Source organism: Cotesia glomerata, linkage group LG9 (genome assembly GCF_020080835.1).
Source record: "Cotesia glomerata isolate CgM1 linkage group LG9, MPM_Cglom_v2.3, whole genome shotgun sequence".
Lineage (NCBI taxonomy): Eukaryota > Metazoa > Arthropoda > Insecta > Hymenoptera > Braconidae > Cotesia > Cotesia glomerata.
Genome location: NC_058166.1, coordinates 18,263,781 through 18,492,970, shown reverse-complemented (window position 1 = coordinate 18,492,970; position 229,190 = coordinate 18,263,781). Strand labels below are relative to the sequence as shown.

At 28.5% G+C, this 229,190-nt stretch overlaps 30 protein-coding genes, 2 long non-coding RNA genes, 3 other non-coding genes and 1 pseudogene across 67 annotated transcripts; 22 read left to right on the top strand and 14 right to left on the bottom strand.

The window, feature by feature from the left end:
* Positions 1-3,916: 3,916 nt before the first annotated feature.
* LOC123271550 (mediator of RNA polymerase II transcription subunit 21) lies at positions 3,917-6,036 on the bottom strand. Of its 2 annotated transcripts, XM_044737908.1 has the most exons (3): positions 5,891-6,036; positions 4,021-4,557; positions 3,917-3,956 (listed from the first exon to the last, which is right to left on the bottom strand). In XM_044737908.1, exons 1-2 carry the CDS (start codon positions 5,930-5,932, stop codon positions 4,048-4,050), a joined length of 552 nt encoding a protein of 183 aa, XP_044593843.1. In that variant the 5' UTR covers positions 5,933-6,036; the 3' UTR covers positions 3,917-3,956; positions 4,021-4,047. The 2 variants fall into 2 exon arrangements, with proteins under 2 accessions (XP_044593843.1, XP_044593842.1); XM_044737907.1 differs by lacking the exon at positions 3,917-3,956 and having other exon boundaries at positions 3,981-4,557.
* Positions 6,037-6,165: 129 nt separating this feature from the next.
* On the top strand, positions 6,166-13,443 carry LOC123271547 (choline/ethanolaminephosphotransferase 1). Of its 6 annotated transcripts, XM_044737901.1 has the most exons (10): positions 6,166-6,741; positions 6,849-6,996; positions 7,754-7,876; positions 8,916-9,019; positions 9,230-9,364; positions 10,844-10,972; positions 11,258-11,389; positions 11,889-12,047; positions 12,125-12,250; positions 13,262-13,443. In XM_044737901.1, the coding sequence occupies exons 1-10, from the start codon at positions 6,499-6,501 to the stop codon at positions 13,421-13,423; spliced, it is 1,461 nt and encodes a 486-aa protein (XP_044593836.1). In that variant the 5' UTR covers positions 6,166-6,498; the 3' UTR covers positions 13,424-13,443. The 6 variants fall into 6 exon arrangements, with proteins under 6 accessions (XP_044593836.1, XP_044593837.1, XP_044593838.1 ...); XM_044737902.1 differs by lacking the exon at positions 9,230-9,364; XM_044737903.1 differs by lacking the exon at positions 11,258-11,389.
* LOC123271548 (probable protein arginine N-methyltransferase 6) lies at positions 13,433-17,255 on the bottom strand. Its single transcript, XM_044737906.1, has 5 exons — positions 17,053-17,255; positions 16,793-16,907; positions 16,347-16,713; positions 14,823-15,336; positions 13,433-13,559 (listed from the first exon to the last, which is right to left on the bottom strand). Exons 1-4 carry the CDS (start codon positions 17,095-17,097, stop codon positions 14,823-14,825), a joined length of 1,041 nt encoding a protein of 346 aa, XP_044593841.1. The 5' UTR covers positions 17,098-17,255; the 3' UTR covers positions 13,433-13,559.
* A 2,821-nt stretch (positions 17,256-20,076) lies between these two features.
* Positions 20,077-26,576, bottom strand: LOC123272284 (collagen alpha-2(IV) chain-like). Its single transcript, XM_044738982.1, has 5 exons — positions 26,178-26,576; positions 22,827-23,455; positions 21,303-21,387; positions 20,424-20,542; positions 20,077-20,273 (listed from the first exon to the last, which is right to left on the bottom strand). Exons 1-5 carry the CDS (start codon positions 26,195-26,197, stop codon positions 20,077-20,079), a joined length of 1,050 nt encoding a protein of 349 aa, XP_044594917.1. The 5' UTR covers positions 26,198-26,576.
* Positions 26,577-35,137: 8,561 nt separating this feature from the next.
* LOC123272283 lies at positions 35,138-45,903 on the top strand. Its single transcript, XM_044738981.1, has 17 exons — positions 35,138-35,479; positions 35,575-35,836; positions 36,310-36,794; positions 37,875-38,073; positions 38,461-38,575; positions 39,429-39,678; positions 39,746-39,904; positions 41,393-41,477; positions 41,562-41,704; positions 41,785-41,931; positions 42,338-42,541; positions 43,237-43,435; positions 43,520-43,634; positions 44,131-44,374; positions 44,480-44,635; positions 45,345-45,429; positions 45,492-45,903. Exons 3-17 carry the CDS (start codon positions 36,636-36,638, stop codon positions 45,782-45,784), a joined length of 2,553 nt encoding a protein of 850 aa, XP_044594916.1. The 5' UTR covers positions 35,138-35,479; positions 35,575-35,836; positions 36,310-36,635; the 3' UTR covers positions 45,785-45,903.
* LOC123271544 (NADH dehydrogenase [ubiquinone] 1 beta subcomplex subunit 9) lies at positions 45,820-48,803 on the bottom strand. Of its 2 annotated transcripts, none has more exons than XM_044737892.1 (3): positions 48,738-48,803; positions 48,127-48,310; positions 45,820-46,251 (listed from the first exon to the last, which is right to left on the bottom strand). In XM_044737892.1, the coding sequence occupies exons 2-3, from the start codon at positions 48,237-48,239 to the stop codon at positions 45,924-45,926; spliced, it is 441 nt and encodes a 146-aa protein (XP_044593827.1). In that variant the 5' UTR covers positions 48,240-48,310; positions 48,738-48,803; the 3' UTR covers positions 45,820-45,923. The 2 variants fall into 2 exon arrangements, with proteins under 2 accessions (XP_044593827.1, XP_044593826.1); XM_044737891.1 differs by having other exon boundaries at positions 48,621-48,748.
* On the top strand, positions 48,742-58,714 carry LOC123271542 (exportin-7). 4 transcript variants are annotated; one of them, XM_044737890.1, is made up of 14 exons: positions 48,742-48,831; positions 49,727-49,967; positions 50,543-50,709; positions 50,799-51,023; positions 51,881-53,043; positions 53,413-53,557; positions 54,221-54,368; positions 54,548-54,707; positions 54,786-55,188; positions 55,834-55,972; positions 56,758-56,835; positions 56,907-57,100; positions 57,184-57,311; positions 58,079-58,714. In XM_044737890.1, the coding sequence occupies exons 1-14, from the start codon at positions 48,817-48,819 to the stop codon at positions 58,176-58,178; spliced, it is 3,306 nt and encodes a 1,101-aa protein (XP_044593825.1). In that variant the 5' UTR covers positions 48,742-48,816; the 3' UTR covers positions 58,179-58,714. The 4 variants fall into 4 exon arrangements, with proteins under 4 accessions (XP_044593825.1, XP_044593823.1, XP_044593822.1 ...); XM_044737888.1 differs by having other exon boundaries at positions 56,740-56,835; XM_044737887.1 differs by having other exon boundaries at positions 55,834-55,996.
* A 406-nt stretch (positions 58,715-59,120) lies between these two features.
* On the top strand, positions 59,121-59,192 carry Trnaa-cgc. The gene has a single exon. It is a non-coding gene; the product is annotated as a tRNA-Ala (tRNA).
* A 279-nt stretch (positions 59,193-59,471) lies between these two features.
* Trnaa-cgc lies at positions 59,472-59,543 on the top strand. The gene has a single exon. It is a non-coding gene; the product is annotated as a tRNA-Ala (tRNA).
* Positions 59,544-61,119: 1,576 nt separating this feature from the next.
* LOC123271541 lies at positions 61,120-62,974 on the bottom strand. Its single transcript, XR_006510904.1, has 2 exons — positions 62,795-62,974; positions 61,120-61,689 (listed from the first exon to the last, which is right to left on the bottom strand). It is a non-coding gene; the product is annotated as an uncharacterized LOC123271541 (long non-coding RNA).
* Positions 62,975-67,096: 4,122 nt separating this feature from the next.
* Positions 67,097-82,640, bottom strand: LOC123271162 (vacuolar protein sorting-associated protein 51 homolog). The gene is made up of 9 exons (XM_044737398.1): positions 82,495-82,640; positions 80,638-80,757; positions 72,360-72,677; positions 72,170-72,304; positions 71,871-72,092; positions 69,336-70,708; positions 69,029-69,206; positions 67,662-67,774; positions 67,097-67,583 (listed from the first exon to the last, which is right to left on the bottom strand). The coding sequence occupies exons 3-9, from the start codon at positions 72,438-72,440 to the stop codon at positions 67,475-67,477; spliced, it is 2,211 nt and encodes a 736-aa protein (XP_044593333.1). The 5' UTR covers positions 72,441-72,677; positions 80,638-80,757; positions 82,495-82,640; the 3' UTR covers positions 67,097-67,474.
* Positions 72,686-76,912, top strand: LOC123271163 (nucleolar GTP-binding protein 2). Of its 2 annotated transcripts, none has more exons than XM_044737399.1 (2): positions 72,686-72,794; positions 74,663-76,912. In XM_044737399.1, the coding sequence occupies exon 2, from the start codon at positions 74,664-74,666 to the stop codon at positions 76,848-76,850; it is 2,187 nt and encodes a 728-aa protein (XP_044593334.1). In that variant the 5' UTR covers positions 72,686-72,794; position 74,663; the 3' UTR covers positions 76,851-76,912. The 2 variants fall into 2 exon arrangements, with proteins under 2 accessions (XP_044593334.1, XP_044593335.1); XM_044737400.1 differs by lacking the exon at positions 72,686-72,794 and adding an exon at positions 73,577-73,679.
* A 1,174-nt stretch (positions 82,641-83,814) lies between the features above and the next one.
* LOC123271165 lies at positions 83,815-99,343 on the bottom strand. The gene is made up of 9 exons (XR_006510794.1): positions 99,029-99,343; positions 95,847-96,398; positions 95,364-95,692; positions 87,160-87,313; positions 86,761-87,061; positions 86,438-86,627; positions 86,080-86,291; positions 84,485-84,693; positions 83,815-83,887 (listed from the first exon to the last, which is right to left on the bottom strand). It is a non-coding gene; the product is annotated as an uncharacterized LOC123271165 (long non-coding RNA).
* A 101-nt stretch (positions 99,344-99,444) lies between these two features.
* On the top strand, positions 99,445-105,953 carry LOC123271164. The gene is made up of 3 exons (XM_044737401.1): positions 99,445-99,681; positions 101,415-102,441; positions 105,129-105,953. Exons 2-3 carry the CDS (start codon positions 101,439-101,441, stop codon positions 105,710-105,712), a joined length of 1,587 nt encoding a protein of 528 aa, XP_044593336.1. The 5' UTR covers positions 99,445-99,681; positions 101,415-101,438; the 3' UTR covers positions 105,713-105,953.
* Positions 105,954-110,407: 4,454 nt separating this feature from the next.
* LOC123271616 (insulin-like growth factor-binding protein complex acid labile subunit) lies at positions 110,408-113,334 on the top strand. 2 transcript variants are annotated; one of them, XM_044738009.1, is made up of 3 exons: positions 110,411-110,995; positions 111,081-111,215; positions 112,206-113,334. In XM_044738009.1, exons 1-3 carry the CDS (start codon positions 110,978-110,980, stop codon positions 113,250-113,252), a joined length of 1,200 nt encoding a protein of 399 aa, XP_044593944.1. In that variant the 5' UTR covers positions 110,411-110,977; the 3' UTR covers positions 113,253-113,334. The 2 variants fall into 2 exon arrangements, with proteins under 2 accessions (XP_044593945.1, XP_044593944.1); XM_044738010.1 differs by lacking the exon at positions 111,081-111,215 and having other exon boundaries at positions 110,408-110,995.
* A 7,009-nt stretch (positions 113,335-120,343) lies between these two features.
* Positions 120,344-128,452, top strand: LOC123271615 (phosphoinositide 3-kinase regulatory subunit 4). 2 transcript variants are annotated; one of them, XM_044738006.1, is made up of 6 exons: positions 120,344-120,599; positions 120,674-120,854; positions 120,956-121,099; positions 121,222-121,376; positions 122,661-123,805; positions 125,695-128,451. In XM_044738006.1, exons 1-6 carry the CDS (start codon positions 120,508-120,510, stop codon positions 128,253-128,255), a joined length of 4,278 nt encoding a protein of 1,425 aa, XP_044593941.1. In that variant the 5' UTR covers positions 120,344-120,507; the 3' UTR covers positions 128,256-128,451. The 2 variants fall into 2 exon arrangements, with proteins under 2 accessions (XP_044593941.1, XP_044593942.1); XM_044738007.1 differs by lacking the exon at positions 120,344-120,599 and having other exon boundaries at positions 120,727-120,858; positions 125,695-128,452.
* A 36-nt stretch (positions 128,453-128,488) lies between these two features.
* Positions 128,489-132,404, bottom strand: LOC123271617 (vesicle transport protein SEC20). Of its 2 annotated transcripts, XM_044738011.1 has the most exons (4): positions 132,088-132,403; positions 131,431-131,845; positions 130,166-130,349; positions 128,489-129,083 (listed from the first exon to the last, which is right to left on the bottom strand). In XM_044738011.1, the coding sequence occupies exons 1-4, from the start codon at positions 132,166-132,168 to the stop codon at positions 129,080-129,082; spliced, it is 684 nt and encodes a 227-aa protein (XP_044593946.1). In that variant the 5' UTR covers positions 132,169-132,403; the 3' UTR covers positions 128,489-129,079. The 2 variants fall into 2 exon arrangements, with proteins under 2 accessions (XP_044593946.1, XP_044593947.1); XM_044738012.1 differs by lacking the exon at positions 128,489-129,083 and having other exon boundaries at positions 130,162-130,349; positions 132,088-132,404.
* Positions 132,405-133,012: 608 nt separating this feature from the next.
* On the bottom strand, positions 133,013-137,009 carry LOC123271614 (isocitrate dehydrogenase [NAD] subunit beta, mitochondrial). Its single transcript, XM_044738005.1, has 6 exons — positions 136,862-137,009; positions 136,635-136,694; positions 136,309-136,518; positions 134,349-134,740; positions 134,080-134,269; positions 133,013-133,508 (listed from the first exon to the last, which is right to left on the bottom strand). Exons 1-6 carry the CDS (start codon positions 136,901-136,903, stop codon positions 133,278-133,280), a joined length of 1,125 nt encoding a protein of 374 aa, XP_044593940.1. The 5' UTR covers positions 136,904-137,009; the 3' UTR covers positions 133,013-133,277.
* Positions 137,010-138,300: 1,291 nt separating this feature from the next.
* On the top strand, positions 138,301-142,286 carry LOC123271613 (methenyltetrahydrofolate synthase domain-containing protein). 2 transcript variants are annotated; one of them, XM_044738003.1, is made up of 5 exons: positions 138,301-138,454; positions 138,526-139,264; positions 140,464-140,734; positions 140,926-141,348; positions 142,154-142,286. In XM_044738003.1, the coding sequence occupies exons 1-4, from the start codon at positions 138,439-138,441 to the stop codon at positions 141,316-141,318; spliced, it is 1,419 nt and encodes a 472-aa protein (XP_044593938.1). In that variant the 5' UTR covers positions 138,301-138,438; the 3' UTR covers positions 141,319-141,348; positions 142,154-142,286. The 2 variants fall into 2 exon arrangements, with proteins under 2 accessions (XP_044593938.1, XP_044593939.1); XM_044738004.1 differs by having other exon boundaries at positions 138,313-138,454; positions 138,523-139,264; positions 140,464-140,731.
* Positions 142,287-142,697: 411 nt separating this feature from the next.
* On the bottom strand, positions 142,698-152,756 carry LOC123271611 (serine/threonine-protein kinase 32A-like). 7 transcript variants are annotated; one of them, XM_044737995.1, is made up of 12 exons: positions 152,670-152,756; positions 152,076-152,170; positions 150,663-151,233; positions 149,506-149,551; positions 148,872-149,433; positions 148,541-148,747; positions 146,587-146,811; positions 146,323-146,520; positions 145,168-145,257; positions 144,905-145,077; positions 144,282-144,790; positions 142,698-143,246 (listed from the first exon to the last, which is right to left on the bottom strand). In XM_044737995.1, the coding sequence occupies exons 6-12, from the start codon at positions 148,584-148,586 to the stop codon at positions 143,054-143,056; spliced, it is 1,434 nt and encodes a 477-aa protein (XP_044593930.1). In that variant the 5' UTR covers positions 148,587-148,747; positions 148,872-149,433; positions 149,506-149,551; positions 150,663-151,233; positions 152,076-152,170; positions 152,670-152,756; the 3' UTR covers positions 142,698-143,053. The 7 variants fall into 7 exon arrangements, with proteins under 7 accessions (XP_044593930.1, XP_044593936.1, XP_044593929.1 ...); XM_044738001.1 differs by lacking the exon at positions 152,670-152,756 and having other exon boundaries at positions 148,872-149,183; positions 149,263-149,433; positions 152,076-152,163; XM_044737994.1 differs by lacking the exon at positions 152,670-152,756 and having other exon boundaries at positions 148,541-148,795; positions 152,076-152,163.
* LOC123271612 (protein Star-like) lies at positions 152,107-155,326 on the top strand. The gene is made up of 5 exons (XM_044738002.1): positions 152,107-152,280; positions 152,676-152,867; positions 153,001-153,379; positions 154,116-154,307; positions 155,127-155,326. The coding sequence occupies exons 2-5, from the start codon at positions 152,677-152,679 to the stop codon at positions 155,307-155,309; spliced, it is 945 nt and encodes a 314-aa protein (XP_044593937.1). The 5' UTR covers positions 152,107-152,280; position 152,676; the 3' UTR covers positions 155,310-155,326.
* Trnav-uac lies at positions 153,986-154,058 on the top strand. The gene has a single exon. It is a non-coding gene; the product is annotated as a tRNA-Val (tRNA).
* Positions 155,327-156,034: 708 nt separating the features above from the next.
* On the top strand, positions 156,035-163,350 carry LOC123272282 (facilitated trehalose transporter Tret1-1-like). Its single transcript, XM_044738979.1, has 10 exons — positions 156,035-156,518; positions 157,359-157,888; positions 158,068-158,373; positions 158,470-158,672; positions 158,832-159,126; positions 159,929-160,253; positions 160,943-161,138; positions 161,739-162,183; positions 162,474-162,785; positions 162,852-163,350. Exons 1-10 carry the CDS (start codon positions 156,434-156,436, stop codon positions 163,242-163,244), a joined length of 3,090 nt encoding a protein of 1,029 aa, XP_044594914.1. The 5' UTR covers positions 156,035-156,433; the 3' UTR covers positions 163,245-163,350.
* A 388-nt stretch (positions 163,351-163,738) lies between these two features.
* On the top strand, positions 163,739-169,902 carry LOC123272281. The gene is made up of 10 exons (XM_044738978.1): positions 163,739-163,866; positions 164,160-164,355; positions 164,438-164,882; positions 164,947-165,258; positions 165,321-165,710; positions 166,592-166,727; positions 168,136-168,331; positions 168,401-168,845; positions 168,910-169,221; positions 169,474-169,902. The coding sequence occupies exons 1-10, from the start codon at positions 163,812-163,814 to the stop codon at positions 169,861-169,863; spliced, it is 2,877 nt and encodes a 958-aa protein (XP_044594913.1). The 5' UTR covers positions 163,739-163,811; the 3' UTR covers positions 169,864-169,902.
* Positions 169,903-171,230: 1,328 nt separating this feature from the next.
* Positions 171,231-173,391, top strand: LOC123271609 (facilitated trehalose transporter Tret1-like). Its single transcript, XM_044737992.1, has 5 exons — positions 171,231-171,713; positions 171,807-172,002; positions 172,057-172,501; positions 172,566-172,877; positions 172,942-173,391. Exons 1-5 carry the CDS (start codon positions 171,593-171,595, stop codon positions 173,329-173,331), a joined length of 1,464 nt encoding a protein of 487 aa, XP_044593927.1. The 5' UTR covers positions 171,231-171,592; the 3' UTR covers positions 173,332-173,391.
* LOC123271608 (facilitated trehalose transporter Tret1-like) lies at positions 173,251-175,857 on the top strand. Its single transcript, XM_044737991.1, has 6 exons — positions 173,251-173,333; positions 173,802-173,918; positions 174,005-174,200; positions 174,294-174,738; positions 175,004-175,315; positions 175,380-175,857. Exons 1-6 carry the CDS (start codon positions 173,315-173,317, stop codon positions 175,767-175,769), a joined length of 1,479 nt encoding a protein of 492 aa, XP_044593926.1. The 5' UTR covers positions 173,251-173,314; the 3' UTR covers positions 175,770-175,857.
* A 555-nt stretch (positions 175,858-176,412) lies between these two features.
* Positions 176,413-181,475, top strand: LOC123272280. The gene is made up of 11 exons (XM_044738977.1): positions 176,413-176,548; positions 177,115-177,310; positions 177,432-177,876; positions 178,285-178,599; positions 178,671-179,052; positions 179,316-179,549; positions 179,617-179,812; positions 179,885-180,329; positions 180,393-180,704; positions 180,767-181,142; positions 181,302-181,475. Exons 1-11 carry the CDS (start codon positions 176,428-176,430, stop codon positions 181,346-181,348), a joined length of 3,069 nt encoding a protein of 1,022 aa, XP_044594912.1. The 5' UTR covers positions 176,413-176,427; the 3' UTR covers positions 181,349-181,475.
* LOC123271610 (facilitated trehalose transporter Tret1-like) lies at positions 181,412-184,090 on the top strand. The gene is made up of 5 exons (XM_044737993.1): positions 181,412-181,674; positions 181,740-181,935; positions 182,161-182,605; positions 183,022-183,333; positions 183,628-184,090. Exons 1-5 carry the CDS (start codon positions 181,557-181,559, stop codon positions 184,015-184,017), a joined length of 1,461 nt encoding a protein of 486 aa, XP_044593928.1. The 5' UTR covers positions 181,412-181,556; the 3' UTR covers positions 184,018-184,090.
* Positions 184,091-186,374: 2,284 nt separating this feature from the next.
* Positions 186,375-199,909, bottom strand: LOC123271986 (actin-binding LIM protein 2). Of its 11 annotated transcripts, XM_044738544.1 has the most exons (16): positions 196,754-196,775; positions 195,594-195,754; positions 195,326-195,491; positions 194,978-195,230; positions 193,723-194,047; positions 193,516-193,587; positions 193,181-193,367; positions 192,749-193,014; positions 191,861-192,152; positions 191,678-191,764; positions 189,748-189,852; positions 188,506-188,603; positions 188,292-188,361; positions 188,036-188,076; positions 187,454-187,657; positions 186,375-186,566 (listed from the first exon to the last, which is right to left on the bottom strand). In XM_044738544.1, exons 1-16 carry the CDS (start codon positions 196,758-196,760, stop codon positions 186,453-186,455), a joined length of 2,448 nt encoding a protein of 815 aa, XP_044594479.1. In that variant the 5' UTR covers positions 196,761-196,775; the 3' UTR covers positions 186,375-186,452. The 11 variants fall into 11 exon arrangements, with proteins under 11 accessions (XP_044594479.1, XP_044594473.1, XP_044594471.1 ...); XM_044738538.1 differs by lacking the exons at positions 188,506-188,603; positions 196,754-196,775 and adding an exon at positions 199,544-199,909 and having other exon boundaries at positions 187,994-188,076; positions 189,752-189,852; XM_044738536.1 differs by lacking the exon at positions 188,506-188,603 and having other exon boundaries at positions 187,994-188,076; positions 189,752-189,852.
* On the top strand, positions 195,972-214,165 carry LOC123271992 (probable DNA-directed RNA polymerases I and III subunit RPAC2). The gene is made up of 4 exons (XM_044738553.1): positions 195,972-195,988; positions 213,407-213,462; positions 213,533-213,633; positions 213,888-214,165. Exons 2-4 carry the CDS (start codon positions 213,445-213,447, stop codon positions 214,078-214,080), a joined length of 312 nt encoding a protein of 103 aa, XP_044594488.1. The 5' UTR covers positions 195,972-195,988; positions 213,407-213,444; the 3' UTR covers positions 214,081-214,165.
* LOC123271991 (speckle-type POZ protein-like) lies at positions 201,217-202,131 on the top strand. The gene is made up of 3 exons (XM_044738552.1): positions 201,217-201,271; positions 201,340-201,940; positions 202,019-202,131. The coding sequence occupies exons 2-3, from the start codon at positions 201,346-201,348 to the stop codon at positions 202,027-202,029; spliced, it is 606 nt and encodes a 201-aa protein (XP_044594487.1). The 5' UTR covers positions 201,217-201,271; positions 201,340-201,345; the 3' UTR covers positions 202,030-202,131.
* On the top strand, positions 204,391-206,206 carry LOC123271990 (speckle-type POZ protein-like). The gene is made up of 2 exons (XM_044738551.1): positions 204,391-205,655; positions 205,951-206,206. The coding sequence occupies exon 1, from the start codon at positions 204,582-204,584 to the stop codon at positions 205,638-205,640; it is 1,059 nt and encodes a 352-aa protein (XP_044594486.1). The 5' UTR covers positions 204,391-204,581; the 3' UTR covers positions 205,641-205,655; positions 205,951-206,206.
* LOC123272279 lies at positions 207,384-212,223 on the bottom strand (annotated as a pseudogene).
* A 76-nt stretch (positions 214,166-214,241) lies between the features above and the next one.
* On the bottom strand, positions 214,242-218,166 carry LOC123271989 (major facilitator superfamily domain-containing protein 6). 2 transcript variants are annotated; one of them, XM_044738549.1, is made up of 7 exons: positions 218,041-218,166; positions 217,558-217,826; positions 216,188-216,847; positions 215,449-215,639; positions 214,954-215,206; positions 214,645-214,890; positions 214,242-214,511 (listed from the first exon to the last, which is right to left on the bottom strand). In XM_044738549.1, exons 2-7 carry the CDS (start codon positions 217,634-217,636, stop codon positions 214,273-214,275), a joined length of 1,668 nt encoding a protein of 555 aa, XP_044594484.1. In that variant the 5' UTR covers positions 217,637-217,826; positions 218,041-218,166; the 3' UTR covers positions 214,242-214,272. The 2 variants fall into 2 exon arrangements, with proteins under 2 accessions (XP_044594484.1, XP_044594485.1); XM_044738550.1 differs by lacking the exon at positions 218,041-218,166 and having other exon boundaries at positions 214,675-214,890; positions 217,558-217,989.
* Positions 218,167-218,278: 112 nt separating this feature from the next.
* Positions 218,279-223,589, top strand: LOC123271988 (transferrin). The gene is made up of 12 exons (XM_044738547.1): positions 218,279-218,501; positions 219,003-219,117; positions 219,229-219,365; positions 219,431-219,561; positions 219,670-219,814; positions 219,876-220,158; positions 220,768-220,919; positions 221,019-221,265; positions 221,469-221,617; positions 221,707-222,020; positions 222,101-222,256; positions 223,186-223,589. Exons 1-12 carry the CDS (start codon positions 218,429-218,431, stop codon positions 223,372-223,374), a joined length of 2,091 nt encoding a protein of 696 aa, XP_044594482.1. The 5' UTR covers positions 218,279-218,428; the 3' UTR covers positions 223,375-223,589.
* LOC123271985 (cytoplasmic dynein 2 intermediate chain 1) lies at positions 223,575-228,064 on the bottom strand. Its single transcript, XM_044738535.1, has 5 exons — positions 227,822-228,064; positions 227,238-227,769; positions 224,774-226,418; positions 224,490-224,703; positions 223,575-223,862 (listed from the first exon to the last, which is right to left on the bottom strand). Exons 1-5 carry the CDS (start codon positions 227,854-227,856, stop codon positions 223,607-223,609), a joined length of 2,682 nt encoding a protein of 893 aa, XP_044594470.1. The 5' UTR covers positions 227,857-228,064; the 3' UTR covers positions 223,575-223,606.
* Positions 228,065-229,190: the final 1,126 nt, after the last annotated feature.

Sequence of the window (229,190 nt, the reverse complement as noted above, 5' to 3'; positions counted from 1 at the left end):
GAGGAATCGGCACATGAGTACCGAAAACTTATTCCACCTCAATTTTTTTATGCGATTCTCTTCAAATTACCCTTACTGATGATATAAATGCATGTTGCCAAGGGCGGCAACCCGTGCCATATTGTTTAAATCGAAATTGTTTAAACAATTGCAAGGAATTGTTATTTTTCAACCGGACAAATTTTTTTGTGTTCTTTATTAAAATACAATTAAAAAGGTCCTATGGCTTTTCACGATAAAGTTAATATTTTTAGAGATATGAATTTTGAAAGGTTCGAAAAATCTTAAAGTTGGGTACTTTTGACCCATGAAAAATACATTAAAAAAATAAAATATAAATAATATTTTTTTTTAAATTCTTTATACAATAGTTAACAATAGCCTTAATTGCGATTTCTAAAAATTTAATTATTTATACCTGTTTTTAATTGTCAATTTCGCGCGCTCACAAGTATGCGTCACTTACCTATAAGTATCGCTGTCTCTCTCTGACTCATACGCTGCGTCGGTCTCTCGGTGTCCTGAATCATTATTTTTAATTTATCTTCTAAACAATTAACTTAATCAGAATTTTTATAGAAAGCAATGTTATCAATAATAAAATTATCTACAATTTGTTCTCAACAAATTTTTTTCTAAAATCAATTTTTCAAAAGTTATTTAAGGTTGAAGCCGAACATATAATTAAAATTACTTTTTTGTCATTATAACAGAAAGTACTTACATAAAATAACTCCTCCAAGCAAAGGTTATACATGTAGAAGTATGAAATAATGGAACAAGATTTAAAAATAAGTATTTATTTATCATCAATGTCATTTTTATATATTATATTCTTACAGTCTTCTGAATCACAACCACATAAAAGTATACAACTAACATTATTTTTTCTACAATAACATGCTTTGGTTTTACAAGCTTTCTTACAATTGCACGGATTTTTAAGATCTGTTGGAAATGACCTTTTGTTTATAAATAAAGGTAGCAAAGTATCATTTTCTTTTTTATATCCGAACTGAGTAAAATCTAATGTTTTATATTGAGGATTTAAAGCTTGTTTCCAAACGTATGTTTGAGCAGAAGCTCTAAGTGCATGCAAATGCAAGGAATCTGATGTGCATGGAATTTTGGGTAAATTAATATTACTACCAAAGCAACGAGAAAAAATTATTTGTCTGGCTTCATCCGCGGTCTTACCTTTTTTACCCAAAATATTAAGATATAAAGTTTCTAAGTCTTTCAACTCGTTCGTACTTAATTCTAAGCCATTGCCAAGAGGGACTAGAGCATCACGATTTTCTTGTATTTTTATCATTTCTAAAGCTTTATTTTTTTTGATCCCATAAAATGTTCAAATACCATTATATTTTATTTTTGTTGATAAAAATGCCTAAATTTCTATGATAATAACAAAAAAGTAATATAAACCAATAAGAAAGTAATTTTAATTATATGTTCGGCTTCAACCTTAAATAACTTTTGAAAAATTGATTTTAGAAAAAAATTTGTTGAGAACAAATTGTAGATAATTTTATTATTGATAACATTGCTTTCTATAAAAATTCTGATTAAGTTAATTGTTTAGAAGATAAATTAAAAATAATGATTCAGGACACCGAGAGACCGACGCAGCGTATGAGTCAGAGAGAGACAGCGATACTTATAGGTAAGTGACGCATACTTGTGAGCGCGCGAAATTGACAATTAAAAACAGGTATAAATAATTAAATTTTTAGAAATCGCAATTAAGGCTATTGTTAACTATTGTATAAAGAATTTAAAAAAAAATATTATTTATATTTTATTTTTTTTTTTAATATATTTTTCATGGGTCAAAAGTACCCAACTTTAAGATTTTTCGAACCTTTCAAAATTCATATCTCTAAAAATATTAACTTTATCGTGAAAAGCCATAGGACCTTTTTTAATTGTATTTTAATAAAGAACACAAAAAAAATTTGTCCGGTTGAAAAATAACAATTCCTTGCAATTGTTTAAACAATTTCGATTTAAACAATATGGCACGGGGTTGCCCCTTGGCAACATGCATTTATATCATCAGTAGGGTAATTTGAAGAGAATCGCATAAAAAAATTGAGGTGGAATAGTTTTCGGTACTCATGCGCCGATTCCTCCTGGACTATTGAGTATTTTATTCTCTTCACACCATTCCCTGTTTAAAATTTTTAATAGGATCCCATCAAAAGCGACAAAAGCCACTTAGAAACCCATAAATTTTATTGGTTTCTAAGTGGCTTTTGTCGCTTTTGATGGGATCTTATTGGAGTTTTTTAACAGGGTTTCTCTAGCCTCGTCGTAACTATGTTGGTGAGTATTTTATAACCCGCATTGAGATTACCAGCCTTTCGGTAGATTTCCTTTCCTCAAAATCTCATTTAGCGCATCCAACAGTTCCTGCTTTCCCTCCTCGGGCATCTCCTTGTAGAATTCTGCAACTAGCCCGTCTTCCCCTGATACCTTCTTATTTCTCATTCTTTTCAGGGCAGCCTTTAACTCTGCTTCCTTGTTATCTGCGTTCGTCTCATTATCCTCTCTGTCGAACAGCTCTTCTTCGAGCAGTGCTTCCTGACCCTCTTCCATCCCTTCCTAGATCTCTTCCGCGTGCTGGATTACTTCTTCACTGGGTCCAGCCCAACTAGGGATGGCGATATACATCGATGTTTTTTCCGGGAAACATCGATTTTTTTTGGAATCGAAACATCGATGATCGATGTAGAATAATGAAACATCGACATCGAAATAAATTTCTACTAAAAATTTTTTAGCGAGCGCTAAAAATTAAAAAAAAAAATCTGAAAATACCAAAAACAGATCGGAAAAATTACAGTTATAAATATGGGAAAAAAAATCTATTAAACACAATTGTTAATGACTTGCAAGTGCATTTTCATAGCTGGAATATGATCTTAGAATTGAACAATTGACAAAATTTTTAAAAAATAGCATGTAAAGAGAAGGTACGAAATAACCATATTTTCGAATTTCAGACTGTCGTTCGATTGTATCGAATTTTTTTAATCTTTAAATGACCTACGCAGTGTTGAATAGATTTTTTTCTCTGATTTATAACTTTAATTTTCCCGATTTTTTTGGTTTTTGAGATTTTTTTAAATTTTAATCATACTCAATCTGAATCCAAAAAATTTTTTTATCTCGATAATTTCGATTTTTTATGATTTATTGCCATTTTTTTTTAGTTTTTTGCTATTTTTTCAAATATTGACGGCTCAACGGGCTAATTAACGTTCAAATTCAGATTCAGTGAATTGAAATACATAAAAGTCATGCTTGATCTGGGTCCAAAAAATTTTATTCATCGCTGTGGCTGCAGTTCTTCGCAATTTTTTTGCCTTATTTAGGGTTTTTTGAATTTTAGTCAAAATTTTGAGGGTGTACGGGCAATAATAATTAAAATAATTAAAAATTATTTCTTTTTACGCCAAATTTGGTTGTAATTATAATTTTTTCGAATTTTTGCGCGCATTTTCAACATCGATGTCTACAATAGATGTTTCGATGTTTTTGTCAAAACATCGATGGTTCGATGGTTAAAAGTTTCGAAAATCGATATTCATGGTACACATGGAGTGACTTGTCCATTGATGACCTGAAATCTCTTTGCTGGCTTTCTTTCTTGGTTTCCCTCTAAACGCGTTCACTGCTTCCCACCACTGTGACATGTTATATTACGACTTTTATTGATCTTAGATCTTTTCCCCTCTAGCCATTCTTCTTTCTTTACTTTGCAGATTTCCTTGTAACTGCTTTATTAGCCTTTATAACTTAAAATTAAATTATTCACATCTGGTGAAAATAATATTTAATTACTAAATTTTATAAATAAATATTATTAATTTATTGAATAATATTAACGAGATATTTAATATTACAAAAATTAATTAAGTTGATCCTAAAAAATTATAATTACTTATTATTTATTATTTTTATTTTTTATCATTAATTATTATTAATTACTTATTTGTCAATGTTATTATTTATTATTATTATTATTTTATATTAAATTGTTTACTGACTAATTGAAGCAGCAGAAGCTTCAGGCGTGTGACTGGCATGAGAATTGGAGCCATTACCGGACACAGAGTTTGAAGTAAAAGCCTCTTGCTGAAACTGAGTAGAATTAATCCCAGAATTGAGCGACGAAGCTGTCGGCGCGATGGGATTCTGCATGTCAAGCTGGCTCTGAGCAATGTCTTGCAACGCGGCCTGGATGCGCTGCAAGAGAGCTTCGCCTTGGCGAACGACTTCTTCCAGCTGCTCGCCGGCTTCCAGGTTCTCTTGCTCGAGGCGGCTGAGACTCGCTACTTGGAGCTCTTGGGAAGACTCTTCGCTCGGCAAACTCTCGATCAGCGTGTCGATGTCCTTGGCGCACCTGATGATCAGCGTCGCGAACAAAGCCGCGTAGTCTTCTTGCGGCTGATGCGGCTGCGGAGTTCCTATTCGGTCGAAACCCGGGAACTTACTCGGGGTCGAGTATTGTTGGAGGATTCCTACGCTGTTGCAAAAGTGCTCGGCTTGCTGGATAGTAAATTTTATGAAAAATTAATTATTAAATGAATTAATAATAATTTATAAGTAATAATAAGAAGTTGAATTATTTAAAAAATAAATTTTAAATTAAAAAATATTTTTTTTATAAAAAAATAATAGTTTATTATTATTATTATTATAATTATGTATCAATTATTATTTAATTATATACTGACAACCTTGCAGTCAATATGTGACTTGTGAATTATAAAAAATTAAAATTTTGCTTTATTAAATAATGAATTTTGTTAAATTGCACTGTACTTTCTTAAATATTGACGTTTTTAAAGATATAAGCTCATCATGATGTTACACTCATCGAGACCTTTCATTTGAGTACCTACATATATTTTTGATATATGTTCCATATATACATATATATAATATATATAAATATATAAAATGTATGAAAAATTGATATGGGTACTCAAATGAAAGGTCTTGATGAGTGTAACATCATGATGAGCTTATATCTTTAAAAATGTCAATAATTAAGAAATTATATTGTATTTTGTCAACTTATGACATTTTTAAAGATATAAGCTCATTATGATGTTACACTCATCGAGACCTTTCATTTGAGTACCTACATGTATTTTTGATATATTTTTCATATATACACATATATAATGTTCATAAATATATAAAATATATGAAAAATTGATGTGGGTACTCAAATGAAAGCTCTCGATGAGTGTAACACTATGATGAGATTATATCTTTAAAAATATCAAAAGTTGACAAAATACAATATAATTTCTTAATTATTGACATTTTTAAAGATATAAGCTCATTCTGATCTTACACTCATCAAGACCTTTCATTTGAGTACCCACATCAATTTTTCATATATTTTATATATTTATGAATATTATATATATGTATATATGAAAAATATATCAAAAACACATGTAGGTACTCAAATGAAAGGTCTCGATGAGTGTAACATCATGATGAGCTTATATCTTTAAAAATGTCAATATTTCTCAAGATACTAGGTCATTTCTTAATTATGTATCCAGAAATAGAGCATTTTTGAACGCAGCTTAAATACTTATCATAATAAATTGACTTAGAAATTTTTAATTGTAATTAATATTTTATAAAAATTAAATGAATTTTCTACAACTAATTTATTTTCAAACAAATTTTTTCCAACCTTAAAACCACAATAATAATAAAAATTTATTTAATAAACAATATTATTATTAAAATTTCCAAAATTACAACAAAAAAATAAAAATTGACAATATAAACACAAAAATAATAATTTGTTTACAAAAACAAAATTACTACTGACAAGCATATATAAAAACAATACCTGATTAACTGTGTCTTGAAGTTGCGTCAAGCGGTCCGCCATTTTGAAAAAACTATTTTAAAAAAATCTCAGAATATTAATTTGTTTTTAACAATAAAAATATTTTATAAAAAATTCCTGTTTAATTGTTCACATTAAGGTTATGTCACATATCAAAACTGCATGGCAGGAAAGCAACGCTCTTTTTTCCCAGCAGTCGGTACATAAAAATAAAAAAACACTAAAACTCTCTAGAAGTAACTAAAAAATTCTAGTAATTTTAATCATGATTCATGATATTTACTGATGTGTTCCGATGTGTGTCTGATGTGGAGCACACATTTCGGTAAAAACTATCAATGTCACAGTTAATAGTTGACAGTAGTAATATTAAATCCAATAAATAATAATTGGTTAAGAATAAATGTCCGGTTGATAATCCAAATGTGAAATAAAAGTACCAAGGATAGTGAAGTTTTATAAAAAAAAAAATAATTTAAATAATTGTTATGTCTAGCTGGACTTGTGAGTTTGAATTGCTGTTAAAAACGGTTGAATAAATACTAAAAAATTATTATTTGATATTTAAACCATAAAGATACTCTAGTAATTATAAAAAAAAATCTAAGATGATGATGCAGTTTTACAAGGAAAAAATACTGTCACCTGGACAACTGAAGCGCTTGTCAGAGCATAAATACAGCTGCTCGAGTGCTAGCTTGTTGGACAGTTATCTCCAACCCTGGTGGGACTGGTTGGTTAGCAAAGTGCCCCTTTGGCTGGCTCCCAATCTTATAACAATTGTAGGACTTGTTATTAATATTGCTACGACGTTGATACTTGTTTATTATAGTCCTGACGCCAAGGCTGAGGTATGTTTATTTTTTTTTTTTTTTTTTTTTTTTTTATTTATTAATAACTTTTCAAGGCTGGTAATAATTAATTAATTAATTGATTAATTAATGCTGGTTTTTTACAGCCACCAAGATGGGCTTGCTTCTTGTGCGCTCTAGGTTTATTTATTTACCAAAGCTTGGATTCTATAGACGGAAAACAGGCCAGAAGAACTGGATCTTCTTCGCCGCTTGGAGAATTGTTTGATCATGGATGTGATTCTGTATCTACTGGTATGTATTGTCATTTTTAATTATCAAAATTAAGTTAGCTGACATCTGAAAATTTTTTTATTTAAAAAATTATTACAAAAAAAATTTTTATTTATGAAAAACTTGAAAAATTGTAAGTGCAATTTTTTTTGTTCTAATTTTATTAATGAAAAAAAAAATTAAAAACGTCGGCTAACTTTGGTATTATTTTTTAATTACACTTTGAATAATGTAAAAAAATTTTTTTGTGAAAATATTAGTTTGCTGCCTTGAAAAAAAATTTTTTTTAATTCTTCAGAAGCTCCAAAAAATTATTAAATTTTTTGTAAATAATTTTCTAGACTTAATTTATTATTTAAGAAAAATAAAAAAATTCCATTTGTAGAAATTTTTAAAAATTATCGAAGAATTTTTTTAATAAAAAATTATCTTAAAAATATTATTTTTTATCAACATTTAAAGGTCAGCGGTTAAGTATTTTATGCACAGTCATTAAATTAGATCTAATAGAATAATTATAACAGAGTATTGAAAACAAATTAGAGAGTTGATAATTAATTTTGTATTTTTATTGTGAATTATTTACACTTGCGTTTTAAATTAAATCTACTCGGCATATTAATATGATAAGAAGTAAATTGATAGTGTGTTATTAAACTGAGGTTTTTTTTTTTATTTATTCTTAAAAGACAATATAGTTATGTGATGTGTGTATTGTTATTTATTCTTGATATTATTATTATTATTATTGTTAATTGATTTTATTCTTTGTTTTTAGTTTTTGTTGCGCTATCGGCATGCATAGCAGTGCAATTAGGACATTATCCTAATTGGATGTTTTTCCAGTGCTTTTGTGCGATGACACTTTTTTACTGCGCGCACTGGCAGAGTTATGTTTCAGGTAAAGTTTATGATTAAAAAATTCTTTATAAAAAAAAATTTTTTTTTAATCGTAAGTGCGGAAAAATAATTTTTTAATTAAAAAAAGATGATAGTATTTTTATTTAGACTCTAAAATTAAATTAATAAACAACTAACAACCTTGCAGTCACTATGTGACTGCCGTGACTTGTGAACTATAAATATATAAAATTTTGCTTTATTAAATAATGACTTTTGTTAAATTGCACTGTACTTTCTTAAATATTGACATTTATAAAGATATAAGCTCATCCTGATGTTGCACTCATCAAGAGCTTTCATTTGAATACCCACATGCATTTTTATATATTTTTCATATATAAATATATATAATATATATATAAATATATAAAATATATGAAAAATTGATGTGGGTACTCAAATGAAAGGTCTCGATGAGTGTACCATCGGAGTGAGCTTATATCTTTAAAAATGTCAATAATTAAGAAATGACCTTGTATTTTATCAACTTATGATATTTTTTAAAATATAAGCTCATCCCGATGTTACACTCGTCAAGAACTTTCATTTGAGTACCCACATGAATTTTTCATATATTTTTCATACATACATATATGTAATATATATAAATATATGAAAAATATATCAAAATTGCATGTGGGTACTCAAATGAAAGGTCTCGATGAGTGCAACATCGGGATAAGCTTATATTTTAAAAAATCTCAATATTTCACAAAAATTTTATTTTTTCAATTGTAATTTTTTAAAGAAAACTTTTGAATTTTTTTAAGAAATTCAAGGACTTAGATAGAAAAAAATTTTTTTTATCTTAAGTGCATATAGATAAAATTTTAATTAAAAAAAAAATTATAGTATTTTTATTTAGACTCTAAAATTAAATTTATAAAAAATAATTATTAATATATAAAATTCAGTCAAGCATAATGATATTTTTACGCACTGATAATTTATTAAATTAATATTATCATTAGTTACTCTTTAATTTTTATGTCAATTTTATAATTTATAATTTTTTTTATAATTTATAATCAATTTAGGTTCACTGAAGTTTGGAAAAATAGATGTTACAGAAGCTCAGTTTACCATAATCTCAATTCACCTGACGTCTGCGATATTTGGCCCAGAAATTTGGATGACTGAGGTTGTATTTTTTTCAATATAATAAAATAATCCCTTATCATTATTATTATTATTATATAAGCCAAAAATTCACAGCAACTATTTGTCATAATCAAAGCACTAAAATCTAGACGAAAGAAAGGTAGAAGCGCAGAAACGTCTGACAATGAACAAAACCCTGGGAGTCGCCGTAAAATAATCAAATTTAACCGAGAAAAGTATTTGTTTACAGATTCCCTACTTAAATGGCTTGCAATTAAAGTATTTAATCGGTGGTGTAACAACCATCTGTGCGTTATCGAGTTTTAATTCGATGTTTACCGTTATTTTTACTGGTGGAGTTGGAAAAAACGGGTCGACTGTTGCTGTAAGTCCACGATGATTAAAACAAAAAAAATAATTAAATCCTGTTAAGAGAACAAATTATGACAGATTAATGAATTATTTAATCATTGTTGAAATTATTTTTATCATATGTTTGCTGCTACTAAAAATTTTATATCCTTGAGGACGGGATGTAGCATGGCATGTCAATACATAATTCCATTTCAACGCCGGCATATGTATACAAATATTATATATTTCTTCTTAGATCATTTTTTTTTATAGTTTTATCCCCAGCCATTTCAATACTTCATATTTTTTAGCCTCATACATGCATTTAGTAATTAATTATTTATTTATTTATTTATATGGGACTTGTTATTTTTAAATGATACTGTATTTATAGATATTTAACCGATAGCCAGTTTATTATGATAGGTATTTAGACTGCATTTAAAAATGTTCTATCTCTAGATACATAATTAAGAAATTACCTTTTATCTTGTGAAATATTGACATTTTTAAAGATATAAGCTCATCTTGATGTAACACTCATCGAGACCTTTCATTTGAATACCCACATCAATTTTTTATATATTTTTCATATATACATATATATAATATATATTTATATATATAAATGTATAAAATATATGAAAAATTGATGTGGGTACTCAAATGAAAGGTATTGATGAGTGTAACATTAGGATGAGCTTATATCTTTAAAAATATTCTGAGTTGACAAAATACAATATAATTTTTTAATCACTGACATTTTTAAAGATATAAGCTCATCTCGACGTTACACTCACCGAGACCTTTCATTTGAGTACCCACATCAATTTTTCATATATTTTACATATTTATATATATTATATATATGTATATATGAAAAATATATCAAAAATGCATGTGGGTACTCAAATGAAAGGTCTCGATGAGTGTAACATGAGGATGAGCTGATATCTTTAAAATCATCATAAGTTGACAAAATACAATATAATTTCTTAATTATTGATATTTTCAAAGATATAAGCTCATCCCGATGTTATACTCACCAAGACCTTTCATTTGAATACCTACATGCATTTTTGATATATTTTTCATATATACATATATATAAATATATAAAATATATAAAAAATTGATGTGGGTACTTAAATGAAAGCTCTTGATGAGTGTAACACCATGATGAGCTTATATCCTTAAAAACGTTAATATTTAAGAAAGTACAGTGCATTTTAACAAAAGTCATTATCTAATAAATCAAAATTTTAATATTTTATATTTCACAAGTCACGGCAGTTTTTAAGTATTTTTTATAAAAATTAATTTGTTACATAAAAATTTTAAAAATCTACATAATTACAGTATCATTACATTTAATTAAACCAGGAATTGTCAGAGCGTATTCACCGGGCTAATATAATCTATTTCCTTCAAAAAAATAATTTTATTATTTTTTCCAATAGAAAAATTTTCCAAAAAGAAGTTTTTTAATCGACGGAAAAAATTTGTTTAGATCCTTGGAATGACTACAATGTCTCAATTGATATCCGGAATTTTTTATTGCGGATTTTTTTTAGTCTTCATAGACTTTGTAAAATCATTTTCGTCCGGTGGGATCGGCAAAAATGGTTCGACAATAGCAGTAAGTGATAAAACTCGCTGAAAAAAAAAAAAAAAAAATAAACAATCTCTGTAGAAAAACTATTAGCAAAAAAAAAATTAACTTACTATTTAATAAAAATCATTTTATTTTATTTTATGTTTTGAGCCATCGCAATGCTTATGGGTATGCCGCTGAAGAATATAAAAAAATCGCTTCCCACCGGAATTAAAAATAATAAAAAAATTTTCAGCTTATTTTTTATAAATATAATTTATAATTATTTTTTTAGTTATTAGTTGAATAAATAATTATTTTTATGTTCAGTTGCCACTCATTGGCACAGAGCTCAAGGTAGTTTCGTTATGGTGCACTGTGGGAATAGCTATTTTACTTGCACAAAGCAGTTTATCTGTTATTCTGGGTGGTGGTGTTGGAAAAAATGGTTCAACCGTCGCCGTAAGTTAATATCACGAAAAAAAAAAAAAAGAAAATGAAAAGAGAGAGAAAGAGGAAATAATTTTTTAAGCACTCAAAAATTTTTTTTCTAATCAAAATTAATTTTTTTAATTATAATTATAATTATAAAAAATATATTACTCTATACGCTACGACATTCCACATTAACTTGATCACTTGAAAAAAATTTTTTAATCACAAAATACTGTTTTAATTTTTTTTTTTTTTTTTTTTTAATAAAAATATAAGTATTTGGCTGTGCTATTTATTTAATTTAATTTGCTTTTTTTTATCTTTTTTCATTTTAATCATTTAATATTAAATTAATTACATTTAATTCATACTTGTGATTCATAATAAATGCAATGTTACTAATTAGTTGAATGAACTGCATGAATTTTTTCTATTTCTTCTTTAATAAAAAAATTATTTTGAGTTTTTTTTTTCTTGTGAATATTTAAATTTGAATATGATTTATTAATTATTTTATTTTGTCCAGGGAACATCGGTCCTGTCGCCGATCATACCCTTCAGCCTCGTCGTCGTGCCGGCGTATATTATTTACCGGAAAAGTGCGGATCAAGTCTATCAAAATCATCCAGCGCTCTATATTTTATCCTTTGGTATGGTAGCTGCTAAAGTTACTAATCGATTGGTCGTGAGTATTTTATTTAATTAAAAAAAAAAATTTTTTTAATTATTTAAGAGTGTTAATTAATGTTATTTATTTTTTAGGTAGCGCATATGACGAAAAATGAAATGGAATATCTTGATACTGCGTTGATTGGACCGTGTATGCTGTTCCTTAATCAATATTTCAATTTCTACTTTGATGAGTACTATGTTCTTTGGTTGTGCTTTGTGAGTATTAATGATAATTAATTATTGGATTATTATGAAAAATATTTTTACAGAAATTTTATAAAAAAATTATTTTTTTTCATCTTTACTATCTTTAGATACATAATTAAGAAATGACCTTTTATCTTGTGAAATATTGATATTTTTGAAGATATAAGCTCATCCCGATGTTACACTCATCGAGACCTTTCGTTTGAGTACCCACATCAATTTTTCATATATTTTAAATATTTATATATACTATATATGTATATATGAAAAATATATAAAAAATGCATGTGGGTACTCAAATGAAAGGTCTTGATGAGTGTGACATCAGGATGAGCTTATATCTTTAAAAATGTCAATAATTAAGAAATTATATTGTATTTTGTCAACTTATTATATTTTTAAAGATATAAGCTCATCATGATGTTACACTCATCGAGACCTTTCATTTGAGTACCTACATGTATTTTTGATATATTTTTCATATATACATATATATAATATTCATAAATATATAAAATATATGAAAAATTGATGTGGGTACTCAAATGAAAGGTCTTGATGAGTGTTACATCAGGATGAGCTTATATCTTTAAAAATGTCAATAATTAAGAAATTATATTGTATTTTGTCAACTTATTATATTTTTAAAGATATAAGCTCATCCCGATGTTACACGCATCAAGACCTTTCATTTGAGTACCCACATCAATTTTTCATATATTTTATATATTTATATATACTATATATGTATATATGAAAAATATATCAAAAATGCATGTGGGTACTCAAATGAAAGCTCTTGATGAGTGTAACGTTAGGATGGGCTTATATCTTTAGAAATGTCAATAATTAAAAAAGTGCAGTGCAATTTGACAAAATTCATAATTGAATAAACCAAAATTTGATTTATTTATAGTTCACAAGTCACAGCAGTCACGTAGTGACTGCAAGATTGCTAGTTAATTATTAAATTATTATGAAAAAATTATAATTAAAAAAAATTTTTTTTTTTAATTTCAGATCTGGGTTGCATTTGATTTTTTGAAGTACAGCTCTCAAGTTTGTTTAGAAATCTGTAATCACCTGAAAATTATGCTATTCAGAATTCCATACACGAATGACTCAGATAAAAATGGTTCTAATAGGTTGCAACGGACGAAATCAACGAAAAAACATCACTGATAATTAAGAAATTAATTAAACAAAAAAAATCTAAATGAATACAATAAAAAAATTTAGCAGGGAAATAATTAAGATTAGCATAGCAATTTAATAAAACAAAAGATCTGTGATCGTACGGAAAAGTGCGTTTCGAAACCTGAAAAAAATTTAATTTTATTAATAAAAAATCAAACTATTGTAAAATTAATTATTCCGGCTTAAACAGTAATTTTATATTTGTATTTAAAAAGCGTTCGGAAAAAATTTTCGGTCTAGATATAAATCATTTATTTATTTATGTTAGAAGAATTTTTTTTTTTATTCTGTTTGGTCGTTCATTTTAATCAAAAATTAATTCAGGTCACAATTTTATTATAATTATTACTTTATTTAATTACTGTTAATTAGATTTAAAAAGTAACTTTTTTTTTTTCACCTAGTAGCACAAACTTACGAAATTATTTTTCAAAAATAATATTTGAAACTCGTTCATTATAATAATACTCTGAATAATAATTACTTATATTTCTTTTTTTCTTTGTTTATGCCAAAATCGTAATGAGATTAGTTTTTTATTAAATTTTACTGTTCGATTGAAATTAAATAAAAAAAAAATGTATTTAAATTATTAAAAACAAACATATAATATATATATATATATATATATATATATATATATATATATATATATATATATATATCTATATATTTCATATCTATTATTGTAAAAATGGATTCAATAGACCACATGTTATGTATGTACAAAATAAAGTTTTTTTTTTTTTAATAATTACAATTATTGTATCCATTATTTGTAATTCCAATTTAATAAACAAAAATTTTTACCTCAATATTAGTAATAATAATAATAATAAATGCGAAAAAAAAATTTTATTCGATGATAATAATAATAATAATACTTTAGAGTTATTATTATTAATATTATTAATTAAAAAAACTTTTTAATAATTATAGCAATAATAAATGCGAAAAAAATTTTTTATTTAATAATAATAATAATAAAAAAGAACAATAAAAAAATTTTTTTTAATAATAATAGTAACTAGCAAGTCGCCCCGGCTTCGCACGGGTATTTAACAAAAATGTTTAAATTAATTATGATGTAATAGAGCCCATGTCAGCAGGAGATAGTGTAGCCTCTGAACGGTGAAAAAATTTTTTAAATCGGTTCAGTACAAACATTGGCTGTACGGGATTCCCCAAAGGGCAGCTGAGCACAACTCAGCAAGGAAAAAAAAAATAATTCAATAAAAAAATTTCATTTAATAATAATAGTAATAATAAATACGAAAAAAAAATTTTTATTCGATAATAATAATAATAATGATATTTTGTAAATAATAAAAAATATTTATTTTATTTTTTTACCTTTTACATTTCAAACAAAAAATCCACTTACTTATTCGAACCCATTATTCGTGTCTATTTCTTGACTATGATGTTTAAGATACTCTCTTGCGACAATACACTTCGTAAAATGACAACTACACGGCAAGTCATGATCAGTTTCATCAGGGTTTAAAACCACCAACTCTAAATTATATTTGCGCCTATCATTATCACGATTTAGCGTGACACGAAACGCGATCGGCTCTCCTTGTTCGACTTGGCAATTATTTGGCAGCGTAATCAGCGTTTGCTTCCAGTGAGTAGGGGGTTCGGAAGGTGCGGTTGATAAAATCAGATCATCATGAAACTCGACGTCCCACCAAATGCAAACTCCCTCGAATTTGCCGTTTTCAGTGGTCGGAAATACTAAATCCTGGCCACCAATAGTATTCAAGTCGTCTGAAGTCGCAGTTTTCAAGTCAATCCACGCGAGGATTTTTTCTTCAGCGATTATGTCTTTTGGATCAACTAAAATTATTTCGGGTTTTGATGATTTTTGTTCTCTCAGTGCTTTACCAATGCATCTATTAAAATAAAAAAAAATAAAAAAATTAGGAAAACGGTTGACCCTAAAGGCCATCCCTGCAACTTCCCGCTAATTCCGTTAATACCTGGCCGCTTTTTTGAGCTCTTCGAGCTCAAAAGTACAATCTGTGTGTTGTTTTAAGCTCTCCGAGCTCAAAAAGATACCTTTTCTTTGCTTTTGAGCTCTTTGAGCTCAAAAGTCTGATAGAAGTTTCATAGAACACTATTTTTTGAATGTTCATACCGCAATAACTTTTGAATGAATGAACCGATTTTTACGCGGTTGGCGGCATTCTACGTAGTTTTTTAAGCCTTATAAATAATTTCTAAGTTTCAATTGGTCAAACTAGAAATTTCGGAGTAACTCTGAAAAAACACTTTTTTCGGTTTTCTTTCGTTCACGATATCTCTCGAACGAATCAACCGATTTTGACCGATCGACGTGGTTTTTCAAGGTTGAGAGCTGATTAGTTTTTGGAATCGATCGGTTGAGCCGTTTAAAAGTTATCCCAAAAAAACCACTTCAGAAAAAAATTTTTTTCCTACTTTTTTTTAGATTTCTCCAAATTTCTCAAAATCTATCGGTCCGAATCGGTTCAAACTAACAGGAAATCTAAGTTTGGCGAAGCCCTTTCGAATGGCACCAACCGCGATGAAATCGGTTCAACCGTTCAAAAGTTATAAGAGATTTACATACTTACACACACACACATACATACAGACATAGTGACACCCTCGCGGGAATAGTCAGGAAAGCTTCCTAGGACCTCAAAACGTCGAGATCTGATGAAAACTCGATTTTCGAAAAACGGGGTAAAACCAATAACTTCCCGATTTTTGAAAATTTTCAATTTTCTTAGCGGGAAGTTAAAAAAAAATAACTAAAAATTAAATCAACAATGAAAATTACAAACAAAAAATCTTTGAACTTAAAATATAAATTAAAACTAAAAATTTAAAGCTAAAATATAAATTTAAAACTAAATATAAATTTTAAAATAATACTCACGTCATTTTAACTCCATAAATATTCTCCCAAAACTCAAACAAACAAGGAACTTGACACGGTACAGCGTACAATTTAGCAATACAAGGAAAAATAAGTCCGTCTGATTTTAAAAACCGATCACGAGCTGTCAAAATAGTATCTAACATTCCTTCGTGAACTAAATAAAAGCCCATCCACTCAGAAACTATAATGTCTACTTTTTCATCTATCTCCAGTTTAATATCCTCTAGTTTACTAGGAATTATTTTAATAACTTCTTTGTAATTATTTTCATCAACTACTTGTTCAATAAGTTCTGATAATTTACTTGCTTCTACTGAGTATACTTTAGCTGCTCCAGCTTGCGCGCAAAAAATAGATAGAATTCCTTGAACAAAATAATTTTTAATAATATTTATAAGAAAAATATTTTAATGAGACTAGAATTAACTGAAAAATATATTTACCGGTACCGGCTCCAACATCCATCACAATTTTGTTATGAAATAAATCTTTTTTATCTAAAATAGCATTTTTATAAGCTGTCATACGAGGATTGTCACTCAACATCAATCCATGGACCTAAAATAATATTAATAATTAATTAATAGTCAACTAAATAATTAATAACTTAATAATTATAATTATTAAAAATGTGCTAAAAAAGTTAGGTTAGTTTTTAAATATTTTTTTAGTAAAAATTAATATATCAGATTTAATTACTTACCTCAAGGTTTTCATAACTCCTAAAATATTCATCAGGAGTCTCCATGTTTGTTATTATTTAATTTATAATATATAAGTTAATTAATTAATGACAGGTTGACGCCGGTATCAATTAATGAACTTGATGTTATGATGTGTGAATATAATATCACGTGTGTACTTATTACATATATACAGTGACGTGTGCTTTTACTAAAAAGTAAATAGTATATAGTATCTCTCTCTACCTTCCATAGTTCCATAGTTAATACCTATAGGGTAAGTGTGGGTATTACTGCGGGCGTAGGTATTACTGCGGATTTTTTTATTTCAATGATAAATAAATAGTACTTGAGCTTTTTAAATTAAAAAAAATTGTTGCTAATAATTGAAACCTTCAAGAAAATATTTGCACAGTAGTTTTACACGTAAGGTAAAAGCCCCAATTATTGACCCAGGGTACCTACCGGAAGCCATAAGGGCGTACCAAAAAATTTTTTTTCGGGAAACAACGTATTTTTACTTGAAACGCGTAGAAATGACAAAAAAAAATTTTTTTCAAATTTGAAATTTTTTTTGGTACGCCCTTATGGCCTCCAGTGGGTACCTCCGGTGCCATAAGGGCGTACCAAAAAATTTCAAATTTGAAAAAAATTTTTTTTCGTCATTTCTACGCGTTTCAAGTAAAAATACGTTGTTTCCCGAAAAAAAATTTTTTGGTACGCCCTTATGGCTTCCGGTAGGTACCCTGGGTGCCATAAGGGCGTACCAAAATTTTTTGCACGCCTCATAGCGCGAAGCGCGTGAGGTTGTGCTTTATACTCGACTCGTCAAGTTCAAGCAATTTTGTGATCTTTAAATGCCTCTATCACAAGCATACTACACTTATACAATGATATAAGTAGATGTACACCGAAAAAACACTTAAATTAAACCATCTTTTAATTTCTAAAATCATTTTAAGTTGCTATTTTGAAAAAAAAAACGTTTTGAAAAAAATTTTACGTGGACGTCCGGATGTCACCCCATTTTGGATGTACCAACGATTACTCCCGAACAAATTGATATTTCAAGACCGGACCTTTTTTATTAGTTTAAGAATTCGATGAACTGGGTCCGTATTTCATATCAGTGGCCTAGTTTACGTATTTTTTTTTTTTATTGAATTTTTATTAAAATTCACTACGATACAATCGTACAAAGCCAAACGAACTTTTCTTATTTGTCACGTGAAAACTATGGCGCCACTTGATCAAGTTAGATTTTTTTAGACTGCGTGCGCATATGACAAGAAAAAAGGGCGCCGATGTTTAAAAAAAAAATAAAAAATACTCTGTAAGAAATTACTTAATTATAATTTTTTTTTTTTTTTTTTTTTTTAATAAATTACACAATTAATTGTTTTCTTAAAAAATGAATGAGCGTTATGAGGCGTGCACTTTTGGATTTTCCAAACTTTTTTTGCATTTCTGCCCGTTTTAGGCATAACTACGTCGATTCCCGAAAAAAAATTTTTAGTACGCCCTTATGGCATTTGTAACTCGATATCTCTAATAATAGTATATTACACACCTGTGGCAAGAAAATGAGAAATGTCTCAGAACACATATATGTTGCCCGAGGCGAAGCCGAGGTCGACATATATGTGATGTGAGATATTTATTATTTTCCTGCCATAGGTTTGTATACTATTTTTCTGTCCGACAGAGGCGGAAAGCGGCAATTTCGTTTAGCGCAGCGGGCCGAAAGTTGCCACTTTCCGCCTGGAGGGCAGAAAATGATTTTTTTGCTCGACGGGCAGAAAGCGTCAACTTTCGGCCCGCTGCGCTAAACGAAGTTGCCGCTTTCTGCCTCGGTCGATCAAAAATAGTATATTACACACCTAGGGAAGTAAAGTAAGAAAGCCTCAGACCACATGTTTGTTGACCTCGGCTTCGCCTCGGCCAACAATTACATTTGATCTGAGACATTTCTTACTTTACTTCCCTAGGTGTGTAATATACTATGTTAAATATTAACAAATATTGTTAACTATAAAGAAATCCATCAGTGTGTCATGACAAAACGTTTTGTAACTCGAGAAACGTTTTTTTATCTTAAGAAACTAATGTTCATTTTGATAAATAAATGAAATTGTTATGACAAAACGCTGTAACTCGAAGAATTAAATGTTTTATTAATTTCCAATGCAAAACAGATACGTTTTTTTTTTTTTTTTTTCATTTCTTTTATACGCACATTCAATCAATATTATTGGCATAATTAATTAAATTAGTAAAATTTTGATGATATCCTATCATTAAGTGACATTAAAAAAACCTTTTTAGCTTTTTTATGACAAAACAGCGTATCTCGAAATACGTCGTTTGTCATAACAGGGCAGAATATGAACAGGCATAGTCAGGTCTGATCATTTTTTGCCGAGCCGGCTGAAAATTGCATGAAGTCTACATGCTAATATTATTAATGCTCATAATGAGAAGAAAACAATAAATAATTAATGCTGTAATCTTAGTTTTGCACGCATCATAAGCGCCGAAGCGGTTGAGGTTGTGCTCTACACTCGCCTTACAAAAATCCAGCGATTTCTTGAACTAAAATTGTCTCTATTTATTTTCTATCGCATTTTTAGAACAATATTTACACATAAATGTCATGGAAAAACACTAGTTTCAAAACTTATGATATTTTTAATTTTTAAAAGACATTTTGCTTTTTAAATAAATAAAAAAAAAATTATTCCATAGACGTCCGGGTGTCAAATGTATGTATGGAAACTGGCGTGAACACGATAACTGCCGAAACACTTAAATGATCAAGTCTATTTTTTTTTTATACGCTTCAGTATTATTTAATACTAAGTCTTTTTGAAAATCACTATCTAATTCAATGTAGTTTATTTATAATTAGCAATAAACTAAAAATCCTTTAATCGTTTGTATATCTATATCTATGTAAATAAGGTTCGTTTACAGTACATGCGCAGTACCTTTTCTTTTCTGGGTGGACAATGGCGCGAAATATTTAAAAATATTTGTATCTTACTTTAATCAATTTTATTATGGGAAATGGGAGGCGTGGCAAATGTACGAAGTTCGTCCTTTAGGGCATCACGGCAGTATGGCAGTTGTGTGCAGACTCTCCGAAATCCTTTTCCTGCTTCCGCTTCCCACGTCCACGACATTAAGCTGGTTACGTCCACATTAATATTCCTTACCCGGTTTAAGTATGCGATTTTAGCAGCTAAAAGTTAAATATAAAGTCGGTTTACGGACGATAGTTTTACGCGATAATTATTATTATTTATAATTAATATTAATTGTTTTATTAATTTATTATTTTAATTAGGGATTGAAAAGTAGAGTTTAAATTTATAATCATAAAGTAAAATACCTGAGCTGCAGGTACCGTAATGGTCCAAGGGCTCGAAAAGACTGTTGATGGACGCAATGATGAACGGGTATAGAGATCTGGCTCCATCATTTTCTAGTTGTTTCTGCATATTTAGAGTTCTAGAGAAATATTAAATTTGTTAGTCATCTCTTACAGTATCTTAAAAATCAAAATTTTTATAAATAGCAAGTTATATTTAACGCTAACAATTATTAATAATTATAATTTTTAAATGAAATTAATTAATTTTACCTGTTTTGCACGTTTTGACACTTGTTGTGTTTTATGATATGTATTTTATTTGTTTACGTTTGTTCTAGATCTTTGATTAGCCAGTGGTGCTCATATATTATTCTACAGTAAACTTTCTATAAAGTTTCTGGGGTAGGAAACTATTCAAAGTAGATCTTAAAGAAGCGTGGCTTATTTTTTATGATCCAATGAATTTAAAGAATGGTAACTCATCAGTACACTGAAATAGTGCCCAGAAAATTTAAATATTCGTTTTATGTTGATATGTAACTCTTGTCACACGAGCCTTATGTATTTAGTAAATTGCAGTTCTTGTTACTCCGTATTGCTCAGCTATGTAAGTTTTTTAGTGATTTTCATCGAGCAGCTTAATAATATCTATTTTTTTATTTCACTTCACAATTATACTTTTTCTTTTATAATGTTTTATCTTTTATAAAGTTAATTTACAGGTGGTCTATTGTAACTTATTGAAAAACTTAGTATGATGTTACCACTATAGAAAGGTCAAAACACGGAAGAGCAAACACCCAGCAGTTTTTTGGGTCCGAGATTTTGGCAGTCCCTTAGTTGTTAATTGGGAGGAGAACTCATGCCCAATTAGCACTCGAGTTTCGGGACTCTTACCCTCTCTCCGGATGTTTCGGAAAATGCTGTGGCGCGGCAATCTGCCTCGAATGCTGACTTGCAAGTATATGTCGCAGGTTACGCACTGAATAGGCATATCTCATGGAAAAACATGAAAATAAAGTTAGCCGACATCTAAAAATTTATATGATTTTTTTTATTAAAGAATTACTACAAAAAAATAAAAATAATTTTTTTTCATTTGTTAAAAACTTCAAAAACTATAAGTGCAATTTTTTAAAAATATTTTTTAGTTATAAATTAATAAATTAAGGAAAATAAAAAAATTAAAAGTGTCGACTAACTTTATTATTATCGGAAAAACACTTAAGATATTTTTAAAAGACATTTTGCTTTTTAAATAAGTAAAAAAAATTATTCCGTGGACGTCCGGGTGTCAAATGTATGTATGGAAACTGGCGTGAACACGATAACTGCCGAAAAACTTAACTGATCAAGTCCATTTTTTTTTCATACGCTTCAGTATTATTTAATACTAAGTCGTTTTGAAGATCACTGTCTGATTCGATGTAGTTTATTTATAATTAGCAATAAACTACAAATGCAATAATCGTTTCGTATATCTATATCTATTTAAATAAGGTCTATTTGCAATACATGCGCAGTACCTTTTCTTTTCTGGGTGGACAATGGCGCGAAAGGTTTAAAAATATTTTTCGTATTCTATTTTAATCAATTTTTTTATGGAAAATGAGATTATGAGGCATGTACTTTTAGGTTTTCGAAACTGGTTTATTAGTATTTTTGTTTATACAACTTATTAATATTTATTCAGGTAATTTGTTTATTACTATTTATACAGCTTTGTTGGATGAATTCGGCTTTTAGGTCAATAAATGATAACATGCTTGCACAGTTATTTATCCAAACTCTGTCCGCTTCGTCATGATCGCAGGGTGACAGTTTTATGGTGACCATCAGAAATGAGTCATTTGCTGCCTCTTCCTGCATCAACATCATTATTTTGTTGACAGTCACATTTATATTCTTCGACTTGTTTAGGTACTCGATTTTAACATTCAAAGCCCGCTCATAGATTTTTCGTATCTCTCGAATGAGTATGCAAACGGTGCACGATTGATTCGGAATTTGGTTGACATCTGTGAAAAAAAAAATTAGTTTTCTGTTATGTAAAGTCGGTTTACGGACGATAGTTTTGCGTGATAACGTCATAAATAAAAATAGATGAAAAATTGCATACTTTTATGAATTGAATTGAATTTTTATCATTTTGTATTGAAAAATTAAAAAATTTTAAATATTAAAAAATTATTCTAAAAAGTAAAAAGTACTTATTGATAAAATTTTAATTAAAAATTGATACAGTTATTTGATAATTGATATAATTATTATTATTTATAATTAATATTAATTGTTACGTCAAAAAAAAATAAAAAATATATAGAAGCTTCAAAAAGAAACTTAAATTTCATTTCTAATAATTTTGTTATTTTAATTAGAGATTAAAAAGAAGTTTCAATTTATAATCATAAAGTAAAACACCTGAGCTGCTGCTGCTAATGCGCAAGGCATCAAAAAACAACGTATTTAACTTGGCGAGGGACGGCATCTCTACAGGCCTGGGTCTATGATGTCCAAGAGGACCATGATGTCCTGTTTGTCCATCAAGATGTCCTGTTTGTCCATCAAGATGTCCTGTTTGTCCATCAAGATGTCCTGTTTGTCCAAGATTTTCTGTTTGTCCAAGATGTCCTGATTGTCCGGGATGTCGTAGTTGTCCAAGAGGTCCAAAAAGTCCTGGTTGTCGTGGTTGTCCAAGATAGCCAAGAAATCTTGGTTGTCCTGGATGTCCTGCTTGTCCAAGACGTCTTAGTGCTGGTTCAACAGGTCTAAGAAGTCCTAATTGTCGTGGTTGTCCACGATTTCCAGGAAGTCCTGGTTGTCCAAGATATTCATGATGTTCAAGATGTTCATAATATCCAAGATTTCCTGTTTGTCTAAGATGTCGTAGTGATGGTCCAACAGGTCTAAGAAGTCCTGAATGTCGTGGTTGTCCAAGATCTCCAAGAAGTCCTGGTTGTCCAAGATCTCCAAGAAATTCATATTGTCCAATATATTCAAAATTTCCTGATTGTGTTTGCATACTTGGTATATCTTGCATATTTAGCGTGCTAGAAAAAATTAAATTTGTTAGTCATCTCTTACAGTATCTTAAATAAAAAAAAGTTTGGAAAATCAAAAAGTGCACGACTCATAATGCTCATTTAATTATGAAATATAAAAAAAAAAAAAAAAAAAAAAAAAACTTAAGTCGTTCAAAATTAATTGCCGAAAAAACAGCTATAGTAGGAAGGTACTGCACAAGCGCCCCTGGTGGAATAAAATGTATATAATATCTATAGATATAGATATATCACCATCCATGTTAATTTTACATGGATATACAGTCAACGCTCTCTGTATTTGACTCGTCCTTGTCTATAAGAGCTGTGTAAAATCGTCAAATACAGAGGAAGAATGTGGCCAAATACAGAGAGCGGTCAAATACAGAGAGCGTCGACTGTATATAGATATACAGTCTTGTAGTTTTCGTTTTTTATTAATCCACAGATTCGGTAGAATCTGGCGCCAAGTTCCGTTCAAATCCGTTGTAAGCGGAGCGCCAGACTACCGACTGTGTTTACTGTAAGCAGAACGGTTTTTTGAGGTTGCGAAATTTTATTTAATTCTACGGTACTTTTTTTCCCTAATTTGTTTATTATAACAGTAATTCATAATTTATTTCACCGTATTAATTAATTTCACGTGCGTCATTGTGTATTTCAATTTTTTTAAAGTCCTAATAAATAGATTTTACGAATTTCATTAAAAGTAAAATATTTTGCAACCACGCACACTAAATACGTTCTAAAATTTTTTTTTAATTTTTACAATCATATCGGTTACTTGGATTTTTTAATTTTTAGTAGATTTTATAAAAATCTAACTATTGCAGCCGTCCTCATGGCGCAACTTTGAAAAAATTTAGGCGTTTTCTGACTCAGTTTGTCGAGCTGAGTCAGAAAATGTATATAGTTCAAAAGTTTATATATATATATATATATATTTATACGATATAACGCGGCTTGTCAGCAAGATAGCGTTTTCAATTTATAACCGATTCTTCTCAAACTCAACATGCTTTATCTATCGATCAAGACCAAGGTTAAGTTCGAAGATGAGCTTAATCGGGCGAGTAATTTGGAAATGACAGGATTTTGAAATTTTGAAAATCGTAAAAATTGATGTTTTTACTACTTCAACTTGATATAATTACTGATCGAGACAAGATATCGAAATTCGGTAAAATGCATCGTAAAGCTCTTTTAATAAGCTTCGATTTCCACTACTCAGAAGTGGTAATAGCCTCAATATTACTCCTTTTAGAATTCGTTTAATGAAACAGTTTTACTGTTGCAGCCGTTTTAGAATTATTGTCGGCATCATAGCTTAACCATGATGTAAATTCAATAATTACGATAATGATTAGTCTTTCGTGTAATGTTTTCAGGTAATTCGTCAGTAAATATGTCACAAATTAGTTCTATATATTGTTGTCTTCAATTAAAATTTTATCCGGTTTCAAACATCTGATTGATTTGCAAATTGTTGTTCCTAAGCAGTTATTTAAAATTTGGTCATTTATAATTCAAATTTTATAATCTTTGCAATTCTTTGAGAAACTTTTTCTTCAAAAGTTCATTTTTTTTCCAAAATTTGTTCTAAATAGTTTTAAATTTATTATTGAATTTTGTTTTTAATTCATAAATTAAGTTATACATTAATAGTGTTATTAGATTATTTTATTAAAAATCAATTTCCTTTATTTGAAAAATCTACTTCCATTTCGGCTGCCGAATGGCCTTTTTTTTTATTTTGTATCTTTTTGCAAAGAAAAAAAAAATTTTTTTTTTCCTAATAGTCTTATGAACGTGGACTTGGCGCGATTTTTTTACAGTGAAACTGTTTTTGTTCGGATTGTAATTAAACGACACTGAATTAATTAACCATTCGCATTCAGTGACCTACAATCGTCGATTAGAATTAAAAAAAAAAAATTTAACTCAAATAATTGATTTTTTCACAAGTTACAGTGTTTCCGGGGTTTCATCCATGACAGACAGGAAAATTTTTTGACCTATTTTGATGTTTTTTTCCGTTTCTATTGCAGTAAATCAATTTTTAGAAAGTATGGAATTAATCTCCATTAAATTATCTCGACAATAGTATGCAAAATATCTTGATTCCGTGAACTAACAAGGCTATAATACTAAAAATAGTTGCTAAAATGAGGCGAAAAAAATTTTTTGATCGTAAAGCACTCTCTGATGCTTCGCATCATGAGTCGTGCAAAATCAAAATTTTTATAAATAGGAAGTTATATTTAAGGTAGTTCTTTCCCAACCTATAGTTTATGCTACTGCTGTCTTCGTCACGCGCTAGTGTTGCCTCTTTTTCGGGCTATTGCTCACTTACTTCCACACATGACTTTATTTATGTACTTTACTAGTTTATCAATGATTTCTCAAAAACTATGTGGTAGGGAATTCCAGAATTTTGTAGGGTAATTATACATGTATTAATCTAAGTAATATTAGTTTTTCGTGAAATTCTTAAAATTTCTTCAATACAAAAATAATAAAACTCGCGGTTTTCTCTCTCTTTTCCCATACCGCCTTTGTAAAAATGTCATTTTCAATTGCAATTATCTTCGGTTAGACGTGGTAAATCGTCTCTAAATTTTAACAGCGTGTGTATTATGTATTCAACTACTTCTTGCTTTTAGGGCCTAACTACCTTAACACTAACAATTATTAATAATTATAATTTTTAAATGAAATTAATTAATTTTACCTGTCTTGCGTGTGTTCCATGTTTCGATACTTGTTGTGTTTTATGATATATATATATATTATTTATTTACGTTTGTCTTAGGTCTTTGATTAGCCAATGGTACTCTTATCTCTGTATTATTCTAGAGTAAGCTTTCTATAAAATTTCGGTCTCTGAAGTAGGAAACTATTCAAAGTGGATCCTAAAGAAGCGTGGCTTATTTTTTATTAACCAATGAATCCAAAGAATGGTAACTCGTGATTAAACTAAAATAATGCCCGGGAAATTTAAGTATTCGTTTTATATTGATATGTAACTCAATATTAATCTCAGTATTAACTCAGTATTAATCAGCTTGGTAATATCTATTTTTTATTTCACCTCACAATTATACTTTTTCTTTTATAAGGTTATAATTTACACGTGGTCTATTGTAATTTATTGGAAATCTTGGTATGATGTCACCACTAGAAAGGTCAAAAGACGAAAGACGAAAGACCAAATACTACAGAAGCCTAGTTGGCTCATCAATCCCATAATAAAATTGAAATGAAATGTATGTGAAACCAATCTATTCGTGATGTGATTGGTTGAAAATATTTATTCTCATTCTGATTGGTTGAAAGTGAATATAATATACATAAACGACACATAAATATATCATGATAATAAATATGAGGCGCGCGCTTCCGCGCGCAAATTAAATTCTAGTTCTAGTGACTTATAAGAAAGCGCTACCCTTACGGAAGCCCGGTAGTGATATGTGTGCAGCAATGGTAGTACACTCTAGGGATGAGCGATATACATCGATGTTTCGACGATCGATGTTTTTTCGGGGAAACATCAATTTTTTTTGGAATCGAAACATCGATGGTCGATGTAAAAAAATGAACCATCGACATTGAAATAAATTTCTACTAGAAATTTTTTAGCGCGCGCTAAAAATAAAAAAAAAATCTCAAAATACCAAAAAAATCGGAAAAATTACAGTTATCAATATGGGAAAAAAATCTATTAAACACGATTGTTAATGACTTGAGGGCATTTTCATAGCTGGAATATGATCTTAGAATTGAAAAATTGACAAAATTTTTAAATTTTTTAAAAATAGCATGTAAAGAATAATAAGAAGAATAAGAATAATTACATCTCTTTCGAAATGCCTAATTTCGCCACTGCTACCTTTAAGCACTCTTTTATTATATCCAGTATTCGTCTATGGCAAGAATTACCGCGTGATATTATTAACTCCCATTCCCTTGACAGTTTCAAAAATAAAGCGTTCGAATTTTTTCTTAATCTTGAAGTATCAAACAGTTTGTAATCCTATTAAATATTTTCAGTTTGGCTTATTTTAAGTTACTAATATGTCATTCATAAGTTATTGTATTACATCTTATTATACTGTTTCTGTCTTATTACTTAATTACACTTTTTGTTATAATTCATTAATTATACTAGACACTGTACAATTTTCCATCCGGCTATATAAGCCTTGGCATATAAATCTAATAAATAAATAAATAAAGAGAAGATACGAAACCATATTTTCGAATTACAGACTGTCGTTCGATTGTATCGGATTTTTTTAATCTTTAAATGACGTACGCAGTGTTTAATAGATTTTTTTCTCTTATTTATAACTTTAATTTTCCCGACTTTTTTGGTTTTTGAAATTTTTTTAACTTCCCGCTAAGAAAATCGAAGATATTGTTTTCACCCCGTTTTGCAAAAATCGAGTTTTCATCAGATCTCGACGTTTTGAGGTCATAGAAAGCTTCCCTGACTACCCCCGCGATGTTGTCACTATGTCTGTATGCATGGGTGTGTGTGTAAGTGTGTGTGTGTATGTTTGTGTGACTATGTGACTCGCTTATAACTTTTGAACGACTAAACCGATCGGAATCTACTAAACGGCATTCTAAAGAGTTCCCTCAAACTTAGATTTCCTGCGAATTTGAACCGATTCGGACCGATAGATTTTGAGAAATTTTAAAAAATCTCAAAAAAAAATGAGAAAAAATTTTTTTTTGAAAGTGGTTTTTTTGGAATAACTTTTAAACGGCTATATCGATCACTTTCAAAAACTAATCCGCCCTTAAGCTTGAAAAACCACACCGATCGTCGCTAATACGGTCAAAATCGGTTGATTCGTTTGAGAGATATCGTGAACGAAAGAAAACCGAAAAAAGTGTTTTTTTCACATAACTTTGTCATTTCTTCTCGGATCGTTTTTGATGATATGAAATTATTTTTAGAGCTTAAAAAACCGCGTCGATCGCCGCAAAGAACGTAGAAATCGGTTGATTGGTTCGAGAGATATCCTCGATAAAATATTTGGAAACAAGTGTTTTTTTAACATAACTCCGACATTTTTTGGAATAACTTTTAAACGGATGCACTGATCAATTTCAAAAACTAATCAATTAATGACAAATATCATGTCTGATTTTAATTCTCGGGTCTGCGGCGTCAGCCAGGCAACACGTCGGCTGAAGGTCACCGCCATTTCGCGTTCGGTCACAATCGCTAGTTAATAAATTAATTAATTAAATTTAATATTAATACTAGAGAAAATTATAAAACAATTAATTAATAATACCAGGACAGGTTTCGGGTTATTGATTAATTTGTTAGGGAAATAATTTGTCTTGGTCATTACTAATTTTACACGTAGGCCTGTCGGGGTTAATAATACTATAGGCATTTAGTTCGGGTTATTAATTCCAGATCTTTACGCCATGTGTAAAATTTATTAATTGAAAATCTTTGAATAATAATTTGGCTTAAGCCAATAGCAATGAAACTGAGTAAACCGCTAAATTAAAATTATTTAAGACTACAATTTATTCCGATCTAAAATTATTTGTAATAAATTATTTGGCGCATTATTTAATATTTGTCATAATGGAAATTAAAACTAGAATCAGGAATTATCATTAGAATCAATAGAACTGTCAAGTTAGAGTAGAAAATAAAAATTGTAAAAATTCGTCAGAAAAAAAAATTACACTAAAAACTTGCGACAGAGACGCAAGACCGAGCGAGAGCGTCAGCCATCTTGTCCCGCGCGAAAACGCTTAGTAGAGAACATTCAAGGTCGAAACAAAATTGTCTCCGTTCGTTTGAAATAAAATAAACTCAAGTAAAATGAAATATTAAGTTTTAAGAAACACATAATAAAATACAATAGAATAATCTTTTGTCAAATTTCACTTTTGCGTTGGAAAATAAATTTAGTAAAATTCACTGCTGATTACTGGATTAGATAAAATAGGTCGGAATAAAATAATTTGGATTAAATTAAATAATATAAAAGATTTAAGTTTACTCGATTATAGGAATTTATTTAATTTTGTTAAAATAAAGATTAAAATTTATTTAGTAATTTCTCGGACATAGTGAATGGATTTAATCCTCGATGAATTGGAATTTTAATTTGGATAATTATTGTTGTAGAAGTTGAAGATACGGCAGTAATTTAGATAATAGGAATTTGTAATTTATAATTCGGAAAATGATGAATAAGAATTTTAGAAATATTAATTAGGAAAATAATATTCTGGAAATTAGTTATAAATTGGAATTCAAGCGTTATTATTATTATTATTATTATTATTATTATTATTATTATTATTATTATTATTATTATTATTATTGGAATTGGAATAGAGTGTGTTTGTGTGTGAGTAAAGGGGCTATCCTGCTTCGGGGTAGTTCTCTTAGAGTAGCGTGAAGTTTGGGGGACAGCGTGCGCTGTGTGGACAACGTGTGCAGTCACGTCCGGGTCCAGCTCAGTGGCGTGAGAGTCCGTGAGACCGCGCGAACTAAGTTAGAGTAGCGTTAGAGGTCCAGGGGACGACGCGAAGTAGATAGAGTACCGTGAGAGTCCAGTAGGCATCGGGTACTGCAACCACGTGAGGTTCTAGCTGGACAGCGTGAAATATACTGTATGAGAGTGAGTGTGAGTGTGATTGTTATCCATGAAATTTTATATGTTGTTATCTTGGCCATTATTTCAACTGTAAAAGGGAGTGGAAAATAAAGAATTTTGTTAAACGAATTTCTGTGTCTAAATTTTAGTTTCCTTTCAGCAATCTCTCACGACCCTGACCTAATACTCCATGTTCTGGTCCAGTTTCTGGATACTGAGTCCAAAAATCCAGTGGCGCCCTTAAGAGTAAAAAAAGGCCATTCGGCAGCCGAAATGGAAGTAGATTTCATAACAATAAAAAAAACTACTAGGATATACAAAAAAAAAAAATCTGTCATTACACAGATTTTCGCATCATATTTTTAAATATGACGAAATTCCTGATTTATTAATTGAAAATTCATATATTTTTTAGTTCTTACATTAAAGGATAATCTGTAACATTCATACAACGAACGAAAAAACGAAACGATTGCAAGAGTAAAATTTCTTAAAAAAGATCCAAAGATGGATTTTTTTTTGCTTTAAAAAAAAATGTGAGCACATAAATTGAAGTTTAATTTCTCAGCTTTTAGATGCAATTTACAGGAATCGAATAACTCGACGCGTTCAAAAGTTATTTGAGGGAGAAGTAGTGAAAGTATCAAATTTTCAAAATTTTAAAATTTTTAAATGCTGTAATTTCTAAACTATCTAACCGATTAAGCTCATATTTGAACTTGACCTTCCTAATAGTCGATAGAATAAGTATGTTGAGTTTCATTGAGATCCCTTAAGAATTGTTGACGCTATCGTCGTGACAAGCAAGCATATCGTATATATATATATGTATATATATATATATATATATATATATACATACATATATAAACTTTCGAACCATATGTATTTTCTGACTCAGTTCGTCGAGTTAGGTCGAAATATAACAAAATTTATGGAAATTTACGTCATAAGGACAAATACAATAGTTAGATTTTTATGAAATCTACTAAAAAGGGGCGACCAAGGGAAACATATTATTCCGTTTCAAATTACTTCAAATTTCCTAGTTTCATCAATTCAAACTTGAACATTCTTCATGAAACTAAAAAAATTGCGTCAAATGCTGCCAACCACGTGGCAGTCGGTTGATTCATTCAAACGTTAGTGCGGTTTAAAAATTAAAAAAATATTGTCTTATGAAACGTCTATCAGACTTTTGAGCTCGAAGAGCTCAAAATCATAGAAAAGCTATCTTTTTAAACTCGAAGAGCTTAAAATAACACATAAATTGTATTTTTGAGCTAGGAGAGCTCAAAAACATCATTAGTGCAGTTTTATGAACCTAGGTATGGAATTAGCGGGAAGTTGCACGGATGGCCTTCGGGGTCTACGGTTTTTCTAATTTTTTAAGTTTTGATCATATTCAATCTAAATCCAAAAAATTTTTTTATCTCGATAATTTCGATTTTTCATGATTTATTGTCATTTTTTTGAGATTTTTGCTATTTTTTCAAATTTTGACGGCTCAACGGGCTAATTAACGTTCAGATTCAGATTCAGTGAATTGAAATACATAAAAATCATGCTTGATCTGGGTCCATAATATTTTATTCATCGCTGTGACTGCAGTTTTTTTGCAATTTTTTGCCTCATTGTGGGTTTTTTGGATTTTATTCAAAATTTTGAGGGTGTACGGGCAAAACTGACTTCAGATTCAGATTCAGCGCGTCAAAATACATAAAGGTAGGTCCGGTCAAAAGTACTCACAACTTTTTTTTTTATGTGCCGGTGTAATTATTAATGATTAGATTCTCATTCGTAATAATTTAAAGTTTTTTTCTTTTTACCCCAAATTTGGTTGCAATTATAATTTTTTTGAATTTTCGCGCGCATTTTCAACATCGATGTCTACAATCGATGTTTCGATGTTTTTGTCAAAACATCGATGGTTCAATGATGAAAAATTTCGAAAATCGATAGTCCGATGTCGATTTTTTTTGCTAACATCGCTCATCCCTAGTACACTCCCTATCATGCTGTCATACATTGATAGCCAGTACGGAAGCCTGGTTGGCTCACCGTCAACTTACGAAAAAGTGGCGCTCCTTTCGCCCACAAGTTAACTAGTGCACGAGTCCACTTGTGCACTTGTGAACTTGTGGAGGCGACGCGACAGTAATAGAAACGCGCCTTTCGAAGGTGTCGCCATTTTGGCATGCGCAAATTAAAAAATAACGTGTTATTTTGTTATTGTTTACGTTACGCTACAACAGTGTAGACATTAATATTGGAAACTTAAATTTATTTTAATTTATCAATTGCTGTTGCTGTAAAATCGCTCTTCAAATACTGTCGCATCGCCTCCACAAGTTCACAAGTGCACTAGTGGACTCGTGCACTTGTGGAGTGATTTTACAGCAATAGCAATTAATTAATCAAAATAAATTTAAATTTCCAATATTAATGTCTACATTGTTGTAGCGTAACGTAAACAATAACAAAATAAGGCGTTATTTTTTAATTTGCGCATGTCAAAATGGCGAAACCTTCGAAAAGCTCGTTTCTAATACTGTCGCGTCGCCTCCACAAGTGTACAAGTGCACTAGTGGACTCGTGCACTAGTTAACTTGTGGGCGAAAGGAGCGCCACTTTTTCGTAAGTTGACGGTGAGCCATCCAGGCTTCCGTAAGCCAGCGCTTTCTCAGTAAGTGTTGACTTGCAGCAGTTACGGTTAATTTATACATCAAGTTGGCGGTAATTCTTCACTCAACAACAGTTGCAAGCAAATTGACGGAAATCTACAGCCGCAACTTGAATACAAGTTAACAATCAAACTTGTAGTTAAATTTCCTTTCAACTTTACTACAATTTGACGGAAATACTTGTACAGTAAGTTTTGACGTCTATTTGCAGAGTAAGTTATAGGTAACTAATAGGTAATCGCTCGCTTTGCCAACTTTTTCCGTTAAGTTTGCTTCAAATTGCGGACGTAGAATGACAATAAGTTATAGGTAAGGTGGCTATCAGGGTAGTATGTAATTTTTTTAATTTTTTTCTCATGAAGGTAGCGCCACTTGCTTAATCCACATGGAACATGTATACTGTGATGTCATATCACGGTTTAGTTGAATCGCGACTGGCGCTGCCACGCGAGCACTGATGATACCCCTTTGATAGCGCGAAACTCAACATTAAATTTATTTTTACAATTATAATAAAACTTTTGGGAAAACCCCACAACCTAGGTCTAGACCTTTAGTTATTAGTAAAAAAGGTTATTGTTAAAATGTATTTTTACTCCCCGAAAATTCAGCACAATAGACTAGGAATAATAAAATAGAAAATAGGATTAAGCCATAAATATATAAATTTACTACTTAATTGCTCTCGACATAAGTAATTATAGAAATATTAGAAAATATATTTTCATCCCTTAAGGAATATAAAATATTGTATAAAAAAAATAAGAGAAGATAGTCTGACATCGCCCATCCCTAATACCCATTACCCAGCAGTTTTCCGGGTCCGAGATTTTGACAGTCCCTTAGTTATTGATTGGGGGGAGAACTCATGCCCTATTAGCGCTCGAGTTTTGGGACTCTTACCCTCTCTCCAGATGTTTCGAAAAATGCTGTGGTGGCAGTCTGCTTCAAATGCTGACTTGCAATACAGGTTATAGGTTATTCACTGTACATTTTTCCATGAATAGGCGCATCTTATACATACAGAAATGCACACAGAGACCTTGATATTAAGAGCGGTTTATAGTTGATTTTCAAACGTGTTTTTCTCATGTATGTGATAAAATTTCGAAAAAAAACGCTTCGCTCTTCGATAGATAATTAAATTATCTATCGAAGAGCGAAGCGCTTTTTTGGAAAATTTTCATTTATTTATGCATAAAATGCGTTTTAAGATTCCATTTGTTGTACAAGTATGACAGAGATACTTTCGTTTGTCCAATAGAGGGCGAGAGAGAGAAAAAATGTAAACCCTTCTTAACTAATACTAGGAATTTAAATTGCGCGCTTCACGCGCCTTAATTTTTCAACCAATAAGGAATTGGGGACCATATTTTATGAAAATTAAGTTAGCCGACATTTCAAAATTTTTATAAATTTTTTATTGAAAAAATTTCAATTAAACAAAAAAAAAATTTCACATGTAAAAAACTTCAAAAACTATAAGTGCAATTTTTTATAAATATCTTTTTAGTTGTAATTTAATTAATAAAAAAAATTAAAAAATTTTTAGACGTCTGCTAACTTTAGTGTCATCCATATTTTTGCGATAATTCAATACTTAGTTAACTTCGCACTTATTTTTATTTCATCTATTTTAATTTAGAGGATAATAAAGGATTAATATAAAGGATAGGATTCCCCGTTCTATTAAAAATGAAATATTAACTATTAACTAACAATTTAATTAATACTTATAATACTGATGAAAATTAAATTAGCCAACATCTGAAAATTTTTATTGAAAAAATTGTTACAATAAAATTTAAAGAAAATATTTCACATGTAGAAAATTTGAAAAATTATAAGTGTAATTTTTTTTAAGTATTTTTTTACTTGCAATTTAATTGTTGAAAAAAATAGAAGAATTTTTCAACGTCGGCTAACTTTAGTATCATATAATACTGAAGTTAGCCGTCAGCTGTCAATTTTAAAAATTTTTTTAACAAATCAATTCCAATTAAAAAATGCTTCTAAAAATTTTCACTTATAATTTTTATTAATTTTCACTCGTGGAATTTTTTGAATAAATTTTTTTGTATAATAATTTAATTGCTATAAAATTCTAAAAAAATAATTAGTTAATAATTGATGATTTGTTCACTTATATGAGTTAACATTTAAATGTTAAACTTATTAGTTTAATTTAAACTTAATTAAGTTCCGTTTTACACTTTATTATTATTAACTAATATCCAGCTTGAGTGATTATTTGTCTATTTTCTACTTTGAATTATTTAACATCTTCTTTTAACTTATTTTTACTTAGGTTACAGTTTAAAAGTTATTAGACAGTAGAAAAAAAAATAAATTTATTTTTTCAGATTTGTCGCTCGAGAATTTAAACTTGACTTCTCCCAAAGTTATACTAAAGCGACAATGACCTTGTGTTTATATGTTTATTGCCCATCAATGTATGCAAATAACCGAAAAAGAACCATCATAAGATTACTCAACAACTTTTGTAGCAGCAATAAATTAAAAATCCGCGAAGAGTTCCGCTGAAGAATAGAAAGATGCTATCTATTGATGACGCGCAAAATAAAAATAGACTTTTATTTTACTAAAAATTGAATAAACTCTTCTTCTGTTTTGTTATAAATCTCACGTAGAATAAAATAAAGAAAGAATTTATAAAACGCAATGAGGAATTCCGGTAAGTCAAGGTAAAAATATCTAAGTTTTAGCATGCTGCCGGCGAATTTAATCATTCAATGTACCGAGACTATATAAACAACAATTGGCTATTATTTCTTTCCAGTTGCCGTCCAATTGTCTGGGTTATCGCTAAATATTTTACATTGCTCGGGAGTTCTTGGTAGAAGCTCGAGTACGTGTTTAAATAATTATTTCTATTATTTTTTATACTTTTTTTTTAAGAAAAAAATCAACTAATGTGTGCACAAGTAATTACGACAATCATTTCAATTATTGTATTGAGTGTGAAGGTTCAAATTTATTTATTGAAAATCACTCGGCAAAATTGTGTGTAATAATTTTTTTATTTAAAGATTTGAATTTAGGTAAGTAAAATTTAGTAATTTAATTAATTTTTACAATTTTTCTAACAAATAAATTATTACAAAAAAAATTTATCCGGAGAAATTAAAAAAAATAAAAAATTGATTAAAAAAATTAAAATTTATTTAAAAAATTGAAAATTGATTAAAAAAATTAAAATTTATTTAAAAAATTAAAAATTGATTAAAAAAATTAGAAATTTATTTAAAAAATTAAAAATTTAGTTAAAAAATTAAAAATTTATTTAAAAAATTAAAAATGCAATTTTTTAAAAATAATTTTTTAAAATTTTTAATTTTAATTTAATTTATTTTAATTTTTAATTTAAATTTAATTTTTAATTTTAATTTAATTTTTTTAAATTTTTACATGTCAATTTTTTTTTCTCATAATTTATTTGTTAAAAAAATTCTAAAAATTATCAGATTTTTTCAATTTTAGTATCAAGAAAAATAAAATAATTTTCCTGAAATAGATTGAAGGATTTTACTGGAAGAAAGGTCACAAGGAGATTGAACTTGATTAAAAAAATAAGTTCTGATGAACATAAGGACCTGATCACAATCCCCAGGTGGGGAAGCGATACTAAATAAGCTTGAAGATAATAAAAAGCAAAAAAGAAGAAATACGAAAGCATGTTGTGATTTTACGTACTACAAAAAACTGGTGTATTTAAGGCTGATAAAATTCTCATTTAATAATTATCCTGTGGACTGAACAGACGTATTTGATGTCATTCGATACAAATTATTTATTCAGTGACTTTTAACTTTTAAAACTTGTTAGTCATAAATAGTTGAAATGAATTGGATTTTATTGTTTATCGCGCTTATATTACCGGCAAACGTGTTTTGTTTTTTACGAGAATTATTATTTCCACGGAAGCCGATTTTGAACCGCGTTAGGACCAGGGATTCCCTTCAAGCAAGACTTGCTGATGACACTGCTGTTTTGGACTTTGTAAGTAACTTTAATTCATCCAATTTAATTTTATTTAATATTTATCAACTATAAATTATGAATTGCAAGAAAATTTGCGGCAAAAAAATTATATTAAATATTTATCAGGTCGATTAATAGGATTGGTAATTTTTAATCAGTAAAAATTATTGTAAAAAAGATAAATTGTTTGTCTATTAATTTTTAGATTAACTTTTTTGTTGCAATCGTGTAAATTTGCTCTACTTTACTTTACTCAAGGGTATTTTTTACAAATGATATTTATTATTGATAATATTGAAATTTAAATTATGGATACTTAATTTTTATTGAGGAGATTAATTATTACAGATTTAATTTAAAAATTTTAAAAGCTAATCAGGTGTCTGCTAATTTAAATATTATAATTATTAATTAATAATTAATTAATTAATTATAAAATTTTATTTTTCAATTATCTATATTAAGACAATAAGAAAAATTTTGTGTCCAGGATAGTCATATGATAAAATCTCTAGATACATAATTAAGAAATGACCTTGTATCTTGAGAACTATTGACATTTTTAAAGATATAAGCTGACCCTGATGTTACACTCATCAAGACCTTTCATTTGAGTACCCACATCAATTTTTCATATATTTCATATATTTATATATATTATATATATGTATATATGAAAAATATATATGAAAAGGCATGTGGGTACTCAAATGAAAGCTCTTGATGAGTGTAACATCATAATGAGCTTATATCTTTAAAAATATCATAAGTTGACAAAATACAATATAATTTCTTAATTATTGACATTTTTAAAGATATAAGCTCATCTTGATGTTACACTCATCAAGACCTTTTATTTGATCACCCACATCGATTTTTCATATATTTATATATATTATATATATATATATATATATATATAAATATATGAAAAATATATCAAAAATGCGTGTGGGTACTCAAACGAAAGCTCTTGATGATTGTAACATCAGGATGAGCTTATATCTTTAAAAATGTCAATATTTAAGAAAGTACAGTGCAATTTAACAAAAGTCATTATTTACTATAAATTTTTCTAACTATTTAAAAAAATTTCAGGTCGGCTTGGTACAACAATACAACTACCCAGCAGAAGAGCACAATTTAACAACCAAAGATGGCTACAACTTGATCTTCCACAGGATTCCCGATAGCCCAAAGTCAAAGTCATTAAAAAAAAAATCAGTTGTATTTCTTCAACACGGAGTTTTTGGTTCCTCCGACTCATGGGTTCTTATAGGACCTGACAAAGACCTTGGTAAGTTTCTTTTCCCCTAATGAAAAAGAATTAAAACCAGTTTTTCATTAATTCATTATATTACATTACTTATTTATAAAATAAATAATTACTCATCTAGACATTTTGATGCAAATACTCACATGTGGTTAGCCTTATAATTGGAGATAGGAGGCATAATTTAATTATAAAAAAATTTTTTCGCAAGAAAATATGCGTCAAAATAATTTGTAGAGTATGCCTGGCGTATTTCAAGGTGGACCAGTGAAGTTACGGTAAAAAGCTACCTACATATGATCATGTATCGCGTGCATACGACAAATATATTTATATTAATAGAGGTGCAATGAGAACGCCAGAGCCTTGAACGTAATATTTTTTTTTTTAACTTTCATCTTCCATTTGCAGCTTTTATCCTAGCAGACCAAGGATACGACGTCTGGATTGGCAATGTCAGGGGTAACTCTTACTGTCGTTCACACCAAGAGCTATCAACGTCAGGCCGTGATTTCTGGAAATTCAGGTTATTTATTTATTTAAAAAATAAATTATTAGATGTAAATATTATTAATTTTATTAGATTATTTTTTTTTAACAATTAAATTTTTAAAAAAATATTTTTTGTTAACAATTAAATTTTTTAAAAAGATAATTTATTTAAAAAATAAATAATTAGATGTAAATGTAAATTATTTTGTTAGATAATTTTTTTTAACAATTAAATTTTCCAAAAAAATAATTTATTTGAAAAATAAATAATGAGATTTAAATATAAATAATTTTATTAAATAATTTTTTTTCACCAATTAAATTAAAAAAAAAATAATTTTTTAAAAAATAAATAATTAGATTTAAATATAAATAATTTTATTAGATAATTTTTTTAACAATTAAATTTTTTCAAAAAATAATTTATTTAAAAAATAAATAATTAAATGTAAAAATAAATAATTTTATTAGATAATTTTTTTTCAACAAATAAATTATTTAAAAAAATAATTTATTTTAGAAAATTATAGTTTTTTAAACTCTAAAAACTTATAAATTAAATTTTTAATAATTTTTTAGACTTAATTTATTATTTTATAAAAATTATAAAATTGTCAATTTTTATTAGTCATATTTACATATTTAAAAAAATTTATAGAAGAATAAATTAATTTTAATTACGATAATGGCAATTAAATTATACTATTCTTCTATCCGAATTAATGTATTTAAATTAGCAAACGTTATTTGTTGATAATCAAGCCAGTAAATCTGTCTTTATTGCAGTCTCAGAATTTAAATTGCTGAAATTTAAGTAGACAATAAACTTATTTGATGTACTGTTAGATAATAAAATTTTAAATTATTTATTTATTTATTTATAACAGTTATCACGAGATCGCAATATTCGACGTAGCTGAAATGATCGACTACGTTTTGAACGAGACAAACGAAAAATCGCTTACCTACATCGGTCATTCAATGGGTTCGACCGTGAGCTTTGTTCTTCTTTCGGAAAAACCGGAGTACAATGAAAAAATAAAATTACTGCTCAACCTTGCGCCAGTCGCTTATTGGAACGCTATCTCTGAAAGAGCTATTTATAGCGTTCTTGCTAAGTACAGAGATTTGTTAAAGGTAAAAAAAAAATATAAAAATTCAAATTTAATTCAGAAATTAATTTAACTTTTTTTTTTTCGTAAAGAGATTTCTTGAATCAATTGAAGTTTATGATTTGATGCCGCAAAGTTCAACGAATAAAATTCTAGCTAAAGAATTTTGCCGTGATAATCTTCCGACACAAGAAATATGTGTTGCTTTAATTTTTGCAAATGTTGGGATTAGTCCTCATCAGCTTAATAAGGTATTTATTAATTATTTTTATTATTAATAATTAATTATCTTAATTTCAGACAATTTTTAAATATTTTTAATATTATTAATCTATATTATTAAGAGAATAAGAAAAATTTTGTGTTCAGGATAGTTTAAGCTGTATTCGAAAATGTTCTATCTCTAGATACACAATTAATAAATGACTTTGTATTTTGTGAACTATTGACATTTTTAAAGATATAAGCTCACCCCGAGATTACACTCATCGAGACCTTTCATTTGAGTACCCACATCAATTTTTCATATATTTTATATATTTATATATATTATATATATGTATATATGAAAAATATATCAAAAATACATGTTGGTACTCAAATGAAAGGACTCGATGAGTGTAACATCATAATGAGCTTATATCTTTAAAAATGTCATAAGTTGACAAAATACAATATATTTCTTAATTATTGACATTTTAAAGATATAAGCTCATCATGATGTTACACTCATCAAGACCTTTCATTTAAGTACCCACATCAATTTTTCATATATTTTATATATTTATATATATTATATATATGTATATATGAAAAATATATCAAAAATACATGTTGGTACTCAAATGAAAGGACTCGATGAGTGTAACATCATAATGAGCTTATATCTTTAAAAATATAAATTGACAAAATACAATATAATTTCTTAATTATTGACATTTTTAAAGATATAAGCTCACCCCGAGATTACACTCATCGAGACCTTTCATTTGAGTACCCACATCAATTTTTCATATATTTTATATATTTATATATATTATATATATGTATATATGAAAAATATATGAAAAAATCATGTTGGTACTCAAATGAAAGGTCTTGATGAGAGTAACATCGGAATGAGCTTATATCTTTAAAAATGTCATAAGTTGAGAAAATACAATATAATTTCTTAATTATTGACATTTTTAAAGATATAAGCTCATTTTGATGTTACACTCATCGAGGACCTTTCATTTGAGTACCCACATCAATTTTTCATATATTTATATATAATATATATATATATGTATATATGAAAAATATATCAAAATTGCATGTGGATACTCAAATGAAAGCTCTTGATGAGTGTAACATCATGATGAGCTTATATCTTCAAAAATATCATAAGTTTTCAAAATTCAATATAATTTCTTAATTATTGACATTTTTAAAGATATAAGCTCATCCCGATGTTACACTTATCGAGACCTTTCATTTGAGTACCCACATCAATTTTTCATATATTTTATATATTTATATATATAAATATATCAAAAATATATGAAAAATGCATGTGGGTACTCAAATGAAAGCTCTTGACGTCTGTAACATGAGGATGAGCTTATATCTTTAAAAACTTCAATATTTAAGAAAGTACAGTGCATTTTAACCGAAGTCATTATTTAATAAAGCAAAAATCACGGCAGTCACATCGTGACTGCAAAGTCGCTAGTATTAATTAATTATATCAATTGCAGACAATGTTACCTTATCTTTTGAGTTACGTTCCTGCTGGAAGTTCAGTAATGGTACTTGATCATTATGGGCAAAATATAATACAGAGTATGAATTTTCTTTTATTAAAATTATAAATAATTAAAAAAAAATTTTTTTAATCACTTTTATAAATTTTTAAATTAATTACAGAATCATTTAGTCAATATGACTACGGTTATATCGACAACTTTAAAATATACGGGAAGAAAAGACCACCAGCTTACAATTTAAAAAAAATAACAACCAACGTTGCACTAATTTATTCTGACAATGATTACTTCACTCCAGTCGAGGTAATATAACAACAACAAAACAATATAAACAATAACAATCCGCACAAATATAACTAACAAATAATAATTACTTTCCTCAGAATGTATTAGAGCTGAAGAAAAGGTTGCCAAATATCGTGTTCTTCGGCAAAATAGACTACGATACTTTCAATCATTTAGACTACCTCTTCGCTCAGGACGCTAAGGAGCTCCTGTACAATAGAATAACAAAACTTATTTCTCAGTATTAATTACCAAGTAAAAAATAGGCTAATTATTTCATATAAATAATTAATAAGTGTGACATATAGTGATTAATTACATTTAATGATCGATGAAGCTAACATCTCGATAAAATAATAATAAAAAAAGTTATTGCCGCTACGTGCAATAATTTTTTAAAATTATAATTGTAAATAATACTGGATAAAAAGTTTATATGTCGATATCATCGATCTAGTATGATATTTTCTATAACTAGTTACTTATATCAGTGCAAAGTACGGTTTAATACTATAATTTAATGATTATAAAAACACATCATAAACGTATAGTGGTAACCCAGTCTATTGCACAACCTAAATCACACTATCCATTTCACATCTCCAACTATCTTCTTACAAGTGAAATCATTTCGTGGGTTACTTTTGAGAGGATCAATCCTCCTTATTTATTTATTGTGATATACTTGGATTAACTATGCCATATACCCGTTCTAACTGTATTATATTTATCTTATTTTTATCTTTAATATATTCAGTGAAATTGTTATGGTGTTTGAACTTGCTTCCGCAAGAAAGGATGTTGAAAGTTCGAACTCTTAAAGAAGCTAATAGTAGCAATACTGTATTAGATTTTGTAAGTTATTTTATTTATTAATTATTGTAATAATTATTTTTTTAATTTTATTTTTATCAAATTTATTCTGAAAAATTATTTTTTTAAAATAGTACTTTTTATTTTTTGATTATTGAAATATTAATTAATTATTGTAATAATAACTAAAAACATTTCATTTTAATCAAGTTTATTCTGAAAAATTATTTTTAAAAAATAGCACTTTTTATTTTTTTTTAATTTTTAAATTTCATTTTTTTTTGCCATAATTTATTTGTTAAAAAAATTTTGAAGTTATTTTATTTTTAGTTATTAATTATTGTAATAATAATTAATTAATATTAATTAATTATTTTAGTAATAATTAATATTAATTAATTATTGTATTAATAATTTAAAAAATTTTATTTTAATCAAATTTATTCCGTAAAATTATTTTTAAAAAATAACACTTAATTTTTTTTTAATTTTGAAATTTCAATTTTTTTTTATCATTTTTTTTTGCCATAATTTATTTGATAAAAAAATTTATAAGTAATTTCATTTTTATTTATTAATTATTGTAATAATAATTTAAAAAATCACACTTTTAATTTAAAAAAATTTTTAAATGTCAATCTTTTTTTGCCATAATTGATATGTTAAAAAAATTTGTAAGTTATTTTATTTTTAGTTATTAATTATTGTAATAATAATTAATTAAATTTTTATTTAAGATTGGAATAGCTAAAGAATTTGGATACAAAGCAGAACAGCACAATTTAACAACAAGCGACGGATACATACTGCAGATATTTAGAATTCCAAAGGGAAAATTTCACTACCAAGAAGAAGGAAATGGTAAACCAGTTATTTTATTAGAACACGGGCTTCTGGCTTCAGCTGACATTTGGGCAGCGCTTAGACGATCTCTTGGTGAGTTAATTTAATTTAATTTTACTTCGCAAAATTAATCATAAAATATACTAAATATTAGTAAATCTTCTACCTTTTTTTCAGTGTACGTTCTGGCTGATGCTGGGTATGACGTCTGGCTTGGAAATGTCCGGGGAAATTGTTACGGTCGTGCTCATAAAACTTTGTCACCTGAAGATCCTAAATTTTGGAATTTCACGTAACTATTTTTTTTTTTATTCATTATTTCTTCTTCAGAAAATTATTTATAATATTAATAGAATAATTAATAATTAATAATTCTCCTATTTAATAATTAGGAGAATATTTTTACACAGTAAAGTGAATCATAAATTTAGCACACTTGTAAGAAACCTCTCTCTCACCTTAGTTACTTCTGAGACTCATTACGCTGCAATAAAATTTTATGTGTTACTGCAAAAAAATATCGTTTGTAATGTAAAGAATTCAATGTAATATTTCTGATATTTATTCAAGGATATAAAAAAGTTTTTTTTTTTTAATTGAAACATCTAGCTGCTTATAAAAAAATGAATTTATAATTTTTTAAACGCATATTAATTATTCTTAAAATAATAAGAATAAATTTAAATTTAATTTTTAGACTGAAAATTTTATATTTAATTAGAAAAAATTTCTATCATTCAAATTAAGTTATTAAATAGCAATTTTAATAATACTTATTCTTATTACAGTTTTCATGAATACGGTGTAATAGATTATGCAGACACAATAGACTACGTACTTAAAACAACGAATAAAACTACTCTAACTTACATCGGTCATTCAATGGGAGGAACTTCAATTGTAATATTACTGTCTGAAAAACCAGAATTCAACGAAAAATTGGATGTTGTAATTGCTCTATCGCCTACGGTCTACTGGAAGAAGAAAGACCCTTTGAGGAATTTATTTACAAGCACATTTTATGGAATTGGAGTATCTAAAACTTTTTAATAATTAACCAATTAATTTTTATTAAATAACTGTTAATAAGTAAATTATAGAATGCAAACTAAAAAAGTTGATTTATTTTTTTTGCAGCAAATGATCGACCCCACTGGTATGTCCGAGTTCTTGCCTCAAAGCACTTTGGTCAGAAACTTACTTACAGATTATTGCGAAGCTTTAAATCTTGTAGATGCTTGTATTCTTATATTGAAATTATTTCTTGGATTTGATGATGAGCAAATGGATAATGTAATTTTTTTTTTTTTTTTTAATTAAATATTAAATATTAAATAATTTTTTATAAAATTAAATAATAATTCATTAAAAAAAAAAAAAAAAAAATATTAATTAATTTTAAAAAAATTAAATAATAATTATTTTTTTAAAATTGAATATTAAATGATTTTAAAAAAATTAAATATTTAATAAATTTTTTAAATTTTTTAAATTATTTAATATTAAATTTTAAAAATTTATTAAATATTTAATTTTTTTTTAAATCATTTAATATTCAATTTTAAAAAATTAATTATTATTTAATTTTTTTAAATTAATTATTATTAAATTTTTTCAAAAATTCAATATTAAATAATTAAATAATAATTAATTTTTAAAAATTGAATATTAAAAAATTGAAAAAAAAATTCAATATTAAATAATTTTTTAAAAAATTTAATAATTAATTTTAAAAAATTAAATAATAATTAATTTTTTAAAATTGAATATTAAATGATTTAAAAAAAAATTAAATATTTAACAAATTTTTAAAATTTAATATTAAATTGAAAAAAAAATTAAATAATTAATTTTTAAAAATTAAATATTAAATAATTGAAAAAAAAAATCAATATTAAATAATTAAAAAAAAAATTTAATAATAATTAATTTAAACAAATTAAATATTAATTAATTTTTTAACACTTGATATTTTATATTCTTAATATTAATTTTTTTTTAGAATGAAATGATATATTTATCAAATTATTATCCAGCTGGAACTTCAACAAAATCAATGTATCATTACTGTCAATGTGCAATAACTGGTAAAGATAATTATCTTATTTAATCTACTAAATAAATTAATAAAAATAAATTTTTTTTTCAGGTGAATTTAGTAAATATAATTACGATAAAAATAATATTAATTATTATAACCAAGAAGAACCTCCAGCTTACAAAGTTAAAAATATAAATGCGCCGATGGTAATTTTTTACGGTGAAAATGATCCACTGAGCACTTTGGTAGACAACAGAGAATTGATAAGACGCGTGACGAGTAATGTCACTCTAATAAAAATAGACTACAACAAATTCACTCATTTGGATTTTGTAATAGCCAAAGACGTGAAAAAATTCTTCTATGCAAAACTTATCGACGTACTATCAAAATATAATTAAGATTATTTTTTAATAACTAGATAAAATTGTAAATATAATTTTTAATGTATTTTATATTATCTGTTAAGTCGAGCTACATTAATGATAAATCTTACAGTAAAAGATAATTTAATATTCTATTGTATACAAAGAGTATGTTTTAATGAACATCTTTGAATTCCTTCGGGGCATCAGGGAATTGTTTATCGTAAAGTTTCATGTATTCAAGCTTACGTTTCTCTCTTAGAGCAAAGTATTTTGGATACATAGCTTTCTCAGTTGGATGCCAGTAATCGAGAACCCAGTCTGGAGGTAACACTTCACGTTCGTGAGCACAACCACCTGGAGATTCTGGGAAGAACAATGGTTGCGGGTGCATTATGTTTTCTAACTTTTGTTCTCCTTCTAGTAACAATTTTTTTGCTACTCGCAGATCTTTTATGTCTTTGTTTTTGTCAAAGATCTCGCGAGTGAGTACTGCTTCATACCTAAAATCATTTTTTAATCTATGCTATTAAGAGAATAGTTAGATAAGTTAGACTGCATTCGTTCTATCTCTAGATACATAATTAAGAAATGATCTTGTATCTTGAGAACTATTGACACTTTTAAAGATATAAGCTCATCATGATGTTACACTCATCAAGACCGTTCATTTGAGTACACACATCAATTTTCATATATTTCATATATTTATATATATTATATATATATATATGTATATATGAAAAATTCATGTGGGTACTCGAATGAAAAGTCTCGATGAGTGTAACGTCATGATGATCTTATATCTTTAAAAATGTCAGAAGTTGACAAAATATAATATAATTGTTTAATTACTGACATTTTTAAAGATATAAGCTCATCCCGATGTTACACTTATCGAGACCTTTCATTTGAGTACCCACATCAATTTTTCATATATTTCATATATTTATGTATATAATATATATGTATATATGAAAAATGCATGTGAGTACTCAAATGAAAGCTCTTGGTGAGTGTAACATCATGATGAGCTTATATCTTTAAAAATATCATAAATTGACAAAATACAATATAATTTCTGAATTATTGACATTTTTAAAGATATAAGCTCATCCCGATGTTACACTCATCGAGACCTTTCATTTGAGTACCCACATCAATTTTTCATATATTTATATATATTATATATATGTATATATGAAAAATTAATGTGGGTACTCAAATGAAAGCTCTTGGTCAGTGTAACATCATGATGAGCTTATATCTTTAAAAATATCATAAACTGACAAAATACAATTTAATTTCTTAATGATTGACATTTTTAAAGATATAAGCTCATCCTGACATTACACTCATCAAGACCTTTCATTTGAGTACCCACATCAATTTTTCATATATTTATATATTTATATATATTATATATATATATATGTATGTACGAAAAATATATGTAAAATTCATGTGGGTACTCAAATGAAAGCTCTTGATGAGTGTAACATCGGGATGAGCTTATATTTTTAAAAATGTCAATAATTAAGAAATTATATTGTATTTTGACAATTTATGATATTTTTAAAGATATAAGCTCATCATGGTGTTACACTCATCATGACCTTTCATTTGAGTACCCACATGCATTTTTCATATATTTTATATATATATATATATATATATATATATATATATATATATGTGCATAAGAAAAATATATGAAAAATTGATGTGGGTACTCAAATGAAAGGTCTTAATGACTGCAATATCATGATAAGTTTATATTTTAAAAAATATCATACTTTAACAAAATACAATATAATTTCTTAATTATTGACATTTTCAAAAATATAAGCTCATCCTGACATTCCACTCATCAAGACCTTTCATTTGAGTACCCACATCAATTTTTCATATATTTCATATATTTATATATATTACATATATGTATGTATGAAAAATATATCAAAAATGCATGTGGGTACTCAAATGAAAGCTCTTGATGAGTAGATCATTGAAATGAGCTTATATCTTTAAAAACGTCAGTATTTGAGAAAGTACTCTGCAATTTAATAAAATTCATTATTTAATATAGCAAAATTTTTATTATTTATATTTCACAAATCAAGGCAGTCACGTAGTGACTGCAAGGTTCTTAGTTATTATTCACTCCAAAAAAAAAATTTCAACAAACAAATTTATTTTAAATTACAGTAAAAATTCATTAAAAAAAACTGATATAAATAAATTAAAAAAAATAAAAAATGCAATTTTCTAAAAACAAAATTGTTTGTTGGAATAAATTAAAAAATAGTCAAGTGAATGCCAACTTCAGTAATAATATTATTATTAAATTGAATTAGCATAATATAAAGGCAACTTACCTAAAATCAAGAAAATCAGGAAACCAGGATTCATAATTCCGAAGAAGGCGTTTGTAAAGACTGCATACCTTCCTAGCATGAGTAACAATACCACTTGGTACAGAATGAGCCATTTTAATAATCACTTGCTCCAATCACTAAATTACCCAGGATTCAATCTCTTGTTATTACAATCAGCTGTAACCTATAACAAAATAAATTTAGCAGATATTTAATAATTTTTTAACAAATAAATTATGACAACAAAAATTGACATTTAAAAGTTTTAAAACACAATTTTTAAAAAAATAATTTTTTCAACAAAATTATTAAAAAAAATGATTAAATGTCATTAACCTAAAACATTATGTAAAAAAATTGAAACACTATATAATTAAAAATAACAATTAGGTTAATTACAACCCAAGATGTCACAATAAAAATCATCAGCTGATGTCATTAACAAAATACAAAAAAAAATATCTAAAATCCAAAAATTAATTAAAATGTCTCACCATAAATTTTTAAGATAAAAAATCTAGCTGCGTAGTGAAACAGAATATTGAGAATATGGACGTGTACGCATATATATACCAGTAAATAAATTCACAAATATATACCCACTTGTGTACTTGTGTCAGTGTAGTTGAATTGAATGTAGATATTGAAGTATGCTTTCATGCCTTCAGTACAGAATGGTAAGCTGCAAAAATGGCGGATGAGCAGGTGAGTGCAGAATAAAAATAAAATCATCATTTAAACATTATTAATAAATAAAATTAATGTTAATTATTATTAATAACTTATTAAGCAATTACTTATTTATTTATTTAATAATAAACAAATAATAAATAGTAGAGATACTATTTATATTTATTAAAAAACAAACGGCGTAACCTTTGGATTCATCTGCCGGATCCGTAATCACTATAGCTACTTAATGTTTTTATCTTTTTGACAATCAAAACACGTATTGTTTACGTTATGGTTTTTCTAAAATAATTATTGTCAATTGTAAAGTATCTTTGGTTATTAAAAATAGTTTGATCCAATAAAATTATTTTTATTTATGTAATTAAATATTATTTTTGACAGATTTGTTTTTTAATTTAATAAATTTATTTTTTTTAATTTTTAAAAATAATTAAAAAAATTTTTAATATTATTATTATTATTTAATTTTTATTTTTTAATTTATCAACACTGATAAAATAATTTTTTCTTTTTCAGTACCAAGAATAACGCGTTATACTTTGCAGTGTTGTCACAACAAATAAATCACTCTAATTTATTTTTTAGGAAGTTTATTTTATTGGATTTTTTAATAAATAAATAAATAATGGTTATTATTTAATTAATTTATTTTTATTATAATTAAATTTTTCTGGAGTACCTGTCAAAAAAAAAGTTTATTAAAAAAATTTTTTTATAACCTAACAAAAAAATGTAAACAGTTACACTATTTAAATTTCGGGGTTTTAAATTGTACTGTAGCTTTAATTGGTGTTTAATCTTTGTTTTAAATTATGAGCATGAGTATGACAGAAGTTTGTAAAATGACAATTAAATAAAAATAATTTAGATGAGTATATAATAATTTAAATTGTTATTTCTGATGCAGGAAGTACAGCAGCTAGAGTTGCTGTGCAAACAATTGTACGAGTCCCAGGATGCAGCTCACCGTGCAGAAGCTGAAAAAGCATTAGTAGGTTTTCAAAATGCACCGGATACACTCACTAAATGTCAATTATTATTGGAAAGAGGCGATTCCGCTTACGCTCAATTGCTCGCTGCTACTACGCTCACTAAATTGGTATCAAGATCTGCCCAAGGATTGAGTTTGCAGCAGAGACTTGACATCAGTAAGTATTTTTAAAAAAAATAAAATTTTTTTTTTTTTTTTTTTGACACAAGTTAAAAAAAAATGACATTAAAATTAGCAACTTGACAATTTTTTAATTTTATTTAACAAAAAATTTTCTTCCTAAAAATGATTTTTAAAAAAATACATTTTTAATTTTTTACAATTTTTTTTGCACTGATTTATTTAAAAAATTCTAAAAATTATTAAATATCTGCTACTTTAATTTTTATAAAAAAAATGACATTAAAGTTAGCAATCACTTGACAAGTTTTTAATTTTATTTAACAAAAAAATTTCCAAAAAATGATTTTTAAAAAATAGCATTTTTTATTTTTTACAATTTTGTTTTAATAATTTTTTTTTGCACTAATTAATTTCTTAAAAAAATTCTAACAGTGATTAAATATCTGCTACTTTAATTTTCATTTAAAAAATTTTTTTTTATAATTTTGTAGCAATTAAATTATTAAAAAAACATTTTTAAAATTGACAGCTATCAGCTGACTTCAGTATCATTTTTTTTTTATATATAATATGTTGGATAATAATTATAACACGTGATTTGTAATTTAGGGAATTATGTTCTGAATTACTTGGCAACCAGGCCAAAATTACCGAGTTTTGTGATACAAGCATTAGTCACGTTATTTGCAAGAATATCAAAGCTAGGATGGTTTGATTCTGATAAAGACGACTATGTCTTCAGAAATGTTGTTGGAGACATTTCAAAATTTCTTCAAGTATGTAAAAGCCAAGTTTTATTTTAAACTCTCGATATTTATCTTTAATCTATTATTCATTATATTATAAAATAATTATTTTTTACTAGGGATCTGTGGAGCATTGCATGATTGGAGTACAACTGCTCTCCCAATTGACCTGCGAAATAAATCAAATTTCAGAAGCAGACGCCAATAGGTCACTGACTAAGCACAGAAAAATAGCTAGTAGTTTTCGTGACACTCAATTATTTGAAATATTTCGATTGTCATGTTCATTATTGAGTACAGCAAGAGAAAATTGTAAAAATTTAAACTTTAATGATGAATCACAGGTAATTTTTTTTTTATTTTTCCAATAATAAATAAAAGTTATAGTCATTAACAATAAAAAATTAAAACTTTGCTTTATTAAATAATGAATTTTATTAAATTGCACTGTATTTTCTTAAATATTGACGTTTTTAACAATATAAGCTCATCCCAATGTTACATTCATCGAGAGCTTTCATTTGAGTACCCACATGCATTTTTCATATATTATATATATATATAAAATATATGAAAAATGCATGTGGGTACTCAAATGAAAGGTCATGATGAGTGTAACACCATGATGAGCTTATATCTTTAAAAATATCATAAATTGTCAAAATACAATATAATTTGTTAATTATTAACATTTTTAAAAATATAAGCTCATCCCGATGTTACACTCATCAAGAGCTTTCATTTGAGTACCCACATGAATTTTACATATATTTTTCATACATACATATATATATAATATATATAAATATATGAAATATATGAAAAATTGATGTGGGTACTCAAATGAAAGCTCTTTATGAATGTAACACCATGATGAGCTTATATCTTTAAAAATATCATAAGCTAAAAAAATACAATATAATTTCTTAATTATTGACGTTTTTAAAGATATAAGCTGATTCTGATGTTAGACTCATCAAGAGCTTTCATTTGAGAACCCACATGCATTTTTCATATATACATATATATAAATATATAAAATATATGAAAAATGCATGTGGGTACTCAAATGGAAGGTCTCAATGAATGTACCATCAGGATGAGCTTATATCTTAAAAAATGTTAATAGTTTACAAGATCCAAGGTCATACACTAAATTTCTTGTTCTCTTAATAATGTAGATAATAATAATAATTTTCAGCACGGATTAATGACTCAGTTATTACGCTTAGCTCGTAACTGTCTAACATTTGACTTTATCGGAACATCAACAGACGAAAGTTCTGACGATTTGTGTACAGTCCAAATCCCAACAAGTTGGCGACCAGCATTCCTAGATTTTACCACATTAAAACTATATTTCGACTTGTACCAAAGTCTCCCGAATACCTTGTCATCATTAGCATTATCGTGTCTAGTACAATTAGCCTCAGTCCGGCGTAGTTTATTTTCCAACACCGAGAGAGCTAAATTTTTAACCCACCTGGTAAATGGAGTGAAGTACATCCTTCAAAATCCCCAAGGATTGAGTCATCAAGACAACTACCACGAGTTTTGCCGGCTGTTGGCCCGACTAAAAAGCAATTACCAGCTCGGAGAATTAGTTATGGTAGAAAATTACCCAGAGGCGATCCAATTAATCGCAAAATTCACCGTTCAGAGTCTGCAAATGTGGCAATTTGCGCCTAACAGCGTCCACTACTTGCTGAGCTTGTGGCAACGCATGGTAGCTTCAGTGCCCTATGTAAAAGCAACAGAGCCCCATTTGCTGGAGACCTACACTCCGGAAGTATCCAACGCTTACATCACTTCTCGGCTGGAGTCCGTTGCCGTGGTGGTGCGCGACGGCTTGGAGGATCCTCTTGATGATCTGGGCATGGTCCAGCAGCAACTGGAGCAGCTGTCGGTGATTGGAAGGTGCGAGTACCAAAAAACATGCACGCTGCTGGTCCAGCTGTTCGATCAAGCTGCTAGAGCCTATCAGGAGCTTCTTGCCCAGACTGCCAATAATAATCCCACTCACCAGATCGAGATCACCATCCAGGAGGGCCAGCTGACCTGGCTGGTCTACATCATCGGCTCCGCGATCGGCGGTCGCATTTCCTTCAACAGCAACGAAGAGCAAGACGCCATGGACGGCGAGCTTGTTTGCAGGGTCCTCCAGCTGATGAATCTTACCGATTCGGGACTCTCTCAGGGTGGCTGTGAGAAATTAGAGCTCGCTATGCTCAGTTTCTTTGAACAGTTTCGCAAGATTTATGTCGGGGATCAGATTCAAAAAAATTCTAAAGTCTATCGCAGGTTGTCTGAAGTTCTGGGGCTCAGTGATGAAGCCATGGTACTCAGTGTTTTTATTCGTAAAATGTAGGTTTTTTGTTTTATTTAAAAAATTATTTAATAGTTTTATTGGATTGGTACACGGAAAGAACAAGATTACACTAAATATAATCCCAGATTATATTGAGTGAAAAAAAATTTCAGATAGTAGCTAGTATAATCCAGATAACAATGAGTATAATCCAGATTATAATTATTATAATCCAGATTATAATGAGTATAATCCAGATTACAATGAGTATAATCCAGATATCACGCAGTATTATCTGGATTTTTTAGCTACTATCTGAAATTTTTTTTCACCACAGATATCACTGAGTATAATCTGAGATGATTCTAGTGTCATCTTGTTTTTTCCGTATAGGAATTGTGATTGATTTTTTTTTTAATTTTTAGAATAACTAATTTAAAATACTGGGGAAATAGAGAGCAAATTATTTCAAGGACGCTTCAATTATTAACTGATTTATCTGTAGGATACAGTTGTGTCCGTAAGCTTGTTAAACTTGAAGAAGTACAATTCATGTTAAATAACCACACTGTAAGTTTTTTTTATTTATAAAATTTATGTATTTTTTTTTTATCAAAAAACTAATTTTAAAAAAATTTTTAAGTAATTTTTAAAAAATTAAAGAAAAATAGTTTTTTAAATTTACTTTTAAAAATAATTATTAAAGGTAATTATTTACAAGTGGGGTCAACCCTATTTTTGGCCATATCTAGGTGAAAAATTAATATTTAAAAATTTTTTTAATTCTGCTTGTTTTTTTTTACGGCGCATTTATGATAAAAAATGTCGACAAAGAAAAAAATGAAGATTTCAATAGCTTTTTAGTCTTTAAAAGTTGGAAAAAATTTTGGTTCTTATGTTTTTGGATAAAATTTTTATTTTATCTTTTTTTTTTATGTTTTGATATATATTTTTTTGAAAAGTACATAAAAAAACGAACAATTAAAAAAAAATGTATTAATTTTTTTGAAAATTTGTTAAGATTGTAATAATCAACTTTTTTTTTTTTCAATTGTTCATTTTTTTATGTATTTAAAAAAAAATATATCAATAAAATCAAATAGAAATTTCGTTAAAAAAAATGAAAATTAAAATGGTTGACCCCACTTGTAAATATTTATCAAAACTTATTTTTAAATGTAATTTAAAAAAAAAATTGTTTAAATAATTAAAAAAAAATTTTTAATATTTCAGAGTGAACATTTTCCATTCCTTGGTAACAATGTAGCAGTAACAGAAATGCGTTGCAGGTCAATGTTCTATACTTCATTGGGAAGATTATTGATGGTAGATTTGGGTGAAGATGAAGAAAGATTTCATACATTCATGTTACCCCTCACAGGTACAGTATAATATAATTTTAAATAATTGCTAACTTGTAACTTGTAACTTGTTATAGTTAAATTAAATTATTGAATCTAAGTAATAATAAAATAATTAAAAGTCATTATTAAAAAACCAATTGTAGTCAGATAATAGATCAATTTATTGATAAATATATTAATATTTTTTTTTTTTTAGCTGCTTTGGAAAGTTTAGGTCAGTTAATGGGTGCAGCAGATACTCCACTATTTGCAGCAGAGGAAGCTAAAAAAGCATTGATAGGAATAGCGCGTGACCTGCGAGGTCTGGCGTACGCTTTCAACACAAAAACTTCCTACATGATGCTCTTTGACTGGATGTATCCTTTTTTACTAAATTATTTTTTTAATTAATGATTTTATCATGATCTATGAAGTCCTTAATATTTATCAATTAGATATCCGAATTACACGCCGATCTTGCTGCACGCAATTGAGCTGTGGCACCACGAGCCCCAGGTGACGACACCAGTGCTGAAATTGTTCGCAGAGCTGGTCCAGAACCGCAGCCAGCGACTCCAGTTCGAAGTATCATCCCCCAATGGAATCCTCCTGTTCCGCGAAGCTAGCAAAGTTATCTGCAGCTACGGGAATCATATATTGAACGTCGAAGTGCCCAAGGATCAGATGTACTCGCTGAAGCTCAAGGGAATTAGCATCTGCTTCAGCATGCTGAAGGCTGCTTTGTGTGGAAGCTACGTCAATTTTGGCGTTTTTAGGCTCTATGGCGACGAAGCCTTGGATAATGCACTCAATACTTTTGTCAAGTTATTACTCAGTATACCTCAAAGTGACCTATTAGTAAGTAAAATATCTAGAGTCGGGATTTTAGCTGTAATTTCAATATTGATAATTAATAGTGTCAAATTTTTTATATAAATTGACATTTTCATAATTACCAAAAATTTGAATCATTTTTCATTTGATAATTATCAAAAATTTTTTTAAAGTAAAACTTGTTAAAAATTTAATTTTATAAAAAAAAATGTCTTATAATTTTTTTTTTAAGACCAATAATAAAGCTGTAATTTTAAAAATTGAGATTTTTATAGTTGGCAAAAATTTAAATCATTTATTATGAATCTTAGTTGAGGAATTTCCATGAAAATATTGGTCTTATAAAAAATTTTTTTAATGAAAATTGTTCGGAATTTAATTAAAAAAAAAAAAAAATTTCTTATTATTTTTTCTTAAGACCCATAAAGCCGTAATTTTAAAATAATGATTTTTATAGTTAACAAAAATCTTAATTATTTATTATCATTATGATTATTTATTTATTTATTTTATTTATAAAAAAATTATAAGAGACATTTCTTTAAAAATTAAAATTCACAACTTTTTTTTACAAGTCCAATATTTTTGGCAAAAATCTTGGACCTAATAATATTTTATAATTAATATTAAGTTAACCAAAAAATTAATAAAATAATTTAATTACTGTAGGACTATCCAAAATTATCAGCGACGTATTACGTGCTACTGGAGTGCCTGGCGCAAGACCACATGGCATTTCTATCAACCTTAGAGCCGCGGGTCTTTCTGTACATCCTATCCAGCATCAGCGAAGGCCTAACGGCACTAGGTGCGCTAAAAGACTCCTACACAGGTCTGTGCGGCTGATTCTCTCATGTATACTCTACATCCTCTTTGCCAACCACATAAATATCAATATATTTCACGTACGATGTCTAAACCCATGATTTTAGTGTAAGACATTTGTCATGGTGGTTTTATCAAACGAACATCATGGGCTTGCTGCGTTAGTGCTTGGAATGTTTATAATCGCTCTTTTATTATTGATAGCTGACAAACTCATATTTAATAATTATAGCCATAGATTATTATTATTATGCACATCATTAGAACGTAACTAGACCAAGAGGATTGGAGTGCATAAGAATTATTGCTCGCCCGTAAAATAAATAATTATTATTATTTTAGCTATTTTTTATTTTTAATTAATTAATTATACAATCCGGTTATGGTTTACAAAAGCTTGTAATTGTCATATTTTGCCCACAAGCTTCCGGATTATATTCTATAAAAATATTATCTTCAATTGTCGTAATTACGGGCCTAGCACTTGCAATCAGCCGCACAGCTGGAACATTATTTAATTATTAACATGGTTGTATTACCACATTAGCGTAAGTTGTTCATCTTCACTAATTTACTAATTAGTAGCATGAATTTTGGTATATATTTTTATTAATATAAAATAGAATTGATATTATTTTTTAGCCGTGATGAAATTTATCGTAACATTTATCATTTATCCCCATTAAACGCTACGACCTAACAGAATCATTTTTATTTATTTAATTAATTAGTTTGCATGCAAAAAACTAGCGGTTAATTTGATTTCAGACACCATGGTCTGCACGGGCTGCTGCGCGACACTTGATCATATTGTTACGTATTTATTTAAACAGCTTTCGCAGAAAGGTGAGTTGAAATATTTTTTTTAATTAATTAATTAATTAATTATTTTTTAATAAATTTTATTTTTTTTTCAGCTGGAGTTTATCCGGGGAAGAAAAATGCGGCAGTGACAGCCGGAAGTGAATTGTTCTTGCAAGTACTCAAACAACATCCGGAAATATTGCAGCAAATATTGAGCACTGTTTTGAATGTTATTATGTTTGAGGACTGCAGAAATCAATGGAGCATGTCGAGACCACTTCTGGGTCTTATTTTACTAAATGAAGAAGTATTTATTTATTTATTATTATTATTGTTTTTTTTTTTTTTTTTTTTGAAAAAATTATTTTATTATTATTTTTTTTGTTACAGTATTTTGGTCAATTGCGAGAAAATATTATTAGAAGTCAACCAGTTGATAAACAAACAGCTATGGCTCAATGGTTTGAAAATTTAATGGATGGTATTGAACCAAATTTGTTAACAAAAAATAGAGATAGGTAATTTAATTTTATTTAATTTTTTAGAGGTTAATTTTTAGATTAAAAAACTTTATCATTTTTATCATCTATTTTATTAAGAGAATAAGTAAATTTTTATTTACATAATTAAGAAATGACCTTGTATCTTGTGAAATATTAACATTTTTAAAGATATAAGCTCATCCCGATGTTACACTCACCAAGACCTTTCATTTGAGTACCCACATCAATTTTTCATATATTTTATATATTTATATATATTATATAAATGTATATATGAAAAATATATCAAAAATGCATGTGGGTACTCAAATGAAAGCTCTTGATGAGTGTAATATCATGATGAGCTTATATCTTTAAAATTATCATAAATTGACAAAATACAATATAATTTCTTAATTATTGACATTTTTAAAGTTATAAGCTCATCCCGATGTTACACTCATCAAGACCTTTCATTTGAGTACCCACATAAATTTTTCATATATTTCATATATTTATATTTATTATATATATGTATATATGAAAAATATATCAAAAATGCATGTGGGTACTCAAATGAAAGGTCTCGATGAGTGTAAAATCATGATGAGCTTATATCTTTAAAAATGTCAATAGTTAAGAAAGTACATTGCAATTTAACAAAAGTCATTATTTAATAAAGCAAAATTTTAAGTTTTTGATTTTTTATGGTAAAAAAAATGATAAAGTTTTGCATCTAAATATTATTAATTGAATCGTATTATACTAAATATAAATTAATTTATTGTTTTTTATAAAACCAGGTTTACTCAAAATTTATCAATGTTCAGGAGAGATATTAATGATTCCCTTAAAGGTCCGAATATGTCTGCCAATTCAACCAACGATATGATGACTTCGTAGTGTTATTAAACAAAAATAATAAGAAGAAAAAAAAACAAACAAACAAACAAACTATGAATTCATTGTACCTTGATTTAAATAATATGACATTGCCTGCCGATAAATGAATCAAATGCACGTATGTGTGTCTGTGAATGTAAGAGTGAATATGAAAGAGAAATGATTAAAGAAAAAAAAAAAAAAAAAAAAAAAGTTTTTGAATAAAAAAAATAAATTACGGAGTGAAATTTATTGAATAGAATTAAACAATCAATTTTTTTTTATTTAGCCACAAAGAGTGTAGCGAATGTGGACTGCGGCCTTAATGCTGTTTGTGGTATCAGTTGATGTTTTTAATAAAACATTCTGTTAATTTAATAATATACTATTAATAGAATCAATAATGATTGATAATAATAATAGAAAAATAAGGAATTAACTGAAGACAAAGCAGTCGCCATAAAAGAATCACTAAATTACTCTAATGTAAATGAAGATAGTGCTCACATCTTATCGTAATTAAAACAATAATTTAATTTAATTAATAATAAGAAGAAATAACAATTTTATAATTATATTATAAAATACAAAGCAAGTTATCGTTGTTGTCTTTCAAGAGCATTTTAAGTACGCTGTGATTAACTTGCGTCGCCATTCATCTCTTCATTTTTCAAGTCCATTTTTTTTTTAATCGTTGATATAATAGCAATGTTAATAAAATATTAATAAATCATGCTTCGTAATTATTGAGGGCTTTTTTTTATAATAATTATTTTAGCCGTAATGCATCCTTCATTTTTTTTTTTTTTTTTTTTTTTTTTTTAATTGAAAAGAAATAAGCGATATTAAAAATAAAATTTTAATTAATTAAAAATAATTAAAATAATATATATTTAAGCGCTTTTTTATATTCTTCCTGTACTTTTTAATTTTCAGATAGTTTAACGCAGACTCTTTCGTCTTGGGGGTGTAACTCAGTGGTAGAGTGCTCGCTTCGCATGCGAGAAGTCCAGGGTTCAAATCCCTGCTCCTCCAGAATAATTTTTTTTTTTTTATTAAATAAATTGTTTCTTTTATATTTGAATAATTTTTTTATTAAAATTGAAAATTTTTAATTATTAATTATAATATTTACAATATTTCAGATGAAAAATTTTAAGATTTACGCCAGCAGTGTTTGCTTTGATGAAACTTTTTTATTAATTAATTATTAAGTGATTATTTTAATGAAAATTTTGTTTTTTGTGGAATTTTTTGTTAATTTGACATCTGGAGTATTTTTCATAGGAATAGAAGTCATCATAATAATAACTTGGGGGTGTAACTCAGTGGTAGAGTGCTCGCTTCGCATGCGAGAAGTCCAGGGTTCAAATCCCTGCTCCTCCATTTCCCTTTTTATTTTTATTAATTATTAACAATAAAAACTATAAGATAAAATTAAAATTTTACGTACCTTAAATTTTGGTGTTGAAGAAAATCACATTTAATAATTGTACTTATAAATTTATTCATTGAAATTTTATTAATAATTCTTTAAAAAATTCTTAATGTGAAATTTTAAATTTCTTCTTTGTTATTAGTTAATTAATTAATTTTCTTGATAATATTTATGATTAAAAAAAAAAAGTTCAACAAAGATGATGCTACAATTAACAATTTGTTAATTATTTGAGATTTTTATAACTCATTATTTTGAAATAAAACTTTTAGATGTCAAATTTTAGTATTATTAACACAGAGAAGGTTATATTTTCATAACCATAAAACTGATCATACTGAAGTCAGCTGACAGCTGTTAAATTTTTTAATTTTTATAACAATTAAATTACACTAAAAAAATACTTTAAAAAATTTCCACTAGCTAATTTAATTTTCACACTTGTTTTTTTATTTAATTATTTTAATAATAATTAATTGTTTAAAAATTATAAAAAATTTTTTATAATTTTGTCAGTTAACTTCAGTGTCATGTTATTTATAATTTAGTTTAAATATTTTCAAAATGGCTACTGCAGTTACACCCCCTAAACTATAGTTTCAAAATAAATAAAAAAAAAAAGCAATTAGTATTGTCAAAAATGCAAAGTAAAAATAAATAAAACAAATTTTTTTTTTATGTAAGTAAATAAGTTTATTAAGATATAAAAAATTTTATTTATCAACACACACACTTTACATTTTATTAAAAAAATTATTAACAAAAAGATTTATTCCAAAAAATTACTTTTAAAAAATTGCATTTTTTATTTTTAAAAATTTTTATATGTTAATTTTTTTCCTTATTTTTTTTACCATAATTTATTTTTGTTATAAAATTTTTAAAATTATTAAATATGTACTACATTAATTTTCATAAAAATTTTCATTTGTAAATATTTGAAAAACTGTAAGTTTAATTGAAAAAAAAATATTTTTTTGTTCTAATTCAATTACCGATACTGAAGTTAGTTGACAGCTGTCAATTTTAAAAAATTTTGTAACAAATAAATTCCAATAAATAAAACGCTTCTAAAAATTTGAACTAATAATTTTTTTTTATAAAATAATTTAATTGTTATAAAATTCAAAAAATAATCTATGTCAGTCAACTTCAGTGTCATTAAAATTAACAGATAAAAATCCAGATGTTACATGAGTATTTTTCTTATTATTTATTTATTCATCACAAAGTATATATTTAGATTTTCATTTTCATATTTTCAGATCTGAGATAAAATATATAAGAGTTAAAATAAGATGTGAGTCCCGACCCATTGATAAGCACTTGAGCAGCAGGAGACACGGAAATTTCTAGCCCAGCCTAGTCACTCCTGCGGCACTAGTACTTAGGAACAGGACAGGATTATTCTTCAGGATTATTAGCTCGACAATAATATTTACATCTATAAATATTCAACCAAGCTTCTCGGTAGTGTCATTAAATCCGACGACGTGATTTAAAATGAAATAAAAAGGTACATTATATTATATTATATTATATACGAGATAAGTAATATATAATAGAAGTGTTTGAAGCCGGAAGAATAAACGAGACTTGGACAGTGGAAGCCCTCATTGAACCGACCTCGGTCAGTCATTGAAGCCGCCTACTTCTCATTCATTTCAACAAGTGCCCTCATATTCACGCATGTCTCTTTATCTGGTAGGCCAGTCTGAAAATAAAGAGCCAATTCAATATATTAATTTCAAACTTTCAAGAATATTAATCCTAATTATAATTGTAATTTTAGTTATTTATTATCTGGATTAATGATGCACGTTATTTTTTTAGATTAAACTCAAGTGCGTTAACGCACTTGCATTGCGACAATATCTCAATGTGGTTCGATGGTAAGTATATATATTAATATATATGTAAAACTGAATGAGCTCCTCTGTTTTCGCTCATATACTGTCATCGTCATCGTTGGTTACGCTTGCCCAGTCTGACCTTCTTCATCTCTTCTTACTCATCATCATCATCATCATCATCATCTTGTTCTTCTTCTTCTTCTTCTTCTTCTTCTTTGCGTTCTTCTTTGGCATTAATACTCTGAGAGGCAAAAAATAAAATTAATAAATTGTATTAATTTAAATTATACATTTTTATTTTATTATTATTATTATTAAATTTCTTAATTTTTTCCGAATAATAATAATAATAATTTTTTATAGATATTTTCTCACGTAGAAAAAATAAATATTAAAAAAAATAATAATAATAATAATAATAAAATTTATTATTACAACTTAAAATTTTATTATTATTATTATAATTATAATTATTATTATTATTAATAATTGTATTTAAAAAATAGATGTATTAATAATAATGATAACAATAATAATAGTAAAATTTATTATTGACTTAAAATTATTATTATTATTATTATTATTATTATTTAACTGCCCAATTTTAATAATAATAATAATAATAATAATAATAATAATAATAATAATAATAATAATAATAATAATAATAAAATTTGAAGCCATGATTATTGTTATTATTGTTATTATTATTATTATTATTATTTTTTTTTTGTTACTAATAATTGTTTTTTTATATTTTCAAGTAGACATTTAAAAAATTAAATAAAAAAAATAATTATTAAAAAAAAGGATTATAAAAATGAGAATTTTAATATACAAGTGTTGTCTGTGAGATACATTTATGCAGGGGGAGACTTAAAAAAAGAGAGAACTTGTATAAAAGAAGAGACAAAATATTCAATTAACACTAATTCCCACTAATACAAAGTTCCCTCCCCAGCTGCAAAGCAGACAGTAACTAAAATTCTTCAACCGCTTATATTCGTCTTAAAAATTTTCTCTAAAAAAAATAAATACCATTTGAGTTATAAAACATCCGTATCAAAGATAAATAATAAAACAATTAATCTATATATTGATATATTAAAATTTAAAAATTAAAAATGTTTCTATGACTAAGACTAACGTCTCTTACTCTCTTTGACTCCCTTTCGATGTATTGCTATCGTAAACACAAGGTCAGGAAGTCATTGAGATAACAAATCATCGGATATAGAAATACTTTTTATGTAAAAAATATATTTTTTTTTTTGAATAATTAAAAACTAGCAAACTATAAATTCAATATTTAAATATATTTTTTTAAACACCATAAATATACTCACAGTATAAAATGTATAAATATAAAATGCAGAGCTTAAAACAATCGCAGGAAATCTCATGGCCTATTGAACTGTAAACGTGTTACCTCTTCACTTGTTGACATCTGATTTTTTTCACTAGTTTTTAAAAATATCTGGCTTAGATTCAATTTTTTATTTAACTGATTTTTTATTTATTTTACTTAAAAAAAAAAAATAAAATATAAATAATTTATTTAAAAAAAAATTATATTTAAATGAATTATTGTGAAGAAATAATTATTAAAATATGACCACAATGAATCAACAGCCAGAGAGCTACTGACTTGAACTCTCGGAGCGTAGTCTTGGATGCGGGAGCAAATAAAATAAAATAAAGTTTTTAAAAAGAGGATTTACGATAGGGGAGCGAAGACAAGAGCATGCCAGTAAAAGACCAAGATGAATACAGTGTGTCACTACTGCAGTAAAACATTTTTATTATTATTCTGAATAATATTAATTAATAAAAAAAAAAAATTATTTTTTTTTTCACTCGCGGAAATTTATTTAAAAATTAATTTCTGCAAAGAAGAAATAGCCAAAAGTTAAAAATCTAAAGATGAAATTTTTTTTGAAACGTTCACGACCCGGACAGATCCTCGACTGAATGATAAACTAGTCTTGATTGGGTTAATATAGTCCGACAGTAACTCTAATTGGTCTCTCTTAGCTGCGGGGGAAATGATTGGTCAATTTAGACCTAGAACTGCGATGCATTAAGCATTCAACAGGCGTTCATTCCTATTAACCGCCAGCAGTTTTTAGCTACGACCAGCATCACCGATCGGATCCTCAAGTCTTCCGTGTCGATCGCCACCACCATCATCAAGATAATAATAATAATAATAATAATCATCATCATCATCTGAAGAAGAAGAAGAAAAAGAAAACTACAATAGCTTACTTACCCTTATCATAAAAATCTCTTTCTATTTATAAATTTTTTTTTATTTATTCACTAGAACATTTCAAATCAATTTATCAATTGAAATCAGTGTCGCTTATGACTCCCTTGAATGGCGAGCAAACGTCATCCATTTGTCAAACGGTCATTCATACTCGCTGCTACCATCACTTAAATTTACTTTTATATTCAATTAAATTCACTTATTTAATTATTCAATTACAGTTTTTTTTTTTCAGTCGTTTTATTTCTATTAGCGTACAATTTATTGCTTTACAATTTATATATAATTAATTTTGTAAATTATTTTGGTAAAGTTTGCTGGAGAACATCACCAGCGTGCCAAGTAGTCGGGCATAGGTGAGTTTTTAGTTACGAATCACCTACGGCACTACTACTTAATGCGCGGGTGTGCTTCTGGATTTTTGTAAAGAGAAAACCCAGTGTTCTTATTTGGGAAATTGTTATGAGGATGATAATTGTAAGGGGATGAGGAAAATTTATAAATAGAAGAAGATAAGTTTGATAAGATTGGTAGATTAGGGTTTTTTTTTTTTTATAAATTTTGTAATTAGTAGGAATAGTTGTATTATGAATCACTGGTAAATTTTGTTGACGAGGTGCAGGTTCAACTTGTGAACGTATCAGTGAGCGTTTACTACAATCGCCCATTGTTACGGTCACAAACTGAAACAACTCCAATTTTTATCGAATTATTTTTATTTAATTTTTTAAAATTTATTTTAATATTAAGTTTTTAAAATTAATTTTAACATTAAGTTCTTTTAAATTAATTTTAATATTAATTTTTTTGATATTAATGTTTTAAAATTAATTAAAAAATTAATTTTTTGATATTAATTTTTAAGAATTAATTTCAACATTAATTTTGTGATATGAATTTTGGAAAATTAATTTTAACATTAATTTTTTAAAATGAATTAAAAAATTAATTTTCTGATATTAATTTTTAAGAATTAATTTTAACATTAACTTTTTGGTATTAATTTTTAAAAATTAATTTTGTGATATTAATTTTTTAAAATCAACTTAAAAATTAATTTTTTGATATTAATTTTTAAGAATTAATTTTAACATTAATTTTCTGATATTAATGTTTTAAAATTAATTTAAAAATTAATTTTTTGATATTAATTTTTTGGTATTCATTTTTAAAAATTAATTTTTTGATATTAATTTTTGAAAAATAATTTTTTTAATTTTTATAATTAATTTTTAAACCTTCTAAAAATAATTTTTAATTCTTTTCAATCAATATTTTTAAACAGAAAAATTTCCTGCAAATACCACCACAAGTTTGCTTGAAAATAGGTAGAATAGTTGTTGAATTTATCCACCGCCCTTGATGCGGGTCCATTATTAATCCCTTTTACTTAATATATTTATTTATTGGATTAGTCTCACCCGGTTATCTAAAATACAATCAATAATAATTGGAGTAATAAATAATTAAAATAAAAAATTGATCACGTTTTACCTACGTCATCAATCTGAATTACAAAGAGTGAATTAGGAAATTATAATTACCAAAAGACTTACACTAAGAAAAAAAAAAAATGTTAATTAATTATAAACTTCACTCCACATTTTACAAAATTATTGTGACTTTAAATTGTAAATAACTAAGTAATAATTAGGCAAAATGAAATGTATGAGGTGTGTAAAATGCGTATGAGCATGTGGCAACTTATAAAATGAAATCTAAACGACGCGTCACAACTTGAAAAGTAAAGTTCTCTTCTTGTACAATACAAAAGTTAGTTACACATGTACAGGTGTTTTAAATGATCACGTGTGCTATCAGAGGCCTATCTAAAGACATAACACATATGTCGTATTTTAACGAGTAGTTTTAGGTCTAAGTGACATTGATATCGCTGTTTCAACATCAATTATCATTATACTTATTATAAATAGTTCTGTTTAAATATTTATAGCCAGTCATGAAGATTGTGCTAGTGATCGTGATCATGATCTCGATTATTATTATTGAGGAGTATTTAAGCGGGAATTAAAAAATCTTGGGTGCGTAAATTAAGCAGGGTCGCAGAGACCGCGAACCACGTTCTCTAATAAAACTAAGGGGACTTGTTCTAGAGAGTTTATTAAATTGGATAGAATGCGATGCGTAGGTCTATACGGCCGGATACACGGAGAATGAATCTCATCCAGTGGGAGGAAGTTTGAATTAACTTTATGCTTGTACGCTTTACTTCTCTCTCGGTGCCAAAAGACTCACCGATTATCGTTTTATTTAACAGTAATATTATTTCACTGGTCAAACCAAGGATACTTTTGTATATTTAAACTTTAAAGGGTTTTAGACAGCGCCCTCTGTTCTTTCATTAACTCACCGGTTCTCAAAAACTGGAGGTTAATTTTATTAAGTAGTTAAAAAAATAATTAAAGCTCTAAATAGAAAAAAGACTATGTTATACTCTTGCCATGTTGTAGTTTTGATAGAAAAATATTTGAAGTAATTATTGATTAAAAAATAAGTATGGTTTGAAAAATAAAACTTGAGGTGAGATTAACAACCAAAATGGCGGACTTAGAGACTAAAATTGACCAAACTGCTAATTTGTTTAGATTTAATTTTATTTAGTATTATTTTACTGGTACTTATTTTTGTATTTTAAAACTTTAAAAGGTTTTAAACAACGCCCTCTGTTGTTTCATTAACCCACCAGTTCTCAAAAACTGGAGGTTGATTTTATTAGGTAGTTAAAAAATATTTAAAGCTTTAAATAGAAAGAAGACTATATTTTTATACTCTTGTCATGTTTAAGTTTTGATTAAAAAATGTTTAAAGTAATTATTGATTAGAATTTAAATATGGTTTGTAAAATGAAATTTGAGGTGAGGTTAACAACCAAGATGGCCGACTTGGAGACTAAAATTGACTAAACTTCTAAGTTGTTGTAATTTATAATGCAATTTGTTTAGATTTAATTTAATTTTAATATTATTTTATTATTCAAACTCAGAATATGTATAAACTATACTTATTTTTAAACTTTAAAAGGTTTTAAACAACGCGCTCTAGTTTTTCATTAACCAGAAGGCTCACAAAAAATTGGAGGATAATTTTATTAGGTAGTTAAAAAATATTTAAAGCTTTTAATAGAAAGAAGACTATGTTTTTATACTCTTGCCATCTTGAAGTTTTCATAAAAAAATATTTGAAGTAATTAATGATTAGGAATTAAATATGGTTTGAAAAATAAAATTCGAGGTGAGGTTAACAACCAAGATGGCGGACTTAGAGGTTATAATTGACCAAACTGCTAATTTGTTGTATTCTATAATGAAATTTGTCTAGATTTAATTTAATTTAATGAAAAATATTAATTATAATAAATGTTATAAATATTTTTAATGACATTTGGATAGCATCAATGTCTTGACATGACCCGCCGTCGGAGATCGGCATGCTATGTAGGGAGTTGAGAGCCGTTTAAATCGTTTGACCTAACGATTTATACCACGCGACGAAGGGTCACGACTCGGTACATGCTACTTTCGATTAATTTTAAACTATATCTTATTATTTATAAGTTATTGAAGTACAAAATGTCAAGAGTGTACTCCAGCCAAAAATACATTGTAAAAATAATAATTATATTAGTTTGTTTTTTAAATTAATATATTCAATTAATTAAGCAACAAGTAATTTACAATTACAATTTTTTTTGTATTCAATATATAGGATATAAATTATTTAGTATGTACAATTATTATCCGCGCTCGCATATTATGTCGACAACGCTGGGCTCCATCGGACTAGGCTCAAGGCACCGGTGGAAAGCGCTACTGAGGATTTCTTCTAGTAGAAAATTCACGAGACTGAAATTATAAATAATTGATTTATTTATTTATTGGATAATTGAAGAGATAACTGAAGTTTGATGATGTTTATTATACTTTTCATCGGCGACAAATCGCCAGAGATAGAGTTGTAGGTAATGAGTGTCGACTTGGATCTGCTGGAGCCCGTACTTGCTGAAAGTCCGCAGTCTTACGCACTCGAGAAAAGTCTAAAAAAAAAAAAATAATAATAATAATAGAATTTAATACTTGACAATAAAATAAATAGTGACATTAAAGATAATCTGTAAATTTACGACTATTACGAATTAACGACAAAGTGAATAATGATGTTATTTTGTCATTGTGTCATAAAGTGCACCTGCATCTATTATGACATTATTTTATACATTATAATTTTTTAATAATTATTATTTTATCAAAAATTTTCAATAATCTATATTATTAAGAGAATAAAAAGAATTTTGTGTCCAGAATAGTCATATAGTAAAATCGGTTTTTAGGAAATTAAGAAATGACCTTGTATCTTGTCAACTATTGACATTTTTAAAGATATAAACTCATCCCGATGTTACACTCATTGAGACCTTTCATTTGAGTACCCACATGCATTTTTTATATATTTTTCATTTATACATATCTATAATATATCAAAATATATAAAATATATGAAAAATTGATGTGGGTACTCAAATGAAAGGTCTCGATGAGTGTAACATCGAGATGAGCTTATATTCTTAAAAATGTCAATATTTCACAAGATACAAGGTCATTTCTTAATTATTGAAATTTTTAAAGATATAAGCTCATCCCGATGTTACACTCATCAAGACCTTTTATTTGAGTACCCACATCAATTTTTCATATATTTCATATATTTATATATATGTATATATGAAAAATATATCAAAGTCATGTGGGTACTCAAATGAAAGCTCTTGATGAGTATAACACCATGATGATCTTATATCTTTAAAAATATCAAAAATTGACAAAATACAATATAATTTCTTAACTATTAACATTTTTAAAGATATAAGCTCATCCCAACATTATACTCATCAAGAGCTTTCATTTGAGTACCCACATCAATTTTTCATATTTTTCATATATTTATATATATAAATATATAAAAAATATATCAAAAATGCATGTGGGTACTCAAATGAAAGCTCTTAATGAGTGTAACACCATGATGAGCTTATATCTTTAAAAACGTTAATATTTAAGAAAGTACAGTGCAATTTAACATAAGTCATTATTTAATAATGCAAAATTTTAATTTTTTACTTCAAAAGTCACGGAAGTCACATAGTGACTGCAAGGTTGCTAGTTATTTTGTTAAAATTTTCAAATAATCATTTTATCAAAAATTCACATTAAAATCTTTTAAATTACATAAAAAATTCACATAAAATTTTCTCAAAAATTAATTTAAATTAATGAACAAATTAATATTTTACCTTCAAACTTATTTTAATAATCCCAGTTAAAATCGACGCCTTAGTAAACTGAACCGGAGCAAAAATTTCTATTCTTTCCGAGAACAGCTTGTGAATATTACTAACAAGCGATGAATCAAGTTGACTGGGAGTGTACGATGACCAATTTGACCGATACTGTTGCCTCGAAACGCTAATACTGAAAAAAAAAAAAAAAAAAAACATCACTAAAATTATTCAGAAAAAAACACATAAATACTTTCCAGAAAATTTCTATCACAAACAAACCCAATAAACATTTAAAAATAAATTTTATAAAAAAAAAAACCTGTGAGTTTTCCGACTGCTATCGCTGCTCCTATCAACCTGTCCATCATTATCATCATAGAGCACCGAAACCTGAGCATCAATCGCCGTGATATCCTCAACGACGCGCTTCATAACCGCCCGAACAGTCCTAGGCTCAATAGTATGCAGCCAATCTCTAGTTTCAACAGACTTCCTGAGCATCTGCGAAACAGCCAAGCCTTGAAGCCTCACATAGTGATTCAGAAGATCCTGTCCAGCTCTAGCAAACTCATTGCAGATGTCCTGCTCCGAAGTAAGCGCGCTGACCGAAGCAGCGTAGGCTTCAACATTGAACATGTCATCAGTAGTAGAAATCAAATAGCGAATGCTGGAGTCTTTGAATTCAATGCACATCTTGCTGAGGAGCAGCAGCAGCGTCGCGGGATACTTAGGAACATCAGACCTGGTGCAAAATCCACTTGCGACAGCTGTTAGGTGATGAAGGAGTCCAACAATGAGTCCTTCTCTAACTTCTTCAACACAAAAAGTCTCCAAAAATTGCGGCTTTAAACTAAAGGACAAATCAGACTGCAAAAAAGCGGACAAGTCTTGAAGAATTCCTTTTATTTTTTCAATCGTCGGCATCAAGAGCATCGCCTGGAGCTCCGTTAATCCTCCGTCGTTCTCAGAAGATATTTTAGCCGCTAAAGTCTGCCGAACTTTTGCCAAAGTTTCGTTTAAATGCTGCTTCAAGCTGTTCAAGTGACTCCGACACTGTTTTCTTCCCGAATTAATTACAATTTCTATTCCCGTATTGGCGAAGTCCGCTCCGCTGCAGAGGATGTTCATCGCTTGGAGGCGACGGTAGAATCTGTCCAAAGCTCGGACGAGGATCGCTGTGTCTGAAACACCCTCCACTCGCTTCTTTACTAATTCAAAGTACTTGTTCATGTTGGACACCACGAATTTGTCCAGACGGATCATTACGTTGGCGTCTAAGTCGTCGATGTCAATGTCGTCTTGGTTGCTGCGAGGTCTGTTGATGAACATGTCGTTGTAAGACGCGACTATTAAGCTCAAGTCTGAGAGATAGCCGGAGCTCCCGGCGTCTACGAACTCGATGATGTCGTTCTCGCACATGTCTTTCAAGGTTTCTAATTTTTCCGACAGCCGATTGTCCGCGTGGGTTAGAAAATCTTCGCACAAAGAATCAGCTGGTTCTTTGAGGCGTAAGAGTAAGTCGACACTCTCGGTTAGGGATTTTGTGGTCGCGTCTCGGCGGTGGAATTGCATTCGTAATTGGGTTTTTAGCTCTTCTACTATTTCTTCGCAATCTTTTTGGATCCCGTGGAAGGATGGCATGTGTCCGTATTTGTTTAGGACTCGCTGAGCGCGGATGTAGTCTTGTACGGCCTGAAATTGGTAATTTTTTTTTGTGATACTGAAATCAGCTGACACTTGATAATTTTATTTATTAAATTGCACTGTACTTTCTTAAATATTGCCGTTTTTAAAGATATAAGCTCATTATGATGTTACATGCATCAAGAGCTTTCATTTGAGTACCCACACGCATTTTTGATATATTTTTCATATATACATATATATATATATATATATAATATATATAAATATATGAAAAATTGATCTGGGTACTCAAATGAAAGGTCTCGATGAGTGGAACATTGGGATGAGCTTATATATTTAAAAATGTCGATAATTAAGAAATTATATTGTATTTTGTCAACTTATGATATTTTTAAAGATATAAGCTCATTATGATGTTACAGGCATCAAGAGCTTTCATTTGAGTACCCACACGCATTTTTGATATATTTTTCATATATACATATATATATAATATATATAAATATATGAAATATATGAAAAATTGATGTGGGTACTCAAATGAAAGGTCTTGATGAGTGTAACATCAAGATGAGCTTATATCTTTAAAAATGTTAATAATTAAGAAATTATATAGTATTTTCGTAACTATTGATGATTTAAAAGATATAAGCTCACCTGGTTGTTACACTTATCAAGAACTTTCATTTGAGTACCCACATGCATTTTTTATATATTTTTCATATATACATATATATAATATATATAAATATATGAAAAATTTATGTGGATACTCAAATGAAAGGTCTTGATGAGTGTAACATCAAGATGAGCTTATATCTTAAAAAATGTTAATAATTAAGAAATTATATAGTATTTTCGTAACTATTGATGATTTAAAAGATATAAGCTCACCTGGTTGTTACACTTATCAAGAACTTTCATTTGAGTACCCACATGCATTTTTGATATATTTTTCATAAATACATACATATAATATATATAAATACATAAAATATATGAAAAATTGATGTGAGTACTCAAATGAAAGGTATTGATGAGTGTAACATCAGGATGAGCTTATATTTTTAAAAATGTCAATAGTTCACTAGATACAAGGTCATTTCTCAATTATGTATCTAGAGATAGAGAATTTTCGAATGCAGCCTAAATATTTATGATAATAAATTGACTATCGGTGAGAATTAGATATTAAAAATTATTTTACTTGGGCGTAATTTCCTTCATTCATACGGTCTTTTAAATTACTAGGTAATTTAAATAAAAATTGCAAGCGCTTTAACAAAGCATGCACAGATGACAGTCTTGATATTTGCTGCCTTGTATCTTGCAGCGTTGATGATATTTGGTCGGAAAACTTTGTAATATTGTCCATATTTGTCGTCAATGAATCCATGCTTTCTTCCATTTCTTTAAAATCGGTTTTCATCTGATAAAAAATTGTAAAAAACTTTGAGTTTAATTATGTAAAAATATTTTAATAATAACTATAATTTATAAAAATACCTTTCTAATAGTATCAGTAGCAGCAATAAATTTATTATAATTTTCATAAACTAGCGTTTGCATTTCAGAGTGTAATACTTGGGTATTTCTTCTTATTTCTTCTTCATGATCCATAATTTGTTTTAGCCTATACTCCTGTAATAAAAATATTATTAATAATTATTATTAAATAAATTAAACAAATAGATACCTTCGTTAATTTTTGTATATACAATTCTGGATCAAACTGTGCTCCATTTATATCATAAACATTGCTCGAACTCTCCGCCATTTTTATTTATATTATTGTCTTCCTTAATAATTGATAATTTTTCCAGGTAATTTGTTCAAATTTGTTCTAAATAAAAAATAATACACTAAAATGTTGTGACAGTTGACAAATCATCACTCCACTTCTGAAAAGTTGACAAAACAGCTGAGACTGAGAAGTGCCGCCGCCTGGCGGAGAAATTTAAACTAGTTCTTACTTGCCGCCAGCATTGTCGTCCTCCATTTTACCTGCCTCAATCTAGAAAATATTTTTCACATGTGATAAATTAACCTCTAAAATTTTTATAAACAAAAATTAACAAAAAGTGATTATTATCTCTTTTTCTAATTGTTTGTCAAGTTATAAACAAATCAGGTGAGCTTTATTTGTGATTATTTTTATATTTAGTGACAATTTTATTAATATCTGTGTTAATATATTTTACAAACGGAGTATTATTTTTTATAGCAAGACATGTGGTTACAAAAATTAAAAAATTTTTAGTTTATTTTATTAAAAGAGAAGAAAAAAGATATTTTTTTTTTTTATTAAAAAAATTTATTATTATAAATTTATCATTCTAAAGACTAAAAATAGCAAACAGTGGACTATTGATTTGTTGTTGTCAACACATAACCTATTTTTAGCTGTTGAAAAAAATGCGATATCAAAATCTGAAAATTTTTATGATTTTTACAATAAAAAATTATTATAAAAATAATTTTTTAAAAGTTGGTGGAAAAAATTAACAAGTGTGAATTTTTAAAGTAAATTATTTGCCCGAAATTTATCAGAAGTTTTCTGATTTCAACGCTATAAGAAAATGTACACGAAGAAATATCCACGAATTTTTCACGTGCATTATTTGTGAAGAAAAATCGAAGAAATTTTCGGATGACTATTAGTTTTAGGGCCAATTTTTCAATCTCGGGTTTAAGTATTTTACCATTGTATATATATATATATATCTACATATCTATATTCACAATGATAAAATACTTAAACCCGGGTTGAAAAACTGGCTTTTAGTGTCGTTAACTAAAAACGACCGTCTATTGTTGAAGAATTCATAAAATTTATCTACTTGTTAAAAATATTTGGCCAAAGACTCTCAGATTTATCGGTATCTTTTTTTTAATTTTTTTTTAATTGTCCGCTATTATTATTCTTTTTAAAAGCTCGTTATTGATGGACAAATTCTAATAATTTAAACTGTCAGTTTTTAAAATTTTAATCATATCTAAAAATCTGCTAATCTAAGTAAGTAATTACAGAGATATTACATTTTTATAATTACACAAAATTATTTGAGATTATTTTCAATAAGGATCTATAGTTTTTAACTCTTGTACTTAGATTAATTAATATTTGAAAATTTTTTCTTACACTAACTTAGTTACAAAAAAATTCCACGAGTAAAAATCTTTTTTTAATATCTCGCTATAAAAATCATCAATAATATTTTGATAATAATATTTTTTTTTAATATCAAAAATAGAATAAAAAAAATGTCACTGACTCTTGAGAAACATTTTTATATTATTTAATTAATTGGTATTTAAAATTTTTTTTTACACCAACTTAAAGAAAAATTCCACATGTGTAATTTTTTTTTTAATATCTCGCTATAAAAATCATCAATAACAATATAATTATTGTTTAATTGTTTTATTGTGTCCATTTTAATATTATAATTATCTCTTAATAATATCTTGTCTTAAAATTAACTTTTAAATTGAATTAAAAGTCAAAGAAAGAGATCATAATAATTTTTTACATCAGATTTAATTTAATCTATTTTTATTTTAAATCTAAATTTACCAAGTAATCACCTTAATAAAGTTAGCCGAAATTTTTAATTTTTTTATTTTACTTAATTTATTAAATTATAACTAAAAAATATTATTAAAAAATTGCACGGATAGTTTTTGAAGTTTTTAACAAATGAAAAAATTTTTTTTTGTAATAATTCTTTAATAAAAATTTTTAGATGTCGGCTAACTTTATTTTCATTAAGTAATCATAAATTTGATTTTCGAAAATCTCGATACTGCTTGATTGAATAATTTCTTGTGGTAATTCTTACCAAAGAATTAGAATCGAATAGATGATGATACTATTTTAATATCAAAAATAGAAAAAAAAATGTCACTGACTCTTAAAACACATTTTTATATAATTCAATCAATAAATCATTTATAACAAGAATAAAATGTAATAATAAACCTTAAATAATATTTCAGAATGGCAAAGTCATCAACAGTGGTAAAAGCGCCGCGAAAGCAAGGCTTCAACCGTTCAGGCCACAGTATGAACCCAGAGCGTTCAACGAAAGACCTGAAAGGTGTAGCCAAGCCGCGTTCAAAAGGGACAATAAAGCGATTGCAGATGTATCGATGTCAAAAAGCCAAAAGAGATCGTTCAGGTAAAATAATAACTCCAGCTCCATTCCAGGGTTGGAATAAATCAGGAACCATGTCTCGAGTCGAGCCATCACCTCGTTGGTTCGGTAACTCCCGTGTGATTTCCCAAAACGCGTTGCAGAAATTCCAAAGCGAATTAGGCGCCGTGCTAAAAAACCCTTATCAAGTAGTAATGAAACCCACGCAATTGCCTATAACTCTATTAGAGCAGAAAGCCGCTCAAGAGCGTTGCCACATATTGGACACGGAGAGTTTTCACACGGTGTTCGGTCCCAAAAAGCAGAGGAAACGCCCAAATTTACCTGTATCGTCCTACGATGAGATGCAGAAGCTAGTAGAGGAGAGGGAGGAAAAATACGACAAAGAAAAGGACAAGAAGGACTTTGACCTCATAAGGCCCGATGATGGGATCCGAGATGCCCAACGTGATTGGGTTATGGGCGCAGGTCAAAGCAAAAGAATTTGGAATGAACTATACAAGGTGATAGATTCATCCGATGTTATTTTACAAGTTTTAGATGCGCGCGATCCCTTGGGCACTCGATCTCCACCTGTGGAAAAATTCCTCAAGACCGACAAGCCTCACAAGCATTTAATTTTCATCCTTAATAAGGTAGACTTGGTGCCAACTTGGGTTACACAAAAGTGGGTTAAAATCCTGAGCAAGGAATACCCAACTGTTGCGTTCCACGCTTCGCTAACTCACCCCTTTGGCAAAGGCTCGCTGATAAATCTGCTCAGGCAGTTCTCCAAATTGCACATTGATAAACAGCAGATAAGTGTTGGGTTCATTGGGTACCCCAATACCGGAAAAAGCTCGATAATAAACACCCTGAGGTCGAAAAATGTATGCAAAGTCGCGCCTATCGCAGGAGAAACTAAGGTTTGGCAGTATATTACTCTGATGAAGAGAATTTATCTGATAGATTGTCCTGGAGTGGTTTATCCCTCTGCAGAGACTGATACTGAAAAGGTTCTCAAGGGAGTTGTCAGGGTTGAGCTGGTTAAGAATCCTGAAGATTATGTTGAGGCTGTTTTGGAACGTGTTAAGCCTGAGTATATGCAACGGACGTATAAAATTGATGAGTGGACAGACCATAATGACTTTTTGGAGAAACTGGCAAACAAATGTGGGAAATTATTGAAGAAAGGCGAGCCTAATATTAACGTTGTTGCCCGCATGGTGTTGAACGATTGGCAGCGTGGAAAGTTGCCGTACTTTGTCGCTCCCACGGGTGGAGTTGAACAACAAGAGTTGCAACAGCAGGAGCTCGAAAAGACATGTGAGCCAATTGGGGAAGAAAGTAATGGAAATACTGATGCTCAGATCAATGCTGATACCGAAAGCCAATCGGGTATTTCGGATATGTCTAAAGATAGAAACTCGGTGGGCGATGTTGAGCCAACAGCTGCTAAAGACAAATTACAGCCCTCTGTCTTGCAGGACTTTAGGAAAATTCGCGTGGCTCTTAGCTATGTTGGGGAAGATGTTCAAAAACTTGATATAGGTGAAGGTGAGTTAGGTAAAGGTGATTCCGTGAGCGAGTTGAGCTACTTGCAAACTCCCGCGGGGTCTGGGGATGAAGGTGATAATGATGGTGATGATGATGGAGATGTGGAGAAGAAGGAGGAAAAGTTAGAACCAGTTCTTGGCAAGGATGACGATAAGATGTCAGAAATTGACGAAGGAATTGACGAAGGGACTGTTGAACTAGAAGACAATCTGATGCAAAGTGTTTTTGATGTTGTCTCTGAAGAGGACGACTCCAGTGACGACGAAATTCCCAAAAGTAATAAGAAAAGTAGTACTACTATTACTACCAAGTGCTCAACTGCTAGCGGGGCTTTCCAAGTTTCTTCACTTGGAACTGAAGACAAGAGCAACAGTTTGACGAGCAAGCAACGACGGGGAATTGAACGTCAGCAAAAGCGCAAGAAAATTGGCAGTAACTTTTATGAAGTTACTAATGTTAAAAATCGCAGGAGAAGGAGAGTTACGAAAGTTTAATTTTCAATTGTATTTATAAGTTTTTTTAAATAAAAAATTTTGTTTAAAATTATTCAGAAATTTTTACTTTTTTTTGAGATTATTTATATGACCTAGAAATTTTTGTAAATTTATTTTATTACTGTGGGCGTCTCTTGAGCTTAGTTGATTTTAAGGTGCGAGTTATTAAAATTGGTCCACCTTTTCAACTTCCGTTAGTAGGCACCAACTTTGCCACTTCTGCGCTCATTTATCGATTGATGGAGTCGTTTAATTATTTTCATAACTTAAACAATAATTTAGAGCCTTATTCGGTTTCAAGTATTAATTCATTTAACATACTTTTAAAACAAGGACCTGTATAACATGTTTATTTTGTACCTTTTCAGTTTATTTTGTTTTTATTTAAATTTATACTCTAAATATATTTTGTTTAACTATGTTACACACTATACTACATTAATTATTTTTTTTTTTTGTAGGGAACCCTGTTATTGGCAATAGCTTTTAGGTTCACAGTTTGATAAATAAATAAATTACAAAGTAGGTTTGTAATTTTTTTAGAGTCAACAAAAGCGTTCAAATAATTTTTTCGGATCTTTTAATTTAAAGCCTTGAGGAAGTTTTTATTTAATTTTTCATATTTTCGGCAGCTTATTTTTCTGTTATTAATATCGACGTTCTAATTAGCAAATTATCTAACTCCATTTTAGAGAATCTTCCATTTGTACGAAAAAAATAATTAGTTTAAAATTTATTATCACTTTAAAAAACTATTTAATATTTAATAGAGGTATGATGTTTTGGTTTAGACCATTTAAATAATTTTTCATATAACCTGCATTGAAAATGTGAGTTTCAATGCCTGTTGAGCCAACCGAAACTAGACAATTTCAGACCAATGCGACTGTGCCGGGCAGGTATCAATTATTTCTTCCCGGCGGACAGAAAATGACGATTTTCTGTCCGCGAGGTCAAGTTGCAGCTTTATTTTCAATCCTATCAATTGTTTGTTTATTTTATACCTTTATAATTGTCATTCTAACCGTTAACTGTATTGACATATCATAATTCTGTTATTAAGCATAAATAAGAATGATAAAAGAAAACTTGTCAATTTACGAATAATGTTTGGTAAAAAATAAACTATTACTTTCTATTTTATTATAAGTTTCATAATAAAATGGTATTTTCGCTGTTCGTCTGAAACTATCTAGTTCTGGTTGGCTCCAGACATTGAAACTAGCATTTTTAATGCAACTTATATGAAAAATATAATGTGTGACGCGGGATGAAACACGATTTCAGACCGAGTGATGCCAGCCCTCGCTTCGCTCGGGCAGGCAACTTCACTCTGGTCTGAAATCGTTTGTTTCATCCCTAGTCACACAATATACTATATAATTGGACTATTAATATATAAAAATGTTAAAAAATCACCCTCTAAAAAATAAGGAGTTAAACCAATTGCTAATTAGACCGTCGATATGTTTTTCTGATTTCAAGGAAATTGAAAATTCGTTGGCATCCAAAGTTTGGAACTTAAGGTTAATTTTTTAATTGCATGTTAGTCATTATATTAAATTATTTAAATTAAGAACGGAGAATGCGCAATTATTATTTTTTTATTGCAAAATATAGTATTATATTTTGTACTCTCTTAAATCGAAATGGTGACTATTCACTATTTAGTACACGGAAAAAAGTAAACTGTAATATTCACTCGGATTCCGGTTAATTTGTTATAGTTTCAAACAGTAAAGCGGACATCGGGGTGGCAAAAATATAAATATTACAGAACTTAATGTAGAAAGTATAAAAGCCACAATTTATAATTTAATATCCAAAATAAGTGATTAGTAGCTGTCACTATAGTAAATAAAAACTCTTTCATCGAAAAAAAATAAAGTTTCAAACAGTAAAAATTGCCATTTTAATATATTGTCCATATTATGAGGAGAAGGGGAACTCAGATGAAAGAGAAGGCGGTCTCACTCTGGGAGAATTTAACATTTCAAACAGTAAAAATTATACTTTTAAAATATACATTTAACCAGTCCAAGCAAGTCGATAATTACAGTTCGATATATTGCTTGTATTAGAAATTTACTAACTTTATTTTATACTTTTTACATATCATAAGATCATTTTTTAGCTACGAAATGATAAATATCAAAGTCAGAATTCTTAATTATTATACTTAAACATTTTAGACTTTCACATAGCGAATATTACTGTTTGAAATAGTATTTTCTTCCATGTAAAGAGTAAATTGTAACGTTTAAATGGTAAATATTGTAAAGTGAATAGTAAAATCAGGATTTTACTGTTTGAAATGGTAATTTTTAGCAGTTGATCATTACTTATTATAAATCGACTGTTATTTATTACAGTTTACTTTTTTCTGTGTACGGATCTCAATAAAACGTAACATATTCATCTTAGGACGATTCAGGAATATTTCCTTTCTTTGTTCCCAAAAACATTTCCGTAAGTTTTTTTTTTTTTATTAGATTTCATAGAAATCTAACTAAACTATTGCATTGGTTCTCATGACGGAACTTTTGAAAAATTTAGCTATATTTCGACTCAGCTCGCCAAGCGGATTCAGAAAATGCATTTGGTTCAAAAGTTTATATATGTATGTATATATATACACGAAAAAAAGTAAACTGTAATATTCACTCGGATTCCGGTTAATTTGTTATAGTTTCAAACAGTAAAGCGGACATCGGGGTGGCAAAAATATAAATATTACAGAACTTGATGTAGAAAGTATAAAAGCCACAATTTATAATTTAATATCCAAAATAAGTGATTAGTAGCTGTCACTATAGTAAATAAAAACTCTTTCATCGAAAAAAAATAAAGTTTCAAACAGTAAAAATTGCCATTTTAATATATTGTCCATATTATGAGGAGAAGGGGAACTCAGATGAAAAAGAAGGCGGTCTCACTCTGGGAGAATTTAACATTTCAAACAGTAAAAATTATACTTTTAAAATATACATTTAACCAGTCCAAGCAAGTCAATAATTACAGTTTGATATATTGCTTGTATTAGAAATTTACTAACTTTATTTTATACTTTTTACATATCATAAGATCATTTTTTAAATACCAAATGATAAATATCAAAGTCTTAATTGTTAATTATTATACTTAAACATTTTAGACTTTCACATAGCGAATATTACTGTTTGAAATAGTATTTTCTTCCATGTAAAGAGTAAATTGTAACGTTTAAATGGTAAATATTATAAAGTGAATAGTAAAATCAGGATTTTACTGTTTGAAATAGTAATTTTTAACAGTTGATCATTACTTATTATAAATCGACTGTTATTTGTTACAGTTTACTTTTTTCCGTGTAGTGAAAAGTATACCACTATTTGAATTAGTGATCTACTCTGCACTGTAAAAATAGTGAATAGTCACTATAATCACTATTCGATTTAAGAGAATAATTAATTTAAATTACTGCTTGAATATATTTGAGAGTAATTTATCAAACTTTGAAAGCTAAATGAAAAATAATTGCTTATTTATATGTTTGTAGTATTTAAAATTAGTGATTGAATTTTAAACGTTTTTCGGCATTACGCATGATGGACATGAATGAAGAAATATTTATGGTAATGCAGCGAAAAACTTTTAAATATTTCTAAAATGAGCTTCACTAAATATTTTCTCTGACATTTTAATAGTATTTTTAAACATGATAATCTGCGATAAAGATCTTAAGTTTTTGCCTATTACTATAATACTAGTTGAGAAACTTAAAATTTGAAAAGAAAAATTCACATACCTATTCTCTAGAATTTTCCAGTAAGTTCATATATTACAGACTTTCTTCCTCAGGTAGTTTGCGAAAACTTCTGAGAAACATCTGGAATGTTTTTGTGGTCTTCATGGGCTCTTAGTGTGTCTGAAAAATAAATTAGTTGCTTCAAAAAAATTTTTTTTTCAAGTAAACTTGCTATATTTCTTCCCAATTTTAAGTGAAAATTAATTACGTAATTTTTTAATAAATAATTGAATTTATTTTCCGTGAAAAATAAAATTTAGAGCTTGAAAAATTAAATTATACTGAAGAAAACATAGCGAGTGAAAAGTAGTTGAATTTTAGTTAAATTTAATAATTAGTCACATTGGTATTGATCGTTAACTTCAATTTACCGGATTTTTTTTCTGCCACTTGGGAATTGAAAGCATGAAGAGGCAGAAATTTTACTTTAAACTTTCTAAAAAAGAAAAATAAGAAATTGCTTTTAATTATTGCTATAAAATTCTTGCAAAAAATTTCCTTTCACATTCTTAATCTTAATAATAAATAATTTATTTTGTGACACTGAGTGGCAATTTAATTTAATAATTAAACTACAAGTAAAAAAATACTTAAAAAAAATTTTCACATATCATTTTTCAAATTTTCTACATGCTAAAGTTTTTCTTTTAATTTTTTCAATAAAAAAAATTTTAGTAACAAAATTCTACGTCTAGAAATAAAGAAAAATTACAATTGCAAATTTTATTAATAATTTTGAATTAAAAAAAATATTTTTTCCAGATTATTGATTTATAAAAATTAAATTAGCTGACATTTATAAAATTATTTTCTGTTTAAAATATTTAATTTGAAAAACTATAAATGCAATTTTTAAAAAATATTTTACTTTTAATTTTTCAAATTTTCTGTTAAATTTTCTCTTTTAATTTTTTCAATAAAAAAAATTATTAAAAAATTTTAGTAACAAAATTCTACATCTAGAAATAAAGAAAAATTACAATTGCAAATTTTTTTTATAATTTTGTACTATAAAAAATTTTTTTTAAATTGCTAATTTATGAAAATTAAATTAGCTAACATTTAAAAATTTTTAGAATTTTTTTTCTATTTAAAAAAAATTTAATTTGAAAAACTATAAATGCAATTTTTAAAAAATATTTTTTTTAATTTTTCAAATTTTCTATGTTAAATTTTCTCTTTTAATTTTTTCAATAAAAACAAATTATTAAAAAATTTTAGTAACAAAATTCTACATCTAGAAATAAAGACAAATTACAATTGCAAATTTTTTTTATAATTTTGTACTACAAAAAATTTTTTTTAAATTGCTAATTTATGAAAATTAAATTAGCTAACATTTAAAAATTTTTAGAACTTTTTTTCTATTAAAAAAAATTTAATTTGAAAAACTATAAGTGCAATTTTAAAAAAATATTTTTTACTTTTAATTTAACAAATAAAAAACGTCGGCTAACTTTAGTATTATTGCTGATTTTAGTGTAATTTTATTTCCACAGTACCTAAAAGAAAAAAAAAACATTAGTTATCGCAATAACGATATTATTGTAACAATATTTACTTTAAAAATCGATTAGAGCTGTGTAGCAGCTCTAGGATTGATAAAAAATGTTAATAAAGAAATGGCGCAGTAACTTCCGTCACTTGTAGGATGTGTTTGGTGGCCGTTAACGATTTTTCCCCTTCACTTAGGGTTTCCGCTATTAGAACCCTCTTACATTAGATACCCGGCTAGCCCCAATCGTGATGGCATCGCTCTTTTCGGAATTAGGTAACAAGGGGGTTGGCCAATGCCACATCAACTACTCGTGGAAAAGAGCGTACGCAGGAAAAGTTTGGCCTAAATATAAAACCTACGCAGTTGCTTTGCTATATCTAGTCGGTCTCGCGAACGTCGAAGCGAATTGGATTTCATCGGCCCCTTCCACATGTACATAAATATACACACGAAGATGCGTGTATGGAAAAGCCATCTGGTCGATCCCGTATCCGGTTTGGCAAAGAGAAATAAAGAAAAGCCTGGGGAAAAATATGTGCCTGTATATATATATATATATATATATATATATATATAGTCAGACCCTCGGCAATTTTTCACAATTCAAAATCCCGTAGCACAAAGCCAGACAATAAAATCCTCAAAATAAAATTCACAAAAGCTTTAATGTACCTTCTATTCGCTAAATGTTGCTTTTCTTTTTTTTTTTTTTGAAGAATATTTGCTTTGAAAAATTAAATAAAATTCGGAACATAAAAGACTGCAAATAGTGAATTTTTAAAATGCCATTCTTGGATTTTTACAATGTAAATTTTTTTCTAGTTACTTCTTTTTAATTGGAACAGCTGAAGCTAATTATTTTACCTAAAAAAAATATTTTTTTAATAAATGTTTATTTTTTTTAAATAAAAATTAAAGTAGCAGATATTTGATAATTTTTAGAATTTTTTGAAGAAATAAATTAATGCAAAAAAAATTGACGTAAAAATTTTTAAAAAATTAAAAATGCAATTTTTTAAAAATCATTTTTCAGAAAAAATTTGTTTGTTAAAAATTCTGAAATTAAATTATTATATTGAGACAATAAAAAAAATTTTCTGTAGTCACGTGAAATTTGCTAAATGTTGCTTTTTTTTTAAAAAAAGAAAAGAATATTTGCTTTAAAAAATTAAATAAAAATTAGGAACATAAAAAGCTGCAAATAGTGAATTTAAAAAAATGCATACTTAGATTTTTACAATGTAAATTTTTTTTTTAGCTACGTCTTAATTAGAGCAGCTAAAGCTAATTATTTTACCTAAAAAAAAATATTTTTTAATAAATGATTATTTTCTTAATTTTTGATAATTATGTATTTTTTGAATGAAAATTAAAGTAGCAGATATTTGATAATTTTTTTGAGAAATAAATTACTGCAAAAAAAAAATTGACGTAAAAATTTTAAAAAATAAAAAATGCAGTTTTTTTAAAAATTATTTTTCAGAAAAAATTTGTTTGTTAAAAATTCTGAAATTAAATTATTATATTGAGACCGAAAAAAATTTCTGTAAAACTACCTTAAATTTGCTAAATGTTGCTTTTTTTTTTTTTTTAAGAAGAAGAATATTTGCTTTGAAAAATTAAATAAAAATTCGGAGCATAAAAAGCTGCAAATAATAAATTAAAAAAAAATGTATATATAGATTTTTACAATGTAAATTTTTTTTTCAGCTACTTCTTCTTAATTGGAACAGCTGAAGCTAATTATTTTACCTAAAAAGCAATTTTTTTAAATAAATGTTTATTTGATTATTTTTTAATAATGTTATTTTAAATGAAAATTAAACTAGCAGATATTTGATAATTTTTAGTATTTTTTTAAGAAATAATTTACTGCAAAAAAAATTTTGTTTAAAATTAAAAATGAAATAGATTATTATATAGAGACGTTGAAAAAATTTTCTGTAAAACCACCTTAAATTCGCTAAATACTCCCGGCTGCATAAATAAACCAGAGGCTCATAAACCAGAGCTTAACAAAGAAAAAAAAAAATGTTCCTTTTAGTAAAACTTTTCGCGACAGTCTTTTGGTATCAGAACTAGCTGTAATCCTTTTTTTGTTGATTTTTTCATCTCTTTTTACGGTATCCCTCTGTGTATAGAGAGCAAGGGGATGTAGGCGAGGATAAAAAAATGGACAGTGACCCGTTACGCAGGTATACGAGGGAGTAGAGTAACAACAGTGAGGATTTTTCGCCGGCAAGGCGCCGAGTGTGGGAACACTAAAATTCAATCCCCTTGCATTACATCTACGATATATCTTCTATCCTTTCTTCGCAAGCTAAAACATGTATAAATATAAATTTATACCTAGATATAAGGGTGAGACTCGCCCTCGAGCTCCATCAAGGACTTGACTCACACATAGATAGCATCATAATATAATACACCCATATGCTTTTTGGCTTTTATCCGAGTAGAGCTGCAGGTATGCGTTATTCACTTATTAATGTTATAAATAATCGTTTGACCTGCCTACGCATGATGTTATCGTGAAAAAGACACAGGCCTAGTTTGGCCTAAAAAAATAATTTTATTATTCTGTTTTCTTTATTTCCAGCGGCGTTTAATTTATAAATTATATATTATATTCAAGAAGAATATAAAAAAAAAAAAAGGTAATTCGGCAGCCGAAATGGAAGTATATTTCATAATAAATGAAAAAAAAAAACTACCAGGATTGTATACAAAAAAAAAAACAATGACATCAAAACGAATGCAAAAGTAAAATTTCATTAAATCTATCTGAGAAAGTAAGTAATTTTTTAGCCTAGACTGATAATGAGGAATGCAAATTAAAGTTTATTTAATAAGCTTTCAGATGCAATTTACAGAAATTCAATAAGATATCGCGTTCAATTGTTATTGCACGGAAATACAGTAAAAGTGAAAATTTTTGCGATTTTTGAAAATTTTTCAATTGCTCTCATTTCTATACTAATCGACAGATTTGGCTCATCTTAGAACTTAACCTTGGAAATCATCCTAAGAATGAATATGTTACGTTTTATTGAGATCCGTATACAGAAAAAAGTAAACTGTAATAAATAACAGTCGATTTATAATAAGTAATGATCAACTGCTAAAAATTACCATTTCAAACAGTAAAATCGTGATTTTACTATTCACTTTATAATATTTACCATTTAAACGTTACAATTTACTCTTTACATGGAAGAACATACTATTTCAAACAGTAATATTCGCTATGTAAATGTCTAAAATGTTTAAGTATAATAATTAACAATTAAGACTTTGATATTTATCATTTCGTATCTAAAAAGTGATCTTATGATATGTAAAAAGTATAAAATAAAGTTAGTAAATTTCTAATACAAGCAATATATCAAACTGTAATTATTGACTTGCTTGGACTGGTTAAATGTATATTTTAAAAGTATAATTTTTACTGTTTGAAATGTTAAATTCTCCCAGAGTGAGACCGCCTTCTTTTTCATCTGAGTTCCCCTTCTCCTCATAATACGGACAATATATTGAAATGGCAATTTTTACTGTTTGAAACTGTAATTTTTTTCGATGAAAGAGTTTTTATTTACTATAGTGACAGCTACTAATCACTTATTTTGGATATTAAATTATAAATTGTGGCTTTTATACTTTCTACATCAAGTTCTGTAATATTTATATTTTTGCCACCCCGATGTCCGCTTTACTGTTTGAAACTATAACAAATTAACCGGAATCCGAGTGAATATTACAGTTTACTTTTTTTCGTGTATATATATACATACATATATAAACTTTTGAACCAAATGCATTTTCTGAATCCGCTTGGCGAGCTGAGTCGAAATATAGCTAAATTTTTCAAAAGTTCCGTCATGAGAACCAATGCAATAGTTTAGTTAGATTTCTATGAAATCTAATAAAAAAAAAAAAAAACTTACGGAAATGTTTTTGGGAACAAAGAAAGGAAATATTCCTGAATACATAATTCTTGCGCAATTGACTTAAAAGTCAAAAAGCATTTTCTTTGTTCGAACAAAACTAATCCTGAGCAGCATAGAAGATTGCCGTTGCAGTGGGATCACGCAGAGATCGGATATCGTGAAGCACAAGTGGATGTCTGACGGTATATAGTATAATATAAGAGCCAAAGCTAAAATATAAGGATTAGAATGAATCCAAGCGAGAAAAAATTAGAGGTTACCAGATATACTGACGAATATATGGAATAGAAGCTAGTATAGGAAAAAGATATAAAAAACGTGGGTAAGAAATAGAAGAAGTATAATACTTACTTACGCTAGAAAATAAGAGAAGAAGAAGAAGAAGAAGAAGAAGAAGAGTCCTCTCAGCTGCAAGCTAGTTGGTATGCTGGAAACAGAGGGTGACCTGTCCTTTTTTTTCTTTTTTTCTATCCTTCTCCTATCCTATCCCACAACGGCTTGCTCGACCGCCTTGATGCCTTCACTTTAAAATAGCCGGTACTTTGCTATAAAAAAAAAACACAAAAAAAATCATCAGCTAAGATTGCCTACAATTTTTACGACGCACTGCGCTTTCCCGTCTCCCCCTTTTTTATTTTATACTTTATTTTATTCCGTGACTGGTATGTACACCCTTACCAATTTTTGAGGCTCATCTTCCTCTCACCTCTCGTTTCCTCCGACTTTTTTAAGCTAGATTTTCTCTTCCCTTTTTTTGGTCTGGTTCTTTCTCCGATTTAGGTATCTACAATACTACTTATAGTTTATGGGGTACAAAAGATCGGCATAAAAAAACTAATCCGAAAAATCTAGCACCTGTTAGCCGGTACAATTACATTATTATGTATAATCGGTATTATTTTCGGATATGAATAACAACTTTCACCAATTGCGTAGTTCACCAAGTTACCCTTTTCAAATTGCGATCTTTTGAAGACATCTAAACAATGGGACAAATAAAATAATTGAGGATCAAATTCGCATAACGGTATAAGTTCAGTTCTTTTATTGGAGATTTAATTATCTAAATATACTTACTTATTTTTTTGTTTTGTTTATTTAGTTTTTTTTTTTTTTTTTTTTTACGCAGTGGCCCACTTTTACACTCAATGCGATTACTTATTTATTCATTTGGTGATGAAAGTTTTTATAGAACGTCATCTGATGTGAAAATATGAAGGTTTTCTAACAGCTGTTTTACGCAAGAAAGAACAGTTAATCAAAAAATAATCTAGGAGCCTTTTTCTTTCCGCTTGTATATTTTAAAAATTTAATTAAGTATTTTATACAATTTTAATTTTGTTTTAATAAATTATTATGATATTAAAGTTAAGCAATTTTACAATTTTTTTATTTTATTTAACAAACAAATTTGTTCCAAAATTATTTTTAAAAAATTGCATTTTTAATTTATTAAAATTTCTGCATGTCAATTTTTTCAGTCATTGTTTTTTTTTCACTTAATTTATTTATTAAAAAAATTTTTAATTAATTTTTCTAAGTTAAAATTATTTTATTAAGTAATTTTTATGAAAAAATTGCAAAATTCATCATACTGAAGTTAGCTGAAAGCTGTCAATTTTTTTAATTTTTATAACTAATTAGTTACAGCAATAAAAATAATTAAAAAATTTTTTTTCTACTTTTCACATGTGAAATTTATTTATTAAATGTTTTTTAGTATAATTAAATTGATATATTACTTGTTATAATTTTTAGAATGATTTTTTTATTGTAAATTATTTGTTATAAAAAATAAAAAAAAATTGACAGCTAAGTTCAGTATGATAATTTAGCAATTGAAAAATTTATAAAAAATAAATATTATTTTTATTTTTCAGACCACGGGTTGTTGTTTTGATCATAAGTATCACCCAATAAAAGAGAATGAGTCATTACACGAACATTGTTTAGGAACAAAATCTAAAAATCAATAGCTTTAATCAAAATGGCAGATGTAATTAAAAAAGAAAGTTCCTTCAATAGAATTGTTTAAAAAATTTTTTTATAAAAATTAATTTAGCAGATATTTAATAATTTTTTTAACAAATAAATTGGAGCAAAAAAAATTGACCTGAAAAAATAAAAAAAAATAAAAAATGCAATTTTTTGGAAGAAATATGTTAAAAAAAAAAATGATAAAATGACTAACTTTAATGTCATAATTTTTCCAAACATTAAAAACTTTCAATATTTTTTTTGCAGTGCTTGCCAAAAAATGAATCTGCATAAATTTTGGAATTTATTATCAAGTAAGTAATAAAAAAAAAAAAAAAAAAAAAAACGAAAAAATAGTGAAGCGATGTAATCTAGCAGCAATTAACCTACAATATTATTTTTAGCTGCACAAAAAGTAATGCAGGAAGTGGAACAAATCCAATGGCGACTTGACTAGCATTTGGGGTCTTTGACTCTGGATGAATTTTTGGGCCAAACTTTTGGGCGCGGTCGTGAGAGTTTGCCACGTATAAAATCAAGCTAAGCCCGTATAGTATAGTAAGTATACATTTATAGAGGCACAAAGCCAATGCAGTTTTCGAGCGTAACATATGTTGTGCATGCGTGTGGCAACATCGCGGTTAGGCCTAGCATAGTCTTCGACATTCCTGTCCCTAGCTGGTATAGTAGCTTTACCGTAGGACCGACATCGAGGATACGAGTAAGAGGGAAATATTATTGGATAGAGACCGGTTTGCTAGCCGAACTAATGCTCTTCTAACGCAGATAAGCCCACGCCCTTCCTCCGATGCTTCTTCATCCTCAACGTCTTGCTGCTTTTTATTTTTTTATTTAGTTTTTTAACCTCTCACTTGTACTATGTATTGCCAGTGTTTAATGTTAATAAAACTCCATCCGGGCCGAGTTTTCTATCAGCCTTAGTTTTCTATTAGCTTCACTTCTAGCTTATACATTTTTTATTGCAACCGGTTCAATGTTTTTGACTGTGGCGCAGCGACAATAGAACAAAATTGAGGTTACTGCCCACTAACAGTTTATTTTTGCTTCTATTCGTTTTAACGGAAACAACTAAATACTATATTTAGCTATTTATTTATAAATTGCTATTGTAATTATTTTATTCAATTCATTTATAAATTTATTGGGCGACATTCTGTTATCATAAATTGTACTTTGGTCGTAATTATTTATTTTCTTCTTTTCCTGCTTCTTTTTAATTAATTACACATACATATGTATGTGTTTATTCATTTATTGAATATGCACTCATCAAATGTTTTTTTTTTTTATTTAAAGAAAAAAAATTATTTTAAATAGACAAATTTTAATCCGAAATTATTTTTTTCTCAAATTTATTTTCAACTAAAATATTCTATTTCTTCAGCTAGTCTAGACTTTATTGATTAATTTATTAGTTAAAAGCACCTTCTCTTGCACAGAAAGAATGGTTCACTTGAACCAAGAAAATACTTTTCTTGCTAATTATTTTCTTGGGCGAAAAAAAAATTTTTTTTTGACACAAGAAATTTCACTTATCCCAACAAAATTAATTAAGAAATTAAGAAATAATTAAAGAAATACGTATCTTGATCCAAGACAATTTATTTGAATCAAGAAAATTTTCTTGTTTTCAGAAAATTTTTCTCTTGCTCCAAAAAATTAAATATCTCGATAATCAATTTTCATTAATATTTTTATTGACAAACATGTCAAATGGGAAGATCAAATAATATTGAACCATTTTCTTTAATTTAATATGTACAATTGCGTGCTAAAATAATCTAAAATGGGTATCAAATATTCTCGAGAAAAATTTTTTCAAGGTGAGAAAATTTTTTTCTCAGCTGAAGTAGGTGGCGCTGCTTCCCTAAAGTATCTAAAAATCTTGATCCAATATAAAAATTTATTGTATCAAGTATTTATAATAATTTGAATTAAGAAAAATGACTTCGACCAAGAATAGAATTTCAAGAAAAATTTTTACTTCGGCCAAGACAACTTCGGTCTTCCTTCGGGCATCACCCGAAAATTTACTTGAGCCAAGAATTTTATTCTCCAGTCAAGAAATCTTTTTTTCTGTGTGCTTTTGCTACTAAGGAATCTACCTAAAACAGCTAATTATTTATCCATTTCTGTCAATAGTTTGAAACAACTAATAAATTAGTGACCAGTAATGTCACTATTAAATTAGTGAATATTATTTTTACAAATGAATTAGTGACTTTTGTTTTCATTTATAAATTAGTGAAATATATTTTCATATTGTTAATTAGTGAATTTTATTTTCGCTGATAAATTAGTGTTTTCTTTTTTCACTGAATCATTTAGTGAATTTTCACTAATACTAAGCTGCTCGAATTCAACTGCAAGAATTAGTGAAATTTCACTAATTTTATTTGAGAGAGTAAATTTTTTACCTAAGAAAATAAAACAATAGTTAAAACATGTAAAAATTATATAAAATTATAATAACAAACAATATTTGATACAATTGCAATTGCAAGAACTGATGTACAAATTTAAATATGTCAATAAATATCCTTAATAAATAATAAAAAGCTCCTTTTGGGGTCAAATTAATCAAACTAATCAAGTTAATTTAAATAAATTAATCATTTCTCCTTTTTCTATTTTTTTTTTTTTAGTATCCTGATAAATATCATCGGATAAACTGTAATATTTTTGACAAATCTTTAAAATGTGATATTGTAATCTCATGGATGTATATTGCAGATTGACATTTTCTAAATAAATAAATAAATAAGTAAGTAATTTAAAATCATCTTTCACTAAACTTCGTGTACTTTAACCCTTAAATGTTTGGTCTTGAATCCCCACTCTTAATTCGAGTCATGTCTTATTCTTTAAGTGACAAAGCTATAGTCTTTTTCCTAGAGAGGGGGCTAGAAAAGTAGTAGAAAGGGACGCATGGACACACTACTACAACTAAACTGACTATCACACAACCGCATAACGGACTATGATTGGCTCTCCCCTCTAACAGCTCACACTGAGATTCATTGTGCTTCCAGAACATTAATATTTACCTTAACCCCTCCCCAATGCTCTGTTAGCACTTCTGGGGATGTTGTGGGAGTATTTAGTAACATAACATTAAAAATTTTATATTTGCTATTAATTTGTTGTATTTATCACAAATTTGAGTTGTATATACATTAGAAATAAACTTTTTTTTTTTTTGCGCTTCCAGAACTTTAATAAAGGGTTAAATTAACTTAATTAAAATATATACTTTTGCATTCGACTATCGCCTTAGCATTAAACTCTATAAATAAATAAATAAATAAAATTGTTTAAAATTTTAAATAAATTAATTTGATATTTCAACAAATTAATTTTTAATTAAATAAAAAATTGCTCTTTTTTTTTAATAAATTTTTTTCTATCAATATAGATGAATAAATAATTTATTATTGCCCTAATTTTATAAATAGTAAATGCAAAATATCAATAAGAACAAAGCAAGCCAATTTTGATTATACTTCTAAACTATCCCGACTAGAAATTTTAATGTAAGACCTATTGGGCCCTCGTTGGGTTTCCTAATAGGGACCCCACATGGGGATGTCACGCAAAGTCCTATGCGGCCCTCATTAGGCAATCCCTCTCAGGTCCCAATGGGGAAATCCCCATCAGAGCCCAATCTAAATTTTGAAAGAAAAAATATTATGATTTTCGAAAAGATTAAAAACAATTTAGAACCATATACTCATATTATATTATGATCTCGTTAGTAAATTTAATTTGAATTGAAATGAAATCGTTGATAGAAAAAATCCTTGTCGTGAGTTGGGCTCGAACTTGCGTCCGTTGGGTCCTCAGTCCTTGACTAGGAAGAAAAATATTTTCTTGGCTTAAGTGAACCTTTTTTTCTGTGGAGTATTTGAATTTAATCTCGAATTGATCCCAAATTAATCTGGAATAACTCCGCTAAAAAAACTTCGGATTCACTCTATACGCGAATCGTTTAATTACTTTACTCCAAAACTCCGAGTAATGGGATTAAATTTTAATTTGGATTAAGATTTACTCCGAATTCATCCCGATTTTTTAGAATGTATTTTTAATCTCGTAAAATTAAATTTTTTAAAATATAAAGTTATGTAAAATTTGATAAATCTAAATTTTGTAGTTTTTATTTAACAATGTTGGATGAATTTTTTTCCTAATTATTTTCTATACTTAACGGCTAATTTTTATTTTTATTTCTAATTAATTTACAATGAATATATGCTAAGAATATAAGCTCACCAGATCTTTAGGTGATTGATTTTTTATATAAATAAACGATTGTCTAAATTTAAAGATTATTTATTCATGTATCTACTCTCAGGTTGGGTTATTCTAATTGGATCCTACTACGAGCCCAGTTAGGAAAACTCATCGATGCCTTATTTACATTACGTTGGGAAAATCCTTTTCGGTCCCACACCGATCCCACTTAGGAAAACTTAGCAATTTTATTTTTATTTTTCGTTGGGTTATCCCTCTTAGGTCCCACACAGGACCCTATTGGGAAAAACTGAATAAAAATTTTTAATTTTACGTTGGGATTTCCCATTTAGGTCCCACACAGGGCCCTATTGGGAAAAACTGAATGAAGCTACTCATTTTTGCATTGGGATTTCCCATTAAGGTCCCACGCAGGGCCCTATCGGGAAAAACTGACCTAAAGAATTAGGCCCTTATAGGGATTTCCCAATTGGGCGTGCCTCTTCGGGACCCAATCAGGTCCAGATGTATACGCTGGGTAATCCCAAAGTAGTTTCTAGTCAGGTACTAGCATTTAAAATTTCTTCAGGCGAATTTTTTTATACTCGTATTGCAGTGACTCTTGCAAAAGCTTTCTAAATAGAAAGTAAAAAATTGACTACTTAAAAATAATTTGAATAAAAAGTAAGTATGAAACGGAAAAGATTAATAGAGTTTGTAAATAAAACAGTGACTTTGTTTTTTATTTTTAGGTCAGCATAGTTAAGCGAAGGCGACAGTCCGTTGGAAAAGCAGCTAGAAGGAAATAATAGAAAAGCACCCCAGTCTTATTATTGAAGACAGGTAGAACATTGATCGCAAGAACCTGCTGTTGGTTGGTCAATGGCCTTCGAATGCAGTCAACTTGAAGAGGATTTTATTAAAGCTAAAGCTAAAGAAGAAACACGGTCCAGCCGCCCTGTACCGATCAGAGCTCTAGGACCCAAAAGATTTTTGACTTAGCTCCGAAATAGAAGAACCTGTTCCCTTTTTATCACAGAATAGATCCCATCCTCCCCCCGAAATGATCCGTTCATCGGATTATAAATGACATACGGCTTTTAATTTTCTTTTCTCTTTTTTGTCCATATTTTTTATTATTATTATCATCATTATTTTTAATATACACGGCATAGACATTTATAATATGCGTTTATTCGATGACCAGCTGAGTAAAAATATTACCAAATATTTTTAAGGTACACGTGTGCAGTCGTTGAACTTTAGGCCACTATCGTTTATAGAAACGGAACGAGATATGAAAATCACATAAATAAATATGTGTATATTGAAATAATAATAATAGTAACAATTTTTAATGTTTGTTAAAGATAGTGCAGAATGTTTTATTTGTTAAAAAGGAAACTATTTTTATTTTATGTATTTTTATTTTATTTATTCTTACCGAAGAATGCTTCGTTGTGAATTTTATATATTCTTTTGTATCTTTAAGGCAATTTTTCTTGGCTATAAGTCATAGATATTTCACGAGAGATAGAGAACAAGATAGACGGAAAAAAGAAAATTTAAGATCGTAGACAGGCCGTTATTATATAAAAAGGCTCTACTACTCGCTCAGGGGACTCAGGTGGTTCCGCAGTTGCGAGGGTGAGAAAAAAAATTCACACAGTGGATGGGCATATTTTTTTTTCTTCATCCCACCTGCCTTATTTTATTCGTTTCTTTTCGTATTTATCAATTCTATTTGTTGAGTGATTTATAGAATATAAAAATTTTTTTTATGACATTAAATTTAGCTATTGATAATTTTTTAACAAATAAATTTTTTTTTTTTAAATTGCATTTTTTTATTTAAAAAAAAATTTTTTTTCCATGATTTAGTTGTTTAAAAAATTATTAAATATTTGCTAAATTAATTTTTATTAATTAGCAATCACTTAAACATTTCAAAAAAATTTTTTTAACAAAAAAATTATTAAAAAAAAAATTGAATTTTTAATTATTAAAAATTTTTACATGTCAATTTTTTTTGCCATAATTTATTTGTTAAAAAAATTATTAAATATCTGCTAAATTAATTTTAATTTTTTTTTCTTTATATTCATATTTTAGATTTGTACTAATTTAATAAAATAATTTTTTTTATTCAATTAGTAATATTATTTTAAACAATACTATTTACTGACGCCACACAAGGTAATTAGGACGGCACGCAAAAGATGATAAAAAAATTATCAAAATTACTGTAATCTATAGATTTCGACATGTTAACGGTTGTCGAAATATATGTATTAGTAAATTTTATTACTACGTTCAACGAAATAAAATAATAAGCGCATTAAACCCAAGTAAATAAATAAAATGTGACTCAAAAACATTATCAAGTTTTAATAGCCTTTTTTAAAAATTAATTTTTTTTTAATTATAATCCAATTAATATAATTAAAATGTTTTTTTTTTTTTTTTTTTTCCAAATTTAATTCACAATATTCAAAACATAAATATTACTTTTAATTTTTTTTTTTATCTTTACTGTACAATCTCAAGATATTTATTATCGCGCACAAATATGAAAAACTATTTTGTTATAATAATACAAAGCAATATAATTCTTTTTATAAGATAAAAATAAAGAAAATTTACAATCACGCAGAAAAAAAAGTCATTAATTTTCAGAGTTCTCAATAACAAAAGTATTAAATTTTATAACAACAATTAATTCCATTAAAATTAATTATTAATAAAAAGCTATTTAAAAAAAATACTAATCCGACAAATTGATTAATCTACTCAATATAATAAAATCTACTAAAATATTTATGACAACTGGATATATTGTTTTAAAATTTTAATTATACCAGCAGTTAAAATAGGTCAATAGCATCGATAAATTCAATCGAGTAATAAAAATATTTTTTTCTTCTCTAACACTAATTCAAAAAAAAACTTAAAAAATTATCTAGCTTATAAATAATAATTAAAAAAAATTACACTATTTAAAAAAATAATTATTAAAGCTAAAAATGTAAAAATAATTTTTTTTCCCTTACCTTTAACCAGTGAAAAAGCAAAGCGTCCGCGAATTAAGTAGTTAGCAAAAATAATTCGCCAGACGCGCGAATTTTTTGTTTTATTTTTTAGCACAGGGCCGACTACAGAGAGGTTCCGCTACTGCCGGCCATGCATTTTCGTAGTCGTTATATGGTTTTAAAAAAATCTAACACGCATCAAGCGAAAAGAATGCTCGCTCTATACACATTCAAGCGATTATCCCGTGCGATAAGGAAAAGTCTAATGTAGTAACTTTTAAATTTTTTTTTTGTCTGTGCCTAATTTTTTTTTTCTTTTTTGTTATTTCCAGTCCAACTGAGCAAGCGAACTAAAAATGAAAGCAAAAGAAGTCATCATTATTACATTTACAATTATCCGACTACATATATACTAATTTGTAAATACATATAGATTAAAAAAAAATAAAATTACACACACAATGTTTACATTCTCTATTATATTTATCTTATAAATTATTATACCTCTATCTGTGAGATGATTACGCAATAAAATCCACAGCGATTAGCGTGAACTTGAAACTTGAGCAAAATAAAAAAAACATATACTTATTTTGTATATATGTATTGTATATATGTAGTAAATAGGATGATTAAAACCACGTAGAGGGTATCGACGTGTGGGTAGCCATACTTTTAAAATAACACATTCAGCTTGGCAGAATTAAATAACAAAATTCTTCTGTTGGTATACTTATATTAAGTTTAGTTCTTTTGCGTATTCTAATAAATACGGGCGAATTCCTAAAAATATATAAGATTATATTATATTATTGTCTCTCTTTAAAGCCATAATATATATATATATTTAGATTTTTTTTCCTCCCATTTCTTTTGGTTTAGTCGCCTGACGGGTTTTTACCAGCCTATTTCTATTCCACTCCCTCCATAGAGTTTCCCAAAGTCGCATCATATCGCACACTCACACACTTATGTTACACTCCGAATCAACATAAAGTGGAGCCGGGATGAAAAAGCAAATCCAACTGCCCAACAATCAAATACGGATAACGGGAGCTGAAATAATTTTGAGAAAATTTTTTTATTTTGTGGATAGATTAATTTTCTTTCTTTTAATTGGAAAATAATTTTTTTTAATAACTAGGCGGGTTCTTCTTTCCATAGATTTTCGCACAGGATGATATTAGTTGGGATTTTTAAGCGGATACCTAGAAGTAAATAACAAGCCCAAAGATGAGGAGAAGAAATACTGAAAATAGCAGACTTGTTTTTGTGTTCGAAGAAAAGAATCTTTTAGTGTTAGAAATTTGGCGGAAGTTTTTTGTACAATTTATGGGGGATTATTTAGAGTTTTTTCTTTGAGATAAAATTTGTTTTTTTTTTATTTTTTATTAAAAAAAAATAAAAATTTTAATTTAATGTTTTTTTTTTAAAAAAAAAAAACCAATTTTTTTAATTTTAATAAAAATAAACAAGAATTATTAATTGTAATTACAAATCTTAGATTTAACAATAATTAAAATTTCGCAATTAAAAATTTTTCTTTTAAAAAATAATTAATTGCAATAATAAATGTTAAATTTAACAATAAAGAATTAAAAATAAATTTTTTTTTAATTAAAAAAAAAACTTCAAAATTTTGCAATTTAAAATTTTCTCTTTTAAAAAAAAACTCCAATTTGAAAAATAAAAAAAAATGATTAATTGAAATAATATCTTTTAAATTTACCAATAAAGAATTAAAGAAAATATTTTTTTTTAATTAAAAAAAAAAACAAATTTAAAAAATAATAATTTTGGCATTCGAATTTTCGTTACAATAAAATATTCCTCGACCTAAACTAAAAATCCAAGAAGTATCTTAGCAGATACCAGCAAAAGGGAAAAACAAGCCGGGGCTAGATGACGTAGCGTTGAGTATAAACCGTGCATCAGCCTGATGATCTAACAGCATGAAAACCTATAAAAAAAAAAGAGAGACGGTAACTGGTGAGTAAAGATCGGGTGGGCCAGAAGAGCATAACAAGCTTGAGCATAATCCAAGCAAGAGTTTGAAGGGCAAATAGGGACGGAATATTGGCCGAGGACTGCGTGGATTGGCCGACCCGTTGTGTCATTTTCTAGCGTCATTATTATATTCTGAGCGACGGCGAGCTGGGGTTTCCGTGCTCCGGAGCGAGAAGAAAACTCTCCTATTCGCCGTGTGTGCTGATCGAGTTGCCTTCTCTTTCTACTAGATCCACCAACAGCCAACAGCACCGCAGAAGTCGCCGTGTTACCATACAATGGAGTGGGGCGTATTTTTGATCCGATCTAGGAAAAACATAAGTCATCTCTCTCTTTTGGAGTGAGAATTACACCCCTGCTCTGGAAAAGCGGTCGACGCACTCACTCCACTCCACTGCTATTAAATAAAATAAATACAAATTTATCTAAAATAAAGTATCTACAATTTTTATCAAACTGTCCTTTACTTCTGCAGCAATGCATTGATGCAGCAAAGGGAAGACAACTAACTTAAATTACATACCTTGTACATCTTTTTGGATTTCTTCTGTATCATACTGCAGCAAATTAATTATGAAAATGAAGTTAGCCGACATTTCAAAACTTTTATAAATTTTTTATTGAAAAAGTTTCAATTAAACAATTGAAAAAAAAATTGTTAATACTGAATTTCAGAGACATCTGATAATTTTTATAATTTTTTTAACAAACAAATTATAGCAGGAAAATTTTATTTAAAAACTTCATCTTTAGAAGCTATGAAAAATTATAAGTCAGATTTTTATAAATAATTATGAAAATTAAGTTAGCCGAGATTTAAAAATTTTTAGAATTTTTTTTTCATTAAAAAAATTATTGCAGTTATTAAAAAAAAATTAAATTTTTAAAAAACTTGAAAAACTTGTGCAATTTTTAAAAAATATTTTTTAATTATAATTTAATAATTAAAAAATTAAAAACTTCGGCTAACTCTAGTGTTATATATAACTTCTTTTGCCTTTTATTTTTCAAAAAATTGTCACATGTAAAAAACTTGAAAAACTATAAGTGCATTTTTTTTTAGAAATATCTCTTTAGTTGTAATTTAATTAATAAAAATTTTTAGACGTCTGCTAACTTCAGTGTCATAGCAAATTGTCAAATTTTGGCAACTTGTTTATGCGCAAATTGAAGATTAGACCCTGGAAAAATTGAAACTGGGCAAATTCGCTTGTTTACTAACTGAAGAAATAACTTAGAGCCCTAATGTAGTATAGTGGGGATAGTTATCCGCTCGACCTTCTTTTAAAAGTTCGTGCGTGTGTTTTATAGACATTGCCTAGCATAAAATATAATAAAAATAAAGTTAGAGCCGACATGTAAAAATTTAAATGATTTTTTTATTGAAGAATTAAAAAAAAATTTTTTCATCTGTTAAAAACTTTAAAAACTATAAGTGCAATTTTGAAAAAATATTTTTTTAGTTATAGTTTAATAAAAAAATGTCGGCTAATTTTATTATTATAATATAATATAATAGTAATAGCTTAGATATACTTATGTGAATATGTGAATATGTGTTGTGTTGCGTGCGTAACATAAGTGAAGTGAAAAAATATATATGAGTGCGTGTGTTGTGTATTTCCCTGCCCCCTACATCTGAAAATTAAAAGTAACGCTGTAGGTACTAGTCTGCTCACCCACACAAAAAAATTTTATACTATCTGTGTGTCTGTTGATGGTTAATACATATTCTTCTTCTTTTTCTGATGCACTTTTACGAGCAATACTGGCTTCTTGCTTCTTGTGTTTCATAGATTGCCATCCCCAAAAAAATAACTCACGCGCAATGTCCCAGCCCTCTCTCTTTTAACATTTCCTCAATGTGGCATTTAAGTTTTAGACGTTATTCGCGTTAGAAGTCTATTTCACTCGTATTTTTTAACCGCCTAACGTCGCGAGACATTGTTGGATTTTTTTTCGTTTAAAAACACGCCGGGTTTGTTTAGTGTTATTTTTATCTGGAAAAACAATTTTAATATTAATTTATAAAAAATAAATAAATATAAACAAAAATACAAGATGATTAATTTAAATTAGTGGTGAATTTGTTTACTTTTAAACTACTGTTATTTTATTTTTTTTTTTTTTTTTTTTTTAATTGTTAAATTGAGTTAAATAAAAGCTTCAAGAGTGATACTATTATTGTTATTATAATCGACTTCCTGGTTTGTTCGCGCACTTGTTTGCTTGTTTTTAATCGCAACTGACGTCATCTTCAGTGTTTGGACCTTGAAATTTTTGGCTCGTGGAATTACGCATCGGGGACTTACGGTTGGCATTGAATTATCACGTGAGTTTAAATATACGCTTCTGCGCAGATTATTAACGCCGAATTTTGCGGCATTTATTTATAATTATATATAATAAAAAAAATTATCTATAAATTTATACATGTAAAAATTAATTAAATGATAAAATATAATCTCATTAGTGTAAAAAAATAATTACCTTCAAGTTAAAAAGTTGAAAATTCTTATCTTAATGACTGATGCTAATACACCAAGTAGTATTCGGGTATTGATACATTTTTTTTTTTTTTTTTTTTTTTTTTTTTTTTTTTCATTATGATAATAATTATAATTAATGTCATTAAGCGTATCGCTAAATAGGTAATGGCCTTATTAAATCATTGAGTTTGTCTATAATAATAAAATTTTTTTTATTCATTAAATCTAATTACTTTGAGCTGACTAATTTTTGGTCAACGTTTGAAATTATTTTTTATTATACTTAAATTAAAAGTCACTTGAAATTTTTTAGCAAAATTAAATAAAAAAATTTTTTTTTTAATCAATTAAAAAATTGTGAAAAAATCTAATTAAAAATATTTTTAAACATCTAAATAAAATCAGCTGATAATGATTCTAAAATTAAAAGAAAAAAAAATTTTTTAGCAAGTTTTAACAATTTAAAAAAAAATTTTTTTTAATATTTATTTTTTTAATCAAAATAAAAAATTATAAAATGTCTAAAAATATTTTTAACCATCTAGATAAAAAAAGATCAACTAAAATTAAAAGCATAAAAAAATTTTTTTAGCAAATTTTAAGAATTTTTTTTTTTTAATACTTATTTTTTTAGTTAAACTAAAAAATTATAAAAAGTCTAATTAAAAATATTTTTAACCATCTAGATTAAATAAGCTAATAATAGGATTAACTAAAATTAAAAGCACTTAACAGGCGAGACCATCTTTTTCTCGCTTTGCTCTCACGGAGTTCAACGGAACTATCTCTGTCGCACTCCCAACAGCAGAGCAACTGCAGTTTCGATTGGTTTCACGAAACGAATGAAATTTTTGAAAAAAACGCTTTGTGGTGAAATAGTTTATTAAATTATCTATTATCTCTAAAAAGGTTTTTTCAAAATTTCCATTCGTTTCGCTAAGCCGATTGAAACTGCAATCACTGGTCTCGGCTGTTGAAAAAATTTTTTTTAGCAAATTTTAACAATTTTATTTATAAAAAAAAAATTATTTTTTTAATACTTATTTTTTTAGTTAAACTAAAAAATTATAAAAAGTCGAATTAAGAATATTTTTCATGATTTAGATTAAATCAGCTAATAATAAAATCAACTAAAATTAAAAGCATTTAAAAAAAATTTTTTAGCAAATTTTATTTCAAAAGAAATTTTTTTTAGCAAAAATTTTAACAATTTTATTAAAAAAAAAATTATTTTTTAATCAAATTTTCACAATTTTATTTAAAAAAAAAAATTAATTTTTTTAACAGCCGAGACCAGTGATTGCAGTTTCAATCGGCTTAGCGAAACGAATGGAAATTTTGAAAAAACGTTTTTAGAGATAATAGATAATTTAATAAACTATTTCACCACAAAGCGGTTTTTTCAAAAATTTCATTCGCTTCGTCAAACCAATCGAAACTGCAATTGCTCTGCTGTTAGGAGTGCGACAGAGATAGTTCCGTTGAACTCCGTGAGAGCAAAGCGAGAAAAAGATGGTCTCGCCTGTTAATCAAACTAAAAAATTATAAAAAGTCTAATTAAAAATATTTTTTATCTAGATAAAATCAGCTGATAAAAACAATGGGATCAACAGAGCAACATTACTGTTTGCGATGGAACAACCACAAGTCAAACATGATGACAGTTTTCCAAGAGCTGTACTACGACGGTACCTTGACCGACGTAACAATCGGTCTATCAGATGGCTTGTTGGTGGAATGTCACAAGCTGGTGTTAGCAGCTTGTTCTCCATACTTCAGAAAAATTCTCCAAAACATAAACCGACCTCGAGCATTAATCCTGGTCAACGTAAAGTACTACCAAATGAAAGCGCTGCTGCGATTTATGTACCACGGAGAAGTGACGATTTCTTCAGAAGAAATGCCGGAGTTGCTGCAAATAGCGAATTACCTAAAAATAAAAGGTTTGGTGGAGGGAGCAGACATACCTGACTCATCTTTAAGATCATCATCGCCTATCGAGCAGACACAGCACCCCCTGGAGCACTCGCAGTCGGAGGAACATCACCAGCAACGTCGGTCCCGGCGTGACCGACACGCTAGTCCGTCTCCTCCGCCGATCAGCAGCAGCCACCCGAACTACCTGGCCAGCATGGACCGGAGTGGAAGCGTTGACCACATGTCGCCGCCACACTCCACCAGCTCGCCCTACTACGTCCACCACAAGACCTCACCTGGGCGCAGCTACGATGAACGGTTTCCTGGAGTCCCTGCCTGGAATCTTCCCTTCGGGCCACACTTTGCTGCATCCCTCAATGGCTCCTCCGTCTCTGCTCACCACTCTCAGCTCTTCCCTGCTCCTTATGACGACATGGCCATTTGCAAGAGCAAAATGCAGAACCTCAACATGGGCCGTGATACTCCGATCCTCAGAACTGTTCTTGGGCAAGGCAATGCTGATAGTTCTCAAGCTGCCTCGCTTCTTCATCCAGATAATCAGGAGTACAGGAGTCCTAGCAGTCGCTCTGCTGGTGATAATACAGATAACAAGCGCAATGGTGGCGGTGGGTCACAAAATACCAGTCCTTATGATCCTGCTGCTCGTGATACTGACAAAAAAACGAGTAAGAATTTTTTTTATTGCTAGATTTATGGCAGATTGTTTATTTGGAAAAATTTGTTTACTTGAGTTTTATGAGACTGGAAATATTTTAGGGTTTTATTTGGAGAAGATTGAAAACATTTTTGGGATTTTATGTTGACATTTTTTTTTTTATATTCATTTATCTTTAAAAATTATATATCTAATAGAGGATTAATATTTTAATTTGGATCGTTCAAATAATTTATAATTAGACTTTAAATAATTTTTTAGACTCTAAAAAATAAAGAGTTAGACCAATTGCTAATTAGATCGTCGTTATTATTTTTTTTCTTACTAAGAATTATTTATAAAAAAGAATTTTTTTTTATTTATTTATTTATTTAATTATTTATTTATTTATTGGATTTATATGCCAAGGATTAGCTGTATGGCAAATTGTTACTGAGTAATAAATAAAAAGTGTAATTGAGTAATAAAACAGAAACAGTATAATAAGATGCGATACAATAACTTATATGAATAACTTAAAACAAGCCAAACTGGAAAAATTTAATAGAATTACAAACTGCTTGATAAAGTATCAATCTTGCAAGATTGAAGTGATCAAAAATTAAAACGCTTTATTTTTTAAGCTTTCAAGGGCATGGAAATTAAATTTAATAATATCACTTGGTAACTCTTGACATAAAGTAATACTGGATACAATAAATAAAAATTTATAAAAAAGATTGATAACAATTTTTTTTTTATCAAAAATCATTAATAAAAAAAATTAGAAAAACGGTTCACCCTAAAGACCATCCCTGCAACTTCCCACTAATTCCATACCTGGGCGCTTAAAATTGTACTTAAGATATTTTTGAGCTCAAAATATAATTTATGTGATATTTTGAGCTTGCTGAGTTCAAAGAGATAATATTTCTATGCATTTGAGCTCTCCCAGCTCAAAAGTTGATAGAAGTTTCATAGAACACTATTTTTGGAATTTTCAAACCGCAATAACTTTTGAATGGATCAACCGATTTTCACGCGGTTGGTGGCATTCGTCGCAGTTTTATCGTTAATTGATTGAACCAAAAATTCCGGAGTAATCCCGAAAAAACACTTTTTTCGGTTTTCTTTCGTTCACGATATCTCTCGAACGAATCAACCGATTTTGACCAGCTTGGTGGCGATCGACGTGGTTTTTTATTGTCTAGAGCTGATTAGTTTTTGGAATCGATCGGTGGAGCCGTTTAAAAGTTATCCAAAAAAAACCACATTTGAAAAAATTTTTTTTCTTAGTTTTTTCAAGATTTCTCAAAATCTACTGATCCGAATCGGTTCAAATTATACTCAAAATCTAAGTTTGGTCAAGCCCTTTCAAATGGCACCAACCCCGAAAAAATCGAATCAGCCGTTCACTGATAGAAGGATTTGTTTATAGTTAAAAATATTTGTTAATATTTAACAAATCATTTATTAGAGACTATTTTTTAGTATTAAACAAATATTTCTTAGTATTTAAAATGATTTGTTTGTATTTAATAAATCTGATATTCATTTATTAAATATTAATAAATCTTTTTAAATACTAAGAAATATTTGTTAAGGACTAAAAAGTGTTCTCTAATAAATGATTTGTTAAAAAGTAACAAATATTTTCAATTATAAACAAATCCTTCTATCAGTGTTCAAGAGTTATAAGCGGTTCACATACTTTCACACACACACACATAAATACATACAGCCATAGTGACAACCTCGTGGGAGTAGTCAGGGACGCTTCCTAGGACCTCAAAACGTCGAGATCTGATGAAAACTCGATTTTCGAAAAACGGGGTAAAACCAATAACTTCCCGATTTTTGAAAATCTTCGATTTTCTTAGCGGGAAGTTAAAAATGGATATTATTTACGAGTGGGGTCTACCCTATTTTTGGCCATATCTAGGTGAAAAATTAATATTTTTTTATTCTGCTTGTTTTTACGACGTATTTATAATAAAAAATGTCGTTAAAGGAAAAAAATAAAGATTTTGATAGCTTTTTTGCCTTAAAAAGTTGGAAGAAAAATTGGCTCTCATGTTTTTGGATAAAGTTTATATTTTATCTTTTTTTGATATATTTTTTGAAAAGTACATAAAAAAAACGAACAATTCAAACAAAGTTAAATAACATAATTTTCTAAAAAATTTATAAATTTTTCTAAAAATTTGTTAAAATTAAGATAATCTATTTTTTTTTTTTAATTGTTCATTTTTTATGTAATTAAAAAAAAAACATTAATAAAATCAAATAGAAATTTCGTTCAAAAAATGAAAATTAAAATTTGGGACTTCACTAGTAAATAATTACCAAAAAAATTTTTTTTTACTGAAAATTACTTATAAAAAATTAATTTATTTCAAAAGTTTCTTAAAGTAAAATTTTTTTTCATAATAATTAAGTTATAAAAATCAAAAAAATTAAAAAATGTCAATTTTAGTATGATTTTTTTTTTGAGTAAATAAAACCCTTGTAAATAATTACCAAAAAAATTTTTTTTTATTGAAAATTACTTATAAAAAATTTTTACTTGTAATTTTTTTTAAAAGTTTCTCAAAGTAAAATTTTTTCATAATAATTTAGTTATAAGAATCCAAAAAATTAAAAAATGTCTTTTATAATTTTTTTTTGAGTAAATAAAACCCAAAAAATAATTTATTTAATTTTTTTCTTTTTAAACAGGAGTTCGTGCAAATGGTGACTCACACCGTGAATGGAAGCGCTACAAGCAGTACACAAAGGAGCACATAAATTCAGCGATCCAAGCAGTAAGAGACGGTATGAGTGCTTTGCAAGCAGCAAGAAGATTTGGCGTTCCCTCACGAACGCTCTACGACAAAGTAAAGAAGATGGGAATCGCTAATTCCCGATCGATGCGCCGCAGCAGCAGCAGCAACAACAACAGCGGAGCCAGTTTTCCATACGGAATCGGCTGCAATAAAAACGGTCGGATTTACGCGTCGCATTCTGAAAATGATTACGAGAACAACTCAGGTGTCTCCGAGACCCCAGACGTAGTGATTGAAGCTTCCTACGAAAAGAGCCGAGAAAATTCCGTCGACCGGGAGTCAACGATGGAGCTGTCCCGAGTGACCCCGAGTCCCAGCCCGAATCAGTCAGTCCACAGTGCTCGTCTTCCAGAGGCCGATGAAGATCAGGACCAGGTCGAAGATCTCTCGATGAGCAGTAAAAAGTCTGATATACGAGTAATAGTATCTCCCGTCATCAAAGAAGAAAAAATTGATCCAGATAATTTTAACAAATGATTGTAACTAGTTTTTTTATAAGAGAAGACTATCAACGCGGTTTATTATTAAAGAAGACTATCAACGCGGTTTATTATTAGAGAAGAAAACCTTGAAATTATTTTATCATCATCAAAACCATGATAAGACTGAGACCGCGTGCATACTTGTAATTTTAGAGACTGAGAAATATCTATCGCTGTTTTTTTTTTACTGTAAAGATTTTTTTTTTTTGACAATTTTTCTTTGAAAAAAAAGAAGCTCATTATTTGCTAATTAGCAAATAGTCTAACTTCATTTTAGAATATTTTTCATTTGTACGAAAAAAAATAATTGGTTAAAAATTTATTATCACTTTAAAAAATAATATAATGTCTAATAGAGGTTTAATATTTTAATCTGGACAATTGAAATATTTTATAATTAAACTCTCGATAATTTATTAGACTCTAAAAAATAAGAAGTTAGACTATTTGCTAATTAGATCGTCGTCATATATTTTCTCAGGTCTAATTATCTCGGTAGATTTTTTATTTACGACTGAGCTTTAATATTTTACGTGGATAAAATAATTAAAGAAGATATATATTATATTTATAAAGTTATTCATGTTATTAAGAATAATTATTAAACTTACTATTTTAGAGTTCTAAAATTTATTGAAACAAAAATCTACGTAATTACATACGTAAAGGAAGAAAAAATTAAAATTACCGTAATTGGTATTTTTATCTACGTAATTATAAAATACGTAAAAGAAAAAAAAATTTTTATTAAGATTACCGTAATTGTTATTTGAAACAATTTTTATTTTTTAATTTTCGTATAATTAATCGTGTAATATTACGAAAAGTATGAATATTATTTTGGTGTATAATTTCTTAGCATAAAATGCTAATTAAAAGACAATGTTAATTATTAATGTTAAAAAAAAATAATAATTAAGGAAAATTGTCGCTATTAAAGTACTGCTATTTTTATCACTTTGAAATTTACTTAGAATTTGATGACTGAGTTATAAGTGTTATTTTTTGTTATTAAAATATAGAATATTGTAACAATAGTATTTAAGGGTAATTGCTCTCATTAATAACAAAATAGATAAATATGATGTTCACACTGGTATGACGAAAACGTTGTAATTACAGTGGCTGGGATAGGTTGCAATAACTCGCTATTAATAATTCGCTCAAAGCATATCCACCAGAGGATATCTAGGGACCAATCTACCTCAAATAATTGTACAACGAACATTAGTTCACTTGCTATCTATAAGACTGATTTACAGCCAAGCCGCGTTAGTCTACTCCACTTAATAATTAATACAATAAAATATTGTTACAAAGTGAGCTACATAGAAAAAACAAAATGACACTGGATATAATCCTAGATTATAATCAGTGATATCTGTGGTGAAAAAAAATTTCAGATAGTAGCTAGAAAAATCCAGATTATACTCAGTGATATCTGGATTATACTCATTGTAATCTGGGCTAGTATAGTGTGAACTGTAAATAAAATTTTGCTTTATTAAATAATGACTTTTGTGAAAATGCATTATACAATCTTAAATATTGATGTTTTTAAAGATATAAGCTCATACTGATGATCTACTCATCAAGAGCTTTCATTTGAGTACCCACATGCATTTTTGATATATTTTTTATATATACATATATATAATATATATAAAATATAAAAAAAATTGATGTGGGTACTCAAATGAAAGGTCTCGATGAGTGTAATGTCGGAGTGAGCTTATATCTTTAAAAATGTCAGTAGTTGACAAAATACAAGGTCATTTCTTAATTATTGATATTTTTTTTAAAGATATAAGCTCATCCTGATGTTACGCTTATCAAGAGCTTTCATTTGAGTACCCACATGCATTTTTGATATATTTTTCATATATACATATATATAATATATATAAATATATGAAGAATTGATGTGGGTACTCAAATGAAAGGTCTTGATGAGTGTAACATCAGAATGAACTTATATCTTTAAAAATGTCATTAATTAAGAAATTATACTAGCGCTACTATCTAAAAATTTTTCCACTCAGTATAATCTGAGATGATATCCAGTGTTATCTTGTTCTTTCCGTGTAGTACAAATTACCGCGTCCTAAATGATATCTAAAAACTATTACGTCGTACTAAGATTTTTTATTATTATTATTTTATTATGTATAACACAATCGTGCTATATAAATATATATATATATATATATAAATGAAAGTATATTATCAGATAAATATATATATAAAGTTTTTAAAATAAAAGATAATAAGCGCAAATATTTAATGCGTTTAAATTCGTTTTATATTATGTTGCACTTGTGTTTTTAAAATATATAAAACACTTACTTTTATTTCTATTATTATTGATATCTTAATCAAGTTTTAAAAAATGTGTAATATTTAAATTAAAACGTAATTATAAATATTATTAATTAGTTTATAAAAATTTATTATTTTACGCACGTATTTTATTTTAAAAAAAAATTATTCGTAGCACTACGATATACCTCATTAAGTAATTGTTATAATATTATAGATTACAATTAAAAAAAAAATATATTTAAGATATATTAAAGATATATTTAAGTTTGATGTATAAATAAGTACAAAGAGTGCCTTGTTGCAGTTACCGTCTACCTCAGAAATTATTGTATTGAATTTTATAGTTTAATTGTAAACAATAGTTATAAACAATAGCGTTAATACCGGAATTAAATAATTGTTTTGTAATAAATACAAGTTGATTAAATAAAATGTGCAGATAATTATTAATTAATATTTTAAAAATCTTAAATAAGATTTAAAAAACTAAATCAAACAAAACTGCTATTTTTTTTAATTACTATTGTATTTACCTTGTAACTTATAATTATGGCCAAGATTTTAGCCTAAAAATTTAAATTTTGATATTACGGCAGAAATATTGGTCGTATAAAAAAATTTTGAAACAAAATTTTTTCAAAATTTTATTTAAAAAAAAAAATGTTTTTTATAATTTTTTTTTAAGACCAATAAGCTGCAATTTTAAAATAATGATTTTTATAAATAGCAAAAATTTGAATTATTAAGTATGAATTTAAATTTTGAAATTACGGCGGAAATATTGGACGTATAAAAAAATTTTTAAAATAAGATTTTTTCAAAATTTTATCTTATAAAGAAAATGTTTCTTATAATTCTTTAAGACCAATAAATAAACCGTAATTTAAATAATGATTTTTATTATTAAGAAAAATTTGAATCATTAAATATGAATCTAAATTTTTAAATAACGCCGGAAATATTGGTCGTATAAAAAAATTTTTGAAATAAGATTTTTTAAGAATTTTATTATATAAAAAAATTTTTAAAATGAAATTTTTTCAAAATTTTATTCTATAAAAAAATGTTTCTTATAATTTTTTCTTATGACCAATAAAGCCGCAATTTTAACATAATGATTTTTATGATCAACAAAAATTTGAATCATTAATTATGAATCTAAATTTTTAAATTATGGCAAAAATATTGGTCGTATAAAAAAATTTTGTTCTATAAAAAAAATTTTTCTTATATATATTTTTTTTTAAGACCAATAAATAAGCCACAATTTTAAATAAATGATTTTTATAATTTGCAAAAATTTTAATGATTAATTATGAATCTATAAATTTTTAAATTTAGATACTTTTTTTAAAAAATTAAATGTCCAACAACTTTTATTTCAAAATTTTTTTTACGACTCATATTTACAGCAAAAATCTTGGGCCTAATACTAGAATAATAACTTCAGATGCCTTAACAACAAACGTTGTATTAATAATTAAGACTGATTTTTCTTTTACTAACTAAAAACTAAAATCTAAATACTATTGCAAGTGTATTATCAACCAATTTATCTAAGTCCAAGATAAAGTAACTAAACATCGTTCCTTTATAATTGTACGACGTAAATGCAAGTACTCGTGTACAAGCACTTAGTTATAGAAAAAAAAAAAAAATTATAAAAAAAAACTTATAAGATACCATTGTCGAAATTTACTAGCTAATAAAAAGAAAATGTGCATTTAATTAAAATATATGTTTGTTAATAAAATCTAAAATAATTCAGTAATTAAATTCCAAAACTGTAATTTCCAAGTAGTAAAAAACTTTTAATAAAAGCTTCGAATTAAAAAGTAATCTGATGAAATAGGATGAAAAGTAAAACATCAGCAAGAGGATAACGAGCCATTGGAGATTTCCCCGCCGGCATTTAAAGATTCGATACAGAGCTAGAGCTAGAGGGTTGATAGCTTCGCTTAGCTTGGTCTTCTAGCTTCCTCTAGCTCAATTCCGTATCCAGTAGAATAGTAGTATGGGAGAGGTGGTGCAATTGTAATAAAAAATTTTATTTTTTCCGACTTAGTTAATGAATGAAAAATTAATATTAACTAATTAAAAAATCAACTAGTTAAAAAATTCCAGATTATACTGCGTGATATCTGAATTATACTCATTATAATCTGGATTATACTCATTGTAATCTGGATTATACTAGCTACTATCTGAAATTTTTTTTCACTCAGTATAATCTGAGATGATATTTTGTTCTTTCCGTGTAAAAAAAAGAATAATAATAATTTCAAGTTTTTTTTAACAATTATTTGTTGAGTGTTACAATTACTATACCCCTTGTTACAATTGCACCATCTCTCCCCTATCTGATTTGAAATCACCTCGACTCTAGATTGAAGCATCCTTCTCTGGCTATCAGTCGAGTCACCTAGTTACAGCAGTACTCTGTTAGTGCTTTAAGCTCTCCTCGGTGTACTGGTACTATACAGAGAGCACGCGAACAGGGAGAATAATTATGAGCTTGCGCACTTCCAACATTTACCGGGGGTAATAGAAGCTGAGCCCAGTTGTATAGCTCCCAATGAAAGCTCAGTTTCAACCGCTCGTACTTGTTAAATCTTACATTTTGCTCCTCTGTACTTCTCAGTGTAGTGATATTATATTTGCTGGAGCCCAGATGTCTCGAATTGAGACTTTGAATCAGTTTCTGAATATTGAGTCTTGCTGAAAAAAAATAAATTTTTTTTTTATCTGTGGAGCTACAAGTAAAATACCATCTATGTACTTGGTAGTCTTTAAGTGAGTGTCGGTATAAAAATATGACAGCTTTTCGCTGGTGACAAACCAGATTATCCTGAGACATATATAACAGACGTGTGCTCCTGCACTCGACACCGCCTATCATCTTGATGCCAAGGCATGCGCTCTAAAAATAACGAGATTGATGTCTCACGGAGCGCAGGTACAAATTTTAATATTATGGCTTTTGTTAGAATTATTTTTTATTTTAGAGATTGTTACTATACCTGGTGGCTTTTGGTTGACAGGTTCCAAGTTTACTGACGTTATGCTTTACGGTGGGGATTTTATGTTCAAATATTTTTGCCCAAGACGAAATAAGTTCAACGACCACAGAGCCTTTTTTGTGTCCATCGGGATGTATATGTCTCTCCTCCAAACAGGTATTGATAATTTATATATCTATGATCTGTCGGTCATGGGTTTGATAACCTGAAATAAGTTACGAGGGATTATTAACTCATGGGAAATTTTTTTTTTTTTTTTTAAATCATGAGATCCAAATATTTAGTTAGAAACTATTGAATTTCGTTTTTATAATAGTTTATTTGCTATAAAATTATTAAAAAATTTTTTATATCTGTCAACTTTAGTGTCATTTTTGACAAATAATTAAAAGAAAAAAATTATTTTTTTAATTATTAACTAGCAACCTTGAAGTCACTTGTGAAATATAAATAAATAATTTTGCTTTATTAAATAATAACTTTTGTTAAATTGCACTGTAATTTTTTAACTATTGATGTTTTTAAAGATATAAGCTCATCTTGATGTTACACTCATCAAGAGCTTTCATTTGAGTACCCACATGCATTTTTGATATATTTTTCATATATACCTATATATAATATATATAAATATATGAAAAATTGATGTGGGTATTCAAATGAAAGGTCTCGATGAGTGTAACATCGGAATGAGCTTATATCTTCAAAAATATCAATATTTCACAAAACACAAGGTAAATTCTTAATTATTGACATTTTTAAAGATATAAGCTCACCCTGATGTTATACTGATAAAGAGCTTTCATTTGAGTACTTACATGCAATTTTTATATATTTTTCATATATACCTATATATAATATATATAAATATATGAAATATATGTAAAATTGATGTGGGTACTCAAATGAAAGGTCTCGATGAGTGTGACATCAAGATGAGCTTATATCTTTAAAAATGTCAATAATTCACGAGATACAAGGCCATACTATCATAAATAGTAATTTAAATGATGAAAAAATTAAAGTATTTATGCAATAATTTATTTATTAAAAAAAATTTGACGTCTCTCAATTGCAGTATCATAAAAAAAACTAAAGCAATAATAAAATGTCTCATAATCTATAACTAAAAAAAAACATTTACAGGTACTTTGCAATACCGGTGGATTAAAGGAAATTCCCACGTACCTTAATCAAGGAATAGAAGATTTATCACTATCAAAAAACGATTTTTCAACAATTGAATCAGACGCATTCAAAGGCTTGCGTTACTTGCGTAAGCTGAGTCTGGACAGCAACAACATAACGGTGATAAAGCCGTTCGCCTTTCGCGGATTGACCACGCTGACCGATTTATCAATCCAATACACCCCCCTCAGCTACATCGGGCAATATTCATTCGCAACTCTGCACAACGTCACCCTAATCCTGCTAGCCCATAACAGGATAAAGTACATCGAGGAGTTTTCATTCGCCGGAACCAGCAACATAAAATTAATTCTGCTGACCAACAATCCGATAGTGACCATCCAGAGCAAAGCCTTCTCAGGACTGAACAACGTCGAGCGGCTGATATTCCCCTCGGGGATCCGGACCATCGAGCCGGACGCATTCAACGGGCTGTCCAACGTCGGTCTGCTGAAGCTGACCTTCATGGACTTGACCAGTCTTCTTCCGTACACCTTCCGCGGACTCAGCCACGTCCAGCTGCTCAACATCCAGGAGAGCGATCTTGGGACGATCAAAGTCGACGCTTTCACAGACTCGGATCACATTGACAACCTGTACATACTCAACAATAAAATAGACTTCATTGAAGAGCTCAAGCTCACTGGTGATAATGCTGTCGGCGAACTGAGGTTCCAAGGGAACCACGTGCTCAGGTCGCCTCGAGCTAAGGACACTTGGCTGAACGTCCACTCGATTTCTGCCCAGAATAATTATTTTTCCTGCGACTGTCTCATCCACGAGTTGTTCGACAGCGACTTCACTAACGGCTCCGTCCAACAGTTCCGTAAAAATAATTTCTGCATATCACCGTTGGAGTACCATGGAAGCCCGATGAGCGAGATTGATTTTGATTTAATTGCTCGGTGTCATGATAAAGTTGTTCAAGATAATCTTGGGTCAAGTGCTCCTTCTTTCATAAGGCATTTTATTATTATTATTTCTATTTTCTACGCCATCCAGTAATATATGCTTCGCTTTCATCTGCAATATAAAATATATACATCAAATCATCAGTCATTAATATTTTATGAGTAAATTGTTAATATTGAAGAGATTTAAATTATTTTTTTATTTATTCTATTTTAAACTGTTTAATTGTTATTATTGTTAATGAAAATGTCATAAATTAAAGATTTATTATTAAATTGTAATTATAATTAGAGAAGTTAACATTTTTTTAAAGAAGATGATAGCAAACAATGTTTGTTTATTTCTTCAATTATAAACTCTTTAATTATAATTATTATGTTAATTTGAATGTCATAAATTAATTATTTATTATTGTTGCATTGTAATTATAATTAAAGAGGTTAGAATTTTTTAATGAAGATGATAGTAAACAATGTTTATTTATTTCTTCAATTATAAACTCTTTAATTATAATTCTTATGTTAATTTGAAAGTCATAAATTAATTATTTATTATTGTTCAATTGTAATTATAATTAAAGAGGTTAAAAATTTTTTAAAGAAGATGATAGCAAACAATGTTTATTTATTTCTTCAATTATAAATTCTTTAATTATAATTTTTATGTTGATTTAAATTTAATTATTTATAATATGTTATTTTTTATTGCTGAATTTTAATTATAATTAAAGAAGTTAATATTTTTTTTAAAGAAGATGATAGTAAACAATGTTTGTCTATTTCTTCAATTATTATTATTGTGTAAATTAAAATATCATTAATTAATAATTTATTATTGTTGAATTGTAATTATAATTAAAGAGGTTAACATTTTTTAAAGAAGATGATAGTAAACAATTATTATTTGTTTCTTCAATTCTAAACTCTTTAATTATAAGTCTTATGTTAATTTGAAAGTCATAAATTAATTATTTATTATTGTTTAATTGTAATTATAATTAAAGAGGTTAGAATCTTTTCAAAGAAAATGATAATAAACAATGTTTATCTATTTCTTCAATTATAATTATTATATCAATTTAAATATCATCAATTAATTACATATAATTTGTTATTAATTATTGTTGAATTGTAATTGTAATTGAAGAGGTTAACATTTTTTAAAGAAGATGATAGTAAACAATTATTATTTGTTTCTTCAATTCTAAACTATTTAATTATAATTATTATGTTAATTTAAATGTAACTATTTATAATTCGTTATTTTTTACTGTTGAATTGTAATTATATTTTTTTTAAAAAAGATGATAGTAAACAATGTTTGTTGATCTCTTTCTTCAATAATAATTATTGTGTAAATTTAAATATCATCAATTAATAATTTATAATTTGTTATTAATTATTGTTGAATTGTAATTATAATTAAAGAGGTTAAAATTTTTTTAAAGAAGATGATAACCTCTTAATTATAATAATTAAATATATAATTATAATAATGTAAATTTGGATATCTTTATATAGAATTTTTATCAAATAATTACATTGAAAGACTTTTTTTTCGTATTATTGTAAATTTATTATTGAATTAGCAATGAAGTTATTTATATATAAATATATTTTAATGTGGATAATATATTGATCGGAAGAAAAATGTAAATTGATAATTTAAAGGAGTTATTTGTAAAATTCAACTTTCTGGAAGTTATTGATTGGAAGCAAGTCCTTCGTTTTGATTTATTTTAAAAATAAAAATACTGAAATTGTGTCACTTCCATTTGCAGAGAAGAATATAGCAGACATCGAATAAATGTCAATAAAATATGTGTTTATATTTCAATGTGATAAATTGTTTCTGATATAAATGTTAAAATAAATTTTTTAAATTTAATAATCGATAATTATTGCTAATTCAATAACTTTAGTAGAATTGTGACGAAAAAATTTTTTTTCTATGTAATTGCTGGGTTTAATTTTTGTAAATGTAATTGTAATTAATAATTAGAAGCTCGTGCTTTGCAAAAATAAATTTATCATGAGGATGGTCTGAAGGTACATATCAATATGCTTGGCTTTGCATTTGTATCTAAAGAACATTTTCATAATAGTTAAATCGAGGACCATGACTCTTTTTACAGAATAAATAAAAAACAACAAAAGTATAATTAAATTGATAAATATTAATAATAAATAACATTTAAATAAAAAATATCCTCGTTTCCTTTCAGAGACGCTAGATTGTCGCTCTTGCGCCAATTTTGTTACATGTAGTTATATCAATAACTAAATAAATAACTTTAAAGTACTTACTTGTTTTATAAATAATTTATACTCTTCTTCTATAAATTTTAAACATTTCAAGGTGATATTTAAAATTTCTATTAAAATTAAAAACACTGAAAAAATTGTTTTTTTTTTTTTTTTTGTTCACAGCAATTCCACCCGGAAATTAGGCACAAAGGTGCATTATTTGCCTATCAATGGATATAAGTAATAATTACGTTGAAAACGGATCAACCATTTTATTTTCTTCAGCCATTTCATTTTCTAAATAATCGATATAATTGTTATAAGTCTCATGTGCAACAAGATCTTCATAAATATAAGGATTATTCAAACAAGGATTATCTCCTTGCTTAGTGACATTAATGTCGAATTTTCCTACATTATGTTTCAATTGATCCCACACTTCAGATATGATGATAGTAACACGGTAATTATTGCGGCGATTGTAGGCTTCAGATATTTCCTCAAAACGTTTGAGTTTCTCTTTTAAAAGTTTTCGTTTAAAATTACACTTATCGCAGGGACATTTAAGCTTTATATCTTTTAAAAAAAGTTCAATAATTAATTAGTAAATAAATAATAAATAGTTTAAAAAGTTGCGCATATTTATGTTATAACAGGAAAATAAAAATAATTTTTTTCTTACTAAATTCCTTAAAAGAAAAGCACCATATAGAAATAATTTGGTTATTTTCTTCTTGTTTCATTGACATGGCACTGTAAAATTAAGTTGTTAAAATTATTTCATTTAAAATAAACATTGCATCTCGATAATAAAAAGAATAACAAATTAATAATAGTAATTAATGCATATAAATTATAATTACATTGAAAATTGATCAACTAGCTCATTTTCTTTAGTATTGTTGTCCAAATAATCGAGATAATTATTCAAACTTTGATAATTGATAATACGTTGATAAAGATACATAGATTTCCAACAAAGATGATCTCCTACAGTTTAGATTCGTCGGTATAAGGATAGTTAGGGTGACGGAGCCAGAAGGCTCTAGATTTTTCATTAAAAAAGTTTGGATTTCCTTGTTTAAAAGTTTGACCATGTCACTAAACTCATCGCAGCGACGTGTACGTCTTATGCCATGCTTAGCCATGAGAAAAAGTTTAATAATGAATTAGTAAACACACTACACGGAATAAAAAAAAAAAACTCGAAAAATTACAGTATAAAATGGAAAATCGGTCCCGTCGTAATCAAAACTAGAAAAATTACAGTATAAAACAACATTTTTCTAAATTCGCAATTTTTTAATTTAATATTCAGAGCTTTCAATGTAAATATTACATTTTACAATGTAATTCTTATAAAATCTGTAATAATTACATTAAAAACTGTAATTTTTCCAGTTTTCATCACAAAGCGCCACGTTGCATTATATGGGTGATTCTCTGTAAAGATGTTTTTTGCTATCCCAGGCATTTTTTTATTAGAAAAATTGTTATTTTATTACTAAAAAAAATTTATTACGAAAGTAAAAAAACATTTCTATTTGGAGCATTGAAAACTAAAATGAAATAAATTTTGGTTTTTTTGCTATAAATTCGTAAACCACCGAAATAACAGTCCCCTGGGCTGTCCCATTCCCAAAATTAAAACTTTAAGATTAAATTTTAAGTTATTCGTCCATAATATATAATTTGGTCCATAATGTTTATAAACTCAATTAGTTAACTAACAATCTTCTTCAATAAAAAGTACCGAAAAAATTAATTTGTTTCATTAAATTCATTAAACCTAAGTTTGTCTCAGGCATTTTAAAATCATTCCCCTGCCAGAAGTTCAAAGCCAAAAAGAAATGCAGCGTGTTATTTTACCTTTTGTAAGATTTATAAGGATCCAACTAGCCTTGAGTTAATAACCATAGGGCTGTTAGCGCTTTATCGGCATTTTATTTAGTGTCAAAGCACCGTTTGTGATGAAAATATGTGTCTGGGCCACTTCAAAACTCAGTCCCCTGGCAGCTATTTTTATTTATAATTTATTTATAAAATTGGATCCATAAGTCTTAATATTATTCTAATTAATGTAAACATTAATTGAGAACTTAAAAAGTAGAATGCATTGAAATAGTTTGCTTGATTTTTCTCAATTTGATAAAAAAAATCAGTCCCCTGTCATGTTGTATGGCAAAACATACACAAATATCGAAAAAGCAAAAATTAATTCGGCTGTTTATTTATTATAATTAAGCTGATAGTTTTGTAGCCCTTGTTATTTTTTTTTCTAATAAAATCAAAAATAATTCGGTCGGACTGGGCGCTTTATAGAATTGCATTTTTAGATCTAGACTTGAAATTTAATTAGAGTATTGTTTTAACTTGCACAGATTCCCAATTCTATCGAATTGACATGCACCTTTTATCCATGTAATTATTCTAGCTAATATTCATTGTAACTTTCAATGTGCAATCATCCACAGATTCGGTAAAATCTGGCGCCAAGTTCCGTTCAAATCCGTTTTAAACGGAGCGCCAGACTACCGACTGTGTTTACTGTAAGCAGAACGGTTTTTTGAGGCAGCGAAATTTTATTTAATTCTACGGTAATTTTTTTACCCAATTTGTTTATCATATAACAGTAATTCATAATGTATTTCTGTTATGTATAATGATATCTCTTGAACGAATCGACTGAAATTATGTGAAATTATGTGAAGTTATGTGCAGGAAACATTTTTCGGTTTTCTTTCGTTCATGATTTCTCTTGAACGAATCGACTGAAATTATGTGAAATTATGTGAAATTATGTGAAGTTATGTGCGGAAAAAACGTTTCGGTTTTCATTCGTTCATGATTTCTCTTGAACGAATCGACTGAAATTATGTGAAATTATGTGAAATTATGTGAAGTTATGTGCAGGAAACACTTTTCGGTTTTCTTTCGTTTATGATATCTCTTGAACGAATTGACTGCACTGATAGAAGGATTTATTTGTATTAAATAATATTTGTTAATAGCTAACAAATCATTTATTAGAGACCATTTTTTAATGTTAAATAAATATTTCTTAGTATTCAAAATGATTTGTTTGTATTCAATAAATCTGATATTCATTTATTAAGTATTAATAAATCTTTTTAAATACTAAGAAATATTTGTTAAGGCCTAACAAATGGCTTCTAATAAATGATTTGTTAAATATTAACAAATCTTTTTAACTATAAACAAATCTATTAGTGTGAAGTTATGTGAAATTAAATTCTATGTCAAAAGTATAGAAAGACTATCTCTTTGAGCTTGGAGAGCTCAAAATAAGACATAAGTTGTTTTTTTGAGCTCGAAGAGCAATTATTAGTGCAATTTTAAGCGCCTAGGTATGTAAGTGGCGGGAAGTTGCAGGGATGGCCTTCAGGGTCAACCGTTTGTCTAATTTTTTTTTTAATTTTTAAATTTACAATAAAATTTTTTTTAATTTCCGAAAATCATAAACAATCATATCGGTTACTTGGATTTTTTTATTTTTTTATTTTGTAAGTATCTTTTTGTAAAGAAAAAAAAAAATTTTTTTTTCCTAATAGTCTTATGAACGTGGACTTGGCGCGATTTTTTTACAGTGAAACTGTTTTTAATCGGATTATAACATTCCCGTGTCTTTCTTACAAAAATGAATAATAATTGATATGAAAAAAAAAAATTTGTAATGAGCATTGAAAGTTTCAGTTAAAGAAATTGCAGGTCTCATAAGTGAAGAAATCTGCCTAGTATATAAACACAACCATTAGAATTAAAAAACTTATTTTAAACAAATGACAATCGAATAGAATAAATTCAGTTGCAATAAAAATTCATTTTTTCTAAGTCAAAAAAAATATATAGGTTCCGGATAAGTAATCACCACAAATCATATATACTAAAACCTGCTCTGAAACACGCTGCATTTTATGGTATAAGTATTGTTTCGATCGGTTCAGTAATTTTCGCAGTATAACCGGACAAAAAAACCGGATCTCCATTTATTAGTCTAGACAATAAATATTTTAAAAAATCGTATAATTTATTGGAAAAATAAAAATTATCTATTTCTTACCAAGTTCGTCTACAGACTGGTGCAGTTCAGAAACTATCTGGGGATCTTCTGACTTTAACATGGCTCTGTAAAATTAAGTTGTTATAATTATTCACTTTAAATTGAACACTTCAGGTTTATTATCAATATTTTTCCACAAAGAATTAATAATAATAATAATAATAATAATAATGCGTAAGAAAATTAGCGTAGGTCAAAAACAATATCTGGAGATAAAAAAATGCTGATATTGATACTGACTAATTTAATAAATAAAAAATAAATAATTAAAAATTAATAAGTCACTGATTTATCAATTAATTATCAGCAGTTGTTTTTTTTTTTTTTTTTTTCAGTAACAACTTTTTTAAAACTAAATCTATAAATTTAAAAAAACTTTAAAAACATGACCAATTAATTACCATATATAAATACTTACCGCAATTGCAGGGTCAGAAAAATTCTTCGAATAATAAAATTTAAACAACACGCTGTTTATCCTGGAATATTTTGAAATTTATTGTTGAAAATAAATTTATTATATGTAGAATATTATAAGCTTGGCTTTGATCTTGTCTGTACATGAAACCAACAACTGAATTTGAGTTTAGAAAGAAAGCAGGTGTAATGGTGGACTAAACACCGAAAATGGTGGGTAAAAAAAAATTTACAAGATATATTAGACTATTTACTAATAGGTATAAACTATGGAGGTAGAGGGTAGAGATTACTATATATTTATTATGGAGGGTAGAAATACTTCGTCCCTCCATAATATAATATTTATGTATATTTATGAATTTTCCCGCAATTCCCGGATTGTAGCGCCATCAGTTGGCAAAACAGATACTAAAATAAATTTCTCTGTTTTTTTAATTGTTACTTTCTAGACGTCAGTAACAACAGCTGACACTACAACCTCACTTTCCATATTTTAATTCGTATCATCTTAACAATAATGTTGATAACATTAATCAAAAATAAATAGTATTTTATATTAATCACAATAATTATTAAATTTAATAAGTGTAAAAGTGTAATCATGGGCAATCAGCTGGTTGGAATAGCACCAAGTCAAATTTTTCCAGTTGAACATTATTTGACAGATCACAGTGACCTATTGTTTGACATTAAGTGAGTATTATCTTTATAAATATAATCTCAAATTATTTTATAAATTCACTTATTTATTTTTCTTTTATTTTCAGCTTAGGAAGCACGAGATTCTTCAAAGTTGCTCGAGCGAGAAGTCAAGAAGGCTTGATAGTGGTGAAAGTTTTTGTTATTCATGATCCGACACTTCCTTTGTCAACTTACAATGATAAATTAGAAGAAATTAGATCGAAACTTGCGTCAGCTGTCAATTGTTTGCCCTTTCAAAGAACTATAGTTGGTATTAAATTTGAGTTTTAATTGTTAGTTATTTATTATTATTAATAATTGTATTTTTGTTTTTTTTTTTTTTTTTTTTTTTTTTTTTTTTATAACAGCTGACAGAGAAAGCTGGGTTTATTATGAGAGAGTATGTAAAGTACTCACTGTATGACAGAATCAGCACGAGACCTTTTTTGTCAAATATTGAAAAAAAATGGATTACGTTTCAAGTTTTGTATGCACTTCATCAAGCTCATAAGGTAATAATAATAATTACACATTGAAATCAGCTGACATCTGTCAATTTAAAGAATTTTTTTAAATAAATAAATTATAATATAAATTTATTTGTTAATTATTTAAAAAAAATTATGAATTGCAGTTTGGAGTATGTCACGGTGATATAAAATTAGAAAATATAATGATAACAAGTTGGAACTGGGTATTATTGACAGACTTTGCCAGTTTCAAGCCTACATATTTACCTGAAGATAACCCAGCTGATTTTTCATATTTCTTTGATACATCTAGAAGAAGGTAATTTAATAGTTAAAAAAAAAAAAAAAACCTGTCAATTTTTTAGATTTTTATAAGAAGTAAATTGTAGAAAAATTTTAATTTAAAAATTCTACTTGTCAAAATTAAAAAGAAAAAAAGTACAATTTTTTCTTTTAATGAGTTTGTGATAAAAATTAAAAAAATTGTCAGATTAATCTATATCATTAAGGGCCAGTTTTTCAATCCAAGATAAAATTTTATCCAGGATAAAATTATTATTGCTAGTATATTTATATATGTGAAATATATAGATATATTTTATCATTGGATAAAATTTTATCCTGGATTGAAAAACTGGCCCTAAGTAAATAAGTAAAATTTTGGTTAATTTTGTCACCAATAGTTAATTTATGATTATTTAGGCTACATTTGAAAATGCTTTATCTCTAGATACATAATTAAGAAATGACCTTGTATCTTGTGAACTATTGACATTTTTAAAGATATAAGCTCATTCTGATGTTACACTCATCGAGACCTTTCATTTGAGTACCCACATCAATTTTTCATATATTTTATATATATGGTATTTGTGAAATATATAAATATATAAAATATATGAAAAATTGATGTGGGTACTCAAATGAAAGGTCTTGATGAATGTAACAGCGGGATGAGCTTATATCTTTGAAAATGTCAATAGTTCACGAGATACAGGGTCATTGCTTAATTATTGACATTTTTAAAGATATAAGCTCATTCTGATGTTACCCTCATCGAGACCTTTTATTTGAGTACCCACATCAATTTTTCATATATTTTATATATTTATATATATTACATATATGTATAAATGAAAAATATATAAAAAATACATGTGGGTACTCAAATGAAAGCTTTTAATGAGTGTAACACCATGATGAGCTTATATCTTTAAAAATATCATAAGTTGACAAAATACAATATAATTTCTTAATTATTGACATTTTTAAAGATATAAGCTCATTCTAATATTACACTCATCGAGACCTTTCATTTGAGTACCCACATGTATTTTTTATATTTTTCATATATTACATATATGTACATATATATGAAAAATATATGAAAAATACATGTGGGTACTCAAATGAAAGCTCTTGATGAGCGTAACATCAAGATGAGCTTATATCTTTAAAAACGTCAATATTTAAGAAAGTACCGTGCAATTTAACAAAATTCATTATTTAATAAAAAATTTTATTTATTTACATTTCACAAGTCACGGTAGTTACATAGTGACTGCAAGGTCGCTAGTATTATTTTACATAAATTTATTTTCAGAACATGCTACATAGCACCAGAACGTTTCGTAAAGACTCTATCATCAGAACTAAGCAGCACCTTATTGCTTCCGGAGCAAGAATTAAAAACCGGCGACTTGCATCCGACGATGGACATATTTTCCGCGGGATGTGCTCTAACAGAGCTCTACAACGAAGGGCACCCGCCATTTGACTTTTCCCAGCTGCTAGCCTACCGAAACAGCGAATACTCAGCCAGTAAGCACCTGGACAAAATAGACGATTCCGGAATTCGCGATCTTCTGGCTTCAATGCTCGAAAAAAATCCGTCAAACAGAAAAAGCGCTGAGATTTATTTATCCCAGGCCCGAGGAAAAATCTTCCCCGAGTACTTTTACTCTTTTTTGCAGTCGTACATGCTAATATTTTCCGCAGCTCCGATAATGTCTCCCGATGAAAAAATAAACCGTCTGAAAAAGGATATTTGTAATATAATAAACATATTTAAGAGCGAAGAAATCGTTTCTAGTCGTAAAAATAGTAATAATGATGACAAGAGCGACAGCATGAAGAAGAGTATCAACGGAAGCAACATTGAATTGAGCCGTGAAGATTCAGCAGAGCCTAGTGAGGAGAATACCATTATTGAAGGCGACAGCGATCAGAGTTTTGACAAAAGTGATGCTAATATTACCAGTGACACTAAATTGTCCAAGTATGAAAATAACAAACCAGTCAACCTCAACTCAGAAGAAACTCTCGGAACTTTGCAGAGAGACGTAGAAGCAGACTTGGAAGAGTTTAAAATAAAATCCGACAAGCTTGAAGGGTTGATAATAATAACCCAGCTCGTGACCTCTTGCATCCGCGGGTTGCATCACTCCCAATCAAAATTACAAAGCCTTGAAATTCTTTTGGAGTTAGCAGAAAACACTTCGGACGAAACAATCCTGGACCGGATCCTGCCGTACATTTTCCACCTGGTCCATGACCCAGCGCCTCGCGTCCGAGTGTCAGCGATTCACACGCTGACAAAGTGTCTCTACTTGGTGAAAAGCATCCCACCAACCGACGTGAACATCTTCCCCGAGTATATCCTTCCAGGCCTGGCCCATGTGACTCAGGACGAAGCGGTCATAGTCCGCGCAGCTTACGCGGAAAACATCGCGCACTTGGCGCATATAGGTTCGTCAGAAACTGTACTTTCAGAAAAACTAGTGGTCGCTAGAAAATTATGTAGCATATTAAATTTATTTCGACGGTCTAATTAGCAATTGGTCTAACTCCTTGTTTTTTAGAGAATGAATTTTTAACATTTTGATGTAGCAATAGTCTAATTATAAATTATTTGAATGATCCAAATCAAAACAATCAATTTTATCAGATAAATTTAATCAAATAATATTTTGTTAATATATATATTAAATTTCGAACTAATTGTTTTTTCGTACAAATAGAAGTACGAGAATTTTTTCTAAAATGAAATTAGACAATTTTCTAATTAGAACGTCGATTTCACAGATAAGATATTTACAGTCGACTCTGTCTAAAGGTTCCAGGCCGGGACAGAACCATTGCTTAAAGGTTATCCCCCTTCTCTGAACATTGCACGTAATGGGTGCGCAATAGAAAACATTAGTCTTTATGGGGATTCAAAACGCGCGCTTAAATTATTAACTCTGATTGGTTATAGACTATAATTTAGTACTCAAGAGTAGGAGAATATCCTGGAACCTTTAGCCAGCGTATCTATGGAACCTTTAGACTAGGAATGGGCGATGTTAGCAAAAAAATCGACATCGGACTATCGATTTTCGAAATTTTTCACCATCGAACCATCGATGATTTGACAAAAACATCGATTGTAGACATCGATGTTGAAAATGCGCGCGAAAATTCGAAAAAATTATGCTTATAACCTAATTTGGCGTAAAAAGAAATAATTTTTAATTATTTTAATTATTATTGCCCGTACACCCTCAAAATTTTGACTAAAATCCAAAAAACCCTAAATAAGGCAAAAAATTGCGAAAAACTGCAGCCACAGCGATGAATAAAATTTTGTGGACCTAGATCAAGCATGATTTTTATATATTTCAATTAACTGAATCTGAATTTGAACGATAATTAGCCCGTTGAGCCGTTAAAATTTGAAAAAATAGCAAAAAACTAAAAAAAATGACAATAAATCATGAAAAATCGAAATTATCAGAATAAAAAAATTTTTTGGATTCAGATTGAGTATGATTAAAATTCAAAAAAATCTCAAAAACCAAAAAAATCGGGAAAATTAAAGTTATAAATAAGAGAAAAAAATCTATTAAACACTGTGTAGGTCATTTAAAGTTTAAAAAAATTCGATACAATCGAACGACAGTCTGAAATTCGAAAATATGGTTATTTCGTTATTTTTGAATTCTAAGATCATATTCCAGCTATGAAAATGCACTTGCAAGTCATTAATAATTGTGTTTAATAGATTTTTTTCCCATATTTATAACTGTAATTTTTACGATTTTTTTTCGGTATTTTCAGATTTTTTTTTTAATTTTTAGCGCGCGCTAAAAAATTTCTAGTAGAAATTTATTTCGATGTCCATGGTTCATTATTCTACATCGACCATCGATGTTTCGATTCCAAAAAAAATCGACCAAAAAAATCGATGTTTCCCGGAAAAAACATCGATAGTCGAAACATCGATGTATATCGCCCATCCCTACTTTAGACAGCGGGAACCTTTAGACAGAGTCGACTGTATGAAGTGCTGTAAGATGGACGGCGGAGTTCATAAAATGGTCCACCTTTACAAGCTTGGAATTGTTTTTCAAATATGCTTGTAAACAAACACCTGAGGTATGTTTCTATTCGTCAGAAACTGTACTCTCAGAAAAACTACCGATCGCTACAGAATTATGTATTATATTAACCTTCCGTTACTCGTGCTTTCTCTAGTGTCTCACTCGTACTCACACCAATTCTATTAGGTTAAGTAGTATTGGGCGGCAAATCCCTCTATAGCGCGAGTAACGAAGGGTTAAATTTATTTCACAAATAAGATATTTTTTTTTTCATAGCCTTAAGATACCTGGAGAACGCGCACCTGACCAACCTGGGAAACAAAGAAGGCCCGAAGCCCAGCTACGACAGCGAATTGCAAACTCTGCACGAAATGGTCCAGCAGTCGGTATCAATGTTGTTAACAGACTCTTCAAACCTAGTGAAGCAGACCTTGATGGAGAGCGGGATCAACAAGCTCTGCGTGTTCTTCGGCAAGCAGAAGGCCAACGACGTGCTGCTGAGCCACGTGATAACCTTCTTAAACGACAAAGAAGACAAGCAGCTCCGTGGATCCTTCTTCGAGTGCATCGTCGGCGTGGCGGCTTACGTCGGCTGGCACAGCAGTCCAATCCTGATGCCACTGCTCCAGCAAGGACTGACCGATCCTGAGGAATTCGTCACCAGGAAGGCCATCAACGCCATGGCGACGCTCACCGAGCTCGGGCTGCTTCACAAGTCCGCGTTATACCAATTATTAGCAGAGACCGTTGTATTCTTGGTGCATCCTAACTTGTGGATCAGACACGCGACTGTAGGCCTCATCTCAGCCGCGGCAAGGACGCTCAATCTCGTGGATGTCCAGTGCAAGGTCCAGGCGATGATCCAGCCGTACCTCAAGCACTCGCTGATCCAGATCGAGAAAGAAGTTCTAGTTCTTGAAGCTCTAATCCAACCGATTCCACGGGTGGTTTATGATTCGGTGATTAAGTATCATGATGTTGAAGAACTGTTCCGGGCGTTCGAGGAACGCAAAGCCGCCAGGTCCAAAGCTATCACTGGAAGCGTTCCGCAGTACAGTGAAACTTCCACGTCGCTGAGGAACCTGTTCCGAAGGTTAAGTTCCGAGTCTATGACTGAAACTGTTGAAGATCAGCTACTAGCGATGAAAGCGCACTTGATAAAAATCAACAAGTACAGAATTTCCGCTGATAATAAGCACAATGCCATGAAATCAGTAACAGAAGGCAAGCTTGAATTGAGCATGATCAAAGACTCCATTCGCCACCACGTGGTTGTTCTTTACCCGGACTCCAAAAACGATATTGGAGTTAATTATAAAAAATTCGACCGGAGAACTTCTGACAGTACCGGGAACTATACAATGAACCAAGAATGGCGGACGATGTTCGCAGCTCAGGATAATAACCACTCGAATAAAATGTCTGAGCTAACAAGCAGCAGTCCTTCCCCAACAATTCACAGCGGAGATATTCATCTCTCGCCGCAGCACAGTTTAACTGATATAAACAGCATGAACGACCATTCGCTCCACGAGAGGTCGTACATTCAGTACCGCTGCGCCCCCTGTCGGCTGGAACTGAGACAACTTACTTGCCGCAAGCAGGAACAGCACGCGGCGGCGCTCAGAGCGCAGCACTGGGCGGACAATATGGCCTGGCATGGAACGAGATTGTTGTCCAGCAGTTGGAGACCCAGAGGAGTTCCTGTGGCGTATTTGCACGAACACCGCGCAGCGGTTAACAGGTTAGTGTCCATTCCAGATTCCGGATTGTTCGCGAGCAGCGCCGCGGACGGGTGTGTCAGAGTTTGGGACGCGAGCAAGATGGAAGGCAAGAATCTTGCCAATAGGTCGCGCCAGACGTATGTTCACCGCGGTGGCCCTCTGGTGGGACTGGCGGTTTGCGAACAGGGCCAATCTCTGGCCAGTTCCGCGAGCCAGTCGGGGTCTTTGTTTGTTTTGAGGTTAGACAATGGAACCAGTAAGATGAGCGTGGTTTCTTCCAAGCAGTTGGATGTTACGAATGAAGGGTGCGCTGTGGATCTTCAGTATTTAGACTCGGGCTCGCAGTCGGTGTTGGTTTACGCTACGCTTTATGGTTCGCTAATTGGCTGGGATTTAAGGTGTCCTGGAACGGCTTGGCGGCTGGAAAACGACCTTAAGCACGGGGTCATAACCTCTTTTTGCGTGAATAATTATCAGCAGTGGCTGGCGCTTGGAACCAGTTCTGGAGCTCATATTTGTTGGGATTTAAGGTTCCAGCTGCCGATAAGTAACATCAAGCACCCAACTGGCGCCAGGGTTAGGAAGGTCATCACCCACCCGACGGAACAATCTTGGATTATCTCCAGTGTTCAGGGGAACAATGAGATCTCCATGTGGAACTTGGAGACTGGATTCCGCCAGATGGTGCTCTGGGCGTCCAGCGCGCCACCTTTGAGTCATTCTCAGGAAGGTCACAGTATTTGCGGAATGCACGCTGGTTCCACGGACAGATCCGGGTTCCTCCTGGCAGGGGGCACTGACATGCGTTTGAGGTTCTGGGATCTGAACACGCCGAACGAGTCGTATGTGGCGCTGCCTGCTGCTTCTGATACTATAGCGCCGAATTCTTTGGCGTACGAACAGCGGCTCATTGATGGAACTAATGTTGTTCAAGAGGTTATTGCGGCTACTGGGCCTATTTCTACTGGCGCGAGAGTCAGGTCTGAAGAGGGCGTTGCTCCGCCATTAGAAGCGCCAAATCCGGGACACCATGATACTATTTCGGCGGTTGCTATGTCTAATACTTGTATTCTTACTGGTAGCACTGATGGATTAATTCAAGTCTGGAAGTGATATTTTTTTTTATTTTTTTTTTAAGGTTATGTGTTAGAGTTTCATTTAAATAATTATTGGTGTATATTTTTAAAAAATGAAACAAACTGACTGTAAATCTCCTGTGACCTATTAGATACTCTGGTAAGATTTAATATAAATTATTTTTGTACATACGTGTGAGTGTGTGAGTGATAATAACAATTATAAAATTATAATGAATGATATATATATAAATAATAATAATAATAAAATTATAAAACAATTGTCTTTATTAACGCGATAAAACTTACGATATATAAATATATGTACGTTTACAAAAGAACAATGCGAATGTACAGGTAAGCTTTATGTACATTTAAAAGAGAAACAATAACATTCACATCGGTGTGCTCGTCGAATTGCTAAATTCACAAAACAAAAACGTTTTTTATTTGCGTTGGTAATAAGGAGTATAATATAGTTATATTTAAATAATTATTTATCACAATATATTAATTAATTGATTGATTAATTAACTAATAGATGTTTTTATATTAATATTAGTATCAGTGGTATTTAGTTGATTATTTTTATTTAGTTTAAATGAACCCGATGAGATACTTTCACCAGGGACAAGCGGCGTAAGGCACTTGTCCAGGAAATGCAAAGCCACCTGGATTTATTGTTCTGCAAATATCCCTCCAACGTTCTTTACCACCGCTTTTGCTTTTACGTTTTAAATCGTTGTCAGTTGTCGGACGATAACCAGAAAATAATCTATTCCATAGTGGGACTGCTGATCCACATGCCAATAGGAACATTAGTATTAAAATCAGCTTCATTTTTTTTTTCTAAGTATTTATTTACCTGAAAATAAGAAAAAAAATTTAATTATTATTACATTAATTAAATTATTTAAAGTAATTTATTTATAAAAAATATATTTGTAATAATAACAATATTAATTACAAAATTTATTATTATTATTATTACGTCTTATTTTTTAATACAATCAATAATAATAATAATAATAATAATTTTAAGTCATAATAATAAAATTTACTATTATTATTATTATCATTATTACTGTTATTAATACATCTATTTTTTAAATACAATTAATAATAATAATAATAATAATAATAATAATAATAAATAATAATTTAAAAAAATTTATAATTATTAATAATAAAAAAAAAAATTTTTCAACCTTATGAAGTTTGTCAGAAGTAATATCTAGTAATGAAGAAATTTGTAATAAATACTCGTTATATACTTGTACGTTTCAGCCCTACCACGCGGAACATCAACTAGAATCCATTGAACAATCCCGCGGATCAAAAATAAAATTAATATACAAATATATATTATAAAAGAAAAACTCTACGTCATGTTGATTCCCCCAATGTCCTTGGAGTATGGAATATCTGAATAAGTCTACGGACTTTTAAATATACATACATATATATATATATGTAATTTATAATAAATAACAAATCTACAGGCTTTCCGGGTGGATTCAGCAGGACAATTTTAGCAAGTCAAATCACGAAATTCCGTGACGTAGTTCTTTTAGTCCTGGATTAACATCTACGTCATACATAGATTAAAATTATACTTTAACTTCCGGCTAGTTAAAAATTAATTAAAAAAACAGTGGGCTCAATGTCAACAAGATTGTTTCACAATAAATCCCTACGACTTAATATTCAATATAATATAATTATAATTCAAAGTTCAATAACTGTTTACTTAAAACAGCGCAACTGAACTGTAACTATCGAATTAAAGTGATATATTATTTCGGTCAGGGTCAGGAGCGATAGCGTCACCAAGATAATCAATCAAGGGCTTCTAAATTTATTTCAAATAATATATAACCGTAATAGTAATCACTTTTTTATTGACTTTTATATTAATAATTATTGATTATTAATTATTGGTCTTACCAAAGTCTTTTTTGTAAAATATACGCTACGCAAGCAAGGAAAAATATGAAGGCTAATATCAGTAACGCTTTATCAGTTACTTCACGCCGGCCGTACTTCCCTAATAATTTTCCTGATAGAATTATTGCTTGCTGCTGTTGCTCTAGCTCGTCTTTCGTTCCGTTTACTTTGTCCGATGAAATTACTGGAAAAAAAAATCACATTTAGTAACAAGAAATAATTAAAATAAAACTAGCAATCTTGCAGTCACTATGTGACTGCTGTGACTTGTAAACTATTACATGATGAATTTTGTTAAATTGCACTGTATTTTCTTAACTATTAACATTTTTAAAGATATAAGCTCATTCCGATGTTACACTCATCAAGAGCTTTTATTTGAGTACCCACATGCATTTTTGATATATTTTTCATATATACATATATGTAATATAAATAAATATATAAAATATATGAAAATTTAATGTGGGTACTCAAATGAAAGGTCTCGATGAGTGTAACATCAGAATGAGCTTATATCTTTAAAAATGTCAATAATTAACAAATGACCTTGTATCTTGAGAACCATTGACATTTTTAAAGATATAAGCTCATCCCGATGTTACACTCATTGAAACCTTTCATTTGAGTACCCACATCAATTTTTCATATATTTTATATATTTATATATTTCACAAATACCATATATATATAAAATATATAAAAATTGCCATGTGGGTACTCAAATGAAAGGTCTTGATGAGTGTAACATCGGGATGAGCTTATATCCTTAAAAATGTCAATAATTAAGAAATTATATTGTATTTTATTAACTATTGCCAGTTTTAAAGATATAAGCTCATCCTGATGTTACACTCATCACGAGCTTTCATTTGAGTACCCACATGCATTTTTTATATATTTTTCATATATACATGTATGTAATATATATATATATATATATATATATATATATATATATATATATATATATATATATATATATATATATATATATATATATATATATATATATAAAATATATGAAAAATATGATATGGGTACTCAAATTAAAGGTCTCGACGAGCGTAACATCAGGATGAGCTTGTATCTTTAAAAATATCAATTGTCCACATGATACAAAATAATTTCTTAAATATGTTTGCAATGACACTAAATTTCACTAAAAAAACCGATTTTGTCATGTGACTATCCTTGAAATTAAAAATTTTCAGATGTCTCTAAATTTTAATATCTTAAAAATAATTATTAAAAAAAATAATTACCCAGAGTGTCCAAAGTATCAGCACTTCTCTGGCTGGTTTCAGCCAAAGTTCTCGAAATGCTGAGCAGCCTATCAGTGGCCAAACTTGCGGTATCAGCAAGACCTCTTTTATCTCGTCTCTTTCTCAACATCCTCTGCTGCTCCTCTGACGTGGACATCAATTCATCTTTGGCCATTTTGTCAATTACACAAGCACCGACGATATTTGCTTTTTTGAAAGCCGCCAACGCAAACACCAGTTGGCTCTTGCGTTTCTCCACTTCTTGCATCAGCTCGGCTTTCTTCTTAACATTTATTTCAGTCTCTGCTAATTGTACTAATTTGTCAATACTGTTTCGTAGATCAGCGATCCTCGTCCTGCCATCGGCGTTCAAGTCTTTTAACAATTCCAGCGGGCCAGTGCATTGTTGAATGTCCTGATAGAAAAATGACAGATTTATATGAAAATTAATTCAGCAGACATTTAAAAAATTTTTAAAATTTTGCTGAGAAATAAATTATTACAAAAAAAATTAGGAAAAAAAAATTGACAGAGAAATTTTAAAAAATTAAATAAGTGACTGCTAACTTTAATGTCATCAGATTTATTAACCTAAAATTTTTATTTTCCACTTATAAATAATTATATTGACTTAAATAATAATAATTATTATTTTACCTGGATGATAGCTGTCACCAGAAGATGATTTTTAACTATTTCTTGGCGTATTACTGCTAACAGATGATCTTCAGTGTTCATTATTTATAATTAATAATTTTTTGACACTTTGAAAATTTTTCATCGAAACTTTTAACAAACTCACTAATAATATTATCAATTTTCAATCAGCTGATTTTATTTATTTATTTATTTATTGTTAAATATTACACTTAAATATTTTTAATTACGGTATTTTTTTTTTTTTTTATTACAATATGACGAGTGGTAAATTTATGACCGACCAGTTTACGAATTGTCACCATCGAACTGACATCTGCTGTCAAAATAATAAAGTTACATAATTTTAAGAATTGTTTTAATAAAATAAATTAAGTAAAAAAAAAATTGACATGTAGAAATTTAGAAATTTTAATAAATTAAAAATGCAATTGTTTAAAAATCATTTTTTGGAACAAATTTACTTGCTAAATAAAATAAAAAAATTATGATTTTAAAGTTAGCTCTTGACTATTTTTTAATTTTATTTAACAAAAAAATTTGTTCTGAAAAATTATTTTTAGAAAATTGCATTTTTAATTTACTAAAATTTCTAAATATCCATTTTTTTTATGCAACAATTTATTTATTAGAAAAATTATTAAAATTTATATTTATAATACTAAAGTTAATTAGCCGACATTTTTAATTTTTTGTTTTTTTTTTAATAATTAAATTATAAAAAAAAAATATTTTTAAAAAATTGCACTTATAATTTTTCAAGTTTTTTACAAATGAAAATTTTTTTTTAATAATTTTTTCAATAAAAAATATAAAAATTTTTAAATGTCGGCTAACTTAATTTTCATCGATATTTTTATAATTTTTATTTGCTCGAAAAATAATTAAATATTTACACAATTAATTTAAATAAATAAAAAAAAAATTTTTTTAATTTTTTTTCACCGAATTTATTACTTAATGATAAAATTACATTTCTCATAACACATCACACAAAATGGTAAGTCGAGACACATAAATAAATTTTCTGATAACCTATTTTAAATTTGTCAATAAATCTATTTTATTTTAGTTAATTATGCTTGCAAGAGTCTATTGCCTCCTACGCTTGAATTTCCACAAGCTTTTATCCGGTCAAATAAATATTTTATAATTATAATTATTAACAACAAGTAACTAGTGACTTCAATTTAACGAAGAGCGCTGATGACAGCTTGAGTGAAGTCCGTGGTTGAATTTTGTCCTCCCAAGTCCTTCGTGCGTACTTTACCCTCGTTTAACACGCGGTTAAGAGCCTCGCGGATTTGCACTGCGTAACGCTTCAAGTTGATGTGGTTTAATAATTTGACACCGCATAAAATCAGGGCTGTTGGATTGGCGACGTTTTTACCAACTGCTTCGGAGTATGTGTGTCTCGCACCCTAAATAAAAAATAATTATTTAATACAATAAATAAATAAATTAATAAAATAATCATTTTAAATTTTAGTCAATCAGATAAATTGAAATTAAGACTTTAATTTTTTTTTTCTAAATTTTAAAAATAAACTTATAAATTTAAGCTCTTAATTTAATATTAAAATTGAGACAAAAAATTTTTTCTAAATTTTTTAATTAATAAATTATGGCAAGAAAAATTTATTTAAAAAATTCTATTTTTATAATTAAAAAAAAAATAATAAATGCAATTTTTAAAAAATTATAAATGTAATTTTTAAAAAATTATAAATGTAATTTTTAAAAAATTATAAATGTAATTTTTAAAAAATTATAAATGTAATTTTTAAAAAATTATAAATGTAATTTTTAAAAAATTATAAATTTAATTTTTAAAAAATTTTAAATGCAATTTTTTATAAATAATTTTTTAGGCATAATTTATATTAAAAAAAAATTTTTTAATTTTTTAAGAAACTAATAAAATAAATAAAAATGTTTTTGATTGACTTAAAAGATAAATAATTAAATTAAATGAAGAAAAAAATAATTTACTGGTTCAAAAACGACGCATTCAGCACTATAACTTGCACCAGCAACAACTCCAGCACCTCCAACTAATCCAGATGCAATATTATCAACAATATTACCATACAAATTAGGAGTTACCATAACATCAAATTGATGAGGGTTTGATACCATTTGCATGGTGCAATTATCAACAATCATTGTTTCGAATTCAATTCTAAAATAAATAAATAAATATTATTAATCAATAAAATTTTTTTAACTTTGTAGATTATTAAATTAAATTAAAAAATTACTTGGGGTATAACTTGGCGATTTCCTGACAAGATTTCAAAAACAATCCATCACCAAGTTTCATGATATTGGCTTTGTGGACACAAGTAACCTTCTTGCGGTTATTTTTTACAGCGTAATCAAACGCGAACTTGGCAATTCTCTGGGACTTGGTAGCTGTTACTATTTTCAAGCACTCGACGACGCCTTTTACGCACTCGTGCTCCAAAGCTGAGTACTCTCCCTCAGACTGCTCTCGGATTATCACACAGTCGACGTTCTTGTGACGGGAGTTTACTCCTGGCAGCGATTTTACGTGAACTACGTTTGAGTACAAGTCTAGCTTGTTTCTCAGCTTCATGTTCAGGGTTTGCAGTTCACCAGTATGCGAATGGTCTGGTGTTGCTAGGATTCCCTGTTGGATAAAATTACCAAAATATTTTTATTTTTATCTTTAGATACTTTTATATGTATCTCTAGATACATAATTAAGAAATGACCTTGTATCTCGTGGACTATTGACATTTTTAAAGATATAAGCTGATCATGATGTTATATTCATCAAGACCTTTCATTTGAGTACCCACATCGATTTTTTATATATTTCATATATTTATCTATATTATATATATGTATATATGAAAAATATATCATAAATGCATGTGGGTACTCAAATAAAAGCTCTTGATGAGTGTAACATCATAATGAGCTTATATCTTCAAAAATGTCAATAGTTCACGAGATACAAGGTCATTTCTTGATTATTGACTTTATTAAAGATATAAGCTCATCCAGATTTTACACTCATCGAGACCTTTCATTTGAGTACCCACATTAATTTTTTATATATTTCATATATTTATATATATGTATATATGAAAAATAAATCAAAAATGCATGTGGGTACTCAAATAAAAGCTCTTGATGAGTGTAACATCATAATGAGCTTATATCTTCAAAAATGTCAATAGTTCTCGAGATACAAGGACATTTCTTAATTACTGACATTTTTAAAGATATAAACTCATCCCGATGTTACACTCATTGAGACCTTTCATTTGAGTACCCACATCAATTTTTTATATATTTAATATATTTATATATATTATATATGTATATATAAAAAATATATAAAAAATGCATGTGGGTACTCAAATGAAAGGTCTCGATGAGTGTAACATCGGGATGAGCTTATATTTTTGAAAATGTCAATAGTTCACGAGATACAAGGTCATTTCTTGATTATTGACTTTATTAAAGATATAAGCTCATCCAGATGTTACACTCATCGAGACCTTTCATTTGAGTACCCACATCAATTTTTTATATATTTCATATATTTATATATATGTATATATGAAAAATAAATAAAAAATGCATGTGGGTACTCAAATAAAAGCTCTTGATGAGTGTAACATCGGGATGAGCTTATATCTTTAAAAATGTCAATGGTTCTCAAGATACAAGGTCATTTGTTAATTATTGACATTTTTAAAGATATAAGCTCATTCTGATGTTACACTCATCGAGACCTTTCATTTGAGTACCCACATTAAATTTTCATATATTTTATATATTTATATATATTACATATATGTATATATGAAAAATATATGAAAAATGCATGTGAGTACTCAAATGAAAGCTCTTGATGAGTGTAACATCATGATGAGCTTATATTTATAAAAACGTCAATACTTAGAAAAGTACAATACGATTTAACAAAAGTATTATTTAAAAAAAAAATAATATTGTAATGAAGAGACAATTGATTATATTTATAAATTTTTTAACCAATAAATGAAATTTATTTAGAAGCTTTTAAAAAATTTTAATTAAATTCTTTTTAAGTAATTTTTTAGACCTTATTTTTTTTTCAAAAAAAGTTATAAAGTGTCTGTTAATTTTAGTGTCATAAAAAAAAATCTTAGTCAATAAATACTCCATTCAATTTTAGAGTAAAAATTAACAATATTTATTTACCTTCAAACATACTCTATTCCTCGCAATACTGTTTGAAACTTGTTCAAGAGGAGCACTTAAAGTAGGATTTACTTCTGACAAAAAGTAAGGCTCAAATTCAACTGGAACATTGGCAGCTTTAAATACTTGCTGAACTGATAATACTAATTCAGGACCAACACCATCACCGGGTATCAATGTACACTTGGTTTTACCTTCTTGTTCAACCAGCTGCAAAAAAAATGAGTAAAATAGTAAATAATTTACGGGAATAAATAACTACCATACCACCCTAACAATCAATGACATAATCTAATAGAAAAAATCCAATATCTACTTAAACGTACTGATTCCTGGTGGTGCACTTTGCTGGCACTGAAACTCCGGACTGCACCATTTTGGGCTGTCTAAAAAAATATCAATCTTAAATAATAATAAATAAATTAATTAAAAATATAATAAGCACAGGTTGCATAAACAATTTATAATTGATCACATAAATAGTAAATAATAATACTTATCACAAAAATAATTATTTATATTTATTTTAACAGTAAGAAGACGATAATGGTACCTTTGACAATACTTTGCAAACATTTCTCATCAATAAAGCCATTTTTTAGATAAATATTGAGCCCTGGATTTTTTTTGGAGTAAATTTTAGCCAGTGAAGAGCACAGGACAGAGGAGAAGCCTCAAGAATTGGTGTAAAATTATAATACACTAGTTTCAGCGCCTCTGGTGAGTTTTATTATAACTAAATCATCAATGGCGGACATTTTGACAGTTTAATTTAATTCTAAGTTTATTTTATTATTTTTTTATGAAAAAAAAATGCAAAATTACAAAATTTTTATCGAATTACTCTTAAAATTTGTTTTGTAATTAATTATTAATTAAAAATTAAAAGTAAGTACCTTTTAATTTAATATTGAACAATTGATACTAAAGTTAGCCGACGTTCTTTTAATTTTTTGACTGTTTTTATTAATTAAATTAGAACGAAAAAAATATTTTTAAAAAATTGCACTTTAAGTTTTTCACGTTTTTACAAACAAAAATTTTTTTTTCTCATTTTTTTGTAATAATTTTTTTTAATAAAAAAAATCATAACAATTTTTAGATTTTAAAAAATTATTGTAATGAAAATTTTTTTTTTTAATTTCCAATTGTTAATTTTTTTTTTAATTGTAACATGTAGAATTTTTTAATAAAATTTTTTTTTTATAATAATTATGTATGAAAATTAAATTAGCCGACATCTGAAAATTTTTGTAATTTATTTATTTATTTTATAGAAAAATTATTTTTAAAAAATTAAAAGAAAAAATTTCACATGTAGAAAATTTAAAAAACTATACGTGCAATTTTTTAAAAATTATTTTTAGTTCTAATTTAATTAATAAAAAACAGTCAAAAATTGATGAACGTCTGCTAATTTAAATGATATTAAAGGTAGGAGACATTAAAGAATTTTTTAATTTTTTTTAACAAACAAATTTGTTCCAAAAATGAAAATTAATTTAGCAGATATTCTATAATTTTAAGAATTTTTTTAACAAATAAATTATGTCAAAGAAAATGAGAAAAAAAATTGACATTTAGATAATTGAAAAATAAAAATGCAATTTTTTTAGAAATAATTGTTCGGAGCAAATTTATTTATTAAAAAAAATTAGAAAATGGTCAAGCGACTGCTAACTTTAATGTCATGTTCCAAAAAATAATTAAAAAAAATTGCATTTTTTATTTATTTAAATTTCTACATGTCAATTTTTATTTCTAATTTCTTTTGGCATAATTTATTTGTTAAAAAAATTTCTAAAAATTATTTAACATCTGCTAAATTTATTTCCATCTAATTTAAGTATTATTAATTAATTAATTATATTAGTTAACTTCAGTTTTACAACAATTGCATAGTTGCCATTTTCTTCCCCAGCTGTTCGGATCTAGTAATTTTATTTCCTTAAAATTTCCCTAACCTAGAGAATTTTTTGAACTTGGTTGGAGATCTTGATGAAGAAGCATGAATTAAAAAAAAAAAAAAAATAAATAAATATCAAGAAATTATAAAACACTAATGATTTACTTTATTTTTTATAACTGTTAATTATTTTAATATAATTTATACATTTTTTAGAGAACAAAATGTCCAAGGAACAAAGTGAGTATTTAATAAAAATAATTTTAGCACTTAAAAAATTTTTGCAAAATAAATTAACAATAATTTTTTAGGTAATGTGAGTAAGCACGGTTATCGCAAGAAAGTGTGGAACTACATGATGGACAACGACTTGGTGAACTTCCCATCAATAGTTTACCACCGCATACCGAACTTCAAGGGCGCTGAGGAAGCAGCGAAGCGTCTGGCCGAGTTGGAGGAGTTCAAGAAGGCACGTGTCCTGAAAGTCAACCCAGACAAGCCCCAAGAACCAGTCAGATTGCTGGCTCTGGAAGCTGGCAAGGAGATCTTGGTCCCGATACCGAGGCTGAAGTCGGGTTTGTTTTTTCACGTAGTGCCTGTGACTCATGACGGAGCTGCTACCCAGCAAAACCTGAAAGCCATGGCGACTCGTTTTGGTATTGAGACACATGGCAAGCCTGTCGGCATTGACGCAGACATCAAAGTCGACCTGGTGGTCCTCGGCTCGGTCTGTGTTAGCAGGGAAGGCTTCAGGATTGGAAAGGGCGAAGGCTTCGCTGATCTCGAGTTTGCCATGATGATGAGGATGAAAGCGGTTAATGATAACACTGTTGTGGTCACGACTGTCCATGATTGTCAGCTGGTTGACAAGTTTGAGGAAGGCTTGTTCGAGAGACACGACGTACCTGTTGATATTATTGTCACGCCTACGCAGACTATTTTTGTTAGTGAGAAGTTGAAGAAACCTGAGGGGATTTTTTGGAATATTCTCACGCCCAGGAGGATTAAGACGATGCAAATTTTGCAAATTTTGAAGGATATTGATGAAAAGTATTTTTTTTATTATTTTATTTTATTGGAAAAATTATTCCAAAAAAATATAACATTTTTTTTTAGTTTTTTTTAAATGACATTAAAGTTAGCGATCATTTCATGATTTTTTAATTTTAATTTAATTTTTCATATATTTCATATGTGAAAAATATATAAAAATGTATATGGGTACTTAAATGAAAGCTCTTGATGAGTGTAACATCGGAATGAGCTTATATCTTTAAAAATGTCAATAATTAAGAAATGACCTTTTATCTTGTGAAATATTGACATTTTTTAAGATATAAGCTCATCTCGATGTTACACTCATCGAGACTGTTCATTTGAGTACCCACATCAATATTTCATATATTTATATATATTATATATATGTATATATGAAAAATATATATAAAAATGCATGTGGGTACTCAAATGAAAGGTCTCGATGAGTGTAACATCGGGATGAGCTTATATCTTTAAAAATGTCAATAATTAAGAAATTAGCTTTTATCTTGTCAACTATTGACATTTTTAAAGATATAAGCTCATCTCGATGTTACACTCATCGAGACCTTTCATTTGAGTACCCACATCAATTTTTCATATACTTCATATATTTATATATATTATATATATGTATATATGAAAAATATATATGAAAAGGCATGTGGGTACTCAAATGAAAGCTCTTGATGAGTGTAACATCAGTATCCGCCTATATCTTTAAAAATATCATAAGTTTACAAAAAACTATATAATTTCTTAATTATTGAGATTTTTAAAGATATAAGCTCATCCCGATGTTATACTCATCAAGAGCTTTCATTTGAATACCCACATCAATTTTTCATATATTTTATATATTTATATATATATGAATGTATGAAAAATATATCAAAATGCATGTGGGTACTCAAATGAAAGTTCTTGATGAGTGTAACATCGTGATGAGCTTATATCTTTAAAAACGTCAATAGTTAAGGAAATACAGTGCAATTCAACAAAATTCATTATTTAATAAAAATTCATTATTTTTTTAACGAATAAAATAATACTAAATTATTTTGAAAAATTGAACTTATAATTTTATTTATGAATTTTAAGTATAAAATTTATTTTTGTTATTTTATTTGTTAAAAATAATTCTAAAAATGTTAAATTGTTTTTTAAAATTATTATTATAATTTTTTTTTTTTGGTAATTTAATTTTTTAGAGAAGGCAAGGAGGTAATTTTGAAAGCAGATGAGCCCAATAACACTAAGCCGAGGCGTTTTGAAAAAAATTGGAAGCGTACGAAAGGAAAAAAGAATCTTAAAGTCAAAAAAGAGTCAGAAATAGAACTTATCACTGAAAATAATGACAAAGAAAACGAAAATAAAAATGAAACTAAAGCCGAGGAAGAAAAGAAAGAAGTTAAAAAAAATCGTCGAAGGCGTCGGCCGCAGAAACAAACCGAGAAAATAGACACTGAAAAAAATGAGGTATTTATAATTTTATTTTTCTGTATAAATTTAATAATTACAATAGTGTTATTTAAGTACAATATAATTAGCTATTAGAAATCTTTGTATTAATAAATATTTGGTCAATTGAACTTTAATTATCGCTCACTGTTTTTCGTATTAATAAATATTTATTATAATTGATTAATTTATTTTGATCGTGATTTTTGTAGGAAAAAACGGACAAGCCAAAAGAAAATAAAGGTCGTAAATTAAAACCGAAGCCTCAGATTGATTTTTCATTAAAGCTCTCTAACATCGGGTCTGATGTGCGAGTGAGAGATTTGAAGAGTGCATTGTCGCAGCGTGGAATCAGTCCGACGTCGATAGCTTGGCGAGGCCAGCGTGGGTTCTGTTATCTTCATTTCGGGAAATTGAGGGGCAAAAATAATACGCCGAATGAGCCGGTTCAAGTCGACTCGATAGTCGCTAATTTGCAGCAATTATACGTGGGTAACAACGGTAATCACGGAGGAGATTCAAATATCACAAATGATAAATTTATTATCGTTGAACCGGCAAAGCCTGTTACTAGGATCGAGACAACCGATGTTTCTGCGGTTTAATTGACTATTTTGGTTCGTTATAAATTATAATTAAGGTAAAAGACCCAGTTATTGACACTAGCCTAGTTATTGACATGTTTAATTATTATTCTAATTAAAAAAAAAAAAAAAATCAACTAATAAATTAATAAATATAATTTTTCAATTATAAATTTAAAAAAAATTGGTTTTTTGAGAAAATTAAATTTTTTTTAATTAAAATAAAAGGGTTTTAGTCACCTAGTCAGACTGACAACATTCCAAATTAATAAATTACTAGAACTTAAAAAGTAAATATAAACTATAATTTAAAATAATTAATTTTATAAGTTTTAAAATTCCGAAAAATATAAACTTAAATAAAGAAAAAACTAAAGCTATATTAATAGAATCTTTCAAAGTCACAAAGTCTCAATAAATTAAAAAACATAACAACGAAAATTTTTACGCCAAAATAAATGAACAGGCGAACACTCATTTAGCCGGAAAAAGGTAAATATATAGTTATTTAGATGAGTAATTTTCGGCCGAATCATTATTCGTATCGATGAGTATTCGGAAGAATATACGTCGAAACGAACTTTTTTCGAAATTAAATTAATTTTAACTCTTGAAGAATATAAGATTTATGTTTACCTATATTCGATAACTCGGTGTTTTATAATTTACAAAATTGTTTTTCGGCTGGTATTCTATTTAAGTTAATGTATTTTATAAACTTTCAATGTAGGAGAGTTTTTAATTTTCTAGAGTTTTGATAATTCAGAATGCTGTCGATTTGACTGGTTGACCGCAACCCGAATAAAATTGCAAGTGTCAAACAACTAGGCCAGTGTCAATAACTAGGTCTTTTAGCTTATATTAATTAATTATTATTTTGTACGAGAGTCTATTTTATTAACGCGTACATATATAAATACTCAATAATTACGTACTTTGGCTACGTGTGATATTTTATATATTTATTACGCGTTTTTTTTTTCTTTACTTCGCTTTAATTTTTCTTTTTTAATAAATATATTAGAATATTATGAATTTAATCTTCGGAAAAAAAATAAAAATTTGTCGGTGTTTGTGATAATTAATCTACTTATTTTTATATTATCAAAATAATAATAATAATAATAATAATAATAACAATATTTTATTATAAATAATTGTGGTTGGTAAAAATACCCTCAAAATTTATATCAATATTATTAAAAAGATTTTTAATTTTTTACTTGGAAAAAAAAATATATATATAGAATCATATATTTTGTATTAATATATATATATATATATAAATTTTAGATTGCTCTTTAACTCGGTGTGAGATTAGAATTTAATATATTTATATAAATAATTGTGATCTATTAAAAAAAAAAAAACGAACAAAAATTTTTTTGTGATAATTATTATACTTTTTTGTTTTTGTTTTTTTTTGTTTTTTTTTTTTTTTTATCAATAAAATATCGTTATCATTTTATGATTTTAGTACTTCACTCAATTAGGTACCGAGTGACTAGTACGTAATAATATAATACAAAAAACAAACGTGAGCGAAATAAGAACGTGCTCGTAAATATTTTATACAATGTCAATTCAATAAAGCATTTATCATATTTCTTACCAAAATTCGTAAAATAAATTCCTTTTAACTCCATGTAAATATTATTAAATATCTATGTATAATAATAATAATATTAAGTCCAAGTGACAATTAGCATAATAATGAAATTTAAAAAATAAAACATTTATGTTTGTGTTGTCTATGTTAGGAGGTAGACGTTTCAGGACTAGCATCGATAAAATCAATATCCAAAGAAGTTGCGATGCCGGATCTTTTATTCGAGCGTAACGAGGCACGTTCAATACGTGAGTGAATGTTGGATGAGGAGACACTTAACCGGCTGCTATTTCTAAAGTGTTGATTGCTGTGAGATCGTTGTTTATCACGATCGGGATCCCTGCGAATAAAAAAAAAAAAAAAAAAAATGGAACGTATTGAAAAAAAAAAAAAAAACAAGGGGAGCTACTCAACTATAAAAATACAAGCTACGTGATTTGTGAATTTTAGATAGATAGTTGATTTATGATGATAAGTATTTAGGCTGCATTCGAAAATGATCTCTTGATAAATAATTAGGAAATGATATTGTATCTCGTGAACTATTGACATTTTTAAAGATATAAGCTCATTCCGATGATACACTCATCGAGACCTTTCATCTGAGTACCCACATCAATTTTTCATATATTTTATATATTTATATATTTCACAAATACCATATATATAAAATATATAAAAATTGTTGTGGGTACTTAAATGAAAGGTCTTGATGAGTGTAATATCGGAATGAGCTTATATCTTTAAAAATGTAAATAATTAAGAAATTACCTTGTATCTTGTGAACTATTGACATTATTAACGATATAAGCTCATCTTGATGTTACACTCATCGAGACCTTTCATTTGAGTACCCACATCAATTTTTTCATATATTTATATATATATGAAAAATATATATATATATATATATATTGTATATATGAAAAATATATCAAAAATGCATGTGGGTACTCAAATGAAAGCTCTTGATGAGTACAACTTCGGAATGAGCTTATATCTTTAAAAATGTAAATAATTAAGAAATTACCTTGTATTTTGTGAACTATTAACATTATTAAAGATATAAGCTCATCTTGATGTTACTCTCATCGAGACTTTTCATTTGAGTACCCACATCAATTTTTCATATATTTATATATATTATATATATGTATATATTATATATATGAAAAATATATCAAAAATGCATGTGGGTACTCAAATAAAAGCTCTTGATGAGTGTAACATCATGATGAGCTTATATTTTTAAAATATATATTACATATATGTATATATGAAAAATATATCAAAAATGCATGTGGGTACTCAAATGAAAGCTCTTGATGAGAGCAACATCGGGATGAGCTTATATCTTTAAAAACGTCAATTTTACCTGAGTTTCTTTTCACTCTCAGCCATAGCAATGCGTAGCTCCTCTTCCCACTGTTTTTCCTTCTCCTCCCTCAGCCGTTGCTCCAGTTCGCGTTCTCTATTGTACACCGGGAAGTCTGGAATAAAAACTAGACCCGTCGGATCCTGGCTTGGGATGCTGGAAGTTGGTCCACTGACAACAGCCATGGATTCTACTTGATCAGCGAGCTCTTGACTGCGTAATGACCTCTGTTTGGCAAGTCGCTTCTTTTTTTTGTGAAGCGGCCGAGCCTCAATAATCATCTCCTCGAGCTCGAAGGTCGGGTCACAGTTCAGGTGGTTCTTGGACGGTGTAAATATTGGTTTTACTTGTTTGAGGTAAACTCTATCAAAGTCTAATTTATTCATGGCTTGGAGTTGTTTCAATTGACAGAGAGTGGTGGTACGTTGGTTCGGGTCCTGAGTGAGCAGGCTGTTTAGCAATTGCGACATCGATTGGCTCCATTCTGTCGGGTGAACTGGGCGACAGTCCTGAGGATAAAATAAAATTCAATAATAAAAATACAATATGTATAAGGCTTTGAAAAGGTTGCCATTGTTTCTATTAGCAATCAATAGTTTGCGTTTAATAATAACAATACTCGCCTGGAGTATCCGGAGGGCTTCTTTGTAACTGGTGCCAGAGTGAATAGGAAAGGGCCGGACGCCTTCAAGTGTCTCCCACGCTAAAATACCAAGGCTCCACCAGTCAACCGTGTAACCGTATCCGGATTGAAAGCCACCGTGGACCTCGCATGAGCACATGTAAATTTCTGGAGCTAATTTACAAGGTGATTTTAGTCAAACACATTGATTCCTTGATTAATCTACTACTTGCTTACGATTAATTCACCTATGGGCGTAATCACCTATGTACGGCTTTGTTCCTGATATTGATGTCGCCAATTGATCGTCCTCCAGTTGGGTTGCTACGTTGAAGTCCGTCACATGGGCATGTCCTAGATTTTAATTAAAAAAGTTTTATTTTAATGAAAGTTCATAATTTTTTATTTCTTTAGAAATAAATTTTATTATCTATATTATTAAGAGAATAAGCAAAATTTTGTGGCCAGTGTATTTATGTCTTGTATCTCGTGAAATATTGACATTTTTAAAGATATAAGCTCATCCTGATGTTACACTCATCAAGACCTTTCATTTGAGTACCCACATCAATTTTTCATATATTTTGTATATTTATATATATGATATATATGTATAAATAAAAAATATGTCAAAAATGCATGTAGGTACTCAAATTAAAGCTCTTGATGAGTGTAACATTATGATGAGCTTATATCTTTAAAAATATCATAAGTTGACAAAATACAATATAATTTCTTAATTATTGACATTTATAGAGATATAAGCTCATTCTGATGTAACACTCACCGAGACCTTTCATTTGAGTACCCACATGCAATTTTGATATATTTTTCATACATACATATTTATAATAATATAAATATATATAAATATATAAAATATATGAAAAATTAATGTGGGTACTCAAATGAAAGGTCATGATGAGTGTAACATCAGAATGAGCTTATATCTCTAAAAATGTCAATAATTAAGAAATTATATTGTATTTTGTCAACTGATGATATTTTTAAAGATATAAACTCATTCCGATGTTACACTCATTGAGACTTTTCATTTGAGTACCCACATCAATTTTTCATATATTTATATATATTATATATATGTATATATGAAAAATATATCAAAAATGCATGTGGGTACTCAAATGAAAGCTCTCGATGAGTGTAACATCGGAATGAGTTTATATCTTTAAAAACGCCAATAGTTAAAAAAGTACAGTACAATTTAATAAAATTAATTATTTAATAAAGAAAAATTTTAATTATTTCTAGTTCACAAGTCACGGCAGTCACATAGTGACTGCAAGGTTGCTAGTTATTATTATCAAATTTTATAAATATTTTTTCAAGAATCAATATTTGATTTCATAGCAATTAAAATAATTTTTGAAAATGATTAATTAATTATTACTAAATTACCTTCCTCATCCAACAGGATATTATCAGGTTTAATATCCCTGTGGATGATTCGTCTACTCTTTAAGTAGTCCAATGCCAAAGCTATCTCCGCAATGAACAAAATTACACTTTCTTCAGAAAAGTGAACCTGCTGCTGAATATGATACCTCAAGTCTCCTCCAAGAAGAAGATCTGTTACCATAAACAAGTCCTCTTCATCTGTAATTAAAAATAAAAAAAATGAATAATTAATAACATGATAATAATTAATTATTAAATTATTACCTTGAAAACTAAACCACAAGTTGACTAAAAATGGATGCTCCAATTTCGACATTATCTCGACCTCTCTTGTTACATTTTTTAAAGCACCTCTCATAGCGCATTCTGATTTATGTACATATTTCATGGCATACATTTTTCCGCTATGTTCGCCCTTTTCTACAATACACACCTTCCCGAAACTTCCTTTCCCTATTGCACGAAGCACTTGGAAGTGATTGAAGTTCACTACAATAAAAAATAAAAAAAAAAGTTATTTTTTATTTTAGCGTACTCGACGTTTTACGATGAATAGACTCTTTTAAAGTTTTTCTTATAATACAATTTATTTTTTTATTTTACTATCAACTTAAAAAACTTTTATTACTAAATTAAATCAAATACTTTATTAAAGTACCCGATATTAAAAAAAATAAAAATATTGGAAATTAAAAAAATAAAAAAAAAGTTTTAGAATTATCTTTGCCGTATACTCCGAACAATTGATTAAAAAAAAAAAATTCTTACTACGACAAGGCGCGTAATTACAAAATTTTAATTAAAATAAATCAATACTGTATTATAATTACAAAGTTAAGAGACTTAATTTACCTGAAGATAAACTTTTAATAGAAATTAAAAGCATGCGTAAAATTAATTTATAAAATATATTATCATTAATAAAATAAATTTATGATAATAAATTAATTACCAATATCAATATTAATCTATATTATTAAAAGAATAAGAAAAATTTTGTGGCCAGTACATAATTAAGAAATGACCTTGTATCTCGTGAACTATTGACATTTTTAAAGATATAAACTCATTCCGATGTTACACTCATCGAGACCTTTCATTTGAGTACCCACATCAATTTTTTATATATTTCATATATTTATATATATTATATATAAGTATATATGAAAAATATATCAAAAAGTCATGTGGGTACTCAAATGAAAGGTCTTGATGAATGTAACATCATGATGAGCTTATATTTTTGAAAATGTCAATAATTAAGAAATGACCTTGTGTCTTGTCAACTATTGATATTTTTGAAGATATAAGCTCACCCCGACATTACTCTCATCAAGACCTTTCATTTGAGTACCCACATCAATTTTTCATATATTTTATATATTTATATATTTCACAAATACCATATATACATATAAAATATATAAAAATTGCCATGTGGGTACTCAAATGAAAGGTCTTGATGAGTGTAATATCGAAATGAGCTTATATCTTTAAAAATGTCAATAATTAAGAAATTACCTTGTATCTTGTGAAATATTGTCATTTTTAAAGATATAAGCTCATCCCGACATTACACTCATCGAGACCTTTCATTTGAGTACCCACATCAATTTTTCATATATTTCATATATTTATATATATTATATATATGTATATATGATAAATATATGAAAAATGCATGTGGGTACTCAAATGAAAGCTCTTGATGAGTGTAACATCGAGATGAGCTTATATCTTTAAAAATGTCAATATTGAAAAATTACTTTGTATCTTGTGAACTATTGACATTTTTAAAGATATAAGCGCATCCCAATGTTACACTCATCGAGACCTTTCATTTGAGTACCCACATCAATTTTTCATATATTTCATATATTTATATATATTATATATAAGTATATATGAAAAATATATGAAAAATGAATGTGGGTACTCAAATGAAAGCTCTTGATGAGTGTAACATCGGGATGAGCTTATGTCTTTAAAAACTTCAATAGTTAAGAAAATAAAGTACAATTTAACAAAAGTAATTATTTAATAAAGCAAAATTTTATTTTTTTATATTTCACAAGTCCCGGCAGTCACATAGTGACAGCAAGATTGCTAGTTACCATTAATAAATTTTTTCTAAAATAAATTTAAAACAAAAATAAGTGTAAAATATAAATATACTTAGAATATTAAATAAAGTAATGATATAAATGTAAATATTTACCTTCCTCCCCCGGCGTAGGCACACTTCGTGAGTGATGACCACCCATACTTATTATCTCTTATATAAAAATGTTTGTAACTATAAAATTTGCATATCGCCGACATTACATTAATAAGACACTAAAAAGTTGTAAATATCTGGTCCCAAGTGACAATCCATATAAAAAGTAATTTTTTATATTGCGCATTAGTTTTCAGCAAGTCCAGACTGGTCAGACAAGTAAATTATTAATAAAATTTATATATAAAACGAACTCTATAAAATAAGTAGAACAATGTATATCAATAAAAGTTAATAAAATAAATAAATAGAAGTAACATGTAAGTCATACCTTTTTTAATGAAGTAATTGACCCAAATAGCTCTCTGGTAATGTAAGGCAAGTTTAAATTAACTTTAGTTATAGCATGAGAGAGCTGAGCTTACTTGCGGTAGCCTCGTAGATTTTCCGTGTTATGATCAACACTGTTCAGTGCTGGTACGCTGCCGACAACCCTAGCACCCACGCATGAAAAACCGCGCATCCTCCCACATACTCCCATTCGTTCGATGGCTATACACCCAAGTCATGACCCGATAACAGCATATATGTTATTTCAACAGTCAAGACACATAAAAGCTCTCATTTTATCCTTCTGTTCAATCTATTACAATACATTCTGGATTACGAGAACTGCCTTAGGGCTTTTTTTTTATTATTTTTATCTGAGAACCACTGCTCACATTATTTTTCTTCGACGTTCTATTAATCCTTTTAGTTCGGCTCTTTCCACCCCAACCCACCAACGCTTATCAATCTCCAATACCATTCAATTCAATCCCAGTCTGTATGGATTCTCTTTCTATTTCTTCTTTTTGTTCATAACCGCAAATGGATTTTCGTACCACCCAGACCTAAAAAAATTAAATCTATTACAGCTAAATTAATATGTCTGACAATTTTTAAGTATTTTAATTTTTTAGTACTTTACTACTAATTGGATACTCTTCTATAGAGATGATGAATTTTTATCTGGAAGAAATTAAAGAATTTTTTATTATTTATTAATTCAAGTATTTAATTGTAGTTTTTTATATTTTCTACATATAGGATTTTTTTTTAATAATTTATCAATTATAAAATTCATGAAATTTTTATAGCATGAAATTTAAATTAGCAGACATCTGTTATTTTTACAAAAAATTAATTATTACTAAGAAAGTATTTTTTCTTAAATTAAAGACAAGTGTTTTTTTTTTTTAATCTACAAGTGAAAAGTTTTAAATAAAAATTTTAGAAAAATTGTCAAATGTTTTATAATTTTACTTTTGTATCAAATAAAATTTGAAGAAACTAGCAACCTTGCAGTCACTACGTGACTGCCGTGACTAGTGAACTATAAATAAATAAAATTTAGCGTTATTAAATAATGAATTTTGTTAAATTGCACTGTACTTTTTTAACTATTGACGTTTTTAAAGATATAAGCTCATCATGATGTTACACTTATCAAGAGCTTTCATTTGAGTACCCACATCCATTTTTTATATATTTTTCATATAGACATATATGTAATATATATAAATATATGAAATATATGAAAAATTGATGTGGGTACTCAAATGAAAGGTCTCGATGAGTGTAACATCGCGATGAGTTTATATCATTAAAAATGTCAATAGTTCACGAGATACAAGGTCATTTTTTAATTATTGACATTTTTAAAGATATCAGCTCATCCTGATGTCACACTCATCAAGACTTTTCATTCAAATACCCACATGTATTTTTATATATATTTTTCATATATACATATACATAATATATAAATATATAAAATATATGAAAAATTGATGTGGGTACTCAAATGAAAGGTCTCGATGAGTGTAACATCAAGATGAGCTTATATCTTCAAAAATGTCAATAGTTCTCGATACAATTTAATTTCTTAATTATGTATCTAGAGAATATTTTCGAATGCAGCCTAAATACTTATCATATTATCTATAAATTATTTAAATAAATAAAAATAACAAATTTTTTCTATTAATAATTTTCTCAATAAAAATTTCCAATGTCAATTGATTAAATTTTCATGAAGAAATAAAAGCAACTTTACATATATAATAATTTTTCTACAAACCTAATACTCACAACTCGTAGGACTTTTAAAACTCCAAATACTGGAGTGGGTAATATAATGTGGGAGCTGAGTATCTCTTATGATTATTATGAATCCAGAGTTAGATGTAATATGTAGGAGCAATACAAGAATATAAGTAAAAAGTAAAGCATCGAGATGGACAGAAATGATTGGAGGGGATGAAGGGAATAGAAGTAAAGTGTGAGTCACTGCTGGTACGATACTGGATAGTGGATAGGATACTATACGGTGAACTGGTGGGACTGGGACTTTACTCAAACTCAAAAGAGCGGCTTGGCTATTTAATATTATATATGTAAGAGCAAGAGAGGATACGTACCATACTGTTGTTGTTACTGCCCGTATTATATTCAGTATTATGTTTTCGAGTTAAGACAAGGACAGAAACACATCGGACCGGAGGCATTGTACTCTACTCACAGCTTACAGCCGTCGTCATGCCGCATGCGTTCCATGTTCCAGGTGCTGGCCAGTGCTGGTAGTTCTGTCTTGCAATCAGTATTTTTTTTTAATTATTTGTGTCCTTTCAAATTTAATCTTCATTAAAAGCCTAAAATTAATAATTATTTAAATTTATTTAATATTTATACAGTGTAAATAATTGTACAAAAAGTTTTCCAGTGATAATAATAACAATAATAAATAATTAAATTAATGATAATAATAATAAATAGTTACCAAAATTGATGCATTTAGCATTGAACAGCTGGTGTGATATTATAATTAACTTTATGGACATATTTTTGACGGTACGATAATTTATATTTATATTTATATAAATTGCATGTATATAATTTATTAAAGTGACAGTTTTTTATTTTTGTTTACAAAAATTAATTATGAAAATTAAGTTAGCCGATATCTGAAAATTTTAAGAATTTTTTTTCATTGAAAAAAATATTACAAAAAAATTTTAAAAAAATTTCATTTGTTAAAAACTGTAAGTGCAATTTTTAAAAAATATTTTTTTGTTCTAATTTAATTATTGAAAAATAATAAAAAAATTACAAATGTCGGCTAACTTTAATATTATAAATTAATTGTTAATTTTTTTTGTCATTGTTGTTAATTGTGGAAATATTTTTTAATTTGATTCAAAAGTGACAGCTGAGACATGTGGTATTGTTAAAAATTTAATGACAACAATAATAATAATAATAATGAGAGGTTGTAGTTAGTTTTTTTTTTGTATATATGTGCGAAGTGTAGGATGGAATATTAATATAACACGCGATGCGGTATTTTGGCGCTTGGATAAATGTAATACGACGCTACTTTTATCACAGTTTATGTTATAATATTATATATGTATTCCGCGAAAATTTATATCAATATAAATAAATAAATAAATGTGAGAGTGTGAGTGTATGTATGTATATAAAGTTTGCTTACAATTTTTTATCGAAGCTAACACGTGTTGCAGAATATAAAGCTGTACTTGCTGGAATATTATCTGGCAGGAATTAAAAGGAAGTAGGGAGTAAGTCCTATGGAAAGAAAAAAATTACTCTGGATTTCATTCAGTACTTGATAGTTTGCCAACTGGATAATTTAAATAAAAATAACATTTTTATATTATAATAAAATAAACGAACAAGTGAGTATTTTTAGTTATTATTTAACTATAAGTGAAGTGATTTTTAAAATAATAAAATTAGCCGACGTTAAATAATTTTTAATTTTTTTTTCAACTAAATTAAAAGTAAAAAAAAAATTACATGGATAATTTTTAAAATTTTTTCACGTCAAATTTTTTTGTAATAGTTTTTTCAATAAAAAATTTTTAATGTCGGCTAACTTTTTTTTTATCATTAAATTTAGCAGTCACTTGATAATTTTTTAATTTTTTTAACAAAAAAATTTGTTTCAAAAAATTTTACTTAATTTTTAAATGTCAATTTTTTTTTGCCATAATTTTATTTGTTAAAAAAATTATTAAATTAATCTTCATTATTTTTAAATAGAAGCTAATTGTTTATATTTAACCTTTAGAATGGCTGGATTGGGCCCGGTGATACCTTCAGTGGCAGGAAACACTGCTCCATTGCCAATTACCTCAATATCTCTAGGAAGTACACAGAAAAAAAGTTGGATCCGCAGAGTAGCTCCTTGCTTGGCATTTCTAGCGGCCTTTTCTTCGGCAATGGCTTTGCTACTGATTTGGAGCGAAGCTGCAGCTCTCAGGTAAAAAATTTTTTGAATAAATTATTCCTAGAGTTCCGTAAAAAGCGTTAGTCACTCATCTGCTATTTTATTTTACTTAAAACTTTATCTATATTCCCTAAAATATTTTATAAAAAATATTTAAAATTTGCAGAAGACAAGCATTCGACGCAAACATGACAAAAGACTACGTACTCCAAAGTGTCTCGATGGACAACCCTCAGCTGGTGGCATACATTCGGGAAGTCCAGTTTAAAAGAGCGACTCACCAGTTCAACTTCAACGTGTCTGAAACCGGGGAAGAAAAGTCGCTGGTAGCTCTTCTTCAAGGCAAACGCAACGGTGTTTATCTTGAGTATATAAACCGGCCGGGTGCTGTGTTTACAACCTCCTGGCTCGAGTCCAAGTACGGCTGGCGTGGAGTTCTTGTTCTTACTGACTTCAGGTCCTTTTTTGAAACCTGCAAAAGCAGTAAAAATCCAGCTACGCGTGTTATTCACGCTTGTTTGAGTACTGACAAAGATACCAAGGAGGTAATTTCTATTTTTTATTAGATTTTTTTATAAATTCAAAATTTTTCAAAATTATCTTCAAAGTAAATTTTTAATAAATTAAATATTAAAATTACTTTTTTTTTCTTAAGAATAAAACTTCATTCTATCCAAAAAAAAAAATTTTTTTTTTTTTCAATTTTTTGGTAAATTTTAAATTTTTCAAAATTATTTTCAAAGTAAATTTTTAATAAATTAAATATTAAAATTAATTTTTCTTCTAATGAATAAAGCTTCATTTTCTCAAAAAAGAAAAAAAATTTTTTTTTGTAAATTCTCTCCAAATATTTTATTTTTTTAAAAATTATCTTTTAAATAAATTAAATATTAAAATTACTTTTCTTACGAGTAAAATTTCACGAGCTACCAAAAAAATATTTATATAATTTATTTTAGCCCTAAAAAAAAAAAGAAATATTATGATTAATTATTTATATCGTAAAAAAGGGCTTTTTATTTACACTCATGTTATTAACTAAAAAATGAATATTTTATTAAAAAAAAAAATCCGAAATATTGTTGAGTCACTTACGAGCTTTTACTCGCCGGCTTTAAATAGTAACTCAGCCCCGGCAGTCTACATCAAGTGGTTCCGTGGTGTAGCGGTTATCACATCTGCTTTACACGCAGAAGGCCGCCAGTTCGATCCTGGCCGGAATCATGTTTTTTTTTTTTCCTTCAATATAATTTTATTATATTTTTTTTTTTCACTTTTTAGATTACTTATCATCAAGAATCAGAAGTTCGTGTAACAAAATTAGGGGAGGGACCAAATAGCATTATTTTCCCCGATGAAGGTCTGCCGACTATGAGACTAAAGTGCTTTCCATTGTACAGCGTGCTACTTGCATACAATCACACAAATATTGATTATTTAAATCTCGACAGTACTGATATATCTGATATCCAGGTAGCTATTTTAATAATTTAAGCAGTAATAATAATTCATTAATATTTAAATTTGACATAATATTTACACTGAGAAAAAAAAAATACTTTTACTCAATTAACAATTTTTTGGTTCAAGAAATTCGATGACGATAAAATATTCTATTATTATTAATTATTAATTTTTGAAGAGAAGAGCATCAATATTTATCTTTGGATAATAGATAAACAAGAAAATAGCTTTATTTAAATTAAGTAAAAATTATTTCAATTTATTTAACAAGTTCTTGAGCTAAGAATATGGGGAATAAGATAAATATAAGAATATATTCTTTTCTACCCTTTGAAAGACATTTTTCCAAATTTTTTTATCCAACCCAAAAAAAAGTTATGAATTTTTCAAAAAAATGGCTTTTTTATTTTCAAATAGCCATAACTTTTTTGTACGTTGACCTTTCGATACCTTTTTTTTTTAAAATTTTTGTTTTTGAATGAACTTTTCGAAAAAATACACAAAAATAATTAAATATGATTAATTCTATAAAATAATCGATTTTTTTGAGCAAAATCGTTATTTTTTCAAAGTTCGTCACTTTTTTTTTTTTATTTTTTTATCTCAAAAAAAACCTTTAATCAATTTAACAACTATTCCCGCTCATCCCGGACAGGGTCGATTTTTTTTTATTTAATTAAAAAAAAAATTGTCAAATTTTCTAAAATAAAAAAATTTTTTTTTTTGAAAATTTTCAAGAACATGAATTCTTGTATCAAGAAAATTTTTTTAAGTATTTTTTTTTTTTTAGTGTACTTAAATATTTAATTAAATAATTTTTTACCGTAGGTACTTGATACTCTTCCATGGGACAAAGTTCAGATAAATTTCTTATCGATTCGCTGGAGCGATAATCACACTAAATCAGAATTTGAAGATCTTGTTAATAAACTTAAAGTCAGGAAATACAGGTTTCTTCAGCCAACCGACACTGGAAAATTAATATTCATGTACTCTAGAGTTAAAATATAATTATTAGCTAATTATTAGATTCTGAGTGATAAATGCCAGTAATTGTCGCTAAAATTGTGAGACAATTAAATATTTTTCGGTATTTTATAGGTCATTTCTTAATATAAGTTAGAGTATTATTTTTTAGTGATTACAAAATGGTGATAAAAAAAAAATTTATTTTTTTTTTCTAATCCAACCTGTAATTTTATTTAAAAATAATTATTTTTACTTTTAAATCTACTTAAATAATCTATTAAGTATTTCTAATTTGTGTGTTTATAAATATATTAATTATAATTAATATTATATATTATTTAGCAAAAAAAAAATAAATCAGAGTTTTTTTGATAAAAACTCCGAGTTACCAGTAAGCAGTGAGCTGATTAATTAATTAATTAATTAATTAATTAAGTATAATAAAGTAAAAATACTTCAAGGGCCTTATTAGCATGTAAGTTAATATTTTGATAAATAAAATATTATAAATTAAAATACTTATTTCGAAAAATGTGATTACGATTATATTAAAAAGAGATTTTCTCTTATGAAATTTTTTGTTTACAATTTTTTATAAAATAAATATGAATAAAAAAAATTGTACATCAAATTAAATATATAAAACCCTTCCTTCTCTTTAAAACGTTAGTAATTATCACAGCGATTATTAAGAAATATGTGAACCAATAGAATCAAGGAAGAATCGTCGAGTAAATACGATTTGAGACCACTCAGTAAACTAAACAAAGTAACCATACTTACGTATAATTTTTTTATCAGGTTAACTTTGTAAATAGAGAGATAAAACACCCAACTAATGGCTCGTTGCTCAATATCATTAATATTATTTTTAAATCTAACATTTTTCATCAGATTGAGGGTCGAACAAATTAGCTTTGGAATGACAAACTCAAAGCACTTGATAGTTATCACTGAGCCGCATCGGCTTGTAGAAGAAAATTTTTTACAATTCCCAGCAGTTCAGATAACTTTGATCAATGATATAAGATAGTATCTACCAGGTATCCGTGACATGCGGATAATTTCTTCATTAATCGGTCGATTAAAGTATTCTGTAATCAAAAGTACAAGTTAATTAACAATAAAGATTTGGTTGTATTTTATAAAAAATCTAAGAAGAAGAAATGGAGACCACTGAAATGATGATTGAGACGCCGCGTACTAACCAAGAGAGCAAGAAACTTTGGCAATACTTGGCGGCTTTTTCAGGTACTTGATTTAATACCTTGCAGTCACTATGTTACCTAAAAATAAATGAGATTTTGCGTTATTAAATAATGACTTTTGTTAAATTGCACTGTACTTTTTTAACTATTGATATTTTTAAGGATATAAGCTCGTCATGATGTTACACTCATCAAGAGCTTTCATTTGAGTAGCCACATGACTTTTTGATATATTTTTCATATATACATATATATAATATATATAAATATATAAAATATATGAAAAATTGATGTGGGTACTCCAATGAAAGGTCTCGATGAGTGTAACATCGAAATGAGCTTATATCTTTAAAAATATCATTAGTTGTCAAGACACAATGTCATTTCTTAACGATTGACGTTTTTAAAGATATAAGCTCATCCCGATATTACACTCATCAAGAGCTTTAATTTGAGTACCCACATGGCAATTTTTATATATTTTATATATATAGTATTTGTGAAAAATATATAAAATATATGAAAAATTGATGTGTGTACTCGAATGAAAGCTCTCGATGAGTGTAACATCGGGATGAGCTTATATCTTTAAAAATGTCAATAGTTCTCAAGATACAAGGTCATTTCTTAATTATGTATCGAGGGATAGAGAATTTCCAAATGCAGCCTAAATACATATCATAATAAATTGACTCGGTGAGAATGATATGAAATCTTGAAAAGGCACACATTCAAGTCAAGACTTTTGCAATGACACTAACTTTAACTAAAAAAACCGACTTTATCATATGACTATCCTGGGCACAAAATTTTTCTTATTTTCTTAATAATATAGATAAATAAAATTTATCTCCATATTGTAAATTTAAATTACGTATTTTAGCGAGTATTCTAGCGATAGGAGTCGGAAGTTCTCTAGCATGGACATCGCCGGTGTTGATAAAGCTCTCCGCTAAAGATTCCTGGCTCCCAGTGAGTGAAGAACAGGGCTCATGGGTGAGCTCTCTCCTGGCCATCGGAGCAATGGCTGGAGCGTTTCCCGCCGGAAGCTTAGCCGACAAGCTAGGCCGCAAAAAAGCCCTGCTTCTTCTCGCGGGGCCATTTCTTCTTTCCTGGACGATGATAGTCTTCGCGAAAAGCGTGTGGGTGCTTTACATAGCAAGGTTCGTCGGCGGGATCTCTGTTGGAGCGTCTTGTGTCCTAGTTCCTACTTACATCGCCGAGATAGCTTCTCCCTCGGCTCGTGGTACTCTGGGGGCTATTTTTCAGCTGTTTCTCGCTTTTGGAATTGTTCTGACCTTTGTTCTAGGCTCGACGGTCTCTTATACTGTTTTAGGGATTCTTTGTGGGCTAGTTGAAGTTATTTTTATTGCAGCTTTCTTCTGGATGCCTGAATCACCAATGTGGCTTGTGGTAATTTTATTAACTAAAATAAAAATAATAATAATTATATTAAAAATTTTTACATTGATTATTAATGTTATTATTAATTTAAAAATTTTAAATAACAATAATAATAATAATAATAATAATAATGACATTGAAATTTTTTATATTGATTATTATTATTTACCTCCAATTTGTCATTAAAGGGACAAGGAAGAAAACCCGAAGCTTCAATAGCTCTCGGAGTATTTCGAGGTGACGGGTACGACACCTGTGAAGAAATATCTGAAATGCAGAGAGAAGTTGAAGAAAATGCAACAAAAAAAAGTTCCGTATTTGATTTAATAAAAACTTCAGGAGCTAGAAAAGCCGTGTTAGCTTCTTTCGGTTTAATGGCGTTCCAACAATTATCAGGAGTTAACGCTGTTATTTTTTACACCGTGACAATATTCAAAGCAGCTGGCAGTAGTTTGAATTCAGATGTCGCTGCGATAATTGTCGCTTTGGTTCAAGTAAATTAAAATAACTGTTTTAATTAAAATCATTTCTTCACAAAATTCATAACTAAAAAAAAATTTTTTTAAATAAATAACTCCTCAAAATTTCAGGCAATAATGGCAGGAGTAGCAGCATTAATTGTCGACCGATCTGGAAGAAAACCTCTATTAATATTCTCTTCTTCTTTCATGGCAATTAGCCTAGTCGCTCTTGGATTATATTTTAACCTCAAAGATGGCGGCAAAGATGTTTCTAACCTCGGATGGCTACCTCTTGTATCTCTAACCCTTTTTATGATTGCATTTTCCGTTGGGTAATTATAAATTACCTCTCAAATATATCCTGATTAAAAAAAAGTATTGAGACAAAGGAAAAAGTATTGAAAAGAATTGGTTTTTTCTTTGTCTCAGGACTTTTTTTTATTCAGGGTAATTTTATTAGCGTAAATTTAATTATTAAAATATTTTTTCAGTCTCGGACCCATTCCTTGGATGATAATGGGCGAATTATTCACCACAGAAACAAAAGCCATGGCTTCAGGATTAGCTGTAATGCTAAATTGGTTTTTAGTATTCCTTGTCACTAAAACATTCCCATCTATGAAAGAACAATTAGGCGCTGCGGTAACTTTTTGGGTGTTTGCCGGGATAATGGTAGTCGCAACCGTCTTTGAGTATTTCTTCGTTCTAGAAACAAAAGGAAAAACATTACAAGAAATTCAATGTGCATTAAACGGAGAAGATCAAATTGAGAGAACAAGACGCCCTTAAGTTAAATTAATACTAGTCTTATAATAAAATATATTTTTATATTTTTATTTTTTATCTCTATTACTAATTAATAATTATCATTGCCAAGTTTTATGTACAGTAGCATTAATCATAACAATGATATTTTTTATCAGTAAAATTTTTTAATCGATCAAATCTAGGAAGCTTTTTTATAATAGCAAAAAATGTAAACTTTACTCGAGATTGTATATCGATAATCGTTATCACTTTATAATCTTTTAAAAATCAAAATCACGTACAATACACTAGAGCGTTATAAAAAAAAAAAAAAAAAATATGAGTAATAGCTTCTTGATTGTTTTATTATCAAGAAATTCAGTTTAGCAGATTTTAATTTAATTACATGAGATAAAAAAAAATTTTAGCCAACAATTAAAATGTAAACTAACACTAAATAAAAAAATATTTAAATACATGCTCTAGACTATTAAATTTTCGAGATAATGCTGATTAAAAAAGAGGTATAAAAGGTGGCATCAAACTTGATGGCATTATTCTAGTTAATTATCTTCAAATGGCACCAGAATAGCCCATTGAGATCTTTATATTCAATTCACCAGTCGTATATCTGGCGTTACGTCAAGCGACATTATAAAAGTGAACATTATTTATTAACTTATTGTTGTTTGGTACTTGAAAACAATTAGCTAAATTTATCAGGTGATTTTTAACATTTATTTCTCGGTAGATATTTCTGGCGCCTCATTTGGATTTTCTCGTTTGAAATAAAACGTCTGAGAAAATTATTAATCATTATCTGAGTGGTGGTTGAGTATAGGGTTGTCAATTTAAAAATAATAAAAAATATCAATTGGACGTTAGAGCCGATCACCGCCCCACTATGGCTACTAAAGAAGATTCATCGATAGAGGGGCGATATAAAGAGTATCAATATGAGGCCGTGGCTACAAGTCTTCCTGTGTCACCTCCGGACCTTCACACTACCCTCGATAACAAACCAGACAATAATTACTCTTCAATCACTTACGTCGACAATAGAGCTGATCCTTGTGATAACAAAGGATTCTTCAATAGCCACAAATTCAATAAAATGGAGCGAGAAAAAGGCTCCAAATTGTTTCAATTCATTGCTGCTACTGCTGGTAATTAATAAATTAATCCACCATTCATCTGTAATAATATTTATTATTCTTTTATTAAATTATTTATTTTTTTGAGTTTTAAACAATGAAAAAAATTTTTTTCTGATAAAACAATAAGAGGATAAAAAAAAATAATAAGCTATTTTTTTTATTATAAATAAAAATAATACATAAGATTGATTTAAATAATTAGCGGAAATTAATTATTTACTTACTTGAAGTGTTAAATATTTATAAAACGTAGATTAATAAATTATAGTTGCAATTGAATTAATAAATTTCTTTAGCTACTGCTTCAAAATATCACCAAGGTTCTTCAGATTTATAATTGTTGTTATAATTAAGTGTAATAAAAAATAGATCATTAATTTTTTTCAACCCTAATACGGTTCGTATAAAAATACTACCTAAAATGCATTAGTAAAAAAATATAAAGTAATAAAACGGTAAATAATTGTTTGCGATAATGCCACGGCTATCACAGATAGTACAAAGTCACTTGAGTTTTTTTTTTCAAACAAAATGACAATATCGAGTAGTGTATATAGATACTATAAAGCAAATAATACTAGATACTAAATCGTACCAGTCGTTAAATCGATTGCTCGCGGATTTATTTATCCTGAGCTTTAAAAATCATTTAAATTCAATATGACGGTAAATTCTTACTCTCTTTGTAATACTGTTAGCAAACATCGCCGTGGTTGCTGGAGGAGCTACTCTGGGATGGACTAGTCCGATTTTGTTGATGCTAAAAAAAGACCCGGTGAGTCCTGATAACCCTATAGGAAGACCTATTAGTGAAGAAGAAGCGTCTTGGATTGGATCGCTGACTCCAGTCGGTGCGTTGGTTGGTGGCTTTTTCGCTGGATACTTAGCTGAAACGTATGCGAATATAAATAATAAATAATAGATATAAAATTCCTAATTAATTAATAATTACGATACTGAATTAATTTTTTTTTTTAAGCAAATTAATTATAAAAAAAAAATGCTTCTGAAAATTTCCAAGTCTGATTTTTTTTTAATTTTTAAATGTGGAATTTTTCAATTAAATTTTTTTATATAGTAATTTAATTGCTATAAAATTATTAAAAAACTTCTAATGTTTAACAATTGTTGATTTTTTTTAATTTTATAACAAATCAATTACATAATAATAAAGTTAGGCGACAATTTTGATTTAGCTTAATTTATTAAATTAGAACTAAAAAATACTTTTTTAAAATTGCACTTACATTTTTTCAAATTTTCTATTTGCTAAATTTTTTGTAATAGTTTTTTTTTTTTTTTAATATAAAAAATTATAAGTGTCAGCTAACTTAATTTTCATATTAATTACAATAAAAAAATGCTTCTAAAAATTCCCATTTATAATTCTTATTAATTTTTATATGTGAAATTTTTTAATTAATTTTTTTTTTATTATAAATTATTTGCTAAAAAATTTCTGTCAACAGTGTCATAAATAATTACTAATTTCAGCTTTGGAAGACGTGCAACCTTACTATCAAGTGTCATACCTTCAACCCTGGGATGGATTCTAATCGCGACAGGACAAAGCGTAGAAATGTTCTACGTCGCAAGGTTCATTTTTGGCGTAGCTTTGTCCATTTCCTTCGCTGTCCTGCCGATGTACTGCGGTGAAATCGCGGAAACTTCAATCCGAGGAATTCTCGGGTCATTTTTGCAATTGTTTATTACTATAGGCTTACTGTGGGCCTACAGTATTGGTCCGTATGTTTCTTACACGAGTTTTTGGATATCTTGTGCAGCTTTGCCTATCGCTTTCTTCGTTTTGTTCTTCACGATGCCAGAATCGCCATATTACTTAGCAGCGAAGGGTCGCAAGGAAGATGTCGTCAGCGCTTTAGTAAGATTGCGGGGAAAAAGTGAAGCTGCGGTTCGTGCTGAAGCTGATGAAATAGAGGTTAGTTTATAAATTAATAATTAATTAATAAATTGATAATTATTTAATTTATAAGTTAATGAACTCAATTTTTGAAAGTTTTGAAATAAAAAATTACTTTTAAATTTTTTCACTAATAATTTTTTTTAAATTTTCACATTTAAAATTTATTAATTAAATTTTATTTTAATAATAATTTAATTGTTATAAAATTATAAAAAAATTTTTAATATCTGTCAACTTCAGTGTCATCAATTATAATTATAAAAAAAAATAATATTAATAATGATAATATTTACTTAATTCATCAGACAACTGTTCGAGATGCTTACAGTAAAGAAGCAAAGATAACAGACCTGTTCACGATCAAGGCCAATTTCAAAGCGCTAATTTTCACGTGCTTGCTGGTAATTTTTCAACAGATGACAGGTATTAATGTTGTTCTGTTCTATTCAGAGAATATTTTCGCTAGCGCGGGTAACAGCGGAATCAGTTCTTCAATCGAGACGATAATTGTCGGAATTGTTCAATTTCTTGCTTCCGGTGTGACACCTCTGGTGGTTGACAGACTGGGAAGAAAGATACTTTTAATTATTTCCGGAACGGGAACAGCTATAAGTCTAGTAAGTTTTTACAAAAAATTAAAAAAAAAATTTAGAATTGTAATTTAATTAATTTTATATTCACAGGGAATTCTTGGATTGTTTTTTTATCTGAAAGACGAAGCGAAAAATGACGTGAGCAATATTGGCTGGCTACCAATAGCTTCATTGATAATCTTCATCGCTACGTACAGCATCGGTTGGGGTCCGCTTCCTTGGACAGTTATGGGTGAAATGTTCTCCACGGAAGTTAAATCCAAGGCCTCGGGGATAGTTGTCTTTGCCTGCTGGTTTTTGGGATTCTTGATCACCAAGTACTTCAGCAATATCGCAGCAGCGTGGGGACAATACACTGCCTTCTGGCTCTTTGGAGTTTTCTGCGTCCTAAGTGTCCTATTCACAGTATTTATTTTGCCGGAAACTAAAGGTAAGTCCCTGCAAGAAATCCAAGACGAGCTCAGTGGAACTAGTCATAAATAATTAAAATTATTGTCTTAAAAAAAATAATGTTAAATTTCTTCTCTGTTAAATAACAATGATGTTGAATCAAATATTTATCTATTTATATTGATAATAAATTAACTTAATATTTATTGTATCATAAATGTCCATAATAAAATAATGCATGTATACATTTATACAATTATCATTATCATTATTATTTAATATCTGATTGATAAAGACAGTGAGTAATTCGATTTCGATTGCAGATTATTTTAAAAGTAATTTTCAAGTATAATCAATTACAATTACAATAAAAATGTAATATATAGAGCGTATTGATACTCACGCACGTGAAAAACAGTATCTTGAATTTATTTTAACAAATGGCTTCCGTCAGAGTCCTTCTTCATTCGAAATAATTCGCTTGTGTTGTTCTTATTTACTGATCGAGATTGCCAATGTGATTACTCAAAAATAATTTTGTCATAATTGTTAGTTTTTGCTGCAACTATTGCGGCGTTAAAAACTACTTTAGATAATTTATTTATTCTTTTGACGTCCAAGTCTACCTTGACAATAAATAAGTCCTTCGATAACAAGAATATGAAGACAGACAGTCAAGGTTCCAAGACACTTCAGTTTGTTGCTGCTATTACAGGTAATTCACATAAATATCTACACTAAATGTTAATCTTGAATGTAATTAGTAATAAGCCATTATCTTTTGTATCTAAAAATACTGTAATTGAATTATACAAAAAAAACCTGAAACATATGTAATGTAAAGATTAAACATTAATGAAATAAACTTATGCAATAAAACCCGTTACCTGCTGGCAAGATAGCGGTTGGATATAAATCATCGATTTTTTAAATAAGGATCATTTAGATTATTAAATCTACAGTTAAGTATTGGCATAACGTGATTACCGATAATAATAATGATTTCAGCGAATTTATGTGTGATGGGAGGCGGTGCGATAATGGTTTGGTCGAGTCCAATTTTGCTGATGCTCCAAAGTGATCCAGTGGAAGAAGAAAACCCGCTTGATCGACCAATTACTGACGAAGAAGCGTCATGGATTGGAGCATTGTCTCCGATGGGTACTCTGGTGGGATGTCTCTTCCCAGGATACTTGGCTGAGAAGTAATTATCAATCAGTCAATTACTAACATGTTATTTAAGTTAATGTTAGTGAAAATGATTGAAATATAAACGCCGATTGCAGGTTGGGAAGACGAACCATTTTATTGTCTAGCATAATACCTATGGCAGTAAGTTGGGTGCTTATTTTCACAGGGAAAAGTATTGAACTCTTGTATGCGGCCAGATTTATTGGAGGTCTAGCGGTTGCTATATCATTTGGAGTAATACCAGTTTACTGCGGCGAAATCGCGGAAACTTCAATCCGAGGAATACTCGGTTCATTTTTCCAAATATTCATTACCTTCGGTCAACTGTGGGCTTACAGTATTGGTCCGTTTGTCTCGTACATGAATTATTGTATCGCTTGTGCTGTCTTGCCAATTGCTTTCTTCATCTCCTTCTACCCAATGCCCGAGTCGCCGTACTACTTGGCGGCAAAAAGTCGCAAGGAAGATGTCATCAGAGTGTTGATGAGGCTAAGAGGAAAAAAAAGAGAAGAAGTTGAAACGGAAGCTAATGAAATCGAGGTCATGATCGAATTTTTATTATTAATTATGTGAGTTATTTTAAAGCGATTTCTTTTTGCTTCAGGTTTCCGTTCAAGAAGCTTACAGCAAACAAGTAACAATATTGGATTTGTTTAAAGTAAAAGCCAATTTAAAAGCGCTAATTGCTACGTGCGCACTGATTATTTTTCAACAGATGAGCGGAATTACAGTTATTGTTCTTTACTCGGAGCTTATCTTTTCAAGCGCTGGAGAATTTGGCTTAAGTTCATCCGTTCAGTCAATTATTGTAAGACTGGTTCAATTTCTGGGCACCTGTGTCAACCCTTTGGTTGTTGACAGACTGGGACGCAAAATCCTATTAATTATATCCAGCTCAGGCGCCGGTTTGAGTCTGGTAAGTTAATTATAGTTTTCTTTAAACTACTTTAACTAAAAATGAATCACAATTCCGTTTAGGGAATTCTTGGAGTGTTTTTTTACCTGAAAGATGCTGCTGGAACTCAAGTCAGTCATGTCGGCTGGTTACCAATATTTTCCTTGGTTACTTTCATGACAACCTACAGCATCGGATTGGGTCCTCTTCCTTGGACAATAATGGGCGAAATGTTTTCCCATGAAGTTAAGTCTAAAGCATCAACAATTATTGTTTTTACATGTTGCTTTTTAGCGTTTATTAGTAGTAAATACTTTATTAATATGGCAATAACTTTTGGTCAATATACCGCAATGTGGTTCTTTGGATTTTTTTGCATCTTAAGCTTATTATTTGTCGTATTATTTCTTCCCGAAACTAAAGGGAAGTCATTACAGGAGATTCAAGACGAACTTAATGGAAAAGCGCGTAAATAATTGTACTCCATTAATCATAAGATTAATAATAATAAATAAAAAATTTTTTTATACTTCAAATAGTAAAAATAATTTCCAACAAACCTATCAGCCGTACTCGATTATATCAAGTCTGCAGCTGCATTTTTCCTTCACTTATAATCTCACTATGTTTATGTATTTTAATTTTGTTTGTAATTGTTAGCAGTGTTGCACTTTTTTATTAGTCATTTCTGGCAACACTGTTTACTGCAGAGTGCTTATATTACACGTTTTATGCAGTAGCATACATAAATCAGTGTGATAATTGTTCGTCCTGCGCAAACTTATCGCCTTACGCTCGCACAATGCTGCATCTAAATAAAAATAGTAAATAAAATTAATAAATAAAAAATTCTAGTGTCTTATAATTACTTAATAAGCTTTTAATAAAATTTGACAACAGTATTACTTAAAAATCTCAGTAATAATTAAAAAAAAAAGTGTCAATTATTACTTGCACGTGTCATCGCTCAACCTGTTTGATTCGATGAACGTGTCTATGCACCGTTATTAATAAAACTTTCCGCTGCACGCGCCACGTGGTGATTCCCCGCCAAACGCCGCTCATCGGTTGTTGTGCGACTATGAGTGAAAAAGAGCGAGTAACAGAAGGTTAAATTGATGACAATTAAGAGTATCAGTTGTAAGATTGCCAGCATTAAAATTAGATGACCACTCACATTATTTTTCATCACTCAGCTGATCTCAGTTACAGCTGATCTTTGTGTCAAACTAGGTGTTATTTAACTTAAGCTTTTCAATTTATAATTTTTCTATTCCTTGATCATCACTTACATACTAAAAATAGAAAGTATTCATTTTTTACGACCTTTATGCTTTTTTTTTGCTCAGTATAGTTAATTATTTATTCCACAATGACTCAACACGATGAGCTAATTAATATGACCAGAAAAGTGTCAGTTGTTGGCAGTAACAGATCAATAAAGCATGAAAAAGGGTCCAAGTCACTGCAAGTTTTCGCTGCAATGGCAGGTAATTACTTTTTTTTTATACAGTGGAAACTCTATATAACGAAACTCAAGGGACCGGATACTTTTTTTGTTATAAAGAGTTTTCTTCATACGGAGAGAAGACGTATAACGACTAATATTCAAGGAATAAGTACTTGAATTCTAATTTATTTCACAAAACGTCATGATTTTTTTATTAATAAATACAAATAATTATTTTGGCGCTGTGAATATAATACTTAGACAGCATTGCTTGAGCAAAATCTTCAAATTTTGGAATTTTCAATTTTTGAAAGGGCACAACCAGTGTGACAGCCTAAAAAAAAGCGATTTTTGAGAATTAAAATAAAAAAAACTCCTGTATGAATTGTTTTAAAATTTTAAGGGTATATTAATACATATTTTAAGAATATACAGTAAAATTTTTGAAGAAAAAACTTAAATATTTTCCGAGTTAAAAAAAAAAAAATCTAATTATACTAGAAGATATTATCCGTACGATGACCCACGGTTAAAAAAATATATCAAAAATTGACAAAATGGCGGCGTTTTAATAAAAAAAGTTGAATTTTATCCAAAATTTTGGTCGTTTTTGGCCTGCCAAAATTCGATTTTTGATCAGATCAAAAAACTGGAGGGTCTTCGTATGAAGAACTATATACAGAACATGCAGAAAAAGATTTGGTAATAATCAGATCATTTATCTTCGAGTAATCACTCTAGCAAATTTGAAAAATGCTGTTTCGAGAAAAACGCGTTTTTCTGTAGTTAATGCAATGATCTTACTGCCGAGCGGCTACTCTTTAAATGGCTGTAACTTAAAAACTATTTGAGATTTCGATTTAAAATTTTAGTATGTTATTTTTAAAGGTATAATCTATCGAAATATGAAAAAAAAAAATTGATTTTTTTCGAAATTTCACACTGGTTGTGCCTCTTAACAAACTTTCCGTCAATTTCTGAAGAATTTTTTCTCTATTGAAGATTTGAACGCAACTAAAGCTATAATCATGTAAACGAGAAGCATAGAAATCAAATGACATTATATGCGTATAGTAATATACATTTGCTTTGGTAATTACAATACTCAGTCTATAATATTTCCTAGAAATATTTATGATTTTTAATCGATTACTGCGTTTAAAGTTAAGCGAATTATTTCGTTACAAAGAGTGTTTGTGACGCTATATAGAGTGTTTAAATATAGGAATAATAATGTAAACCAAACAAACTTTGGTATTTTCTACGTTATATAGAGTTTTTCGTTAAATAGAGTTGCGCTATATAGAGTTTCTATTGTAATTAAAATTTATCATAACTTACTTCATAACTTGTTCATTAAATAATTATTAATTATTGCATGACTAACTAGATTCATTTGTTTAAAATTGATAATGCTGAAAAAAATATACTTCATACATATAATCTAGCCAGCATTTGTGTAATGGCTGCCGGGACAGTGATGGCCTGGACAACGCCTCTTTTATTGATGCTCGAAGAAGATCCAGTGAGTAAAAACAATCCCTTGGGCCGGCCGCTCACTAAAACAGAAACTTCCTGGCTTGTATCGTTGCCTAACGTAGGAACATTATGCAGCTGTTTCTTCCCAGGATACATTGCTGACAAGTAATGATTAATTGTCTTGTTTTACTGACGTAATTCCGCGGCCAATCATTAGCATTTATTGTCTTGCAGGTGGGGAAGAAAAACAGTATTATTATCAACGGTAATTCCATCACTATTAAGCTGGACGCTTCTTGCTACTGGAAAGAGCATAGAAGTCTGGTACGCAGCGAGGTTCATCTCAGGTTTTAGCGTTTCTGTTCCCTTTGCATTGCTCTCCATGTACTGCGGTGAAATTGCAGAACCGGCTATTAGAGGAATTCTCGGTTCGTTTTTTGAGATATTTATCACCGCTGGCCCAGTTTGGGCATTCAGTATTGGCCCGTTTGTGTCTTATACCAATTATTGTATAATTTGCGCTGCATTGCCCGTTCTTTTCTTCATTCTCTTCTTTGCAATGCCAGAATCTCCGTATTATTTAGCGGCTAAAGGCCGGAAGGAAGATTTGATCAAAGTTCTGGCGAGGCTGAGAGGCAAAAGTAGAGAAGCTGTTGAAAAAGAAGCTGATGAAATTGAGGTTTAGTATTTAATTGATGTAAATTAGAGTTTTTTAAATTTTTAAGTAAAATTACTTACTCCAGGCGACTGTTCAAGAGATTTACAGCAAAGAAACTAATCTGATGGATTTGATTAGAGTCAAGGCTAATTTCAAAGCACTTGTCTTGACATGTTTGCTGATAATTTTCCAACAACTCAGTGGAATTGTCGTCGTACTTTTTTATTCGGAAGTTATTTTTGAAAGTGCTGGAAAGTTTAGCTTGAGCACGTCTACTCAAACGATTTTGGTTTCACTAGTTCAATGCTCTGGTTCTTGTTTCAATCCTCTTGTTGTTGACAGACTTGGTCGTAGAATCTTGCTAGTTATTTCTAGTGCTGGAGCTGCGATATGTCTTGTAAGTTGATAATTTATATAATTAATATATTACATAACTAGGCCAGTAAAATAAGAAAAGTGTCAGATCACATGTAATTGTAGGCTGAGGCGAAGTCGAGGTTGACAAACATGTGGTCTGAGGCTTTACTTTTTACTGGCCAAGGTGTGTATACTATTTTTCTGCTCAACGTAGCCAGAAAGTTGCCACTTTCCGGTCGGAGGGTAGAAAAATTTTTTCTTCATGAAAATATGAACTTCATTTTCTTTAAAGGGACTTCTTGGATTGTTCTTTTACCTAAAAGACGCAGCAAAAAGTGATGTAAGTAATTTGGGTTGGCTGCCGATATTTTCAATGCTTGCATACATGGCCAGTTACAGCGTCGGCTTAGGACCTCTTTCTTGGACAATAATGGGCGAAATGTTCTCTCAAGAAATAAAAGCCAAAGCATCCTCAATATTTGTTTTTATATGTACTATTTTTATATTTATTATAAGTAGATACTTTGTTAATGTCACATCAGCATTTGGATCCTACACTGCCTTTTGGATTTTTGCAGTATGTTGTTTAGTCTGCATTTTATTCACTATATTCTTCTTGCCTGAAACTAAGGGCAAAACATTCCCACAAATTCAAGCAGAACTCAATGGAAGACGTCGCTAATTGTACTTATTAAATTTTAATAAATTTTTATTTATTATAGCAGCAGTTCAGTTTCTTTTAACAAGATTTTTCACTTTTAATTTCTTCCTAAAAATCAACGGAAAATTTTTTCTGATAAGCCAATATCAAGTAAAAAAAGAAAACATAAATAATTATTTCAAAAAACCAAACCAGGATGCAGTAGACCAAATAAATTTATGTTTTCTTTTATTTATTCCAATTTACAACGTTTTGTCAGCATAATTCTGACTTGATCAGGTAACCTTGAAATATTTACCAAAAACACATAGTCACACCATACAAAATATTTGTTACTATATAATAGTGTAATTCTCAGTGTTATGTCCAAGGGCGTTTTTTGAGCGGTAGCGTAAACGGTGGAGGTTTGGACTAACAGTTTAAAGAATACGCAACGGAGGTTTTAATTCCGTTGTTTTCACAAATTTTATTTAATCGAAATTATTATAATGAATTTTATTTGAATTTGAGCTAACGTCCTCCAGTCCCCCGTAGGGTAAAGTGCGCAAATTTAGCTTTAAAAGATCTTAAGTTACTTATTGACCGAACTCTCGCCTAAGTGCAGGGCAAATTAGAACTTTGAGAATCCGGTTCTCTAGGTTTTCTTATTGATCAAAATCTCGCCTAAGTGCAGGGCAAATTAAGACTTTGAGATTTTGACTCTCTAAATTTTATCTACTGACCGAGTTCTCGCCTAAGTGCAGGGCAAATTAGAACTTTGAGAATCCCGACTCGTAGATATTAATAACTAATACGTGGCCTGCCGGTTGAAACCGCGTCCAAACTTCCTTTAAGTGCGGAGCAAATTAAAGCAAAGGACTCTACAAGGCACGGGCCCGTCAGTTAAACGCGGAAGTCGAATTAACCAACTAAGACGTGGATTTGGCTGTTGATCGCCTTTTTAAAAGCTCGCGGTGCTGAGATTGCAGAAGTCCCCGCTAGTCAACCAGCAGTCACGTAATTCACGTAGCTTACATTTTATTGTGGCTTTCGCGCATGGAGAAGTCTTCCATCTGCGCGGGTGATTTAAATTAAAAAAAATGAGAAGAGAGAAAAAAAATTTGCGGGTGGACATAACATCAGGAACTTGGGCGGGAAAAAAATACTCAGCGCTAGATTTTTAAATGTTGCTTCTCCCGTCCAAGTTCCTGAGAATTATACTATTATATTTAACATCACGGATGATAACATAAATCATAATTTGTTACTATGTGTTTTTGTTAAATATTTCAAGGTTGCCTGATCAAGTCAGAATTATGCTGACGAAACGTTGTAAATTGGAATAAATAAAAGAAAACATAAATTTATTTGGTCTACTGCATCCTGATTTAGTTTTTTTTTTTTTATTTTGTAAAGCTTGGACCTAAGAATAAATGAGTATAAATAATTGTATAGCGTAATTGTTAAATTAAAATTTTTTCACCTTATCAAACGATATAAAATGTCTGACCTATTTTTTGCTTAGTGTCTGCACCGAGTTCAATTATCGTGAAAGATAAGGGATTTATAGCAGTTAATTTGATGATAATTAAGACAATAAGCTGTAAGATTAAAAAAGAATTAACTTCCGTAGCTTTTTTCATAACTTGACTTATCAAAATAAGAAGTTACTTTTGATCTTTGCTTGAAGCTAAACATCATATATGCCTTGTCAATCATTTCTACCTATCCGGTCATTCTGAACAATCATTTTAGTATTGTTCACTTAAAAATGACTCATCAAAGCGAATTGCTAGACACAAGTAGAAAAATATCGTGCATTAGTGGCAATATAAGCTCAAAAAATCATGAAAAAGGCACCAAGACTCTGCAGCTCTTCGCCGCAATGGCTGGTAATTAATTTAATTTCATTAGTTTCTTCCTTTATTCGTACCAGAATAAAGTTGTTTAAAGTTTAATAATTACGTCAAACTTTCAACAATTAGCAAGCATATGTGCGACGGCAACTGGAATATCAATGGGTTGGCAAACTCCGCTCTTGTTGATGCTCCAAGAGGATCCAGTGAATGAAGACAACCCGTTAGGTAGGCCAATCAGTGAAGACGAAGCTTCCTGGCTTTCAGCATTGCCTTACATGGGAACACTGATCAGCTGCTTTGTTCCTGGATACTTATCTGACAGGTAAGATTAATTATCCTTCTGATTTTTTGGAGATAATTGTCAAACCTGTTCCAGATTTGGAAGAAAAACAGTTCTACTGTCTAGCGTAGTGCCATCTTTACTGAGCTGGGCGCTTGTTGCTCTAGGAACTAGCATAGAAGTCTTGTACGCTGCAAGACTTATCACAGGCCTGAACCTTTCTACTTCCTTTGGATTGCTTCCAATTTATTGTGGTGAAATTGCAGAACCGGCTATAAGAGGAATTATTGGGTCCTTTTTTGAGATTTTTGTCAACGCCGGTCCAGTTTTTGCTTTCACTATTGGCGCATTAGTGTCTTATAAGAATTATTGTATAATTTGCGCTGCATTTCCGGTTCTTTTCTTCATTCTCTTCTTTGCAATGCCAGAATCTCCGTATTATTTAGCGGCTAAAGGCCGGAAGGAAGATTTGATCAAAGTTCTGGTGAGGCTGAGAGGAAAAAGTAGAGAAGCTGTTGAAAAAGAAGCTGATGAAATTGAGGTTTAGTATAAAATTGATATAAATTAGAGTTTTCTTAATTTTTAAGTTCAATTATTTACTTTAGGCGACTGTTCAAGAGATTTACAGCAAAAAAACCAATCTCATGGATTTAATTAGAGTCAAAGCAAACTTCAAAGCTCTTATTTTAGCGTGCCTAATGGTAATTTTTCAACAACTCAGTGGAATTGTAGCCATTATTTTTTACTCGGAAATTATTTTTGCAAACGCTGGAGAATTTACTTTGAGCACGTCGCTTCAAACTATTTTAGTTGGACTGGTTCAATTTTCGGGGACTTGTTGCAACCCGTTTGTTATTGACAGACTGGGACGCAGAATCTTGTTGATTGTTTCCTGCACCGGGACAGCGATATGTCTTGTAAGTTGATAATTTATCAATAAATTTTTTCTTCATGAAAATATGAACTTTATTATATTCAAAGGGAATTCTTGGAATGTTCTTCTACCTCAAAGACGCTGCAAAAAGTGACGTCAGTAATTTGGGCTGGCTGCCAATATTTTCCATGCTTGCTTACATGGTCAGCTTCAGCATTGGACTAGGCCCCGTTACTTGGATAATAACCGGCGAAATATTTTCTCAAGAAATAAAAGCCAAAGCATCGACTATTTTTGTTTTTATATGCTTTGTTTTTACGTTTATTATAACTAGGTACTTTGTTAATGTCGCGTCGGCATTTGGATCCTACACTGCTTTTTGGATTTTTGCAGCCTGTTGTCTAGTCTGTATTTTGTTCACTATATTCTTTTTGCCTGAAACGAAGGGCAAAACATTTACTCAAATTCAAGCGGAACTTAATGGAAAAACTCGATAATTGTAATTAAATTAATAAAATTTATATCTTCATTAATTTATAGATAATAATTATTTTTTTTTAACCGGAAATTAAAAGTAAAATTCTTAAAAAAAAATGTTTTTAATTTTCTTAGCGGGAAGTTAAAAATAAATATAAAAACACTGATAATTTAACAACTTAATTGCTGAATACAAGTTAATAAAAAAAATAGTTCAGTATTATCAAATCAAATGAATGTCTGATCTATTTTTAGTCTATCACATGTTACTCTCACGTTCAATGTCTGCATTGAGTTCAATTATCATAAAAGATAAGACTTTTATTACAGTTAATTTGATGATAATTAAGAATATTAACTGGCAGATTAAAAAGCATTAACTTCCGTAACTTTATTCAATGATTTATTGACTTGCATGGAAAAGAAGTCTAAAAATCATTTAAGACTTGCTAAGAATTCTTCATCACCCATTTGGTTTTCTGACATTCAGCAATGACTTATCAAAGCGACTTGCCAGAGAGTAGAAAAGTATCGTGCATTAGTGGTAATACTGCAAAAAATAATGAAAAAGGTTCCAAAACTCTGCAGCTATTTGCAGCAATGGCTGGTAATTTATTTCTTCTTCCCAGCTTGTTCTAATCTAATTTAAAATAGTTCAAAGTGTAGATTATTATTAACTGGTACAAATTTCAGCGAATATATGTGTGATGGCAAGTGGAATATCAATGGGCTGGCAAACTCCGCTCTTGCTGATGCTCCAAGAAGATCCAGTGAATGAAGACAACCCGATAGGTCGGCCTATCACCGAGGAAGAAGCTTCTTGGATTGTTTCATTGCCTTATATAGGCACATGGGTCAGCTGTTTTGTTCCTGGATATCTATCTGATAGGTGAAGATCATAATTAATTATTTTGCGTACATATTTATGTACAATTGCAAATAAATTGACTCTTATAACTTGTACTTGTTATTTCTGTTGCAGGTTTGGAAGAAGAACAGTTTTATTGGCTAGTGTAGTTCCTTCACTGCTAAGTTGGGCGCTTGTTGGTTTAGGAACTAGTATAGAAGTCTTGTATGCTGCAAGATTTATCTCAGGTCTCAGCATTTCTATCTCTTTTGCATTACTCCCGATATATTGTGGTGAAATAGCCGAACCGGAGATTCGAGGGATTCTCGGCTCATTTTTTGAGATTTTTATTAACGCCGGTCCGGTGTTTGCTTTCAGTATTGGTCCGTATGTTTCTTATACGAATTATTGTATCGCTTGTGCTGCTTCACCCGCACTTTTCTTCATTCTGTTCTTCGGAATGCCGGAATCGCCGTATTACTTTGCTGCAAAAGGTCGCAAAGAAGAGTTGATTAAAGTATTAGAGAGGCTGAGAGGCAAAAGTAGAGAAGCTGTTGAAAAAGAAGCTGATGAAATTGAGGTTAAGTATGGAATTTACATAACCTTAGTTTAAGAACAAGTAGTTTTAATAAGACAGTGAAGTTAACTGACATTATTAATTTTTTTTTATCAATTTATATCAATTAAATTATTATAAAAAAATTCCACATGTGAAAATTAAAAAAAATTATCAGTGAAAATTTTTAAATAATTTTTTTATTATATAATTGATTTTTTGTAAAAATTTGACAGCTGTCAACTAACTTCAGGATAGTATTGATAATTAGTGACATTTCTCACCACAGATCGCTGTCCAAGAAAGCTTCCGCAACAAAGCAACTGTGATGGATTTGTTTAGAAACAAAGTTAACTTCAAAGTACTGGTTCTCACCTCAATACTATTCATTTTCCAACAACTGAGTGGGATTACAGTTGTTCTTTTCTACTCAGAAATTATATTTGCAAGCGCTGGAGAATTTAGCCTGAGCACATCCGTTCAAACGATTCTAGTAGGAGTGTTTCAATTTTTGGGCACTTGTTTCAACCCGCTTGTTATCGACAGACTGGGCCGCAGAATCTTGTTGATTGTTTCCAGCGCCGGGTCAGCGATATGTCTTGTAAGTTGATAATTTATCAATAAATGTTTTCTTCATGAAAATATGAACTTACTTTTATTTAAAGGGACTTCTTGGATTGTTTTTTTACCTGAAAGACGCAGCAAAAAGTGATGTAAGTAATTTGGGCTGGCTGCCAATATTTTCCATGCTTGCATTTATGGTCAGTTACAGCATAGGATTAGGACCCGTTTCTTGGACAATAATCGGCGAAATTTATTCTCAAGAAATAAAAGCCAAAGCTTCAACAATTTTTGTTTTTATATGCTGTGCTTTATTGTTTACTACCAGTAAATACTTTACAAATGTCGCTTCAGCATTTGGTTTATACACAGCATTTTGGATCTTTGCAGTCTGCAGCTTACTTTGTATTTTATTTATTATATTTTTTTTACCTGAAACTAAAGGAAAATCATTACAACAAATTCAAGATGAGCTCAGCGGTAAAAAGCGCTGATAAATTAAACAATTATCAAATTTATCACTTTTGCGGTTAGAATTGTTTTATATCTTCAGTATTTTATCATGAAAATAAAGTTAGCCGACATTTAAAAATTTTTAGAATTTTTTTTTATTGAAAAAATTATTACAAAAAAAATTCATTTATAAAAAATTTAAAAAACTACACGTGCAATTTTTTAAAAATATTTTGTAGTTATAATTTAATAAATTAAGCAAAATAAAAAAATCTAAAATGTCGGCTAACTTTATTATTATTATTTTATCCACTGTATTTTGCTTACCTAAAATTAAAATAATTTTTATAAAATATCTTATATTCTTTATATAAATGATAAAAAAAATTTTATAATTAGAATTACACATGACACTTTGTAAACAATGGATTACTAAAAATTAATCAACTGTTAATAAATGGCTTTAAACACAATAATATTGTTTCATTATTTAAAAAAAACCACCAGAGATCATCAGACCTCGATCCGTGACACTTCCCTACGAATATTTTTTACAGTTATAAACTGTGGTTCCATTTATTGCCTAATTCGGAAATCCCATTTAATAAATTACTTGTAAACAGTACATAAATTTTTTATAACTCGAGCTAAAATATTTTATGTACACTCTACACTGGCAATTTTTTTTATCAGTTCACAATGGCTGTTCATGATAATTTAATGTCTGAAAGAATAAGCGTAAGCATGATTAATTCTACTGAAATTAAAAATAAAAATTTTAAAGGATCCAAATTTAAACAATTCATCGCGACAATCGCTGGTAACTAATTTATTATTTAACATTTTTTATTATAATGCTGAAGTTAGCTGACAGATGATTTAAAACAATTTTTTTTTAACAAATAAATAATAATAAAAAATTTCTTATAAAAAATTCCACTTTTAGGTCTGTCAAAAAATTATTGTTGTAATTTTTTTTAAGTAGTAATTTTTATTTGTTGTAAAAATAAAAAAAAATATGACAGATGGCTAACTTGAGTTTCATAATACAATAATTTGAAAATTAATTTAGCAGATATTTCTTAAATTTCAATAATTTTTTTAACAAATAAAAAATTATGACATTAAAGTCAGTTTTAGAAAAAGTATTTTTAAAAAATTGCATTTTTCATTTTTTTAAATTTCTACAATTTAATTTTTTATTATAATTTTTTGTCAAAAAAAATTTAAAAATTATCAAATATTTGCTAAATTAATTTTCATAAAAAATTGACAAGGAAAAATTAAAAATGCAATTTTTTTGAACTAATTTGTTTGTTAAAAAAAAATTAAAAAATTATTAAGTTACTGCTAATTTTAATATAATTATAATAATTAATTATTCAGCGAGCATATGTGTACTGTCAAGTGGAGTTATGTTAGTATGGGGAGGCCCTATTTTATTAATGCTCCGAAAAAATCCAGTGAGCATTGAAAATCCATTTGTCCGACCGATCAGCAATGAAGAAATATCCTGGATTGGCGGATTTACTACAGTAGGTTCAATGTTTGGCTGCTTGGCGCCAGGATATCTTGCTGACAGGTAATTATAGGTAATTATAGGTTGAATTATAATTAATTCATAGTATGAATTATGAAAAAATTATTTAGAAGGTAGAACAACTTTGTTGATCAATAAAATAATCAACAAACTGTAATTGCAGGTGGGGAAGACGAGCAGCTTTATTGTCTACCGCAGTTCCATTTCTTGTAAGCTGGACGCTAATTTTTTTAGCGAAGCGTATAGAAGTATTGTTCTTAGCAAGATTTATAGCAGGGCTTGCTATTTCTTTTTCCTATGCGCTGGTTCCGATGTACATTGGCGAAATAGCTGAAGCGCCGATCCGAGGAATTCTTGGATCCTTTTTTCAAATATCCTTCAACTTAGGTCTGTTGCTACCTTACATAATTGGCCCGTTTGTTCCGTACAATAATTATTGCATCATCTGTGCAACACTGCCGATTGTTTTCTTTGTTGTCTTCTTCGCGATGCCAGAGACGCCCTATTACTTAGCGGCTAAAGGCCGAAAGGAAGATGTTATCAAGGTGTTGGTGAAGCTAAGAGGGAAAAGCAGAGAAGGTGTCGAAAAAGAAGCTGATGAAATTCAGGTTAGAATTTTATTTTTATTATTAATTTTATTTAGAAAAATTATGAAAATTTATTTAGCAGATATTTGATAATTTTAAGAATTTTTGTAACAAATCATGACAAAAAAAATTGACATGAAGAAATATTAAAAAATAAAAAATGCAGTTTTTTAAAATAATTTTTTGGAACAAATTTGTTTGTTAAAGAAAATTAAAAAATTCTGAAGTAACAGCTAAATTTAATGAAAATTAATTTTCCAGATATTTAATAATTTTTTTTAGCAATTAAATTATGGCAAAAAAATTAGAAAAAAAAATTAAAAATGGAATTTTTAAAAAATAATTTTTTGAAACAAATTTATTTGTTATCTAAATTAAATGTGACCTAAAAATTTATTGGTAATTTTATAATATTTTTTCTTATCTCAGGTAGCGGTCCAAGAAGCTTACAGCAAAAAGGCAACAATCATAGATTTGTTTAAAGTCAAGGCTAATTTAAAAGCTCTAATTATTTGCTGTAGTCTTGCCGCTCTCCAACAATTGAGCGGTATCAATTTTTTTCTTCTTTACTTAGAGCTTATTTTCGCCAGTGTTGGAACAAATGACAGTATTAGCACGACTCTTCAGACAATTATTGTAGCACTGATTCAACTTTTTAGTTCCTTTGTTAATCCTCTAGTAGTTGATTGTCTGGGAAGAAAAATTTTATTGATTATTTCTGGAATTGGTACATCATTAAGTCTTGTAAGTTTAATTATTATTTTTTTTTTTTTTAAGTATTTCTTCATTAGTGAAGAAATAATTTAATTTTCTAGGCAGCTCTTGGATTTTTCTTCTATCTTAAAGAATCAAAACAAAATGACGGCAGTACCATCAGCTGGCTGCCGATTTCTTCTTTGATTGTTTTTATGATTGCCTACAACATCGGACTAGGACCCGTTCCTTGGACAATCATGGGTGAAATGTTTTCACAACAAGTTAAATTTAAAGCAACAATAATAACCATTTTCATTTGTCGTTTCACATCCTTTATTATTGTTAAGTATTTTATTAATGTTGTGGACGCATTTGGAATGTGCACAGCATTTTGGTCTTTTGGAGTCGTCTGTTTTTTAAGTATTCCATTCGCTGTTTTTATTTTACCGGAAACTAAAGGCAAATCATTAAGAAAAATTCAAGATGAACTTATGAGTCGATGATAATTGTATAGATTTTTTTTTTTTTTTAACTAAAATTTGATAATCTTATAGATTATTTAATTTAATTTATCTATTATATCAAAAAGAAGAAATAATTATAATAAAATATTATTTAATAATGTATAAAAATAGGAATTATTTAATTGAATTAATCAGCGGAGATAATAGAGTACTCAATAAATTGTAATCAATCAAAGCAAGTTTTTGTTATCAATAGTGAATCTGATAACAAAAATTGCGAAGGTGATTGTACTTGACAACTGACAGTTATTGTTCCATATTACATTAGTTTGTCAACAGGTCTTTTGTATTTTCTCGTTGCTTATTCAATAATTAAATATCAAGTGAAATTGATAAATTTAATATCCAGAATGTCTAACACTGGAAAAAAAATTTATGTTATTGAAAATGAATTTAAAATTGATAGCAGTAAAATTAATCTTACAAAACCTTCAAAAGGTTCTAAATGTCTTCAATTCACTGCTGCGATTGCAGGTAGTTGTAATTAGTTTTATCTTCAAAGAGAAGATGATATTTTATAAACGATAGTTTTGTAATAAAGCAAACTTATGCATGATGGCTGCTGGATCATTGATGGCTTGGTCAAGTCCGGTGCTGTTGATGCTCCAAAATGAAACTGTAAGTGAAGAAAATCCTTTAGGTCGGCCAATAACAACTGAAGAAACGTCGTGGATCGGGTCAATTATTTTGTTAGGTTCGATAGCCGGAAATTTATTTACAGGATATTTATCGGACAGGTAATAATCTAATCTGTTGTGTAATGTATAAAAATTAAATAATAATAAAAAAGAAAAATACCGTAATTACAGACTAGGAAGACGAACTACTTTATTGTGTAGCCTGATACCTTCGGCAGTAAGCTGGGTGCTTATTTTCACAGGAAAAAGTATTGAATTCTTTTATGCAGCCAGATTTATTGGAGGTGTAGCGGCTGCTATACCATTTGGAGTAATACCAGTTTACTGCGGCGAAATCGCGGAAACTTCAATCCGAGGAATACTTGGTTCATTTTTCCAAATATTTATCACCTTAGGTCTACTGTGGGCTTACAGTATTGGTCCATTTGTCTCGTACACGAATTATTGTATTGCTTGTGCTGTCTTGCCAATCGCTTTCTTCATCTCCTTCTACCCAATGCCCGAGTCGCCGTACTACTTGGCGGAAAAAAGTCGCAAGGAAGATGTCATCAGAGTGTTGATGAGGCTAAGAGGAAAAAAAAGAGCAGAAGTTGAAAAGGAAGCTACTGAAATCGAGGTTATGATCGAATTTTTATTATTAATTATGTGAATTATTTTAAAGCGAATTTTTTTGCTCCAGGTTACCGTTCAAGAAGCTTACAGCAAACAAGCAACAATATTGGATTTGTTTAAAGTAAAAGCCAATTTAAAAGCGCTAATTGCTACGTGTGCTCTGATTATTTTTCAACAGATGAGCGGAATCACAGTTGTTCTTCTTTACTCGGAGCTTATCTTTTCGAGCGCTGGAGAATTTGGCTTAGGTTCATCCGTTCAGACAATTATTGTAGGACTGGTTCAATTTCTGGGCTCCTGTGTCAACCCTTTGGCTGTTGATAGACTGGGGCGCAAAATCCTGTTGATTATATCTAGCTCAGGCGCCGGTTTAAGTCTGGTAAGTTAATTATAGTCTTCTTTATACTACTTTCACTAAAAATGAATTACAATTCCGTTTAGGGAGTTCTTGGACTGTTCTTTTATCTGAAAGACGCTGCTGGAACTCAAGTCAGTCATGTTGGATGGTTACCAGTATTTTCTTTGGTCACATACGTGGCCACTTACGGCATCGGATTGGGCCCTCTTCCTTGGACAATAATGGGCGAAATGTTTTCCCAGGAAGTTAAGTCTAAAGCATCAACAATTGTTGTTTTTACCAATGCATTCTTAGCATTTATAGTGAGTAAATACTTCATTGGTTTTGCTGTAACTTATGGTCAATACACTGCGTTTTGGTTTTCTGGAATTATTTGCGTCCTATGTATTTTATTCACTGTATTTTATTTACCTGAAACTAAAGGAAGATCATTACAAGAAATTCAGGATAATCTAAACGGTAAAAATAATTTGTAATTGTTATTACTAAATCTTCAATAAAAATATTTTTCTTTTAATTCACTAAACTTCATTGACATTTTAATTGTCAGAAAAAATGACAACTAATCTTTATTTTTTTATATTCAATTATGTCACTTCTCTTACTTAATTTTTTCAGTCAACTGTTTAGATTTTAATTTTAACCCAGTGAATTTAATTTGTTGATAAAAATACATCATTGTTGAATTTTGTTATCGCAAAAGATAAAAATCATATATTTGACTGTCAGATTAATTACACAACAATACATAACTTGTCAAATCCATAAAATGTTTAAATTTAATAACGTGATGATGAGCATAAGCTAAAGTTGTTCCGAATAATTTTTTCGTTGTTCGTCATCAATTAAACCGTGCAATATTTTACTTCCACAATGGCTCATTTTGACGAACTGATGTCTAGTAGTGCAGAAATATTTCACATTAGTAAAAACACATCCATAAAAAATGAACGAGGATCCAAATTGATGCAATTTGTCGCTGCAATTGCTGGTAATTATTTCTTCACTACTTTTTCTTCTTTCTTTAATTCTTTAAATCTTAATAACTTTTTTTAGTGAGCATCAACGTGATAGCAAGTGGAGTTATGTTGTGCTGGACAAGTCCTATACTGATGATGCTTCAAGAAAATCCAGTGAACAAAGAAAATCCACTTGGGCGACCAATTAGCAATGAAGAAGTGTCTTGGGTTGGAGGTCTTGCTACAGCAGGTTCAGTAATTAGCTGTTTAATTCCAGGATACCTTGCTGACAAGTAATTTTAATAAAAAAATTTATTATAAAATTTTAATAAAAAAATTTATTATAAAATTTTAATAATAAAATTTAATACAAAATTTAAATAATAAAATTTTTATAATAAAATTTTAATAAAAAAAATTTAGTATAAAAAAAATTCCACAAATTAAATTAATTTTTAATTATAGGTCATTAATTATCAAACTAATAAATAAATTAAATAAACATACTGTATTTACAGATGGGGAAGACGAGTAGCTTTATTAATCAGTGTAGCGCCAGCTGTTTTAAGCTGGGTGCTTGTTTTTCTCGCGAATCGCATAGAATTTTTATACGCCTCAAGATTGATCTCAGGCCTTGCAGTTTCTTTCACATTTGGACTGATCTCGATCTACGTTGGCGAAATAGCCGAGCCGTCAGTCCGAGGAATACTCGGCTCTTTTCTTCAAATATTCCTCAACTTAGGTCTGATGATACCTTTCGGAATTGGGCCGTTTGTTTCGTACAACAACTATCGCATTATTTGTGCGACATTGCCGATTGTTTTCTTCATTGTCTTCTTCGCGATGCCAGAGACGCCGTACTACTTAGCGGCTAAAGGCCGAAAGGAAGATGTTATCAAGGTGTTGGTGAGGCTAAGAGGGAAAAGCAGAGAAGCTGTTGAAGAAGAAGCCCATGAAATTCAGGTTAGAATTTTATTTTCATTTTTCATTTTATTTAGAAAAATTATGAAAATTAAGTTAGCCGACATCCAAAAATTTTTCAATTTATTTTATTAAAACTTATTGAAAAAGAATTAAAAGAAAAAATTCCACATGTAGAAAATTTTAAAAATTATCCGTGCAATTTTTTTTAAATATTTTTTTAGTTCTAATTTAATTTTAAAAAATCAAAAATTGTTGAATGTCGGCTAATTTTAGTATCATAAATTTATTGAGCAGATATTTAATAATTTTTTTAACAAATAAATTATGGCAAAAAAAAAAAATTGAAATGTAAAAATTTTAAAAATAATTTTTTGAAACAAATTTGTTAAAAAAAAAAAATAAAAAATGGTCAAGTGACTGCTAACTTTAATTTTGTAATATTTCTTCTTAACTAGACAGCGGTCCAAGAAGCTTACAGCAAAAAATCAACAATAATGGATTTGTTTAAAGTCAAGGTCAATTTAAAAGCTATAATTATTTGCTGTAGTCTGATATTCATCCAACAGCTGAGCGGTATTACTGCTCTTCTTGTTTACCTACCGATAATATTTGCAAGCTGCGGAACTTTTAGTATCACCCCAATTTATCAAACAATTATTATTACATTGGTCCAACTTATTGGTTCGTGCTTTAACCCTCTTGTTATTGATAGACTAGGCCGAAAAATTCTGTTAGTCATATCAGGAATTGGCTCTTCGTTAAGTCTTGTAAGTTATAATTATTCAAAAAATTAATAGTATATTACACATCTAGGGCAGTAAAATAATAAATGTCTCAGATCACATGTAATTGTCGGCCGAGGCGAAGCCGAGGTTGACAAACATGTGATTTGAGGCTTTCTTATTTACTTCCCGTGGAGTGTATACTATTTTTCTCCTCGACGGAGGCGGAAAGCGGCATTTTCGTTTAGCGCAGTGGGACGAAAGTTAACGCTTTCCGCCCGGAGGTGAGAAAAATTTATTTTATGTATTTTAAGTGAAGATATAATTAAATTTTTTCAGGGAGTTCTTGGACTTTTCTTCTTTTTAAAAGATGTCGTACAAACAGATGTCAGCAACATCGGCTGGCTGCCGATTTCTTCTTTGATTGTATTCATGGCTACTTACAGTGTGGGGTTAGGTCCGGTTCCTTGGACGGTAGTGGGTGAAATTCTTCCTCAAGAAATGAAATCTAAAGCATCAACAATTATTATCTTTCTCAGCTGTTTTATGTCATTCATTGTTATCAAATATTTTGTTAATATTGTTGATGCTTTTGGTCAATACACAGCTTTTTGGTTTTTTGGATTTTTTTGCTTTTTAAGCGTTCCGTTTGGTGCTTTTATTTTACCGGAGACTAAAAATAAATCGTTACAAAAAATTCAAGATGAACTTCACGGAAAAAAAAGTTAATTATTGTACTTTATAATGTTCTTTAGCCAAAGTAATTTACTTTATAACTATAATTTACTTATTTATTTGCTTGTTCCAAAAATGTATTTTTTTAAAAATGGCATTTTTTATTTTTTCAAATTTCTACATGTCATTTTTTTTTGTTTTTTGCCATAATTTATTTTTTAAAAAAATTCTTAAAATAATAAAATATCTGCTAAATTAATTTTCATTAAAAAATGGTATAAATAAAATTTAATTCTTAATTTTACTATTTTTAATGAAAAATTTTTCTATTGTTTACAAAGATTTGGCCTGAAAATCCGGCGGGAAATCCTGAATTGTACCAGAATGCAAAGATTGCAAATATATTCACACAATTAAAAAAAGGCCATTCGGCAGCCGAAATGGAAGTAGATTTCATTTTATATACAATAAAATTATTTTTCAAAATCATAATTATCCCTGATTAAAAATAATAATTTAAACCGATTGACAATGTTCATGCTCCCTAAGAGAAGAAATTCGGAAGTGTTTAAAGTATTCAGAAGTATTGAAAACAATTCAAATTGCTCTCATTTCTAAAATAACCGGCCGATTTGGCTCATCTTAGAACTTAACCTCAGAAACCGGTCAAAAAATAAGTATGTTAAATTTTATTGAGATCCGATTAGAATTGCGGAAGTTAGAGTAGAGACATAGCCCGTTATATCGTATATATATATACATACATATATAAACTTTTGAACCATATGTATTTTCTGAATCAGTTCAACGAGCTGAGTGAGGAAATAGCAAAATTTTCCAAAAGTTGCGTCATGAGAACCAATACAATATTTAGATTTCTATGAAATCTACTAAAAATAAGTGACGAATTATTGAAAACTCAAATTGGGTATTATAATTTATCCCAGGGAATGAATGTAACTGAAGGTCAGCTCAAGTTAAGAATGTTCAGAGCAATGAGCCGTCGCTGACATTTTTGCCAAGACTTGGAGTTAGACGAATGTGAAACTCATGTCGAGTTTTCATCTAATTTACTGGGGGAAGTCCATCTTTCAAGAAATATATATCATTTTTTTTATTATTCAATATAAATGCCTAATTAATTAAATAAATAAATATAAATTTTCGTAAGACAATATAATTAATCAGAGTTTGCGTATTTATTAAACTTTATTGCTAGTAGACTAGCAGAAGCATGTGCTTCATACAACGGCAAATATAATTATCTCACAGTTTATAAATTACTTGTTAAACAAATATTTATTTGTCTCCGTGAGAATAATGTTAGAATGAGAAAAGAGAAATTTAAAATCTGCTTAAACATTTTTGTTGTATTTTTTTCTTACGCTTAAGACTTATTAAATGAATATAAATTGCACGAAAGTATAATATTATGCAAAGTCACATGATATGCGATGGTCTTAATTACTGCAACTACAAATATGACAATATTTATTATTTTTTTTTATTTTTTATATTAATTTTAAAAGTGAGTTTTTTAATGTCAATTGACATTTATCAATAGGCACATGACTCAACGTGAAATGCAATGTCTTTGTAACAATTAAATACATAAAAGTAATCGTATTGCCTACAAGTAAGTGTACATAAATATTTATTTATGTTTTACAAGCTACCATTTATTTACTCGCATAATTTTATTCCTAACATTTTTTTTTAGCTGCTGGTAGTATTTTTTAGTTGCCTAAATATTTAAGTCAAAATTTAACAAAAAAAAAAATTATTAATAATAATAATAGTTAATACAAAAACTGCCTTATTTAAATATTAAACAAATTTAAAAAATATTTTTTATTTATTTAACAAGTAGTTATTTTTTAATTACAAAACAAAATCAGCTGACTGTTGAAGAAATATTTTTATACTATTTAAATATTATTAAAAGTTATAAAAAATAGCTGATTTTGTTTCGTCTACTCGCGATATAAAAAAAAAAAAAAATAAAACGCTTACGTTATAATAATAATAATGAATACCTGGCGGCAGCTTTTATGTAGCTAAGTCGCGAGCAATTACAATGACGACTAAAGAAAATTTAATAATAATATTAATAATAAAAAGTAATTATGAAAGGAGATATCTTTGCACATTTATATAATTTTATATCCGTAAATTATTATATTAATCTAAATATAGCGAACATTATTTAATGACTCATGAAAACTACTCTAAATTTTAAAAAATAAAAATTAAATCTGACAATTTAAAAATGTGAATTTATAAAACAAAGTATTTTGTTAAAGTAACACCGTCAACTCTATTGAGGTGATAACTTTAAACTTTGTTTGATGTGATAAATACCAACAGATTGTATTCTTATGGACGATATAATTTACTTTTTTTTTTCTCAGTAATGAAAACGTCTTCAATTTAAATAAATATTATCAGAATGTGCGCTCGGCACTGAGAGTAAAACCACTATAGAGTCATTAAAAGAGTCGAGCACGTCGTTTTATTTCGTTTCGGCGCCATTGGGGTAGTCGATAAAATTCCGAGCGATTGCATTGAAGTATTGCTTCGAATTCGGCATCCGATAAGTGTCGCTGAAAATAAAAATAAAATTATTTAATTTTAATAAACTAGCAACTTTGCAGTCACTATGTAACTGCCGTGACTTGTGAACTATAATAAACAAAATATAAATAAACAAAATTTTTCTTTATTAAATAATGACTTTTGTTAAATTGCACTGTACTTTCTTAAATATTGACATTTTTAAAGATATAAGCTCATCATGATGTTACACTCATCAAGAGCTTTCATTTGAGTACCCACATCAATTTTTCATATATTTTTCATATATTCATATATATGATATATATAAATATAAGAAATATATGAAAAATCGATGTGGGTACTCAAATGAAAGGTCTCGATGAGTGTAACATCAGAATGAGCTTATATCTTTAAAAATGTCAATAATTAAGAAATTATATTGTATTTTGTCAACTTATGATATTTTTAAAGATATAAGCTCATCGCGATGTTACACTCATCAAGAGCTTTCATTTGAGTACCCACATGCATTTTTGATATATTTTTCATAAATACATATATATAATATATATATATCAAATATATCAAATATATGAAAAATTGATGTGGGTACTCAAATGAAAGGTCTCGACAAGTGTAACATCGGGATGAGCTTATATCTTTAAAAATGTCAATAGTTCACAAGATACAAGGTCATTTCTTAATTCTCTTAATAATATGGATTAAAAATATTATTTGTATAATTAATTTTTAATAAAAATTAATTTACCAAATTTTTGATAATTTTAAGAATTTTTTCAACGAATTAATTATGACAAAAAAAAAAATAATTGCCATTTCAAAATTACAAATGCAATTTTTTTAATAATTTTTCAGAGCAAATTTATTTGTTAAATAAAATTAAAAAATTAATTTTAAATCTAATTTTATTTACCTCAAGGTTACAGCGATCTACATCTGCTGGCAGTCTGTAATTCGTAATAATAAGCAAGTGATATGGGTAAAGCTTTGGTGGCTCTGAAGGTGCAGCTCCCATGTCTGGAAGCGAGCGTCGCATATGGTGACCGTGAGTGCCTCCACCAACTGTTCCTAATCCTCCTGTATACGTTGTCGATGACGGGATAATTCCACCATCATTCTGCATCAAATTCACTTACATTAATCAGCAAATATTTATCATTAACATACTTATAATTTATGACAAACATTTCTTACAAGAGCCCGTTACGATTCAGTGTCATGCGGTATGTACAAAAATTTTTTACGTGCGCTATGTTCATTCAAATTACATTTACAAATTTAAATAAAATCTTACTCATGCAACTAATTAAAAACATTTTTTTTTTTAATTAAAATTATAAAAATACTTAATAAATAATAATTTCTTCATTAAAAAAAAAAATAAAACATATTCTTCTCAGTAGACATTTGAAGAAATAGATAAACAAATAATGCAACATTAAGTGCTACAAACCATGCTTGTTCGACGTGAGTAGTACGGGGCTGATGTACATACCAGTGCTCGTCTGTCGACATCCGTAATGCTGCCTGTTGATACTAAAATTTAATGGGATTCAAATAAAAATATTCCGTAATTAATAAGATTATTTAAAAACATTTAAAGTGAATTTTAAATTAAGGAATAATTAACATGCTGTTATTCATAATTATTAATTATTAATTATTAATACTGTAAATTAAAATTTTTATAATTAATTTTTGACACATTAGACATTTTATTAAAAAAAAAAAAAAAAAAATAAATTACTCACTATCCGATTTGCCAGATGAAAAATCAGTGCTGTGTGTTTTGTCGCCCATACCGCTGAATGAGTAATCACCCTGACCAAATAAAATAAATAAGTAAAAATTATAGTGACAGTAAAAAATAATTATAAGTAAATAAAAATAATTTTTATTTTAATTATACACCACAGTGTATGTTTAATAATTATTTAAAAATAAACGCCGCGCAATAAGACTTACAGGGAGAGCAGATACAGAACCACCAGTAGACGAGAAGGTGTGACTTCGCGGTGCCAGACCGTATCCCGGCTTCGGGATGTGTCGAAGGGAGCTCACAACTGGTTTAGAATATTAATCGAACAGTGATAATAATATAAATCAATATAAATAAATAAAATTTATTTTATTAGATTTTTGTGTTTTTTTTTTTTTTTTTATCTTATCAAAAACTCAACTCACGCCTTTATTCCCATACGAATGCCCAACGTTCGCAGCATTTATTTGTACGAATTTTTTAACAGGCCCGGTTTATTGGTAATTATTTTAGACGGTAGTGATAAATATAAACAAGCAAAGCTCTTCACTACTTATTTTTTTAGCGTTAATTATTTGGCTGTTTTTTATTTTTTAAATAAAGTATTAACCTGCACTGATGCTAACTTAATTTATTTCGTGGTAGCTAGACAAACTCTAGTTTTGTTTTGTAAATTTTGTGGATTAAAAAAAAAGAAAAATAAATTTAATATGTGATTTTTGATTTAAATTTTAAAAAATAATTAATAATTAATTTTGTCAAATTTTTGATATTACCTCGAAAATATTGGTCGTATAAAAAAATTTTTTAAATAATAGTTTTTCTAAATTGAATTTTATAAAAAAAATGTCATAATTTTTTTTTTAAACCAATAAAAAAGCCGGAATTTAAAAATTTTGATTTTTATTATTATCAAAAATTTTAATCATTAATTATTAATCTTAATTTTTGATATTACGCCGGAAATATTGGTCGCATAAAAAATTTTTTTGATTAAAGTTTTTCTAAATTTAATTAAAAAAAAAAATGTCTTATAATTTATTCTTAAAACCAATAAAAAAAAAACCGGAATTTAAAAATTTTTATTTTTATAATTATCAAAAATTTGAATCATTAATTATTAATCTTAATTTTTGATATTACGTCGGAAATATTGGTCGTATAAAAAATTTTTGAAATAAAAGTTTGTCTAAATTAAATTTTATAAAAAAAATGTCTTATAATTTTTTCTTAAAACTAATAAAATTGCAATTTAAAAATTTTGATTTTTAAAATTATTAAAAATTATAAGACATTTTTTTGTAAAAAATTAAATTTTTCCCAATTTTTCTAATAAAATATTTTCAGGAAAAATCTTGAGCCTTGTGATAAGTATTATTTTATGAAATAAAATAATAGAGTTTGAATAAAACTACCACGAAAGTGTGCAAGCGTGATTGCTAAAAGACTCACCGACTGATAGTGCCTAGCAGCGTTTGGAAGTGTGAAGGCGCGCTGATTACCGAAAGGTGGATAGTTTCTGGGTGCCGGGGAACGGGCCGATGATCTTCCGACTGGTCAGCCAGGTATAAAAACACACGACACAAACACAAAACACACAAGTATAGAAAATACGATAGATAAAAGTTTTTTAAGTAGATGCAATTTAATGAATTTTATTTTTTAAATATTTAGAGTGCATTTACGTGAAATGAAGATGATATGAAAGGAAGAAAAGCATGTTTGTGTTTGTATGTGATTTTCAGTGGAGTAAATTCATGCAAAAAAAATATAAGATGAGTAATAAATAGATTAAATAATAATTATAAAACTAAAGAACTAAAAGTAATGAGGATGGCTAATGAAACATGATAAGCTGGATGAAAAACTCATACTCAGTTCGAGAGTCAACGACCGTTGCTCGGGTCTTTAATCGGTATCAGGCGTCTTGATCCTCCGACAAAATATTCCAAAAAAAAAATATCCCCGAGACTAAATATCATACAAAATTTATAATAAAAGGGCACAACACGGTAACAAGCTTGTAATTGTTTTATTAAAAAATTTTATTACTTAAGATATTTTGTCCGGCTGTAGCTTCAATACAGAATAAGTTACTAAAAAAAATTAATAATGAAAATGTGTTAGATATTAAGAAAATTTTCACAGTTAACTCTATATTGCTTCATTATAATGAGTGTAAGATGAGTTTTAAAAACACTGAGGTTAATACAAGAAATAGACTGATCTCTCTGCCGAAACGAAACAAAACTGTTTCAAGTAAAAGCTCTAATTATATTGCTATCAAGTACTACAACAAACTACCATATGACTTTAAAAAACTGGATGGCAGTAAAAAGTCAATAAAAAATAAATTAACAAAATGGATAATACAAATTAATATATAATATAATACCGTTTATGATCGTCGAATAAGTATCTTTATGTAATTTACTCATAAGTTTTCTTGGATTTAGGTATACTGTTCCAGTCCTATGTACAGATGTAAAGCATCTCTGTGGGACAGATATTAATGCGTGCTTCCCTTTTGTTGCTATATATTTTATGTATCTGATTTTACTGGTAATAAATATTATTATTATTATTGATAAATATTATTCCTAAGATCGGTGATTTTACTTATTAAAGAGCATTAATATTGTAAGCCAACTTTCCCGATCCAAATGATGGTAGACTAATTCAATTTTCATTTATTAACTATTTTCACCACACTATTGTCGGTATGAGCACTCATACCACATTCTCGCGTGAATATACCCAATAATTAAAAATTTTTAATTTTTAAGACAATTTTTAAGTAAAGATGTTATTTTTTTACTCAATGAAACTCTTCGGTAATCGAAAAAATAATTCGGAATAATAATAATAATAATAATTATTATTATTATTTATTTTGGGGATATTTTGTCGGAGAATCAAGACTCGTCGAACCCTTTAATCACTTTCGTTAAATTATTTTATAAAATACGGTGAGTAATTTTGAAAATTTAATTTCAAAATTTTAAATACAAACGTGAGATATTTAAAACAATGACTTACTGCATGCGAATTAAGGCGACATCATCTTGAAAACTATCACCTCAGCGGTAATGTTGATAATCGTTTGTAGAAATTTGTTTAATTATTTATTATTATTATTATTGTTAGAATTTTTATAACCCATTTTAATTAAACACTGAAATAATTTCAGCAGCCTTTTTTTAATAATTAGACTCTAGGATAATTATTAATCGTGAAGAAGCTGAGCTGTTGAGTGATAAATGTTAGTGTTTAATGTGCGAACGTGTGGACATGTATGAGATGACGGACTCTTAGTTAATGATTGATAATGTAATTCTCTAGCGATTATAAATGATGATAATTATTTTATTAAATTACCATTGTAGCTTGGAGCAGTGCTTGATTTGTAACTAACACCGTCATCGTCTTCCCACGGGCGTGCGTGATCAATATTTCTTGATGGAGCTGTTAGTCATTTAGAAAAATTATTCAATAAAAATAAAATTTATCTTTGACTAATTAATTAATTAAAAATGATAGTTAATAATAATAATAACTCACAAGCACCAACAGGACTTTCGTATCGTAATCTGTAAGTCGGTTCTCGAGCCGCTGACGGAGTTCTCGAAGCGTTTCGTGGGTCGACATTAGCTGCGCGATGTCGCAGATTTTCACGATCTTTTTCTATGTCCTGAAGAAATACTTTAGCAATCCCAGTGTTTATTTTACTCAACTCATCTTCTTCTTTTTTTAATTTCTGCTCAACTTCTTTGATATAATTTTTACGCTCCCCGTCTAATCTGTCTGATCGGTCGGTACCGTCTGTAGCGTCGTCTTCATCATCCGAAACACCCTGAAGAATAATAATATAACTTTTTAAATTTTTCTATTTTTTTACAAAATTTTAAAAATTATTTACATATTTTTTTCTAAAATCTTAATTAATTTTGGTTTCAATTTTTATATAATCAAGTAATTGGTTGGATAAATTATTCTCTAAATATATGATAAATTTTTCAGCAGTTTTGGGCAAAAAAACCTTTTTTATTAATATTATTATTATTATTATTTAATTTTAAAGAAAAATTAGAAATTAAAAAAAAAATAATACTAATTAATTTAAAAAATTAGAAATTAAAAAAAAAATAATACTAATTAATTTGAAAAATAAGTAATTAAAAAAAAATAAATTTCGAATTATTCAAAAAAATAATTATTAATTATTTTAAAAAATCAGTAGTTAGAAAAAAATATTACTGAAAAATTTTCAGCAGTATGTGTTATTGTTTTAGATAAAATGGATTATTTATAATTAATTTTTTTGCCTTGTATAATAAGAATGTTTATCTTTAATTATTTAACTATAATTAATTAGAGTTTAGTGTTGACCCAAAAATTATTTTTTTATAATAAACAATAAGTAACTCAATAAAATGAACAATAAAATACCTTGTAAGTGTCAGACCAGCGTCGACGTCTTTCAGGATCAGTATAAGGATACGGCGGTGCTGGAAAATCGTCTCGTTCTATAGGAGGTTTAGCTCCAGGCGGACGTTTCATTGCATCTGGATAATGAGCGAGCTCAATTGGCTCGTCATTGTCGACCTGACTACCAGCTGCCGGAGATTTTGGTCTCGTTTCGCTGAGCGCGTCTACCAACGCTCGCATTCCTGAACGGCTGCTTCGACCTCCGCTGCTTCTTATCGAGCGCGATGCTGCAGAAAATAAACATATATATATTTATAATAAAATAAAATAATTAAAATATTTATATTTATAATAAAATAAAATAATTAAAATATTTATATTTATATTTTCAATGAATTAAATTAATTAAATAATTAATTTTAAATAGTGTTTAAAAAAAAATCTATCACTTACAATTGGGTCGATGAAAGTGAGGACTAGTCGGTGGCTTATCGTAAGGCTGAATCGGACGTCTCAAATATCCTTGACTTGGTACTTCTGTTAAATAAGAATATGTGCAAATTCTGGAAACGTCTTCGGCGTTACCACGTCCATATTCTCGTAATATCAGTCCAGGACTTCCAGTTCTAGCTGGATAATACTGTAGCATGGTATAAATAATAAATAAATGAATTTTTTAAATAAATTAAAAAAAAATTTTTTTAATAAATTAAAAGAAATTAAATGTTTAAATTTTTGAGGGACAAAATAAAAATGTAATTAAAATTAATGAATGGTGATGATTATACCTTGCGACTCATGCTGCTGTATGGACTGCATATCGACCCGTTGAGACTTGGTGTGCGAGATCTCAATGAAAACTATCGTGTACAAAATAATAAAAAAAAAAACCAAGATAAAAAAAAATCTAAACATAAATAACTAAATAAAATAATAACTGGGAAAAAGTGTAGTGCAGGGTAAATAATATTTTAGTTGTGAAAATAATTGTTTACCTGCATCTCAGATGCACTACTTAATATACGCTCAGATTCTCTGTGTTGAGGAGTATGAACATCTCTAGTTCCATGTCCATTGACAATTCCGTTTGTCCCGGTGGGCCCTGGCCCGCACCGCGGGTGCCAAATTGCGGCTCCTTGCAAGTACATCTCTTCACCATCCCCAAAAGGATCGCCACACTTGGTGCAGCGAGCACAAGTAGGATGGAAGTGATGATTTTCACCAGCTTGCAATACTTTTCCGCTTATGTAGCGACTGCAGTACGCGCACTTTACTCCAAATTGTTTTTGATAGTCCTTCTCGCAATACGGAACTCCATCTCTGTAAAATAATTTGTTATTTTTGTTAAATTGCACTGTAATTTTTTAACTATTAACATTTTTAAAGATATAAGCTCATTATAATGTTATACTTATCAAGAGCTTTCATTTGAATACCCACATGCATTTTTGATATATTTTTCATATATACATATATATAATATATATAAATATATGAAAAATTGATGTGGGTACTCAAATGAAAGGTCTCGATGAGTGTAACATCGGGATGAGCTTATATCTTTAAAAATGTCAATAGTTCTCAAAAAACAATGTCATTTCTTAACTATTTTGACATTTTTAAAGATATAAGCTCATCATTGTGTTACATTCATCAAGAGCTTTCATTTGAGTACCCACATGCATTTTTATATATATTTTTCATATATACATATATAGAATATACATAAATATATAAAATATATGAAAAATTGATGTGGGTACTCAAATGAAAGGTCTCAATGAGTGTAACATCGGGATGAGCTTATATCTTTAAAAATGTCAATAGTTGACAAGATACAATGTCATTTCTTAACTATTGACATTTTTAAAGATATAAGCTCATTATGATGTTATACTCATCAAGAGCTTTCATTTGAGTACCTACATGCATTTTTATATATATTTTTCATATATACATATATATAAATATATGAAATATATGAAAAATTGATGTGGGTACTCAAATGAAAGGTCTCGGTGAGTGTAACATCGGGATGAGCTTATATCTTAAAAAATGTCAATAGTTCTTAAGATACAGGGTAATTTCTTAATTATGCATCTAGAGATTCGACGAGAATGATTTAAAACCTTGAAAAGGCACTAAATTTCACTAAATAAGCCGATTTTATCGTATGACTATCCTGAACACAAAATTTTTTTTATTCTTTTAATAATATTGATAATTAAATTATAAATAAATAAAACATACTTTCCCATGTACTCGCCATGGAGCACAGTATCGCAGCTGTGACATTTGAAGCACCAAACATGCCACTGTCGATCCAAAGCAACGAGGGCTTGTCCCTCTTGAAGTTTTTCACTGCAGCCAGCGCAAGCACCGACGTCATTACCAGTTTCTCTGGCGTTAGCACTTTTTGATCGGCTGTCATGAGTTTTGCTGCCGATCGGCGTCGAGGCTTCTCGTACTGGTATACTGACGCACCGATGACACAAAGCTTGACCTACCAGACGTGTAATAAAAAAGATTAAATCAAACTAAATGCTCCGAGACACTAGACCGGTTTAGAGAGTTACCGAGCATATATATCAAAAGTACCTTGAACCAGAGTAACTTTAGTTCCATGACCTAACAGCGGTTGTCTACACCTCTGGCAATGAAAACAGTTCGGATGAAAAGCGTGTTTCTCTCCAGCAGTCACGACGTCACCTTCAACGTACTCGCCGCATCCAGCGCATCTTGTTCCCCAGCGCTCACGATAGTCCTGAAAGAGACAGTCAATAAAAGTTTTATTACAGCGCTTTGAAATTAAGATTTTATTAGCGGGCTCGACAGTTGAATTGAGTGACGCTAAGTAATCTTTCACCTTTGTACAGTAATAGGATCCTTCTCGAGCAAAAAATCCGCCTTGAGCGAGACTGGCGCTGCATTGCGCGCACTTGAAACAACCGATGTGAAAGTACTTGTCTTGAACTCGCAGCACCTCGCCGCTGCATTTTTTTTTACACGATTGACAATAAGTTTTTCCTGAAACATAAATTCAATAAATTTTGCTTTATTAAATAATTACTTTTGTTAAATTCCACTGTACTTTCTTAAATATTAAGGTTTTTAGAGATATAAGCTCATCCCGATGTTACACTCTTCAAGAGCTTTCATTTGAGTACCCACATGCATTTTTTATATATTTCATATATTTATATATATTATATATATATATATATATATATATATATATATATATATATATATATATATATAATATATGAAAAATTAATGTGGATACTCAAATGAAAGCTCTCGATGAGTGTAACATCAAGATGAGCTTATACCTTTAAAAATGTCAATAATTAAGAAATTATGTTGTATTTTGTTAACTTATGATATTTTTAAAGATATAAGCTCACTATGATGTTACACTCATCAAGAGCTTTTATTTGAGTACCCACATGCCTATTTGATATATTTTTCATATATATATATATATATATATATATATATAAAATATATGAAAAATTAATGTGGGTACTCAAATGAAAGCTCTTGATGAGTGTAACATCAGAATGAGCTTATATATTTAAAAATGTCCATAATTAAGAAATTACATTGTATTTTGTCAACGTATGATATTTTTAATAAACTCATCTTGATGTTACACTCATCAAGAGCTTTCATTTGAGTACCCACATACCTTTTTATATATATATAAATATATAAAATATATGAAAAATTGATGTGGGTACTGAAATGAAAGCTCTCGAAGAGTGTAACATCGGGATGAGCTTATATCTTAAAAAATGTCAATAATTCACGAGATACAAGGTCATTTCTTAATTATGTACCTAGAGACTCGGCAAAAATGATGTGAAACCTTGAAAATGCACTAAATGTCACTAAAAAAAACCGATTTTATCATATGACAATCCCGGAGACAAAATTTTTCTTATTCTCTAAATAATATAGACAATTGATAAAAATGATAATTCAATAAAATTATTTATATTACGGATAATAATTATAATGAACCTTGCATTAATATTGTATGACCTCTGTACTCTGTTCTTACACTAATATCGTCACGTTAATGTCATTCATAAGTGGACTAAATAGGATGTCACAAAGTGGGGTCAAACGTTAAACTAATCGAGCAATAAATTTCTCTCGAAAATAATTTTTTTTATTTTTAATTTTATCTCCACAATTATCAAAACCGTTGATTATCTATATATAATTGATTATTAGCAAACGATAACGATTTTAAAATAAGTAATAAGTTTGCATAACTACCGATAAATTATAAAACGTTTAAATATTAATATAAATACAGACAATTATTTCATCATGACATCGACGCTAATAACATTAGATACTACGAGCCAATATTAGAATGACGATTTGAAGAATCATTCTCTTGTTATCACAAGAATGCCGGCCGGCTAATTTAAGAATATAAACGTATATATAAAGTTCACCTGCCAGTTAAAAACCAAGTACGATAAGATTATCTACACTACAATTATACTTATAATTTATTTCATTTGATTAACTATGTCAATATAAAATTTACGACATTAATATTAAAAATAAATTAAATTTTACGATAAAAAAAAAAATAACCCACTGTAACCTAAATACAATTTTAAACAAAATAAAACAAAAAAAAATTATGAAAATTAATTTAACAGATATTTTATAATTTTAAGAATTTTTTTAACAAATAAATTATGTCAAAGAAAATGAAAAAAAAAATTGACATTTAAATAATTAAAAAAACAAAAAATGCAATTTTTTAGAAATAATTTTTCGGAGCAAATTTATTTATTGAAAAAAAATTAAAAAATGGTCAAGAAAAATATTTTTTTGTTCTAAATTATTACAAAAAAATTTTATTTGTAAAAAACTTTAAAAAATTTTTGTTCTAAATTATTACACAAAAACTGCTAACTTTAATGTCATAAAAAATTACGTAGAATTTTTTAGTTAATTACAAAACACATTTCGGATTATAAAACACTCATCATCATGATGACCATCATCGTCCCCCCTTTTATTTAACAGCCTCTCAACAGATATGACGTCATGTCTAATAAAAATTCCAGCGATAAATCTGTAAACCTGGCCTTGCTTATTTTCAACTATGTTTATTTTGTTTCAACACATTCCAACTATATTTAAATAAATAAATAAATATATTTGTTTACTTTCAATAGCAAAAATTTTGCTCTCGTTAGCACTAATTTAACCGAGTAATTATCCAGCATAATTAAGCCCATTGTATGTGTAATGTACAGGATAGACGTTATGTACATTTGCAGATTGACTTACGTAATTTAAAATTATTATTATTTTACCAAAGATATATTATTTCAAGTTGTATATAAATCCATTAAACCATTATTTTTTTTCAGCTCTTTGCAAAGGTAATCAAGTGTAATTGAGCTCATTAATTTGTCGGTGACAAGTAACTCTGGAAAATCGATATTTATTATATTAAATGAGGTTTACACTACCAATCATACGTACTAATCCTTGTGCTGTATCTCAACCGGTTAAGTCCTTCGAGTTTAAAGAAAATAATCTCAATGGATTTTTTAAAATTAACTCTTTTAATTATTGAATGTTTTTTTCATTTATTCGAAAGGTGTGGCGTCGTTAAGTGTAACAATGGGATGTTGAGAGAGTAGTGGAGTTAGAAAGGACGGAAATGCTGGATTTGTCCTAGAAAATACTAAACTAATTTTAGCTGGTGCTGGTATAGGGCATACCATTAGAGAAGATGAAAATCAAGTTAGCCGACTTCTAAAAATTTATAGAATTGTTTTTTATTGAAAAAATTATTACAAAAAAATTTTTATTAAATTTTTTAAAAATATTTTTTTGTTTTAATTTATTACAAAAATATTTTTTTGTTCTAAATTATTACAAAAAAATTTTTTTAAAATTATATTTGTAAAAAACTTGAAAAACTTTTTATTAAATTTTTTAAAAATATTTTTTTCTTCTAAATTATTACAAAAAAATTTTTTTTTAATTTTATTTGTAAAAAACTAAAAACTTTTTATGAAATTTTTTAAAAATATTTTTTTGTTCTAATTTATTACAAAAATATTTTTTTGTTCTAAATTATTACAAAAAAATTTTTTTTAATTTTATTTATAAAAAACTTTTTATGAAATTTAAAAAAAAAATTTTTTTGTTCTAATTTAATTATTAAAAAAAAAAAAATGTCGGCTAACTTTAGTATTATTTAGAGAAGTGTCTCCATGAGGAGTCAAACATTTTCTGAAAACATCATACTCATACATGCATCAAGTGTTAGATTTTACACACGTATCTATACATAGACACTTATATTTAATATTTAATATAAATATAAATATATAAATACGTGGATAACTCACGGAGGAGTAGAGGGTGCTATCAAAATAAATTTTTTAAAATAATTAGAATAAATTCTGTTCAATATAGGGCGTAACACCCACACTCTGCTTCATAAAACTCTCTTCTATTCTTCCTCTTTTTTTCTCATTCTCATTCTCATATATATATATATATATTTATACACTGCAGCCTTTACTCATGTGCGGCATACCATTCAATGTAGTAAATAATTATTACACGTTGATTGTGCTAAAATAATTTAATGTACATGACTATATACACACGCTGCACACGCTGGTGGATGTCATAATATTTAATTAGTATAAACACGTACGTATATGCGAGGACAATAAAAATAAATTAATGATTTAAACGGTAGCCGGTTGAGAAAAATATTAATTAAATAAAAAATTATTAAGGCTATTGTTTACTCACCCATTGTCACTAGATTATTTTAAAAAGTTAACACAATTATTTATTCCGGGTCCAGTGAAATTTCAATTTATAATAATAAGATACGCCTAGGAGTATCTTGATGAACGGTTGGTCCAACTGTTGTAATCCAACAATCACAGTACTTTTTTTATCGATGTTTAGTTTAATATTATGTCCTGACAACTAGCTCGATTTTTGACTACTAACAGTCTTTAAGATTAACACTCATACTTCTGATGCATGATACTGTACACTGGTGAGCTCTGTGCTCTCTCAGTTCTCGCTTTACTCGGAATAATTAGCTATTACGAGAGAGCTGAGAGAGAGATTACGCTGCACGTCACTCGAGGATTTTTTTACTGTCTCACTCGCTCACTGGATTTATTAGCGCTGCCACGAAGCGAGAGGAAATTGTAGGACTTACTGACTGTCGCGCTGGAAGTTTTTTAAAATTGTAGTCACTATTCCTGAAGTTAGGTCTAGAGTGGCGCTAGTGTTGTTTTCTTGATTGCTTTAATATAATTGCGATTAAAATTGTTCAAGAGACTCGCGGTTGCTAATATTTACGATAGGACTGCCATGAAATATTCAACAATTTGAAGGTATCATTTTTTTTTTAATTAATCACAATACTTTTTTCTTTTTTTTAATTAACTAATACATCTTATATTTTTTTTAGATGAGACAGAAGAAAAAATTTTATGAAAATTAATTTAGCAGATATTTGATAGTTTTTAGAATTTTGTTAACAAATAAATTATGGGAAAAAAATAAGAAAAAAAAATTGACATCTAGAAATTTAAAAAAATAAAAAATGCAATTTTTTATAATAAATTTAATTGTTAAATAAAATTAAAAATTGGTCAGGTGACAGCTAACTTTAATGTTATAAAAATTTTAATAGTTTATCAGGATAATTATTTCAAGATTATTATTATGATCATTAAAATAACAATTAAAAATTTATGTTTTGTATTTTTTGTCCTGAGTAGGTATCAATATTATATTGCTTGAATAAAATTTTCTCATAATTAAGTTTTGCTTGTATTTTATAAATAATTACATGAAAATGAAGTTAGCTGACATTTGAAAATTTTTAAAAATTTTTTATTGAAAAAATTTCAATTAAAAAGTTAAAAAAAAAATTTCACATGTAAAAAACTTGAAAAATTATAAGTGCAATTTTTTATAAATATATTTTTAGTTGAAATTTAATTAAAAAAGAAAAATAAAAAATTTTTAGACATCTGCTAACTTCAGTGTCATATAATTACTTTTAGGAAATAAAATAGTTAAAAAAATGTTATGATTTTTTTGTCTGTATATTAATTATACATTTTAATAATTTCTATATGTTCAAATTCAGATTATTTATTATTATTATTCAAAGATTGTAGCAGACGTATGGCAATTTTTCTTTTAATTTATAAAAACAATACAAAAAAATGCACTCGATGATTTTTAAAAATTCTTGTACAATTTTGAATGATGCTGAAGTTTAAAAAAAAATAAAATTACAACCATTAAATTCAAATTTATTTAACAGTTTTTAAAATTGAGCTCTTAGTTTTTGGCGCATAATTTTTTTAAGAATCAGTTTTTAAAACTATTTAAAAATTGGCGGAAGAAAATGAGGCGCCACCTGTAGATGGCGCGCAATAAAAAACCATATGTTTGCTCACTCTTTCTGAATTTAATTTCAGGGTGTGTCTTTCATCGCTTTCATTTGTCAGTAATTATATATAATTAATAATAATATTAATATTTATTAATTACATAACTAAAAATATTTATAGATAAAAATGGCAAATAAATGTCAACTGGTAGATTTGAAGGAGCTTTACAATACTAAGCTGAACAGTGATTTTACTATTATTGTTAAGGGTAAACAGTTCAAGATTCATAAGGCAATTCTAAGCGCCCACAGTCCAGTTTTAGCGACTCTGTTTACCAACGATACGGTTGAAAGACAAACCAACGAAGTTTCTATATTAGATATATACTTAACTTCTGAGATATTTGAAAAGCTCTTGGAATATATTTATACCGACAAAGTGTCAAATCTGGATCAAGTTGCTGCTAATTTGTTTGAAGCTGCTCACAAGTATCAGATGACCTCACTTTTGAAAATTTGTGAAGAATCACTCCGTGAATCTTTGAACCCTGAAAATATTATCCAGACGTTAATTTTAGCAGATCGTTGTAATGCAAAAAATTTAAAGGATTTTATTTTGGATGATATGCGCCGCAATTACTCATTGGACATTTTGAGCTCTATAGGTTATGATGAAATAAGCCAAACAAATCTTTCTTTGTCATACGATGTGCTCGTCATAATTGCGGAAAAATTAGATTCATCTATTGATTGGAAAAATCCCATGCTCCGTAGTTTCAAATGTTAGTGGTACTTCTTATGCTTTTATTAATATTTTTATTTATTTTTTCTGATTAGTAAATTAAATTTTTTTTTTTCAGTGCGACGATAGTCAGTTTTCAAATGAAGATTCTTCAGTTTCTTAATTATTTTATTTATTCTATTATTCAGAGAAATTACAATAAAATATTTGTATATGATCCTGAAATCAGCTTATTGCACGACTCATGATGCGAAGCATCAGAGAGTGCTTTACGATCGAAAAATTTTTTTCGCCTCATTTTAGCAACTATTTTTAGTATTATAGCCTTGTTAGTTCACGGAATCAAGATATTTTGCATACTATTGTCGAGATAATTTAATGGAGATTAATTCCATACTTTCTAAAAATTGATTTACTGCAATAGAAGCGGAAAAAAACATCAAAATAGGTTAAAAAATTTTTCTGTCGGCAATTAATTTTGACCAAGTTTTTTTTTTTTTTTTTTATATTTCATAATTAAATGAGCATTATGAGTCGTGCACTTTTGGATTTTCCAAACTTTTTATATCTATCCAGTTTTTAAATTGCTTTGAAATATCTACTTTAAAAATTTTTTTTGTTAAAATTTTGTTAATTTTCAAGATTATTAAAATATGTCAATAAAGTTTCACAGTTAAGCCTTAACTTTTCTACAAATTACTATAATAATAGCAAAATAAAAAAAAGACCATTCGGCAGCCGAAATGGAAGTAGATTTCATCATGAATAGAAAAAAATATAACGAAGATTGTATACAGAACTAGGGCTTTTAACTTATATGCAATCGACAAAAATATATATCGACGGACAAATACTAAAACCAGTGCAATAGCAAATTTCATAATTGGCATAGGGGAATGGGGCATAATTTTGAGACTACACATATGACATGGTACTCACATTAAAGCTTATTTAAAGAGCTTTCGGATGCAATTTACAGAATTGCAATAAGTTATCCCATTCAAAAGTTATTCGAGTTCGAAAGTGAAGAAATATGAATTTTTATGATTTTCAAAATTTTGAAATCCTGGTATTTCTAAATTACTTGACCGATTAAGCTCATCTTCGAACTTGACTTTGGTATTTATCTGTAGAATAAGTATGTTGAGTTTGGTAGAGATCCGTTGTAAATTGGCGACGCTATCGTCCTGACAAGCCGCGTTATATCCCATATATATATATATATATATATATATATATATATATATATATATATATATATATATATAAATACATACATATATAAACTTTTGAACCATATGCATTTTCTGAATTCGCTTGACGAGCTGAGTCGAAATATAGCAAAATTTTTCAAAAGTTCCGTCATGAGGACCAATGCAATAGTTAGATTTCTATGAAATCTACTAATAACCTTATGTTTCATTAGCGCTGCCACGAATGCGAGGGGAAATTGTAGGACTTACTGACTGTCGCGCCGCGAGTTTTTTAAAATTGTAGTTACTATTCCTGACGCTCGGTCTAGAGTGGCGCTAGTGTATTTTTCTAGATTGTTTTTAGTGCAATCTGGCTTTGTATTTTATTTTGACAGTTGACAGTTTAATAAGTAAATAATTGTGTTGACATTAACAATTAATTTGTTTATTAATTAAATTTTTTTAATTATTAATTCTAGGATTTATTTAAATAATAAAATTATATGTAATTTTGTTTTAAATTGTTGGGAAAATTGATTGAACTTGAAGAAGTAAGAGATACGTGATTATAGTGAAGTTAATATAATTCAACACTAAAAATGTTTTTAGAATTTTATAGCAGTGAATTTATTGTAAAAACAATTATTAGTGAAAATTTTAAAAAGTATTTTAATTAATTTTCGAAAATTTTTTAAATTAACAGCTGACAGCTAAATTCAGTGTCATAATGTGTTATTATTTTGACAGGTCATTGTTATAAAATAAAATTGTTTTAAATAATTTTTTATGATGAAATATTTGCAGATAATTTATTTTAAGTGATTAGTTCTTTAATAAGGTCTAAAATTTATAACACTAAAGTTAGCCGACGTTTTTAATTTTTCGATTTTTTTTTAATTATTAAATTAGAACTAAAAAATATTTTTTAAAAATTTCACTTAGAGTTTTTCAAGTTTATAACAAATGAAAATTTTTTTTTATTATTTTGTAATGAAAATTAATGTAGCATATATTTAACAATTTTAAAATAAATAAATTATGGCAAAAAAAAACAATTAGAAAAAAAATTGACATCTAAAAATTAACAAAAATAAAAAATGCAATTTTTTAAAAATAATTTTTTGCGACAAATCTTTTTACTAAATAAAATAAAAAAATTGTCAAGTGACTGCTAATTTTAATGTGATATAATTTTTTTAATAAAAAAAATTTATTATAATTAATTTTCAATTTAATTAAAATAAAAAACTAACAATAATTCATAATTAATTAGAAGTAACAAGTGGCGCTTATAAATCCTGTAAAATATTCGCACTATTTACAATCAACTCCGTTTACCTCCTTCGCGTTGTAAAAAAAATCGTGCTCCAAAAACGGCGTAAAAATAACCAAAACTGCCTCGCAAAATAAATCACGCTCCAATTAAAGCGATTAATTAAATCTAAATAAATTTGTGCTGTCACTTGATTAAAAAAATTAAAAACGGCCATGCAAGTTCAACGAGGTTACACCAACGTTAAGAAGCACGTGATTTTATACGAATGGCAAATAAACGAAATAAGTTCATACATCGAAAAGTGTGATGACAACACCGACCAAAATATATTCCTGCAGTCTCCGAATTTCGCAGCAGGGAGTAGCCTAGAGAAGAGATGGAACCTAGAATTAAAATCAAGCCCGAAGGACGTTCAGTCAATGGATAAAAAATGGCTGTCGATATTTCTGATGCTTTCTACGGAATCAAGCGTTGAGGCGAAAACAAAGTACCTGTGTTTTATTTTAAACCACAAAAATGAGAGAGTTAAAGTGAAAAATTTCAGCAAAACATTCACAGGTGTTGGAGGTTGGGGAAATCGTAAATTTCTGGACAAGAATGAGCTGCTGGAGAGGAAAGATCAGCTAATACCCAACAACACACTGACTATCGGCATCGAACTCACAGTCTTTGATAGCTTCACAAACATCTCCACCAGCTTGGCTGCCTTCACCAGGAACAACGCTCGCTTGGCTGATGATTTCAAGAATCTGTTGGACAGCAAGATTGGCAGCGACGTGGTTCTGTCAGTGAAGGACCAAATTTTCAACGCACACAGGCCTATTTTGATAGCTAGGAGTCCAGTGTTCTCGACGATGTTCTCTCTGGAGATGAAGGAACGGAAAGAAGACAGAGTCAGTATCATGGACATTGATCCAGAGATCTTCAAAAGCCTGCTGGAGTTCATCTACACTGACGACGTCTCCAACCTGGAGGCCATTGCTGAGGACTTGCTCGAGGTGGCTGACAGGTACATGGTGGACTCTCTAAAAGCCAGGTGTGCTGAGACTCTTTGTCAGTCGCTCACTGTTGACAATGCTGTCAAGTTACTCATGCTTGCTGAGAGGTACAACGTCAAGGATATGCTCGATTTAGTCTCTGAGTTTATTTTGACCAACGCCAAGAGTGTCATTGAAACCCCGGATTACAGCGTCATGGAGAAGTCGAATCCTTCCTTAGGGCTGGTTTTATTCAAAAAATTTGCTCACTTTAATTCTGATCGAGCGACGTGATTTATTTTTTTACAAGTAATTTATTTTCACTTATTTATTTATAATTTTTATAAAAAAATTAATTACAAAAAAAATACTTAAAAAAATTTTTACTAATAGTTTTTTTTTAATTTTTACATTTAGAATATTTTTATTGAATTTTTTTTTTATATATTTATTTATAATTTTTATAAAAAAATCAATTACAAAAAAATGCTTTAGATAATTTCCACCAATAGTTTTGTTTAATTTTTACATGTGGAATTTTTTTGTTGAATTTTTTTTTTTTTCTCAATTCCAGTTTGGTAATATTATTATTTTTTTTTTGCAGGTTCTATGGACAATTATGAAATCATGTGCTAGGAAAAATATAACAATAGTTGTAAAAATCATCATTAACTTTTAAATATGATAAATTTTAAATGATGGCAAAGGTAATAAATCCTTTAGGCAATGACAGAAATCAGATAATTTTGTATTTTTATATGTATGTATTTTATAAGAAGAAATAACGATGGTACATTGACCATAAAAAAATATAATGTAAATTATTAAAGATAAAATTTAATTCTATTAATAATTAAAAGCTAGTGTTATGATTTTATAATTATTTTTGTATTAAATACTTTCATTTTTGTATGTAATTATTATTATTCATTATAAATAAAATAATTAGTAATTATAAATACCTTGTCTAATAAATCTCATTTTATTAACAATTAAAAACCAATTATTTTGTATCTAATATTTGAATTAATCTGTATTAAAATTGTTATTCTTTATTTTTCTTCCGAAGAATATAAATTATTAATAAAAATATTTACATTATTAACAAGTTATATTTTTTTTTAATTTATTATTATTGGTAGAGATTTATTGAAAAATTTTAGAATTTTTTATAGTTTTAATATACTGTTTAGATAAATCGCGTGCCTAAAGATAAAAGGGCGTATATGTTTTTTTTTAATTGCCAATCGAGTAGTAGACACATTCTACGTTTAAAATTTAAAAAAAAAAAAAAAAATGACAAAGGTAAAAGGTGGAATGTTTTTAATTATACACCCTTTTACTTCTAAGAATTCGAAATTTTGGTGATCTAAAGGTGAAAGGGCGTATAATTTTTTTTTTCGGCTAGTTTACAAAAGAAGATATTCGTAGTTTAAAAATGTGAAAAAAAAACTTTCTGTGTTAATGGCGGCGTAAAATCTCAACTATACAATTTTTTAAAGTTAAAAAAGAAAATATATTCAAAAAACAATAAAGTACGCGTGATTCAATTATTTACGTAATTTTTAATTTAAATTAATTATTTAATTTTTACGTAATTTATTTTTGGTTGATTTATTTTCTATTTGTTTATATCTTCTCTTTGTATATGAGGCTGTTATTTTAGTATAACTTATCTTGTGAAACTATTATTCAACATTTGGAATCAACATTACAATTTTTTTTTATGCGCCCTTTTACCTTTAAGTAGTACTTTTCTTATAGCTGAAAGGGCGTATGTCTTGAGATAGTCGAGAGAGTCGAGGATATTTTTTATTATTAAAAACAAATAATAATTACTACATACATTATATTACATAAGTACTTTAAGCTAATATTAATTAAAAATTTTTACCCGCAACATATTTTATTTTATTATTATATTTTTTACATCTTATTCTTACTAATCAATTTTTTTTCTAAATAAATATTTTATAGAAACTTCGACGAATAAATAAATAACTAAATTTATTTACAAAAATTATTTTTTAAGCCATTATTAATACCAATTAAATTACTTAACATACATATTAAATGTATGTTTTTAAAACTTTCAGACATTAGATCATTAAAATATTGCAATCCTTCTTGAAAAAATTCCCAATGCGTACTCCAATCTTTTTCATTATGCATCAGCGTTATTGGCAGGTCCAGCAAATTTATCTAAAAAAAAAAAAGAAAAAAAAAACCCAAAAATAAATTCTCAATTTCAAGTATCAACTTACAGAAAAAAAAAAAAAAAAAATAATTTACCCTCAATTTTCAGAGCCGAAAAATTTTTGAAAATCATCAGAGCCAAGCATGGATTCGCAGCCTCCATCAATTTGTATCCTTCAGTTTGAATAACAGTCTCAGCATTGATCCTAATATACTCAGTGACATACTTGAACATTATTTCAGCGTTGAGACGATCAGCAAGAAGAATCATCCTCGCTGCGTTTTCAATATTGACAGACATGCAGAGCTCTTCAAGACAAACTTGCTTGAGAGTTTGAACTTGATATTTATCAGCAACTTCCACCAAGTCTTCAGCTACGGCATCCAGGTCAGCGACTCTGTCAGTGTACATGAACTCCAACAAGCTGTTGAACATGTCAGGACTAATATCCGGGATGTTAATCCCATGTTCTTTGTTCTCTCGCATGCCGGAGTTCAGCATAGCTCGAAAGACAGGACTACGAACCATCAGCACGAGCTTGTGTGCTCGAAACTTTTTCTCTCCGACAATGAAAGTCACGTCGGCGTCCATTTTTGTGTCAAAAAGATCCTTGTAGTCGTTGGTCATCAATCGCTTTGACTCGTTAAATGGAGGATAAGTGGAAATTCTCCAGTAATCATCAAAGACAGTGAGCTCCACTCCCAATGTCAGCGTGTCATACGGTGCCAATTCGTTTTTCTTCTCCAGCAGCTCACTTTTAAGAATGAATTTTTGATAACCTAAACTCTGATGGGGGTCATACACCTTGCTGAATGTATGCACATTAACTCGCTCTCTTTTGTTGTTTAAAATAAAATAAACAGCTTTTGTTTTTATTTTTCGCTGGGTATTCAATGAGCGTAGAAATATTGATACGTAATTTTTTACCTCTGTCGACTGGCCGTTGAATTTTAAATGAAGCTGCCATAAATCTTTGACATGAGAATCAGCTGAGAATTCCGGAGAAAAAAGAGATTCACTTTCTTCGGAATTATATGAAGAATTTATGTATGAACTTATCTCATTTATCATCCAATCGTAAACAACAGTGTGTTTTTTTACAATTGTATAACCTCTTTTCTTCTTTATGGTGTCTGACATTTTTATTATTTTTTTTTTTTTGCAACTTAACCAAGATACTAAGCACTTTATTATTGTATTGTTCTTTCTATAAATAATTACTCAAATAAAATAATATTAATTTTCTAAATTGTAAAAACTGCACTAGAGTCCACGTGTGTTTACTCAAAATATTACTGTTTACATTTTTCTCTCTTACGCTTCTCTACAGCAGCGCTGCCTGGTAGTATTTGTTAAACTAACTCCAATAACCAAGCTTTCAAGCTGTCGGTTGGTATCAGACCCCAGCAAATCCAGCAAATATAAAAGTTTATTATTTATTATTTATCGGAGAAATAGAGAGAATCAACTCTCTCTCTCTCAATATAGATAAGTCTACATTTATAACTTTCGGCAGTTATAAAGATAGTTACCCAACTGAGTTTGAAGTACATATTAATTATAAGCCGTTGAAAAGAGTTGAACATTGTAAATATCTTGGAATACACTTTGATAATCATATGAGATGGAACAACCATGCTCTGGAATTATTCAAAAAACTCAAATATTTCACTTTTGTATTTTACAAACTGACAGGAATATTAAATCCACAAACCATGAAAATAATATATCATGGACTACTCGAAAGCATAATAAATTATGGTATTATTGCCTGGGGAGGTGCATATGATAAGTCAATTAAAATCATCTCAAATATACAAAATAGATTACTAAGTAAATTGTGCGTAACTAATATCAACAACACTCCCCTTGGGATCAGAAAAACTTTCATTACCACCCCTGTTAAAAAACTCCAATAAGATCCCATTAAAAGCGACAAAAGCCACTTAGAAACCAATAAAATTTATGGGTTTCTAAGTGGCTTTTGTCGCTTTTGATGGGATCCTATTGGAAATTTTAAACAGGGACTGCGTTATCTTTCTATTATCAAGATTGCATAAATCTCTATAATGATAAAATAACTTGTACAAGACATAAACAACTGTCACTACCAAAAATAAGTAAAACAATTTACACACAATGTGCTTATTATGTAACTTTAAAATATTACAATAAATTACCAATAGAGATGAAAACTTTGAATGATAAGAAGAAACTAATAAACAAAAAACTCAGAGAATGGATAAAAATAGATAATTAGTTAAAAATCGTGATATAAATTTAAGTGTTGCAACAATATTACTTATAAAACTTATATAAATAACTAGCTTGCTAGGTTGATTTTCTTTTAGCTTGCACTGTATTAAGTATTACTATATTACTATCTTATATATTAAGAGATTGTTGATAATAAAATATATTTTTGTTAATATGTACTCGTTCTATGCACAGATTAATAATAATAAATAAATAATTAAATACAACGCACTGGTTATTTATTTAAAAAAATAATAATTTTTTAGATATTATTGGAAAACAGCGTATTATAAAAATTAGTTCCATTATCTGAAGGTCTTCTGATTCTACTGTAATTGGTAAATATTTCTACTGTCGTTAATTGGTTATATTTATAAAGTTTTTTTTTTTTTTTATTTATAGATTTTTGATTAAAAAAAGGTTCGTTAAATAAAAAGAATGTTGGATCCATGTCCTTTACGGTGTAATTAGATAGTATTAAAAATTTTGAATATTTTAATGGCTGTTGCTAGTCGTCCGCTAAGCGGATAAATATATTTAAAAGTTATCTAGACACTTCTTATTTTAATGCTCTATATTTTTCAGTAAATCTCAAGCCCAACCACTGCCCGATTTGCTCAGATACAAGAGCCAAGATGACGAACCACCACAAAGAACTAGACAAAATGATCGAACGCTTGAATAAGGCTAAAAGGCAAATCTTGGGACCGTGTTCAAATTTATCAATTTATGTTTTACAGAATAACAACGAAAGAGTTTGATACTATTATGGAGACGTTCCCTAATGTTTGTGCAATATCGCTACAAGACCGAGTAAAGATCGATATCTGCTTACATTTACTAAAATTTATTCGTGAGTACTTAGAACGGTGGTACCCATACAAAACCGCAAAGGATGAATTCGACGCGGCGAAAGAAGAAGCCAAAGCTGCTGAAAAAAGAATGCAGGACGCCATGAAGAACAACGCTCCCGACCGTGATAAACTCGTCACCGAATCTCTTCATGCCGACTACAGGCGAAAGATCGCACAGGAAGCAGCTAACAAAGCCATGTTGCGATTATGGTGATCCTCGTCTCAATTTCGAGTAAATAAAACCTTTGAATATTTTCTCGATGTTTAGACTGAATCTCATATCTTTCAAATATCAATATTTCTAGTAATAATTTTTTCATATTGTTTAAAGATTGGGTTGCGGTCAACCAGTCAGATCGACAACATTCCGAATTATCAAAAGTGTTTTTCTTTAGTCAAGTTTATATTTTTCAAAATTTTTTAAAGCATTTTTTTTGTAATTAATTTTTTTATAAAAATTATAAATAAAAAAAAATTCAATAAAAATTTCCATATATAAAAATTGGGGAAAAAAAAAAAAAAAAAAAAAAAAAAAAAAAAAAAACTATTACTAGAAACTTTTTAAAGCATTTTTTTTTGTAATTAATTTTTTTATAAAAATTATAAAAAAATAAATAAAAAAATTCCACATATAAAAATTAAAAAAAATTATTAATGGAAATTTTTCAAAGCATTTTTTTATAAAAATTATAAATAAATAAGTGAAAATAAATTACTTGTAAAAAAATAAATCACGTCGCTCGATCAGAATTAAAGTGAGCAAATTTTTTGAATAAAACCAGCCCTAAGGAAGGATTCGACTTCTCCATGACACTTTAATCCGGAGTTTCGATGACACTCTTGGCATTGGTCAAAATAAACTCAGAGACTAGATCGAGCATATCCTTGACGTTGTACCTCTCAGCAAGCATGAGTAACTTGACAGCATTGTCAACAGTGAGCGACTGACAAAGAGTCTCAGCACACCTGGCTTTTAGAGAGTCCACCATGTACCTGTCAGCCACATCCAACAAGTCCTCAGCAATCGCCTCCAGGTTGGAGACGACGTCAGTGTAGATGAACTCCAACAGACTTTTGAAGAGATCTCGGGATCAATGTCCATGATACTGACTCTGTCTTCTTTCCGTTCCTTCATCTCCAGAGAGAACATCGTCGAGAACACTGGACTCCGTGCCATCAAAATAGGCCTGTGTGCGTTGAAAATTTGGTCCTTCACAGACAGAACCACGTCGCTGCCAATCTTGCTGTCCAACAGATTCTTGAAATCATCAGCCATGCGAGCGTTGTTGCTGGTTAAGGCAGTCAAGCTGTTGGGGATGGTTGTGAAGCTATCAAAGACCGTGAGTTCGATGCCGATAGTCAGTGTGTTGTTGGGTATTAGCTGATCTTTCCTCTCCAGCAGCTCATTCTTGTCCAGAAATTTACGATTTCCCTAACCAACACCTGTGAATGTTTTGCTGAAATTTTTCACTTTAACTCTTTCATTTTTGTGGTTTAAAATAAAACATAGGTATTTTATTTTCACCTCAACGCTTGATTCCGTAGAAGCATCAGAAATATCGACAGCCATTTTTTATCCACTGATTGAACGTCCTTCGGGCTTGATTTTAACTCTAGGTTCCATCTCTTCTCTAGACTACTTCCTGCTGCGAAACTTGAAGACTCCAGGAATATATTTTGGTCGGTGTTGTCATCACACTTTTTGATGTATGAACTTATTTCGTTTATTTTCCATTCATACAAAATCATGCGCTTCTTAACGTTGGTATAACCTCGTTAAACTTGCATGGCGATTTTTAATTTATTTTTTTAATCAAGTGACAACACAAATTTATTTAGTTTTAATCAACCGCTTTTATTTGAGCTGCGATTTATTTTGCGAGAGTTTTTATTATTTTTACGCCGTTTTTGGAGCACGAATTTTTTTTACAACGCGAAGGAGGTAAGTGAAGTTGTTGATTATAAATAGTGCGAATATTTCACGTGATTGATAAGCGCCACTTGTTACTTCTAACTAATTCTCCAATAAAATTATTGTTAGTTTTTCATTTACAGTTAATCAACAATCAATTAACAAAATTTTTTTGAGTAAAATCAAAAATAAAAAATCACTACATCTCCAAATTAAATTAAAAATTTCTTCATTAAACATCTAAGTATTTATAAACAATTAATGCAAGTATTTAAAAAAAATAAATTAGATAAGTGTAACCTTTACACAATTAGTGGTTAGTTAGAAAATGAACAGGTATTTTTTGATTAAAAAAAAAAATCTTAAGATGAACGATCCCCTTCCCTTACCTACGTTGCGTAAATTTCAATTCTTTTTTTTCTGATTGTTTATTCCGAAAAAGGTGATTGGGCCTGTTTTCTCCACCACTATTTTTCCTGAAAGCAATCCAACCAATTATTTGTAAATGAGATTAATTAAATAAAAAAAATTTCAATTAATCGCTACCTTTATTAGTTTCTTCTATTTGTTCAGCAACAGCAACATTTGAGGTTAAGTTACGTTTTATTTGATTATTAAAAAATTTTCCTATATAATAATTTTAAATGACAAAAGGTGGAAAAAGCACCTGCTGTTGATTCTGTTGATGCCCGCGCATTGTTCAAAAAATATAATGTCACTGAATCAGCTTCTAATTATGACCGCAAGTGGCGCTCAAAATTTCCAGACTTGTTCATTTCATTATCATTTATATTTATAGTCACATTTAGTATTGTTTAGTATGTAGTATTGGAATTGGTACAAGAGTAGTGGAAATAATAACAACTAACCACGTAAAAAATGGTCCGACTTGCAGAGGTAAAAATTTATAAATCATTTTATTAAAAAATTTTCTAAATAAATCAAATAATATTAAAATTATTTTCAGTTAGCTGGTGATCAAATTTCCGGAGATCAATCTCGGACATTTGTTTTTCAAGACGAAGGCCACACTCTAGGAAATGCTCTCCGGAGTATTATTACACACTAGTAAGTTAAATTAAATTATTATTTTCAATTAATTATTAATAAACAATGACATTAAAGTTAGCAGTCATTTGACAATTTTTTTATTTTATTAAACAACAAAATTTGTTCTAAAAATTATTTTTAAAAAATTGCATTTTTTATTTTTTTAAATTCCTAAATTTTATTATTTTTTTTTTTATAATTTATCCATTAAAAAAAAAATTATAAAATATCTAAATAAATTTAAATTAATAAATTAACCTTTAAAATTTCAGTCCCGACGTGGAATTTTGTGGTTATACCGTGCCACATCCCGCAGAGCCGAAAATGCACTTCAGGATCCAGATGAAAGGCAACGGCCGTGCCGTCGATGCACTGAGACGTGGCCTCAAAGACCTCGAGGCAGCTTGCGATCATGTCACCCAGGTTTTTACTGAAAAATATGAAGCTTTTGTTAATGAACAATAATTTTTTCTAACTTTAAATTAAGTACTGTACAAAAATACACTATCAATAATATTTCTTTAATATAAATTATAAAATAAATTTATTATTTAATTTTACAAAAATATTTATAAATATTTTTAAAATTACTGAAGGTACAATATTAAATTATTATTTACAAACAGTAGACTTAAAATTCAGTATTTAATATGTTTACTACGAATTAATATCAGAAGTATCACAATCTTCAGCTGCATCTTGAGGACTCTTCCACTTAATATTATCTTTAATTGATTCATTTTTAGTTTTTGGCATTCTGTCTTTTAAAATAGTTACATACAAAAGTAAGTATGAGATTGCAGTTAAAATACTGAGTAGAGAAAATAAGCGCAATGTCATTGCTCCTCCAATCATTTTATACAAAATTCCACCAATAAAACTTCCTAATGCAAATCCTGGATCAATAAATTAATTATTAATTATTTATAATTTATAATTATTAACTTTATAATTGAAATTTAAATTTATTAGAATAAAATTTTATTGAAATAATAAAATAAAATAAATTAAAAAAAATAAAACAAATACCAAAGCCGTCATCCATTCCAGCAACGATACCTTGGACAGTAGCAGAAGTACCAGGTGGTGCTACAACACTTGCAAATCCGACAATTATTGTATAACACAAAGCATAAGATGGTCCTTGCATGAATAATTCTATCAGTACTATCCACCATGGATTTGGTGATAAAGAAATTAGTAAAAGACGAATTGAATAGCAGACAAAGCAGAATGTCATAGTATATCCGTAGCCGAATTTTTTAAGAATTTTTCCTGAAAGAAATTATCAATATCAATCTATTATTTTATTTTTATAAGATAAAGATAATTAATTACCTGACAGCGAAAAGACTAATACTTCACCGCCAAGTGTCTGAGCAGCAACGACAAGACCTTCAATCAATTTTATTTGACTCAAGAAATCGGTTTGCTTGGCAAGATCTTCAATGTACCAGAAGCGAAAATCTATTAAAAAACTGTCGATGATTCCAGCGATTATAGCGAAAATCAGGAATATGTAGATCGTTGGTAGTTTTAAAAGTTTCCAGACATCTTTGGCGATATTGTCTGATCTGGTCATTATTGGTAGCTGAAAAATTCTACTGAAATTAGCAGACATCTGATAATTTTTGAAATTTTTATAACTAAGCAATTATTTTTAAAAATTTTAATTTAAAAAAATTAAAAATTTTTTTAATTTCTACATTTAGAATTTTTTTCATCATGATTTAATTGTTATAAAAATTATTAGATGTCTGTTAAATTCAGTGTCATAATGAAAATTTATTTTTAAATTAATTTAATAATCAAAGCATTAATTAATCAGTAAACCTGCAGTTTTGTACAGCTAATGATGTCAAAACTAGTAAAGACAATGACAAGAATAAAGGCTGGAGTATAAGACTTGTAGTGCTCATCTTCAGATACCAGATCTATAGCATAGCCAGCTAATAGTGCAGTGATACCCCAGCCGATAGACCCCCACACTCTTTGTCGTCCATAGCCCATAGAGCCACCTTCACCTAGTCAGAATGACAATCTCGTAGATCAGCTTCAATAACAATTTATTCTATTATTTTAAATTATAAAAATCATGAAAATTGAATTACCAGACATCCGAAAATTTTCAGGATTTTTTTTATTAAAAAATTTCTACATTTAAGGTAAAAGACCCAGTTATTGACACTTGCAATTTTATTCTAATTAAACAAATAAAATGTTCTCAAAAAATCAATTATCTTAAAATTTATAATTGAAAAATTACATTTATTAATTTATTAAAGTCGATTTGTTTTAATTAATTAAAATAAAATTGCAAATGTCAATAACTAGGCCAGTGTCAATAACTGGGTCTTTTACCTTAAAAGATTTAAAAAATTATGAGTCGAATTTTTTAAAAATATTTTTTGGGTCTAATTTAATTAGTCAAAAATATTTTAAAATCAAGAAGATTTTAAAAATTATGAGTCTAATTTTTTAAAAATATTTTTTGGATCTTATTTAATTAATTAAAAATAATTTTTAAATATCTGCTGATTTTAAAATCATAATTAATTAATAATTGCTTTACCTAAAACGTCAAAGCAAACAGCGTCACTGATAGAATTAGCAACATTGAAACAAATAGATCCCAGCGCCATTAAAATAACAAATCCCCAAAATCTAGCGCTGTAGTACAAGTATTCTTCAACAATGTCTATGTTATTTATCAGACATTTCATATTACATTCAACTGCAGTGTGATTGTTGTGACATGTTTTATTAAAATCAACATTGTCAAAGCAAACCGGCAGCAACTCTCCAGCGTCAGACACCAGCACAGCAGATACGTTTAAAATTTTCTCTTGCTGGCATTTATTCAAGCACGTCAAATCTGCGTGATAACTTATCGCTCTATTTTGATAATTTTTTCCTCTTGTTTGATTATTAAGGCACGGCTCAATGTTACATTTCGAATGAGTTATGTCAATTGTTTTGTTTAAATACTTGTGGAATTCTCCGGCTGGAAAAGGTAGAAAGTACAGAAGAACTAGCGATAGTGATCCCATGATCAGAAAGCAGATGAAGATTAGTTTACGCTGATTCCTGAAATAATCTACAAGAAATCCGAAGAGTGGTTTTGATAGCAAGTATAGAACTGGTAGGGTTCCTGTGACTGAGCCCATTACTACTGGAGATATTCCTAGCTGTTTACCGTAAACTGACAAGTATGGCAAGATGGGACCCATTGCTAAAATTATAATTTTAATTTTTAATTATTAAATTATAAAAATTGTAAATTATTTAACATAATTAAATAATAAAACTGAAATTAATAGACACTTCATAATTTTTTTTAAAATATAAATCAGTTTTAAAAAACTCCATTAATTATTTTTTAGATGTGTGCTTCTAATATTGGAATTTTTTTAATAAAATTTTTTTTTGCTATAATTTATTACTTAAAAAATTTTTTGAATTTTTATAACTAATAAATTAAAAAAAAATGTTTTATAAAATTTTGGCAAGTTGAATTTTTTTTATTGTAATTTAATTGTTAGAAAAATTTTAAAAAAATTTTCCAAGTCTTCTAAATTCAGAATTATAATTAAATTTAGCTGTCAACAATTTTTTTATTTTTTTCAACAAACAAATTAGTTGGAAAAATTGAATATTGAATTTTTTTTTAATTTCTAAATGTCACTTTTTTTTTTCTAATTTTATTTTGTCGTAATTTATTTGTCAAAAAATTTTTAAATTACCAAATATCTGCTAAGTTAATTATTTATGAAAATAAAGTTAGCCGACATCTAAAAATTTTTAGAATTTTTTCCTTTAAAAAATTATTAAAAAAAAATAAAACATTTAATCATTAAAAAACTGTAAATGCAATTTTTAAAAAGTTTTTAAGTTCTAATTTAATTAATAAAAATAAATAAAACTTTAGTATTATTATTTTACCTCCCATAAAGAAGAAATAATGTGCCTTGATGGGCAATAACTGCTTGAAGTTGATCTTGAACTTGTCATCACCAGACATCTTGATGTCAAAAAGAGCGTTGGATCAATTTTAATGAAACTCTCAATCGTTACTGATTGTTAAATAAATATATTATCAAGACATCACACTTATAATTGTTTATTCTCATTAAAAATATCTTATATCTGGTAGCTCCCAATAAAGTAATTTAATTTGTAGCTTCACATCTAGTCTCTAGTCGCGCCGAGAACTTGAAGAAAAAATATTTTATTACTTTATAAATATAGATATTTTGATAAATAGTATCAGGAGAACATGAAACCGAGTTACTAGATTGTATATAAATGTATACAATATATATAATCTCCCACACATGTCACATGCACCAACAACTGTTGAATATTATTTTTATGTGAGTAAATAAAAACCATAAACATATTAAATAAAAATAACGCCAACTGTACCTTCGTAAGATAAAACAGAGCTAAATAAAAAGATAAAAAGACACATTTAAATAATATTATATAAAAAACCTTGAAAAATTATTTTATTCATCTGTTACAGGCTTACAGCAAGGAGGCTGGATGCGGAAACTTGGGATTTTACGTTTATATACAATACATTTATACTTAAAATATACTTGTGTATATCTACTGTACAGTACAAATACGCTTACGCATGTCACGAAGTTGTGGCGGGGCGTGATCATGATTGCAATTGAATTGTAATAGCAAGTAGCCCGCGTGTTCATACTTGCAGCAATTTTAATGGCATTTAGTCACCCGGTACTTTAACGGCAGCATTTAAATGTGCGGATTATTTAATAAGTCTCTGTGAATTTTTATTCGACAGATGTTTGTCAATATGATGACCTTGATCCAGGTCATTTTGATATCTTTGATTTCTCAAATCACTGCTGAAAAATGTAAGTTTTTATAAATTTATTTTGTAATAGTAAAATTAGCTTGAAAATTAAATCAGCTGACATTTAAAAATTTTCAGAATGTTTTTTATCGAAAAAATTGTTATAAAAAAATTTAATTTGTAAAAAACTTTAGATTTTATTTTTTAAAACAATTTTTTTGTCCTCAAGTGCAACTTTTTAAAAATATCTAATAATTTATGAAAATTAAGTTAGCCGACATCTAAAAATTTTTAGCCGACTAAATGCTATATTTTGTTTTTTTAATACACTTAGAAAAAAAATCCTTGTTAAATAATAATTATGTACATCGGTCAACTAATTGGTGACCAGTCAACAACTGGTGCATTTACCCTAGTTATAATTTAATAAATTAAGCAAAATAAAAAAATAAAAAATTTCGGCTAACTTTAATATTATTAATAATTTATTTTTTAAATAAAACTAAAAAATGTAAGCTGATTTAAATTTCATAATTATCAATATAAATTTTTTATCCCACAGTGAGATTCTGCGTGGCCAGAAACACTCCAGAGGCTCAGAATGTCCCGATGACTTATGGAGAACTGGTTTACCAGAATGACAGCGATGCGGTTGATTATATTTTTGTCAATGACAGGTACAAACTTTCAATAAAATTTTTATGAAAAGTTATAGTCGATAAAAAAAATTTCAATTGATACCACAAATATCTTATCACCTTCCATAAATAATAATTTTTTTTTTTTAGATATAATTGCTTAAGAAGACTAGAAAATGGTGATGCTGATGCTGCAGTTTTTGAACCAGAGGATCTTGTTACTTACTCAACTTCTGAAGGAGAGTCTCCAATTTTAATTACTCATGAATTACGCCTAGCTCGGACTGGTCAGTTAAATAAATAAAATATATTAAACAGTAAAAATATTAAAATAAATAATTGCAATTTTTAGACAAAGCGCGCTTTGAAATGGTGATACTGGTATCAGATAAAATAAAAAGTTTATCGGACATAAAGAACAAAAAATTTTGCCATCCAGGCTTCGACTCTGACGTAATCGACTGGACACGTGTATTCGCAAATGTTTGTAATTATTATTTAATAAATTAATAAATTAATAAATAAATATTTAATAAATAATATTTATAAATTAAATTATTTTTTAAATAAAAAATAATATTTTAATTACAGTTTTTTCAAACATGGGTTATACCGAGCGACTGCGACCAAAATATGACACTATTTGAGAACAGTATATCCTCGTTCTCAAAATTCTTTGAAGCTGCTTGTATCGCTGGTCCTTGGACCTACAACACCCATGAAGACAGTCGTCTCAGTGTGTAAAAAATTTATTTATTTATTTAATTAAAATAAATACTTAAAATTATTTATTGCAGAATTAAAATACCGAAACTTGTGTTCGCTTTGTGATAATCCGAACGGCTGCTATGCCGGTGATAAATACCACGGACGCGAAGGAGCTCTCTTATGCTTGACAGACAATGTTGGTGACATCGCCTGGGTCCGGTTGGACGATGCCAAGCGACACTTTTCTGCTCAAAAAATAGATAATAGTTCTTATAGTTACTTATGTCCCGATGGAGAGACAGTCAAGTCACTAGATCTCGGTCGACCTTGTACTTGGATCGCTAAACCGTTTCCTGTCATTGTTTCTCGCAGGTGATATTTTTTTCACTGTCTGTAATTATTTCGAATTGTAATTTTATAATTTATTCATTTGATTTATTTTAATTAAATTAATGTCAGCTGTCACTTGACCATTTTTTAATGTTTTTTAACAAACAAATTATTTTTAAAAAATTTATTTTTTTAATTTTTTAATATCAATTTTTAATGCAAGAATTTCTATTTATTCTAAAAATTCTAAAAATTCTAAAAATTATCAAATATCTGCTAAATTAATTATTATATAATAATGACATTAAATTTAGCAGTCATTTGATTATTTTTTAATTTTATTTAACAAAAAAATTATTTAAAAAAAATTTATTTTTAAAATTTTTTAATATCAATTTTTTTACAATAATTTATTTGTTATAAAAATTCTAAAAATTATCAAATATCTGCTAAATTAATTTTGGTATAATGAAATTAAATTTAGCAGTTACTATTTTTTTATTTTATTTAAAAAACAAATTTTTTTTTTCCAAAAATTATTTTTAAAAAATTGAATATTTAATTTTAAAAAAATTTTCTAGGTCTCAATTTTTTTTCTTATAAAAATGATCAAATAACTTCTAAATTAATTTTCTTCTTACAAAATTTCAGAGCCGCAGCAGCTCGAGTTTCAGGATTAATAAGAAATATAACGTACAAACTATCTTTCTCTGAAAGAAAATTTGTTGAATTACTGGAAAACTATCACGTAACTCCCGTAGAAACAGAAGTGCTTCAAACGCCAGTAGATTATCTGAATCAGTGTAATTAAAAATAGTTATATTGCTTTTGATTTTAATCGTCATTCATCAGATCATCATAAATGATATTAATAATTGATAATTAATGAAGTTAATTTTCAGTCGCTGGATTCAGAGGCGTGTACACGCGAATGCCGTGTATGCCTTCGAGACGTGTCAAATGGTGTGTTGCGTCTAATCTTGAAGACAGTAAATGTCAGTGGATACGTGATGCCGCATTTTCTCACGGAATTGAGCCAGCGATATCCTGTTATCAACAACCGGGACGCAAAGCTTGCATTGAAGCAGTTGAACGCAATGATTGCGATATTTTTGTCACAATGCCGGAAGAAATGACTCAGACTTACGAGTATTAAATTAATTAATTTTTTAAAATTAATTTTTTCTAATTAACTTTTTTTAATTAATTTTTTTAAATTAATTTTTCTAATTAATTTTTTTTTATTTATTCATTTTTTAAAAATTTATTTCTCATTAAGTTGATAAATAAATAAATAAATAATTTTTATTCTAAATTAGACGATAAAAAAATTAAATTATAAATAATTACAGAAAAAATGTGATCCCACTTCTTCAAATAGTTCCTAAAAAAAATGAAGATTTAAACATTATTGGAATTATAGTAAAAAATAATTCAAAAATTAAAAATATAAAAGATCTCGAGGGAACACGTTCATGTTTCACGAAGCACCTGAGTGTCGGTAATTAAATTAATTATTTATTTATTTATATACTTAATTGTATGTATAAATTAATGATAGTAATTATTGATTTTTTTTTTTTTTTTCAGGATGGAATGCATTTATAGCAGTGATGAGGAATCACAGCGACAATCCAATGTGGAATTGTCCAGACGACAGACCAATTACTCATTTCTTTCAGAATATTTACTTAAACAATGTGTTTGTCGTTGATAATAACGAGAGCAAGTCTGAAGTCGAAAGAACGTATGACTGTTTAATTTCAGGAAGAGGCGATGTTGCGATCGTTGATCTTCACCCAAAGAATGATTCATACAAGTTTAATAATTTAAGAAAAATTTGTATAGATAAGTCTAAGTATTTTAATGAAGAGTGTATTTTAACTTGGACGTCTCTGGGCTCGGTAATTTTATTTTTTTAATTAATCTTTGAGTTGTTATTGTCAAAAAAATGTGTATTTCATTTATGTAATTTGTTAAGTAGATAATTGTTAGCTCCAATATGACGGAGTTGAGGCGAAATGAAATTACGGGGATGCTGATGCAATTAAATGCTTGGTTTGGGTCGAAATTTATTGGCCAAGCTCCTGCAATTTCGCTTTATGGATTTTTTGACACGCATTTGGGTGTTATTTTTCCCGTAAGTATTTTAATTACTTGGTTGGTTCATTTAAATACTAGCAACTTTGTAGTCACTATGTGACCGCCGTGACTTGTGAGCTATAAATAAATAAAATTTTGTTCATTAAATAATGACTTTTGTTGAATTGCACTGTACTTTCTTAACTATTGACGTTTTTAAAGATATAAGCTCATCCCGATGTTCCACTCATCAAGAGCTTTCATTTGAGTACCCACATGTATTTTTGATAAATTTTCCATATATACATATATGTCATATATATAAATATATGAAATATATGAAAAATCGATGTGGGTACTCAAATGAAAGGTCTCGATGAGTGTAACATCAGAATGAGCTTATATCTTTAAAAATGTCAATAATTAAGAAATTATATTGTATTTTGTCAACTTATGATATTTTCAAAGATATAAGCTCATCCCGAAGTTACACTCATCAAGAGCTTTCATTTGAGTACCCACATGTATTTTTGATATATTTTCCATATATACATATATGTCATATATATAAATATATGAAATATATGAAAAATCGATGTGGGTACTCAAATGAAAGGTCTCGATGAGTGTAACATCGGGATGAGCTTATATCTCTAAAAATGTCAATGGTTGACAAGATACAAGATCATTTCTTAATTATAGACATTTTTAAAGATATAAGCTCATCTCGATGTTACACTCATTGAAATCTTTCATTTAAGTACCCACATGGCAATTTTTATATATTTTATATATATGGTATTTGTGAAATATATAAATATATAAAATATATGAAAAATTGATGTGGGTACTCAAATGAAAGGTCTCGATGAGTGTAACATCGGGATGAGCTTATATCTTTAAAAATGTCAATAGTTCTCAAGATACAAGGTCATTTCTTAATTATGTATCTAGAGATTCAGCGAGAATAATATAGATTATTTTTAGGAAAAAAGTCACAGTCTGCAAGCAGACACCGATCACATACGATTACCGAGAAATTATCAGGACATTCTGGAGCAACTTAATAAAACTAATAATAATTACGCCTGCAGTAGTGTAAGTTTACGCGCAAATAGTTATATTTTTTACTTAACTATTTTAATATTCTTAACAGTTTATTCAAAGTCTATGTGATATTTTTTAAAGATACCAAATATATTTTCCAATAAAAATGTACTTTTATTTTAACACAAGTTCGTTAAATATTTAGTATACAAAGTAATCAGATTTATATAATATTCTACATAATTACACGGTGCTTAATCTTATAAATATTTTATTTTATAAATTCAGTCTATCACTGATGTAGAATTTAAGTGCTAAAAATTGAACGGACGGAGTCGAGTGATTGTAAAAAAAAAATCTTTTAACAAACAGATAAATAATTTATAAGAATTTTTAATTCCGTTGAAATTTCTTCTTTGATGGAATATTGAAATTGTTTATTGAACTTATGGATTTCTACATTACCGTTATTTAAACCAAGCGCCATGTATTGATTAATTAAATCGTTATTACTTTTACAAGGTGACAACTGCATGCTATCAACATGAGAATATTTTCCTGGAGATATACTATGGGTTGGAAAAATATCACTTTTACTCAAATCCCAAATATGAATCCTAAAAAAAAATTAATAATTTAAGTATTTTTTTTTCTTAAACTATAAAAAAATTTAGAAAAAAATTTTTCAGTTCAAAAATTATTTTACTCAAATCAAAAAATTTTTCAAAATAATTTAATTGATTCAATTTAATTTTTTTTTAAATTAATTTAGCAGATATTTAATAATTTTTAGAATTTTTGAATAAATTATGGCAAAAAAAAAAATTTTAAAAATTAAGAATTCAATTTTTTAAAACAAATTTATTTGTTAAAAAAAATTGAAGAAATAATCACGTGGCTGCTAAATTTAATGTCATAATTATATTTAAATTAATTGAGCAAATATTTAATAATTTTTGTGTTAAATAAATTATTAAAAAAAAAATAAAAATCTAATTTTTTTATAAATAATTTTTTAGAACACAATTTATTAAACAAAATTATTAAATGACTGTTGAATTTAATGTTAAAATTAATTGAGCAAATATTCAATAATTTTTATAATAAATAAATAATTGCAAGAAAAAAATGAAATTTTTCAGAAAAAATTTATAAAATAAAATAAAAAAATTATCAAGTGCTAATTTAAACTTCACAATTTTTTTCCTGAGTAGTATAAAAATAAAAAAAAAAAATAAAATTACCACGAGTCATTATCAAGGATAAAAATAGTCATCGGTTTCGAGCGAGACCATTGAATAATCTTAATAGCGGCAGTGCTGTTTAAATTCCTCAATTGTAGAAGCGGTCTTTCTATCATCGAGGAGTAGAGACAAACAGTCCCGTCTTGACACCCAGCTAGGAAGAATGGCTGATTAAACGGACAAGTTTCAATGCAGGTCATACCTCCAGTGCAATCTAAAAAAAAAATCATCACCATCACCAACAATTAAACCTTACATAACAAGCAATAAATAAAATTTCTGACCAGTAGCATTATAACCAAGCGGCTGCGGCTTCTTGTCAATGCGTGTGACATGCAACACTCTGTTGACATTGGAAGCAACATAGAGCCTATCAGAATCCAAGCTATCAATCTTGACATCAGTGAATCCCCGGAAGTTATTCAACTTGAAATGTTTATCTAAATGCATCGGAACCTCGTGACTCTTAACAAGCTTAAGTTTTCCCCACCAAGACTGTCCCAGGTGATTAGCAACACTTCCTTCAAAGTTCTTCAGCACACTCCAGACAACACAGCTCCCATCTTCGTCCAAACTACAAATCTGAATCGGCATGAATTCATTTTTACCATCAATCTCCTCCTCAACCTTGGAGATCACCGTCAGAGCGACAATCTTCGAAGAAGTCTCTTCAAAATTCCCCCCGGAATTAAAAGTAGGACCACGAACGACCCAGTTAATTTTTTTATCAACATCTAAAACCCTTCTGTGATAATCCTCGTCTTCTGCCAAGTCCCAGAGACTAATCGAGCCGTCTTCTAGACCAGCGAAGACAATATTATAATTCGTCGGATGGAAGCAGCACGCGGAGATGTTGCTAGAAGAGTAAAAAATTTTGGTAGGTCTAAAAGGCTCGCCAACATTCCAGCGACAGCCTATGCAGCAGTCGGTGACAAACTCGCTAGCCGCTGTTTCAATATCTTCATCAGCTGGCTCGTGAATAGTCACCAATATCCTGCTGGAGATCTCCGAGTACCGGATCATCGTGACAGGTCTGTTGGACAAGAAGTTAACATTTGCTACGGATAGCTTGATAGTCTGGTCGCTAAACGGCATGGGAACTTCATTGGTATCAATACTTGTATCAACATTGGAAGCTTTTCCTTCAAGCAAAGCAAGCATCAGCTTTCCAGCATTGTTCAGAAATTCATTCAGCTGCAAGATATCATAATGAATTCTCTCAACTGGTTCAGTGTCTTCACCACCGACTCCGACCAATTCTCTGGTGAACATTTTAATATCTTCTCCACTTTTCAAACTACTCCTACAAACAACGGGGAACTGGGTCCACATGTTCCTGGAGTCTATCTCCTCAGTCTGGACCTCGACACTCAGATTGTCTTCATTGGTCTGCGTGTAAGTCTGTCTCGTGTTGATTTTACCATGAATTCTAATAAACTCTTCATAAGCGACTGGAGCACACTCGAACAGCGACCACTCTACGACATCCAGCTTGATCATCTGCAAGATTTGCTTGCCTCTAGCCCACTGTTTGATATTCTTTTTTTTAACGCTTCCAGGGTCACAAGTAAGAGCTTGTGGAATTACCGGAGACTTGCCAAAGTCTCCAGAGCGCCCGTCCTCGAAGCCTTCATCAGCAGAAGAAGGCAAGGATTTTATTTCCGAGGGCTTGGTGTCGTCGCTGAAGACAATCGGCCGCTGGATCGCTTGAGGTGGGTTCCTTGAACGGCTGGCGGATATTAGGTCAATCCTAGCTGCTCTTCTGCGAGCTTCTTGGAGTTCGTAGTGCCCCGAGTCCAACATGTGCTCCTCCTCGACGTACTTCCGAGGCGGAATTATATTAGGGAGTATTTTTTCAGGCTTAAGCGCTGCCTGAAGCTCTACGGGCTCTTCAGGGTCTATACTGGCACTTTCGGATTCGTCACTCACCTGAATGAAAATTAATTCAGATATTTAATAATTTTTAGAATTTTTTTAACAAATAAAAAATGGAAAAAAAAATTGATATTTCAAAATTTTAAAAAGTAAAAAATGAAATTTTTTAAAAATAATTTTTTGGAAAAAATCTATTTGTTAAAAAAAAAAAAAAATACGCCATTCGGCCATACCCGGAATGGAAGGTAGATTTCATAGAATAAATTCTCATCTTGTCTCAATAACTTTCGATTGACATGGAATGAAATTTATTTTAACATACATAAGTCGGTTGTAAGTACTACACATTGCCTGAAAATGGTTCAATAGAACTCTTAACTTTGATAAAATAACTAAAAATAGTCAAAATGTCAATGTTATATACGTCAAATTGAAGGTCATTTCATGAGTTTTCACATAGATTTATCAAAGATTAGCCATCTCTTTTTAATTAAAAGTTATACATCAATAAAGTTACCGAAAACGTGATTTTAACTATTTTGATAATTTTGAAGAGCTGCCATTGTTAAACTTATGGATGGATTTCATCTTCGAACTCATTCAAGGTTATTATCCAAAGAATATGTGTAACAAATTTCATCTAGATCCGTCAAGAATTGTAGACACAATCGCGGTAACATCTCGCGTTATATTACATATTATTATATAATATTTTAACTAATGTTATTTTTGAGCTTTATTCGACTAGTTAAGAGATATTACGACAAAATTCTGAGTAAATTCCGACATGAGGACCAATGCAAAAGATTGATTGATTTCTATGAAATCTACCTAAAAATGATCAAGTAATTGGTAACTTTAATGTCATCTCACCTGAGAAGCTTCTGAGTCTGTGCACTCTTGGAAATCAGACTCGTAGTCTTCAAAGTCATCTTCATACTCATACTCCGGCTCCTGAGCTACGTCCATGTTTAAATTTCTGTTGAGCATCTTAACTTCACTGGGACTGAGAGTCCGGGATTTCTTCCGCTCTCTTGAAGGCATTCGCTCTTTGCTCTTGGGCTGGACATCTTTTTTATTACTAGATTTGGAAGTATAACTTTTTTTGCTAGGCATGAAAATTGTACTTACGCCTCTCTTTTCTTCGCTAGTTTGTTTTGTCAATTTACTTCTAGCTCCACTGGCAACTGTCTGAGTCCTGGACCCACTTAAACTCTTTGGAGCATTGACAGCTTTATTACTTACAGCTCTGCGACTGCTAGATTTAGTTTCTTTCATCGCCGTGCTGTCTTTCTTGACAGCTAGTTTTTTTTCTTCCTCTTTCTTCCCGACTTTTTTACGCTCATCGCGAATTTTAGACTCTTGTGATGTACTTTTGAGCAATACATTTCCTTTGCTACTCATACTAAACAATTTAATTTATTTGTTAATAATTTATTTAGTTTATTTGTTTTTACTTTATTGTGTCAGTTTTTATACACTGTAGTTGCATGTATCGTCGTAACTAAATTACACATTGTTAAAATCGATTGCATTGGTGATTAGTTAAAAATTTAATGCTTGTTGTGACATTACGTGGTATATTACTAGCGATTACAATATATAAAATTTAATTTTTTTTTATTACTTACAATGTAAAATACTCAATTTGCGCGCGCATTGATATGCTGAAGGTTGCTAGGCAACATGATTAATTCTTTTTCTTCAAAGTATTTCAATGAAAATTAATTTAGCAGATATTTGATAGTTTTAACAAATTAATTATGGCAAAAATGATTTAGAAAAAAAAATTGACGTAGAAATTTTAGTAAAAAATTAAAAATGCAATTTTTTAAAAATAATTTTTCAAACCAAATTTATTTCCCAAGCGGCACAAAAATTTTTTTGGTAATGTTTTGTTTAATTTAAGTTGACAATTATAAATTTCTGACTTCTTGTTAAATAAAATCTCCCAAAAAGTCAACATTTTTTTATTGTGACACTTGGGTTGTTAAAAAAAAATTAAAAAATGGTCGAGACTGCTAACTTTAATGTATGACATTAAAGTTAGGCTGTCACTTGACAAATTTTTAATTTTATTTAACAATTAAATTAACTCTAAAAAATTATTTTCAAAAAATTTCATTTTTTATTTTTTTTATTTTCTACATGTCAATTTTTTTTTTTATTTTTTTTGCTATGATTTATTTGTTAACAAAATTTCTGAAAATTATTAAATATCTGCTAAATTAATTTTCATTTTAATGTCATAGTATTTCAAGATTTTTGTGACACTGAAGTTCTTAACAGACATTAGAAATTATTTTAGCATTTAAATTATTATAAAAAAAGATTTAATTAAAAATTAATAAAAATTTTTGTAAGTAATTTTATTATTGTATAAGAATTTTAAAAAGTGACAGCTGTCAGCTGACTTCAGTATGATGGATTTTTAAATTAATTAAAATAATTAAGACACTGAAGTTATCGACAGACATTAGAAAGTTTTTTAGAATTTTATAACAATTAAATTATTATTAAAAAAAATTAATTAAAAACTCCCACATGTAAAAATGAATAAAAATTACATAATACTAAAGTTAGCCGACGTTTTTAATTTTTTAATTATTATTCATTTATTAAATTAGAACTAAAAAATATTTTTACAAAATTGCACTTTTTTTAAATTTTTTACAAATGAAAATTTTTTTTATTTTTTTGTAATAAATTTTTTTAATAAAAAAAAATTGTTAAAATTTTTAGATGTCGGCTAACTTGATATTCATAAAAATTACAAGTGAAAATTTTTAAAAGAATTTTTTTATTGTAATTGATTTGTTAAAAAAA

Coding starts and splice junctions, on each gene's coding strand:
- LOC123271613 (XM_044738003.1), top strand. Junction 139,265..140,463: donor TTGAAGGATATTGATGAAAA/GTATTTTTTTTA, acceptor TTAATTTTTTAG/AGAAGGCAAGGAGGTAATTT. Junction 140,735..140,925: donor ACACTGAAAAAAATGAGGTA/TTTATAATTTTA, acceptor TGATTTTTGTAG/GAAAAAACGGACAAGCCAAA.
- LOC123272280 (XM_044738977.1), top strand. CDS start 176,428: ATGGCTGTTCATGATAATTTAATGTCTGAAAGAATAAGCGTAAGCATG. Junction 176,549..177,114: donor ATTCATCGCGACAATCGCTG/GTAACTAATTTA, acceptor TTAATTATTCAG/CGAGCATATGTGTACTGTCA. Junction 177,877..178,284: donor AAGAAGCTGATGAAATTCAG/GTTAGAATTTTA, acceptor TTCTTATCTCAG/GTAGCGGTCCAAGAAGCTTA.
- LOC123272281 (XM_044738978.1), top strand. CDS start 163,812: ATGAAGACAGACAGTCAAGGTTCCAAGACACTTCAGTTTGTTGCTGCT. Junction 164,356..164,437: donor CCAGGATACTTGGCTGAGAA/GTAATTATCAAT, acceptor CGCCGATTGCAG/GTTGGGAAGACGAACCATTT. Junction 165,259..165,320: donor CAGGCGCCGGTTTGAGTCTG/GTAAGTTAATTA, acceptor AATTCCGTTTAG/GGAATTCTTGGAGTGTTTTT.
- LOC123272283 (XM_044738981.1), top strand. CDS start 36,636: ATGAATTGGATTTTATTGTTTATCGCGCTTATATTACCGGCAAACGTG. Junction 39,679..39,745: donor AGTACAGAGATTTGTTAAAG/GTAAAAAAAAAA, acceptor TTTTTCGTAAAG/AGATTTCTTGAATCAATTGA. Junction 45,430..45,491: donor CTGTCAATGTGCAATAACTG/GTAAAGATAATT, acceptor TTTTTTTTTCAG/GTGAATTTAGTAAATATAAT.
- LOC123271616 (XM_044738009.1), top strand. Junction 111,216..112,205: donor TATGTCTCTCCTCCAAACAG/GTATTGATAATT, acceptor AAACATTTACAG/GTACTTTGCAATACCGGTGG.
- LOC123271609 (XM_044737992.1), top strand. CDS start 171,593: ATGACTCATCAAAGCGAATTGCTAGACACAAGTAGAAAAATATCGTGC. Junction 171,714..171,806: donor GCTCTTCGCCGCAATGGCTG/GTAATTAATTTA, acceptor TTCAACAATTAG/CAAGCATATGTGCGACGGCA. Junction 172,003..172,056: donor CCTGGATACTTATCTGACAG/GTAAGATTAATT, acceptor AACCTGTTCCAG/ATTTGGAAGAAAAACAGTTC.
- LOC123271163 (XM_044737399.1), top strand. CDS start 74,664: ATGGCAAAGTCATCAACAGTGGTAAAAGCGCCGCGAAAGCAAGGCTTC.
- LOC123271547 (XM_044737901.1), top strand. CDS start 6,499: ATGATGATGCAGTTTTACAAGGAAAAAATACTGTCACCTGGACAACTG. Junction 9,020..9,229: donor CAGAAATTTGGATGACTGAG/GTTGTATTTTTT, acceptor ATTTGTTTACAG/ATTCCCTACTTAAATGGCTT. Junction 11,390..11,888: donor AAAATGGTTCAACCGTCGCC/GTAAGTTAATAT, acceptor TATTTTGTCCAG/GGAACATCGGTCCTGTCGCC.
- LOC123271544 (XM_044737892.1), bottom strand. CDS start 48,239: ATGGCTCATTCTGTACCAAGTGGTATTGTTACTCATGCTAGGAAGGTA. Junction 46,252..48,126: donor CCTGATTTTCTTGATTTTAG/GTAAGTTGCCTT, acceptor AAATGATTTTAG/GTATGAAGCAGTACTCACTC.
- LOC123271612 (XM_044738002.1), top strand. CDS start 152,677: ATGGCTGGATTGGGCCCGGTGATACCTTCAGTGGCAGGAAACACTGCT. Junction 152,868..153,000: donor AGCGAAGCTGCAGCTCTCAG/GTAAAAAATTTT, acceptor TAAAATTTGCAG/AAGACAAGCATTCGACGCAA. Junction 153,380..154,115: donor CTGACAAAGATACCAAGGAG/GTAATTTCTATT, acceptor TTCACTTTTTAG/ATTACTTATCATCAAGAATC.
- LOC123271162 (XM_044737398.1), bottom strand. CDS start 72,440: ATGGCGGAGAGTTCGAGCAATGTTTATGATATAAATGGAGCACAGTTT. Junction 72,305..72,359: donor ATATACAAAAATTAACGAAG/GTATCTATTTGT, acceptor TTTTTATTACAG/GAGTATAGGCTAAAACAAAT. Junction 70,709..71,870: donor ATGAAGGAAATTACGCCCAA/GTAAAATAATTT, acceptor TACCAATTTCAG/GCCGTACAAGACTACATCCG.
- LOC123271610 (XM_044737993.1), top strand. CDS start 181,557: ATGGCTCATTTTGACGAACTGATGTCTAGTAGTGCAGAAATATTTCAC. Junction 181,675..181,739: donor ATTTGTCGCTGCAATTGCTG/GTAATTATTTCT, acceptor AACTTTTTTTAG/TGAGCATCAACGTGATAGCA. Junction 182,606..183,021: donor AAGAAGCCCATGAAATTCAG/GTTAGAATTTTA, acceptor CTTCTTAACTAG/ACAGCGGTCCAAGAAGCTTA.
- LOC123272284 (XM_044738982.1), bottom strand. CDS start 26,197: ATGGAACACACGCAAGACAG. Junction 23,456..26,177: donor ATGGAACACACGCAAGACAG/GTAAAATTAATT, acceptor AATTTTTTCTAG/CACGCTAAATATGCAAGATA. Junction 21,388..22,826: donor CATTAGCAGCAGCAGCTCAG/GTGTTTTACTTT, acceptor ATGCCTATTCAG/TGCGTAACCTGCGACATATA.
- LOC123271548 (XM_044737906.1), bottom strand. CDS start 17,097: ATGGAGACTCCTGATGAATATTTTAGGAGTTATGAAAACCTTGAG. Junction 16,908..17,052: donor GGAGTTATGAAAACCTTGAG/GTAAGTAATTAA, acceptor ATATTATTTTAG/GTCCATGGATTGATGTTGAG. Junction 15,337..16,346: donor ATTTATGGAGTTAAAATGAC/GTGAGTATTATT, acceptor TTATTTTAATAG/ATGCATTGGTAAAGCACTGA.
- LOC123271550 (XM_044737908.1), bottom strand. CDS start 5,932: ATGGCGGACCGCTTGACGCAACTTCAAGACACAGTTAATCAG. Junction 4,558..5,890: donor TTCAAGACACAGTTAATCAG/GTATTGTTTTTA, acceptor TTTACTATCCAG/CAAGCCGAGCACTTTTGCAA.
- LOC123271990 (XM_044738551.1), top strand. CDS start 204,582: ATGCAAGTTCAACGAGGTTACACCAACGTTAAGAAGCACGTGATTTTA.
- LOC123271617 (XM_044738012.1), bottom strand. CDS start 132,168: ATGAACACTGAAGATCATCTGTTAGCAGTAATACGCCAAGAAATAGTT. Junction 131,846..132,087: donor TGGTGACAGCTATCATCCAG/GTAAAATAATAA, acceptor TTTTTCTATCAG/GACATTCAACAATGCACTGG. Junction 130,350..131,430: donor TGATACTTTGGACACTCTGG/GTAATTATTTTT, acceptor TTTTTTTTCCAG/TAATTTCATCGGACAAAGTA.
- LOC123272282 (XM_044738979.1), top strand. CDS start 156,434: ATGGAGACCACTGAAATGATGATTGAGACGCCGCGTACTAACCAAGAG. Junction 161,139..161,738: donor GCTGGATACTTAGCTGAAAC/GTATGCGAATAT, acceptor TACTAATTTCAG/CTTTGGAAGACGTGCAACCT. Junction 162,786..162,851: donor CGGGAACAGCTATAAGTCTA/GTAAGTTTTTAC, acceptor TTATATTCACAG/GGAATTCTTGGATTGTTTTT.
- LOC123271615 (XM_044738006.1), top strand. CDS start 120,508: ATGGGCAATCAGCTGGTTGGAATAGCACCAAGTCAAATTTTTCCAGTT. Junction 121,100..121,221: donor CACTTCATCAAGCTCATAAG/GTAATAATAATA, acceptor TATGAATTGCAG/TTTGGAGTATGTCACGGTGA. Junction 123,806..125,694: donor CGCGCACTTGGCGCATATAG/GTTCGTCAGAAA, acceptor TTTTTTTCATAG/CCTTAAGATACCTGGAGAAC.
- LOC123271611 (XM_044737995.1), bottom strand. CDS start 148,586: ATGGGTGGTCATCACTCACGAAGTGTGCCTACGCCGGGGGAGGAAG. Junction 145,258..146,322: donor TATCCTGTTGGATGAGGAAG/GTAATTTAGTAA, acceptor ATTAAAATCTAG/GACATGCCCATGTGACGGAC. Junction 144,791..144,904: donor AAGCCCTCCGGATACTCCAG/GCGAGTATTGTT, acceptor TTTTATCCTCAG/GACTGTCGCCCAGTTCACCC.
- LOC123271542 (XM_044737887.1), top strand. Junction 49,968..50,542: donor GCAGCAGAGACTTGACATCA/GTAAGTATTTTT, acceptor TTTGTAATTTAG/GGAATTATGTTCTGAATTAC. Junction 53,044..53,412: donor AGTGTTTTTATTCGTAAAAT/GTAGGTTTTTTG, acceptor TTTAATTTTTAG/AATAACTAATTTAAAATACT.
- LOC123271991 (XM_044738552.1), top strand. CDS start 201,346: ATGGCAAATAAATGTCAACTGGTAGATTTGAAGGAGCTTTACAATACT.
- LOC123271992 (XM_044738553.1), top strand. Junction 213,634..213,887: donor CGGAGTATTATTACACACTA/GTAAGTTAAATT, acceptor TTAAAATTTCAG/TCCCGACGTGGAATTTTGTG.
- LOC123271988 (XM_044738547.1), top strand. CDS start 218,429: ATGTTTGTCAATATGATGACCTTGATCCAGGTCATTTTGATATCTTTG. Junction 220,920..221,018: donor AGTAGATTATCTGAATCAGT/GTAATTAAAAAT, acceptor GTTAATTTTCAG/TCGCTGGATTCAGAGGCGTG. Junction 222,257..223,185: donor ATTTGGGTGTTATTTTTCCC/GTAAGTATTTTA, acceptor GATTATTTTTAG/GAAAAAAGTCACAGTCTGCA.
- LOC123271986 (XM_044738544.1), bottom strand. Junction 195,231..195,325: donor TAAAGTTACTCTGGTTCAAG/GTACTTTTGATA, acceptor CACGTCTGGTAG/GTCAAGCTTTGTGTCATCGG. Junction 194,048..194,977: donor CATGGCGAGTACATGGGAAA/GTATGTTTTATT, acceptor ATTATTTTACAG/AGATGGAGTTCCGTATTGCG.
- LOC123271614 (XM_044738005.1), bottom strand. CDS start 136,903: ATGGCTTTATTGATGAGAAATGTTTGCAAAGTATTGTCAAAG. Junction 136,519..136,634: donor AAGTGCACCACCAGGAATCA/GTACGTTTAAGT, acceptor TTTTTTTTGCAG/CTGGTTGAACAAGAAGGTAA. Junction 134,270..134,348: donor ATCGCCAAGTTATACCCCAA/GTAATTTTTTAA, acceptor TATTTATTTTAG/AATTGAATTCGAAACAATGA.
- LOC123271989 (XM_044738549.1), bottom strand. CDS start 217,636: ATGTCTGGTGATGACAAGTTCAAGATCAACTTCAAGCAGTTATTGCCC. Junction 216,848..217,557: donor TTATTTCTTCTTTATGGGAG/GTAAAATAATAA, acceptor TTATAATTTTAG/CAATGGGTCCCATCTTGCCA. Junction 215,207..215,448: donor TTAGCTGTACAAAACTGCAG/GTTTACTGATTA, acceptor AGAATTTTTCAG/CTACCAATAATGACCAGATC.
- LOC123271608 (XM_044737991.1), top strand. Junction 173,919..174,004: donor GCTATTTGCAGCAATGGCTG/GTAATTTATTTC, acceptor TACAAATTTCAG/CGAATATATGTGTGATGGCA. Junction 175,316..175,379: donor CCGGGTCAGCGATATGTCTT/GTAAGTTGATAA, acceptor TTTTATTTAAAG/GGACTTCTTGGATTGTTTTT.
- LOC123271164 (XM_044737401.1), top strand. CDS start 101,439: ATGGGATCAACAGAGCAACATTACTGTTTGCGATGGAACAACCACAAG. Junction 102,442..105,128: donor TGATACTGACAAAAAAACGA/GTAAGAATTTTT, acceptor CTTTTTAAACAG/GAGTTCGTGCAAATGGTGAC.
- LOC123271985 (XM_044738535.1), bottom strand. CDS start 227,856: ATGCAACTACAGTGTATAAAAACTGACACAATAAA. Junction 227,770..227,821: donor ATAAAAACTGACACAATAAA/GTAAAAACAAAT, acceptor TAAATTGTTTAG/TATGAGTAGCAAAGGAAATG. Junction 223,863..224,489: donor ATCCTTGATAATGACTCGTG/GTAATTTTATTT, acceptor ATTTTTTTTTAG/GATTCATATTTGGGATTTGA.